General features: G+C 45.6%; 26 protein-coding genes and 3 long non-coding RNA genes across 74 annotated transcripts; 14 read left to right on the top strand and 15 right to left on the bottom strand.

Moving 5' to 3' along the window:
* Positions 1-5,451: 5,451 nt before the first annotated feature.
* ccn2b (cellular communication network factor 2b) lies at positions 5,452-8,505 on the top strand. The gene is made up of 5 exons (XM_037264393.1): positions 5,452-5,806; positions 6,208-6,424; positions 6,576-6,827; positions 6,918-7,174; positions 7,265-8,505. The coding sequence occupies exons 1-5, from the start codon at positions 5,750-5,752 to the stop codon at positions 7,574-7,576; spliced, it is 1,095 nt and encodes a 364-aa protein (XP_037120288.1). The 5' UTR covers positions 5,452-5,749; the 3' UTR covers positions 7,577-8,505.
* A 1,268-nt stretch (positions 8,506-9,773) lies between these two features.
* epb41a (erythrocyte membrane protein band 4.1a) lies at positions 9,774-42,414 on the top strand. 15 transcript variants are annotated; one of them, XR_005099461.1, is made up of 22 exons: positions 12,703-12,868; positions 15,686-16,011; positions 16,111-16,383; positions 16,711-16,815; positions 16,954-16,996; positions 17,066-17,141; positions 17,241-17,459; positions 17,593-17,680; positions 18,116-18,268; positions 18,344-18,441; positions 18,509-18,684; positions 18,827-19,061; positions 19,224-19,302; positions 19,388-19,435; positions 19,894-19,956; positions 20,324-20,494; positions 25,309-25,437; positions 25,516-25,632; positions 25,863-25,943; positions 26,040-26,158; positions 37,037-37,137; positions 42,312-42,414. XR_005099461.1 is itself a non-coding variant. In XM_037264369.1 (21 exons), exons 2-20 carry the CDS (start codon positions 15,694-15,696, stop codon positions 26,136-26,138), a joined length of 2,571 nt encoding a protein of 856 aa, XP_037120264.1. In that variant the 5' UTR covers positions 9,774-9,895; positions 15,686-15,693; the 3' UTR covers positions 26,139-26,158; positions 27,700-27,750. The 15 variants fall into 15 exon arrangements, 14 of the variants coding, with proteins under 14 accessions (XP_037120264.1, XP_037120269.1, XP_037120270.1 ...); XM_037264369.1 differs by lacking the exons at positions 12,703-12,868; positions 37,037-37,137; positions 42,312-42,414 and adding exons at positions 9,774-9,895; positions 27,700-27,750; XM_037264368.1 differs by lacking the exons at positions 37,037-37,137; positions 42,312-42,414 and adding an exon at positions 27,700-27,750.
* Positions 39,875-42,803, bottom strand: tmem200b (transmembrane protein 200B). Of its 2 annotated transcripts, none has more exons than XM_037264392.1 (2): positions 42,638-42,803; positions 39,875-41,212 (listed from the first exon to the last, which is right to left on the bottom strand). In XM_037264392.1, exon 2 carries the CDS (start codon positions 41,163-41,165, stop codon positions 40,026-40,028), a length of 1,140 nt encoding a protein of 379 aa, XP_037120287.1. In that variant the 5' UTR covers positions 41,166-41,212; positions 42,638-42,803; the 3' UTR covers positions 39,875-40,025. The 2 variants fall into 2 exon arrangements, with proteins under 2 accessions (XP_037120287.1, XP_037120286.1); XM_037264391.1 differs by lacking the exon at positions 42,638-42,803 and adding an exon at positions 42,279-42,403.
* A 2,649-nt stretch (positions 42,804-45,452) lies between these two features.
* On the bottom strand, positions 45,453-49,688 carry lrrc71 (leucine rich repeat containing 71). Of its 11 annotated transcripts, none has more exons than XM_037264386.1 (16): positions 49,587-49,688; positions 49,098-49,136; positions 48,875-48,997; positions 48,263-48,370; positions 48,101-48,176; positions 47,964-48,038; positions 47,816-47,884; positions 47,569-47,728; positions 47,426-47,509; positions 47,180-47,254; positions 46,926-47,054; positions 46,331-46,496; positions 46,188-46,234; positions 45,952-46,066; positions 45,783-45,874; positions 45,453-45,712 (listed from the first exon to the last, which is right to left on the bottom strand). In XM_037264386.1, exons 1-16 carry the CDS (start codon positions 49,660-49,662, stop codon positions 45,578-45,580), a joined length of 1,569 nt encoding a protein of 522 aa, XP_037120281.1. In that variant the 5' UTR covers positions 49,663-49,688; the 3' UTR covers positions 45,453-45,577. The 11 variants fall into 11 exon arrangements, 9 of the variants coding, with proteins under 9 accessions (XP_037120281.1, XP_037120278.1, XP_037120277.1 ...); XM_037264383.1 differs by lacking the exon at positions 49,587-49,688 and having other exon boundaries at positions 46,331-46,366; positions 46,436-46,496; positions 49,098-49,454; XM_037264382.1 differs by lacking the exon at positions 49,587-49,688 and having other exon boundaries at positions 49,098-49,454.
* A 1,166-nt stretch (positions 49,689-50,854) lies between these two features.
* ash1l (ash1 (absent, small, or homeotic)-like (Drosophila)) lies at positions 50,855-69,090 on the bottom strand. 2 transcript variants are annotated; one of them, XM_037264367.1, is made up of 27 exons: positions 68,922-69,090; positions 67,863-67,963; positions 65,333-66,114; positions 60,472-64,834; positions 58,663-59,314; positions 58,418-58,591; positions 58,239-58,333; positions 58,030-58,103; positions 57,820-57,865; positions 57,581-57,689; positions 57,296-57,502; positions 57,049-57,195; positions 55,884-55,992; positions 55,665-55,814; positions 55,474-55,541; positions 55,213-55,379; positions 54,953-55,105; positions 54,829-54,883; positions 54,612-54,744; positions 54,124-54,390; positions 53,876-53,962; positions 53,678-53,768; positions 53,419-53,557; positions 53,158-53,330; positions 52,918-53,084; positions 52,406-52,853; positions 50,855-51,745 (listed from the first exon to the last, which is right to left on the bottom strand). In XM_037264367.1, the coding sequence occupies exons 3-27, from the start codon at positions 65,927-65,929 to the stop codon at positions 51,654-51,656; spliced, it is 8,763 nt and encodes a 2,920-aa protein (XP_037120262.1). In that variant the 5' UTR covers positions 65,930-66,114; positions 67,863-67,963; positions 68,922-69,090; the 3' UTR covers positions 50,855-51,653. The 2 variants fall into 2 exon arrangements, with proteins under 2 accessions (XP_037120262.1, XP_037120261.1); XM_037264366.1 differs by lacking the exon at positions 50,855-51,745 and having other exon boundaries at positions 52,029-52,853; positions 68,922-69,089.
* Positions 69,091-69,705: 615 nt separating this feature from the next.
* si:ch211-81a5.1 (E3 ubiquitin-protein ligase RNF115) lies at positions 69,706-73,347 on the bottom strand. The gene is made up of 10 exons (XM_037264394.1): positions 73,196-73,347; positions 71,834-71,892; positions 71,707-71,764; positions 71,432-71,637; positions 71,206-71,274; positions 71,043-71,121; positions 70,732-70,825; positions 70,414-70,529; positions 70,055-70,237; positions 69,706-69,965 (listed from the first exon to the last, which is right to left on the bottom strand). Exons 1-9 carry the CDS (start codon positions 73,274-73,276, stop codon positions 70,112-70,114), a joined length of 888 nt encoding a protein of 295 aa, XP_037120289.1. The 5' UTR covers positions 73,277-73,347; the 3' UTR covers positions 69,706-69,965; positions 70,055-70,111.
* A 481-nt stretch (positions 73,348-73,828) lies between these two features.
* scamp3 (secretory carrier membrane protein 3) lies at positions 73,829-76,660 on the bottom strand. Of its 2 annotated transcripts, none has more exons than XM_037264496.1 (10): positions 76,529-76,660; positions 76,316-76,352; positions 76,020-76,100; positions 75,694-75,816; positions 75,506-75,626; positions 75,280-75,408; positions 74,996-75,155; positions 74,806-74,907; positions 74,594-74,711; positions 73,829-74,398 (listed from the first exon to the last, which is right to left on the bottom strand). In XM_037264496.1, exons 1-10 carry the CDS (start codon positions 76,636-76,638, stop codon positions 74,249-74,251), a joined length of 1,131 nt encoding a protein of 376 aa, XP_037120391.1. In that variant the 5' UTR covers positions 76,639-76,660; the 3' UTR covers positions 73,829-74,248. The 2 variants fall into 2 exon arrangements, with proteins under 2 accessions (XP_037120391.1, XP_037120392.1); XM_037264497.1 differs by having other exon boundaries at positions 76,316-76,430; positions 76,529-76,648.
* Positions 76,661-78,940: 2,280 nt separating this feature from the next.
* crabp2b (cellular retinoic acid binding protein 2, b) lies at positions 78,941-81,494 on the bottom strand. 2 transcript variants are annotated; one of them, XM_037264494.1, is made up of 4 exons: positions 81,020-81,494; positions 79,723-79,901; positions 79,388-79,504; positions 78,941-79,289 (listed from the first exon to the last, which is right to left on the bottom strand). In XM_037264494.1, exons 1-4 carry the CDS (start codon positions 81,297-81,299, stop codon positions 79,239-79,241), a joined length of 627 nt encoding a protein of 208 aa, XP_037120389.1. In that variant the 5' UTR covers positions 81,300-81,494; the 3' UTR covers positions 78,941-79,238. The 2 variants fall into 2 exon arrangements, with proteins under 2 accessions (XP_037120389.1, XP_037120388.1); XM_037264493.1 differs by lacking the exon at positions 78,941-79,289 and having other exon boundaries at positions 79,302-79,504.
* A 100-nt stretch (positions 81,495-81,594) lies between these two features.
* mrps21 (mitochondrial ribosomal protein S21) lies at positions 81,595-82,615 on the top strand. Its single transcript, XM_037264495.1, has 2 exons — positions 81,595-81,740; positions 82,149-82,615. The coding sequence occupies exons 1-2, from the start codon at positions 81,658-81,660 to the stop codon at positions 82,327-82,329; spliced, it is 264 nt and encodes an 87-aa protein (XP_037120390.1). The 5' UTR covers positions 81,595-81,657; the 3' UTR covers positions 82,330-82,615.
* Positions 82,616-83,048: 433 nt separating this feature from the next.
* Positions 83,049-87,021, top strand: ciarta (circadian associated repressor of transcription a). The gene is made up of 6 exons (XM_037264761.1): positions 83,049-83,241; positions 84,258-84,577; positions 84,651-84,726; positions 85,026-85,104; positions 85,189-85,342; positions 85,502-87,021. Exons 2-6 carry the CDS (start codon positions 84,260-84,262, stop codon positions 85,853-85,855), a joined length of 981 nt encoding a protein of 326 aa, XP_037120656.1. The 5' UTR covers positions 83,049-83,241; positions 84,258-84,259; the 3' UTR covers positions 85,856-87,021.
* A 315-nt stretch (positions 87,022-87,336) lies between these two features.
* On the top strand, positions 87,337-92,915 carry rprd2a (regulation of nuclear pre-mRNA domain containing 2a). The gene is made up of 10 exons (XM_037264753.1): positions 87,337-87,807; positions 88,283-88,412; positions 88,630-88,781; positions 88,866-88,918; positions 89,012-89,138; positions 89,221-89,396; positions 89,674-90,031; positions 90,136-90,324; positions 90,454-90,609; positions 90,690-92,915. Exons 1-10 carry the CDS (start codon positions 87,633-87,635, stop codon positions 92,210-92,212), a joined length of 3,039 nt encoding a protein of 1,012 aa, XP_037120648.1. The 5' UTR covers positions 87,337-87,632; the 3' UTR covers positions 92,213-92,915.
* celf3a (cugbp, Elav-like family member 3a) lies at positions 92,337-113,563 on the top strand. 4 transcript variants are annotated; one of them, XM_037264756.1, is made up of 15 exons: positions 92,337-92,420; positions 93,763-93,894; positions 97,102-97,253; positions 98,748-98,830; positions 106,244-106,292; positions 107,034-107,159; positions 107,616-107,695; positions 107,771-107,914; positions 108,167-108,311; positions 108,535-108,684; positions 108,779-108,838; positions 109,604-109,708; positions 109,988-110,131; positions 110,578-110,710; positions 112,661-113,556. In XM_037264756.1, the coding sequence occupies exons 1-14, from the start codon at positions 92,404-92,406 to the stop codon at positions 110,703-110,705; spliced, it is 1,515 nt and encodes a 504-aa protein (XP_037120651.1). In that variant the 5' UTR covers positions 92,337-92,403; the 3' UTR covers positions 110,706-110,710; positions 112,661-113,556. The 4 variants fall into 4 exon arrangements, with proteins under 4 accessions (XP_037120651.1, XP_037120649.1, XP_037120650.1 ...); XM_037264754.1 differs by having other exon boundaries at positions 107,031-107,159; XM_037264755.1 differs by lacking the exon at positions 112,661-113,556 and adding an exon at positions 111,321-111,339 and having other exon boundaries at positions 107,031-107,159.
* Positions 113,564-114,197: 634 nt separating this feature from the next.
* On the top strand, positions 114,198-120,700 carry cers2a (ceramide synthase 2a). Of its 2 annotated transcripts, none has more exons than XM_037264759.1 (11): positions 114,198-114,547; positions 116,348-116,518; positions 116,574-116,691; positions 116,777-116,895; positions 117,115-117,172; positions 117,297-117,347; positions 117,438-117,530; positions 118,344-118,472; positions 118,732-118,838; positions 119,015-119,168; positions 119,391-120,700. In XM_037264759.1, the coding sequence occupies exons 2-11, from the start codon at positions 116,349-116,351 to the stop codon at positions 119,532-119,534; spliced, it is 1,143 nt and encodes a 380-aa protein (XP_037120654.1). In that variant the 5' UTR covers positions 114,198-114,547; position 116,348; the 3' UTR covers positions 119,535-120,700. The 2 variants fall into 2 exon arrangements, with proteins under 2 accessions (XP_037120654.1, XP_037120653.1); XM_037264758.1 differs by having other exon boundaries at positions 116,345-116,518.
* A 1,125-nt stretch (positions 120,701-121,825) lies between these two features.
* On the top strand, positions 121,826-122,187 carry LOC119130614 (cortexin domain-containing 1-like). Its single transcript, XM_037264470.1, has one exon. The coding sequence runs from the start codon at positions 121,912-121,914 to the stop codon at positions 122,095-122,097; it is 186 nt and encodes a 61-aa protein (XP_037120365.1). The 5' UTR covers positions 121,826-121,911; the 3' UTR covers positions 122,098-122,187.
* Positions 122,188-122,333: 146 nt separating this feature from the next.
* LOC119130613 (histone-lysine N-methyltransferase SETDB1-B-like) lies at positions 122,334-125,593 on the top strand. The gene is made up of 8 exons (XM_037264469.1): positions 122,334-122,535; positions 122,917-123,003; positions 123,474-123,758; positions 123,842-124,009; positions 124,116-124,317; positions 124,462-124,535; positions 124,667-124,857; positions 124,951-125,593. Exons 1-8 carry the CDS (start codon positions 122,478-122,480, stop codon positions 125,053-125,055), a joined length of 1,170 nt encoding a protein of 389 aa, XP_037120364.1. The 5' UTR covers positions 122,334-122,477; the 3' UTR covers positions 125,056-125,593.
* Positions 125,594-125,813: 220 nt separating this feature from the next.
* setdb1a (SET domain bifurcated histone lysine methyltransferase 1a) lies at positions 125,814-129,369 on the top strand. Of its 4 annotated transcripts, XM_037264870.1 has the most exons (10): positions 125,820-126,030; positions 126,103-126,129; positions 126,349-126,521; positions 126,591-126,697; positions 126,784-127,551; positions 127,616-127,780; positions 127,959-128,157; positions 128,221-128,294; positions 128,458-128,648; positions 128,760-129,369. In XM_037264870.1, exons 2-10 carry the CDS (start codon positions 126,109-126,111, stop codon positions 128,844-128,846), a joined length of 1,785 nt encoding a protein of 594 aa, XP_037120765.1. In that variant the 5' UTR covers positions 125,820-126,030; positions 126,103-126,108; the 3' UTR covers positions 128,847-129,369. The 4 variants fall into 4 exon arrangements, with proteins under 4 accessions (XP_037120766.1, XP_037120763.1, XP_037120764.1 ...); XM_037264868.1 differs by having other exon boundaries at positions 125,819-126,030; positions 127,959-128,294; XM_037264869.1 differs by having other exon boundaries at positions 125,819-126,030; positions 126,103-126,138; positions 126,360-126,521; positions 127,959-128,294.
* LOC119130872 (minichromosome maintenance complex component 3 associated protein) lies at positions 129,323-138,558 on the bottom strand. 2 transcript variants are annotated; one of them, XM_037264865.1, is made up of 28 exons: positions 136,754-138,558; positions 136,384-136,640; positions 136,184-136,283; positions 135,998-136,112; positions 135,759-135,937; positions 135,451-135,590; positions 135,134-135,331; positions 134,793-135,061; positions 134,570-134,732; positions 134,271-134,428; positions 133,905-134,125; positions 133,601-133,824; positions 133,396-133,496; positions 133,139-133,270; positions 132,901-133,014; positions 132,645-132,797; positions 132,371-132,568; positions 132,234-132,302; positions 131,998-132,132; positions 131,783-131,939; positions 131,407-131,671; positions 131,247-131,344; positions 130,772-131,165; positions 130,388-130,672; positions 130,184-130,313; positions 129,920-130,090; positions 129,696-129,849; positions 129,323-129,624 (listed from the first exon to the last, which is right to left on the bottom strand). In XM_037264865.1, exons 1-28 carry the CDS (start codon positions 138,252-138,254, stop codon positions 129,457-129,459), a joined length of 6,249 nt encoding a protein of 2,082 aa, XP_037120760.1. In that variant the 5' UTR covers positions 138,255-138,558; the 3' UTR covers positions 129,323-129,456. The 2 variants fall into 2 exon arrangements, with proteins under 2 accessions (XP_037120760.1, XP_037120761.1); XM_037264866.1 differs by having other exon boundaries at positions 136,202-136,283.
* Positions 131,841-134,548, top strand: LOC119130875. Its single transcript, XR_005099547.1, has 3 exons — positions 131,841-131,957; positions 132,409-134,147; positions 134,362-134,548. It is a non-coding gene; the product is annotated as an uncharacterized LOC119130875 (long non-coding RNA).
* On the top strand, positions 135,818-144,757 carry clk2a (CDC-like kinase 2a). 3 transcript variants are annotated; one of them, XM_037264873.1, is made up of 13 exons: positions 135,818-135,929; positions 139,682-139,887; positions 140,062-140,353; positions 141,334-141,424; positions 142,056-142,122; positions 142,191-142,307; positions 142,373-142,539; positions 142,641-142,735; positions 142,852-142,981; positions 143,062-143,144; positions 143,213-143,292; positions 143,377-143,467; positions 143,547-144,757. In XM_037264873.1, exons 2-13 carry the CDS (start codon positions 139,682-139,684, stop codon positions 143,736-143,738), a joined length of 1,611 nt encoding a protein of 536 aa, XP_037120768.1. In that variant the 5' UTR covers positions 135,818-135,929; the 3' UTR covers positions 143,739-144,757. The 3 variants fall into 3 exon arrangements, with proteins under 3 accessions (XP_037120768.1, XP_037120767.1, XP_037120769.1); XM_037264872.1 differs by lacking the exon at positions 135,818-135,929 and adding an exon at positions 138,830-139,017; XM_037264874.1 differs by lacking the exons at positions 135,818-135,929; positions 139,682-139,887; positions 141,334-141,424 and having other exon boundaries at positions 140,227-140,353.
* Positions 144,758-148,698: 3,941 nt separating this feature from the next.
* On the top strand, positions 148,699-149,777 carry si:ch211-81a5.8 (uncharacterized protein LOC560648 homolog). The gene is given in 2 exon segments (XM_037263425.1): positions 148,699-148,935; positions 149,265-149,777. Coding segments are annotated over 2 exon segments (525 nt in total). The 5' UTR covers positions 148,699-148,717; the 3' UTR covers positions 149,572-149,777.
* On the bottom strand, positions 149,634-152,056 carry dnajc8 (DnaJ (Hsp40) homolog, subfamily C, member 8). Its single transcript, XM_037263423.1, has 9 exons — positions 151,940-152,056; positions 151,430-151,531; positions 151,296-151,352; positions 151,148-151,214; positions 150,931-151,025; positions 150,460-150,531; positions 150,292-150,383; positions 150,151-150,226; positions 149,634-150,061 (listed from the first exon to the last, which is right to left on the bottom strand). Exons 1-9 carry the CDS (start codon positions 152,006-152,008, stop codon positions 149,942-149,944), a joined length of 750 nt encoding a protein of 249 aa, XP_037119318.1. The 5' UTR covers positions 152,009-152,056; the 3' UTR covers positions 149,634-149,941.
* Positions 152,057-152,287: 231 nt separating this feature from the next.
* LOC119129984 (heterogeneous nuclear ribonucleoprotein R-like) lies at positions 152,288-159,594 on the bottom strand. 3 transcript variants are annotated; one of them, XM_037263421.1, is made up of 16 exons: positions 159,026-159,594; positions 158,164-158,324; positions 157,978-158,096; positions 157,780-157,887; positions 157,573-157,686; positions 157,229-157,405; positions 156,918-157,053; positions 156,608-156,813; positions 156,359-156,508; positions 156,171-156,292; positions 155,529-156,070; positions 153,632-153,694; positions 153,074-153,212; positions 152,898-152,945; positions 152,732-152,789; positions 152,288-152,614 (listed from the first exon to the last, which is right to left on the bottom strand). In XM_037263421.1, exons 2-12 carry the CDS (start codon positions 158,318-158,320, stop codon positions 153,663-153,665), a joined length of 1,863 nt encoding a protein of 620 aa, XP_037119316.1. In that variant the 5' UTR covers positions 158,321-158,324; positions 159,026-159,594; the 3' UTR covers positions 152,288-152,614; positions 152,732-152,789; positions 152,898-152,945; positions 153,074-153,212; positions 153,632-153,662. The 3 variants fall into 3 exon arrangements, with proteins under 3 accessions (XP_037119316.1, XP_037119317.1, XP_037119315.1); XM_037263422.1 differs by lacking the exon at positions 152,732-152,789; XM_037263420.1 differs by lacking the exons at positions 152,288-152,614; positions 152,732-152,789; positions 152,898-152,945; positions 153,074-153,212; positions 153,632-153,694 and having other exon boundaries at positions 154,433-156,070.
* A 15-nt stretch (positions 159,595-159,609) lies between these two features.
* Positions 159,610-160,890, bottom strand: atp5if1a (ATP synthase inhibitory factor subunit 1a). Its single transcript, XM_037263424.1, has 3 exons — positions 160,684-160,890; positions 159,929-160,041; positions 159,610-159,852 (listed from the first exon to the last, which is right to left on the bottom strand). The coding sequence occupies exons 1-3, from the start codon at positions 160,753-160,755 to the stop codon at positions 159,711-159,713; spliced, it is 327 nt and encodes a 108-aa protein (XP_037119319.1). The 5' UTR covers positions 160,756-160,890; the 3' UTR covers positions 159,610-159,710.
* A 2,977-nt stretch (positions 160,891-163,867) lies between these two features.
* On the bottom strand, positions 163,868-178,938 carry LOC119130539 (adhesion G protein-coupled receptor B1-like). Of its 3 annotated transcripts, XM_037264362.1 has the most exons (33): positions 178,483-178,938; positions 175,917-176,678; positions 175,177-175,326; positions 175,006-175,101; positions 174,773-174,937; positions 174,526-174,690; positions 174,113-174,277; positions 173,864-174,028; positions 173,682-173,783; positions 173,506-173,612; positions 173,224-173,418; positions 173,038-173,106; positions 172,246-172,354; positions 171,822-171,965; positions 171,673-171,742; positions 171,458-171,560; positions 171,063-171,106; positions 170,207-170,333; positions 168,241-168,344; positions 168,033-168,135; positions 167,804-167,954; positions 167,647-167,716; positions 167,501-167,567; positions 167,331-167,416; positions 167,034-167,205; positions 166,863-166,958; positions 166,746-166,782; positions 166,054-166,661; positions 165,938-165,973; positions 165,750-165,854; positions 165,503-165,553; positions 164,683-165,304; positions 163,868-164,645 (listed from the first exon to the last, which is right to left on the bottom strand). In XM_037264362.1, the coding sequence occupies exons 2-32, from the start codon at positions 176,647-176,649 to the stop codon at positions 165,098-165,100; spliced, it is 4,602 nt and encodes a 1,533-aa protein (XP_037120257.1). In that variant the 5' UTR covers positions 176,650-176,678; positions 178,483-178,938; the 3' UTR covers positions 163,868-164,645; positions 164,683-165,097. The 3 variants fall into 3 exon arrangements, with proteins under 3 accessions (XP_037120257.1, XP_037120259.1, XP_037120258.1); XM_037264364.1 differs by lacking the exon at positions 165,503-165,553; XM_037264363.1 differs by lacking the exon at positions 178,483-178,938 and having other exon boundaries at positions 175,917-177,591.
* Positions 178,939-179,742: 804 nt separating this feature from the next.
* LOC119130695 lies at positions 179,743-181,675 on the bottom strand. Its single transcript, XR_005099487.1, has 2 exons — positions 181,436-181,675; positions 179,743-180,109 (listed from the first exon to the last, which is right to left on the bottom strand). It is a non-coding gene; the product is annotated as an uncharacterized LOC119130695 (long non-coding RNA).
* Positions 181,676-184,201: 2,526 nt separating this feature from the next.
* On the bottom strand, positions 184,202-202,117 carry LOC119129968. The gene is made up of 3 exons (XR_005099323.1): positions 201,701-202,117; positions 192,670-192,828; positions 184,202-184,833 (listed from the first exon to the last, which is right to left on the bottom strand). It is a non-coding gene; the product is annotated as an uncharacterized LOC119129968 (long non-coding RNA).
* On the top strand, positions 200,819-204,313 carry LOC119129967 (homocysteine-responsive endoplasmic reticulum-resident ubiquitin-like domain member 2 protein). Of its 3 annotated transcripts, none has more exons than XM_037263397.1 (9): positions 200,819-200,908; positions 201,313-201,548; positions 202,121-202,198; positions 202,272-202,373; positions 202,529-202,653; positions 202,859-202,972; positions 203,037-203,327; positions 203,545-203,653; positions 203,907-204,313. In XM_037263397.1, exons 2-9 carry the CDS (start codon positions 201,399-201,401, stop codon positions 204,081-204,083), a joined length of 1,146 nt encoding a protein of 381 aa, XP_037119292.1. In that variant the 5' UTR covers positions 200,819-200,908; positions 201,313-201,398; the 3' UTR covers positions 204,084-204,313. The 3 variants fall into 3 exon arrangements, with proteins under 3 accessions (XP_037119292.1, XP_037119293.1, XP_037119291.1); XM_037263396.1 differs by lacking the exon at positions 200,819-200,908 and adding an exon at positions 200,920-201,104; XM_037263398.1 differs by lacking the exons at positions 200,819-200,908; positions 203,037-203,327 and adding an exon at positions 200,918-201,104.
* Positions 204,314-204,796: 483 nt separating this feature from the next.
* LOC119129965 (sodium bicarbonate cotransporter 3-like) lies at positions 204,797-222,491 on the bottom strand. Of its 2 annotated transcripts, XM_037263393.1 has the most exons (25): positions 222,333-222,491; positions 218,541-218,622; positions 218,335-218,484; positions 217,553-217,691; positions 217,261-217,421; positions 216,964-217,152; positions 215,888-216,262; positions 213,623-213,702; positions 212,795-212,952; positions 212,584-212,671; positions 212,276-212,422; positions 211,736-211,842; positions 211,013-211,187; positions 210,634-210,767; positions 210,305-210,550; positions 209,790-209,895; positions 209,515-209,676; positions 209,322-209,435; positions 209,020-209,181; positions 208,690-208,941; positions 208,555-208,623; positions 208,300-208,473; positions 208,090-208,227; positions 207,921-208,021; positions 204,797-207,018 (listed from the first exon to the last, which is right to left on the bottom strand). In XM_037263393.1, exons 1-25 carry the CDS (start codon positions 222,372-222,374, stop codon positions 206,937-206,939), a joined length of 3,633 nt encoding a protein of 1,210 aa, XP_037119288.1. In that variant the 5' UTR covers positions 222,375-222,491; the 3' UTR covers positions 204,797-206,936. The 2 variants fall into 2 exon arrangements, with proteins under 2 accessions (XP_037119288.1, XP_037119289.1); XM_037263394.1 differs by lacking the exon at positions 215,888-216,262 and having other exon boundaries at positions 222,333-222,490.
* Positions 222,492-226,038: 3,547 nt separating this feature from the next.
* On the bottom strand, positions 226,039-229,580 carry eomesa (eomesodermin homolog a). The gene is made up of 6 exons (XM_037263395.1): positions 228,769-229,580; positions 228,332-228,486; positions 227,756-227,877; positions 227,407-227,565; positions 227,266-227,327; positions 226,039-227,190 (listed from the first exon to the last, which is right to left on the bottom strand). The coding sequence occupies exons 1-6, from the start codon at positions 229,461-229,463 to the stop codon at positions 226,419-226,421; spliced, it is 1,965 nt and encodes a 654-aa protein (XP_037119290.1). The 5' UTR covers positions 229,464-229,580; the 3' UTR covers positions 226,039-226,418.
* Positions 229,581-238,656: the final 9,076 nt, after the last annotated feature.

Genomic DNA, 238,656 nt, shown 5'->3' with positions numbered 1-238,656 from the left:
ATTGCCAGCGAGTGTACTGTGTATAGAATTTAGAATGAGCTAGAATGAACTGGAAGGTGGTTTCCTTCAAAACACGCATGGGGCAGCTTCACATGTTGACTTAAGACGTTAATGACGTGTCAACGCAGTCAAGAAAGTCTGGCTCGGTCGCTCGGCTTAGACATATAAACACTTGCTTTAGGTTCGGAAAGTGACATCATCTATGCGTTGAGATATGAAACCTTGCCACTTTCTAGGTCAAAAGATTGTTGCCATTGGAGCGGGTGGACGTAGTCAAACATGAAGCTCTTGTACACGTTCTACTTTTGTTGTCATGACAATAACAGGCATGTGGCATTCATCCTTTCGATGAGCTGTTTCCAAAATCCGTCCCTTTTTTTCCTATTGGTGTTCAAGTCCATGACTGATTTAGGTCTGAAAATGGTGAAGCAGCATTTAGTTGAGTCGCTGTTGCTATTGAAAGGGGACACGATTCTTGCAGGACTTTTTTCAAAGCAATTAGGTGCCCACTGATTGCAGTACTCAGGAATTCCAGTCCAAGACTGAAGCAGGTAGACTGTATACAAACAAGTTGGTACACAGTGTTCTGAAAAGGAAAAAAAGAAAAAAAAGAAAGAAAAGGGTGAGAACGGGAAGAGACAAATTTGCAGGCTGGCTAAGCGTGTAAGGAATGCAGCAGACTTAAACAACATCCTGAGTGAAGAGAGGAGGAGCTAGGCTAGCTACCACTGTGCTTCCTTCCTTCCTTCCATCCAGGCCGCCCGCTATTTTTAGCCATCCACCTCACCTCACCTCATTAAAGACAAGGCGTTTTTGGAAGCGCACTCGCTCGCTCTCCCGCTGGCCAAATATGAAGGGGAAATAAATGTGCAGCGTGCTGCAGTCAGCTTTCGGACACCTAAAATGTAGAACGCGAAGAATCTTCAAGCAGCGGAAAGTCAAGTGCTTCGTGCTTGCTTGCTCCTGGTTCCTATTCTGCACGTTTGTGTGCCTTTCCCAAAACATGAATGTAAGCTTCATTGAAAAGTAGAAATGATGCGGATGTGAAGTCAATGACTTCTCTGAATGGGAATGGGCCACTTGGCATCAACATCAGCCCTATTTTCATTCCCAGCGCAAGTCGAGCGCAAAGCGCAGTCCAAACCGACGCGTGGGTGGAGCTTTCTTTCTGTCTTTTTGGACTTGGCCAGACTTTGCACGGGGAGAACGGGATGGAACGGAGCTGGCGCCATACGTAGCATTGCAAGTCAATGGCAACTGGCTTGGCAGTGAATGAATTGTGTCGCATCTGTACCAAAAGGATGCTGCGATGTGTTAAAGAGCAAAACAAAAGAGTTGAAGGTGAATCGGGCAACCGCAGCAGACTTTGAAATAACAAGAAGCATCAGGATAAGGAGGAGTTGAACTCATGTCTGGGAGAGGACATCAACTCAGCACAAGCTGAATCCCAGCGTGCCAAGCTTTCAAGCTCCCCTTTTTCCCCTTTCCTCCTTTTGTATGACACTCGTACAGCTCAATTGAATAATATTGACGTCAATTTGTAGAGGAAGTTCAAAGTTGTCGGGAAACCGAGCCGGACGAATGAGGTGGCAAAATGGGAGGACACCGAGCCGTACTTGTGGGTGGGGTTGGCAGAAATAGAAGTCTATCCAAACACTGGCTGCTTTGTTGCTCTTTTGATTTTCTTCACAGTCATCAACATCAGAACACGATGTGATGTTTTTGCCTGGCTGTTCCAAACATCCATACTATTTTTACGTGCCATTTTGATTCAAAGCAGACAAGGATTAGATAAGGCATCCCCGTACAAATTTCACATATCCTGCAATTGTTCTTAGCTCAGCCATTTGGACTTTTTTCCAACGACACCCATAGTGTAAATTATTCCTACAGTCAAATTCACATCGTTTTGAATGCATAAACTTGATCTAAAATGAACTGAATTTAAAGACAGTCAAAACAAAATTAAAAAAAAAAACATATGTACATACAAATCTATTATAGCAATTTCAATTTAGTTGCCTTTTTTGGGCCAAAATGCATTGATCTTATAAATGTGTTCCAGCCAACTCGAGTCCCATTTCCAGCTGGAAAAAAAAATAAAAATAAAAAAGCATGATGCTGTCACCTCACTGATGTTTTTGAAATGATGGCCAGTAAGCTCATCTTTGATCTTATGAACTCAAGCCACGCTTCTGTGAAACTCACCGTATGTTTTTGCCAAAAAGTGTCCAACCTGAATGTTTTTCTTTAGAAGAAAACGCTTCCGTCTGACCACTCCATTCCCGCGCCAGAAGCGCGCGCACAAGAAGTTGCTGTCACCCAAAGTCGACAATCCGTACTTGCCAAAACTTTCCTTACACTTGTGTGCCACATTTTCCCTACTTGTTGATGACGGTCTTCACACTGGACCGTAGTCGTTTTCATTTCAAAGGCTCGAAATTCAATTCTTCCCCAACATACAAAATCTCAAGAATGACACTAGACATCAAAAGTCTACACACCCCTGTTGAATTGCCCAAAATAGAGTAAGAAAAACAAGACCATGATAAATCATTGCAAAACTTGTTTCAACCAAACTCAATTTAAAAACAAAACTATTTTTGTGCAGTAAAGTAATCATAGGCAAGTGAGACAACGTGGTTGTACAAGTGTACACACCCTCTTATATATAGTTGTGAAATGATAGGCCTTGGAGTTTTAGAAAGTAGATTTTGTGTTTGAAAACTCAATCACCTTTTTTGGATTAGACTTCTGGATCGTAAGAGAATATTGCTTGACGTTAATGGTATCCATTCTGGTTTCATTGCGACCGATGCTCGTAAAACTGGAATCAAAGGACCCGGGCGAGAAAAATTGCTCAATGTAATCAGCTTGTCCAGCAGCCCGAGCAAGCAAGCAAGCAAGCAAGCACACACATGTTGGATCACTCACTCACTCACTCACTCACTCACTCACTCACTCACTCACTCACTCACTCACTCACTCACTCACTCACTCACTCACTCACTCACTCACTCACTCACTCACTCACTCACTCACTCACTCACTCACTCCACCCTCTTGGGTCACAGGCTAATCTGGCTCTAATAACAGCGGCCGGTCAGGGCTTTAACAGGTGAAGTCATGGCACAGGAAATACCAGTCAGCTGAGATAAAAACAATGATGTAAGGTCACGACCCACACCAGGACGGGAGAGTAAGACACCGTCAACAATAGCAAAGCCAAGAGGAGCTAAATGATTTGGCACAGACCCAACAAAAGGAACCAAAGTCAAATCATTTTGATGACACTAACCATGACACTTCCAAAAGTGAACACAAATTGCTTTTTTTCAAAGTCTTGCTACCTACCCAAACAACCGACGCCAATCAAAACATGAGCTGTCACTTTTGAGAATGCGAATGTTTGGATTCAAGTCTTTTAAGGCAACACGACTGACTCATGCGTCGGAAGTTTGTGTGAATAAGGGCCTATTAAAGTTTGCTTGGGCCAGCTAAGCCAGCAGCGCCAAAATCACCAAGCTGAGCTCCAATTCCAGTCAAACACCTTCACTCGCTCACTTCAGCTGCTGTGTGTGTGTGTGTGTGTGTGTACTGTAACACAGGATGTAATTAACTGGGCATATCCTGCTGTGAGCGACAATCTGTACAGTCAGGTGGCTTGCTTTCCCTCCTTCTCAATGCACACCAAAGGGACTGAGGTTAAGCAATCATTGCTCAACCAAAACTATGAAAAAAGGTGCCCCCCATGACCTGCGCAAGGGAGAGCATTTCTTCTGCTTGGCTGCTGCATTCATCATTTATTAGTCTGCATCGCACCTAATGGGCAGATGAATGGCAACCCTCCAATTGTCTCTGGAAAATGTACCAAACATTTCTGACAATGTGTGTGGGTGGGCTGACAAAAGCTCATAGGAATGTTCCGATTAAGAGCAATAATCCAAGAATGTCCCTTGTCACCTTTGACCTGTGTTAACTATGGAAGTAGCCATGAGAAGGTTTGGAAAAAGAAAAAGTGGTTGCTTTGAAATATGAATGGGCACATGTTAAGATGAGCAGTGATTCTCTTCTGGTGGCTCACGGAGCAGGTCATCGAAAATCCAATCCAATCAAAAATGACCTTCGGAGAGTACCACTTTTTCATGGTTACAAATGACAATGAACGAAAAAACACAAACAAAATGGTTGAATTTGCTCCATTTGATTTTGGCTGGCCAAAATACAGCACATAATCTGGATCCAGATCTTTCTTTTAAACAGATTAGAGAAGCACTTTGCTACAATTACTGACCAAGCATCTCTTTTCAAATGGCTGAAAGGAAGTGGTGACTATTTTCCAAGACAACAATACTCAGTCTGTTGGTGCAGCGCACGCTAGGAGAACCTCACGCCTGTGTGAGAAAGAACACAAAGATGATTTATGATAGCTGCTGTGCCAGGTGGGTGGGTGGATGGATGGATGGATGGATGGATGGATGGATGGATGGATGGATGGATGGATGGATGGATGGATGGATGGATGGATGGATGGATGGATGGATGGATGGATGGATGGATAGACGTACGTCATTCAGGAGGCATCGAGTCAGCTGTCTGGCATGGCCGTCATTTATGCAATGTTTGCCGCAGGGAAAAGAGACAACTAATTCTGTGCGCCTAACAAGGATTCAGTGGCAAATAAACATCACATGCAGCAGCAGCAGCAGCAGCAGCAGCAGCAGCAGCAGCAGCAGCAGCTCCAAGTCAAAGGCAATGGAATCCAGGAAGAGAGCCCAGCCTGCTGGGTAGCACAAGTGGAAAACATTCAGATGGCAAAGGCATCCAAATGCCAAAGGTCAATGACTAGGCGTTAACGCATCAAAGAGGACCTCCGCGGCCGTATCATCGGGCAGTCAACCGTCCATCCATCGCAACTTCCTCCTCAAGATGTTTTGGAACAGCTGGCAAATATTCTCTTCAGTGGTTTAATCCCGGTGTAGCGGACAAGGTCAGCAAACATTTGTCCAGTTTCCCCCCTCTTCCTTTCTGCAGGTGTGAACACTGCAATTGTGCCCCTCAAATTGCAAACTGTTGGAACTTCAAACGTACAATCATTCTTAAGTTGGACATTTTCAACAATGTTTGACTATTTTTGTATTTATGAACTCTACATAGTATATGCATTATTTGAGTGGACTCAAATTGAATGAAAGCCCTTTGAAAAGTGAGCGAGCGTGCCTTTCTGGCCCGCCCCGCCCCGCCCCGCCCCTGCTTGTGCTGCACTTTGTCAGTGTTTGGCATTTCCCCAAGCCATCGCCTCGCCTCATGACATCATTTGTCATCCTCTGCAAGCAAGAACATTGACATCCCAAGTCATGCTGTTTTTCCCCCCTCTCTGGAGTTGTTGTCAGGTAGCATGTATGAGAGAGAGAGCCTTCTCATGCCTTTGCTGCTTTCTGCAGCTGGCACACTTTTCATCCACCCCACCCCACCCGCCCATTGGAACTAACAGGGGTGTCGAAATTTTGAATCAGAATGTTTTCACCTCTCGGTGCAGAGTGGCATGGGCTCGTGTTCCTCTGGCTACACCCACTGGGCTGGTATTTAAGCTTGAGTCCCCCACCATCCTTTCATCAGTCAGCTAAGGAGCGTAAACAAGAGCCGGCCGGCCAGCCAGACAGCCAGCCAGACAGACAGACAGACAGACAGACTCTTGCCACAAGAACTGATCCAACATACAACAGAAGTGAGCACTTTGTGAACAGTCATGTCTGCGGAAGCTTCAGCAATCTTCTCTCTTCTTCTGCTCATTGTCTCCTCATTGGTAAGTAGGTTTTCCCTCAGCCGTCCAGCATCATTTGTTGTCACTTAGCAGCAATGAGTCCTATCAAGTGTCATTGCGTTAACGTGCAATTATTTCAATTGACACAGACAGCACCTGATCTTGGAATCTGGAAAAGAAACGATATTATTTCCATTGTGTATGTAAATAGTGCAGCAGAAATACTGTAAACATTGAAAGCAACGTGAGTGCAGTGTGATGTCGCCCTCTTGTGGACGTCTCATTCGCAGCTCTTTTCAATCGAACATCCGGAATTCGTTTCTGTCACGTCAGTAGCCTCAACCTTAGTGACCGCACCTTGGAGCTGAACGAACATTTTGATTTTCCCATCTTTGTCTTCCTACTTTGTAATACTGGCTAAGTGCTTTTGTTGATTCTTGCAGACAGGGGCCCAGGAATGCTCGCAGCCCTGTGCCTGCCCCTCCGAGCCCCCTCCCTGCCCAATGGGCACCAGCTTGGTGTTGGATGGCTGCGGTTGCTGTAAAGTGTGTGCCAGGCAGCTGGGGGAGCCTTGCAACCTGCTGGAGCCCTGCGACCACCACAAGGAGCTCTACTGTGACTACGCACTGCTGAGCGCCACCGACACGGGCATCTGCATGGGTAACGCTTTTCTGTCCTGCAGACGGCATCATTTGCATATGTGTCATTCGTGTGGGTCACGCGGTATTGCCAAGTTGGCGAAAGCTTTGCAATTCTTTCTCGGAGACCTGCATCCTTACCATTGTCACGATTTCTTCTTATTTGTCCCCAGCTCAAGAGGGTCAATCGTGTGACCTCGGCGGCGTCATCTACCACAGCGGCGAGTCCTTCCAGCCGAGCTGTAAACACCAATGCGTGTGTATGAACGGCGAAATCGGATGCGTGCCCACGTGCCCCGGTAACGTCCGCTTTGCGTCCCCCGACTGCCCGTACCCTCGCCGCATCCACATCCCGGGAAAGTGCTGCGAGGAGTGGGTGTGTGAGCAGACCCCTCGGGACCACCTCTATCAGTCAGTCATGGGCGGTCAGTCGCGACTTGATCACATCGCTCCGTCAAATGAGCCATCGTCATGTGTTAGTTAAATGGCCCGTGCGTGCGCCTCTGTCCTCGCAGGAGCTTCTCAAATTCATCCCTTGCCCTCCTCCAAACCCGCGGCAGGCTTCGCAGAGGTTTCCCTTCCGGGCGCGCAAGCCGAAAGTCCCCGAGATAACTGCATTGTCCAGACCACAGAGTGGAGCGAGTGCTCGGCCACCTGCGGCATGGCCGTCTCGTCCCGCGTCACCAACGACAACCGGCGCTGTCAGCTGGAAAGACAGAGCAGGGTCTGTATGCTTCGACCCTGCGAGAGCCAGCAGGAGAAAGAAATTAAGGTTGGGGAGCTTTGCTTTGCTTTGCTTTGCTTTTGCTTTTTGGAATACAGATCAGTCATGATGGATGGATTGGCTTATTTCCCCCCTCAGCGTGGCAAGAAATGCGTGCGGACACCAAAGGCCCAGAAAGGCATGCGCTTTGAGTTGTCGGGCTGCACCAGCACCAGGTCATACAAACCCAAGTTCTGCGGCGTTTGTACCGACAACCGCTGCTGCACGCCTCACACCACCGTCACCGCCGAGGTGGAGTTCCGCTGTCCCGAAGGAGACGTGTTCAGGAAAAAGATGATGTTCATCAAGACTTGCTCCTGCCACTTTGACTGCCCGAGAGACAATGACATCTTCCTGGCTTCCAACGCACGGAGGATGATCGGTGACTACGAGCGCAACGTGTCATATTGACCGGCCGGGCCTTTTCCATTGACTGCATGCGTCCACCCCAATCTGACCACTACAAACACGCAATTCAGCACGCAAAGGCGGACATTTGCCCTTCCTTGCTTTAAATTGAGTTTGGAGGACGCAATGAGGTGTTCTTCTTGAAATTGTTCACAGACCCAATTCAAATCTCAAGGTAGTAAGTATCTTATCGACACGTTTCAGTTTGGAAGAAGAAAGGTACAAACGAGTCCACTGATGGACAATGATTGTGAAAAGAGCAATAGTTGCCACTGTGGTGTGTATTTGGCTCCAAGCAAAACGATTGTGCAAGCCGCATGGGTTCAGTGACAATGTGAATGTGAGTGTGAATCAACAAAAGCGATATTTACCACTTTTTTTTTCTTTTCCAAATGTCAACAATCCTGGCCAATTTCTGGCCCCCATTGAGACAAGTTGGTGTGCAGCTTTGTATCGATGTGCCCAATGAGAAATTGTAATTGACAAAAAGCCACAAGAATGTGGAGATGCTGATAGACTGAAGGTGTCCACATATGGCAAGATAACCAAGCCTTCATGCCTAGTTGATGTTTTATGCATATACAGTATATAAGAAAGAAAAAAAAGTTTTCGATTCAGACATCGTTAAGATATATTTGGCTTTTGTATACTGACCAGTCTAAAAACGAACTTGTAGCATGACTCGGCGATTGCTGATACAACTTCATTATTTCCATCTTCTTGAAAAAAAATCGACAATTTTGGCAGCAAGCAAATACATAGTGTACAAGTGTGAATACTTTGAGACTGTGTACAGTTTTGTACTATAAGTTATGTTTAACGCTGACTGTATCGTATTGTTTTAGTTTTTCCACTGTAACCACCTGACGAAGATACGAATGAATTCTTGTCTGTTGCACTTTTGTCCAATAAACAAAGTCTATTTTTATAGATATGCGGAGTGTTGCTCAGATGTTTGAAAAATGTTTCAGTGAAAAATACTTGAGTTCAGTTCAACAAACTATTTCGACTTCGTTACTTTGTACCGCCATCCCAGCTACGCGCGCTCTTCCCTTTGTGACCACAAGGGGGATTTGGTGCATCAAAACAACCGTTGTGAATTGAGTTGGGGTGGATCGTGCTGCTGTCTGCTAGCTTTGCTGCTGTCTGCTAGCTTTGCTGCTAGCTTTGCTGCTGTCTGCTAGCTTTGCTGCTGTCTGCTAGCTTTGCTGCAGTGCGATCGCCTCGTCTTCCAGGCTGCTTGCCACCACAATCGTGCAGGTTACTCTTTGTATCTTTCTCTCTCTCTCTCTCTCTCGCTCTCTCTCGCTCTCTCTCGCTCTCTCTCTCTCGTACATTGTGCTCATCCGATTGCAGAAGCTAAACTTTACGAGAGCTGAGCTGCAGTGTATTTTGAAGGTGTTTCCGGTGTTCATGCTAGCTTGACGCAGCGGTGTCCGAACCGCGCTGAGCCGACCACTCCCACGCGCAATTAGGCTGCGTGGACGTGCGTGGAGGTGACAATGTAGCCTGCAGAGTGGATGAAAAACAGCAGAACTGCACAAGAATACAGGTAAATAAACTCGACCATTTTTTGTAAATGACATTTTAGTTTGGTCTGACAGTTATTGTGAATCATAATCATTTGCAGCCGAACTTATGTGTCAAAGCCATACACTCTCTAAAATATGATTCAGCATTTATGGGCTTCTTAATGTTAAATGTTCATGGTGAAGTGAAATTTATTTTGGAACATAAGATCGACCAAACGCGAAATCCTTTTTTTCTTCACATCATTTCATGTTATGCCAATAAGGCACATAAATCAACAATGTTGGTAACCTTTACAGTATTCCTGTTAGCCAAGTAAAAAGTTTGGCTATGTTGTCCAATCCTGCCAAATGGTGTATTATAGGGCTGCTACGTGCATGCTGCTGCTGCTGCTGCTGCTGCTGCTGCTGCGCCATGCCTAGTCAAATCTAAAGTCATGTTCTGTGAGAGCTGTTGAGGCCCACACAGTTTGGCCTGCAGAACTTCCCGGTCCGTTTAACTCTAAACTCCCACGGTGCATTTCTGCTCGTCTCAGAGAAGAGTCTCCACCTGGAGGCACTGCAGACATCGTAAAAGGAAAACATGGACTTCTCAATGCAAAACTGGTGTCGAAATGCTTCCACGATTGATTGAAGTGTACGTTTCATAGCGAGGAAACTGATTGTTGCCAAAATACTTTGCTGAGCAAATCGGATAACCTTGTTTATTCATCTTCTTTTATGAAACACTGACTGCTGACTGCTGACTGCTGCTGCTGCTGATGACATCTAAAATTCTCCCTCTGGCGAACTGGTGAGTGAAAGAGAAGAATCAATTCTTGAGTTGACTGTGTCGATTGGGAGCGCGCTGCACAGTTGTTGTTTTCTAATACCTTTAACAGAGTGCAAGCTCATATTTCAAATATTGCATTCACATTATTTTTGCTTTTTGCATGCCTCGCTTTTAGTTGGAGGATTTGAGCAAGCCGTGTTGCAGTGCAGTAGACTTTTATGCTGTACCAAATGTGTCCAGCAGGTTGTAGCAGAGCGCAATATGGATGAAATAACTGAGCAGGTGGTCTAATTTAGAATGGATTATCGTCATCATCATATGACATCATGTTTAGCCACTATAGTGTAGCACGGATTCATATGTTTGGGCAGTTCTTGACTTGGAGCTTGTGGGGGGGAAAAAAAAAAAATCGCTCTGCAAGTGTATCTCATGAATGCATTGATGCTGGTTCAGCTGATCTTGCAAAATAGGAGTGGTTGACTTTACGCAACATAATTCCAAATGTTTCATTACCATGATGGGCTTTTTGATTAATCGAAAATATTAATCACTCCTGTTAGATTTTGAGTTATTATAATAGCTTAATGGTTTGCTTGCATCATAGGCTAAACTTATCATTTTTGGAGCCTGGTAACTTTATTATTATTTTTTTTCCTCGCTGTGTAGAATTTGAAAATAATATGTAGACTGTACTCTCCATATGATTGTAGCATTCTCCCTTGAACATGGTCTTGAGCATTAATGTGTAAGTGGCATCCTCCCCCCAGGGGGCTGCTGTCACTTCATCTCGGCAGACAATCTGGCTCAGCACCTGCTTCTGACACTGGGAGGAGGGGAGGGAGGGAGGGAGGGGACCCTGCCATGATAGCCAAGCGGGGGTAGGCTGAGGGCAAATGGTGGCCTTTTGTGCTGTGCTGGGATGGGATGCATGGGATGGATGCATGGGATGGATGGATGGATGGATGGATGGATGGATGGATGGATGGATGGATGGATGGATGGATGGATGGATGGATGGATGGGGGTGCAGTGTTTCAATGTGGAAAGAAAGCCAGACTGTACAATCTGCTGATGTGTTGTTCTGAAAATAGCACTCCCCAGACAAAAGTGGCTTAGATATGCCAATTACAGGCAGACATACAAAGAAGGCCGGCCACTCCTGCCATACCATACGTCTCCTTTGTGCTGAATGAGCAGCTGATTAGTTTGTTAGGCTTCAGTTTGGATGAAAATGCTGAGCGAGCTCAAACTGTTTTGACCTGTTTATGCAGTATTTCTGGATTTAGACTGTGTTCAATCCATCATGTCAAATATTTGGACTGTATTTTAAAATGTGAAATTACAGTGGAATCATATATATATATATATATATATATATATATATATACATTAATTATTCGAGGGTCATCTTGTGTATGATCAGCTAGGATAGAGTTCCACTAACTTAGGTAGGATAAGCACTATTGAACATGGATGGATGGATGGATGGATTTATAGGTTGCTTTTCAAGAGACCCATGCATGCTTAACAATAAATCCCAGGAGGATTAAAATGTGTGTGTTTGTACTTGCGTGTACACTGCATAGAGCCATGTTATTAAATGTATGCAACAAATGACCCGATTTCAACATCATTCTCCATGATGAAGAAAATCACTTGGAACATTTTTTAACCTATGTGTCAATATTACTATATTTATTATTTGCACCTCATGAGTACAGTATAGTGAGATACCATGAATGATGTTTAGCGTGCTCTCACTAGGCAACCATCTTGCATTATATAACCAATGCCGTCCAAACACAATCATAGCTATGATCCTCACACAGAGTGTTAAATAATAAATAGATTGACTCCCTGGAATCCAATCAGCAAGCAGCCTCTTTTTCATGAATTTATTTAAATTAGTTGCGCTCTCCCTTTTCCCTCATGCAATCCCAAGGGAAAATGGATGTATTGATTTTTACGAGTCGGGGATCATCAGTATCCTTGGTTACAGATGATAAAGCTCCACCAAAAAAAATACACACAAAAACCCCCCCCAGCAAGACAAAGGACGGCGATTGGTGCAGGCTTTTCACTTTGCTCCTACCATTGGCAAATACACTTGCTTCATTACATAGCAGCCCCCCCCCCCCCGAATAGTACCATATTGTAACCCCGGGTCTTGTCTTATAGGCTTGATGATCATTGCACAACAGGTTATTTGGCTTGAGGAACATGTATACAAAATATTCAAAGAACACGAAAACAAGATGTTTCTTCATTTTTATCACCATTACCTTTTGACACTGTGCTATTTGTAATGAATGCGTATACAAACTTACATCCTTTAGAACATTGAGTATTTTTTTATATTAACATGGGTGGAGTTTTCTTTGGTATTTTGGTCAATTTCGTACAGGTAGAATTGGGTGTAATTGATCGTTTGTGTTGTCAAAGTGGAATGAATGAAGTCTATTCCCAGCAATCATAGTGGCACCCTGCATTGGCCTCCAAATCGTGCTGGCCGAAAGCGCAATATGCCCGATTATGCAGAAATAGACTCGTCGGCTCTGTGCATGACATTGGCAGCCGGTAAAGTAGAAAAATCGAAGATTCGATTAAACGCTCATATTCTGCACATATTTTGTCCACGTTTACAGTGGAATTTTAGGAAGTGTGTGGTCTTATGTAGCCCCACTCACTCTCCAAGTCGCACTGATGAAAAATGGTTTCCCCTCCCTCCCTCCCTCCAGCGCTGAAGTTGCCCATCTTTGCACAGCGACTTAGGCTGCTCTAGTGCCTGTAAGACTAAGCCGAGGGCAGAGCACTGTTAACCGACGCGACGCGCTCGCTCGCTCGCTCGCACCTAAACACATTGCAAGCTGCTGGATGAACGCTTTTGAATCACTACTTGGCTAATTGTACAAATAGAAGGGATCTATCATTTGCAAGAACCGATTTTTACACACCGACGTGGTTATTTTTTGCTGGATGATCAGAGCTGAGCCGGTGAGTGAATTTCCACAGCTTAAAGCCAGCCAATTTGTTGACATCTTTTCCCCCCCATATTCAGCGCCATTTGCAGACGACAGGTGCACCCACCGCCCCTTGAATTGTTTGTCGCTGCAAAACGAGCTCTTTTATTTTATTTGCGTATGTTTTTAAACATTGCATATGTCGGTGAAATCTGGCGTTTGATTTGGATGCTATTTTTTGGGCTCATTTTGACCCGTGCGCGTCTCTTAGTCAATGCTGTTACGAGTGCGCACATGAGCAGATGTGATTCAATGGTGGGTCGCCTAAAAAAATCAATTGCATGATTCCTTATTGTGTTTTCGATGTGTAAAATTAGAAGGCTACTGAGCAGACATATGGTCCCTAATAGCAAAAAACGCCTATATACAGCAGCATTGGAGCAGGGCGCGCCTGTGAGTGTGTTTTTTAATTCCAATTGATTGTCTTGTGTCGCTTTTCTCCCCCTGTGGCTTCCTTCCTTCCTTCCTTCCTTCCACCTGTCTTCGTCAACCATCCACTTCACGTTTGCACCTTAAGGCAATATGTCATTTGAGCATCTTAAATATATTGGAAAAAGTTTCCTTTATTGTCTCAATCATTCAAATACACATTTAGTGCGGTAGTAAGACAGAGTTTGATTTAAGAGTTTGTCTGATGAAATATGTGATGCATTAATTGTTAGTAAACATACAGCCGGTATGTGGTTGGTTAGCCATAAGATGAAATACACCACCCAGTCTAATGAACGCATGACAGTTTGTGGGATGAGTGTTGCCATTTTAAAATGAATGATGATCATTGATGTGTCATCAGTAAATTGACTGTACAATGACACATTCACAGACATTGTCACTGTTGTCCATGGAAACGACTCGAAATGAATTATGTGACGGCAAAGAAAAAGCATCTCACCTGCCCCCTGGTGGTGGCGGCAAAGTTCATGAACATACATGTCCAGAAGATCAAATAAAACACACCAATATGACAAATTTGAAAAGTCTTTTTAGAACCAGTTGCAATTTCTGTTATCGACAAGGTCTGTCAACGAACATTACAGACCTCTATAGTTGATTATTATCCTTACAGCAAGTCAGTGTGCCAGCCAGGTCAATTCTTTTGAAGCAATTGTTTTCAGCTAAAATTAGTTTCACTCTATATTTATCTCTTTCCTCATGTTTGTTTCATCTCACACTCCGGGGACAGTGATTCATTTGTTGTGACTGGAGTGAACAAAACGGAGTGTGATGTCTCCATTTCTCCACTGCCTTTTGTAGTCTACACCTACATTGGCAAGTTTTGCACCCAAATTGATCAAAGGAAATTGTCTGCTTGAAAAATAATCTTACATATTGTTGTGGTTTTTTTTTTATGATGATGTGAAGTTGAAATGTCAACAAAATTTTGATGAAGTGCCTAGTAGGGCTGCCAGTCTGGAATATTCCGATATATACAAATAGTTTGCTGCCTTTGATTTCATGTGGGTCAGGCTAGTTTCTGGATTTTCTCCATAGCTTGTGTGGGTGGTGGGAAGGACGGACGGACGGACGGACGGACGGCTGCACTCCACGTCAGAGCAGTGTCCTTTAATCCCACACAGGGCCCGATTAATTCTAAAGCCGCTTTCTGTTTTTAAGCTCACGTTCAGCGCTCTGACTCAGGCTAGCATGCATGCATGCAGCCAGGCAGCCAGGCAGCCAGGCAGCCAGGCAGCCAGGCAGGCATCAACGCTGCCATGTACTTCATTTTCACAAATACATTCCTAATAAAATAATAAATCATATCAAACATTCTTGGATATGAAGACTAATTTTGAAGTTGAAACTTTGAAACCATCTTCAAATGAAAATTGTTTTGATTTCAACAATGATGTTTCTGAATGTTAATTTGCAGGACAAACTTTAACGTGATTTGAACATGAAGCCTGGGATCGTCCAAATTATGCCTTGTGCCGAATAGTTTGCTCGATATTTTCTCATATGTTCTTAAAGCAGCTGGCCAAGTCGAGGTCTTGACTTCAAACAAGCTCAGCCTGACATCTGGACTTTCTCTTTTTTCTGATTCTACATTTCGAGCGATCTACTGATTACAATTTGATTCCCTTATGACAGCATACCACCACAGGAGACCGTCCGAGTATTTTTTTATTAGGGGTAGCCTAAAAAAAAAAAAATAGGCTGACCAATAGAAATAATATGATTAAATTATGTAATTCTATTTTTTTTTTTTGCAATTGTGTTTTTATGTCCTCCTACCCACATCCAGAATGGCCATTTAGCACATATTGCAAATTGATTTGGCAGAGAAAAAACAAAATCTGCAGTGCTGCCCCGGACTAAAAAGTGCACGCAGTCAGCTTTAGTCAGTTTGGCCGGCCATGCTGCACATGCTGACTGAACACTCAAGCCATGAGAACATGCTGTTTTGATCTGTTCTCTCTGGGTCCACCTGGTGCGTTGGAGCCCACACTCTATTGTGTCCGCCGTGTCAGCACTTGTGCGGCTGTGGCAGCAAAAACTCGGCAGCACCTTTGCTGTCATCAGAGTGACTGATGGAATACAAAGATAACACACTTTTGCTGCCTGCAATTGATTGTATGGATCCTGTTTCGATCTAACCAACCGTCATTGGAGAAAAGCATTATCACGTAACAAAGACCCACCTCTGGCTTTTTCTACCATCACTGTCTTCATTAACAAATTGCATTTGCCCTGAGCGAGCGTCACGTGGTATTGAGTGGACAACAAAATGGCCGCCCCGAGATGGAGCAAAACAGGTGTATATTATATTCATGGTCATTATTGTGTGTCACAGCGGTCACCATGACGACAGACGAAGCAGAGAGTCACCAGAAGAAGCCAAGGCAGCAAGAGGAGGCTGGCGGGGACGCCAAGCCGGCCTCTCCCGAAGACCAGCGCCTCCGGCCTCGCAACCGCAACTCTGCCGGCGGCCGAGGCCTCTCCCGCCTCTTCTCCTCCTTCCTGAAGAGACGCTCGCAGTGTGAGAGCGAGGGAGGGGAGAAGGAGGAGGAGGAGGAGGAAGAAGAGGCAAAAGCCCCCATTGCTGACCCTGAACCTGAGCTGAAGATTGAGGGAGAGGTGGCCCATGATCAGCACTCGCTTAGCAGCGCTGAGGCCCAGGTCAGGACGCATCACGCCTTTTTAGTCGATACCCTGCCCCGATTCATCAGCCCTAATAATAAACTGTGTGTGTTTTTTTCATGGAATCATCTTCTTCAGGCTGCCCAAGTAGAGAAGAAAGAAGGTGAGGAGGAGGAGGAGGCTGGAAAAGACAAACCGCTCAACAAGGAGAAAGCAGAGGCGGCTACACCGGAGAAAGACGGGGATAACGAGAAGGACGAGGAGCAGAAGGAGGACGCTTCTGAAGGCAGCCGTAACCAAGAGAAAGAAGAAGAGGAGGAATCCAAAACTCCCAAAGCTCCACGTCGCCCCAAAACCATGCAAGTTAAAGTCACCCTGCTGGACGACACTCTCTACGAGTGTGAACTGGATGTAAGAACCACGAAGGGCATTCTTTTGTCATCTTTTCATGGGTGAAGGGCCCGGAACAACAAGGACCACTTTACGACTCCATCCTCAATCGTTTCGAATCGAGTTGATAGAAAGGCAGAGACGACAAGGCCCGCCCGTATGGGACGTGATGTGTGCTATTTTTAGAAGGAAACAGCTCTGGTTTGCTAAGCACCTGCTAAAAGCTGTTAGTGGTCCTTTGTTCCCCTGAGCCCCATGCACCGACCGTCATGAAAGAAGTGGCGGGTACATGATCTATCAGGTGAGCACTTGCACTGAACTACGGTCTTTCTTTTTGCTGTGTGTCAGAAACATGCCAAAGGCCAGGAGCTGTTCACAAAAGTATGCGATCACCTCAATCTGCTGGAGAGAGACTATTACGGGCTGGTCATCTGGGAGACGCCCAAGGTGAAGGTGAGCCGTTGTCAAAGTGTCACTCGTTTGCTGGCGCCGAATATGTATGTTCATGTCACCGGGAAGCGGATGAACTTGTGGCACTCAGCCGGTCGGGGACCTAAGCTAGATGTTGACGTGCCTCGTTTATTTTTGCAGACGTTGATGGATCTGGCCAAGGAGATCCGCAGGCAGGTGCAAGGTAAGCTCCGTACGGGCCACAACCGGGCCTCCCTCCCCTCATCCTATAATTTGTCATCCCTTTTTTAAGGGGCCAACTATGATTTCACGTTCAATGTGAAATTCTACCCTCCGGATCCAGCCCAATTGTCGGAGGACATCACAAGGTATTGTAACATTTTTCCCTGTGAAACAAAAGAGGATCCGATCATTCCTTGACAACATTTGACCTTTTTGGCGTAATTTCCCCACCTGTCATTTTCCAGGTATTACCTGTGCCTGCAACTGCGCAAGGACATCCTGCAAGGGCGTCTGCCATGCTCTTTTGTCACCCTGGCCTTGCTGGGCTCCTACGCTCTGCAGTCAGAGCTGGGCGAGTATGACCCCGAGGTGCACGCCGCTGATTACGCTAAGGAGATGAAGATGGTTAAGGGGCAGACCAAGGAGCTTGAGGACAAGATGATGGAGCTACACCGCACTTACCGGTAAGAACATTGGCTCCGTCTGGAAGTGCTCCTATATAAACTGGAGTCATTGGCTGAAATGGCATTTTCAAGTGGTCCAAAGTGCCACCTTGACTTGATTAAGAGTCATTTTGACTTTGCCTCGGTCTTGCAGGTCAATAAGTCCAGCTCAAGCTGACATGATGTTCCTGGAGAACGCAAAGAAGCTGTCAATGTATGGAGTTGACCTCCACCCTGCCAAGGTGAACACAAACCAATGGTCATTCTTTCAAACTGCCATCTCCACGGTCTGAGAGCGTATGATGCTGGATATGGAGCTGTGTCCAGATCAACAAATGGCACGCATAGGAGAGAAAAGACATGTTTGCCACAAAAAGGAAGACATGTGACTTGTCAGATCTTAGAGCAGAAATCAGGTCAATCTGTTTGCATCAGCCCGGCCGGGCATTTCGTTCTGACATGGTGCCTTTTACATGAACGTGCTGCCCCCTTGTGGCTCTTAGCAAACAGTACAAGACAATCCTATTCAAGCCACTCAAACTTCTGTTTATGATTTAATGAATACATTTAGCATACGTTGATAGTCATCAAAACTAGCATGTTCAACCAAATATGATCCTAATTTGATACTTCCTCAACGATGCAAATTCGAAGCCATTCCTCATTGTTTGTGTCAGGATCTGGATGGTGTTGACATCATGCTGGGAGTTTGCTCCAATGGTCTGATGGTTTATAAAGACAAACTGAGGATCAACCGTTTTCCCTGGCCCAAAGTCCTGAAGGTCTCATACAAGCGCAGCAGCTTCTTCATCAAAATACGTCCATCCGAGGTACACCGTCGTTCGTCATTCGGCCGCTTGCGCAAATGGTATCTTCAGCTTATCGTCAGATATCTTCTCTACCAGGTAGAACATTATGAGAGCGCTATCGGCTTCAAACTTCCAAACTACAAAGCAGCCAAGAAACTGTGGAAAGTGTGCGTAGAGCATCACACATTCTTCAGGTATGCTAGCGAGATGTTTCGACATCACGATGATGTCATTCAATAATCCAGCTTTGCGTGCGCGCAGGCTGATCTCCACGGAGATGGTCGCAACTCCCAAAACGTTTCTGGCTCTGGGCTCCAAATTTCGCTACAGCGGTCGAACTCAGGCTCAAACCAAACAGGCCAGCTCGCTCATTGACAGACCGGCTCCGGCTTTCCAGCGCACGTCGAGTAAGAGGAACTCCCGCAGTATGGATGGAGGTAGCCGGTTAATTCATTTATTTGTTGATTGATTGATTGATTGATTGATTTGTTGTGTTTGGCTATCAAGTTGTCTATCTGTGACCCGCTGTAATTGCAAAAATGGTATTTTCTTTTTTTGTTGCGTGTGTGTTCGCTCAAGCTATGGCGTCCACCCCGGGCAACAAATCCAGCCGTCCGGTCAGCGCCCCCATCATGTCGCCGCTGTCTCCCGGGGAGAACACGCCGTCGCCTCTGCTGCACACCCTTCACCTGGCCCAGCGCACGCCCAAGTTCCAGCGCTCGGCAGACAGGAAAGCCGAGCTGAAGGGCCACGGTGGGAAAAGCCGATCCAGCAAAAGCCAGAGCCCCAGACCGGAGTCCACTCCGGAAATGAAGGTATTGAGCATACTCAGCGCAATCTTATTTCTTTTATGGGAGGGGCTCCAACATCCAGTAAAACATACACTTAGCTTCCAAGGACTTGTGTGTCCAAAGAAATGGGCTTTTGCACAATGGACTCCATTGTGATCATGTGCGAGCGAGCTGTGTGTGTACTCGCAGCCATTGGCCGGGAGAGAACGGAGACGTTCCCCCTCCGTGACCGCTGCCAATGGCCAACGAGAGAAAAAGAGCCAGGTTTGTTTTGCCACGGCAGGCGAATGATTTCAACCACAGAAGCGTCATCCAAACATGACTTTTCTTTTTTCTCCTGGGAGAGCAGCACTCTCCTCAGGACAAAACAAAGACGGAAATGATGCGAGTGAGGAAGGTTAGCATGCGTCTGCCAAGTCACTTTCTTCCTGCTTGCGAGCGACACTTGCACCTATTTTCTTTCTTGACTCTTTGGGCTGCCTACTATTTTTGACATCATGTCCATGTCTGATTTCCACTGGCTGCAGTTGTTGTTTTTGTCTGTGAAATGCTGAATTTTGCCACCACCATTGTCACGATTTGACATAATAAGCCATGATTTCCGCTTCCATCACGTTCTACAAATTGGTTGTGCTCAATTTGGACAAACGGTGAGTCTTACATTTTGAAATCAACTGAAGACTAGCCCCGCCCGGTTGATGATGATGCACTGCTGCAGGCTTTGCATGCAAATGCTGCTGTTGTGAGCATTGCGAGCTCTTTGCCAATGTGTCATTGTCATCATGTTCCCGCTTGATGATTTTGGTGGTGCGATCTCGTGAATGATTCCAAAATGATGTTTTGTGTTTTCTGCAGAAACGAGCTAAGAAACTTGAGGGTGAAACTATTTATATCAGACATAGCAATTTAATGTTGGAGGTTTGTATGGCGTTCACTTCTGTTTTGAATGTCGTCTGCCTGCTTCATATTTGTGTCGACCTTTTTTTCTCTTGTGTGTGTGCAATTAGCTTAACCCTAAAGGCTTGGCATGCACCATTTTCCTCTCTGACTCTGATGCAAGTAGCTTGATTTGATTTCTCTTTGACATTGTCACTTTCATGTCTTGTTTGGATGGAAGAGTGTCACCGTGCGACAATGTTCCGTCTCCATTGCTCACTGGTTGATTGCTTTTTGTTTTTCCATCCCCATATTGCGTATCATTTGCCTGTGTCATTGTCAAGATGTTCATTGTTGTATTTCTGGCCTTTCCATTTCCTCTCCTAACACGACGCCTTGCTTTTTCAAGGACGTGGATAAGACCCAGACGGAGATCATGCGTCACCACACGAGTATCAGCGAGCTGAAGAGAAGTTTCATGGAGTCTGTACCAGAGCCTCGACCCAGTGAATGGGACAAGCGTCTTTCCAGCAACTCGCCTTTCCGCACAGCGAGCATCAACGGCCAGCTGCAACCTGCGGTGAGTGAGTCTGCCTGCCTGCCTGCCTGCCTGCCCGCCTGCCTGCCGGTGGATAAGAACGCATCATTTTTCTTCCTTTCCGTACGCAATGCTGCTGTCGTATGATCGAGATGAAGCTAATCAGCCACCTTTGAAGAGCTGAGCAAATCATTCGGAAGATGCTTCGAGTGTGAATTCAATACTGTCGCTGTCGTTTTTTACCTTTCAAAGTCCGGTTAACAAGTAACGTCTTAAATGAGGCGTAGTTCCAGCTCAGTGGCCTAGCGGTCGAGTGTCAGGCTGAGACTGGAAGGTTGTGGGTTCATACCAAAGACTATAAAAATGGGAGCCATTGCCTCCCTGCTTGGCACTCAGCATGAAGGGTTGGAATCGGGGGGGTTAGATTACCAAATGATTCCCGAGCGCGGCGGCGGCACCGCTGCTGCTGCTCGCTGCTCCCCCAGGGGATGGATCCAAATCACACGGGGATGGATGGGTTCAATGCAGAGGACAAATTTCACCCCACCCAGATGTGTGTGTGACGACCATCATTGGGACTTTAACTTTTAACTTGAGTTCTTTTTTCACAAGCTGTAGGGACGTATGATTTGACATGATTGTATCGCTGATGCTGCGAGTCCAATTTGTTTTTGAAATGTTGTTTACGCCTTTGCATGTAGGCATGTTAAGGTTGAGGGCTTTGCAAACAATCCAAAGGCTGTGTGTGCGCGCGCGTTGTTCATTCCCGAATGATTTGGCAGGTACACGGATGATCCACTTGACGGCGCTGTTGGCTTGTGTCATTTTATTTTTGCTTCTGCATGAGTAATAGCAGGCATAAGGGGGGGGGGGGGGCTAGTCTTGTGAGGTTCTTTTTGGATGCGTGCGTGCGTGCAGTTGTGCCACAGCGGCTCCATACAAAGTAGCCTTGTGGCGCATGTGAGGAAAAAGGTGCATTGCATTTCAAAAGGTCAACACAGCCAACCCCAGCATGGCAAAAGCACAAAAGCAGGCAGGCCACAATGACATCCCATCTGTAACATCTGCGCTTGGCTGCAACACCAAAGACTTCAGTGGGCTTTTAGCCGCAGGAGTCGGAATGTGTGCAAAGGCAGCCAAGAAAAGATGACAAATGGATTTGGAGAAGAGATGACAGTTTGAAGCAAGCTTGCAATAGCTAGCTAGCTTTGCTCTTCCAATGGCTGCTGCACCGCGTGTCATCTTGCTTCATCGAGCAATGAGCCGCATGAGATGCTGAGATGATTTCTTCGCATGTTTTGAGCCCGGCTGGAGTTGGAAGGACAAAAGGACCAATGGGGAAAAAAAGCCCTAAGAACTTTGTGTGTGTCTCATTCTCCGACCATTCCCCTCATTGTCTTTTTATGTCTCTATTTCTGTCTCCACTCCAAATGGTGTTGTAATGGGACTATTGCTTGAGGCAAAACTGTGATCAGTTTGCTATTACTGCAGAACCTTGGGAATTATGATGACACGTAGGATGGAAATGAGCAATCTTGGCCACTGCATGACTGGCTACAAATCCCCAGTGATGTTTTTTTTTTTATATACATATATATATATGAAGAATACAAAAGCTCACCACCACATTCCGTTCAATTTTGCTGCAGCTCAGGAGCTATAGGAAGTAATTTGACGAGTTCATTTTCAAGTTGAGCAGTCCTGCATTGGGGCTGAACTAACCTTAAACATTAGAAGGACTTTGGCTGCCTACTTGAATCTTACTTTCCCTCCTGTCCTTCTTTCCCCTCTTTTGGCAGCATGACCGTCTCATTATTTCACCGCCGAATGATTGTTTTTTTCTTCTGAAGGGAATTTATTTGAGGAGTGAGAGGCATTTATTTGTTGGAGATGAATCACTCTAATAGAGTAAAGGGCATGATTGGACAAATTCCCGTTGTACGCAAAACATGATTTCATGATGTCCCATGAAGTGGAACAATCAATTGTAGAGAAAGCACTTGTGCCATCACTTTCATTTTCTTTTCTTGTCCACTTGCTTTGTGTTCCTGTGAGCTGAGCCTTCCTTTTCCACACACGTGTGTTCATTGTTATTTGTCTCTCCTGGTCGGCAGTCGCCGTTTGGACCAAAGGTAAGAGCATGTAGCTTGTCCCCGACGCCGGGGGAATCGCCTCTGTTCAGGCACGCTTGTCTGCTGGACGACGAGGACAGTGAGGTACATTGGGTAGACGAGGACGAGGAGGAGGAGGAGGAAGATGAGCAAGCCTGTGGTGAGACTTTGGAGGTGGCTGTCAGGGTGCCAGATGAGGCCAGACGCTTGGACAGCTCCGGTGAGGTCAGCCCGTCCAGGCTCCACACGCACTATAGGCACTCTCGGATGTCCTTCTTCCTGTCGGGCCTGCTTGCCATGGCTCTGACCATGCTGTGGTTGGCTTTTATTTGAAAATGTTGCCCTCAGCCATGTGTTTTCCTCACTCTACCTCAGTCAGTCATCATCCCGCTGCGTCTGCAGCTTTTTTCCTCTTGTTGTGCGTGCGTGCGTGCGTGCGTAACACACGTTTTGTTTTGATCTTGCGTTTGGAGCTGATCTATCTGTTTGCACCTTTCTCTTGTTCTTCCTGCCAGCAAACCCAGACAGATCAGCTCTTAAAGCATCGTCATGGGGCGATCTGTTAAGCGCTACGTTCTGGACACCCAAAGTGGACGCTTTACACCATCATTAGTAGTCCTCTCTGAAATTTCCAGTTGAACAGCTGCGGCATGTCTATTGCCAATCTGTTTACACGGACAGTAAAAAAGAAAAAAAAAAGTCTGCCAATTGAATCCATTGCTCTAAATGATTACTAAAATCAATTTTGGGTGAAAACGCCATTTGTTTTGAATCTTAGAAATGTGTTTAATGCCATTGCTGATTGAAGAAAAAGAAAAAAGCGATATTACGCAGTGTAATGGTTCATCTGTTGTCCTCAGAATTGTGTGAACAATTCCGATTGTTTTCTGTTTGGTTTTTTTGTTGTTGTAGTAAGTAAAGGTAGTTTAAATGAGCATGATGATTCTCATGTCGGACCAAGTTGAGGCAGACAATCAAGGCCATTTTCATGACTTCCTCAGGTGTAGAACCAAGCATTCTTCTTTCCAATCTTTTACAAATGATTCCAATATTGCTTTTGAAATGGTTGTTGCCAGCTCAATGTTGAGATCAAAAAGATCAAAGCAGTATGCTTTATTTGACCACCAAACATTTTTGGAGGGATTCTAGCGCCAAATGAATAAGAATACAATGTTGTGCACAATAGCTTTGAGCAGATCCCATTCTTGTCACAATCAAGGACATTCCTCATGTTGGCTGCATGACAGTTACTGTATATACATATGTTCCCCCTCAATGAAGGAGATGATTGGACAGCAACCTGCTCAATAAATGGGGACAATTGCAGTAAAGTGAATAGGCATGAACAGTAGATGTTGGAAGGGAATCATCACCACGCTTGTAACCATTCAGTGTCTACTTATTCTAGAAGACAAAAGTGTCGGGCCCCAGATAAATGACACACTTGCCTTTTTGATACGATCCCATTTTCCATGAAATTGGCTCTCGTAGGTGGTCGGTAAATGATAACGATGAAAATTGGCTTTCCCAACATTGAATAGTCTCAAATGTGTGAAGGAATGAATGAGCGGGCGGCTGTGGCCAAGCGAAGCATTCCAACTTGAAGTTGGCACAATGTGGACAGGCAGGTAATGTTCTCTTGGCATTCAACAAGCCTCACTCAGCTCATCCATCAGACTGCCAAGTCGAGAAATGTGATTGATCACTCAAAAGGACACTAAACGGATGCGTTGCTTCCATGAAAGTGTTGTGCTCCAATCCGGCCTTTCTTTCACAAAATGGATGCAAGACGTTGCCTGACTTTACACATGCACAATTCAAGTGGCCCGATACTTTTGCCATACACACTCGAATGAATTTTTGTTCAGCTGATGTTTTTAGCACCCAAGAAATATGGTTGGAAATTTCAATGTTTCCTTTTTTTCGGTACATTTAAGCCGAGCTGGCAAATGCTGACAGGCGATATTACTCCGAGGCCTCCTTATGCATGCACTATGCACTGCCTCCCTTATGTTGCCAATCACGTTTGGATTTTGATTGTTCTGCTGACAGCCAATTGCCCACTTGTGTACAATTGCTACTCGGGCAGAGTAACAACATTCCAGGCTTGGAAAGGTGGACTTCAAAGATGCTCTTTGCATGCCCATTCAAGATGACAAGGTGTTTTTGTTTGCGGGACGCTTTCCATCGTGAATGAATGGGAAGAAGAAGAAGAAGGACTCATCCTATTTTAGGAATCGGCTTTATCATCCCAATAAAGACAATAAGCAAATGATGTCAGGTGCCAGTCCGAGAGACTGAAATCAAGCGCTCTTGTTGAATTGTTTACCTGCATTGATTTTATTGGCTGGACTAATGTTGATAAGAAGTTCAAATATATGATTACTGAAAGGATTTTTTGGATGTTTCAAATTTACTGAGGAAGAAAAGGTGCTTTGGACTGTTGGACCCTGACTTGCTTCCACTTACAGCCACTTTTTTTTCCTACACAGTGCAACACAGTGAAAGGGGGGGGGGTAAAGGGGTTTGTTTTTCGACACATTTATTGTTTTCCTCGCTAGGATTTCAAATGTTTCCATACCATTCATTATCTTATTGGTTACGACACAAATTGAGACTCAATATTATTTCGATTTTGTCACAACAGCTTGTCGACTCTATGAAATCACAAATGTTTATTAGTGCTCAAATCTGGAATGTTTCTTGTTGGATTTCTCAGCAAGCTTGACTTTGCTGATTTTGCAGTCTCCGGTGCTGAAGACCCAGACAATCACCATCTCGGACGTCACCAACTCTCTTCGAGGAACTGTGGCCTACAAAGACATCCCCTTAGTTCACACTGAGACAAAGACCATTACATACGAGTCAGCCCAGGTAAGAGGCATACTGTGTTCAAATCAAAGTCTTCTTGGTATGGTATTTGATTTTTGCAATGGAACTAACACTTCCAAGGTGTCTCTCCCACAGCCTGTGGACAACTTTGCAGAACGAGACTCCGGAGTGCTGCTGAGTGCCCAGACCATCACATCCGAGACCATCAGCACCACCACTACCACCCAGATCACCAAGGTCCGTCCAATCCATTGACCTGAACGCTGTCATTACAATTGGCACATGTCTTTGATGCTTTGTACAGGCTTGATGCTCTCTTTAAGACGCATTCAGAAACGAAGGCCAAGATGTTTGTTGTAGGTGGTATCGGTCAGCGACGGACGATTCAACTCAGTCTTTTGTTTGAAGGAAGAAAACCAAATCAGCAATCAGCTCCAACTTTCTTGATATGAAAATGTCTTTGGCAGACGGTGAAAGGGGGAATCTCAGAAACTCGCATTGAGAAGAGGATTGTCATTACTGGAGATACTGAAATTGATCATGACAAGGTAAATGATGCTTTCTTTCATACTAACATGCAAGTGGAATACATTTGTTCCACAAGCCATGGATCAAGCTCTACGACCCGTGTGTCCTTTCGCCAGGCTTTGGCTCAGGCTATAAAAGAAGCAAAAGAACAACACCCAGATATGTCTGTCACCAAAGTGGTTGTCCACCAAGAAACGGAGATTTCCCCAGAGTAAGATAAGCTCATCCATTGGAGGTTTGTATCCCTCTTGTCTCATCATATTCACGTTTAGAGCGTCACGCAAAATGATAAGCTCCTTTTCAAAAGTACTGGAACGAATATCCTTATTGACTGTTTAAAACGGAACTGATTTGGAATGACGTCAAAAAGGAACGGGACCTAAAGAGGCTCAAATAAAAGCTCGATCCCATATTTGCTTGCTTCCAAATTGCCAGTCGAGTGTAACTATTTTAACGAACTCCAAAAATGCTGAGTCGAATGCAAATCTCCATCGAAAAGAAAACAATGATGTACCATATTTGTTCTGACCAACCCAAAAAAAGAGGCAAGGCCTGTCAATGATTTGCCTTTGTTCTCAATGAAAACAAGATGGAGCAAAAGTGGAGCAATAGATTTTGGTCTCATTTCGAAAGCCACTTTTAGGTTTGTTCAAAATATGTATGACTTAAGTCGTAGTCCATTTGCGTTCTGTTGGTCTAGCGAGAGAAACAAAAAATGCACCAATTGAAACTTGATATACTTGACTGCCATTTGTAATGAAGACCATTGTTTAGCTACGGCAATATCATTTCTCCTGTTTGCAAGGCATGGCAGTGCATTGGCAGCTTTGTCCTAGCAGTTCGATCACATTTCACTCAAGTAGTTCAATACTAAATGGACCTCTAATGAGCCAGCCAGCGCCGTAACAATAAACGCCAGCAACCAAGCTAGATGAGCACGCTGAATCCAATGAGCAGAAAAGCCCAATGCAAATGTGATGGCAAGAAACAAACAAACAAACAAAACAAACATTGGCCCTCTGCATTCAGTAAGTTTGTGTCGTGGCTGTTTTGTGTCAGCGTACGTACAATGCGAAGTGCGGTCCAACATGAAGTGCAGCCCCTCCCTCGGAATGGGCTACGTTAAATAATGGCGGTGCCCATGTGGCTTTAATCGTAGCCCTGTTTATGGGAGTCTGGAACTGTTTAGCTGACTGACTATGCTGCTATGTAAACACAGTCCAAGCTCCCACTTTGTGCCTTAGTGCAACTGCAAACCAACATTTCAATTGATGATGCATTTTCTTCCGGAGCTTGTCCAAATGCCGCTTGCTATGGACTTTCTTTGTTTTCCCGGGGTGGGTGGCTTGTCCAAATGCTGCTTGCTATGGACTTTCTTCGGTTTCCCGTGCTTTTCAAAAGTTGACGAAGCGATCGAAGCGGAATAATGATTTCAACAAATAAATAGCTCACGAGTGATGTGGCAATGTGACTTACTAAGAACAATTAACACCTAAAGTGTATATATATTTAAATTTTTTTGCTGTTTTTATTTACCCAAGTATTTTAAAAAGGGACATTTTAGAGCGGTACATTTTGTTGCTGATTTTCTTAGCGTCATAATGGAATGTCAGCCGGGCCTACTTGAGAGCGACTGGGACTTTGAATCCACTTCTGGGATCAAGTCTAGGATAGTTACCTGCACCCTACGAGATCGATGTTGTTGCTGTCCAAACACTGATTTGATTCTTTTTCTTTTCCTCTACTTCCTATTCATTTCCTTTTCGCATCTCTCAGCTGCCTACATCAGCCTCCCTCCCTTCCTTCCTTCCTTCCTTCCTTCCTTCCTTCCTTCCTTCCTTCCTTCCTTCCTTCCTTCCTTCCTTCCTTCCTTCCTTCCTTCCTTCCTTCCTTCCTTCCTTCCTTCCTTCCTTCCTTCCTTCCTCTCTCAGCCACCTGACATCCTTTTTACCTCAGCACTAAGCCACACTCAACCAAGCAACCAAGCAACCAACCAACCAACCAACCAACCAACCAACCAACCAACCAACCAACCAACCAACCAACCAACCAACCACCAACCACAACCAACCAACCAAACCAACAGCACTGCCTTGGACGTAGAGCGCCAGATGGCATCAGAGGGACTAACTATGAACTTTAACCTCCGTGAGCGTGAAGTCGTGTCCCAAGGGTCACCGGGAGAGTCGCCGGAAAATTCCCAAGAATCTTCCCAATTCCTTCTCCTGTTCTACTTACTGCCAAAATCACGACCGACCGAACCGACGACTAAAAAACGAAAACAAAAAACACGTTTGTAAGGAAAGAAAACAGGTAGTACAAAGATTGTGAAATATTATTACCTCTACAATTTGGAGATTTAACCAAATTTTCAAAGGGGCATTTGGTCTTTAATCTTTGTGATGACTAAGTTTATTTTTGTATCGCTTTTCTTACAATCAGAATTGGTTCTCAATAATGCAGTGGCGTCCTTCAAAGACAGGGAATGTTTCTTGGGATTGTACAAATGGAGACTCACGCTTCCCGTCCCATTGGCTTGATTTATTGTACAGAGTCATCAATAATTGTTCCTTCCCTTTTAATGTGAAGCAATATTTTTCTCAAGGTGGAAAAGAATGTTGTCAGGCACTTGTTGACGTCTCATTGTTTTGTACTTGCTGTCGTATTTGTGAAGGAGAGCTTTATTTGCTATTCTCTCGCCACCTTTTGCTTCTTTCCGTCTTCTTGTTTTGTAGCATTCTTATGCCGTTTGTAGCGTTGTTATTGTTCCATACGATTGATCAGATGCAACGTTAGTTAGGGTTAGTGTGCTGTCGTAGCCTCCGGCATGACGAGAGAGAGTGCACAAGAGGTTGTTTTGTTTGCTTCATTTGGGATAAACTCATTCACTGCCAGCCCGTTTACAAGTTGTGGCTCTCCCTTCTCTTGTTGTAAACAACATTTCTTTCTTTCTTTCTTCATTGTATAGCCACAGCATCACAAGGAAGACATGTCGTGGAAGAGCACCCACCGCGCACTGAATAAAATGTATTTTATCCTGCTCATTGTCAACTACTTGACTTTGTCGAAACAGGGAAAGGTGTGTATCCAAAAGTGGCAGTATGCGTGTCGTATAATATTGAACATTGGCATAAAGAGAAATTTCAATTCTCAAGACAGACACAATTACTTTAATGACATTCTGGAAGTGGCGTCTGATATTGACACATCAAAATATGCCAAGGTTAAAAAAAACAAAGTCGTCGTCTAGACAAGAGTAACACCAGTGAAATAGTGCATCCAAAAAAATTCTCGTGGACTCCACCTCTTCCTAGAACTCGGTATCCCTGTAAATAAAAAATAAATTTAAAAAATCTCGTTGTACACTTGCTGGCTATTTTATTGGAATTCCTCGGGTTTATTATAGTGCGTGTGATCATATTTTGAGGCATAAGCAGAGGAGGGCAGGCAAGCCATATTACTACTCAGTGGATTGATTTTTGCCGTAAATCACACCTGTTTACTCCACAAAAGACATTTAGCGCTCGAGCCACTGCTCTTCTTTCCCTCCATCCCATTTTTGTGCTGATCTCATTCAAATTCTGATTGTTTGCTTCACGTTTAGGACATATTGCTTCAATTGAGCCCCAACGTTTAGTATTCAGCAAAACTTCATCGGTGATCCTCCTGCAGTCAGCTGCTGCTGCTGCTGCTGCTGCTGCTGCTGCTGCAGTCAAATGCATAGATTAGAAGGAAAGAAAGGAAGCAAGCTACTAAGCAGGCTAGCTCTTCTTTTTGTCCTCCTCCTCCTCCTCTTTCCCTCTGGCTACTGTTGTCCTGCACTCTGTGATTAGGACTGACATTTCCCCCCCCCCCCCCCCCCCCCCCGAGTCATCCTGTTGCTCTTTGTGATTGGTCATTCTTGCCACCGACTGACTGACTGACACTTGTGCACCGATCAACAGCAATAGGAAGCCAGCCACAATGCCCCATTTGGGAGACACGCATGGAAAATATTGCGAAAGCTAAAGTCATTGCGTGTGTGAATCTGACCTTGTCTCTCTTTAAGGTCACCCGGAGAGGCTTTTGCGTTTCTCATACACTGCAGCCACCAAATTGTGCAGGCTTGACTGATTTGTGGTTCCTCGAGTAAATCTTCCACAGTGGAAGCGTGACTCCTCGTCATAATCTGATTTTGAAATGTGATCTCTGCTGACTCGCCGAGCGTATCGCGAGCTGATGTATTGCTTGGGTTTTTTTTTTGCAATAGTTTATCTGATGACTCAAGTTCCCTCGTCTCAACACCTTAACAAGATTTAAAAACTAAAATGTAAAAAAGATTGAGCAAGAGTGACCGTTGTTTGGATGCAGCCCTTTTTCCACACGCTGATGACGCAGCATCAGCGAGATTACAGGTTTAGTATCATTAGTTGCTGGAGGAGCAAGTCATCAAAGCAAAGTCAGCAACCTTCACATTCTAAGCGCTGACAAGTGACTTGGAAGCACCAGGCCACAAACACAAGCAAGAATGAAAGAAACAATCAAATGTCTCCGTTCTGTGGCTGGCATATGTTTGAGCCAATCTGCTTGCACATTCTGCTTGATGCATTCATTTACAATCGATGGCAATACTTGCAAGCCTCTGTCAAAGCTTCCGTTGTGCTCCGAGCCACGGTGAGCCCAACATAGTATCTCCATATATAGTCAATGCAGTTTTGCTCCTCAGCGTTCCATTGTGTTTATATCATGTGGAGACATCACCTAAGTTAAAAACGTGGCTTATCTTTCCAGGCGTGAGATGAGAGCACTTTTCAGCGTGCAATAACATTTGTCATTTTCGCCTTACGTCGAATGCGTCAAATGCCGGCTGAAGCAAATGGGCCTTTTATTGAATGATCATGTTTTGCTTGAGTTCATAAATGAAATGAAATTATATTTGTAGTCGTTATTTCCTGTTGAAGCCGTTTTTTAATGGGACTGGTATTCTTTGAATGTGCTGCTGGATGCGATTGTCGATGTCTGCAAACACGCGGCCACCTCACATTGCTTTCCATCTTTCTTCTCCTTCCTCTCGCAAACGGCTTCCTCTGTTGTGGGCCAAGCAATACCAGTCTGCACCTGTCTGCTCAGTGGGTGATGATGGCGCATTTTTTGCTGAGCCGTGCAAATAATTTGTGTGTTTCTCTCCATCGTTTCTAAAAGCCTTGCTTCATATGGATGCTCGATGGGCCTTTCATGCAAATCAATATGGTTCTCAATATTTGATCAATGCAACTTTTGGGAGCTTCTGAATGAAGGCTTGCATGGAGCCATTTCTTGCCTTTTCTTTTCCACCTCTTGCTAACCATATGCAATTTGATGCCTGCAATTTGCGATTTGAGTCAGTCAGGCAGGCCCGGTGTTACGTATTCATCTTCCAACGGCTCATTTCATTTCGTGATGGCATGCATGTCTTTGAAAAGCCCTGAGTGGGTGGAATGTCTGAGGAGTTGTGTTTGTGTCTGCAGGCATGGATGGATGGATGGATGGCTTTTATTTCCTCTCACGTCATTGGCGGCGCAGCACAACAGGTTGTTGCCTTTGCACTTTGCAACATCAGTGGTAGCAGAGTGGCTTTGCCCATCTTAGGATGTACGTAAGCCAAGCTGACAAGGCGTCAGGAAAGCAAGTATAAACAGCATGCTCGCAATTACGGAAGAAAAATCACGTTACTCTTCGTCCAAACGAATGATGTGGCTTCATTGGCTCTTTTGGCTTTTAGTTACATCGAGAATTCATTTTAAGATGGTCAAAATGGCCACTCCTGTTGTCTCTCTGATCTTCCTCCTCTTCCGTTGAACTGGCCATGCCCCGCCATCGCCTCGGCCAGCATCATAAGAAGCAAAGCAAAGAGCCTCTCGCTCGCTCGCTCGCTCGCTCGCTCGCTGGCTGGCTGGCTGGCTGGCTGGCTCACTGGCTCGCTCTGCTCCCCAACTCCCTGCGGCCAGCCATCTGTAACATTGACTCGTATTTTCTATTTTCTCAGACTTCTATCCTGAAGCAACAGTTCAAATAATAATTCCTTGTGTATACATTCATTTGACGGCATCATAATCCAATACGTTTTTAAAATCCGTAGTAAATAAGGGAAATATAGCATGGTCTAAAAATGTAAATATCCATTGATTTAGTTTCAATTTAAGGCTGCTAAATGGATGTCTCTTTAAAAGATTTGGAGGGCTAAGTAGCTGTGATGTGATTGAATGCTCTTCAATGATGGATAGATATCCTTTGAGAGTGCGTGCTTGTGTATTCCAGCCCTGGAGCTGTGCAAAATATTTGAATCAGGAAAGATACAAGATAAATGGCCTCCTTTGTTCAGCTCTCCTGCCGCATGATGTTGGATTCCAGACAGCTCGGAAGGAGAAAAATGCTGCTGGCTTGGGGAAAAAAAAACATATCGCGTTGCTCCTGTTTTCTATCTGCCTGATTCTCTCAATAAATGGCCCGGATAGTCTAAAAAAGTTTGAATGATTTGATATATATATTCTTTTATTTTCTAAATTTCATCTCTGAAAAGACAAGGTGACACTCTGCGTCTATGGATCATGGTGCGGCGCTGAGTAGAGCTGCTCGCTTCTTCAAGCCATTGAAGTTAATGATTGGGATCTTTGTAGAGAGTCAGGAGTCCCGGGTCACCTCTAACGCAAAGGAGCCCTCCGGGCGCCGCTGGCCCCAAACGCTGCAGTCGCTCGCATCGGCTCACCGAGTCGAGCGAGCTAAAAGCGTGCGCAGCAATTGAGGTCTAACAGAGTGAAATGAGCTAGTATCTGACAATTGATGACGTCAATTAAGATTTAGCTCAAATCTCCAAATGCGGGGATGCATTCAAAGCAACAAATAGTCTTAACATGAGCAAAACTATGAGCTTTAATTTCCGAGAAATTCAAGACTCCACGCAACTATGCAAAGTTTTGGAGCATCAAGTGTCCTATCCATCAATTGTATACTGATGAATAATTTACCACTGGCTGTGCAAAGTCTAGCTGGAGCTCTGCAATAAAAGCCGACTGACTCCGGCCTTACTAATCAAAACGTTCCATGAATCACCCACCTCCCTCTGCGACAGCACTTAGTCGTAAAGATGAATGTACAGCTACTCCACGGAATGCAATGAATCAGGGAAGGGAGCTTGTCGGATAAGCGCAGGGCACTTGCGGGACGTACGAGGATTTGGTTACATAAAGATAAACTTGCCTTAAGACCAACACGGCTCCATTTTTTTTCTCATTGTTGCTGACTTACTATTTATATCTTCTATGTATAATATAGTGCTTGTTCCTATGATGGTCACAGAGGCGCTAATTACTCTAGCGAAGCAGAATTCCTTCATATTCAAAAGTGCTTTTGGCAAGATCCAGGATCCCGCTTTACTTTTTTTTTTTTTTGGGGGGGTTTGTCCTCTAACACAGCAATTCCAGCTAAGCGTTTCTAGTATGAAGGCATGTCAAATTTCGGGTTGGCGGCGGATCATTCATTTATACCAAAGCTTTAATGTCCAAATACTTGAACTTGTACCCAGGCCACATCAAATGATTTGGTGGGCCATATTTGGCCCTCGGGCCTTGGGTTTGACACCCTGATGTTTCGCAACCAATCATATGAACTTTTTTTTTTGTGAGCCACCCCACACACAATGTGTGTGCCATACTGGAAGAGCTGTGCGAAACCTGCACATGTCCACCGAGCGTGCAAGTGTCCAAATGAAAAGTGGCATCATGACTAAAGCATGAATCACACCTTTTTTCCCCTCTGGCTGTTTGGTAAGTGTGCCTTGTCAGCTGTCAGTGGAAGTGGAATACTGACAGCTGAATCAGGAGGCTCACAAATGTGGAAGATGACAAGCGACCTGCACTGTCCAGGCTAAGGTCATTAAGCTAATGAAATCTTGCAAATTGAAAACCATTTATCTCGACAAAGTTATCATCACAATTATAGCTCTACTGGGAAAATTCACTTTATAAGTCCAAGATCATGTGCAGTTGGTTCATTGAAGCGGCAAGGAGATGTTTTGACTCAAACGTGCATCACAAGAGTGACAAGCAAAAAAGGCTTGCCGTAGTGACACAAAGGGCTACTCAAGGACACGGCAGGCAATTGCCCCGCCTTGGGGGGGGAGGGGGCCGGGCGATGTCATCGTCGGACGCTTCTGACAGCAGGAATTAAAGTGAGTGCCCCACATTGGCAGATGGTGATCTTAACCACTTGGTCACAGAACAATTGTTGGCCAGAAATCCTAACAGTCGCTGGCATCTATTGGCAAGATTGATCTGTGCAAAAGTGTGGATGTTATGCATTGCAGCGTATTTTTATGACCTCTCCGTAGTTGTTTTGTAAGAAGCTTAGGAGTGGATTCATGAGCTGCTCTGCTCTGCTCTGCTCTGCTCTGCTCTGCTCTGCTCTGCTCTGCTCTGCTCCTTGGGCCGGGTTGAGGCTTTCAGCTGTGTACGTGCACTGATTGCTGATCCCCAGGCTTTTTCTCACACTTAAGCTCTCGCTCACTTTTCAAAACATTACCTGATAAAGCAACGGTAATACCTGTTTGGCATGCGCCATGTCTCTGTGAGGTAGGGTTAGGGAGGGAGGGAGGGGATGGGAAGTTGCAGTCCTCAAAGAAGTCTTAATGGTTTATTTGAATAATGCAATTCAGACCTTTAGCGCTTTTCTTTTCTGGTGTTCCACACGCGACACCACTCTGCCAATGAAATTTAGTCGGAGAAAAGAAAGCATCAGTTGAATCTCAAGTTCACAATCAAGGAACTGCCGCTCGAGACACAGTGGCAGCTTTGTGGAACACAGCTCCCAAGTGCCATCATTTGTGCAAGGCAAGGCAAGGCAAGGGATAGGCCCTATGGGATGGATGGATGCATGGATACATGGATACATGGATGGCTTGCTTCTGCATCAGAGGAACAAGTGAGGGCTGCTGGATTCCACAAATGTTCCAGTGAGGAATTAAAGGTGTGCGCAGTCAGCCCGACTGTCTGTGTGATGACAACAGCTTAGCTTTCCAAACATTTAGTTGTTGGAAAATGCAGCACTGCATATCTTCTTCTGCTACTGTGTATATATATGGTTATATGTGGTTTTTCTATATTCTAAAATAACTAATGAGCCGTTAGTTAGCTCGTTAGCCTAGCCATCCTGTTTACCATACGTATGCCCACTTACTGCATGTGAAAATGTGTTTTTCGCTATGGCAGAAAGCACAGCACGACTGTACGCTTCAAAGCCAACATGACGCAGGAGGAGAGAAGCTCAAACTTCACAAAGAATGCAAGAGTGCAGAGATCTGAGCGGAAAGAAATGTTCCAAAATACATTCCTCCCTGCTAACAGAGGAGGTCATCAGAGGTTGAGCCAATGTCAGTGGATAGGAGCCGCACCAAATTGTGTTTTGTCTGCCAAGTGGAAACAAGCTTTGTCAGAAAGCGTATTGACAAACTGGGTGTACTCCTTCTGCAATCTGAATGACCTGGCTGGAGAGTTTGTGCCTAGGTCACAAAACCTGGATGATTGTCATTTCCCAGAGAGATGTTCGAGAGGAAGAAACACTTTAACGAGGCTTTACTTTCTGCAGTTAACACAAACCGGAGGAGATGACAATAACACAATCATCCCCACATCATCTATTTGATGTCGACATTCTATTAGTGGTTCACATTGCATTCTGGCATTGACCAGCCGTCATGAAAAGAATTATATTTCTCGAATGGCATTTCCGTGTAAGGATTCCTCTTACAAGCTCCAAATGCACATTACAAAGGAAAAGCTTTGATTGCTGACACGACATCGACCTAGCTATCTATGTACATAACCAACATCTTTTTACCGTTATGTGACATCGATTACAATTGTTGGGGCTGTGTAAATGTAGATATTTATAAAAGTCACTCGAATGCTCCATGTTATGCATATTTGATTGGTCGCTATGCAAGTTGGATGAGTCGGGTCAAATTGAAATCAGGCCATTTTTCTTCACATGTAAGCCACCAAAAGTCCAATAAATAGTCATCAGTTAGTGAGTGACCTTGACAGAAGTCCCCCTTATCCCCCCCCAAAAAAGTCTTGTTGCGTAATGGTGTAACATGACTTTGTCTCTCTCTCTCTCTCTCTCTCTCTCTCTCTCTCTCTCTCTCTCTCTCTCTCTCTCTCTCTCTCTCTCTCTCTCTCTCTCTCTCTCTCTCTCTCTCTCTCTCTCTCTCTCTCATTTCTTATGTAAGTGTCAAGTGGGAAGAATTTCGCATTGATTGCAATAAACGAGTACGAGAGAGCGAGAGACAACAGCGTCTGTCATCTCCTCTGACTCATCTCCTTAGCTTCACAACATTGCATGCTGCACAAGTCACCTCCTCATGAAGACCATTAGCTCCAAATTGCTTTGACGCTGGGATTACGCTGCTGCTGCTGCTGTTCCATTTTTCACAGAGGCGACACTGACTTTCAGCAGTCTCGAAAGCTTAAATGGCCCCAGATGCTGAATTACAAAAAATTAAATGACAAATATTGTCGCACGTTCATTTTGGAATTCTTGAGATTCACCTCAAGACGAGCTTTTTTTTTTTTTCTCCATCTTTGGTGTATTGTATACAATACACACTGACGCATATGGCTGCATTTGCAGTTGGTGCAGAGATGAAGGCAAAAGCTCCAAAGTGAAGGCCGCAGATTTGCATTTGCCTGTGCTTTAAGTTGTGTGACATGAATAATGCAAAGGCCATGGCAGCGCCATACTGCAGCCATGCACAGAAACATTGGAAGCAAGCCGAAACATGTCAGGTAACCCGAACCGAAAAGATATTGTTTGAGATAAAAGAACCAGTGAAGTGAAAAGAAAATGAACTTAGTACAACTAATAAGCAAAGCTCTTCCTCTGATCCGTGCGTGCCCCAGCGGGAAAGTGCTCCCAGCATTGCAAAGTCATTCAATTACTTTCATCAGGTCCTTCCTAAGGCTCAATGAGTGAAACAATGCTCCCTGGCTTGATTGTGATGTCTGTCGCACTGGGAAAACTAAGAGCAAAGTTTTGCCAGAAGTCTTCATTTGATTGTTTTGTTCCCGCCGACACTTATCTTGTGTTTGTGTGACTTTTGTAGAGAGCTGGCAAAAGGGCTTTTGCGGGTTCAAGTGCCACCACCGGATTTGCCTCCTGCAGAAACCACAAAGGACAAGCTAAGCCTGTTAACAGCGACACTAGGTTGGTCGGGTTGTTTTTTTTCTTTTGCCTTATCTAAGACTATACGTAGGTGGCTCACTGTTAAGTGGAGGAGACGCCGACAAGACGACTCCAGATAGTCTGAAAGGCTTTTTCCAGTCTGGTAGCGGCTGGCTGGCTCAAAATAGACGTACGAGCGGCCTTTCAGGTACAAACACTTGTGCTGTATTTGACATACGGCTTCAGCTTTTTGGCCTTATTGTAACATTTTGCCTCGGCAGCTCAACACCGTACTAAGTGGATTAGGCGGTCGGTCCCGCTTGCGTGGCTTGACGTCATTTTGGACGGCATGACTGCAGACCGGCGATAGCGAGCTGATCTGGCGCTGAACTCCGAGAGAGCGCGCTGAGCCCAGTGCGTGGAGATGATAAGCGTGTCACGCTCATCGTGCTGGAAACACGCGTGTTGCAAAACAAGTGCCAGTAGAATGTTGAAAAGAATGTTTGCAGTATCAGCATTTTATTGCGAGTTTTTTTTTTACACACATGCATGTGTGTGTCTGGCTGGCTTCTGGGCAAGATGTTGTCCTTGTACTGCACCGTGCAGAGATTCATGACTTGGAGGCTAAACTGGAGGGATTCAACTTGATGATTCTGTTTGAATATCAGAGAGCGTAACCCCAGCCCCCAGCCCCCAGCCCCAGCCCCCAGCCCCAGCCCCCAGCCCCCTTCTGTCTTGGCAGCTTCTGCGCTATTACATGACTGCAACCCTGAGATGAGAGCGCCAAAGTCAGGGAATCTGCGAAGCTCCTCACAAAATGTTCACGCAGCACTGACCACACATGCACGCACAAGCTGCAGCCTCTAAATGAACAGATCCATTTGCTATGACTACAACTCAGCATATTATCCTGCAAGTTTGGCGTTTAAATGAGCACGAGAAGTCCATCGGAGCCATGTTTTTGTTCCGTATACGTCTTTAAATCTCTACGACTGACAAATTGTGTGATGGTGTGCATGTGGGCTTGGCTTTTTATCCATCCCATAATCGTCATTTGAATTGGCAAACTAAAATAAGCCTGTGCGCAACCAAACCTGACAGACTTAGTCAAAGAACTGAAGCGCAATGGGTTCATTTAGCGCGGCAGAACAATCTGCTTCAAAGAGCTTCCCAAATGATCTGCAAAAAATTCCGCATTTGATTTTGTCGGATCCACGGGAAAGGAGCCAAAGCGTTTGAGGCAGACAATATGGAAACAAGGACAGACGTGATGACGTTGAATGTGCGTGACTATTTAAGAGCTCAGTCATCTCCTGGCTTAGCTTGGCTCTGCTGGAGGCTAAAACATCCACAACACAAGGGTATTTGGAAACTTCCCTTGCACATTTTGTCAAATATCATATCTCATTATAGAGCATAAATAAAATGATTCACCAATAGTATGAAGCCATTCAACTGTTACAAGCGGACCTAGTGCCACTGACCCAGATCTAATCGGACTTTCCATTTGGAATGTGAAAGCATCCTAGACTTTGCTGGATGGCTGGCTTTATGGGCTGTTGGAAAGCCAGGAGCCCTCTTCTAAACCACCAATTCAATGAAAGCTGCTCACAAGTGAATGCATTCCTGCCCAGATAAAAGGCCCAAAAAATTGGACACTCTGCTGAGGGTAATTGCTGCCAGGGAATTCCCCCCCCCCCCCCCCCTGCCTGCCATACTCCCATTCTCAACACCTTCTTCTGTGCTGAGCAGCGAGCACGCAAGAAAAACAAAAAAGAAACAAAACTTGATGACGTGGGCTCGTGGCTCACTCATCCTGATCCACCACAGATATTTGCTGCCTGCCTGAGAAAAACCTCGGGCTCCTTTAGAGTGACGAATGGGCTTGTCCGTAAGGCTGATTTGCGGTCGCAAACATCAACAGCCAGGTGCCACCCGATTTATGGCTCAAATAAAAAAAAAAAAAGAAGGCAGGGCAATGTTTTTTAATGCAGTGCTTTGACAAAGGGCAAGACATAGCCATTGATTGTTCTGTCACACTGCTAATATTGCTTAGTATACATTTAGAACACACAACAGGCATCACACACACAAACACAAACACAAAGAGGTCACCTCTGCACATGGATTGAACGAATGGACTGTGGTGGGTGATTCAACGTAGCAGCGATGACCTCACTAAATCTGTTTTGCCCAGTCGGCACAATGCAATCGGTCCATTGGATCAGATATGTGCGTGTATATTTACGTGCGTGTGTTTAAGAGGGGGAGGGAGGAAGCCCCCCCCCCCCCCCTCCACTCATAAATACCGGGAGAGCGGAGGGAAACAATCTCATTGCTTTCACAACAGGCTAATTCTGCTTTAGCAACCAACAGGCAAACATCGGTGGAATTTTGCTTTATTACAACAATGGTCTTTTACCACTGAGCAGAACAATCTGATTTGGGTTTTTTTTTTTCCTTTTCAACGTTTCTTTTGTTAAGGTTCACAAAACATAGCTGGGCTTCTTTTTCAGCACTTGTTACTTTTAGGGGGGGAGGGAGATACGCGAGAATGACTCCATCAACTAAGACCAAAGTTGTAATCAATTGGGGTGACCTTTCCTTGTTGCACATGGACCCAACACGGACAGTTCTCTGCAGATGTAACTTAGTCTAGCGTACAAAACGGACATGCATTGTTGTCATCCCATTTCTATCCAGACATAGTTGTGACAATCCATGGCTCCGGGAGAACACCGAGTCCGCTTCAACCTTCAGTCTCGCTGCGCTCAACAAACCCAATGTTTAGCTCATCAATGAGAGCAGCTCCTTCGATTCATCTGTGCATCAATTGTGACTGTCGGTCAACAGGCTCTCCAAATGGCGCAGAACTCCCTCGGCGTAAGAGAACCGTTCACTTTCATCATTTAAAAAATGATGACTTCCTGTCACTGGAAAGGTCCTGAACCAAAACTCTTATCCCACTGAGAAGATTGCTGCTCTAACCGATCCAGCAGTTTGTCCACAGAGTCCTCTTTGTTGTCCAACTTCAGATAGCGTCTGCCTCCGCCCAGGTCTAGCCGAGGCCAGCTTTGATGAGGGTGCTCGTCCGCAACCTGTCCGGGAATGTGAACAACGCTGACTCCGGAAAGCGGCTCTCTTCTCCGATCCGATTGATCTGCTTTCTCCGCCGACAAAGAACTTTGAGCCACGTAAGGTTTAGTCCTGTAGCTCATACTATGGCAGCGTCGAGGTTGAGCGGCCGGACTGTCCACGTCGTCCACGCCCAGGGTGGACATGGAGCTGGCCGACATCAGGCAGTCGGCCAGCCGGGCGTCGTCGGCCCGGCTCTTAAAGCTCGGCCGGGCTTCACGCCGAGCGTCCAAGTCCATCCGGCTGGAATTACAGGAGGAGCAATCGGTGGAGGTCGGAGGCGCTGACGACTCTTGATGATGGAGAGCCTCCGTCTGCCGGTAGACGGCGGCGCCGCTCTGCAGGACGGGCTCGGAACTCGCCAGCTGCTGTCGACATAAGCTGTTGAGCTGGGCGGCGGGCAAAGTGCTCACCCAGTGATGTTTGGACACGGCGTTGGCCAAGGCCATTTGTCGGAGGTCCGCCGAGGGTACGGCCGCAGACACGGAGCAGATGACGTTGCGCATCTGAGCCAGGAGCATTTGAGTCTCTCTGTCGCGGTTCTCGTACAAGACGGTGTTGGCGCAGATGAGGATGAAGAGTCCCACCCCCATGATGACGGGACCCAGCAGCTTCATCCGCTCGCAGTGGATCATGCTGACGGAGGACAGGAAGCCCTTGGCTCCCAGACTCCAATTCCCCCGCGGTTGGGAAAGACGATTGCCCTCGGCGGCTCCCAGAATGGACAAACGTGACATTCGGTATCCGGCCACAGCCAGAGCCGTGCCCACCGTGACCACCATGACCCCGAGCACCAAGAAGGCTCCGGCGATGGAACGTAGGCGAAGCTTGCCTCGGATCACGCCGTCCTTCTTCTTTCGGCCCCGCAAGGTGAAGCGGGGCTTTCGCCGGCCCGACGATGCTGCTGTGGCGCCTTTGCCGGTTTGGGTCTTCATGCTGAGGCTCACTCCAGAGCTCCAGGTGATGATGCCCAGTCAGAGCCCTTTGGAAGCAGAGAAAACATATTACTGATGGACGGACGGACGGACGGACGGACGGAAGCGGCAGGTCTGCACTTCAATCATTCATTATTCACAGGGATTTATTTGATTTTGAATTGGTCACGTGGTCTGCAAGGGAACATTGCTCAAGCGTTCGCAGTGAGAATCACAAATGAGACATTCCAATCTTGACTCATGGAAGGAGCAATCTGTCGTCAAATTCAATTATTCTGATACTTTGCTCTATGACAGAGGAAAAGCTCACTGTAGTGTTTCACCGAAGCAAAGGAAAAAGGGGCAAACACCACTCATCACTTTGTTTTGTAATATTTCAAGAGGTCATGACCCTTAAGGTCTAACAGTATGATGTGTAACCAGTTCAACTAGTTCAGGGATGTCAAACTCTTTTTTTTTGGCGGGCCGCATAGCTTCTTTCGGAGGGCCATCATGACTGTCAACCCAAATCAATGTAGGAGCACCTCATATACAGTAAAAGCTAGAAAACAAAAGAACTCGTTTTCAAATCAGACGACTAAAAACTGGTCAAATATTGACACACCAATTAGACTTTTTTTCGCGTAAAAGCTAGAAAAAAAAAAAGTCGTTTTCAAATCAGACGAGTAAAAACCGGTCAAATATGAATTAAAATGTTTTTATTAAAAGTGAAGACAATTTGCAGTTCTAGTAATGACACGAATTTGAATTTTTTTTCGCGGGCCACATAAAATGATGTGGCGAGCCGTATCTGGCTGTTCCTGTGGCAACAATGACATTTCAAAAATAAAACAATGTGGAGTGAAACGGGATCATTTCCTATGGCACAGTTCTCAAAGCTCCCATGCACGTATTTGGAAGGTGGAGAAGGGAATGCAAACTTCACACAAGGTCGAGATTCGAAGCAAAACCTCAGAGCGACCGCGTTTATCACGACATCATCATTTGTAGGCTGTCAAAAGAAATGACGTGATTTGGACGTCTGTTGAATGCATATCAACGAGCAATGTTTTTCCTGATATGTGTGTGTTGCCTCGCATTTTTATGCACGTATGAATACAAATGAAAAATCACCGATTGAAACTGCTCATCTGCTGTTGTCTGCAGGAAAACGGGAAGATCGCCAGGTTATTGGCCACATCTCTCCTGCGGAGCCACCAGTTGACGTTTGGAGAATACAACTTGGCATTTGGAAAAGAAAAGAACAGAACGCCAAATCACGCTTTTCCTTTCGAAACATCTTTACTAGTCGAGTCGATGTGTGGCGGCGGCGATTTGCGCTGCTGCAGTCAGTCAGTCAGTCCTTCCTCTCCGTGCACGTTGTGACATCAATTAAACATTCTCCTAAAGAAAAGCCAGCTGGCTGCCGAATGGAGGAAGCGTCAGCATCCAATCCACGCAACGTGTACGTGTGTCCACTTCTTCAAACTTGCCTGTATTCCCAAATGCCCGCTGCAGCCTGCTCATAGTTTGAGGAGCCAGAAGATCGTGGTGGTCGGTCATCAAGAAGGCGGCTGGGTGTTCTGGCAAGAAATCCACCGCGCGCGTTCACAGCCAAGAAAGAGGACGCGGAGGTAGCTCCCGCATCTCCTCCCGCATCTCCTCCCGCATCTCCTCCGCAATGCGCGACACTCACTGCCTTCTTCTCATCCCGTGGAGGCAGGCTGACGTTCGGCGGCAGGCAGGGAGCCGCTCTCAAGTCTGGCTCCTTTGCAGTAGTGTTGGCTCGTGAGTGAACGATTCGTTCAAAAGAACGAATCTTCTCAGTGAACGAATGACTTCCTAAAGTGATTCGTTCCTTTTTCAGTGCATATGACTTCAACCAGTAGGTGTCGGTAATGCGCATTGAAGCTGGTGCCACCTCGCCGTAAAACAAAACGAAGAAGAAAATGACGTCACTTCCCGTGAATTGCATTTCCCGTTCACCAAATGAACGGATCTGTGAGTGAGTGAGTGAGTGAGTGAGTGATTTGCATTTCCAGTTCATCGCGAGAACGGATCAGTGAGGGAACGAATCCTGACTTTCCCGTTCGCGAACGAGGCAATGGGTCAACTGCCTTCCTATGTAAGTCAGAATGTCGATTTGCCAAGGAAAGAAAGAACCACTCACTGAAACACGTTTTCTCCAAGCTAACGGCTAACTTTATTGCATGAAGGGATGCGCCGTCATGCAAAAACGGGGAGATTATGCTTCTCTTTGGATTTTATAACACTTCAAATAACGTGTATGCATATATACGCCAAAATATTATTATCCAATATATCTAGTGCAATTTCACATTAGATTGCTGGTATGAAATTTACTTTTATAATGATGGTTATTATTATTTCAATAAACATAAAACCTGTTAAAACTTGTCTGGTGTTTATTCCTTGTTTTTATTTTTTTTGGGCATGAAAACAAAAATCGTGTGTTGGTGTCCCCCAAAATAAAGAGCAAGTAGTCAAATACACATTCTTGACACGTACAAAAAATGCATCAAGTTATTCGGTACACTTGAAAATGGCGGTGTACCTAATGGAGTGTCCAAGTGACGTCACAGATCCAACAGCTAATCAGGAGGTGGGGGTGAGGGCGGCCGGGTGGGGCACCATCTAGTGTCCAGGTGATGTAGGTACACCTGGAAATGGCCGTGTACCTAATGGAGTGTCCAAGTGACGTCACAGAACCAACAGCCAATCAGAAGGTGGGGGTGAGGGCGGGTGTGGCACTGTTCACTTAAACCAGGGGTGTGGACCTCCAGTCCTTGAAGGGCCGCGTTCCAATATGTTTACCAAGTGACCCTCGTTAAGCGCACCTGCGTGAAAAGATTTAGCTACTGCAGAACGTGAAAGGAGCTAAAACTTTTCACGCAGGTGCGCTTAACGAGGGTCACTTGGAAAACATGTTGGAACGCGGCCCCGGGGACTAGAGCTTGACACCTGTGACCTTTGACCGTGATATTTCCCCCATAAAATGGCCTGTTATTAGGTCCACTTGAAAATGGCGGTGTACCTAATGGAGTGTCCGTGTGATTCCCTCGTTAAGTGCACCTGCGGGAAAAGTTTTAGCTCCTGCAGAACGTGAAAGGAGCTAAAACGTTTCACGCAGGTGCGCTTAACGAGGGTCACTTGGAAAACATGTTGGAACGCGGCCCCGGGGACTAGAGCTTGACACCTGTGACCTTTGACCGTGATAGTTCCCCCATAAAATGGCCTGTTATTAGGTACACTTGAAAATGGCGGTGTACCTAATGGAGTGTCCGTGTGATTCCCTCGTTAAGCGCACCTGCGTGAAAAGTTTTAGCTCCTGCAGAACGTGAAAGGAGCTAAAACTTTTCACGCAGGTGCGCTTAACGAGGGTCACTTGGAAAACATGTTGGAACGCGGCCCCGGGGACTAGAGCTTGACACCTGTGACCTTTGACCGTGATATTTCCCCCATAAATGGCCTGTTATTAGGTACACTTGAAAATGGCGGTGTACCTAATGGAGTGTCCGTGTGATTCCCTCGTTAAGCGCACCTGCGGGAAAAGTTTTAGCTCCTGCAGAACGTGAAAGGAGCTAAAACTTTTCACGCAGGTGCGCTTAACGAGGGTCACTTGGAAAACATGTTGGAACGCGGCCCCGGGGACTAGAGCTTGACACCTGTGACCTTTGACCGTGATATTTCCCCCATAAAATGGCCTGTTATTAGGTCCACTTGAAAATGGCGGTGTACCTAATGGAGTGTCCGTGTGATTCCCTCGTTAAGTGCACCTGCGGGAAAAGTTTTAGCTCCTGCAGAACGTGAAAATGAGCAAAATCTTTTCACGCAGGTGTGTTTAACGAGGGTCACTTGGAAAACATGTTGGAACGCGGCCCCGAGGACTAGAGCTTGACACCTGTGACCTTTGACCATGATATTTCCCTAATAAAGTGGCCTGTTATTAGGTACACTTATAAATGGCGGTGTACCTAATGGAGTGTCCAAGTGACGTCACAGATCAAACAGCCAATAGCAAAGTGGGGGTGAGGGTGGGCGGTTGTGGCACTTTTCACTTTCATTTAAGATTTGACCATGATTTTTGATTATTTGGTTATTAAAAAAAAAAAAAAAAAAAAAAAGGATCAGTGTGTGTGGGAGGGGGGGGACGATTTGTTCAACGATTCGTTTGAACGAATCTTTTGAGTGAACTGATTCTAAAGCTTCAGTGTATTTGTATTTGTGTATTTGTCGCCCCCTTGTGGGTAGAATCCGCTAGGAAAACCTGCAAACACTTCAAACAAGTCTTGTGCATCGAGGTAATGAATTTTATTGAATAATTTACAAAAACAGAGAAGAAAAAAAAAGCTAAAAGCCAGTTTGTACATTTCCAAAGTGTCTAAAAGAGAATTTGACTTTTGTGGTCGAGTTCAACTGTCTGAGGATTGCGAGCCCTCACCCTCTTCAACTGGCGGCTCTTCCGTTTTTTTGTTCATAGGGTCTCTGAGTGCCATCACTTCCTTTATCTTCATATAGGGCTCACAGTCTGCAGCAAATGGATTTCTCTACAAGAAAGCAGAAAATCCTTCTTCAGATGCCAAACTACGTATGCGGCGTCTAAAGTGATGGACCCACCTGCAGACAGAGACGCAGCAGACCTTTACCTCCCTCTTGCATCTGCAAGGATGCCAGGAAGTGAGGCAGTGAGCGCTCAGTGATCCTGTTTCCTACACAAAGGGCATCAGAGCTACTTTATGGTTCCGAAAAAGCCCGGTGAGAATTTGGCACATTGGTGTCAACCGACCCGCCAGGCTGAGGGAGGCCAGAGTGGTGTTTCCGGGCAGAATAAGCTCTCCGCCGTCCCTTTGCTGCACACATTCGTTCAGGAGGGGGCTCACCATCTCCACTGACTTTTTGTGCTAGCGGATAAGGAAAGGTAGACAAATGCATCCCAAGTCAAAGCAAAATTCGTTGAAGCAACCTTTCTTTGGATGACTACTCATGGAATGTTGTTCAACGACTTTATGATATTGTCGGTACCTCCTGATCATACACATGGTTTTTTTCCTCCATGTCTTGACCTTCAACTGCAACACATTAAAGGGAAAAGATGGTTGGAAAAGGATTCAAGACATACATTCAAAGGTGCCCTGCCATTAGCTGGCGACCAGTTGAGGGCGTACCCCGCCTCCCTCGTATGCTCCAGCATACCCGCGAACCTAGCAGTACACACAATGGATAGATGGAGCATTCAAGCACAAGTGCTGGCGAGTAATAGAAGTCTTTACATTTTTTAGGACACTTTGGCTCTTTGTTGGGAGCTCGTTTGCCATCCGCTTTGGACGATTCCTTGAAGAAAGGAGAGTGCTATTAGTTGTCGTACTGAGTTCATTTTGTTTTCACTTGTGAATCACTTCACTGGGTGAGTGCTATTAGTTGTTCAACACCACAACGGATGGATGGATGGATGGATGGATGGATGGATGGATGGATGGATGGATGGATGGATGGATGGATGGATGGATGGATGGATGGATGGATGGATGGATGGATGGATGGATGGATGGATGGATGGATGGATGGATGGATGGATGGATGGATGGATGGATGGATGGATGGATGGATGGATGGATGGATGGATAGATAGATAGATAGATAGATAGATAGATAGATAGATAGATAGATAGATAGATAGATAGATAGATAGATAGATAGATAGATAGATAGATAGATAGATAGATAGCGTTGAGACTTTTTCAAAAAGACTGGTTGTTGTACCCGTTTTTTTGCAGTATTCTTGTTCTCCCCTTTATTGGAGTTAAGCGAGGCGTTGCTGGCTAAAGACGGCAGTCGGTCGCTGGACAGCTTGGCGGCACACGATTGGTCCGCATCCACCGAAACGGACGACTGCAAAATAACATCTCGGATAATAATAATACATTGACGTGTTTACACGGCGTTTCTTTCAGCGCCAGATTAACATTTGAACCAATTCCATGGATTCAGTGAGTGTTCATGATCTTGAAACTTACAGGATGTCTTTTTTCCAGGAGTAGTTTCCTCCTCTGCACAATTTCTTCATGAGTAAGCACAACCTCACCGAAAATCTGATAAGCGTAGACACTCGTTTCAATGGCGAAGCTTCAAATTGAAGAAATGTGCCATCTCGAAGGCTCCGAAAAACACAACTGCTCCATGCATCATCTTGAAGCTTCATTTTCCCATCACTACTGATGGAGTAAGTGCATTATGTTTGAATCCTAATCTGGCTCTCCTACCGTGGCTAGTTGTGTAGCTCCCGAGTCTCCAATCTGATTGTTGGACAGTGAGAGAAACAGCAAAGAACGATTGAAGCGCAGGCCCTGAGAGGACAAAACAAGGATGAGCAAAGAGCTCGCTCGTCACGAAGGCTGACGAGTACCTTTGCAATATGCCCGGCGCCAACGTCACCGATGTGGTTGAACGAGAGGTTGAGCGAGGTCAGGTTCCAATTGGCCGACGTGCTGGTGGAGAGAGCGGCCCCGAGAAGACGTGCGCCCTCATCTTCGATTCGATTGTTGCGTAGGTTCAAGTGAGTCAGGCTACAATTCGAAAGACACCAAAATGAATCATCACAAAACATACGTCGGTCGCGTGGATGTAGAACGGCACAATGTGGACTCACTCACCTGCTTCCTTCACAAAATAGAAGGTGGTGGTTGTTATCCACCAGAGGATTGCCCTCGAATGTAATAACTCTACCGAAATAAAAAGAGGCTCTAGAATATTTCTTATGATTAACCTTCAAAACAGAGAGAGTGACTTGGCTTGACTCACCTGAGGCTGGCGCACATACATACTGCATTTACCAGGGCCATTATCATTGGATCCGTCAGTCCGGCCTGCCAAAAGCTGCACAAGTGTAGACAATTAACGCTGACTGAAAGTAGTACTTTAGCATTACAACCACTTACTAAATGGTGTGAAGCGTAGCGGAGGCAGAAAGGATCTTACTCAAGACTCGGATGATTGCTTCGTCTACAGTCCATCCTGTGTTTTTGTCAATAAACATTGAATCAATAAACCTTAACAAGGCTGATGGCAAGGAGTAGTGTCATTCTGTCAATAGTCCTTACCAAAGATCTTTATGCTAAACGTGCAATAAGGGTCTCCATTTTCCAGCTCCACTTGGAGTATTGGCTTAAACACATCGTGCGCAGCCTTTTTGTGGGCCAGCCTGCCACCTGAGAATTAGACACAATATTTGGAACTTATACAGACAGTAACATACAGTATATAATATTAGATTCACCTGCAGGACTGAGATACAGCACATGATGGGCAGGCTCATTTACCTCCATTTTTGCAATTTCTTGCCAGGGAACTTAAGGTCATTTATTCACGAAAAACACATCATCGTTCACGCCAAAGCAATATTATTTTCTTGCCGTCTTTTGACATCTTGGGGTCAATGAGCAATGTTGAGGGAAAGAGATTCATTTAAAGAAAAGTATTACTTTGCCGCCCTCCTGTGGCGTTTATGCGCAATTGCATTGGGGGGGTACTTGAATAAAAATTGCATTGAGTACATCATTCTGTCAAGGCAAGCGTGACGTCAGGTGTACATTGCTAAACCTGCGTCTGCCAAATGACAAACTAACTATCTAACTATCTAACTAACTAACTAACTAACTAACTAGCTAGCTAGCTAAATAAATAAATAAATAAATAAGCATACACTTGTTTACCTGTGGCGCTTTCTTGGTTGGCGGAACTGGATCTGGTCTTGAGAGCGGGGATATTTTTCATATCCAAAAGAGCACAGAGGCCAGGAAAGTCAGTCAGCACATTTCCAGAACACTCATAGTCGTCTGTGGGAAAGTTGGTAGCGTTCTATCATTGCGACTCTTTGCCGCTTGTTAAGAATGAAAGCACTTGCTCTCTCTCAATAGTAGCTAGCTACTTACTCACCAAAGGTTCGAGTGGCTGGTGTTTCAACTGCAGTTGCTCCTGGGACACACACACAACACAGAGAGTTGATTTTCAAAACAAACGGATGGATGGATGGATGAATGGATGGACATGTCATGTTCACAGCAGATCTGTCACGATACTGTGCCATGTATGTGTAGCGCCCCTGGTGGCGAAGTGTGGGGGACTCCGGAAAGAGGGTTGCTTGCTTGGTGTCCAACGGGGTTGGTGGTAATGCGCGGGTGGCAATCAAGTACAAGACGATCAACACATCCAAGCGAGGCATCCTTCTTTTATTATTTAACGGGACCCGGAGACATTACAGTACACTAGCGTTCAAAACTTTGGGCTCACTTACAAATGTCACTTTTTTTCCCCCCAATCACTGTGGTCAATGACTAGATGTATTTTAGATAGACAAACTAATAAACAGACATCAAAACAAAGAATGACATCAATAAATAACTGAGCAATCCTAATTGTATCGACCTGTTTGTATCGGCGCCGCCTCTTCAACTTCAGAACCCTTCTCGGACTTGTCTTTAGCCGGTTTCTTTCTGGCCATGTTTGAAACGTTGCTCTTGGCCACGTCGCTATGGCAACTCTAAAGGGTTGTTGCTAGGGAAGTCAACACGACACCGCGTCTTCGCAATAATGTAGTGCTTTTTATTAAAAAAACAAACAGAACAAACAAATATAAAACAAAAAGTAAAAACCAACATCATATTTCCATGACTTAAGAATCATAATTACAAACGAGTGGGAGAGGTTTTTGACAAACTGTACACGTCACAAAATGTCAGCCAATTTGCCATTTACAAGGCTTGCATCTTTTTTTGTGATTGTCTAAAAATAACTAAAGAAATCACAGAAAACACACAAATACAAGTACAAGCATCATACGATGACCGCTATCACAAAACGGAACCGTTTCCTATTTGAAAAATAATAACAAGAACGTGGTCTGTCTGACAGGTTCCTTTCTGTTCATCGCTGCTGGAAAATATCAGAACATTTATCTGTTGGCTAGCTTTTTTAGTGTTCAACACTTTGCAGCAAAACAAAAACAAGGAGTACACGCCTCCTTTATAAAAGCAATATTATTAACAATATTCAGCGGCAAGGGTGTCACTGCCATGGCCCGATCGATGCCTCCTTTTGACATTCTTCTCGCTCGTGCGCGTAGACATGAATTTCATTTCTAGGCAATCAAACTTAACTTATGCTTCTTATGTTGTCAGGGAAGTCATGGTGGTGAGACATACAAAAGTATTTCCCTCCGAGTTTAAGTGTCTTCATAATAGCGATAAAAAGCAATTAAAATATTAGCATTATCATGGCAATACATTTAGGGCCGAGTCCTGTACAGTACAACAATAAACAAAATCATTTGTCAAGATATTGCTTTAGGAGAAAGCCTTCAATGTAAAGCGTGTCTATATACATCACTTGGCACTGTACAGCCAAAGCGTTACAATTCTCCATCCTCAGTGTCAGCTCTTTCGAATGGATCCTTTGTCAGTTTACAACATGGGGACACCCAAGCTTGTCCCTTTTGCACACAGAGGGGAGGGGAGGGGGCAGAATCTCATCAGCCATTCTTTTCAAACCGTGGCAACAAAAGTTCATTCCCCTCCCAATATACAACTCTCACCACAGAATTTAAGAAAATATGACTATGATGACCATTTCATGTGAAGCATTGTCTTCATAAAACTGTTCATTGCCATTAAGCCCTTGTTTTTTTTTTCGTTTTCTTCTCATTAAAAAAAAGGTCATCTCGAGGAAATCGTGTCGACTCCAGACGCGCAAAAACAGGCAGTCAGAGAGCACAGCTGAGTAAGGCGGTACAGTTCAAGCCAGCGTCCCTCCCACCTGATTTAGTTAAGCTGGTGAATCCATTGGTTGAAAAGCTGACCGTTTCACAGGGAGGGGAAGAAAACGGAAAATTCAATGACACGCTGTGACAAAACAAAGCGCTCAAACGGTCATAAAAAAACAAAGAGGTCGAGTCCGTGTCTCCATGAGGCTGACTACAATATAACAGGTCAAACAAAGATGATAGACGTGCTTTTTCCCCCCCCCACACTGCATGATCAAGTAAGTACTGTTTTAGTGTCTTTTCAATACAGATACAGAGCTATCCATGGCACCAAAAGTGCAGTCTAGCCACGAGCAGCATCTTGCAGCATCTTGCACCTCTCGCACGGACGGGCCTACAAGGAGGAGCAATTCTCCAGCATTCTCATCTGCACCGATGGAGTGAGAGCCATCTTTCAGTCAGTACCAAAGGTGTGATTTCACTTGATGTGTGGCCTTTCTGTCCTATGTTCATCTTAAAAAAACGACTCCTTGACATAAAGTCGGTGCTTCCAAACCCCCTCCACCATCTCAAGAGTGAGTTGAGATCTTGGAAGAGGTGACCTCGAAGGTCCAAATGATGCATTACGGTCTGGAAGGGTTTGGATAGCCAATGAGACTCTTTTCCTTTCTTATCATCTATCTCCCTCGCTTTAGAAGGTGAAAGGCAGTCGGCTCGGCTCGTTGTTGAAATGTTTACTTTCTGCCAACAAAAGGGGCAAATCTGAGCGTCCTTGGCCGTAGGCGCCGCCCTGCACCCTCCTGCAGGAGATAAGTGACATCTACGGCTGTTGGAAGAAGACCAAAAGGGGACGCCTAGCAGCTTTGAAAGGGAAGGTCAAAAATCAAAGCAATATCTTTAAAGAGGGCTCTCCTACAAATGTTGTGTTAGTCCACAAAGTGCTCACTGCTTTAGGGGAAGGTGACAGGTAGGACAAGGACAAATCACCACTTTGTAGACAGGTGTTGGGGTATTATCATTTTGGGTAGTGTGGTTAGTCTTTGCAAGATGAAGGCTCCCTGCCATACCGTATGTATCTTCCTGATCATTAAATGCTAATGAAATATGTGAGCTCCTCAATCCGATTCTGGCCATGCTTTGTCAGCAAATTCTTCTTCAGTGATTCCTGCAGACACATCACGTTGAACAAGGTGTTTTGGTCTATTGGAATTCAGTGATGCAGTCCAAAAAAAACGGTTGACACAGCAATAAAAGCTACATGTTTTTGTAAGCAAGTGAGAACCGCAAAAATATCATCCCATCTGCCGCTGCACAATATGACTGGTGTCCCTTCGTCCATCTGTTAAAACTGGCCTGTGTGAAAAAGAGTCATCATTTTCCTCAATGTTCCCAGTTGATTCCCCCTTTTATGAATGAATATTCCTGCCTCCACCCACCTCATGGGAAGCATTCAAGTTCTGAAGCCCTCAGTCATCTGTCGACCCACCAGCCTCCTGTGCGCCTGCTCCCTCACCATTCTTGTTTGGTGTTCTGTGCAGCAGATCCAGCAGAATCTTGTTGAGCCGCTCCCTTTGAGCGTCTCTCCTGCCCAGCGCAGGCTGGTGAAGCGACGAGCAGGCCGACAAGGACGGCCGCTCGAGCATTTCCCCTATCCTTTCTGCCGAGCCCTCCTCTTGCTGCTTTTGCTCCACAGCCTCAGGCCCTTCCCCGTCATCATTGCCCCCTTCTACTTGCTTGTCGGCTAAAAGTTCAGGACCGCCCGCAGCCGTGTCCACGTCCTCCTCCGATCTCCTGCTTTCCGCCTCGGGCGGGAAGTCGTCGGCTCGCTCGCACGATGAGCCGTCGTCCTCGCAGCCTTCGGATCCTTTGGAACGCTCGCTTTTCCACGCCGAGCGGCCCCCGTTCCTCTTGAAGTTGTCGGGTACGTAGTGAGGCTACAACACACCGTTAGTATTAGTCATTGACTTTGGGTACGGGTATCAGGGCCTGCCGTCTTACCGAGAAGTCTCTCTTGGGTGTCAGCCGCTTGGTGAAATGGTTGAAGGCGTACGTCTTGGTGCAAACTGGGTAGCGGTTACGATGGATCTTGTAGAAGAGGTGAGCCGACTTGTCCAGGCGGTAGTCACAGATGTACACATCTGGCTCTTTCACCCCCTTTGGCCGTCCTTGAGGAAGACAAACGAGTAGATCACTCAAGACGTGTTGAAAATAAGGGGGGGGGGGGGAGCATTTTCTCACCTTTGCAGTATGTGTAGAGATCCAGAACGCAGCAGGTTCCCACCACTGCTTCAAGAGGGATGATCTCGTAGAGTGGCATCCGAAATAACTCGTTCTGGTAGAACCGGCGTGATGGCGAATGGTGTGTCTCGTGAGGACGGAAGTAATGGTGGCCAAAGGCGAAGCGCTCACCCCTTCAAAGTTACAGTATGACACAAATACATCATGTATAGGGTTGGGGGTCAAAGTCACATCATGTATAAGATGAGTTGACGGACTTACTTTTCATTCTTCCAGAGTTTCTCGATGCGGAAGATATCAAGTTTGTCTCGGTTGACGTGAGACAGGAGACGGTAAGAGGGTCTGATGGGCTGGCCCTCGGATGTGCGTCTGCTATCTCTCATCAGGTACACGCAGTCTCCTGCACACATGGGATGGGCGCCTTACTTTTCAACCAGCGTACAAAACGTCGAATGAATGTCAAATACGGTGCATGCTTCGAACCACAATTATACTCCTAGAAGGTTGCTGGTGACAGTACCTTGGTGCAGAAGCAGCTCATCTCTTAGGAGGCAGATGTAGTAGACAGAGCCAGCCTGGGCATAGCTGGGTTGAGGTATCATGGGAACTTCCTTTGACATAAAAAAAAAACCCAAACAAAGACGCAATTCATTCAAATGTCTAAGTCACAAGAAAACCTCAGAACGCTGTTGTGAAAGGCTCTCCCATGCAGACATACCGTGTCTACTGGCCTCGGGTCACACTCCTCACACAGATAGTGCTCCACTTCTGTCTCCAAGCGCATGCAGTCAAAGTGTTGCCAAACCTTCAACAAAAACAAGTGAGGAACATCGGTTCACAAAAAAAAAAAAAAAGAGAGACGTTTTCCTTTGTGCGTATTATATTTCAGTTACTGTTGTTATTTCAAATAATAATAAAGTAGATTGAACCTGTTTTCTTTGGTCAAATTGCTTGCTCCTTACTTACCATGCACTTTTCACATTGGATCATCAAGCCTTCATCCTTGTACATGCCACAGATGCAGCGGATAATGTCATCATCCTTGTCATGGGATCCGGCCACGCCGTGGAGGTGGCCCCGGTCACGCTCCAGCGAGTCGGAGCTGTCAGCCTCGCTGGCGGTCTCGCCCATAATCTCATCGATTTGCACGGCCGCCTCGTTACGGGCACTGTAGTAGGCTTTGCGCAGCCGGCATACGTCCCTGCCAATGGACGACTTCCTCCCATAATATTTCTGATTGGAAAAACAAGGCAATTTGTTAGAAATCATAGAGGCCACACAATTACCAACTTTTTAAAGCAACAGGCATCCAAAATTCGACACTAGTTGCGGAAAGGTCACGAAGCAACATTTCTCCATCTAATGTGTCTCCAGCACTTTATAACACAAGGCCACTGCCACATATTCTGTTGACGGTACATTCATTGGGGCACGAAATGGAACAACCTGCCTACCTCAGCATTGCGGAACACTTTGAGCATGTCAGTGTCGAATGCTTCGACGGTCTTGTAATGGCCCGTGAGGATTTGCTTCTCAATGGTGCTCAAATCCAGAGGGTCTGACACCTTCTCATAGTAATGGCTGTTCCTAATAACACAAGAATGCACAAAAAGAAAGTCACAAAAATGGACAACATGCCTTTTTACGCGATCAATCGCTTCATATGCATACCTTTTCCGTGACGGGAGGTTCAAGAGCGGAGCAGCGATTGTCTGGCTGGATGAATCTGAGGTAGAAGCAGAATTTCAAGACATGTCAAGAAAAAGCCATCCCAAAAAAAGAAAAAGAAACGAACCCTTATAGCTGGTAATCATGTCACAGATCTCCTTGAAGATATGTGCAAGGCGAGCGGTGCGTGTGACTTCTGTGTTTTCTTCAGCAGCAGCAAGCCTCCGCGTACGTACTGACCGGGATGTCTGCAGGGCTGAAAACTGTGTGAGGAAAACATCTGGGGGGGGGGAGGGAGATATGCATGTTTGATATTGTACTTACTAGACTGGCTTGTCATAATGAAGATTTTTTTTTTTTTTTTCTCTCTCACTGACTCAGCCTCACCTGACTTGATGTTGCCATCATCCCGGATGACTCCTCCCCAGCGGGTATACAGCGAGACGTTGGTGGGGTCTCGATCTCTTTCACCTTCTCGTTTCAGCAACTCCTGTTTCTCTCTCATTTTTTCCCAGTTCCTCAGGAGGAACACTCGATGCTTGAGGACAAAGTTCCTAATGATTGAGAACATGTAGTCAGTCAGACTCATTGATTTTACAATTCACAAAGAAGGGCATAACATTCTTAGGGCCAGAGTCACAAATGTACCTTTCTCTGTTTGACATGGGTTTCATGAGGTGAGGGTAAAACTTGTTGCTGTCACTTGAGTCTTCCTCCTAAATACAAAGAAAAGTCATTATGAAAGAAATCAGGTCACGGACAGTTGCACACAACATCATGAAGAAATCAGGCAATGTCAGATGCACCGAATGTGTCAAAGAGGGAGGGGCATCGCTCACTCGTTTCTTAAGTTGGTGTTTGGATTTCCGTTTCTCCTTGAGTCGACCCAGTCGCCGAGTACCGGCCACCTTGGGAGGCAATCCGTTGATACGCTGGCTTTTCCCGCCAATGATACCTCGGCAACTCTCTGAGCCGCACTTACATACTTGCTGTGGGGTTGGGGGGGGACAATATCAAATAACCAGCACAGAAGTCTCTCATGTTGACTTGTCACTCACCTGCTCCTCCGTGTTGAAGGAATGGAAGTTGTAATCATAGGTGAGCTCGATACCGCTGCTGATGTCCTTGAGCGCAAAGAGACCAATTCTGTACACCCCATTGATTGACCTGCAAGTCATCAGGACTGAGTGAGCACACCTTCCTCTTTAATAGCAACTTCATTACAGAGCATGCCATAAAGCCCAAGGTCATTTTAGAAAGAGGCTACAGCAAATACTCCATGCCAATTTCAAATTAAAGCAAGCCATCTGTGACCAGGTTCTGAGTTCTTTTCCCATTTGTAAAAAAACAATTTGTTGACATACGGTGGGTGCAAATCGGCTTTTTTCCATCTAAGGGCATCTTTTTGAGCGTCTGCATTGAAGGAAAATGAAGTGAAACGGCTGGACACTGCGGTTGTGACCGTGACCCAGCTGCAAGTAAGTGGAGCTTCTGAGAAGATTGATGGCTCCCGAGAGCTTCAAAATCCTCCAGTGCCATTGTGGTTTTTATTTTAGTCCAGCTACTCTTTCTTACATTCACATGCTCACCCACATGCAAGCACCAGTTCCCTAGATTATAGTGTGGCCCAAGTGGGAGAGGAGAGTACAACTTGACACAGTCAACTCTCCATCCAAGGTTGTAAATTGTCCAAAACGATACATTCTGGCTTCAGCTTGAAAAGTCAGACACAGAGAGCCAGCGACAAGATGACTGCTGTTAGCTAGTTTATAAAATATGACATTGTGCTACAACGAGATGTTTTTTCCATATCGTCCATATTCTTTTTTGTATGCATCTACAGTCTTATTCACTGCCCACAGTTGGTCCCTGCAATTCGGTGGTTTCAAGCTAGACTACTGTTAAAGTGTGCCACTTCAGCACTCATTCACTACTTTATACTTAAGCCAGCTTTAATGGTTAGCAAGGCTTCTTTGTGCTCCCCACTCTCCCTCCCTCCCTCGCTCGCTCGGTGTTTCGTGACTCCTTCACCTCCTTTAGCAATAATGATGAAGACAGACTCTGCACAGTGGAAGAAAGGGCTGAAGCTTTGCTAGCGAGTTACCCTTAGCAGATCCCCAATGGAATAATGAGGTGGCACCCCGGCTCAAAACGCTGAATTCAAATTGGAGAGTGAAAGCCTCGCCATCATGGTCATCATGTAAAGCGCTTTCTGACACTTACCACTTCTGCATCTCGCAGTTGGGCTCACAGCTGTGGTTGATGAAGCGTGCCTCATTGCCCATTCTATAGCTGTCAATCACCATGCCACTATCCAGGTTCAGACAGTACTGGCCACTGTGAGCAAAGTACTGCTGCATCATGCGACTCCTGAAACATTTTGCCGTTAGACTTGGACACGCGGGAGGGAGGGAGGGAGGGAGGGAGGGACTTCTTTGACACGTATGGGCAAAAAGAAGCAACCGTTCACCTGAACTCGTGTTCGCTGACCACTTCTCCCAGGTACTCGATAATGAACTGGCCAGAGCGGAGGCTTTCCTTGGTGCGGATGCCCCAGCCCTTGCCCTCGGCCCGGAATCTCTCCAGACACTGAACCCAATCGTGCCTCTGGATATGCTGGTTGTCGCAGAACTCGTGGCACGGACAAGTGCTGGGGGAGCACTCGGCAAAGCTCATTCTGGAGAAATGGGCAAATACACGTCAATACGAAGCACAGCGTTGATATCATGCAAAAGGGGTCAACATTTCATTGTACCTGTTGAGGCAGTCATCCAGGCAACCTTTTTCAGAACGAGTCTCGGGAATTTTACAGTTGCATGTCGTCGTTTCATACCCGGAGAAAGGCTTTACGTCAACATACACGTCTGTCAAGAGAAAAGCATTTGACGTGGACAGTTAAAGACACCGTATCATTTGTCAGGCTAGACAACATCAATCAGGAAATGTTCAAATGACTCTCTGGTGAGAACAGAAAAACAATCTTAAGACACCTACTCGATCTGATCTTTTTGTAAAGAGGGACATCGGGCCTTTTGTACAGCTGAAACAAACAAAGCAAAAAAGTTCATCAGTGTAGAGCTGAAACAAACCAAAAAACGCCCGTGATTAAAAGACGCTAGCAATAGCGCCACTTTTTCAACTCATGAAGCGCTACCAAAAAAAAAAGAATGAAATGAAATATACTGTAGCATCATGATTGGTCACCTGATCGTGTTTCCACAGCCATAGGATGTCATAAGGCAATTGGAAATCAACGCGCTTCTGTCTCAGGTACTTTCCTGAAGTGTCACACAAAGCCAAAGAAAACCTTGATGAAAAGATGTGTGCACCAAAACGGGCAGGCGGGCTCGGGATCTTGTGCGCTGTAACGTTACGTAGATACACTCATCGTGACCTAAGAAAACGGGACTCACCAACATGGATGGGTGCTGGAAACAAGCCGTAATCATGTTCCCCGGGTATGTACTCCAGCTTCTCTTTCTTTAGCTGCAGAAGCTGACTGCGGGGGCTACGAGCAAGAGCAGAAAAAGGAAACAAGGTATAGAATGACAAATGTGACGGTATTTCACAAGAAACAAACAAAATGTCTTACTCTTCGGTCTTGAAGACATCAGAGTAAAGCCCAGCCTTCTGGAACTTTTTCTTTGGAGGTCTGGCTGGTCTCTTTTCCCGTGGGGCGGTGATGGGGATGGCTGATGTTTGTTCCCTGGAGACACTTTCTTGGTGTTGTGTGGAGATGTGGCCATCTGGCTTATTCTCCACTGAGCTAGATCCATAATTTGGTTCAAAACATGTTCCGACATGCAACTTCCATCCATTTCTGAGAAGCATACTTACCCGGCGGGGAAGTGATTGATCTCATCCTGGGCGAGCCAGCACCTTCCAGATCCCGGTCTGGACCTTGCCATCAGGTTGCCCGCATTTTCTTCCCTGTCTGGCAACGGCTCCACGGTGTCTTCCACCTCTCCTCCCTCTTCTTCCTCCTCCTCAACGTCATCTCTCTCCCAGTGTTTCCTTTTTTGTCCTCTGCTACCCCGCTGCTCTTTGACAACGGCTTCGATGGTGTCTTTGACGGCGTCCCCGTCCCAGATTCTCCCTCCGCCCGGCCGCTCTCCCACTCTGTGCCGCGTCGGATTTAATTCGACGGCGGGAGGCGGCGGCGAAGGTAACGGGTGCTTCCGGGGACGCCCGGGTCCCCTCTTTTTCACCATGTTGTTTCCCGTACGGGCTTGCCTCTGCAGCTTCTTAGCGCGCAGGATTTTGTTGACGTGGTGGAGACTGTGCTTGGACTGTTGCGATCGATGGGAGCGATGGGGCAGGGAGGCGTCCGGGCAACAGTCCCGGGAGGGGGAAAGGCAGGAAGAGGATGCCGAGCCATGCGAGTAAAACATAGGAGACTGCTGATGGAGCTGTTGTCGGTGGTGCAGGGATCCTTCGGGCCCTTCCGAATTGGAGAGGACACCGCCTCTTGTCTGGAGACTTGCAGGCCCTTTTCAAGACAAATGCAAACAGAAAGATGATTCTTGTGTCATACTTTGGGCAATCTTTCCAAAAATCCAGACGTTTGTTATTTTGACAAACGATCAAGCAATCTCAAGTGTTGAAAATGCTTCGCTCTTTTCCACCATGCAATGCTAATGGTTGAATGCATTTTTGAAGTCTGCTTGTGATCATGGCGAGAATTGCATTCTTCATTTTTGTTCAATCTTTCCCTACTAAATTGAATTCACATTCCTCATTTGCCTTGTTAGTTCCCACGCTGACACCTGGTCTCCCCTCCCCATCAAGTCCATTCATTCCCTGACCACCGAATGACCCCAAATCCTGAGTTGTAATCCAGGATTACCCTGTCTTGGTTGGAAATTAGAAAAGCACCATTCTACTGAGGCCCTGTTTTCCTCACAACAATAACAAGAGCAAAACTTTGCTGATGGCCGTGCAAAACAACTGGACAAGGTCAAAAGCAACGTAAGCCCAAAATACGTAGCTTGCAAAGAAAATACTCCACCCCTTCAATAAGATGGTTCTTGGCAGAAGTGCTACATCAACAGTGGTCATCCCCATTTTCAGTGCAGTCATGACGTCTTTTTTGCCAAGCCCATAACCACAACTAAGCGCTACCAAATGTCAGGGAGTGTGTGCAAAGATTATGTTCAAGTCTTCTCTTTTGATGAGGCCAGAAATGCTGCTCAGGCACATCGAGCCATGCTGCTGCAATGGACCACGGCGAGAAAAGATTCTCCGCCACACGCTGCGATGCGAGCCCACATCCAGTTTTGAGAATGTAACCAAAAAATAGAGCGTACATAAATTGCAGCAATGGGCCACTCGTCACAATTAGCAAGAGAAGCCCGCCTGCGGCTTTTGGAAAGATGACCAGAAAACTCAATTGGGCAATGTAAATCCACTGACCTTGTGTTGCATTTTATAGCAGCAGTGTGATAACCTATAAAGCTCACCAGCTGCAATATGCTGGCGTGAAAGCTATTTTGGGATCATTAACATTGAACAATGTCAAGGAGAATCCGGGTCCTACATCTCTCTGACGCCTTTGCGTCGATAGCCCTTTTTTGTCATCCAAACGGATTGAGAGGATCTCGGAAAAGAGTTGTGATCTTTACAGTACAGAAGGCCAATTTGACTTACCTAATTCTCTTCTCTCCGTTGATACCGAGCGGTCTTTCCGTGATGTACGGTCCAGACGGGAGAAGCTGTTCTGGTTCTCTGGCGCCATGTCATTCTTTCTGTTCCTGCACCCCCTCAAGTTGGTACGAGTGAGAGCAGAAGCAAAGAGATTGGTAAGATTAGGAGAATCGTGGCCTCTTGTCTCCACATCTTCCGCGGGTGTGAGAGCTCCGTCGTCGTCGTCACTGTCAGAGCAAGCGGCTGGTTCTTCCGGCCTCCCGTCTGAGAAGCGCCCCTGACCGGGAAGCCCGTGACGACGTGAGAGCTGCGAGTAGTCGGTGTCGGAGGAGCCCATCCTGAACCAGGACTCGGTCGGGTGCTGGCTTTTGGAGCTGCTGCCCAGAGCTAGCCTGGAGGGTCCCAAACAGGATAGTGAGCTTTCTTTGCGCTTGTATCTATCTGCAGGAGATGACGATGAAGACGGCGAATTGGCTAAAGTGATGCCTGCTTGCTTGCTGGCGGGGGGGGCGCTCCGGCCAAAGCGGCATCGTTGCAAAGACTCGGCCATTCCCAAGCTCCCGACTCTCTCTCCTTTAGCTGATGCTCCGCTGTCAGACAAGCCTGCCCCGGCACGATTGACAGATCCGCCCACCGTTTCTTCTTCTTCTTCTTCTTCTTCGCCCTCATCAGCGCATCGCTCTCGGTGTTTGTGTCGATGTTTGTGTTTGTGGTGCCAGTTGAAAGACAGCTCAGAGGACATGGGCGGGTAGAGAACGGGTGCGCGTCCTCCGAGGTACTCCTGCCGAAGCAGCTTGTGCTTCTTCTTGTGGAATTTCGAAGGGTTTAAGAGAAGATGAGAGGGGTGGTGATGATGCACGTAAGATGTAGGGGGAGGAGGGGGGAAGGTGGGCGAGTGATGCGAGTGGTGGCCGGAAGCCGTGTGGGCTGACTGGTGGTGAGGATATAGAGCGCTGGCCGGAGGATAGCCCCGATAGTAGCCCAATCCCAGGGGTCCGGAGGAATAAGGAACAGTGTAAGAGGGATGGTAGAAGCCTCCGCTGGAGAGTGGGAATCCGAGCCCTGGTACAAAAGGAACTTCCGACATGGACTCTCTGAGTTTCGGCGGGCGCCCCCGTTTCTTTTTCAAGTCCGGTTTCCGAACGTAGTGCAATGGATCGCAAGAGTATGCGGGATGGGAATAGAAGCTGCCAAAATTGACCCTGAAGATTGTGGGGAGGAGATCTCGGTGAATGTAATGATGAGGTGGAGGGCCGCCGGTACCGCCGATGCCAGCGGCACGGTTGCCCACTCCCGGGATCCGATTTGCTCCCGGGGCTATGCCACCGAGACGGTGCCCGGTGGTCCGATGCGTGATGCGGATTTCGCTCATCCTTATGACAATCTCATCCAGTTGGGCCAGAAAGTTGGGGTCGATCCGCCGGGAGCGCAGTTGCAGGTATTTCTTCTTGCGTTTTCTTTTCTGTCTCTTGAGCTTGTCATAGCCCGGGCACCCGTGGCTACTACGGCGTTTACATTTATGCTTATGTTTTTCCTTGTGACCCAATATGGAGGTCGAAGGAGCTGCAGGGTGAGCTCTCCGCGGATCGGGCGATAACCTTGTCATATGTGGCGAGGGAGAAGGTGAGCTATGGTCCACGAGTACAGTGGAGTGGCGTCGCCTGCCCCTTGCGCCAAGTCCCAAACCCACGGATGAAGCGAGAACGCCGCCGGGCATTAACAATCCGCTACCGAGCCCGGCTGATATCCCCATTGCGCCCAGAGCGCCCGCTCCTCCAGCTTTCTCCCCACGGTCAGAGGTGCTGTTGTTGTCTGTTCCGATACCGCTGTCACTAGGCAGCGTCTCCTCACTGTGGGACTCGCTCACTGGGGATGGAGTGGCTTCTTTCAGCTCACTAAGGGGAGCCGGTGAGGTGGGATGGAGCGGCCGTGGAGGAGAAAGCTTGTGGTAGTGGTAGTGCTGCTGCCTGTAGTGGGAGTGGGGGTGGGGGTAGCCACGGAACGAGGACCTTCTCTGCGACGTGGCCATATTCAAAGAGGAGCCGAGGACCGGGCTGCGAATATTTGGAGCTGAAAAAGTCGGCGGGGGGAAAGCAAATGTGCCGTGACTACTGCCCGAATAGTGAGAGTGAGCGGCAAAGTGCACCGAGCCTGGCTCGACAAAGCTGCCGTCGCTGATGGGACTATGGCCGCCGCTGGACTGCGAAAGAGAAGGTGAGGGAAATATTTCCGAAGAGGAATGCTGGTGCTGGTGCTGTTGCTGAGACGGATGGTGATGCAGATGAGAAGTCATGCTGGGGGACAAGAAGGGCTCCGGTGGAGCTGTGACGCTTTTTGGTTTCCGCCCTCTCCTCTTGCCCATATAGATGGTGCCTTTTTTGCTCACGTTAATTTGCGGTCCCAGTTTCCCCCCGAGGGAAGCAGCCAGGGAGGACAAAGAATGAGTGGCGGCTTGCGCAGAGCCCACCGCGGCGGCGGCGCTCGGAGACACTTTGGGGGGGTCTTCTTTTCTCGGTCCTAAAAGGATTTGACTGAGAATCCGCTTCCGCTTGACACTTTTCATCTTATTGATCTTGCCTATGATTGTTTTCATAATAAGCTGGCCATTTCCTTTGCTGTGATAGCGTTTGTCCCCGACAAGGTCCCCTGCCTCAGGAGCCAGGGTGGGAGGCTGACACTCTTCGGGTAAAGTAGGCGGTAGGCGCTTGGGGCGTCCACGCTTTCGAGGGGTAGCTTTCGGGGGGTTTAGGTCAACTTCTGGGTGAAGCACAGGAGGGTCTTGCTCTTCTTTGGACTTCAGAAAAGTCGAATAAACCTTCGATGGAGCCAATTTATTATGGGAGCGTCCACGGGATGCGGCGTCGAGCCTCGGCATCCGCGATTTTGGCCTGCCCCTTTTTTTGGCCTGGGGCGATGAGGTGAAGAGACGTGACACCGACGTTTGCGCCAGAGGATTTGGTTTGAGTTTATTTGGATTTGGAGGTCTCCCCACGGGTCTCTTGATTGGAGTTGACCTTTCCTGACTGGAAGATAACGGCAAGGTGCTTCTGCCCTGGTCAAAGGGACTGTCGAAGCCCACTCTGGCCAGACTATGGACCTTGTTCATAGCACGGCCCCAGCGGGGCTTCCTTCCTCGCCGTTTTTTAAGGGGTTTACTGTCTTGATCTGTTGCAGAATCTACGGACGAATCCAGAGAATCGTCTCGAAGAGGAGTCGGAGGGCTGTCTTCACCTTCCGGCTCGGGTGAAGAAGAAGCTCTAGGCCTTCCGGACTCGGCAGGGCTGCCGGTCCGGCCGATGCGACTCCCATCCCTATTGGGGCTGTGCTTGGATGGACTTGAGCTCTTGTCGCCCTCACCTTGCAATGACTGACTGCTAGCGCCTTTGTCTTTCCTGTCAGGCTTTGCAAGAGGACAGCAATTGTTCACATCTCTGGGGCTGCCTTGTTGCCTGAGACTTGCGATGCCTTCCTCCGTCGAAACAGGGCTCTCTCCTGCATGCTTGCCGGCGGGGGAGCTTACGTGACTCAAAGTCCTCTGCTCAGCTGCGGTGGTGGTGGTGGTGGTAGGAGAGGATGCAACAGGAGAAGCTGCGGCGTGGGGAGAGAAGTGAATTGGACGAGACTGGAGTTTAGGAACGCTACCGTTGTCGTTGTTAACGTCCTTTGACAGTGAAGGCAATCTGTTATTGCCGTATAGGAGTGCAGGACTGCTGCTGCGACTGCTACTGCTGTTCACGTTAATACTGCTGCTACTCGCTTTCCCAGTCCCATCCGTGTCTTCCTTCCTGGCTGGTGTCAAGGCGGCGGCGGCGGCGGGCGAGTTTTCCATCATGTCTTTGTTCCTGGAGCCGTAGGGCCGACCGGGTGGCCGCGACACCGGTAGGGGGGGAGAAAGGTGAACCATTCTGGAATAGGTATTCCTATTGGCCATCGCCCGATCTCGCTGCTTAGCCGTGGGTGTCATAAAACCTGAGCTGGAGTGGGATGGAGCGGCGTCAGTCTTAGCGGACACTTTGACAGGCTTGGCGGTCTTTGATGGCGGGCAAATGGCTATGAGTTGAGCTAATTTTTCAGTGACTGTAGGCGCTCCCCAGCTTTGAGCTGCCTTGTCTTTATCTCTTTGACTTTCATTGCTGTGCGTGTATTGTGGCGGCTTAACGGCTTCGCAGCTCGCTTCTTTCGACGCGGGTAACGGTGAAGAGGGTGCGGATGACTCTGTATGCTGCAGAGTTGGGGTTTTCTTCCCAGAAGGATGAAGTTTGCTGTCTGGAAGAGGGCGATGAAGATTGAGGGGCCGTTCAGATGTGCCTGTACCTGCTTTAGTGTCTGACTTTGTGTCAGACGGGCAATCCATCTTTGGTGGACCCTAAAAAAAAGAAAAAAAAGACAATCATTGTAAAAATGTCTTTTCAAAATGAAGTTATAATAAGAATAATGCATCAGATTTATATAGCAACTTTCTGAGTGGTATAAAACCATTTTCAGACTTCATCCAAACGATCAAGCGCAACTGGCAGAGGGAGGGGACAAAGGCAGGGGAAAGGGTGAATAGAGGCACTAACACTTATTGGGGTCAGATTGGGGACAAGAAGGGAGCGCTGTGGTCATCTTGAAGTGGGGGATGGAGAAACCAGGGGAGGCGGCAACATAAACCAAATAAGAAAAGCAAACTACTGCAATAAATCAATTCAAAGCAGACTGCTAAATCTATAATGCCATTATTGCGACTTTTTAGAATTTGGAGAAAAATGTGTCATTGGTAAGCAAGAAAATGCTGCTATAAATGTCCAACAGGCAGACGGTACGAAATGTTGCCGTTCCCTCCCCTTACTAGGCCTACCCACAATTCCTTGCTCCCACTTACTCGTTTTCCCGGTGCACTGCCATTCACTTGACAAGGTGGCACGGCAGTTGTGCTGGTTGGTGGAGGTGGTGGTGGTGGCGGCGTCGGGACTTTGGAAGATGAGGATAATGACTGGATTGCTCTGTTGACATTTGGACTCTGTTCCTTGTCTTTTTCCCTGACACGAGAAGGACTCTGGCTCCGGTTACCTGGCCCATCATTTGTATTCCCGGCACGATTCCCTCGCGCGGCACCTCCTCCCCGTCCCGTATTCCTCATTGTTGCCCTAATGGCTGGTCTGCATACGTAATTCTCCAAAATCTTGGGAGGTTTTTTCATGCGTTTTGCTTGAAGGCCAATCTTCAGTTTGACATTGCCTTCCGACAGGCTACTCTCCTTGATGGAGAACTGTGACTGGTCAGGGCCACTTTGAGCGCCTGCTCCTGCGCCATCAGCTGTAGCAGAAGTCTCTTTCTCTTTATCCCGCTTCTTCTCCTCCTCATCGTCTTTATTTCCAATGCCTCCTTCTTTCTCTCGCTCTCCAGAAGGAACAGCTGACAGAGGAGGAGGAGGAGGCGGCGGCGGCGTGGCAGTTCTCCCGTGAATCTTCGGATCCATCTTGACTTCAGGGCAGCGTGAGTTCAAAAGGTGTATCCTGTGAAGAATATAGGCTTGGGAGTGGGATAGGGAAGGAGGAGGGAAAGGGGGAGGGGGATAACAATGAGGTAGGAGCTCTCCTTTTTCTTTTCCACAGGGTTTTCTATCCTTTGCCGTCACTTCAGTCCTCTCACTCCGTCCTTCAACTGCAATAGGGAGTTGGAGAGAAAGGGGGGAAAGACAAATTAAATCTATGAAGATGACTTCACAGTGGGATTAACATTTCTATCAGTTTGTCCTTCATCCTGTACATTTCACAAAAATACATCAATAATACAAAAACCATTGCCGACGCACACTCAAATGGAATTGTAGCACAATTTCAATTGGACTTCCATAGCTGCCTCCAGCTTGCCATACTGTTATCGTTGATTAAAGTACATTGCGGTGGCACTCGTACTGCTTTGATTCTTTCCTCGTAAGAATAATGTGCGGATTTGACAGGAGTGGGAAATAAAGCAGCTTGAAGCAAGCATCTTTTAGGGAACCTCCAGCACTGGAAACCCATTGCATCGTTTCATTACTGACGGCAAAGCCTCCAAAGTTGTCTACGGCTCATTAAAGCTTCGAGATGATTGACTGCAGATCCACGCAAAGCAGGTGCTTTGGATGGGTGAAATCATTTGGAGACAAGTGTGACCTCAGCACTTTGGGCCCTCTGGGGCAGCACAGAGGATGTCTATGTTTTCCTCTGCCTTCACCAGCACTAAATGAAAGTGAGTGATCGAGCGTCGACATGACGACGGTTTCTCTGCCCCCAACATACGACACACTTAACACGAAAGTAGATGCACCAGGAAGCCTGCAGAAAGTCATTCAATTCATTGCGAGAAACAAAAGTCATTTGCAACATTTTGCTCTTGTAGCGGATATTTCCGATGCACACAATAAATGGCAGAGCCATTTTTGGAGTGTGGCTTGCAGCCAGCGCTCGTGTTACATTACCAACAGCCAGCAGTTTACTCACTTACAACAGCCTTCTTTGGATAGGATTTTGAAGTTAACACTCATCCGTCCGCTTACAAAATAGTTGTAATCCTCCAGTGATTTTGAAGCTTCCATCTGGCGCTGTGTCACAGACTGATAGAGCAAGTCATCAACACCAGGTAGTAAACACGCCGGAAAATCCGCGTGTGTGGCTGGAGTCATTTTCTGTCGGTATGGGCCTTTTAGATCAGCTGGCAAGTTGTGGAAAGACTTTGAAAATGCCATCAAAATAGCAAGTTGATAAACTCAAGATTTACACAGCTGTGTACGTGCAGTGCATGTGTACTACTATCAAGAAGGTAGAAAAAGACATCCCACATTGCCCTTCCTTTCAACCCAAATCCTTCCCATCGACCGACTGTTTCTTTCAACCCTTTGACTGCAGCAATATGCAATGCCTCATCATTCATAGAAGGGCTCCAGTTTCTTTGCACCACGGCAATAATAGCAAATAGTCTGCTTCAACCAACAAGCGACAGTCATAGAAGTGTGTTCAACAGCATTCATAAGCAAATCTGGTGAAAAGCTGCTTTGGATGATCTGTTTCGATGTGTTTCCTCTAACCTTTCCCTGAACTCTACCTTTAGCCACAACCCCATTCTTATCTCTACTTGGCCTCACCTCAATCCAACCTGATCCCTCACCCCGACAGGGTCTTCAGAAGGAGGGAAAGCAACGTGGATGACAGCTGTTAGTTGAGCCAGCACATTTTGGACATCCTCTGGGATGTGAAGCTCATTCCACTGTGCTAACAGTGCATGCATGTGTGCTAAAAAGCGGCTGTGCCACCCAAACAATAACGGGGCTTAGTCTGCATCATCAACTCTGCAATGTTGTCTCTCTTCCATACCAAAAAAAAAGAAAATATCTCCACCATATGGAAACAACACATTTGTAAGGTACTCACCTCTTCTAGTTTTCCACAAATTGTATTCACATTATTTGGCTCCCTCTCCTTCCTCGGTTCGGTTGTGGCAACTTGGTGGCCAACAAGCATTACTCCAAGTGCTGAATTGGCAAAATATGACACAAAAAGTAAGCTTGGCATAAATATCACAGCAATCACATGCAGGCATGGATCGACCGTGATCTACACAGCTTGCTGACAGTGCTCATGTGTCGCGGCGCCTTATGTTTATCGCCGATCGTTTGTGGCGCGCACGCGAGTGACAAATATTAACCTGGCGAAAGTGCCGACACAAATAGCTCAGCAAAATATCCCCTTGAAATGCATTACGGTGTGAATAATGATCATAACAGGAGCAGTGATGGAGGATGGCGTCGTCGCCGTAGTGCTAAATATAGCGCTAACCATCGCATTGTGACATAATTGTAGTCGTAAACTATTAGCTGCAATAAACTACCCCAAAATAGGCTATCATCTCATGTCTATGATCATCTTGTTATCTATCGGCTGCTTCTGTTTAAAGACGACAGGGGCTATTTTCATCCAGCAAATGTTCAATAATGTTCGCGGGCTTGTATTGACTCGCAAATTCCAACAGTCAATTTAATCGTTCCGAGTCGTAATATACACACGCAGATAGGGCTTCTCGAATTTCCATTTAAATACGAGATTATGACTACGAGAGAGCAGGACAAGTGATGCACATAATCCTACATCTCCGTCACATTCTCTCATGCACTCCTCTTACTACATCTCGGCTACATCGGCTAACGATGCACTAGCGTGCCCGCTAAACCGCAAAAAAAAAAAAAAAAAAATGTAACCACATAGCCACAAATAGGAATCGTGGGATTAAAATATTTTCTAAAACATAGGGCATACGTGGGTAGAATAACATTCCTGCGGTATGAGACAACAAATGCACTATCGTGTAGGTTTAAAAAAAAAAAAAAAAAACACTGTCAACAAAATGGCGGCTACGTTGAATCAACATAGATCCCCGAAATGGATCTCCCTCTTAATGCCTTCTTCTTAGGAGGTAATATCCTTCTTCCTTACAGCGAGTAGTGGCGTGTATGTCGTCCGCGATGTCCCAAAAATCCACTTCCGACGCTGTGTTAGCTGAGCCTGGATGTGTCAGCACGGGCCTCCCTCGTTGGTCGGGCCTCCATGTCTGCTCAGCCCGTGTCGCTACAGTGTCAGCCCAGCACGGGCATTCTCAACAGCGGGGAGGGAGGGAGCGAGCGAGCGAGCGAGCGAGTGAGCGGAGGACGGACGGACGGACGGACGGGCGGGCGGGGGGCGAGTAGAGGAGAGGAAAGAAGGGAGCAAATGTCACTTGATCGCTTGCACAGAGAACAAAGTCTACGTTTAATAATTTCTCGGCCTTCTTTTTTTTTTAAATGTAATTTCTGGCTTTTTCCATGCTGCAGCTTCCCCCCCCAACTCACGTGCCAGCTGTCAAACGAAATGCTTGTCAACCAAATAGGCGTCTATTTGAATAATTCATCATTCCAACTACACTATGCCGTTTGGGCAAAACAAGATCTAGTTTCAGGTTCTCCATTGCATCAGATCTAGTCTCAGTTCCATATGTTATTCTCTTTGGAAGTCTTCATTTGACAATGACTTGAACTATTGCACGAGATCATATCATTGAATTCAAAATATGACAAATGAAGTCTTCCTTCATCTTATTGGTAAATCAAGTGCAGTATCCTCCATCATGATTGGCACCCTTTACTTTTTAACACCCGCAAATGATTGAATCACCAAGCATAAACCATCAATAAATGTACGGTGACGCTCTTGTGACAAGAGGGGGAAACATACTACAGACAGATGAGGATCACAGTGATGAACTTTAATAACCAAGGAGTGTGATGCCGACTCAAGTGGAGAAATTAGGTCACTGTCTTCCTAACGGTCTTCATTGAAAAGTATTATTTCCCGGTCAGCTGGCAGCTTGGTGGTGACAAGTTCCGCACATCTGAATCAGCCATTGAGGAAAGCAGCATACAATGTGGCAGCCTTGTGGTCTTGTCAGCTTACTGCTCTGCTGAGCGATTTAGTGCGGGGATGAAAAAGCAGGGATCCGCGGCGATTTCTTTTTTATTTTATGCACTGATCGGTTGGCACTTTTTAAATTTCGTTGTACATGGGTGACAATGACAATAAAGATCTATTCTATTCTAAAATGTGCAAATGTTGCGACAGTTCAAGCTGCAAATGATGATCATGGCCATAATTCAGATGGGCCGCCTGGCGTGTTGCTCTGTCTTAATGGCGCGACCCTCTGGAGATTGGGATGCGTGCAGGAGGAGGCTGTTGTCGACACCGTCCAGGCTTTTTCGGCACACTGGACACGTATCGTGCTGGAGGAAGGAAAACAATCAGCACAATACAGCTTCCTTTTTTGCCTGCACTTTTTTCCTTGTTATATGAGTGTTATTCGATGAGTGAAAGTGACAGTAAGTATATTAGTGGGTTTTTTTTTTTCCTTGTGCCTTTAAGAGCCAGTGACCCAAAGGCAGTCAACAGCCTTCCTTACCAGTTCCAGCCAAGGCACTATACAGTCACTGTGGAAGTAATGGAGGCACGGTAGCTTGCGGACACATTCCCCCGATGAATACTCCTCCCTGCAAATTGTACACTCCAGTCTGCGGTCTTTGAAAGAGCAACACAAAGGAAGCGCGAGATTTGGAAATAACAGTCATCGTGTTTTTCAAATCTAGAAATGTTTGAAAACATACAAATGTCAGTCAGGGAAACTGGGAAGGCCAAGGAAAAGGAAGAGTAAAAAAGTCGATGAAACATCTAGCATTTTTTGGGGTCTGAGTAAATAGCAATGCCATAATAGGATTCCCACCTGTTTGCTCTTGAGAAATGCACACCGTCGGCAAGGATGAGATCGTGTTCTTTTCGGCAGGGGGGGGACCCGTGTTCTCCAACTGTCCTAACAACTGAGATGAAAACAGCAAGTAGGTTTGCAATTTCGCTGTATTTGCACTGAACCAGGGCTCCCATTTTGGTGCCTCCCACAAGAACCGTTTGTTTGATGGTCAATCCTGTTACATTCTTTTCTGTGACCTTTTGTGTAGCGTTCAAACACATCATTACATGTAACTTAAAAAGTGCATTGTAAATCCAAAGAGAGAAGAAACGTCGCTATGATCTGACCTCTGTAATGACTGTATCCAGGCCTCCCTGACCCCACGCGTAATCTGCCGGGTTTGAGTACAGTTGCAGCATGCTCGATCTGAGAGCCAAACAGAACGTAAAGAGAACATTTGATCGCCCGTCTTCAGAGATGAAATCAGAAAAGGATTGAATAGCGGATTACAATGCAGCTGGCGCAGCGCTGGGGTTTCCATTGGTTGTAAACAGGTCGGCCAAGAAGTGTTGCACAATCCTTGAGTGGGCCAAAACAGTGGGGGGAAAATGGTTACACCAATATTTTGGTCACGTCAAATATGCAATCAGTGCTATATGGGGCGGGCGCTATCAATTTCAGACATTTCTTCTCATACTCCAGTCCAAACGATTGATTGTGATCACGAGACACGCACCCTTCCACTTGAGGTCTTTGCTCAGGTCGCGGTGACCTCTCCTCCCCAGGCTGGGACAGAAACTGTAGCTCTCTGACCTCAGCGTTGGCCGGTGTCACGAAAGGAAGATGACTTTGAGCGCTAAGCAACGTCTCGCCGTCATCCTGCGCTGATGACGGCGGGTGCGACAGCAGAGCCGAGCGCTCCATAAACAACAGCTGCCATAGCTTGGAGAGACGCAAACTGTGAGGCATTTTTCCAGTCATATTTCCAAATGTTCATTGTCAAAGAATTACTTCGGAGAACAACGAGTTGGACTCTTGGCTGCTCTCTGGTGCGCTGCTCTCCAAGAGTCTGAACAAAAAGCAGCTTCAGTCGTGGGCACATTTTCAACAGGAACCCAATCCCAAAACTCTCCTATACCTGGAGTCATGTTCCACCTCCTCAATAAAGTCAGACTTGCACCCGGGGCAGACAAAATCCTTGAAAAGAAAAGAGCATACTTCATTGGCTAGTGGAGAACACAACCTTGAGAGCTGTATCAAACATTTCATGTGCTAGGTGTATAAACCTCATCTTCTATTTTTCTCCACAAATGTAGTTCTTTTTGATACTCCCAGCAAGATATCAGTACAGAGGTGCAAAGACGTTTCATATGTACTGTCCAGTGGACAGTGTCCACACTAAACAAAACGAAGAATTAGACGACGGGTCAAAGAGGAGTTTTACTGCCCTCCGGTGGACATCACCGGGAGCGACAATAACTTGGACATGATGCACAAAATGCTGGTTTACCTACTATTTGATTGTCTTGGCACAGCATCAGTGACAGAAGAAAGGAAAAGAACAAACCGCATCGTGCTTGCCATCAACAAGTGAACTACTTACTTCACTGGTTCTTTTATATCAAACAAATTATTTTAGGTGCATTACCTGAGTGACTACTTGTTTGTCAAAAACAATCTTTTGTGCGGGGTTATCAAAGCCCCGGCCGGATCATTGAGGAAGCGATGATGCAGCAATGATGTCATGGCAATACCGGAATATTGTTCTTGCACCCGATTAAAAGGCGCTGATGTCATCCATCTGCCGTTCACAGCTCCCGAGGGAGATCTTTGCAAGGTGTCAGGGGGTTGCTGGATATGCGAATAACCCTCATTATACTCCTCATTCCTCGCATTAACGCAGCAATAACATCTCAGCATTCAAATGCAATTTCGAAAGGAATTAGATTGTTCGTTGCAAGAATGTACAAGAAGGCAGCAATTAAGCTCACTCAATGCTGTACTTCAATTGATTGAAAGAAACAATTCGTTGATTTGAGCATTCTATTTTTAAAAGCAGCTCTTGTAGCTGATCTGCACGTCATGATCCGTAAATAGGAAGTGAGCGAGCGTCTGTTGTGAGATTCTTTGCAACAATTGTGTCACTTTTTAAGTCTGCTTGTTTGTGCGTAAAATCGCATGTTGGCGCCACATAGAAAAACACCGTGCAGCCCCCCCCTCACACACACATGCAAGGCGAGACAACTGGACACCAGAACAGCCTTCTAAATATGGACACGCATGTGAAGCACCCAAGTCAGACTTTTATGTTTACGCTTGTGGATGTAAGAACATAGCGACATGTACGCTTAAATTCAACATCTAGGGAGTGCTACATTTACGCGTTTCATTTATTTTCTGATCGCCCGCCCGACCACCCACCCCTTAAAAGTGCGATGCCAATTCAAGTGTGTCTGAATAAACGCACGTCGTGTGGTCTTGGCAACTCCAAATGACTTACCGGGAGAAGGGGTTGCGTTTCACGCTTACAGCAGTGACAGAAGAACCGGTGCTGAATTGTTGCCGCGGCGGCCTCCGCCATGTTGCCGTCCGCAGAAGCGCCCGGCCGAACGTGCGCGTGTGCGTGCAGGCGTGTCCTTAGAATAGCAAAGAACCAACGCAACGTGCGACGAGCCACGTCACGTCATGCATGTGTAGTCAGTCACTAGGATGGACGCGTCGAAATAGTTCCAAACAAATCAAGTGCTCATTTTATAAGTTGTCGTGGTGTTGACGCGGTGCGCTGTCAAGTGCGACTGGTGACGACGCCAAAGACACTTGCCATGCATGTCATTGTTGTATCAAACAATTGTTAACATTCTTGTTACAAAAGAAATGACAATCATTACACAACATATTGGCATACAAGAGCAGAAAACAAGTATTTTTGTTATCATTTCTATTCTTTTGCACTTCTATATCGGTTCATAAATAATAAAGGACAGTGAAACCAAAAAGTGGGTCAAAAATGTATCCAAAGCATACCTCTTGATTGAACGCATTATTTCTCACAAATGTCCTTCAATGACATTTGTCAGTACATTTGTATGAAAACAATGACGAGTCATAAGATGCACCAAACAACCAAACGGTGTGACATCAAACACAATTTCTTACAGTGTGTGAGTGTTTTGGCTACAACATACATAAGCATCATTGTTAGTTTCATTAGGATTGAGATGTTTCAATGGAACCATTTTAGCATGAGCTCAAAAAACAGCATGTCTCACGGGTGATAAAGGATAGATTTGGCAGTCTTGTCCTTAAACGCTTCGAACTTTCAGACAGCTGACTAATACAACGGCATGTATGAATAAATGTTGACTTGTTCATAGACACCAAGGCCTATTTATTACATACATGATTACATCAGGCCATCGTCTCGTGCACTTGCTTGGGGTAATTACAGGGACTCCGTCCGGTTCACCAGCCATTGAAATCTAATCACCACAATGGGAAAATGAACATGATCATTCCTTTTCTCCACGGTACCCACCCTGAACGTCCCTCGTGATCAACGGGGTGCGGCGAAGGCCCCTTGAGCGGCGTTGCTAGCGGCGCTGGCAGCAGCTTGGCGGACGGTCTGATTGGACATGACTCCAGTGGCAAATTCCGCCTGGGCCTTTTGGAAACTGGCATCGGTCTGCCTGTAAAGACCGTGAACCTGAGCGGGGAAAGACCATCTGTTATTGGCCGCACTTTCTTCGGCGTGACCTCTTTGTTTAGTTCTTATTGTTGTACATGTGTGACAATGACAATAAAGATCTATTCTATTCTATTCCGATGACACTTTGATTGGATGAAAAGTCCAATCCACCATTTGATGCATTTACAGAGCTGAGCATTTTCCAATGATTACCTTCTTCAGCATGACCACTCCAATGGCGGCCTGAGCGGTAAACAGGATGGCGTTCATCATGGTGATGGCACCGACGGCGACGCTTTTCTTGAGAGCAGTCAAGCTCACAATCCATCCACTGAAAGGCACAACGACAACACTTGGAATATGATGGACTTTTCTTTTTCATTGAAGGACAGCCGCTCACTCCCCCTACTGCTCCGAGTCATTACCTGAAGCCCCATCCGGGGATGCCAATGGTCATGATGACGTAAACAACGACTTGGGCAAAGAAAACAAAAAAGAAAATAAAGAAGTTGAACGAGCTGTCACTCCTAGAGGGAACACGGAAAAGAATGCTTTAAGAATGACAAAGGAATTGTGAAAGAGACATCCATCTTGGCCTAAGATGGAGCGAAATACCTGAAGGCTTTGTAAGCGGGCCGATACCAGCAGACGAAGGAGCACGGAGTGAAGAGAAGCGCCCAGAGGATGGCAAGACCCAGACCGACGCCGACTGAAGTATCGATGCAGAACATGGCCAGCGAGGAGATCAGGTTAAAGAGCAGAGTTCCCGTGCTGACTGCACGCAGACGACGACAGAGAATGTTGCTCGGTTAGTTCGTTATATGGCAACGCGTCGGTCCTTCCCATTTTTGATCATGCCATTTTTGTGACGAGCGGCGGCAAAATGATGACAAACTCACACAACCAAAAGTAATACATGCTGGTGACGGTTCGCTGGAAGCGCTGGCTGATCTCCACGTTGATGTCCTGGTAGAAGCAGGGGCCGACGGGACAGAACGAAGGCAGGGGAGGCCAGTTATTCTGACGAGCTGAAGCACAGCACAAAGATGGAAGGAAGCCACAGTCATTTCCCCAATCCTTGGGACATGCATGAAAGGCTCGATTGAAAGGTCCTGGCAAACTGACTGGCTCCAGGGCCCAAAGTGTGAGACTGCAGCTCCCGCTCTCGCCTCTCCAGCTCCTGGGCTTTCCTCTCCAGCTCCTCTTGCTTCTTCATCAGCTCTGTGGTGGTAGCATTTACGGCAGTCTGACAGATGAAAGACATATATCATCAACGCTCGATGCTTTCTTACAAGTCCATCCGTCAATTCTACCTGGGAGTCGTGGGTGTTATACGAGCCATAGTTACGAGGCTCGGTGGGCGTCGTCCGGCTAGGTGGGCTCTGTGCGGGCGCAGATGGAGCAGAGGGAGAGGTGGCTTCGTACGGAAGTGGAGCCTGAAATACAAGAGTCAAACTAAAAAGGTGCTTCACAATAAAAGTCCCAACATGGGCGGGCATTGGGCTCAAGCATGACCACGACCCACCCTGGTGAGGATAAAGCGCTTCCGAAAATGGACGGATCGATGGAGATGAAACCAAGCAGAATAAATATTGATTGTCGCCTTTAATCACTTTGTAATCAAGAATAAGTCACATACCTCAGGCGTGCCCTCAAATGGGTTGTACAGGTCCAAAGTGGCATAGCCAGTGTTGCTGCTGTGTTGGGTCACTGCTGGGTCCTGACAACAACAACAACAACAAAAATCATCTCAATGGCAACAACACTAACCCAATCTGTGTTATCTTTGGGTGTTTCTTGCTGGCCAAAGCTTGAGGAGGACACACGGAGTCAGGAAAAGAAACCACATGGTGTCACATGATGAGGGACAACACGCCAACTATTTCTCGCCACCCATATTTGTGCCAAGTTTGTTCAATGTCGCATATCACTCACCTGGAAAGGGTTGTGATCGTCCATTGGCTCAGGAAAGCTAGTGTATTTCGACATAATGGCAAAAAAGGGGCAAGTGTCAGCACCACTTGCTGCTAATGGCAACGTCACTTAGCTCCTTCGAAAGGGAAAAAGAAGAGAGGCCATGCGGCTGGCTAGCTAGCATTTCATTGGCATCGCAGCATTTGGAACTAATGGCCAAACACACGCACTCACTGATGCTTTTCGTGGATATTCTCTTTTTGGCCGGCCCAAAGGATCCGTTTGTCTTCCCTACCGTAGAGCAAAACACAAAGCAGGAAGTCATAAGCCAAAGTCACAGTCATGTGATCACTGCGGCGCAAAAAAACAACAAAAAAAAACCCGGACAACCGGATGCGTCTCCACCCATCCATCCATCCATCTATTCATTTTTCAAACATTTTCTGTAAACCGTTCATTTGTGGACATTTTATGCTGATTAAAGACTCAAGCTTTTTATGCGTATATTACGATTTTGTTCGCCCTCCCGTAATTCTTTAATTATTTTTGTTGTATCACATTTTAAATAGTAGAAATAATGTCAATAAAGTCTCGACCTACCCGCCGTTGATAAAACAATCCAGAGGGAGAGTTATGATTATGATGATGATTATGATTATTCCAATACACTTTGCAAGAAACACGATCAACTCAATAACACACCTGTTATTTGCAAATAATCGTTATTCGGCCAGCCTGCGAAAAGCAATAATAGATACAGCCTAATACGATAAACAAACAAAATCACCTATTTGAAATCACCTTTGTTGTTCCATCTTTATTTCACCATATACATAACATACGGTAGATGTCACTCTTGTGCCTTTAATCACCCTGGTGAATCTCGAGAAACAGAGAGAGTGAGACAGGGACAGATAAACAGACAGACAGACAGCAGAGAGAGGGAGACAGACAGACAGACAGACAGACAAAGAAAGAAAACGGATCTTAAATTAGCTGTACACATTCACCTGAATATTAAATCTGCATCAATGAGGTACTCTGAGGCATTAACAATAACAACATGAAATGGTGTAACGTTGACTTGTTTCTAATATTTTCATGACAACAGCTTTGTGGAAGAAAATCACCATCACAATGGCAAACGTGCAGAATTTCTACTCCAGCTTTTGTCATGGTTTGCAAAATTTGCAGGCGTTGGGTAAACTGCAACGTCTTTAATTCAACCAGGGGTTATTGCGCAGTCATTGTAATCCATGCGCCATTCCCCTCAAGTCACATGGGGGCTCATGCTTGAGGGCAGTCATGACATTCAGGCACATATATAGTCCATCCGTTGCATCTTGGCCTACTTGAATGCTTTACTTTGCAACATTGTGTGAAGAAATTGACAATAAAGCAGACTTTGACTTTTTTTTTACTTTGATTCTTCATCTTCCAAGGCCTTTCCAAGCAATGTGCAAACAATTTGGAGAGAAGACCGACCCACCCTTGTATATTTAGGTCAGTCACCAAGGACAACAGATCCAATATAGCGGATTGCACGCTTGGATCATCGTCCAAATACTCATTTTCCATGCCAGAAAATATACCCAATAACACATAGCTTTTCAATCTTTGGCAAAACAAGGGGGAGGGGGGGGGGAACCCCACAGAATCTATGACTAGTTGACTGCCAACAATGAGCGATGTTTTGAAAACTTAAGCCTCAAGAGGGTTAAAGGTCAACTTCGATAGCTTGCCATGGCTCACTAAGTTGTGACTAGTGGAGGGTGATACAGCCAACATTCCTTCCGGTATAGCAAAACCAGCGTTTTATTTCTACGCCAACTGAGCAAGCTCTCGTTCAACCTCACAAATATTCTTCTGGATGAATGGACAGACACACACACACACAGACACCTTGAAATTGTCTGGCATGTTTCATTTCCTGTAGCGCCTAATGACATGGTGTCCAACGACTTCCGTCCAATTAGTGTTCAAAGCAGCCATTGAGTTTATGAAGCCTGGAATGGGTGGGACCTCGCTTTGTCGCCTTGGTCTTGCTTATCGCCTTCATTTCACTTATGTTTGTCAGTCGACTCCTGCAACTCTGATCCACGATTGTTTCAGATGGCCCTGAAAGAAAAGTCCAGGCATTGAAACCGCAGCATTCCAAAGCTGATGGTGCCCCATTACGTCACTGCTTGGGGAATGAACTGGCACACTGTTGTGTGTGGAAAATGGTTTCAAATTCTCTTCTGAGGATAACAGCCTTTATTCAAGAGGCGTCATCTAGGCACATTCAATATGTGCCTGCCAATTTTTTCTATCGTTTTTATTGAGCAAACAGCGGAGAACTTTCCATCCACCCGAGAGTGCTGTGGCTTTTTCCTCACACAATGATTGCGCTTCAGTGAGGCTGTTCAAAACCTTCATGAGAGAAGCTGAGGAGTGGAAAATTCACTTCGAGGTCATCGAGTACGAAGCATTCATCGGAGCATCGGGTGCATAAACCGGAAAGAACGTCACAGGGTCGGCACGCTTTTTTAGAAGTCTGACGGTCCATTATTCACATGCAGGCGAGGCATGCATGGTGTTGACTTTTTGATTGTGGAACTGAAGGCCATGGAGGTTTCCGCCCGCACTTCAAATATTAAACAACAAACATTGACAATGATTTGGAAAATAAGTGTCATTTTCGATACATCAACAATCACAGTCATATATCATAACAATGAAGTGATTGTTAAACGTCTCCATAGCCAATCCAGGAAATAATTGTCCATCCTCAGTTTGCAATTCTAATCATTTGGAATCAGAAGCAAATTTCTGATTGATTACATCATTGGATAAAACATGAAGTAAAATAGGAAATCATTTCTGCAGGTGGAGCTTAAGCTCACCAAAATTGTGGGGGCAAGGTGAGTAGATATGAACCGTATAAAATTGCCTGGCAATTTCCTTATTCCCTTTCATAAACTCTGGTGCAGACAACATCCCCTGCAGTCATCGTCTAGAAAGAAAAAAGAAGAAGAAAAAAAAAGGGGTTCACAGAGAAGCTATGCAGCAGCTCCGGGCGGAACAATCAGCACGATCACTAAAATGGCTTACCAGTATCAGCTCTCCGTCATTAGTCAGCTCTCGAGTCCAGGCTGTCTTGGGTCCCTCGCCTTTCTGTAAAGTCTGTTCACAGCTGATTTTGCTCTCTGATTCCCATGTAGGAAAACTCTTCATAAAAACACAAAAGTTTTGAGGCGGAACAATTCAGTCAGTCAGAGGCTAGTCCTTTCACCAGCCAGGATTAAATGAAGACCAGATCCCCGGCAATGTCACACATCCACTACAATGATTTCCATATGTTTTTTGTTTTTTTTCCCCCTCTGCGCAAGTATTGGCCATTTCCCACTACGGTAAGAATCTGTGCTCTGATACTGAACAAAAAATACCGTGCAGGGGCGTCCATCCACTGTGGTCTCGTGAAACGATTGACCCACGGTGAAAGAGACGTGGGTAGTGCGGATGCTGGTGGATGTTTTGATGGATAGACTCTCTCCTTGTTGGCTGATTTCCACAGCAGGACTTGAGGCTGCCGCCACAGCAATTTTCCTCACAAACATATTCACACCTGTGCACAAAGGAACGTTCAGATCATAAAATAGAATGGTGCCTGAAATGGCATAACTTTGGCTTCAGCTAGCATAATGCTAACACAATCCAAAAAAACAGAGACAAGCTCAGGACAAGTCACATTGAGAAGCATCTGATAATGAAGTAGGATGTCGCATTTACGAGCTGCAGCTTTGACAGGGTTGTAAAACCAAAACGAAGTGGCTCTCATGAACATTGAATGACTTACTTTGATGAGCTTCACACACCCAAGTGACCACTATTGAATCACAAATTATACTACATCCAAGTTCATATCCTCTCCCTTCCTTTGCAATGGATGAATACTTGCAATTTGTTTACTTTCAGTGCGCCGTCCTGCTCATTCCATTAAGGGAACTCACATGCCGCATTAGATTTGGGTCGGGGGCCCCGGGCCGTGCAGGGGAGTCTGTCTCACAGCTGCTGACTGGCTGCAGGGGCCCATGTTGAGCCTCAGTTCCGTTTACGCTGACTCTAATTACATCCGCATGAGGAGTACCCTGCTTCAGATGAATCCAACATTCCACCACTGTTTGTTTGCCTTTTGATTTTTCATGGATGCCACTAGTTGGCCCCCTCTTGACCCCTCGTGCAATTCAAGCAGTCTTGGCCTTTCATTTAGTAAGAATGCACATGCACTTGAATGTTTTCATGCAGGTGAATGTAAAATTGAGATCAAATGAATTGAACTCCGTTTGCTCATGAAGCAATGCACAACAAATGTTGCTTTCTCAAGAAATCACCAAATGATTCCCGAGCGCCGAGCTGCTGCTCACTGCTCCCCTCTCCCCCAGGGGATGGATCCAAATCACACGTTCAATGCAGAGGACAAATTTCACCACACCCAGATGTGTGTGTGTGTGACCATCATTGGGACTTTAACTTTAACTTGAAATGTTGTTTATGGAGAACGACTGTGAAACGCTCATTGTCTAAAAACAAGTGATACAATTATGCCCTCCCTGTTTGTTAGATTGGATGGATGGCTGGATAGATACCATTAAATAGACTAATAAATTTGCATTTAATCAAGTCAAATCTGCAACACGACTTGATCTAGAAAGTCTTTGAATTGTCTGTAAAATGTCTACTCACCCAGCGCTTTCAAGAGCTCCTCAAAATATTCCGAAGACTTCATTTTCCATTTTCCAGAAAAGTCCGGGATTTTCTTCTCCATCTTGCCGATCTGTGTAGATGGTTTGTTTCTTTCTTTCTGCACGAACTCTGCGCGTGTGACGCTGTGAGCCAGGTCGGATATGTCCACTCCTCTTTCTTGCATTTGCGTCTCTTTTCTATTGGCTAATAGCTCGCCTGGACGTGAAGAAGCTCCAGCCAATAAGAAGAGCAAGCGAGACTTTGCAGCTTCACCCTGCATCAGCTAGGTGAGACATTTGAATACCAGATGGAAGAAAACATCTGCCAGACGGGGAGCGTTCATTTATGCCAAAGCAAAAGAAAAGTGATGTTGCTTCGGGCAAACGTGCAAATAATAATGTATATTAAAATAATAAGCACAAATAAATCATGATAAATATAATAATGAAACAAATACGAATGAAAGACCTTAAATTACTATTCAAAGATGAGTGCGGAGTTCTGACTGCTTGTACCATTGACACCACCCGACAAAAACCAGCAGAGGGCGCAAAAGTGGGAGGAAAAGTCACGCGGAACATTTAACCAGAAACGACTGTTTCTGCACGGCTACCATTTTTGTTGCCATCGACATCGTCATGGCGAGACACCTTCGCTTCATTGCCCGGACAGTGATGGTTCAAGATGGCAACGTTGATGCAGCATACAAACATCTCAACAGGTAAACATTTTCATACTGTCATATGGTAAACCTTCCTAACGAGCAAGAATTAGAGGTTTATTTGTTGGTCTCGAGCAACAGTACCCCTCTGCTCAATGTCATGGTACTGCGCCTGCGCAAAATAGAACTAGACCCAGCCCATCGATACGTCAGCTTGTCTGACATATTCAATGTGTCAACTCTCTTGTAAACAAATGAAAGTCGACATATTGAACTTGACGAAGCGCCCAAAGTTAATGGTATTCATGTCACCATTAACGGCGTAGCTATACAAGTTCCTCAAGTTTATGATAATTGTATATATTTTTCCCAACTTTGTAAATGCCAATCATTTTGCAACCACAAAAATTGCACTTACGGTCACTTTTTGATTGTATACTTCTGACAAAGAAAAATTCTATATTTCAGGGTCCTGAACCAGGATGGGATCATTGAGACGGTGAAGCGCAGGCGCTACTACGAGAAGCCCTGCCGAGAGCGTCAGCGGAAGAACTATGAGAAATGTAAACGTATCTACGACACCGAAATGGCCCGGAAAATCGCCTTCGTATCCAGGACAAACAGAACAGATCCCTGGCTTGGTTCATAATGAAATAGTGACTGAGAAGAGGCTGTCCAATGGTTGTAAATAAAGTCTGCAAGGTGGAAAAAGGAAACTCAGCCCAATATTTGTGTCATTAAATAGAGAGATGGAAATAATGGGATATATTTTCTCATGAAGAAATGTGTAGTCCCACCCACTTCATCATGGCACTAAATTTTGTGTGAAGAATTCCTGTTCTTGCGAAAACGATTCTGCCATATTTTGTGAATGCTGTTCAATCTGTTGTGTCAGTGAAACATTGGTTGCAGTAAAAGTTTCTCATAAAACCTCACACTGGTGGTTTCATTTAGTGTCTTGGAAAAAAGGTCTAAAATGTTTGAATACTGCTTGAAACTGTTTAGCTCAGCTTTGATAGATTGATACGATCATATAGCGTTAACCAGTAAACTGTAGCCAGATAACTAGTCAAGTAAAGTAGAGATACCTGAAATTCTACTTCAATACGTACAGTAACGAAGTATTTGTACATCGTTCGCACCGCTCGCCAACAGCGTTGCAAGTCAACAGACACAGGTTAGTGCCTCGTGATGGGTGCTACGTGACAAGTCCACACTCGCAACACGTGCAGCTGCGTGGGGATCAGCCAATCAGCTCTAGGAAGCTTGCTGATTGGTCACGCCTTCCAACCAATGAAATAAGAGCGAAGAATTTCCCCAACCAATCGGAGTAGTGTAGTCACGCTGCACGTGTATTCCCTGTCGCTCGAGTTGTACTTGGAGTTCTTGCCCAAGACGCAAGCACGATTATTAACAAGACTTTGCAGTGCAGTGCAGTACTGTACTGTGTGTCATTCCGCTGCGACAATTTGCATCTATTTTGTTGTCATAGAAGCTTTGGTGTTTTCAACAAGCTTTGCTTTGATCCACATTTTCACTAAACGACAGCTGCTGTTACAAGGTAAGACTTCCAAATCATCATTTCTGAAAGCAAACTTGACAAACGCATGCAATTGTCATCATGCTTTCATTGCGAAATATATACGTGTGCCTGTGCGATTTGACAGAAATCACGCCTTTTAGAATTTAAGCTGGATGTCGATTTGTTTGTACATTTTGCGAAACAAATCAATGTGCATATATTGTTGTTGGCAATGTTGTCTGACATTCTTTTTATGAATATGTCTATAATAATGTTATGCCTACTAAAATAGTTTCTAAAAATAAAAAAAAATCCGTTGCGCCGTACCATGACTCATGGAACGTGACACTGAAAGTTTGCTGCACGTGTATAGAAGCGTCATATTATTTGAAGATTTAGTTCACGAAATCAGCCGTAATTGCAAGCAGATACGTTGACTAAATGTTGTACTGTACATTTATGTCGCTATAGATACCACCAAAGTCAATAGATTTTAATTAGGATTTTTAAAAAAAGAATAATAAATCCATTTATTTCCCTAGCAGTCACATAATTTTGACGACTTGCAGAATCAAATCGTCATCTCGTTTTTTAAATGTTTAATGTCATGCATGTTCTTATTGTTTTTGTTTCTTCGCTTTTTCTTTTCTTTTTTTGTTGTTGTTGAGGGGGCGGGGCGGGTCGGGTTATTTATACCGATTGGCTCTTGCAAAGAAATGTCCTAGCGTTTAGTAATCCTGCCTACTCTGCCACCTGCAGCTGTACCCGCTGTAGCTTGTTTTGAATTACATAAGCGAAAAATACTTGAACAGAACTGAATATTTCAATCTTGTTTCATGTTGCGCTCTAATCTTATCATTGACATTATGACCAATGTGCACGCAGCAAATGAGTAGACGTTTAAAACGTCAATGATGCTCGTTATAAAAAAAAAAAAAAAGAGAGACAACATGCAACCAGTTTTACACTATTTTGTACAGTTATGTACTATTATTTTCTGTGGTGCCTAAACAATGTAATCAATCTTTTCTACCTCACCTTTTGTCACTCTGCAGGTATGAATCCATTGAGTGCTTCTTCTCAATGGCCAGCTTGTGACCTGCATCCATCCACCTTCAACGACTTTCTGAATGAAAGCGAGCTAACTGAAGATGAAGCCGAAATTTTGTCAGAAGAGGAGGACTTGGTGACTTGTAAGGTCTTATCGGGCTACGAGGGATGTTTCCGAGTTCGTTTGGATCAGATGTGCCCAGGGTCCAAGAGGGCCCACCACACTGTACATGTTAGCGGGAGGACAAAGTACCACCTTTCTCCTGGTGCCCCAGCTGGTGATTCAGCATCACCTTCAGCAGGAGACCGCGCCTTCACACAGAAAGTTAGTACTCGCTAAATGCACCTTTTGGATGGGATTGCTGTTGTCTAATGACCAATATTTTTGTCTCTTCTAGTGTATAGATTTACACAACTTCATCTGTCCTCTGATGGAGCTTCTTCACGGCCTTAAAACTGGCAGGTTTAATAAAGGTATGCAGTTGAGCTATAACAAATGCACTCACCAGAGACGCACTACAAATAGGCCTGAATTTCTTGATGCTAACATCTTCCTGGTATATGACTGCAGTTTAGTATAATACTGCTCTCATGTGGCCAAGAAAGGAGCAACACATTTTCCATAGAGTGGACGAATGAAATCTATGAATTGACCAAATATAATAATAATAATATTTTTAACATCCAATTTAATGTTGTCGTTGATTCAGATTGTCATTATCATCACGGATTGAGTTTCCTTGTCTTGACGTGCCTCTCTTTTCCTGTGGCAGGTTTAACCAATTTCCAGCAAAGCGTCGCCATGGATAGACTACAAAGAATTCTGGGAATTCTGCAGCGGCCTGAAATGGGGTAAGCTTCATAGAATTGGGATGATGTTATCAAGCGTAGCTCGACATCTAATGTGTTTTTCTTCTGACCGATTTTTCTTTGAAGGGAGCGATATCTCCACAACTTGTTGCAGATCGAGGGAATGCTCAAACTATGGTTCCCTCAGGTGGCGCTTCATCCCACGGTCACATTAGCCCAAAGCTTCCCCCCCAAACAAATAACTCACTGGTGCCAAAATCAGCTCAGCATGCCAGTTAAGGTGAGGACCAAACTTTATGTTGTGCTATAATTGCTATTTTAACAGCATTTCAGTCATCACTAAATTACAGTTTTTTCGGATGGAAAAAACAGTCCAGTGTCGTCCGTCTTTATATCAACAACACTGACATTTGTCCCTTTTTTTTTTCCATTATTCTAGAAGCGGAAACTCATCTGGTCAGATTCAGACTACACCGGAATAGACCCACCCAAGAAAAAGATGAATTTACCTGAAAGCTTCCCAATTGTGATGCCGCGCACCTTTTCCACGAGTAGAACGAGGAAGCGGGATGCTCCTGACGCTCAAAGAGTCCGCTCAACTGAAGACAAACTGTCACGTGTACATGTCAAAAAAGAAACGGACGAATATGAAATATCTCGCAGCTCCTACAGCAGTTGCCCAGTTACACAGGACAAGTCGGTGTCTTCAAGTGCAGATGCTAATGCGTGCAATATCGACACAACAATGTGCCAGTCTGAGTTCAAGTTCAATGCCTCAATACAATGTATTTGACTGCATCTCTTTAAAAGTTGTTTGCCCTTCAAACTACAATCGACCCAAAAGTAACTGTTTGTACATGTTGCAGAGTCAAAACACAACGAAGTATAATCCCCAAGTATTTGTCGTATTCAACGCTTCGCATACAAAAAGGGGAATTCTATTCTATCGCACTCGATTATAGGATTTAGTCATCCACATAGATATGCACTAAGAAAGCACATAACTTGTGCCATGTCTCAAGGTATTTGCATTTTTGGTGTGTTGCTAAAGGGTGCCTCGAAACAAAGTGTCATGAACGTATTTTAATTCCACAATTTACAGTCTGGTTTGAAACTAACTCAAACTTACAATTGAATCCTTACAAAATCTGCCTGCAATTGCACTCTATTTGACTATGTACAGTGTATTGAATACAATATGAATGTTGTATTCTATGTTATTTATGTCAAGCATTGCAGCACAAAAGCACTTAATGTGAATCCTAGAATTGATTTATTCTCTCGCATAACTATAATTCCAAAATGGAATAGAAAAGGGCAAAAAAAAGATCATTTTAAAGTTGCTGCTGACAAAGTACCCTGAAATTATATTCTATGCATTCCCTTAATCAATGAAAGCTGTTGCGAAAGCGCTTTCAAATTAAAGATGTATCAAAGAATAAGTACATGCATATGGTAATGAGGAAACTTCAATGCCTTCAATATGTTTTGATAAATATGGAACACTATTTCCAAAAGGATGAATTGCACCTTAAGAAACGACCGTACTAGTAGCGTATTTTAAAATGTTGGCTTAAGAGAATCAGCACTTACTCTATTAGCTGTGATTAAAACGAAATACTTTGTTGTTTGTGTGTGTGTGTGTGTTGGGGTTTAACATTTGTGCTACAAATTTGTCATGTAAATATTTTGCATCACTTTGACACAAGGGATGTCAAGTTCTGCAGTACCCTAAGTTATTTAACATGCTTTTTCACTCTACTTTTTATACCTGACCATTTGTGCAGAACTCCTCTGAGTATTGCTTTGGACGATTTTTTTTATTGCTGCTGTTTTGCAATTCCTTACTAACACTCAAATTGTAATATTTCACAAAGTGAAGCATCTTGAATATATTTGAAATCTTGCTTTGATCAATTTTGTACTTCCATGTTTGAATTAAAAGCCAATTCACGTTGACTGCTGACAGAAGTGTCAGTTGTATGTATGTTGATGTGACTGTATATCACTATACAGTATACATTGGAGGCATATTTTCAAAATACAGAACATAGCATATATATACACTTGCAGTAGTTGTTCTACAGTTTGGCAAATCCTATACGAATGACGAATGACTGTTTTGACGAGAATACAACTGTGAACGACTGTACAAAACGCAATCTTTTTTAGTACCGTTATGTGCCAGGAATCCGGAAGTAAACAAGTGCATATCCGCCTGAATCCGGATGTAAACAAACGGATATCCGCCTGAGGTGTCTCATTCGCTTCTTCCGACTAGGAACGCGGAATTTGTCACTTCACAGTCCTACGAAGTTCTGCCTTGCACGAAATCGCCCTTCATTTTTAATTGAATTGATACTCATTGTTGCTTTCATTCACGCGTCAATAGCGTGTTATTACTGGACGCAGAAAGGGAATTACTAAATATTTACGAGATCGTAACATGGCGATGGCCGCACACAGCGACCGAGTCTGTGCAACGGTAAGCTAGCCGGTGAAGCTAGTGCTAGCTATAGCTAAGTTGAGTGCGTTTTGATGAGGACAACGTAAAACAAGGAACTCTCGACATGGAAGCTGGAAGAGTGCGCAATTCTGGTGCCTCATTTGAGGCTGTGCTGGATACAAAGTTACTAAATGTGACGAATACAATGGATTCCATTCAAGGGCTGTCAACGTGGTGTATCGAGTACAAGAAGTACCACAACATGATCGTGCGACAGTGGATCAAGTGTTTGAAGAAATGTAAGTGTTGTTTTCTTTTGACCTCAAGACGTTGATGATCGGTGGGAGACTCACGTTTATCAGTCTAAATCGTAAAATGTATTTGGAGTACTGTGCTAACTCATTTCGAAAGACGAATTTACGTTGCTCTTAGCTTAGCCGTTTCCAAAGTAACGCTTGAGTTGATCGTGAAGCACCGACTTATGCACTTGACTATTGCTTCGCTTGCCACTTCTGTATCCGCGGAGAACATGTGAAATGGTTGTCCCATATTTGCTGGTATTACACGCCAATAGCAGTATAAAAATGTAGCAAAGTATGACGTTTGAAAACATACCTGCTCTTATCGACTGAGCTAAATAGAATGTTGTTATTATTCTGTGCATTAATAAGGACTATTTTCTCAGTCATTCGTCATGCTTATGAACAGGCATGGTTATGAACATCACATGGAGTTTCCTCCGCTTCAGATTTTTTGTTCTTTCTTCTCCAACAGCTAACACAGCACACAAGCTCAACCTGTTTTACCTCGCCAACGATGTCATTCAGAACTGCAAAAGGAAAAATGCTCTGGTCTACCGTACTTCATTTGCCGATGTGCTCCCTGAGGCGTTTGTGCTGATCAAGTAAGTCAATCTGGGCCTGATGAATTCAGCACAACGCCGCCATTCGAGATGTTGTATCTAGCGGACGAGCATTTATTTGTTCGTCCTGAAACTATTTACGTCAGTTGGCATAGATAAAGGAAGAAAGATACGAATTTCTCGACCAATTTCACGAACCGGTTTAGTGTCTTGTGAATATGATGAGAATCTGGCCTTCCTTTTGTTTGTGGTCGTGCAGACAAGAAGGTGACGCAAAGGTGGTGAAATCGGTGCAGAGGATACTGACCATCTGGCAGGAGAGAAGCGTCTATACAGATGCTGCCATTGCTGAGCTCAGGGGCATCTTAGTCAAAGAGGAGACCCCGCCTGTGACACCCGTGGAGCAAAAAAGTAAGCATCATCTCACCAGTGGGATTTCTTGACTTTAGTAGCTGCATGACTTCCTAATGGTTATGAATTTGAATTCGATTCAAGCTCCAGTTGAGTCCAAGGCAGATATCCAGTCCAAGATTGTTGCAGAATTTGTGGTAAGACTGGAGCGAAATGACTCATCTTGAAGGCAAACAAGCATGACTTCAAATACATTTTTTTTCGTTTCAAACGTCCTCTGTTTCTTCAAGCCTCAGTCCTTCATTGAGCAACTGTCTCAATACAAGAGGTCTCTAGAGGATGTGGACCTTAGAGAAAAGCAATTGGCAGCCATGAGGGTTGACATCTGCAGTTCTGAAACCCTCAAGAAGCTGAAAGGTCCCAAAATGATTCCGCTATCATTTCATCCAGCCCCACCCAGGCCCAACGCTTTGGTATGACATTGATCCTTTCCTTTCAGATAAGGCAGGAGGAAAGAAGTTCTCCCGGGACTTTGAAGAAGGCAATACACAGCTCCAAGAGTTTGTCAAGTTCTTTGACAAACAAAATAAAACGGGGCCGCTCCTTCTGGAAGCCCTGAGCAATGCCGATATCTTCTATGAGATGCAGTACAAAGAGGTCAAGATTGTTGCCAATGTAAGTTGAATGCTTGATAACATTCCTGTTTGGCTCTTCCGTGTTCTTAATGGATCCATCCATGGAAATGTCCCTTCCTTCCTTCCTTCCTTCCTTCCTTCCTTCCTTCCTTCCTTCCTTCCTTCCTTCCTTCCTTCCTTCCTTCCTTCCTTCCTTCCTTCCTTCCTTCCTTCCTTCCTTCCTTCCTTCCTTCCCTTCCTTCCTTCCTTCCTTCCTTCCTTCCTTCCTTCCTTCCTTCCTTCCTTCCTTCCTTCCTTCCTTCCGTCCTTCCTTCCAGGCCTACCAGACGTTTGCTAACCGAGTGAACCACCTGAAACGCAAGCTGGACAACCTCAAAGCGACCTTACCAGACCTGGACGATTCGCCTATTCCCTCACCCTCTGCGGATGCGCCATCTCCAACGGGCTCCGAATCTCCTTTCCACGACCTGGAAGTGGCCAAGCCTCATCCAGATACGGACACCTCGGCTTTGGATGACGAAACGGAACCTCCGGCCCCAAGTCCTCTGTCTTCGATTGGGGATTCCCCAAAACGAGTGCCCAATAGTGGCAGTGGCGGCGGCGACGATAACGTTAACCGGGAAGTGGAGGACATGGAGCTGTCTGATGACGAAATAGTCAGCGGAAGCATCATAGGTGAGCACGAAAACATGGATTCTTTTAAAAATGCTTTGTCATCTTGAGCTGATCCGTATGCATCTTGGTTTCGGTCTTTTTTTTTTTTTTCTTCCCTTCCACAGTTGAGGAGCAAGCGAAGAGCTCTGGGCCAAAATTGGAGGTGTCTAATCCCGTTAGCAAAAAGACCGAGCCATCAGTAGCAGCAGAGCAGCGCGCCTCATCGGATGCCGCATCTGGAAGTCTGGAAAATATTGACCTGGGTAAAATCGGCTCTATCCTCAACAGTTTTAACGCAGCCATGAAAAACACAGGTGAGGAGACTGCATACAGATGGTCACAATTTACAGCACCTTTGCTTTGACTTTGAACGATCCACTATTTCATGACATCGGAATTTCTTGAAAAGAGTCGTTACGAGTCTGTCCTTTGTTGTAATGCAGGAGCACCAGTGGAGAGCCACTGCTCATCAGCTGAGACGTTAGCTCCCTCCTCCGACGATGCCACCGCGTTGGTGGACATACTGGCGCAGGTGGACATGAGTCCCGCCGAGCTCCTTAATGCTCTGACTAAAGTCCAAGCCCAAGGTGGCCTTGCCGGTGAGCTTATTTTCCCTTTGACAACAATGGGCTCATTTGATGGATTTTGACACTGATTGTGTGCCGCCGTCCGTCATCAGGCATCACTTCTCTTCTGAGCAGCCCCGCTGAAAATGACCCGGAAGAACCCTTGCGTACAGGCGAGCCTTCTCCCTTACCCTCATTCACATCAGCTTCAGCAGCTCCCAATCCGAGTTCCACTCCCTTCCACTCTGCTACGCCGGCGCCCTCCACGCCGTCAGACGTCCCCGAAATGCCGACCGCTGCCCCGCCGCTGGAAGCACTCGGAGAAACGCCCCCGACAGCAGGAACGGCAGACGTTGCTAAAGCAGACAGTTTAGAATCCAAAATTCACAACTTCCTTCATGGCAATCCTGCTTTTAGCAACTTTGACCTTAGTTTCGCCCTTCACCTCCCCAATCGGGCGGATAACTTGAGCCCAGTAAGAGGAACCGACGCGCAGGGCGGAACACCGGTGCGTGACGAAGGCGGAGGCACCCCCACCCAAGATGAGGTTATGGACGTGACGTTGGGGCTCCCGAGGTCTTTAGGCGCAAACCCAGAGAGCGGGATGCCGGCTCCGTTCGCTTTCCGGGAAAATACTCCTCAGAGCGCCACCCGACGAGGCCACTTACAGCCGGGTGCGGCTGAGAACGGGCAACTGTACCAAACGTACCCGTACGCTGAGAACAATACGTCAGATCCCGTCGCACGATATGGGCCGACTCAAGGTGGAGGAGACGGAGCCGCAGGCGGCGGCGCACAGGCCTTTCAGGGGATGGCCGATAGGGCTTGGTACGATGAGGGGGGCTTGCAGCAGCCCGCGGGCTACAATGTTTCCATGCCGGCTTGTAACCAAACATTTGAGTACCAAGCACAAGCAAGGACAGAATCCAAAGGCTTTCAACAAGCCTCCGATTTCTTCAAAAACCTCCTTCCTCCTGTCCCCAAGTTACCTCCCCCTCCCCCCCTCCAAGCAGTTTTGGCGACTCCCGCCGAACAGCAGGCGGCGCCCCACGCGGACATGACCCAAGCGGAACCGAGTCGAGGTTTCCCCGGGATGGTGGTCCACGATCACGGACACAAGTCAGCCTTTCATTCAGATGAATCATTGTACGACGAGCAGGGCTCAACTCCAGACGACATGCGTTACCCACAAGAGCACGAGGATTACCAAGATGATATCCAAGCCCAAGGGGGCCCTGGCTTTCAGAACAGCCCTTACGAGCGCCCCGAGGCCCCTTTCTACCCACGGGGGGGCAGCCCTCAACATACCCTCCTCAGAGGCAGGGGGGGGCGCTTTGCCTCTTCCTCACTGGATTCTTTTAACAACCAGAGACGGAGCCCCCCTCATCCTCACTTTGCGCCCAGGCGGCGGCCGCCGCCGCCCCATTTCCCGATGCGTCCCCCCGGCATGCGACTTCTCCATCGGGTTCCCCGGCCCGGTCAACCCCCGTTTCCCAGGGGTCCCCCACGTCCACCGTTTCCTAATTTTCTGGGGCCTGATCCGAGACTAAGGGGCAAGCGACCCGTTCCCAGGGGAGGACTATATCCCGGTCCCATGTTTGCTCCCAAAAGACCCTTCCCACCCCCACGCTACTGACTGGACTAAGGTTCCTTACCTGCAGTGGGAGGTCAAATGTGAAAAGGCCGAAGGGCAAAATCACTCAGACGCTAAATTAGTGCCGATGAAGCAAAAACACTGTCCAAATCTGAAATAACAAAGACTGAGAAAGAATGACAACTACAGACTCCAAAAGGCAGAAGCTCCCAGAAGAGTGCTGAAGACAGAAGATGACCGAAAATAAAAGGTGGATATGTACTTTTTCCTTTCACACTTTTGGAGTTTTTTTCCCCCGTAATTATGTATAAATCACTCATCAGTGTTTGATCGGGCGGGGCGGGGCGGTTCAGTGTGTGCGCGCATGCAAAGCGCGCATGCATGCGCTGGTAGCCACCGAACGTATCTTTAGCCAGGAGAGTGTCAAAAGTACGTGTTCAGTGCTTCACCTTTGCATCTGCCATTTGTTTTCAAGTTGATTTCATTCACACCATCCATCTTAAAGCACCCGTTGGAGAGTTCCCTTTTGGGAATGAACATTTTCTTGACAGGTTGTGTTCCTCCTACAATTCACGTTAGCAGCTATTTCACCGTTGGAACGCTGACGTTTATAGTCGTGAAGCGATGGTCTCTCCGTTATCCTTTTGCTGCGTCGAGAAGCTGAAGCGCTGACGTTTGGGAAGGAGATCGAAGATGCTTCACTTTCACTTTATTTGTACGGTTGAATAAACATTTGATTTTGAAATACGGTGTTGTTTCTGCTTAAACGCCATTCTCGGTTCTCATGTCACGTTTTAAACCTTCAACTTTCAAAGAGAAAACGACCCAAAAATAGGCTCGTGCCATTCTTCAATTTGGCATCTCTTGCAATCAATGGTAGCATGAGCATTCTGCTTCTGCTTGCTACTAATAAACAGTGGGACAAAATCGAAATTCAAGATGCCTTTTAGCTTGAAAGAATGAATGTCAACTAAAATGATGTTTCAGCTAAACTAAATACTTAGTTCAGCTACTAGCTTAAAAATATAATGCACAAAACATTTCGACTGAAGTCAAACCACAGAAACATTTTCCTTCAGCCAGTCTTTGATGACCAAGAAAACAAAGTTGGCCTCCTTCCTATTTCATAAAATCAATAAAAGCTGATCATTTGTCTAATTTTCATCTTCATGATAGTGTACAACGACAAAAAAGGAATGAATACACATTACAAAGCCCAAGAAACATTTGTACGAAGCATAAATACAAGCTTCTATGCACTTGATCGAACCAATAGCATCCTACTTTGATCACGATAGTACTATTAATGTTTTTCATTGATGAACTGATCATTTAAAAGTAATGGCTGTCGCGCGCTGTAGCCTTCATGAGCTCTCGTAACGTGGAGGAGGGAAAAGGGGAGGCTTTTTTACAGTGTGATCATTTCCATCCTTTGTTGTTTGTGCAATGATGTGATCAAGCGGTGTCCCATCGTCTATCCTGTGTGAGGAATAATAGAAGCCTGATTCTGTGTTGCATGGCTCCATTTGATCCTGCTTGAATACCTATTTCCTGTTTCATCAGCCTTCCTCCCCTCCTATTTTCATCCTCAGGGCCCCACAGCACAGCACAGCACAGCCACACTTTGAAGTGTCACATGTGATGGGAAGCCTTTTTGGAACATCTTCCCTGATGCAGGTGTGTGTCAGCGGCACTGGAGTGCTTCCTCTTTCAATCCGCAACCTGTAAGCTTCCATCTTATTGCGTCACTTGTCCTGTCAGCAATTGAATCAAAGTGATTTTTTTGTTGTTGTTGCGTGTACTGAAATCAAGGAGTGGGTGTTACTATGTATAGAAATGGTGATTTAATGACCTATTTTATCCACTTGTTTAAAAGAAAATAAAAGAAATTATATATATATGTATATATACACATATATATAAATTGCAAATTTGTATTTCCCCCGACCCTCGCGGTCAGAAAATGAAATGAATGGAATTCTGCATCTCTTCAACTTGTACTTTGGATCATTTTGATATCCCCCAGTCATAATACACAAGGTGACAAGCAGCTTTTCGTCACCAGATGACGTTGCAGGTTGTGGAAAAAAAATGGACCGATTGTTTCCGTGACACAAACCACGTCCAGTGCTTTGTTTCCTTCCTCAATCACGTCCTGATGGGAGGATTCAAATGCTTTAGCCTCGTGCAGGCTTATGAGGATTTAGGGAGCAATGGCAGATGGCGGTCTCAGCGTTAAAGAGCAGTCGATCGACGTGTTCCCTTGTGGCAAATGCAGGATCGCCCTTGGATCCATGAGATGGTTCAGATCGTGACTGTGTGCGAGTGTGAGGCGTCGCTGTGCGCATGTCGGCCGTGCGCAGCCTGCAGTCATGTGGCTTCTTTGTTTACATGGAGCCACATTGCATTTAGGCCTTGTGTGTGTGAAAAGACATATCAAATCACAACTTTGTCTTTTCATCATCCTACGAACGGATACAAAGCGTTCTTTGCTGTCACACTGCATTGGGGACGACGAGGGCGAGAAGTTGTTGGAGCCTTTCAGCACCACGGCCAGTTCAGTTCCAGCACCAAACAAAAGACGGATTTGCGTAGCTGGATGTCAGGGAGCGTCCTTAAGTGCATAGTGAAAGGTGAAGCGAAGAGCTGCATGCGTGTATGGAAACAAATGTTTTCTTGACATTGGCACATCAAATTTACGCTTGTATGACGCAGATTGTTCAGACATGGGCCATTCCAGAATTGTAGGACAATTTAGGTGATTGACTTGTAAAAGAAAAGCTGTGCCAGTGATTATGACTCGAAGCATTCAAAATAAAAAAAAAGTGCTTAAGTCCGTCCACCTCATGGTCTGAACAATGAGCTTGATTATGTCATTTCAGCTGAGTCATGTAGCTCCCTTTTTTCCTCCATAGTTTGGACGGCTACATGCGTTCAGTAACATCTTGTACTCCGATTATTTACCCCCAATTCTGGAATTGCCCCAGGATGGCTGGTTGGACCTATATTCAACATTCAACGCTTTCTGGAATAATTCATATCTGTTTGTTCTGACTCTTTTTGGAGTATCGATCAAAAAAACATTATTTTTCAACGTGAAGCCTCTTTGATTTCATTTGCCCATCGAGTGTTGGATGTCACCAATACTGTGCAAATCTAAGTAGGCGAGAATAAATGTCATTCCTTCCAATAAAGAAAAGAGGACCGAAGGTTTTAAGCGCAGCATCGAAATAATAATAATTGCCAGTCATTTCGTGACGGTCCCTGACGGTTGACTGGCCCCGCCCACTGGAAGGATGGAGCGAGATGGACAGGGAGGGAGACACCGGCTTACGACGTCAAAGGAGTACACACACATATACACACACATACACACACACACACACACACACACGCACACACACGCTCACACACGCACATAAACACACGCTCAGAGGATAGATAGGACTGGAGAACCAACAGACTGACAATTCCCTGCGCTCCACTGAAGGAAGCCGAAATATCCAACACATTCACGTCGGTCGGGTCGGCGAAACATTTGGGGGATTTTTGTCTGAGGAAAGAAAAGAAAAATCTCGGGAGCGTCACGTTAAAGGAGGCAAAACTCGCTCGCTCGCTCGCTCGCTCCTTTCCGAATGAAGCCTTGTTAAATCTGCTTTCAAAAAGCATTTCAAGAGCCACCACAAGTCCAATGAACTGAATCGTTGAGACTGAACAAGTCCGAGGCGGAAGACAGCCAGCCAGGCAGGCAGGCAGGCAGGCAGCCACGCAGGCAGGCAGCCAGGCGTCCACTGTTTTCCTCCATTCTTTGCCAAGAGCAGCACCACAGGTAGGATTTGCAACTCTTTCTTATTGATAGATAGCTCTCAATTTAGTGGGAAACGTGTTAAATGAAGTCGTTGTTCTTATCGTTTTCTCTTGACAAAGACTCTCCAGCTGTGGTGACACATACACACGCACACACACACACACACACCGTCATGTTGAGTAAGGGATTAAATGTTGTCATTATTATTACATAGACATCACCATCTGTGAACATGAACGGGCGTATACTATCAGTATGGATTCCAAATGTTCATAACTGACATCTTCTGTATGGATATATGCAAATAGAACACAAATAACACTTGTTGTAGGTCTAAATGTCATATTTACACGCAAATGTGTTGATATGAGCCTTCCTACAATCATTTGACATTCTCTGTCCATACATTTGGCAATAACGCATCAGCAAATGTCTTTATGTATGCTCCCAAAAGATTGGGATAGTATCCAACATCATAACGAGAACTCTGTGGTATACAATATTTGTCCAGTGAGTAATAAGAGCCCCTGGAAATGGAGGGAGCCACCATAAAATGGTTGTCACTGCTATATAGATATATTTATTATGTTTACCCGCCGTCCATGATGTGTTGATTGTTCCATTTTTTATGAAATTGCGTATGAAGTCATTCTCCAGAGACTCCCAGAATGGCAGTAGGGTTTACAACGGCTTTGGAGTGAATTCTCCCATCTGCACCTCCATGGCCAGCCTCCTGTTTGCACCTCCTGTGCAGTGTGAAATGAAGCCCACGGGCAGGCAGGCAGGCAGGCAGGCAGGCAGGCAGGCAGGCAGGCAGGCAGGCAGGCAGGCAGGCAGGCAGGCAGGCAGGCAGGCAGGCAGGCAGGCAGGCAGGCAGGCAGGCAGGCAGGCAGGCAGGCAGGCAGGCAGGCAGGCAGGCAGGCAGGCAGGCAGGCAAGGCAGGCAAGGCAGGCAAGGCAGGCAGCCAGGCAGGCAGGCAGCCACGCAGGCAGGCAGCCACGCAGGCAGGCAGCCACGCAGGCAGGCAGCCACGCAGCCACGCAGGCAGGCAGGCAGGCAGGCAGCCACGCAGCCACGCAGGCAGCCTGGGCTCAGTGTTTGTGTCTTTCTTGCTCTTCCACAGACTCTCAATGAAGGAGCCTGACGCAATCAAGCTCTTCATTGGGCAAATACCCCGAAACCTGGAGGAGAAGGACCTGAAGCCCATTTTTGAGCAATTTGGCAAGATTTATGAGCTGACAGTGATAAAGGACAAATACACTGGGATGCACAAAGGTAAGGGAGCCATTCCACTCGTGTGTGTATAGAGTTACTTTCTCCGGGCTTAGCTGACATGTCACTTTCTATTTGGACGAGATACTACCCAGAGCACAACATTGGGTACACCTAATATGCCATTTGAAAAAATCACAGATAATATTGTTAGAAATGTATTCATTCAACACCTATTGTATTATAGAACCCCCCCCCCCCTTGCATCATGCTCAGGTGTTTACTCAAAATGATTTTGCCCCACTTATTTAGAAATGATCAGGATGATTTGCATGACTGTATGCAACAAGCAGAATTGAATTAGAATAACTTTTCAAGGTCAGTGCTTGGCATTTGTAGATATTTTTGGTGTAAAATCTTTAGAATCTTTCAGACACAATTGTAAGCTCTCTTTTTTTTCATTAGCATTATTTTCCACTATAATCTTCAATTGTAGAAAATCAACAAATTTAAATGCAAACGAAACACTTTTTTTTTTTAACCAAAGTCACACCAGGAGGATGAAGGAGTCACATGCGGCCACAGTTTACGGACCCCTTTACGAGGTCTCTTAATAGTGAGCAGGATTGTATTATGAAATATCAACAGGTTTGTGCGATCCAACCTAGACAGCACTGCCGCCGCCGCCGCCGCCGTTAAGTATATTATCCACCTGTTCTGAAAGACAGGCTAAAGCTGTTAGGTTAATGATTATCCTGGCTGTCATTTCAAATGCAAATCTCAGTATGAATTCATATAAAGCATCAGTCACTCGGGAGACTTGCAGGCCAGGTGCTATCGGTCCCCCAACACCATATGACACCTCCTCTGCATATATTTACATATTCATGATTGGTGGGAGCCCTAAAAGGTTAATGAAGGCCGTTTTGTATGATGAGGGAGCACATACATTCACATCCAATGGCTTTATATATATAAAAAAAAAAAAGAGCATTTGTTTGTAATCCAACCAGTGGTTCTCGTACTGTTATTTTGCTCTTTCTTCTAGCTGCTCGCCTTATTTTATGTGGACATAGGCATTCAACCAATCAATCAATCAATCAATCAGGGCTTGCACAAGAGCCCTTAGCTGCCTTGAATTCTAATTTGTCATCTTATCTAGACATACTCTGGACCATTTGACTCATTTCAGGAGAATCTTCTGGATCTAATAATAAAATCGAACAGATTTTTTTTCAGGGAAAAATACACACCTCTATTTTATTTTTTTCTGTGTGTTTATTATTATTATTATCATCGTCCATTTTATGTACCGTATGTGGAAAATGCCAGCAAGAAGCTTTTTCCAATCTCGTTTTTCGATTGTATTGTACTGATCATAATAGAATTGCTAAAGCAAAAAGTCATCCGATGATGACGACCTAAGCTACAGTAAGCCCATCCAATCCGTATAACATGACACGCCCGCTACTGACATTACACATTGAATAGCACGCAAATTTGACATTCAAATGGCACGAGTTTAACATTTGCTGATCTACTTGTGCTGATTTCCAGGATGCGCCTTCCTGACGTACTGCGCACGTGAGTCGGCTCTAAAAGCCCAGAATGCACTGCACGAGCAGAAGACGCTGCCAGGGGTGAGTGCTGCTGCTGCCGCTGCCGCTGCTGCTGCCGCCGCCGCCGCCGCCGCCTTTGTCTTTTTTTTCAGATACACGTAAACCAAACCCAAAAAAGGCTCAGACAGTCTCCGAGTGACGCAACGGGGAAAACCAAGTTAGACTCGCACGCCCCAACTTCCCCTTTAGCAGATCCGCTCCAATCATAGGGCAAAGGAAACTGCTCTCCCTCTTCTGTTTCAATTTGCCACACGTCGGCACCACGAGGCTTACGTTTGTCTCATTCGGCCGCTTTCATGTGTGTGTCTTTCAACGTGGCACCTCTTTCCCAATTGGAATCCAAGTAGCATAGCCAGGCAGCAGGTGTGCCAACATCTCCAGAGCCAAATATGACATGACAGCCACGTCTCTATAATAAGCCCCTATAGGAGAGATCAGGCGACAAGGCGAGGGATGACTGCCACTGAGTGCGCACCCAACTTGCCGTCGTTTCCTCTTTTACTAACAAGACTTTGTAACTCCCCCCCCAGCCATTTCCTTTTTTGTTATTTTGGTGGCAATTGACCTCCCTCACTTCTTTTTTCAACATTTCCTCCTCTTCAACCAAAAGCTGATGACTCCATTCAAATACCATGATCATTTTCTGCTTCACTAATGCTGTATACACTGATGCCTTGGGAAATAGACTGTCAAACCAAACTAGCTTAATGCTAACATACCATTGACACGCTATAATTTCAGTGAAGTTATTTGAACAGAAATGGTGGTGCAACACATGTAGACAGATAAACACGGCCATATATTCTTTATCATCTACGAAAAATAGCAAAAATAGAAATACAAAAATCGTTTTCATTTGATGAATGTTTTCGATGGCAAACTGGGTAAAATGTCATCATGTTATTGTAAAGGCATGCCATTGCCTATTTTGGGGACATTTGAACAAAGCTGGTTGTGACAAAACTAATCTCATTGTTAGCGTGACAGTAGTGTGACCCTTCCTGACCTCTTGAAGGGATCAGCAGGTCCCATGGCTAAAATCCCCCCCCCCCCCGACTCGTCTATCTTTCTACTCTACCAGTCAGCCCAAAATCTCTTACCTCTAAACTATGGGGAACATGCTTCTATGTTCACTCCCCCCTTTTGTATGTGCTTCGAAAGACACAAAAGCATCTTATTAGCTCCACATAGGCCAGGCCTCCCTGCTCCTGCTCCCAGCTGTGGCGTAATTGTCATATAATAGCACCTACACCGCCTAAGAATAATGGACTCCGGCATCCCATGGACAAAACAAAACAAAACATGAATGCAATTACACGACTGAGGAGAAGCAGAAAAAGAATATTGACCAGACACTGTGAGCTATGTTTCCAAGCTGTTCTTCTTTTTTTGTTTTTTTTTTAATACCGTGGTGTCTTAAGTATCATTAGAGACCCAGCAAAGGCCTACATGAGCAGAAAAAAAAGTTGACAGATGGCAAACAACAGCACCTGGCTTTGTGTAAAATTTCAGGTGAGAGGCCCGAGAGTGGGGAGGCACCGCCCCTTTCCAGACCCCTATTTGCGCACTCATTATGTGGCTTGTCAGCGCGCAAACATACGTTGATCGTACGTTAAGAGAAGCCATTATGGAACAGTGATGCCATTTGTCACTGTTGAGCGAGCCGCTCGCTCGCTCGCCCGCCCGGCGACACGCGTGGTCTCATCTCCGCTCCATTCGAAACGGCCGTATATTGCCCTTCATCAAAAGTCACTTAGCTGAATTAATATTTGCCCCGCTCTTGATTTGAAATGCAATCACTATTTAATCACGTGAAAAAGCCCGAGAACGTGTGTGTGTGTGTGTGTGTGTTTGTATGTGCCATGGGGGAAGGCAAGGGAAGGGAAGGGAAGGGAAGGGAAGGTGGGCAGGTGTTCACACTAACACACTTGAATGAGGGATGTATTGCTTTTGTGTCTGCGTCTCTTTGCTCATTCATACATGGAGCTTGCATTATGCGATGTCTTGTGTGAGTGTGTTGGTGCCGTTCATCCGAGTGGAACGTGTGACTAATTGTGACACGTAGTCACCCGTAAGCATCCAGACAAGGAGAGGGGGGGGGGGTTTATCAATAGTCTAAAAGAAATGGCTAATTATAGCACACTCTTTTGATGCCATGAGGATTTTGGGGTTAGGATGACAAAGGAAGAGGTTGGGGGGCTGGTCAAAAATCCATAGTATGCATTTTAACAACCAGTTTTTTTATATCCAATATTTCACTTGAAATACAGAAAGGTTTTGTGCTGATCATCCTTTGCTCACACATGAGCTCCTTAGTAGGTGATTGAAAGACAAGGCAGGGAAAAAGGTCACTTGTCACTCTGCAGTGACTATAAAGCTGAATGCTGAGTAGATTTATGAAGGCTGTGAATTCAAGTGAAATTGGGCACACAATGGGGCTTTAGGTGGGCTACATGCTAGAAAGGATGAAACCAAATGAACAGCGGCTTGCAATATGGGTGACGGCTGGGGGGGAGTGTGTTTATCAGCTTAAATACAGACATCTGTTACTGGGAAATAGTGTGTTTGGTGGCTGGGGGCTTGTTTGATTGTGTGCACATGCACAAAAGTGGAAGGGGGATGGATGTGTTGGGCTCTTGGAACTTTGGCATCAGGCTGCTCATCGAAAGTGTGCGCGCATTGCACGCCGGAGTTACGGTGGCATCAACAAGGTCCAATTTGAAAACGAGCAGACTTATCTGGACTCGCTCGCATACTGTACGAGGGAGGGAAACGTGTCCAACACTCGCTTGTGTTCCCTCTCTGCTCCGCTGAGTCGTGTCAAACAGCAGCTGACATGAATATTTAACAGTCTGAAGGGACCATCGTTTTCTTTGATGAAGGAAATTATTTTCCAGCGGTAAACTCAAAATGAACGGTGGAGCACAATCTGTTTGGATGTCAAAAAGATTTTTTTTTTCCTTGTAGGAAATAATGCAAATTGACATAAAGGGTCAATATTTTGCCGGCGGCATACAGTGAAGGTCTGCATTTTCATCAACAACATAAATCGTGAACAGCCCACGGCGGAACTCTCTGCAGAGGTGGCTTGGATAACACCGGTGTATTGGTCATTTCACAGAGATCTGAAAGAGGGAGGGGCTACGCCGTCGTGGGCGTGGTCACGGCTGACCGTTTTATTCGGATGGCACCGTTCATACGAATAATGTTGAAAGTGCAGTAAGGGCACACGAGTGTCAAATGTCCTCAAAAATCAAACGGAGAACAAGACACAACGAGAAAAAGTAGCGCACAGACCTCCACCAAGGGCAAACAATCCATCTGTCTGAATTGTTGGATTTCCAAATGCCATTTTAAGAGCATATTCAAGCATTTAGGTGCAGCGCCATCTGCTAGATGGCTTCGATGCTGGCTGTCCCACTTTGCCACCCACAATGCATGCGGAGTGGTGCTTCAAGTCCAAAACATTATAAACACACCTCATCAAACGTTGATTGCCAATGGGCAAAAAATCGGAAGACCATATCTGTGCAGGGACCCGCTTTGAGCATATTACACCTGTGAAAACATCAAAAGGGGAAGAACTTGTGCAGCGTGATGTCATTTGAATAGAAAGGTAGACATGGCATAGCTACTGGGTATATGATATCTACGTGCGTATATAACATGAAAGTGGTGGATCTTTGCCCGCTGTATGACTTTAAAAAGCACTGGTCTTTGATTGTGATGTGATTTGGAATGTTGATGTGCATTAGCCACGCTGGTGCTGCAGCAGCTCTGTCGCTCCAGACTCAATCGAGTGATTGAATATTATCGAGCTGTGCACTGACGAGCTGTCAGTGTGGCTGATGTCTGGAGTTTGTCACAGAATCCGATTTATGGTACCACTTTGTGTGTGTGTGTGTGTGTGTGTGTGTGTGTGTGTGTGTGTGTGTGTGTGTGTGTGTGCTTGTGCGTGCGTGCGTGCGTGTGTGTGTGTGAGCAGAACAATAACTGAGCACTTTCATGTCTTCCATGCTTTATTCCAAGCTTTTGTCCGACCTTCCACTGTCCCACTGTGTGTTTATCACCTTTACATTTGTATTTTCACATGTGAATATATCAATTTCCACCTGTGCCTTGTCTTTCTTTCTTTCTTTCTTTCTTTCTTTCTCCCTGGAGTGTGTTGATGGAGACGCAAAGGCAGCAGAGACAGGAGCGGAAGCGAGCAGGGAGGAAGGGGGAGGTGGCAGGTTGATTATGGTCGCAGGTCTCGTTGCCTGGAGACAGCTGGGACAAGGGATGCCAGGTTGCTAAGCGACCCCGCACGATGCAATGGCCAGCGCTGCTATGTGATGGAGCCGAGTGGATTGGGAGGGAGGGCAGAAAGAAAAAGGGAAATTGTCTTTGTGCCCCACGGCCCCACCCCTCTAAACGAAGTCTGCCTCCGCGCTGTAAATGTTCTTGAAGGAGATCCACGGATATGTTCGTCATTCTGAAGCAAAATTGAAGGCGAGAAAGATGCGACCCAGGTGGAAAGAAGTGACATTCTCATTGCTCTCCTTGTAATAGAAAGGCAAGAAAAATGGCACTATTCATATCATCTCCACCCCAGGAGATGATAGTATATTTTATTCATATTATTATTACAAGATTTGCTCATCAGAAACTATGATATAGACATACACAATTGAGAATCGGCAATTTTACGCTTTTTTCCCCCCAGTATTTTGCCACTACTTTTTTTTTTTTTTTTATAACACCACTAGCCAGCCACGCTTCAAAATGGTGGTGTAGGAATTGTTGAAATGTTGCAAGCAAAGACACCCTCTGCATCTCTTGAATGCAATTCAATTCAGCCACTCTGGGCCGCGTATTTGAATAGGCCTGCGCAGGGCAGAAAGAGGATGTCGCTTGTGTCACGTGTGTGCACTTATGCCAGGAGAAGATGTTTGTTTATCCCTGCGATTGATGAACATCATTGTGTGTGTCGCGCGCCGCCTAATATTGATGAGGTCTCTGCACAAGATTTTTGTAAACAAGCCGTGCAGCGGACGGAAGGGCGGGGGGCGAACTAGCAACAGGAGGAGGGAAAAGCTTGTAAAATGTGTCAGTGATGAAGGCTCCGAGGGAGCTCTGCTCTCAAGGCTAACATTCAACAGGCGCAAATGTGTCCGCTTCTGCCTCTCATGCCGTTCTTTTTTTTTTTTCCTTCCTTCCTTCCTTCCTTCCTTCCTTCCTTCCTTCCTTCCTTCCTTCCTTCCTTCCTTCCTTCCTTCCTTCCTTCCTTCCTTCCTTCCTTCCTTCCTTCCTTCCTTCCTTCCTTCCTTCCAATCTAATCCCCCCATCGCATCTCCTGACTCCCGACCCATAAACACCCTTTGTCCGCTTTCGTTTGTTTGCCTCTCATCTCCCGCGCGTGCTGTTTACCTGCTCGGCCGGTGGTCCTCGCGGCAGGTGTTGTCATGGCGATGGCCAATACGCGAGAGGTAGTCATCGGAGCCCGGGGGCCGGTTGCCGTGCCGATCTGGAGTGGCTGGGCCTCGACGGCCTCTACGGCCTCTACTTCTCGCTGTTGTTCTTCTGGTGTATTTGGATTTCTATCGAGCGGGGCCATCTGCTGTGCCGCCCCTTATCTTTGGCTGTTTGTCTTTGTTGGCCAGCGCCGTCGTTCAAACATGACACTGGAGCTGATGATGATGATGATGTTGTACAAATCGGATCCCATTTCACCATCCTTTTTTTTGTTTGTTGCTAGAATCCTTTTCATATTAGCAATGGTAATGATACAAACAAGGTCCAGATGACTTTTATGCTCTTATAGAAGAGGATGAATGTTTGTTAAGAAAACTAGTCTGATCTTCTCTTCATCAGCATATAGACAGTAGAAATGTTTTCTCTCTACGGACTGCGGCGCGGTAACGATGGCAGCCACCAGTATTTCCACATATTACTGTAATGTCCTGTGACGCAGCGCAAACGGATTGGGCCGTAATTGATGTCCGAGCAAACAGCGGGCAAGGAGACAATTGGTCCAGGCTTTTAAGATCCCAACGACAACAACAACGACATTGCTGCATGTCGCTTGATTGGAATTCACCACATCCGTCCGTCTGTGACTATTCAGATGGGCCTGGGATAAATACGCAGGCCACAATGGCAGGTGTACTCCCAAACAATCATTTCATGACATCGATTTATTGACTATAAAAATAGCAATCGCCCTGCAGAGGTCAATCCAAAAGGTCTAAGAAAGTGTCCAGTTTAGCAAAGATGAACAATAACAACGTTTGTTTGAGTAATTGCTGTATGATTTTAAGAGCGTCCCCAACACTACAGCAACTTTCCCCGTCCCCACTAATTGGTGCAATCAATGGGACCCCCCTCGGCGAGGAGCCCCCTTTGCAGCAGGTGTTTGCGTTATTTCAACGTGGCATCAAGAGCAGTTGTGCATGCAGGAACTGGAGGCCCAGAGCGATCAATAGTGTCTCCCGGTGACCGATCACAGCCGATTAATCAGTGACACAAGATCAGTGAGTGGCTGAAATGTCACCAGCTCCATAATTAAGACCTTCATTAAGACACAGTTAACAGAGTGGCACCCTGTTACATGCATCCTCCTGCCTTGTCTCTCTCCAAATGCTCCATTCTATCCCTCAGTCTGCATTTAACCCCCCTTACTGGTTTTCTTCTTTTCCTTTTTTGCACAACGTCCCCCCCCCTCTGTGCGCTCTTCATATTTGAAAGACACTCATGTGTGCAATTTCATATAGTGCTAGGCTAAATAAAATAGAAGGCAATTGTGGAGGGGGGGGGGGGGGATCATTTCAGCAGCTTGTCAGTTGATGAAAAGGAAGTTTAATCCCGTGTTGTTGTGCTAACCCCCTTTTGCCTCAATCTTTCATTTCCACGTCCTCTGCCCCGCCCGCCCGGGCCCGCCCTATCACCCGGCCGGCACGCTTCATCTTTGCCTCTGTCAGGCTGAGAATATCTTGGCTATGGTGTGATGCCGCATGCTCCTGTAATCCAGATTAGCCGGCGAGTGTTCTTAATCTCATCACTTGCCCGATCCCTGTGTGGGCGGGTGTGCTTTTCCTGGTTTTGACGCGATCGGGACGGAAGGAGCCATAGATTTGGGATTAGAGTGGATTCTGAGAGAGAGTCACTCGAGGGAAGGTAAAGCGGAAGAGCCTTCCATAGTGCTATTGCACACATGGGAACACTTCATTAGGTACACCTAATAACGTCCAATATGTCAACTGGGATTGAAACCATTACGGAGGTACATGTTGAGGTTTTTCCTCTATTTACCCTTTTCAAAAAAATCTCCATCTACAGCCATAATAATAAATGATTACAATATTATAATATATTTTGATCAATACAAAATCATTTGACGTTTGGGAAAAAACAATTGACTGACTGCATCATGTGCATCCATGTGTATGTTTACAGATGAACCGTCCCATCCAGGTGAAGCCAGCAGACAGTGAGAGTAGAGGGGGTAAGCGACACCTGAGTCCACCCACCCACAACACACACACACACACACTTAGGTCGCTATTTTTGGCATTTTGATGGAACCCCCCCCCCCCCCCCCCCCCAACATGTTATCGGTTGTGAGCAACAGCTGTATTTCATTCATTTGCTTCACTTTCAGCTTGTCCTCATGCCGACTCACTGTCACGTTACGGCCACAGCTGAAAATAGTGTGGCTGGCGGTGCATTTTGTTCGCTCTCTCGTAAGCGTTTTCACAGTATGAAATCCAATTTCACGTAGTGTACATAAACAATGGCAGCTGAGGAGTACAAGCCTGGTGGGAAATGAGAAGATGACATCACAGACTGGGCCATAAGTGGAGGAATATTTTCCGTCAAGAGCCACTGCCAGATGCTGCTGTTAGTCTGTTTGGATGTGCATTTGCGTTACTGCACTCTGCTGGTGAATTGAAGTGTAGCAGACGGCCTCGATTTGAGGCACGCTTGTCTGCTTTTATTCCAATTTTCATTTTGGAATTGATGGTAATACGGGAATGACGATGATGTCATCCTATCTAATAATGCCGAACAAGTGAGTTACAACTGCACACAATAATACAATGAAACAAATTCTTTTTATTTTGTAAATCAAATAGTTTGATCGGCATCTTTTCTCATTCGCTATCCCTAGCTCCAACTGTTATTACCTAATCATATGACTGTGTTATATCTGTCTCCTGTCGATACGCTCCTTCCTCCTTAGAAGACAGGAAGCTGTTTGTGGGCATGCTGGGAAAGCAGCAGACGGACCCCGATGTCAGAAAGATGTTTGAACCCTTTGGCAGCATCGAGGAGTGCACGGTGCTCCGCGGGCCCGACGGTACCAGCAAAGGTAACCAACCTCTCACCCGAATTGCAGAGCAAGTAAGAAACTCGAGCTCTCGCAAAAGGCATAAATGCTCAATCTGATATGCCTTGGGTTGAAATAAATGGATGGCATCTCTTTGCCCTCGCATGACTATTGTGGGTAACAACGCGAATGATATTTGCCATGTCAATCAAAGTGTGACGACAGTTCAAACATAGACGGCAGGTTTTCTTTCCTGCCTGTTAGTCTGTTGCCTGAGGCATGACTAATGGCGCAATAGGTTTGATGGCTCATTGCTAATGACGCCGGCCGGCGGCGCTTTACGGCTTGTGATTGATGAAGCAATGAATGCTGGCTTCCTGGACCATGTTTCATGACACCAAGGTTACGGAATTAAAGGTGGCGCCAAATGTATTTTGAAACGGACGCATCCAGCGTGCGCCAGGCCACGCTATGATGCTGCTGCGTCCTCTCGTCTAGGGTGCGCATTTGTAAAGTTCCAGAACAACGTGGAGGCCCAGGCTGCTATCAACGCTCTGCACGGGAGCCGCACTCTACCAGTGAGTCTTGTACACACTCGCACGTTGGACCTTTTGCCTCGCAGCCCGTTTGGATTTTTCTTCCTTTCCCTTTAGGGAGCTTCGTCCAGTCTGGTCGTTAAGTTTGCCGATTCGGAGAAGGAGCGGGGACTTCGGCGAATGCAGCAGGTGGCCTCTCAGTTGGGAGTCATCAGTCCCATGACCCTGCACCTCGGGGCCTACAACGCCTACACGCAAGCTGTGAGAAACGGTTTCTTTTCACACTTTCCAAAGAATCAAAGTTTGCGAGCGACAGCCGGAGCCGATACAAGAGCCGTCCGTCAGCAATGCTCGCTTTGGAATGAGAAAAGAAAGAAAGAAAGAAAGAAAGAAAGAAAGAAAGAAAGAAAGAAAGAAAGAAAGAAAGAAAGAAAGAAAGAAAGAAAGAAAGAAAGAAAGAAAGAAAGAAAGAAAGAAGCTTTCGCTTCATGCGATGTTTTTTGGAACCCCCAGTTGATGCAGCAGCAGGCACTGGTTGCCCAGTCCGCCTACCTTTCTCCCGTTGCCACGGTGGCGGCCGTTCAGATGCAACAGCTGGCTGCCCTCAACCCCAGCAGCATCATCGCCACACCCATCGCATCCATCACTCCCTCCTCAGGTAACGTAACAAGAGACGCCATTTCTCGTCTCATTGACCATGTCCACTCTTTTAGGATATGTAAAATGACATCCAAGTTGCGCCGAGCCGATATCGATTCATGTTTGACGAGGCCATTTTGTTGTCAGATGATCCCATTAAGACGACTTGAAATCGGACCAATGGGCGATTTCATGATTGATCTCAGTCAATGTGTTTCAATTCGATATGATTTCCTGTGCAGGTACCAGCACTCCACCCTCCATTGCGGCCACACCTGTTCCTGCTCTGCCTCCACCCATCGCAGTGAGCAGCTACCCCTCCGTGGCAGCGCCACCCAATGGCCAATCGGCAACCGAGGCCCTGTACACCAACGGGGTCCACGCCTATCAAGGTATCCCGCCGTCCATCGGCACGACCCTGGTATTCCAGTCTTTGCAATTGTGAGCAAATGAAATGAAGCGACCGATGATGTTTTTGTGTCACAGCTCAGAGTCCTGTGCTGGACCCCCTGCAGCAAGCTTACACAGGCATGCAGCACTATACAGGTGAGGCGCACTCACTCCGTAATGATGGCAAGTGCCATTTTCAGAATGAGGCAGCAGCACAAAGAGTAATCATTCATTCACTCACAGCATTTCCTTCATTATTAAAGGAATACATTCCTCATTCAAAAAAAGTCATTGATGGATTTCAAGTGTACGACACTATATTCCTCCCTAGCCAAATATTCAAAATCAACATTCTGGCTCGCCGTTCCATTTTACGCAGGATACGTGACCTGAATACAAAAACCTCTTACGTAACGTCATCAAAGACCTGCGCCCCATTTCCAGCGACGGTTTCAAGTCGACATCCAAATGGTCATTCTCTCTCTTATAATTGCTATTTGTGCACAAGGAATCATATTCAAGCAAGTGTTCAAACTCAATCCTCCGTAAAAACAAAAACCTGTCCACTGTGTTGTAGTCATATCAAGAAAAAATGGAATTTCGGATCACGACGCGCCATTTAAAATGCAAAGATGTTTTTTCTCTTCTGCATGATTAAGCAGCCCGATTGCTTGAACATATTTCGTATTCTTTGGGCACTATTTGTATTCTTATCTACGTACATCTTACTGAATTTCTTCAGATAGTATTCACAACTTTGTTACTTTACTGCCAGACGGTTGGCAGCTTTCATCATGGAGTCATCGAAATCAAATCGATATAAAAAAATCGGAATGTACATAAATCGCCATGTCCCTTCAAAACATGTCAGTGAGATGTTTTTTATTTGATTATTGTTCTTGTGCAATAATCTTTTGTCAGCCACCTATCCTGCTGCCTACAGCCTGGTGGGGCAGCCGTTCCCCCACCAGCCCACCCTGGTAGCTCAGCAGCCACAGCAGCCGCAGCAGCTACAACAACGTGAAGGTAGGAAAAAAACCCAACAACAAAAAAGTCTTTGAATGTGAAATCACCGCAGGCGTGTTGTCCAACACGTCATTTGGCAGAATTTAGATTAGAGGTTATCAGTGTGCAAACAGCCATGCAGTGCAGTGCAGTGCGGCTGCTTTATCGCTTCTTGACTTGATCAGCTTTTAGTAGTATGTACCTTGCTTTGGTACATCATGATTACAATGGTACAATGTAGCATTTGTAGCATGAGGCTATATGGAGTGAGAAAGATCTCTTTTTTCTCTTTGTGCAAAGGTCCCGAAGGTTGCAACATCTTCATCTACCACCTGCCTCAGGAGTTCACCGACTCTGAGATCTTGCAAATGTTCTTGCCCTTTGGAAATGTCATCTCAGCCAAGGTCTTTGTCGACCGTGCCACCAACCAAAGCAAATGCTTCGGTGAGCTGGAGCCTTTGCTGATCACGATTATTGTTATGATAATTGTCAGCCGTGTGGTATTTAGAAAGAAAGACAAAAAGATGATTCTGGACGCAGGTTGCTTCGTACGCTATCTCGGTCGGAGCCAAAGCACATATTTGACATGAAAAAAAGAAATGTCACAAAGCATACACAGTATGTCCTAATAATAATAATTTTGTGTGCACGCTGCTGTTGGGGAACGTTATTTTGAAGCTTTCCCGACCTGATGAGCTGTTTTTAGGAAGTGGTGAGCAGCTTTGACGAAGGCTGAAGTGACAGCCCAAAGTCAGATTTTTCTCTCTGTGGGAAAAAACAACAACTTTCAACCTACTTTGACAAAATGAACATCCCAATTTGCCATACTTGTGCAAGCTGCTATTTTAATTTCTACTTCATCAATGATTGATTGTTTCTATTCTCCTCAGGCTTTGTGAGTTTTGACAATCCATCCAGTGCTCAGACTGCCATCCAAGCCATGAATGGCTTCCAGATAGGCATGAAGAGACTGAAGGTGCAACTGAAAAGGCCCAAGGATGCTAACAGACCTTACTGAAGGAGGTGAGCTTCCAAGTAGAATATGGCACAGACAGACAGACAGACAGACAGACAGACAGCTACTAAGATTAGCCAGACAGACAGCCATTCAGCCAGTGTAAACGAGAGCTCAGTTCTTCTAAAGTGGCCAATCTCCATGTGAACATGTCAGTAATCCACAGTAGATTAACTTGAATGCGGCGCAGCACTTCTATGGATGGATACATTGCAGGCAGGCAGCCACGCAGGCAGGCAGCCACGCAGGCAGGCAGCCACGCAGGCAGGCAGCCACGCAGGCAGGCAGCCACGCAGGCAGGCAGCCACGCAGGCAGGCAGGCAGGCAGGCAGCCAGGCAGGCAGGCAGGCAGGCAGGCAGGCAGGCAGGCAGCCACGCAGGCAGGCAGCCACGCAGGAAGGCAGCCACGCAGGCAGGCAGCCACGCAGGCAGGCAGCCACGCAGGCAGGCAGGCAGGCATCGGTTTGAATGTTTTCTAGTATTGGAATAATCAAATCTCCTGTAGATCACAATGCAACTGCTGTCAGTCATGAATTTTTCGTTGACCTTTCATTTATTGTTTTTGTGCTGTGCCATATGCCATTTTTCCTGAAACAAAATCCTCACACCACTCTCAAGAGCGTCTGTCCCGCCCGTCCGCCCGCCCGCCCGCCCGCCGTCTACATACATAAATCGTGGAGACGTGCGTCGCTATGGCTACGGTTGCTTAGCGAGCGCTAAAAGCTCCCCCTTCCTTCTCACTGCGTCGTAAGTTAATTGGCCTGTGTTGGTTGCTGTGGCGATATTGCCTGTGATGGTTGCCATTAGCAATTTTTTTTTTGGGGGCCGTTGCCTTGATTCACCATGCTCAACTGCATGGCGGGTTACTGTGGCAACCGTCAACTGTGTTTGGTGCGTTGTGAGTTTCCTCTTATTATTTTGTCGTGGTTTCAATCCTTGCAAACACTGATCGATAAAAAGTCACTTGACCTCAGCATTTGTAAGTCACTGATAATCATGACATGCTTCTTTTTTTTTTTTAAACAAACCAAATTGTCAAATAAATATGAACTTAATAGAGTTCTATCCTTCACCTTTTTTTTATTTGGTAATCTGTCATGATTATCATTCTTACACTTTCCCTTTGTTTAGTTGGATGGTGTGGTAGTTTTCCTGAGGGGTTTTTGTTTGGTTGTAACTGAATTTCATGTGACTTTGTGCCTGAACTTTGGTTGTTGTTTGTGACACTGGAAATGTAATGAGCACATTGAAATACATAAATAGGGGAGAGGACAACGTTTGTTTATGACGGTAGGTGTGTGTGTGTTTGTGTGGGTGTGAGACCAAGTGAAATTTGGAGTGTAAACGTCGATGTAATATTAATTGGGTATCGATTTTGGAGACGTTAGTCTAAAAAGGTTCGGGTTAATCCGTTAGGTTCCTGTGACATGTGCTGATGGCGGAGGAAACGTATTCCTCTTTAGGAATTCTGGGGACCAAAAACATATCGACAATTTTCCATCAATGTGTTCCTCTGAAATTTGTAATCTACATCATGCTCACAGTGTATCTGCAAATCACCGGCAAGATGCAAGTTGTTGTCAAAGTAGGAGATGATGATGATGATGATTATAGGACTACGCAAATAGGCAACCTTTTTCATCCATAAGATTTGGGCAAACATTGGAGTGAGTGCCCACCAGAATTCCTACTGTGCATGTTCTCAATTAATTTGCCTGCCTAAAGAGATGAAAAGCTACTTTTGTCCAAATGTGCATTCACTTGCAGCACAATGACTGCCGCTGTTTGACTTGCATGGACACTCCAATTGAATAGTGACACTCCCCTGCAGTGTCATTACAAGCAGTGCTTATTGATTGCAGTTAAACAAACAAACAAACAAAACAAGAAAATATGAATTTGTACGTATCTCATGTTGCTTTAAAGACTTTGTCTTTTCTCTCTCGTTTTGCCTCTAGGACAATTTAGGAGTTCAATCAAGAAAAACCACCTCGGGATGTCCCAGCCTTGTTTGGTTGTTTGACCAACCATAATAGCACATAGGAGCAACACTTTACACACACACGCACACACACAGAGAGAAAAAAAAGACAGTATGACATGATTTAAAAATACACCCAAAATACCAAAACACGACTAACTGCAGTAATATCATCCAGCCACAAATACTACAATATCAGAAGCGCTCCAAGAGTTCCTATCATTCCATAGCTGGATTCATTTATATGATGTACATATTCTGTCAGCAACAACTTCTAATCTACATGTTTAAAAAAAAAAAGAAGAGCATATCACTTATGTGATTCTACTGAACAGGGTCCTGCTGTATAGTGTGATTTGTGATCTAGAAGGTCGGCTCTACACAGTCGGGAGGGAAAAGAAAATATATTCTGTATCATTACCACTGGTAATTTTGTTATGTAGAAGTAGTTTGATTATTTATACTTAAATTAAGATGATGGAAGAGAATTGAATGGGTTTCCTCACACTGTAAATACCTTGGTTGGGAGAGGGCGGGGCTAGAGGGATGAGTCAAAATCTAAATCTTCTTCTGCTGCCACTACTTTTCAACTTTACAAAGTGGAAAAAAAGGGGTTGGGATTTTTTCTATCTTGTTTTTTTTTTACGTTTAATTTATTTGGTCATAAATTTGATGGGGGGGGGGATGTGATTTGTTTTTATTTATTTGAAGAATTAAGAGGACTCATTCCTTCAAGACAATGAATATCCTTATTATAGAGTTTTTAAATGACATAAATGTAAGGAAGTTAAAAAAGCATAATGTTTCCTTATTTATTCTCTACAGTTGCTGTTTTAAAATATGTCTTTAAAAGAAAATAAAGTACAATTTAGACAAAAGACAGACATTGTGGCAGATGTTATGTGTGTTTGGTGCCATTTCTCCATAAAAAGGAACTTCATAGAGAGAAGACAGCTAAAAGAAAGACAAATAAGACTGTTTTCTGGTGACTGTATGAATATGGAGTGGATGGGGAAAAGTGTTTGGAGCTCTGGTCTGCCAAAGCATTCTGGGTTTGGTCTGATGTGTCGAAACACGCTTCTGTGGCATGTCTGAAGTACGACGGCCTCATTTTTTGGCTGCAAGCTGCTGTGAAAGAGAAGAAGAATCAAGATGAATACAATTGTAAAATCCGAGATCATAATCGTTTTCTGGATCTGAATATACTAAAAATACTAGTATGTGCCGTGTCCTCACAAGACAATTCAGCACGAGTAGAACTGTCCTATTGATAACCTTTTTATTTTTGGTTGTTTTTACGCCTCTAGCCGTTTTTAGTGTGGACAAATGGCGACCAATAAATGCATATGAATGCTTTTGAATTCACATGAGATTATGGCTGATGGGGTGGTGGGCGCCCTCTAGTGGCACCGAAGTGCAGCTCATCTTGACTGATCGCCCTTATCCGAGTGTCACTCACGTCATTTTTCCCAGCCTGCCGGCTCACTCGGAACCACCCACCGTAATAAGCATTGCCCGACTTGATAACGAACTGCGCAACACATCGCCCCTCTTTGCACTTTGCTAGACTTGAAATCCCCACTTGAGAGGAGGAGTGCTGTGAAGTCAAAGTGCGACCGATTTCCCTCACCCCCACCCACCCACCTCAGCTCAGCTCAGCTCAGCCCAGCCCAGAGAATGAGGCGAACCTGAGCTCAAGAGGCAAACGAACGGGCTGTTGCCATTCAATTGAATGTTCACAAGTGCCTCGAAATGGGGAAGCGTACATGAAATTCACTCCGCGTGAACAGGAAAAGAGGACAAGCAGCTGCAAAGAACCGCCGAATACAACACTACCTGGCCGTATCCAATAAAGTCTGAGAAGGTAAGTTGGCGGCTGCACCGTTACTCGATGGACGCTTTTGCCCAATTCACCCTGGCCATTGATTCCTTTTTTAAAGTTGAAAAATGAACACCACTGGCGCTTGATTAGCCTTTCAGAAATAGTTTATTGAACAAAGTGCATAAGAGCACCCGTGACAGCTTGCAAAATGAGCGAGGCGGAAAAGAGCTAATCATCAAAGTTGAGCTAGCAGGCCCAAGCTTGTCGTCTTCTCGGTTGTTTTCTTTCTTTCTTTCTTTCTTTCTTGTAGGAGAACCGCGATAAGACAAGCCCAACTTACAAACTTTTCGTTATAGCTAATTGTTCCCTCGGCGTTAAAGAAATGTGTTGTTAGGTTTAGGAGATGGGTCTGTTACGTTCATTCAGTCAAAAAGTTTTTCAACGTCAAGTGCGACGCACCGCTTCAAAGTTGCTCCATTTGGACTCTTCACGTGACATGGCCGTTTAGGGCAGACAATTTGTTTGATTGCGTTCTCATTTCTTAACGTTTGGTTCCGCTATGTTCTAGATTCCCCGCTTGCGCCACGTGTGTGCGCGTGCGCGTGCGCTGGTTGCTTTGGACAGAACCACTCCCAAAGTGTTTACGCAAAGTGCGTAGAAAGCTGCAAGTTGGAGCACCAAAGTTTGGGTTGAAAAGTCCGCCTCAGGATGCTCCTCCGACCAGGTTGATATACAACAAAGAATTAGTCCAGTTTAAATTCAGCTCCTATTTTCCTGGAGCGTTCCATCCTGGATCCACTTGCGATAGAAGTTGTTTTTCTTTCCCAAATGAGCCCTACCTACCACGCTGAAAAGTGCAAGTCAAGCGGCTTGCTTTTCATCCACTTATTCCAAACATATTTACCAGGACATCAAATTGTTCCGACGTAATGCTGAATGATTTGAACAAAGTGTCTCTAACCTAGATGCCGAATGAGAGATCAATGAAATAGTCCTGATGATTAATGTAATGAGAACTCTCCTGAAAGGGTCATCGTGACTTTATGACTAGCATTTAATAGGTTTGAAAGTCCACACTATTTTCATACCCTGTTGGATGACTAATTAGTTCATCTCCTTTACAGAATTTGAGCCACTTTTACAGGTTACCTTACCTGGCAAGGCTTTAATCGACATTTAAAATGAGTGGTATTTTTCAAAATACATGTTCTAGGGACATTTAGGGCTGGTAAATTGGTGTGATGAGTTACTGAATGACTCCAGGCTCACATGACGTCATGCTCATTCCAAAGGGTGCTTTAAAAAAAGTGTTCATTTGTAAGAGGCAGTCAGTCACGTGGTGTTCCAGTTAGACTCAGCGGCTTAAAATTCAAATGACGTTCTTTGGTCTCGTAAATAAATGAGCTGACGCTTCCTTGTCGGTGCAGTCTGTCAAATGCTGTCCAACTGGTTGGCAATAAATGCTGCAGATACGTCATGAAATGAATGCACAAAGATTTTCTGAATATCTCCGCCAAGGAGGTCATGTATTTGATGAAGTCATCTAGAACACTTGAATATGTTTTCATCTTCTGTTGTTTGTGGATTTTATTGAAAAGTGTCAAAATATGACATGGTGCACCCAAGAGGCACTTATCGGCTAACTCGTTGGCTGACTTCACTGAGAAGACTGTTAAATTAGATGTGCGATGATGAATCCATTTTCAAATGAATGAATGGATATATGAAGCATTTGAGCATTTACATTTGCTTCAGTCTAGGGGAGGGGAGGGGTATGATCTTGCACATATGTATGAGCAGTTTAGTTTCCCGCAACAACATGCTGTGTTTTTAAATCAGCAGGATGTTGTCTTGGCTAAGCGAGCGTCTATGGGCAGATTGGATTTGGTTTCCCGAAGGCTTCGGTTGGGCCGACCTCAAGGACCCCGATGTGGTCCTACCTCAGCTACCGGACCTTTGGGCTTTCATCCCTATTGCGATCTGCTTCCTGGTCATCAGACCCGTATTTGAAAGGTAAGTACTGGTTGTTAGCGCCTTTTTTTCTTTTCTGACAAATGGCCTTTTTCAGGTGGGTAGCAATCCCTTTGGCGTCCCTGCTGGGAGTGAAAGACAAAAGGCGTGTTAGTCCTCCTTTGAATCCTTTACTGGAGGCCCACTTCTGCAGCATGTCGAAACATCCCACACAGGTCAAGGAAGGAGCAAAGCCACGTTCTTGATGTGTTATTTGGCATGAGAGTCAGCACTGACATCTGCTCTTCTGCTTCTTTTCAGGGCTCCTTAGAAAAGTTAAGTAAACAAACGGACTACTCGGTGCAACAGGTCCAACGATGGTTCAAACAGCGGCGGAACCAGGACCGGCCCAGCAAGATTAAAAAGTTTCAGGAAGCCAGGTAGTTACGACTCTTATGCTGTTCAATGTAAACCATTGTGGGTTTTTTTTTTTTTTCTTTTCATTTTTATTGGCCCAGCAACCAAGTTGCGTTTCACTAGTGTGATGCTTTATCCTTCTGAAGTAAGGTAGGTAGAAGGAAGTAGTTATTCGAGGTCTGTTTCACTTAAAGTGCTACCAATGTGCCTCCTCAATGTAAAAAATGTACTTTCTCTTCCAGTTGGAGATTTACCTTTTACTTTTTTGCTTTCTTTGCTGGCCTGGCAACGCTTATTGACGTGAGTCTCAAGTGATCCTTTTGCAAATGTTGTTGTCATGGCAACATTTCTATTGATCTGCACTCAAGCGGAATCGAATGGGCCACAAATGGATCCTAACAGTTGTCTCTCCCCTCCCTCTCAGAAACCATGGTTCTATAATATGAAGAGGATGTGGGATAACTTTCCCAAAATGGTATGCTGCTTTCTTTCTTTCTTGTCCATTTTCTTATTTCCCGTCTTCTCAGTCAAATCACACACACGCATGTGCAACCCTTTTGTCCAGCCGCTGGAAGCATGTCAGTACTGGTACTACATGATTGAACTGGGCTTCTATGTGTCCCTGCTGGTGAGCGTAGCGTCTGACGTCAAGCGTAAGGTAAGGCACACGGAGCGACCCCTAAATAGTTACGGCACACAACAACCAGAGACTTTTGACCGTTGGTATCGACCGTGAGAATGGCAAAGTATTTCCTGTTTGACAAAGGCCCGCTAGGTCACATCAGCCGGTTGGAGTCACGAGAGGCGACACTTGACTGGTGTTGTGTTTCTTTTACGAGGTGCCCTGTGGCTTTAAGTGTGACTGGAGCGAGCAGAGCTGGAAAAGGTCCTGCGGCGCAGACAGCTTTGCCATTTTTTGCATACAGGGCAGAAGCGCTCAAAGCAAATGGGCAGGTGACAACAATTGTTGCATGACCTAATAACGTGCCTCCGTCAATGGCTGCGATGTGCGGCAATTGGTTTTGGATGAAACGATTCAACTCCAGGCTTCATGTTGTTCAGATTACAGTTGCACAGATGCCGTAACTAACCTTCCTCCAAATGGAGCCATAGTTAAAGAGTGACAGCATCGGGCCGGGCGGGCGGGCGTGGTGCTCCCGCTCTGATAGCCTTGTCACGTGGTTGAAAGCAATGAAGTCAGTGATAGCGATGCGATTTTGTCACCCGAGCTTTAAGTGAACTTTGTGTGGTTTTCCTGGATGCCGTTGTGTTGAAACAGGATCCGCGACTGTTGGCTCAATTGACCTTTTCCTCATTTTATTGTCATTTGGTCCCGTTCTGCGCTGCTTGTCTAATCCACAACAATGCTCGAGTTAATCATTCGTCAAAGCGGAACATCGGTAACGGACAGACGGCTTTAGCGATACGTCACCGAGCACCGTCAACAAGACGTTTGCTTTCTTCTCTGCAGGATTTCAAAGAGCAAATAGTTCACCACGTTGCCACCATCGTGCTTGTCGGCTTCTCCTGGCTGGTCAACTACATCCGGGGAGGGACTTTGATCATGTTGGCGCACGATGCCTCTGACTATCTCATGGAGGTAGTATTATTGCACCCTGCTCACTGGCGGAAGGAAAATACACATCAGCATTTGTTTGAGTTTGGGGCTCAAAGGACAATTTCTACAAAGTAGCACTCTCAAGTGTTTTGCTTTCTCAGTATTTGCTATTCATCAATTGGATAGACATCCGATTGAGATGGAATTCATTTTTTTGCCAGCCAAATGAATTTTGACGTCTGCCATCTCGAGGCAACAAATGCTCACCCTGTGATGTGCATTCCCCTCTTCTGTCTCTCAGTCAGCCAAGATGTTCAACTACGCCGGTTGGAAGAGGACGTGCAACTTCATATTTGTTGTCTTCGCGCTCGTCTTCATCATCACCCGCCTGGGAATTTTCCCTTTCTGGTAAAAATCCCATTGCGCAAGACTTTCAGAACCCACGAGTGGTTTTTATGGCTGCGCGTATGCAGCGGAACAATTTCCATGATAACAACAGGCACATTATCCCGCAGCGTTGAATGGGCTTTTGATGGCCAGTGTAGGCGCTTGTGACTGACTGCACGCTCTGTTCTTGTGCGCAGCATCATACACGCCACCTTGGTGTACCCCATGACCATCTACAAGCCCTTCTTCGGCTTCTACTTCTTCAACGGTTTGCTGCTGTTGCTGCTGGCTCTGCACCTCTTCTGGGCGGCGCTCATAGTACGCATGGTCATCAAGTTCCTCCCCGGCAACGTAAGAAATTGGGATTATCTTTCATTTGATTTAGGCAACACAAAAATGACATTATTTAGTCCGCTACCAAAGAATTGTCACTCCCAGGACTTGATTTTAATGTTCTATTCGTCCATCGATAGGATTTTCCATAGGCTGCTAGCAGTAGGTGTATGTATTTAGTTTTACAATAAATCCCAGCTGGGGTGTCGTGATGGTCCAAACAATTTCTTCCTTCCACAGGGCATAGTTGAGGATGAGCGGAGCGACAAAGAAGAGACCGAGTCGGAAGACGAAAACTGCGGCGGCGATAGAACGTTGAAAAACGGTCACCTTCACAACGGCCATACGCGGCTCAACAACAACCGGCAAAAAAATGGACGCTGAAAGCACTGCACTGCAAGGTCAGGAAGCCGAAGCCTTGCGTGCGCCTTGAAATCCAGACAATAGTAGTGACGACACAAAAACATTTCTTACACAAAACAAAATAAACATCATAGACAGCCCCCGTTCTGATCATTGAAGGAAATTGACCAAGGAACAATGGAGACCATGATTATGTGCCCTTGGTGCTGAGGTCTGTTGGTCTTCATTTTTTTTTTTTTCTTCTTCATCACATGTAGTTGTTGCCACACTGTCTGTAGCTTCATCGCATGTTACTGGAAGTGTTTTTGTTGTTGTTGTTGTTGTTGTTGCTGCTGAGGTTCAGCCGGACGGCGTCGGTTAACACACCTCTAAGTAGTATTGCCTGACTAATTTTCACTCTAGCCAGTGGTACAAATAGGCAGTTGTTAGGATGGACCATTACCTTGATTTAAGTCAATATACTGACACCTAATAGAAAGTTTGTTGCAATTAGCAAAATACTGAATGGCAAATAAGAATTTGCGAAAGTGAGCCGCCGAGGAGGTCGGAGTTGCTTTGCCTTTTTTGGCAACAAAATGTGCGTCCGCAGTCCAAAATCATTTTAACATGTGGATTTTTGTTTATGCATAATGTCTATTTTTAGTTTTATGATTGTATTTTTGTTATGTTTGATTTTTTCCAGTCCTGCTTAAATGACAAAAGAGTTTGGCGTAACTCAAACCGAAATAAAACGTTCTGTCTTTATGGGCTGGAACAGAGTCGGTAAATTATTTTTTTCCCCCCCAGTGTTTTCCGTAACCAAAAATGCACTTTATGGATCCGTTGAATGGTAGTCGGACCAGACCAGACCATATGTATAGGGTTCTATTTGGATCACAATCTGATTCATTTTCAGCAGAGGTTTGGCTTGGTTTGCTCTTTTGTCAGTGTTTTGGTTGTATATTCACAAAAAGACTTTGATTTGACGTGTTTCAAGGAACCCTTTACCAAAGTGTGGTTTACAAGTGCCTTTATCGTTTGGATTGCGAGTTGTTGCTAAACGCCAACTTTTGTGCCCCCATGTGTCACTTCAACCTGCTCCTTCCAAACAGCTTTGCCTCTAAAAAAAAAAAAAGTGTTTTTTAGTCTGTTGTTTTGCTGATGTGTAATATTATAATGATGATCAATACAATATTTGTGTAAAAATATTTGTTATTGTTTTATTTGACGTGTGTGAAAATCATTCAATAGTCATTCAATAACGCACTTGTATGACCCGTTTTTGTGCTCAGGCCAACGCAAGAGCCTTAGCGCCATCTGGTGGCATCTTGTTGTCAAGGAAACAATTTCAAGCCAAGGATATATATTTGTTTATCTAAAATGTTGAGCGCACGCACGTATTATTGTTTCCACAGCAAACGACAGATGTAGTTTCCTCCCTTGTCTTGTTTTTTTGGCCCGTAAGCTTAAAAGCCCTTCTAGGCTGACGATGGCCGATCACTTTACACGCACGCACGGTCATCAAGACTGTTCATTTTAATGTGGCAGCTTGAGTTTCTACCTGGCTGGCTCCACATGTTAATTGCAACGGCATCTCTTGTTTCTCCTGTCCATCCGCATGGCTCCTGGTCAATTCTGCGCTACCTCGTTACCCTTATGTAATACATAAGCTCAGTACGTTTGAACAGTGTGAAATCTCTCTCCCCGATGAGGCTTCTTTTGACAGGAGAACAAAAGTGCTTCATTCACTCGGCGCCTTGTCGACTTATCCGATTCCCACTCAAGTATTAATAAGGGCTTACGGATCCAGAGGAGGCCGCCGCCATGAATGTTGCACGAGCGGCGTCACTACTCAATATCCCTCAGGTTGTAGGGACATAAATCTGTTCACACATAAACGCCGTGTAACGTTCCCCGAGTTGTGAGCGAGTAAGCTCCCAGACCTACTCGTTTTCCCGTGTCACGATGATGAGGGCAAGAACGTAAGCGGAAAAGCCGCGCTGCCTTGCTTCCAGTGAGTGACATTATCGGGAAGGAGCCGAGAGACTAACGCTGGCATGTGAAACTTTCCAAAAGTTTGGACACGTGTTGAGACACGAGAGCAAGAATGGCCACCTGGTAAGTTTGATCTCTTTTTCTTTTGGTTGAATACCTACTTCAAATGTAGTGATGTCTGTGACGCTTGAATGTTGTATCCATCGAGTGTCAAAAGTACCCCATTGGTTGTACCCTTCCAAATAGAATGCATGCACTAAGATTAGACGTGTGTGACAAAGTAGCAGAAGGAAGACAAATACAAACTGTTCAAATACTGCAATCGAGAATTTTCCATTGCTACACTTCATCTTTGTCTCGATCATCAGTGTCTCCTTGGCATACGTTTGAGTTGACACTGGGAGGAATCCGTTTCATCGGCCCCATGGACCACGGGACGCATCCTGCGCCCCCCCTGTTGGAGGTGGATGTGGATCTGGGTTTTGCGCTCTTCTTCCTCTTCCTCTTGTGCTTCTTCCTGCTGGTGACGGTGGTGCGCTGTGCCCAGATGGTGGTGGACCCCTACGGTTCCATCTCCACCTCCACCTACCAGGAGGAGCAGATTACCTGAAGACTTTGACCGTTCGCCATGGTAGATGTGAAGATACTGCAGACCTGACCTCAAATATGGTTCCGAAAAAATACCGATAGTTAAATCATATTGAGTTATGTACTACTAGCTGTCAAAGCACTTCACATGCCAAATGACAGACATTAACAACATACACACCCCTGTCCAGCAGAGGGCGGCATTGTACCATTTTGCCGTTTGACAAACGTCAAACGATTCATGCAAAGAAGAAGAAAGCGAAGAAGAAGAAAATATTTGGAAGAAGAAGAAGAAGAAGAAGGCCACGACTAGTAGCGAGCGCGCTTTGGTAAACAGAATCTTATATTAATCATTGGTTGTCAAGGCGATAACGCTTTGATCTTGGCTTTAAGGAGCTCTTCATGCTCTTAGTGCTCCAAAATCACAGTCCCGAAAAAGGCGGAGGTTTCGTTAAATCGGGTAAGCTAATCACATCTCCTGCATTGCTAAATGCGTCGCTTTGTACTTGTCATGTTTGATCAGTTAAGCTTGGACTCTGTCAATCAATTCGAATATATACATTTCAATCATATGCTTAATTACAGCTTCATTGAGTAATAAGAGGTAATAATGTGCTGTAAAAGTTGTTGAATTGCAGTGATTAGCCTACAAGGTGGCTACATCATTTTTGTCCAATCCAGTATCATGAATTTGGTTTTCTGAAAAGAAACACTTAGATTTAAATTCATAAGCAATGCTTGATTTTTTTTTTTTTGTAGAAATCATTTCTGCCTTGTCCGTTTTCAATATTATACCCGAAATGTTTTCTTTTCTTACTCACTGATTGCTTTTGTGTGTTAGTGAAAATGATGGAGCTGGGTGATCAGTTGGAGGTAACAATGTTACAGTCCGAAGAAACTAGTGCAAAGAGGGGACGATTTGAGTTTGGTAAGTAATGGGTGGCTTTATAGCACTCACTGCGGACAAACCATTTCAGCGACATTCGTCAGGAGAAGAAGCAAAGATAAATGAATGTTTTACTTTGAATGACTCGAATTGACTTCTCAAAGTCAAAGTCAGCTTTATTGTCGATCCCTTCATATGTCAAGACACACAAAGAAACCGAAATTCCGTTTCCTCTATCCCACGGTGACGAGACATACAAGTAGACGACACAAAATAAAAACAAGAAGGCACAAACAATAAATAATACACAAAAAATAACAATATAAATAAAATGAGCGATGAATAAATAATAAACCAATAACCCAATAAATAGGAGCAAAACTGAGCCAGCATGCATACAGCAGACAGTAAGCACAGCGCAAAGAACAGGACGCTACGCTGAAATCTCTATCAATATTCAGGTTTGTTGTCGTGTTGTATATTCATTCTTCTTTTGATTCTTTTTGTTTTAGAAAACTTGCCTGAATGTGAGTCTGGTCCGTCCACTAGTGGCTATTCATGCAAAAGGACATGTTTGGAAAATGGATTATTGAAAAGGGTGGAGGTATCTTTGGTTCGGCTTCCCGATCACAAGATCAGTGCTCTTCGACCGCCGACGCCTTCGCAGTTTTACAGCGAGGATGAATCTCAAAGCAGTTCCGATTCGGATTTGGAGCAGGATGACGAATCCAGCGATTCCGATAATGCGTCGGCCAAGAAATCGAAGGCTAAAAAAAAACAAAAAGTCAACAATATTAGTAAGTACCCGCACCGACCTGCCAGGTCTAGGCATTACTTGGAGCACTAAATTCCCTTTTTGTTCTAACATCTATTTGCACAGATCACACACCCATAATTGATTCTTCAGCGTTTGCCTATGTGCCTCAAGAAGCAACAAAAATCCGCCCTGATCTCCCTGAGGAGGAAGTCACCGTCGGGTCGACCGTACTGGCCAGGAAGAAGAACTTGAAGTGGCAACGGGGGCAGATTGTGGAGGTTGTTACCAAAGGTGGGAAGAATTTAGCATTTATTTTTGGAAGGCGATGATGACATGTCGAGTCGAGCCTGAACGACTTGCGGGTGGTCTTTTGTTTACGTCTGAATTGTCATTGTAGAAGATGGCCGGCTGAAGTACAAGATTATGTTTGAAGAAAAGGGAAGGAGCCTAGTCTCAGGACACCACATTGCTTTTGAGGTCACGCCGAGGCTGGAGCAGGTGTATGTCGGCGCTCGTGTGGTCGTCAACTGTCAGGAGGATACCACTCAGTTCCGAGCTGGTATCTTGGCGGAGCTCCCTACCAGAAAGAACCGCCTGAGGTGGGTGCTTGAAAATGAGAATGTATCGGAAAGTGAACCGTTGTGAGAGGTGTGATTCTGAAAAAATGCAGTTTCAATAGAAACATTGACTATGCTGTGACATTTTTTTTCCCCAAGTCAATAAAGCTTTGTATCCATTTTTAGGTTTTTGGTGTTCCTGGATAACCACAGACCCATCTATGTTGGCTTAACCTTATTTTACCTCGTGTGCAGACCATGTAAGTTTGACATGTTTACCCCTTTTTTGGACTTTTTTTTTGAATTGTGAAAATATACAGGATTTGATTGAATTGAATTCTATCATGGTCTTAACTTGAATACTTACAATATTGTTTTTGTCACCCATCAGTACCAGACCCCACAGAGGACATTCAAGACGAAGCTCACCAGCGTTTTATGAGGCAGTACCTAAGGGACTGGCCGTACCCTCATTTAACCCAATACAAGCCTGGCCAGAACGCCTCGGTGGAGTTTAACGGAACCCTGCAGAGGTGCAAGGTAGAGATGGTGGACTCCAGCTTGATAATGGCAGTTTCCGAGGTTGGTGCCACCTTTGTCCTTCTCTTCATATCTTAATTCTCGTCATCTCCGTTGTCCCATTGACGCTGCGGTGAAATGTTGTCATTTCCTCAGTGTAATCAGCACAAAGAATGGATACATCGAGGCTCCATACGGCTGTCGCATATGCCGAGGTTTTTGGAAATGAGGAGAAGAGAAGCTGAGGCGGCTCAACAGTAATGCGACTCCAGTTACAAGTCCATCATTTTAATAAGACTTCACCTTTCTCCAGAAAGGCTGACTTTTTAAGATAGCTTTTAGTTAGAGTTCTCTTGAGTGAATCGTACAAAGGAGTGTGGTCATTCTTGGGCGGATTCCTTTTATTTCAATTTACGATACAAACAATTAAAAACAGCTTGTTTTTTTCCTCCGGTGTTTAGTGTTACGTTTTTTCCTGAAAAGTGTACATTTTGTATATAGTCATTCGCAAACAGCGGTGTTTAGATGACAAACGGCAGTCGTTTTAATGCAACACTAGAGGTTAGTATATCTTCAAAAATGTTAACTTTTAAGTACAGTTCAGTATGTTCTCTGTTGATCATTATAAGAATCGTGTGCATTTTTCTCTTGATAAAATGTTATACAGTGAAACCTTGGCTTACAAATGACCCGTTGATGAAATATGACCTCTGCTCAGACACTGTTTTTGTTTATTTTATGTCATTTTTAATTGCTACATTAAAAAAAAAAAAAAAAACAAGTGCAAAAAACATACAAATTGGAATTGTACATAGTTCTTGTTTCTTTCTCCAACATTACCATGAATATTTTAATGCATGCTGCAGCATTTACAATAAAAAGAATTTTACTGTTGTAGAAATGTTCTTTCTGGAAAGAAAAGTTGAAGTAGCGATACAGAAGATTCAAATATAAGTACTAGTAGTATAGCTTCTTCCTTCAAAATACATGTTATTCGTCCTTATGACCATGGGAGGGCAGCAACGGTTTCAATGATGAACGAAGAAGACGAAGACTCCTTCCGTCACAGTTTAGAGTTTGGGGGGAAAAACGTGTTCTAAGAGGCTTCTTTTGTCGTGGTTAAAATTGACAACGGTATTGCCGTTAACTTTATCGGTAAAGTACCATACCCGGACAACGTATTCATGCGATAAATGACTTGCTTAATTGGACCCGTCTACCGAGCGCCATTTTAAGGTGAGTTGAGAGCTGAAGAAGTTTCCGCATTTTTTTGCTCCCCTTGTTTTGTTTCATGATGCTGATATTAAGGTCACTATGACCAGAACGCAAATAAAAGCCAAACTATCACGCTTGCTGAGTGCATTAAATTGAAAGTCATTCGGATTAACCACAAGTATAAAGTCATATTTCAGTAGTTCATGATAACGAATTCTATGTCCGATTCCACCCCTAAACTTTTGTGCCACAAATCGTTAGGCTCATACATACGTCTCCTATTGTTTTCTTCTTTTTGTTTTTTTTACTATCCATAACCACAATGCATCGTTTTCAGTGATAATGGATAGGAATGATTTGGCCATGACGCATGAAGAGCTCCAAAGTTCGATTTCGGAGTCCGTGCCAAAAATGGATGTGACCCCTCCTGATCTACTGGAGCAATGTAATGCGATGAAGTCCCAACTAGAAAAGTGCAAGAAACAGCGTGACCGACTCCTGGAACTCAGCAAGTGAGTAGAATATAACATTTCGAAAAAATCTTGACTTTGACAGAAGGTATAACCCCCGTTATTTTCTAGCAGCTCTGCGACAGCATATGAAGCCGTTGTGAAGGAACTCTATGCCTTTCTGGGATGGAAATACACAGACACCGATTCTGATGACGATGTCATCGAAATAAGCGATGGTACATTTTGAATTTGTTCAAAGCCCAAATATCCGTCAAGTGAGCTGAGTTTACAATTCCTGTGTGTTCTTTCTTTGGCTTTGCAGGAATCTCCCGTTCACCGTCATATGCGTCTGAGATAGATGTTTGCAATACTCCAAGAAGTGACAGCCCTATACCGAACAACTACTTGAGTGACATTGACAGCCAAGTCACTTTAACTAGAGAGGCAACAAAAGTCTTGAGCAAAAGCCAAATACGGGGTATACCTGGGGAAAATCCTGCCAATCACCATCGTGACAGTAAACACTCAAGTCCCGTTCCATCCAAGTCTGACACGCACGACTCCGATTTTGGTTCACCCGAGTTTGAGAACAGTGCAAGCGATTCCGTATTTGTAGAGGAGCCGTCACCGAAAAGGCGACGTATCAAAAATCACCATAGTGACAGTAAACACTCAAGTCCCGTTCCATCCAAGTCTGACACATACAACTCCGATTTTGTTTCAGCCCAGTTTGATAACAGTGCAAGCGATTCCGTATTTGTAGAGGAGCCGTCACCGAACAAAAGGCCACGTATGAAAATTAAATGGCCTATGAATACATCTCCTAGAAAACCATCGGTGGACCAAAAGAAGAAGGATGCAAAAACATCACGTCAAACAAATGACACCGGCGGCAACGCTAAGACCCCGGATACACCAAACTCCTCAAGTGAGAGCAGCCTAGGGAGCACTGCAAGCACAAGTGAGACCATTGAAAAGAACACAAAGTGCAAAAGCAACTCAAGTGGAAGTAACTCCGTGGGCAAGACAAAGGCAACTGGACCAGATGATGGAAAAGAAGAGAAAGATGATGTCCAGCCATCTCCCCAAGGTACTGTTCTCACCAGAATGCTTTGTTGCATGTCATCCACTTGAAATGTCCCTTCTGCTTACAGTTCAAAGTGTGGTGTGCATATCATCAAGCTCCTTGGCCGGCGGGCGTTCTTGTAAGGTGCCCGCACGAGTGCCACAAGCCGAGGTTAAAGTCGGAATGAAAGTGTTGGCCAAGAAGTCGAAAATGTGCTGGCAGCGTGGGAAAGTGATGAAAATGATCCAAGTCGGTAAAGAAAAATCTGCATTCTTGTATGATTAAGGAGTTAACCGTTGACCTCAAATCTGCTCGTTGCACTGTCAGGGAAAAAAGAAGGGGGAAAGATTTTTCTTTTTTTGTCACCCGACTTCCAAAATGAAAAAGGCTGGAGCTAGGCTGTTCTTAAATGTTCTTCATTTTTCCCTTAGCTGATGATAAGGTCAAATATATGGTCCAGTTTTACGACAAGACCAAGCGCCTCGTCTCGGCGCACCACCTCGCTTTCAGAAACGCACCCAAGTTGGACTACTTGTACGTCGGCGCCCGAGTGGTGATCGGCTCCACGTGCAAGGGCCCCCTCTGCTCCGGCATTTTGGCCGAGTTTCCCATCAGAAACAACCGTCAGAGGTATCTCCGACGCGTGTCGCGTAGCGACAAAAGTCGGATCCGTTTGATTCCTCTGTTGTTTAGGTTTCTGGCCTTTGCTGACGATCAAACGGCGCTGTATGTGGGCATACCTCATCTTCATCTGGTGTACAGACCACGTAGGTTTGGGCATCTTTCGATGCACCGTTCCTATTTCGACGCTTTCTTTCCATGCGTTTCTATTCGAGACAATATTATTGGGTCATGTGCACCTTTTAAAAATGGAGCCGGACTTTCGGTCTTTGATTTCATTGTGCTCTATTGCTTTCCCGTCCATCACAGTGGAGGACCCTTTGGAAGACATCAGTGACACTTACCACAGGGAATTTGTGAAGGAATACATCAAGGTCTGGCCTAACCCTCCCCTTGCCCAGGTCAAGTGTGGACAAAGCCTGAACGTGGAGCTCAGTGGAGTTCAGGAGAGCTGTGTGGTTGAGTCGCTCGACTGTAGCCTGATGCAGATCCGCTTTGTGGTCAGTATGCCGCTCAATGCACGTTTGAAAGTACGCTCGCTCAGATAGGATTGGCGCAGTCAAGAATAGGGTTATTTGTCCATCCATTTGAGGAAACACTGTCATCTTTAGGAAAGTCTACGTGAGGAATGGATCTACAGGGGCTCGTGGCGCCTGGAAATCATGGCTACAATGAACCAGTTGCATACGGACTCTTAATTCATGTCGCTGGACAATGAAAGGCACGCGTGTCCTGCCTGTGACAAGCAGTTGCCTTCACCAAACGGGCCAAAGGAAATCGACTTCTGCTTGATTGTAAGATGGAAAGGACCATATGATACGTGTCAATGTAGTTTGCTGCTTCGTCCTAGTTTGGCTGGCTGGCACCCACCCTTATTCGTGAATTGAAAAAAAATCAATACTCCAATCATTTTTACGTCCCAATTCATTTCAGTAACCTAATAGTTCTCATGTTTCCTATGAGCGATGTGCCGTTATTGTTACCATTTGTATTGTTGCATAGTATTTTCGGAATAAAGTTTTCTTGACGTCCCTCATTTGTTAGATGAAGTGCAACAAGCGGCAGCTGAAAAACATGATTCGAAAATGACGGGCAACGTCGTCTGATTTGCAGCAAATCCACAGACTGTAGATCCAATCAAATTGCTTCGCTGTCTGAAATGAAGTACGTAAACTATTGTTTCATTGACTATTTATTCAATAACTAAAGGCCTCAATGGAAGCATTCACCAGATGGACTTTTCCATGCACAAGTCACATGGCATAAGTCGCTGTATACATTAAGAATAGAAAAGCTTCAAAACTTTGCTCAGTCTTCAACGATGCTCATCATTGCACTCAGTTTCAGTTTGCAGAGCGATTCTTCCCTTTGGCTTGCTTCAATCTGCTGCTCAAGCTCTCTCAGTCGCTCAGTCAGCGACAAACGACTCCTCTGGGACCACTTGTCTTTCGGCACTGGCTCGAGACTCTGTGCTTCCTGGAAACAGGTGATTCTTAGTGAGGGTCCAGATGCGCAGGTGTCTGTCGTATGGGACGAAGATGCCAAACCTTGGTGAAAAGAGCATCTAAAGGCTTGGCCGAGGAGTCGCGCTTTACAAAAGCAGGCATGGAGAGCAGGATGGAAGATGGAATGAGGAGTGGCGTGGCCCAGTCGTCCACACAGTCACCACCCTCTAGCCAACGCTGGAGCTGTTGCGTGCTCCTGCAGACAGGTATTGGGAGAAGACGTGATTAACAAGCGATATATGCGTTGAAACAGGAGCAGTAAGTACCTTCTGCTTTCAGTCTTCTCTTCCTCCAACGTCTGGAACACCTTGTGGGTAAGCGCCTCGAATGCTGTGGGGGTGTGCGAGATGTCCAGAGGGGCTTCCGGCACGCTCGGGAACAATCGATGCCTAACTGTCAGGTGGTTGGGTGTAGTACAGGTGGTAGCTGAACTTGTCCTTTAAAGAGGGAGTCAGTGAGACAGTTGCAGCCAAATCGAAAAGCATCACCGCTGCGTAGAACCATCTTGTGGCTTTGGAGAACTTTTGTACCCTTTGTCATCTCGCCGGCTTTCCCTGTGCGTCATTCCGACCGAGTCGATCCATTCCTCGGGTGGCTGGAAGCCCTTTAATGACTCCCTCAGATAGTAAACCAGGATTTCCCCATCTTCTGTGATAGCGTCTTAAGATAGATACATCAACTCGAAATTATCATCACATATCAATCATTAGGGTTTAAACAAAGACAAGTCCAACCTTCACAGACAGGTTCAGGAAGCTGCCAGTCTTTCAGTTTGTGGTCAATGCAGATGACCAGCACGTCAACCCAAGGGATCTGACTACAGGCTGGATCTGCGTCGTGTGTCCCATCCCAAAAGTTGAAGCTCTGCTTAGAAGCAGAGGTTCTCCTGCGCTGGCTTTTGATTCTGACCCGCTCCAGGAGATTTTCCAGACGTGACATGATGAGGGGCTGACTGCCATGCGTCGCTTGGATCTGATCAGCGTAGCGATAGATGGAGGAGCACAGCTCGGACCAAGTGTCTAGAGGAAAAACAAAGAATGAATCGAGCTCATCAAAGACTTTCGGTTCAATGAAATGTACCACTTTCCAACTGCACTGTTGTTCACATGCACACGAACCTGAGTTTGAAAGTTGTTGCCTCCATTGCGGGAGCTGCAAGTTGAGGACGGCTTGACGCAACCAGGCCAGGTGTGAGCCAGAGTTCCAGCCCAGATTTGGAACAAACTGGCCGTTATCAGGGTTACAGAACTCTCCCGGCGGCCACGAGATCTTGGAGAGCTCCTCCGACGACACCGCGGCGGCAACGTGGCTTATGACGGCGTTGTATAGCTGGATGACGGGAGCGGGATCCTGCGGCGGGAGGCCGGCAGCGGCACGTTGCTGGCAGTGAGCAGAAACCCGACCGCTGAACTCCTGACTCAAGTTGGCCTCCACGACTTGCACCAGGGTGCGGCAGCAAAGTGGGATAGGTGCAGGTGCACGGGGCACAAGCCAACGCAGAGCGCAGCTGAGCTACAAACACAGCAGCGGAGAAGAAGTGTTCAGGAAAAGACATAAAACGCCTCCAGTAAGTAGTCAACACTTCTGACTTACCTCTTTGGATCCTTGCATATCATTTGTGCTTTCTGGGATGAACGACAACATATATTCTGATATGAGGCCATCCTTTACTAGCATAGGCAGCATCAGTTCTGGAAGGACAAAGATGGGTTCAAGTCCAACATTGGTACCACAATGCAGCTTTTACAATCACCTTCTTCAAGTTTGCCAGTGTTGCAGGTGATGCGATCAGGGCCCGGCACCAGAACGACAAGAGGCAGCGGGCAGTGCCAGCTGCTGGCTTGCTGCAACTGTTTGAGCTGAAGCAAGGCCGAGAGCAGAGGTACGTCCTGCTCGTTACGATCGTCCTCCGAGAAGGTCAGCGCCGGGAGCAACATGATCAGTGCTCCTGTCCCTTGCAGCTCGCAGCACTCCTCCATTTGAGATAAACCGTCTTCAGACAACGGACCTCTGGACACCTGGAAGACGATCAGGAGGGGTCACATCCATTTGGAAGAAAAGGTCACACACACACCACCCCGTCCGTCTACAGCACGAGAATCAATGTAACACATCTCAAATAGACTGACCTTGATGCTGACATGGACTTCATGGGTACCATGTCCCTTCTCCCTGATTGTGTTGGACAGGTGGAGGGTCTGCAGAGTTCCATCCCGCTGTTCCTCCATCATCTTTGAAGCTTGCTGGCTGCCAGCAAGCTTCATTTCGAGCCAATCAGACAGAATCCTGGACAGGAAATGATGTGTAAATCCCGCCAAAGTTATTGTCACTACCAGCGGCTCACCTGTCTGCCAGGCTGGCGACACTCTCGTGCTCACTGGGCAGTAAGACAACAGCTTTCCAGAAGATTCTATCAGGTGGGTTGTGGACATTTTCCATCACCAGTGTGGGCATGTCGAGTGGTGCCCACACTAACTCGCTGTGACGCAAACATTGGAATAAGTGCAGAAAGGCAACACAATTTGTTTGGAGCATACAACCAGAAGCTAGCAGAGCAAAAAAAAAAAAATCAAGACTTACTCAAGAAGCTGCTGATAGTAGTAGTGGACTCTCATTTGGTGTACAGCCAAATATCTCATTTTCAATGCCCTGCAGCAATTGAGTTGGTTAGTTACGATCCAAGCCACATACGTGCACATAAAAAAGAAAAGAGCTACCTGGTGCTGGATAGAGATAACCTTCCTGCATTTCCCAGGTTTACTATTCCACGAGTCAGATCCTCAACAGACTGCTGCGCCGGAGCGCTCGGAGCCAGCGCCTTCAATTTGAAGCGAGGGTCCACGAAGCAAGGAGCTGCCGGGAAACCTCTCATCTGTCTCTTCAGCTGCCGGCGCACCGCTACCACATCACGCCACCTATTTGGACAGATAAGTAGACAAAAGAAAATGGAGCCAAATGTCATCGATTTGCGCAAGCTTCGACTTTTCGTACCTTTTGATGTACTTGCGAGCGCGCTGCAGCTCAGCCGTGAGCATTTCTTCGACTAGCAGAGCAATGTCTGCTTTCAAAGTGTCCTCAATGAAACTAGTGCAGACTTCTTGAGAACATTTAGCGATACAGCGTGCTTTCTCATCCACCGCTTGCCTGAAAAGGATGAAATCTGTCATTCGGTTCCCAAAGTAGGGCGAAACCATCTTGAAAAAGAATCGCCAATGCAATTCCCATTGAATATGTGACTGAGCCTTACCGGAAGACCGCGGCGGCAATCTCCTTGATAGTCTCATCTAATACTTCCTGCGTGATCTCTGCGAACAAAGAGAGCCTGAACTTGGACAAAAGGTTCTCGAGCTCCTGTCTCCGCCTGAAACAGAGAGAGCCACCCGTTCGTTTGTCTTGTGATCACAGCACCAGAAAATGGGTATTTTGGTGAAAGCATTAAGGAAGTCAATTTAAATGAGATTTAAAGAGGACAATAGTGGACGAACCTTGCTTCCTCAATCCTGCGTTGCTCTTCAGCGACACGCTCTTGTTCCAGAAGGATCTGGCTAGAAGACAATTCTTGTAGCACTTCACCTAAAACTTCATTCAGTACGGACTCTGCCTGCACGCTGCTCTCACTGCAGATATAGTATTGAAAAAAAATAGATTCACCGTTATCAGGAGAAAATTGTAGCAGGGCACAGTCAGTTTCCCCGCTTTCAAAAGAATCTTTCAATATGCATGACAAATTATGCAAACTTACACAAGTGCTGCTGCGGCATAAGCGGCACCGTCAGCAGCTACCGCTCTTGCCGATGTCTCAACCATTTCGTCAATCAAACAGTCCACTTCGGCCGTAATGTCCTGGGCATAGAGGGAGGGGGGGGGGGAAAAAACCCCCAAAAAAAACAGCCCCCGTTACATGAAATCTGACCTATGAAACTAAGAAAGTCAAATCTTTTTCCCACCTCATCGCTGAACGCTGGTTGAGGTGACGGTGCTTTGACAGCGGGAGGCTGCGCTACAGGCTGGAGGAGCTGCGCTGCTTCAGCTTGGAGGGCCACGTTTGGGAAAGAAATGCTGGACTCGGTCTTCTCTGCTCTCAGCCCAAAAACATTGGGGACATCAGGTGAAACTTGGGTCTGGAATTGGATGCTGGGCGGGGCCTTCACTTCTACTTTGGCAGCAATAGCTAAAGAAACGAAAGCAAAATCGATGACGAGACGGCAAAGGTTTCCAGTAGAATCAATCCATGCGTTGGGGTGACAATACCTTTCAATTGATTGGGTGCAGACTCAGTCAAGGGGCCTTCTCCTCTGTATTTGTTGTAAGAGTCAAAGGTGCAGACAGGTTTGTGCTGAGGGGGATTGGGGAGGGGGCCTCCATTCACCACTTCCCCAGTCGATGTTGTTTTCTTAGCCTGAATGACCTGAGACTTCTTCTGGGATAGCACCTCCGGCTCCTGATAGGCTACCCGATTCAGATCCACCACACTGTCAACACAACGTGGAACAGGTGAAAACACACAGCTTTTCATTTCACCGGATTCATAGATTGTTGTTGTTGTTGTTGTTTTTTAAATGATTGATCTCTCGCTCGCTCGCTCTCATGATAGCCACTGTAAAAAAAGATACTTACCCCTCGCTGACATTGAGGCCGTACTTCTGGATGAAGTCAGTTGCTTCTTTGGCACTGCAGAACATCAACATCCGAACGATGTCGTCCACAGGAAAAGCAGTTGAGCGCGGACCCACGGTGTGAGCAGCGTTCAAGGTCTTCAATCCTTTTGCTCGGACCTGCACATTGTTTTACAAAGTAAAGGCAATTAATGGTTGCACCTCTTTGTCTTTGATAGTCCTACGTAATAAGCAAGTGAAAGTGCATCTCTGTCACTTGACTAAAAATGGTTATTGGATGAAAAAGGCAAAAGGAATGACCTGATTGAAATATCTGTGGAGGAGGCAACCGGCCAGGTACGATGCCCTTTTCACCAGCTTGAAGAAGCGCACAAAGTTGTTGCTGTTGAGAGCGGCAAAAGCCTGCACGGCAAAATGCACTTCGGGGGAGTTGCGCACTTCGTCACGGAACTGTTGGACCTCACTGCACAGGTAAGACGGGAAGTTATTATTCAGTATAGCGTATGCATATACCGAGGCTCACCGCAGGATGTCGCCGTCGTTGAGCTTCAACAGGACACTGTACTGGCGGAACTCAGCCTCGCGGGGGCAGTAGACGTGACGGCCCTTCAGGTCCTCGTACATTTCTTTCAGGCTTTGCAAGCACTTTGTCAAGTTCTCGTTGTTGATCTTGACTTCAAAAACGGACATTGGCTCTTCGCAGAGATGGTGGGCGCAATGTAAGTGGAAGCGTGTGCACTTCTCGATCAGTGACACTGTGTGCGGGCAGCACAAACGCTGCTGGGTGATGTCCTGTGGCAAACGTTGGAATTAGTCAACGCCATATTTATCAACAGTCAAGCAATCCGACTCGATCGTTGCTACCTTGCGGATAGCCCGGGTCCTGTTCCAGACAAAATCGTACCAATCCCGCAAGCTGTCGTGACCTTGGTCCATGATCTGAGTGACCAGATAGTCCATGGTCATGCCGAGTACTGGCAAGGGGCGTAACTCGTGAGGAAGGGGCTCCTCCTGGTCGGCGGATGAACGACTGTACTCTTTGATGGCTGCTACGTGGTCCACCTGGATGTTTGTTGATTCCAATTTTGAACAAACGATGATGATACGTAAGCACTGGACACGAAGAGCAGACTGCAAACAATATTAGCGATCGTATCGTGATCAAATACGGCAAACGGTACCAGCTCTGTGTTGGGGAGGACTTCATATATGCTGAGCTGATTTCTTGTTTCCCTCATGTATCTCTCCTTCTCAGGACACATGTCAGGACACGTTCCTACGAAGACCTTGGAGAGGTCCAGGTCCGTGCTTTTGGGCCGCCCTGAGGACATCATTCAAGAGTATGTTTGTGATGCTTAAAGAACAGTCAAAGTCTGCTTTATTGTCCATTTCTTTCTTCACATGCCAAGACACACAAAGAGATGGAAATGACGTTCCCACAATTAGCCACAGAGGCTAATGAGAAGTCGGTGACAAACTGAAAGCGTACCTTGTCGCAAGATCTTGTCCCTCTGCTCTAGAAGCCGGTACTTGTCCTCCGTTGTCTCTGCCGTGACGCCGACGAGGGGCGCGAGGCACTCCGAGAGCTGAGTCGTGGTGGTGACGTTCTCCTTCGGAAGTTCCGAGTCAAGCTGGAGAGTTGTTGCTGGCCTCTTCAACGGTGAGTTACTAGGCACACAAAATATCAGCGCACTCTGCTGCAATAACAAGCGTTCTATTGTCCTTTACCTGCGGGTAAAGGTGTCGCTAAGTACGGGTCGTTTGAAAGCCTTGAAATTAGCAGCGTCGTTGCCCTTCTCCGCTGCTTTTTTCCCCATGGCTCTTCTGCTTTTATCCCCTGGACCTGACAAACAGACACAAATCATTTCAGGTGTGGAGCAGAAATGTTGAGCAATGTCGCTGCTCGGCGTCTACTGAAGAATCGAGTCGCACTTTGCTTCTTTCGCTGCCACAAAAGGAGGATTTCATGCTGATGCAGGAGCTTCCCGTTCTTCTTTGCCTTGGCTGCAGATGCCTGCCAGAAAGAATGCACATATCAAAAAGAAAACCTCAGCTGTGGTCACTTTCAATACTTTTGTCTGTCAACAGATGAACGAACGAACAAACAAACTCACGTGGCTTTCAAAGTGCACCATGGCTAATCCCTTGGAAGGCCGGCATTGGAGCTTGCTAACTTTGCCAAATTGAGAAAAATGCTTCTCAATGATGTTCTTTTTGTTGAGGGCCGCCGGGATGTTCCTGCACTGAATGACAGTCCAGTCAGCGGGAGACGTCCCGCTCTCGCTGTCCAAGCTGTCCAAGCTCTCACTCGGCGCGCCACTTCTCCTTGGCGTCTTGCTTTCGGCCATCACTTCTCGGGGGTGTTGTAAGTCTGCAAAAAGAGAGGTGGAGGGAGGACTTATGGGCACGGTGGAAATTGAAAAGCAAAAGAGAGATCTTAACAAATCCAATTCTTTTCAGGGGACACCGAGTGTGAACGCTCACCTGACTGTTGGGCTTTTTCCAGTAGCTCAGTGCTCAGGGTTTGTACGGCCGACGTGCTAGCAGTGGCATGTTCACGCAGCACTTGGGGATGCTCGCTCGTCGACTCCTCCAGCTGCGCTTTCTGCTGCAGAGGTTCCTTTCCCTCTTGTCGGACTGAAGTGGTGGCAGCTTTTCGCAGTCCGCTCAGCGCTCTGCTGAAGAGCCCCGCAGTGGGCCGAGTTCTCATGAGAGGTCTTTTTGGGGGCTGCCTGGGTGAAGAGGTGTCCGTTGTTTCGGCCTCCTCCGCAATAGCTTGCGGCGCACCCGTTGCGGCGGCGTCTTCTTCTTTACGTTTCGTGCCTTTTCTAAATTGCGCAAATACATTTGCGTCTCCACCCTGGCTCATTTGACTGGGCTCCGCTTTGGATTGATTGTCGCTGAAAGCGGAGGGCTGAATGATAGCGTTTCCACCAAAGAGTTGAGCCGTCTGCGCTTGGAGGGGTTTGGTTGAAAAGCTAAAAGTGGATGGGGTTTTAGGCTGGCTGATTGGAGCGTTCGTGTTGGAACCGGAGGGTGCGGCGGCAGGCTGGGAAAAGGTGAACTGCAGAGCACTGGAAGGGCCGCTGTTACTGACACTTGCTAGTGGGTTGTTTTGGACCGGAAGGGATGGAGCAGCAGCAGGCTGAGAGAAACTAAAGCCCAATGATCCCGATGTTGCCCCAGAGAAGCCAGTGATGGTGCTGCTGCTGCTGCAGCTGCTACTACCAGCAGTGCTGGAACTTGTCTTCTCTGTGGTGCTACCAAAAGGTAAGGTGGACAGTGGCGTGGTTTGAGGGTGAGTGGGTTCAGGACTGCCACTGTAGATGGGTTTGAAAAGAACTTCACTGGCTGGCTTGAAACTGAATTCAGATCCAAATCCTCTGCTCTGGGTCGGACTAGCACCAAACACACTACCGGCAGCAGTGGTACTTGGTGCTTGTCCAAATACAGAGTGTGCAAAACTTATCTGCTGAGGTGGCACTAATGAAGCAGCAGTAGATCCTGAGCTGTTTTGGGTGCTTCCAAATACTGCAGGCTGTTGTCCAAAGCCTGGGAGCTTTTGTCCAAAACCTGTAGAGAGCTGTCCAAAACTTGGGTCCTGACCAAATGCAGACTGCTGTCCAAATGCGGGTGTCTGTCCAAAAGCGGAACTCTGGCTTGATCCACTCATAGCTCCAAATGCTGGCCCAGCATTGCCACCGAAGCCAGCGTTGCTTGCTCCCACAGGACGTTGGCTTAAAGCTGGAGACTGGCTGGAGAGCGACGCGCTTTGCGCTGGTTGCTGTCCAAACGAAGGACCCTGTGCAAACATGGTATGACCGGCTACTTTGGAGGCCGATGGCAGACCAAACGCTGACGATTGGAAAATGCCCACATTGGGAGGCAGGCTGCCGGAGGGTTGCTGTCCAAATGACGGGAACAAACTAGGATTAGCGTTGCTCGTAGCTTGGAAACCTCCTCCAAATGGCTTCGATGGATTCATGTTTGGAGCAGTAGTGTCCCGATCGTTCGGAAATTCCAGCCGATTAAACGCCACGAACCCGCGTTGCCCCCCGCTAAACACCACCAGAAAAGGTCACGAATGCAACTAGCGTGTGTCTCCGACACTTAGACAGACATAAGTAACTAGCAAGTAAATACCGCATCGCTGACATAGAGTTCGAATAAGATCCAAAACAAAAACGATTCATAATGCTGCATTAAGTAACGACATTGTCAAATGTCGACAACGGCTTCGCCACAAGTTCTGCCCAAGTACGATAACAAGCAGCACATCCGGTTCCGGTCCCAAGATGTGTTCACGGATCCTTGGAAGTTGGGAACAACCAGATTGCAGAAAGAAATGGTTGATACTGACGAAAACGAAATCGGGCTGTGAGAGTAAACATGGTATTTTGATGTTTGACGACGGGCGGGCGTCACTATTGCGCGACGTAATGTTTCAACGTCTGAGTGAGGTGTACCAACCCCCGGGGTCCCGCCCCTTCCACCGAGTTCTGTGAACGTTAACCCCAATTTCAGGAATCGGATTTTTCTGAGTCCATTGGCCATCCAGATTTCCCAGTGTCATGGAACCTATCATTTGCTCCACTAGTCACGGCTACAACTAGCTTGGCACACGAACACAACGCTATTTGCTAGCAACGGAGCTTGGGATACCGAGCCGATGATATTCTAAATGTGACAAGAAAGCCAGCACCACGGACTTCTTGTGGGACAAACGTACAGGGCTCGCTGCTAAAACGGTAGGCATTCAACCCGAAGTGAAATGTGTCGTTAAAAAACGGCATCCAGTCCAAATGATTAGCACGAGTGCTAACTCCCTCAGCATAGCTGCTAAGATGGCGGTCAAATTATTTACATGAGCAAATACTGCTGTCTGAAAGTAGTGCCTCCACTGGTTTGCACATCATTTGCTGCTATCAACGAAACATCACACATTTGACTCGAGCAATAACGTATAGTAATCAAATAAAAAGAGACATTGTTTGCAACGTATCATAAGTTGGTCGCATGATAGAAAAGGAATTGAAAACAAGCAGTACTATTGGCCAGAGGGTTGTGTTTGCCTCTAGTTTGTTGCCTTTTCAGCTAAATCTTTTGCAGTGTGTGATCGAGAGCATGCCATTTTTTTGGGGCTATTTATATGCTTTCCCCCAACGTGCATGGTGTCATTTCATGGTCACCCGCTTTTAGGCTTGCTCCAAATCTTGCCTGCACATTGCTCCTCAGATATACTCAAAGTTACTAAAGATACACCCCCCTCACACACATACGAAAGTTTGACTTGACTCGATCGACTGAGGTTGTTCATGCACATCGATTGGTTCTCAACTTGCTAGTAGTTTTCAAGTGTCTTGCACAGTGGGCCCTTTTCTTTACATGTTTGTCATTCCAAAACTCTTGCAGATGCCTTACACCAGAAGGTACACGTCCTCTGAGAGAGACAGTCGCAGCAGCTACAATGATCGCTACAGAGAGAAAGAAAAGGATAGATGGCGTCGACACCGACACAGAAGATCGCCCACATACTCTTCGAGCAGTGACAGAGACAGGGATCGCCACCGAAGGGGACGAGGACAGAGACACGATGCGAGTTACGTACGCTCAAGGAGGTATGCTTTTTTTTTTAGGATTTATGTCGATAATATGCTGCTTTCAGATGGTAACAAAGAAGGATAGCGGGAACGTCATTTCGATTTCTTTGTGAAGAAATTGACAATAAAGCAGACTTTGAGATTTCAGCTACTTTCTGACTTCCCATTTGTCAAAATCTTATTTCTGTGCAGTCGAAGCTTTGACAATCGCTCAGCAGAGCAACGAGCATTTGACAGAAGATACTACGAGGGATACAGGCGACTGGATCCGAGCCGAGATCAAGATCGCGACCATGACAGAGAAAGGGAGCCGCACGGAGCAGCTGAAAGTTACTATCCACGCGACTTCTCCCCAAGCATGTACGACTACCGACGGGGTCGAGAAAAGGAACGGGAGCGGGATGATTCGTACAGACGAAAAGGCAGCAGGCGTAAGCACAAACGAAGGCGGCGTAGAACCAGGTCCTATAGCCCATCGTCTTCGGTGAGTACAGCCAGACCTGAGAGGGCCTTTAACAATCTTCACCCTGGTTTTTTTTTTGTTTTTTTCCTTCTCCCTTATTTATTTATTTTTTATTCTATTTATCGCGCTCAGCTCTCTCTCTGCCTCTTTTTTTCTTTAACCATTTGTTCTTCACAGCCCCTGGACTTGGTAAGTAGTGCAATCTTTCTGATTTGTTTTTCTTTTGTCAAAAGCATTTTATTTGTTTCTTTTGTCTTTTCTTTATATAGGTGTGTCACGCTGGGAGAGCATTTTCAGTGATTGCACAATTTTGCAGTCATTAATCTATCAATTAGTATTGGGCAGCCATGTTTTTTTTGTTGTTGTCGTTGTTCTTTTTAAATATATGACTTTGCTTTTTGGGTCAAGTGCAAATTTGTGGCTCAGCAAGTGGCATTTAGTATGTGTTGTGCAAAAAATGAAAATGTTCCACCCAAAAAATGCAAATATTATTTTTGATCATATTAGCATTGAAAATCTATTTGCGAAAATGTCTCTTTGTATCAGCCCACGTCTATCCAGCAATATAGACCAAATGAGCAGGTTGTAACTTTCCTGCTCGCTACATTTGGTCCCGCCTTAGGATTTACTATTGTATGAAAGCTGACGAGTCAAGCTAATAAGCTGTGATTTTAATCTTTTCTGAGGAAAAAAATGGATAGATGTGCCAGTTGCTTAGTTATTTTGAAGCCGCTGTGGTTTGAGGGTGGGGGGGGAGCAGAGGACATCATGTGATCTTTGACTTGTTCCCTTGCACTATATCCCTATCGTTATATATTTTCTTCACGTGGTGTCACGCGTGAATCGCCCCATGGCCACCAAACCCACCGACACCATCAACGAACGAACGCCCGCCCGCCCAACCTCGGCCCTCCTCGTCCGCCTGTGGCTGCCCCCGAATCCCCCCATGTTCCCTTTGGTCGTGTCGTGACCTGCTGATGGCGGTTTGGGTGCGAAAACAGCGGAGCAACAGCCGGACGCGGGCACTGAGTGTGAGGGACGACGAGGAAGGGCACCTGATCTGTCGGAGTGGGGACGTCCTACAAGAGAGATGTACTCACTGCCACTACTCTATCGTAACCCTTCTCCATATGAGTATTAAAGCAATAGAGCGTTTGAATGGGAGTGCCTGATGATGATGATGATGATGATGCCTTGCTAGAAACCTCTTTGCTCTAGCTCAATTCGGGTGGAGTGCAAGAGCGAAGATTCTGTGAGGGACTTTAGTTATCTTCTGCGTTTTTCCCTTCTTAAGCTGTGGAGCATTTTCTCGATGTTTCACAGGTTACTTAAAAGTAGAACCTCGATTGCAATTGTTTCTCTGACGCGTTGCAAATGCTAGCTAGTGCTTTCCAATATTTTCTTTTCTATTTTTTTGTCTTCTTCATTAAATGATAGAAGATCATGTCACCTTTCCATTTCAACACGCTCACATACACATTGAAAAGATTTCCAATTTGGGAAGGGCTGCAAATGGGTCATCAAAGAAAAGGGCCACTTTTGATCCTTCATGTATGGTAGTGTTATCAGCGTTTGTTTCAAGCCTGCCCCATTGACTAGCCTGCAGCCCTGGATAGGTTCTAGGATGCGTTCGCCCCCGCGGATCCACTTGTCTAATTCTCCTGTTCTCTTCTTCCCCTGCTGTTGTTCCCTTGTCCCTTCTTCTCGTTGTGCTATGTTGTAGATGAGATTGTCAGTACTTTGGGGGAAGGCACTTTTGGGAGGGTGATGCAGTGCATTGACCATCGCAGGTGAGCGGCGTCATTTCAACCAGCAGCTTACTGCTCAGGTTGTCAATAACAAGTTTTCTTTTTGGAAGGGGTGCATCCAGCGTGGCTTTAAAAATTATCAAGAATGTGGAGAAGTACAAAGAAGCAGCTCGCCTGGAGATCAATGTGCTTGAGAAGATCAACGAGAAGGATCCAGAAAACCAATTGTGAGTGACTAAGTGATGCGCTGTTTACAAATGACTCCCTTTTCCACCTTCCGCGTATCTTGCAGCCTGTGCGTGCAGATGTACGACTGGTTCGACTACCACGGTCACATGTGTATCTCCTTTGAGCTGCTTGCTCTCAGCACCTTCGATTTCCTCAAAGAGAACAACTACCTGCCCTACTCCATCGGTCAAGTCCGACATATGGCCTACCAAGTCTGTCTGGCTGTGAAGTGTAAGTTCTTCTGTCGTGGAGCATCTGGTGGGATCTGCTGAGTTATCATCTCGTGCAAATACACCATTCCTGTCAAACCTCTTTCTTCTTTGACTTCACAGTTCTCCATGACAATAAGTTGACACACACTGACCTAAAGCCTGAAAACATCCTATTTGTCAACTCGGATTTTACCATGTCCTATAATGTGGAGAAGGTCAGTGAGGAACAGCACAAGAAAAAAAATAAACGAGATATGCCGCTAATTCTCGTTCAGAAACGTTCACCCTTGAACATTTTTTTTGTGCGGCCGGCTGGCTGGCCGGCCAGCAGAAACGAGACGAAAGGACGGTTAAGAGCACGGCCGTACGCGTGGTGGACTTTGGCAGCGCCACTTTCGACCATGAGCATCACAGCACCATTGTGTCCACCAGGCATTACCGAGCCCCCGAGGTCATTTTAGGTGAGGATTCCATTTGGCCGTACGACCCGGTCGGTTGCCAAATCCATTTCAAATGTTGACCCCTTGTTTGCGCTGCTTAGAAATGGGATGGAGCCATCCTTGTGACGTGTGGAGTATCGGCTGTATCCTCTTTGAATACTACCTGGGCTTCACCTTGTTTCAGGTACTTCCTTTCAAAGACAGTCAGAGAATGACTCGGTGTCTGAGTTGCTTTCAATCTCTTTTTGTCAGACTCATGACAACAGGGAGCATTTGGCCATGATGGAGAGAATCCTTGGACCCGTGCCATCCAGAATGATCCGCAAGACCAGGTGAGAATAACTAACATCAAAAAGGTAAGCATCATGATAAGAATTCCAGTCCTACCCTGATGCGCCTCGCCTCACCTCTTTCAGAAAGCAAAAGTACTTCTATCGAGGCCGTCTGGACTGGGATGAGAGCTCCTCAGCGGGGAAATACGTCCGGGAAAACTGCAAGCCTCTGAGGGTGAGAGCAGGGAAAAAGAATGCACACACACTAAGCGTTACCAAACAATGACTTCATTGGGTTTTTTTTGCTCTTCCAGAGATACTTGCTGTCAGAGGCGGAGGAGCACCACCAGTTGTTTGACCTCATCGAAAGCATGCTGGAGTACGAGCCCTCCAAGAGACTGCTCCTCGCCGACTCGCTCAAGCACCCCTTCTTTGATTTTGGGGGGAGCAGCGAGGCGGCGGCCGGCAGTAAGAGCTGGGAAGCAAACCGAGACATCAGCCGGTGATCCGGAGCACCTCCTCCTGCTACGGCACTATTTTAATACACGGAGCGGAGCGGTGGCTTTCTTTTGTTCATCATTCTAGAAGCAGGAATCTTGTACAGTCAGGGCTTCAAGAGGACAACTATGATCCAAACTAGTCCTCTATGCATCTCACGTCTTCCTCCTCACGTCATCCGTCCAAACATGTGGTGCAACCGAGACTTTCTTGAGGTGCCGTGTCAAGTCATTTTGGGAGAAGAAATGTCTTCTTCTTGTGGATGGTGATAAGGAGGGAAAGGAAAAAAAGAAGTCGTCGTCGTCATCATCATCCCACAGACCATCCATCAATTTAGGCGGTTATCATGCTTAATGAGGGCAAGCTAAAGGCTCATTTTTCCTGCCATGGAATTTCCAGAGTGATGCAAGTGATTTTCGATAAATGAGCACTTGCACCAAATTGGCATTTTCCATGCACCTTTTAAGCTCTAGAGAATGGAGGCCGTGAAAAGGCCTTCCTTAGTCAGTCATCACCAATGAGACACACTCCACTCTTGCTATAGTCTTGCTGGTCGTTAACGCCACCAAGAACAGGAGGGAAGGTAACGTTTTCTGGCTTTATTTGTTTTTGTTTCTGACTTTCTCTTTTGTTTCTACATGGTATGCATTGTTTTCTACATGTGATGCGAGTGCGTGCGTGCGTGCGCCGGGAACGCCACATTTATATAAATGTCCTACGCTGTGACTTGTAGCTTGCCCAGTACCTTTAACAACAAAAGTATAAATTGCCTTTCTGCAGGCGTGATGTCATCACACCTGAGGTTTTCCCCACTGAAGATAAGCACACGTCCCGCAGGAGGGGGGGGTTCAAATGAGCTGCACACAACTGTTTGATATTTATTTTTGGGGGTGGTATTAAAATAGGTCATTGTTCTCACCTCCCGTGTATACATGAATTGTTTTTGTATGAAACGAAAGCCTATAAAAGTGTATATATGTATGATGCTGTAGAAATAAAGTGCAAGTCCTGATTTCCAAAGGGAAACTCCTGTTGGGATTTGTCTTCACATACACAAAAGCCTGTTACTAAAATTGAATTTTGTAGGGGTGGAAAAATGTTTTGATTTAGACTTAAGCACACAACAATTGTTTTCTTCGAGCACTTTATTGGTGATCACCAATAAAGCAAAGGAACACGACGGCATGTCAACGGAGGCTGGCAGCTGCACCTTTGGTTCCCAAGCCTGCCCAATCCTGTCAAGCAAGCAAAATAATAAAAAGCCATGAGGCTTTTGCACATCAAAACTTGAATATAATTTCACCAACAAATGTTGTCACACTAAATCATTTTTCTCATTGACTTGTTCAAACTGTCAAAGCATGTGTTAGTCACAGTGACACCAATATTTGCCTATATATCAACATGATTTTATTTTGGACTATAATATTTGAAAATGATGGTGAACTTAATTTGTTCTTTTCAGCATTGATTGAGCAGAAAACATTAAACTTTTTCTTTTTTAAAACACATTACGTTCTGATATTTTAATTTATGACTAGGGCTTTACGAATATATTTTCAAAAGTAGTCAACATTATTCGCTGGTAAACTGCAAAATCGGCTGTTCCTATAGTGTTGGCTCGTGAGTGAACGATTCGTTCAAAAGAACGAATTTCTTTTCAGTTCATATGACTTCAACCAGTAGTAATGTGCATTGAAGCTGGTGCCACCTCGCCGTAAAACAAAACGACGAAGAAAATGACGTCACTTCCCGTTCACGAACGAGTCGTGGGTTAGGGTTAGAGCTAGGGTTAGAGCTAGGGCAGGGGTGTCGACCTCCAGTTCTCGAGGGGCCGCGTTCCAATATGTTTTCCAAGTTACCCTCGTTAAACACACCTGCGTGAAAAGTTTTAGCTCCTTTCACGTTCTGCAGGAGCTAAAACTTTTCACGCAGGTGCACTTAACGAGGGTCACTTGGAAAACATATTGGAACGTGGCCCCGAGGACCAGAGCTTGACACCTGTGACCTTTGACCATGATATTTCCCTAATAAAGTGGCCTGTTATTAGGTACACTTGAAAATGGCGGTGTACCTAATGGAGTGTCTGTGTGATTCCCTCGTTAAGTGCACCTGCGTGAAAACTTTTAGCTCTTGCTGACCGTGAAAATGACCAAAATCTTTTCACGCAGGTGCACTTAACGAGGGTCACTTGGAAAACATATTGGAACGCAGCCCTGAGGCCTAGAGCTTGACACCTGTGACCTTTGACCATGATATTTCCCTAATAAAGTGGCCTGTTATTAGTTACACTTGAAAATGGCGGTGTACCTAATGGAGTGTCCGTGTGATTCGCTCGTTAAGTGCACCTGCGTGAAAACTTTTAGCTCCTGCAGAACGCGAAAGGAGCTAAAACTTTTCACGCAGGTGCGCTTAACGAGGGTCACTTGGAAAACATGTTGGACCGCGGCCCTGGGGACTAGAGCTTGACACCTGTGACCTTTGACCATGATATTTCCCTAATAAAGTGGCCTGTTATTAGTTACACTTGAAAATGGCGGTGTACCTAATGGAGTGTCCGTGTGATTTGCTCGTTAAGTGCACCTGCGTGAAAAGTTGTAGCTCCTGCAGAACGCGAAAGGAGCTAAAACTTTTCACGCAGGTGTGTTTAACGAGGGTAACTCATATTGGACATACATATTGGAATGCGGCCCCTCGAGGACTGGAGGTTGACACCCCTGAGCTAGGGTTAGGGTTAGAGCTAGAGCTGGAGATAGGGTTAGAGCTAGGGTTAGGGTTAGAGCTATTGTTGGGGTTAGAGCTGGAGCTAGGGTTAGGGTTAGAGCTAGGGTTGGGGTTAGAGCTGGAGCTAGGGTTAGAGCTAGGGTTAGAGCTAGAGCTAGGGTTAGGGTTAGAGCTAGGGTTAGAGCTGGAGCTAGGGTTAGGGTTAGAGCTAGGGTTAGGGTTAGAGCTGGAGCTAGGGTTAGGGTTAGGGTTAGGGTTAGGGTTAGGGTTAGGGTTAGGGTTAGGGTTAGAGCTAGGGTTAGAGCTAGAGCTAGGGTTAGGGTTAGGGTTAGAGCTGGAGCTAGGGTTAGGGTTAGAGCTAGGGTTAGAGCTAGGGTTAGAGCTAGAGCTAGGGTTAGGGTTAGAGCTAGGGTTAGAGCTAGGGTTAGAGCTAGAGCTAGGGTTAGGGTTAGAGCTAGGGTTAGAGCTAGGGTTAGAGCTGGAGCTAGGGTTAGGGTTAGAGCTACGGTTAGAGCTGGAGCTAGGGTTAGGGTTAGAGCTAGGGTTAGGGTTAGAGCTGGAGCTAGGGTTAGGGTTAGGGTTAGGGTTAGGGTTAGGGTTAGAGCTAGGGTTAGAGCTAGAGCTAGGGTTAGGGTTAGGGTTAGGGTTAGAGCTGGAGCTAGGGTTAGGGTTAGAGCTAGGGTTAGAGCTAGGGTTAGAGCTAGAGCTAGGGTTAGGGTTAGAGCTAGGGTTAGAGCTAGGGTTAGAGCTAGAGCTAGGGTTAGGGTTAGAGCTAGGGTTAGAGCTAGGGTTAGAGCTGGAGCTAGGGTTAGGGTTAGAGCTAGGGTTAGAGCTGGAGCTAGGGTTAGGGTTAGAGCTAGGGTTAGGGTTAGAGCTGGAGCTAGGGTTAGGGTTAGGGTTAGGGTTAGGGTTAGGGTTAGAGCTAGGGTTAGAGCTAGAGCTAGGGTTAGGGTTAGAGCTAGGGTTAGAGCTGGAGTTAGGGTTAGGGTTAGAGCTAGGGTTAGGGTTAGAGCTAGAGCTGGAGATAGGGTTAGGGTTAGAGCTAGGGTTAGGGTTAGAGCTAGGGTTGGGGTTAGGGTTCGGTCCAGCTCTAACCCTCACCCTAGCTCTAACCCTAACCCTAGCTCCAGCTCTAACTCTAACCCTAACCCTAGCTCTAACACTAGCTCTAACCCTAACCCAGCTCTAGCTCTAACCCTAACCCTAGCTCTAACCCTAACCCTAGCTCCAGCTCTAACCCTAGCTCTAACCCTAACCCTAACCCTAGCTCTAGCTCTAACCCTAGCTCTAACCCTAACCCTAGCTCCAGCTCTAACCCTAGCTCTAACCCTAACCCTAGCTCCAGCTCTAACCCCAACCCTGGCTCTAACGCTAGCTCTAACCCTATCTCCAGCTCTAACCCTAACCCTAACCCTAGCTTTAACCCTAACTCTAGCACTAGCTCCAACCCTAACCCTAGCTCTAACCCTAATCCCAACCCTAACCCTACTCGTAGCTCTAACCCTAGCTCTAAATTTAGCTCTAGCGCTAACCCTAACCCTAACCCTAGCTCTAACCCTAATCCAAACCCTAGCTCTAACATTAACCCTAGCTCCAGCTCTAACCCTAGCTCTAACCCTAGCTCTAAACCTAAACTTTAGGGAGGTGTATGGTCATATGGGGCAGCACACGAGCAACTGTGTTGCAAATTTTCTATGATAAAATTTTTAGGCTCCACAGAGATTCGAACCCGTGTCGCTGTGGTGAGAGCCCAGAGCACTAACCACTACACTATGGAAGCCTCGCTCACAACTCATGGAATAAATATGGTTTTATGGAATAGCTCACGAGCGAATAGTCCAACCTTTTTTGCGGTTAGGGTTAGGGTTAGTACCATCTAGTGTCTAGGTGACGTAGGTACACCTGGAAATGGCCGTGTACCTAATGGAGTGTCCAAGTGTGGGTGAGGGTTAGGGCTCGGGTTAGAGCCCATTCAAGTAAGCTTCTCCATCTGCTGGAAGTTCTGATATCCGTGATATCTGCTTGGACAGGTGTGGCCCTTTCAAGTAAGCGTCTCCATCTGCTGGATTTCAGCAGCAAAAAAGCAGGTGTTGGAATCTTCTCGCTTTCATTGCCTTGCTGTTTAATTGGATGAGCAGGGACGGCGTCATCTGCTAATCCATTTTAAGAAGCACTGAGGCCATTGGTCAAATCTTTAAAAGGGGACTCATACAGAGTACACAAACACACACACACATTCTGGAAGCCAATCGATCAAGTTGAAATGGATTCCATCTTGTCGTTGGGTGCTCCTCTCAAGCAATTCACCAGCACATGTATTCCTGGAAAGAGCAGCTCCCCCATAAAAGGGACCCAGGGCCGTAGAAGCAGCTTCACGCGCCGGAGGAGCATCAGCAGACGAAGAAGTCTGCCCTGTGGAGGCCAGAAAGGCCCAGACTCACACTGGCTAAGAGTGTACCAGGCTGAAATGAAGAGAGAGAGGTAAAGTTCCCCATTTGTTTTATGCATCAGATCGAAAGAGGCCTATTGTCATTTAGGGGAGATCTATATATGCGTGTGTGAATTATTGGGGACAACCATCATCATGCCATAGCATCAAGCACAAGGGGCAGCATTCTTGCATGGTTTGACGCCATTGATATGGTGTTGCTGTTAGCCAACTGCATGTGCTCAGCCTCCTCGAGTTGCAGTTTCAACTGGCTTTAGGTTATTTATACGAGTGCGGAAACATTTGGCCAGACGCTTGTGGCTTAACCAGGACTTTGCTCAGTCAGAAGAATAAGCCGCTTGGCCATATGTTTGTCCCAAAGGAAACGACAGCAGGCCGTGCTGGCCAAGAAGAATGCTGAGCGCTGTGTCAGGAAAACTCACTTCAGGAGCCATCACTGCTTGCCAAGGGTGTGTTGGCATTGTTCTTTTTAAGATCAATCCTTTATTGCTAATCATTTTTCCTACATGCAGAAAACAACCACAAGCAGAAAAGCAGCATCAAAAAAGGAGGAGTCTCTCTTTGGAGCTTTCCAGGGCCTCAGTCTGGATGGTGTGATGGGTGGCGTGAATGCGTCCGCTGCCGCCGCGACTAATGCAGCAGGGGGAGACCAGTGCAGCGTCATGTGAACCACCGACAAGCACTTTTAATGACACCACCAGTCAAAGAAGAGGACGAAAGGTTCCACTTATCTGGCTTACTGTCCTTTATTTCAAGACAAATGCCAAAATAACTGCAACTAGATGACATTTAATGCAGCGTCGGAAGTAGCTGCCGAAATGGACATATACAGTTACAGATGGGCATAAAAGGGAACTTTTATTTTCTGAATATAAAAAAAAAATTCCAAGATATGGACGATGCATTATTTACTTACATGAGGTGATAGGATCCAAGAAAATGTCTGAGAACAAAAAAAAAAAAAACTGCTGGGGCATATAAAGGAGGGAACGGTATGGAAAACAGCAGATTTGAAGTTAATGAAGTCCTGGTTGTCAGTCACTCCCTCTGCTCCATCTTTACTTTGGGTGGCTTGAGGAAGGACCTGTTCTTCTTTTCTTTGCTCTTGCCTTTTGCCTGGAACGTCCTCCAACTGTCCACACGGCCATCTCTCGTTTCCTGTGGAGTGTTTTGACACCATGACCAGAATGCTAAAAAAAAAACAACTCCAAAGCAACAAAAATAGCACGATCAAAGAGTAAATTGACCTCAAAATTTTTCTGCCATTCCCTGTCTCGTTTTGCTTTTTCCGCTGCTTCAATTTCTTCCTCTCGCGCCCTTTTCCTGCAGAAGAGAACACGTGAACATCCCAATTATTTTTTTCTTTTTTCTTTCTGGCTTGTGCTGACCTTTCATGCATGTCCTTGGCTTCTCTTTCTTTTCTTTTGATAGCAAGCTCAGCAAAGAGTTTCATGGTCTGCTTATACACTGCTTGCTTGAACTGGTGGAGGAAAGAGTAAATCACTTATGGACTGCCACATACAACCAGCGTTGATTTGAACATAGCACACACTTACTAGTTCCGGGTCATCCTCTTCTACTATCTGAGCTTTCCCTTCCTTTTTTAACTGTTTCTTTTTCTCTTTTACCTGTAATGAGTGTGTAAAAAAAAAAAAAAACAATCATCAGGACACGTTTAGGCGCATCAGAAGTAGGTCGGCACATTCAAACCGACATTGCAAAGTAGTCAAATTCAATTTTCAAATTGCAAAACAAAACCCGTCTGCTTCATTCAGGTCAGTTGCTAAGCTTCATTTTCTTACTGTGTGTGTAGTTTCTAACTGATCTCATGAATAATCTTGTCAATAAAAGTTTAAGATATTAAATAGGTCGTATGTGATGTTTGAGTTGATAACAAATCTTTGTCACTTAACATTGTAAATAAAAGACATGAAATGAGTCTTGTATAACGTTTGAGTTGAGAATAAATGTGTCACTTAACATTGACCTCCCTGAAATAGTTGCCATTCATATTGATGCGCACTCACCATGTGCTCCACATATTCCCTTCCTGCCTGAATGACATCTAAAGCCCTCTTCTTCTGCTCTGGATCCTGAAGAAGTTTGTATGCCTTGTCCACAGCTCGAAGAAACACAAAACACAAGTTAGTGTCATTGACCAACCGACACTATCAGGTACGTGCAACCCAAAACACATGAGATGAAATGGTTTTGGGAAGGAAAAACACTTCAAAGCGTGCATACCTTCAAACGCTTGCTGTGCTCGGTCGACATCATCCTGATTTTTATCCGGGTGGACTAGAATGGATAACTGGAGTGAGAAAGGGAGTCCCAGTTAGGAAGAATGGACGAAATAGTACAATCAAATCTAACCCTTCAGTGTTTTGCTTACCGCTCGGAATCGTTTCTTTAAGTCAATATCTGTTGCATCTGGATCGATTTGCAGCACCTAAGCATGCAAATTACGACATTGTAAAATACTTTGTGAAGGATCTAAGAAGAAAACAGAACATAGGAAATGTTTACCTCGAATGGGTTGAGATTAAAGTAGGACGAGCCAGGCCTGAGCAGTCGATGTATCTGCTGCTTGGACGTTAACACTGAGTCTCTTTTCTCGATCTGCTTCACCTGCGAGATACATTCAAACGCGTGCTTACATGACTAAGTCGCTCTATATAGAGCCCAAAAATCAGGACAAAACGCCTTTCCTCCCTCCCAAATGTCCCTTATTTCCAACGCTTGAGCAAAGAGTCATCGATCAAACAAGGTTGCTCTGCATCATTCCGTTACAGACTGATTGCACCAGAATGATTACAAAACAGGGCACGATTATTATGTATTCATAAATTGGATTTGAGGTGTTGAAATGTTAAAACGAAAGGCTACTCCATCGTTAGCATTGTTTAGCTTGTCGTTAGCCGAGATTCACGTATGAACGCGCGGCCCTGTGCAGCCACAAAAAGCGGCAAATGCTTCATTTTATCAAGAGAAAGACAACAAAAAAAAAAAAGCTCCAGCCGCCCGGCTTAGCTGTACCTCCGAGTAAAAGTTTTGAAATAGATCATCGGACGGAGCTTGAGAAGACTCGCCACTGCTCGCCGCCATCTTGACATGGACTTACGTTGGCCGTAAAGGGTCACGTGAGCACGTCGCTCACGCCCATACGGGCCACATTTAGCCTTCGCAAAAAGTACACGGAAAATGCATGTCACATCGTATTGCGTGAATTCAATTTCGAAAAAGATGCCATATTATTTCATTTAAAAGGTCATGTAAATGGAAAAAGGTCATGTAAATGGAAACATTATGCCCCATGTATATATCACGCAAACGCGTTGTTTTCATGGCCTACAATTGTTTCCCATTCCTAAAAAAACAAAATACTTTACGACTGCTGCGTGAACATATTTGAGTGATTTTGAATTTTAATAAGTTTGCATTGTATAAAACTTGCCATAGGAAAGGTAGGGTCATAAACCAAAGGTACTAGGCACTTTTGTGAATGCAATGGTTAGCAATATCAGCCCAATTGATTTTAGTTTAAAAAAATTTGTTTTGTCAGTAAGAGCTACACAATACAAGACTGGCTACTTAAGATCTTGCTTGACATTTGTAATCAAATGTATATAAAAAGATGACAGCACTTTGCAGAAGTGGCGCTCCTGATTATCGCTGGCGACCGCTTGAGGGTAAACACCGGCTCCAGCCAGCCTGGGAGTATACATAATGAAGACAAGCAGTGGAAAAAAATGGGAATTTTCTATGTTCAGAAAAGATTACATTCACTGTAACACAAAGCCACATCACTCGCCATAGAATTTTTCTTACCGATGCAGTCATTTAGTGGCATATATACATCATCATGAAGTATGATACTTTGTGGAGTCTATATTACACGGAGGCTGGGGGGGGTATATGCATCAGCACATTTAATATTTGTATTGATTCATTAACGTCTCATTCTGTGTTGAAAGTTAATTTCAGCACATCTTACCCATTAGTCCCTTCAGTTTGTTCAAACTCCTCAACGTGGTCCTATTGCCTGGTGACAAAGGCACAGAAACAAAGACAATTCGGATGCATAAAGAATATGATTTCAAAAACAGAATCCTTATGAACACAATATGTCAAGATGCGCGCCAACTCGGGCTCCATCCACTGCAAGCTTACCTGTGCGGTTTAACTTGCACAGCCCACTTGTGCCACCTTGTGGCCTTCTAGAGTAAAATCACAGATGTGCGTCCAAATCCATTGTTTCAACGGGAGTCCATTTGAGCCACAATGTCATCGCGAATCCCAAGTGAGAAAACTAAGCAAATGCAAAAAGAGCGTATTCAGTTCACATTTAGTTGATAAAATCATGACATACCCGGAAGTAAATGCAGCATCACATGAAAGAATGCTGAAGCGGTGCTGAAGTAACAGCTCCCTTAGCGGCAAAAGACAGGAAGCGCACCTCACCCCAGCCCACCCCAGCCCACCTCGTAAGTGTGTCAGTCGCGCAGCAAGGCCCTTCCTTATTCGTAGGTACTTACCATCAACTGGAGATGGACATTAGCAAGACAATGGTTTGAAGCTTTTCATTGGTTAGCAAAAGAATCAATTAAGCAGTCACAATACAAGGCCCAGAAAGTGAAAGGCAGCAGTAAGGAAAAGGGGGAAGAAAACAAGCATAATGATGGCCAGTCATCACAATCAGGTACAGGAGGGGAGACTAGGAGAGCTCACCCTTGAGTACCGTTCAGGTGAGTTCTTCACTCTAGCGGCGGCGCTCTCTCAATGCTCCTCCACCTGGGCAGGTTGGAATAAGAGGACAGTCACGTAAAACAAAAGACATGATGGACAACCACAGTCACGAAAAGGCAAACAAGTGCACTGTTTATAAGGGAGCTGTCAATTTCAACCCTTTGGAGTGGTCATTTCCTTGGAGTCTTCAAAGGGAGCGGAGGATTTGAAGGTTCAATCAATATGGATCACAAAGGTTTTAATGCATGAATGGGGTGAAAATTATCAACACGCGCATTTGCCCCGTACCATTGTGTGGACAGATAGATGTACAGATCTTAGGGGGCGGGGGTGGCGTGAGCTCTATGAGAAAGATTTCTCTGCAGATGATTATAGAAGTTTGCATTTCACAGCGAGCGTCACTAAAGTCCCCTTCAAAGGCACATGCTGCTGCTTGATTAGTTTGCACATGTACCTGGGCAAAATTTGGCCTTTTCTGATTCCATTTGGACTGTCCCTATGGCAAGGCGGTATTGGAAGAAGCATGTCAATCATCCACTGTACATCCATGCACACAAGAGACTTGGAGCGTTTGCTACTGCTGTGACAATAAGAATTGTGAGCACAGTAATAAAGGCTTGCTTTAATAATTGCATCCAAACACAAGTGTCCGGGCGCGCGTACCAATTGCAGCCTTCTGATTCTCCTTGAGGCAAACCAATTTGAAGATCTTCTTCCCAATGTGAGAATTGAACTTGTGCGGCTGAATGGAAAAAGACTGAATTTGAGAATTTGACAATTGACTGATTGATTCTCAGCTGAGTTTTATTGAAACGGAACAAACGTAGAGGTTATAAATACAAGTAACATCAGAGAACAAATTGCTATGGGTCGGCTCTTATGGTAAGCCAAACCAAATTCTAGTTGGGCAATTTGAAAGAAAACAGGAAATGATGGTATCGGTTTAAAAAAGAAATCATCACAATTTGACGCTCTCTAGAAATGCTAAGCATACACTTACAAAAATGTCGATTTCCTCCTTTGTGGATTCTTTTCTCCACCTTTGCAAAAAACAAAAAATGAAGTCTGAAGCTCTAACCAGAAGCATTTATATACAAGCAAGTCCCTAAGCAACTATGATGCTTCAAATACATCAGGCACGTATGCGGCAGACACAGCGGACAACCTCGCATTGCACCTGCTACCGTCACTTTTTTTTATTTATTTTTTTATTATCTACACACTCCGTTCTAGCCCGAAGGCGCAAGAGATTTTGTCGCTACAACTGCCGTCCGTCCGTCCGTCCGTCCGTCCGTCCGTGTGTAGTGTCGTAAATTCACTTGGTTCAAATGGAAGGATATTCTTACGGCTGTGTCATGCCACTTGCGTGCCTAGCGTATTTTTGCCACAAGAAGCACAAATAAAGGGAGTACAAGAGGGGGAGGGACACGGACACAAATGTCCTGCAAGCCAATGTCTTTTTTTTTTTTGTTTTTTTCTTTGTTTTCTCAAACTACTCACAATGAATGTCCACTTTGGGTAATGTTCAGTTAGCTTTTAGGTCATCAGGAAAAAAAAAGTAACAATATACATGGCTTAATGTTGTTTTTTGTTGTTGTAATTATTCACTGCAACTTAAATTTCACTCATTCTGCAGCCTTTCCAAGTACCTGTAATTCATAATAATTTCAAGCCAATTCTGGAGGCTTTTCCTCCTTGAACGACAAACAGATTTGTAACTAACGAATAAAAAGTCAATCAATCAACAAATATGGCCAATCAATTTGTTGTTGTTGTTGTTGCCGTCACATAGCCCAAATCTTGTGGTGTCTTTACTTCCACTGCTGCCCATAAGAATCCTGTGAAAACTCCATGGTGTCATTACTGTAACCATAGTTACCGGAATAGTCGGCCCCTTGCTGCAGGGGCTGCTGGGCGATGGGCTGGGACCCCCAGTTCTGCTGGTTGTTGGTCTGGCGGCGCTTGGAGTCAGGCTGGTTGAACACGTCGGCCTTCCTCTTGCCTCCGACGTTCCCCCCGCGATTGCCGCGGGCCCCACGTGGCCCGCGGCCCCTTTGCGGCTGGAACGGGGTCCCCCGCCCTCCTCGGCTGCCCCTCGGCGCTCCCAGGGGCGGCCCTCTCTGGGAGTAGCCCCCCCTGCCTCGGGCGGTGGGCACGCCGCGGGCCCTGGATGGAGGGGCCCCGCCCCTGCTGGGACGGCTGCCGCGCCCCCTGCTGCTGTATACATCCTCATAGCCGCCGTAGTAAGGGTCTTCGTAGCCACCGCGGTAGTCGTGATAGTCATAGCCATAGTAGTCATCGTAATACTCTTCATAGCCGTAGTAATCTGATGGATAAGAATAGCCCCCACGGCCGCCACGACCTCTGCCACGCCCTTGGGGTGGCATGCGTGGAGGTGGGTAGTAATAGTAGTCGTCATACCTACAAAGACGCACTATGTTAGCTTTGTTATGGGCGTCAGTCGGCCGGGTCGCCAGACGTCGTCTTGTCTTTCCTCCCCGCCCCTGGCTCGCCGACTCACCCGGTGGTCCTGGAGGTCTGCCGAGCGGCTTGGCGCTCTTTCCTCTTCTTATCTGGGGGTTTGGCCAAGACTATCTCGATTTCGTCGCCGCCGAGCTCCTTCCCGTTCATCTCATCCATAGCCTGTTGAGAATTCAATGAGCTCCTCCCCAAACAAAAACAGGGCAAGGCGTCGAAAGCGCATCTCACCTTCACTGCGGCATCCCTTTCTTCAAAATGAACAAAAGCGTAGTCTTTCAACTTCTTCACTCGCTCCAGCTTTCCAAACTGAGAGAAGGTTTTTTCAAGGAGCTCCTCGGTGACCGCTGTGGCTAGCTTCCTTACAAAGAGCACCTTTACCTGCGCCACACACACACACGCACACACATTGTGTTAGCACAACAACCAAATGATGACTTTCAATTTTAGTTGATAAACACTATCAATGAATGAACTCACCTTGGCCATGACTTCAGGGTCTGGCTCAGCGACAGGGTCAGCCCACTCCACCGTTACTGGATTCCCCCACACTTTGACCTTGCCGCTCATCAGGCGGCGACGGGCCTGCGCAGCAGACTTGTGGTCCTCGTATTCCAGGAAACAGAAGCCTCGGTTCTTCTTCTTATCGTCTGGCTGGTGGTACAGGATCACTTCTTGGAGACCCTCTGAAAGATTCAACCAAATTGATCGGAGCGAAGGCTAAGCCGGTAGCAATATTATATTTCATTCCATTCTTTGTTTGATGCTCATCTGGGACCTAGAGACGGACCTGTAACTTTGCCAAAGTCTTCCAATATACTTTCTCGAGTCTTGCTCTTTGGAATAGAGCCAACAAACAGCCGGTTGTTGGCAACCGATATGCACACTCCCAAGTACTTGCCAGGGCGGATTTCATAGTTATCACACTGGAACACCAAGGAGAGAAAAAAAAAAAAAAAAAAGTCAATAAATAACATTGACAAACATATTCAAAAGCGAATACCTACTGCTATTGCAGGAAGACTAATTGCAAAGTTGCACCTCGGTGCCAAGTGGTTAGACATGTCCCAAAGCGTGCAGATTTGCAAGCTCATTACTTACGAGCTTCACAGCCTTTTGTGCGTCGTCCTTATTGCAGAACGTGATGAAGGCGTAACCTCTATTCTGACCAGAGAGCGGGTCCATCATTAACCTGAGATCCCAGATGGGGCCAGCGGACTCAAAGAGAGGAACCAGCTCATCTTCGTACAAGTCCCTCGGGATCTTGCCCACAAACACCTGACGACGCAAAAACACTCGGGTTTCAATAACAATGGAGCGATTGTTGAATCACTTAAGTCAAAGATTCCCAAAGGTTGTACAAGAATTTGACTGCGGACTGATTGAATTGATCCTTTTTCTATTGTTGTCATACTGATTGGCATCTGTTTTTCGAGTGTATTTACCTCTGTCCCAATCCCCGGTTGTAGTCCATTGAAAACCTTCTCGGGTGGGGGGCCTCCATACTTCCTCTGCCCTGTGGTGACATCCAAAGTGTATCCTGTCTGCTCCAAAAGAGCCTGATGTTGAAGCAAAGAGAAAACATTGACCAAATTGCATACAGTTTTTATTTATATATATATAAAAAAAAGCCCCTAGGGTCAGTGCCATACCTTTATTTTTGTCTCATCTGGCCCTTTGGTGGACTCTTGCACTTTGCTACCTTGCTTCTCTCTCTGTCGGTACGTTTTCATCACGCCGCAAAGGAAAGCGCTTTTATTCTAGGAGGAAAAAGGAGACCATCAATAAAGCACATTGATATGAAAGACATTAGCAGTGGCCATATTAGCATGACATATACCATTCATTACCTGCACGTGAGATAGGTCACTCTCTCTGAACTGCTGCAGCACAGCAAGGGCTCCCTCCTCGCTGAACTCCCGTAGAGCATCGATGGCCCTCTCGTCCAATTCAGCATAAGCTACCAAACCTTTCATTCCAACAGCAAAATGAGTTCCATCACACTTGGAAAATGTAATACCAAGATGGTAGCTCACCTGTCTGAAAGATGTTATCGAGATTTTCCGCAACATTTTGTGAGAGTCCCGCGTTAATGAGTGTCTGGTAGTTCTCTGTGAGTGGTCCTGTGACCTCCATGGGTTCTTCTTCCTCCTTCGGCAGGGCAGAACTACCGTTCACCTCAGCGGCAGCCATTCTCCTAATTCAACGTCAGGCGTATAATTGATCCAAGCACAATTTTGCTGTGATGGAGGCACTTGCTACTTACCAACAACTATAATTGTCAGGTACAAAATAATGTTTTCAAGCCACTGCAAAGCGTTTTCGTACTATAGTTTGAAACACCTAAAACTAAACGTACTTGCAACTACAAGTTACATAGGACAGAATTAGGAGTTTTGTAATCGGTATTTGCCAAAGTACCGCTAGATCTTAAATTGCAGTGGTAGTTCAGCTAAAGGCGAAACATCGTTAATAAATACGTTAATAAGTGCTTAATAGGCATTTAAAAGCAAACAAATAATATTTGTAAATATTGCTTCAAGTACGTCCCATTCGGCATTTCGGTATTGGGTTTCGTTAGCAAGGGAGACTCGCGTCCCGCCCCCTCGCACACAGCTTGCTAGCTAACTACTAAGATGAATAACGCTCAATTCTGATGATATCACAAGACTTGTGGCCACAACATGATACCAGTGGTTTAAAAGGATATCCGCATTGTGTCCAAATGTAAAAAAAAAAACATGCACGTTTGACACCATAGGTTAGCTTCGCTGACGGCGTAGCTACAGGCTAGCTAGCGAAAGATGCAGTAGGAAGGCCGCGCCGTGCAACCATATCTTCAACATCAAACATACACGAGCGGTTAAAGCAGCAAATAAAACAGTTAGCAACACTTACCAGCCTTATTCCGTAAACTAACAAAAGTGCGTTTTGAACAGTAGAACAACTAAAGTCTCCGGTTAGAGGCTAAAACAAATAAGAAGAAAACAGTTTTTGTGTCGAACCCACGAGACTAATTTCCAGACAGCAAGTCTCGTCGTCGGTGAGCGAGAACAACGACATGTGGAACTCTCGCGATACCGGATTGAAAATATAACCTTCGAGGGGCGCGTCTGTTCTCGTCCGCGTTTGCAAAACAACGTTATTAGACAATGATTGTGCTTTCACTGCGTGGTTCTATGACAATTAAAGAGCAAAATACTTAGAAGCTACAACTATGATTCCAAAGAAACATAAGAAACCGTCCCATGCTGTTTCACTTTATTGGTCGGATTTGCATTGAAAATAATGGGGTAGATCAATCACTATTTGATCATTATTGTGATGGCTCAGTCATCATGTTTGAGCTTTCTAATAAACATAAGAAACCGTCCCATGCAGTTTCACTTTATTGGTCGGATTTGCATTGAAAATAATGGGGTAGATCAATCACTATTTGATCATTATTGTGATGGCTCAGTCATCATGTTTGAGCTTTCTAATAAACATAAGAAACCGTCCCATGCAGTTTCACTTTATTGGTCGGATTTGCATTGAAAATAATGGGGTAGATCAATCACTATTTGATCATTATTGTGATGGCTCAGTCATCATGTTTGAGCTTTCTAATTTTTCCCTTATGACGGTCAATCTCCTTTTGTAGGCGCTCAATCTCCTTTTTGTGGTGATCAATCTCTTCTGTGTGGTGCTTCCTCAGCGCTTCCATCTGCTCCTTCTCCTTTTGTCTACGGTCGGACGGGACATGGGGTCAACCGCTAGCGAGAAACCACGAGAAAGGGAGTCGATGAGACGGGGTGTCACCTGAAGTACCGCTCCTCTTCTGCTGCTTCTCGTTTTCCAAAGGCACCTCCTGCTTCCCTCACAGAGCCTCCTCCACCTCCACCTTTCCCTGCTCCCTTTCCTAACTCACCCATCTGGAATACGAATATTTGCTTAACAACAACAACAACAACAACAACAACAACAACAACAACAACATCAACAACAACACATCCCATTTGTAGAATGTTCATGCAACAAATAAAAGGCAAACTTTCAAAATAGCTGGTGTTTTTTTTTGCTATATCGCCTACTCAGCAATGCTATTGCCTTCATATTTTGTTATATCTACCTCTCATTAGTGATTGCAGTACAACATCAACGTTTGTGTGCTTATAAATAGAGCTCTAACCACTTTTTTGGTGGAGGCTGTTTTGAATCATCAAACTGCCACGCCGTTACATGATGTCATGCATTTTTAGGAAAGCAGTCAAGCTATAGCCCAGTTTTGCTTGGCTCTCACACGTTTCTACTTTCACCCATTAGGTCAGTGACATTTGTCAATATTGAAACATCGTGTAGTATTTGTTGGCTTGATGCCAGGAGATCCACAGCAACACGAAGTGTCTGAAATACTTTTACATTGGGGCGTGTAATCCAATTTTACATTGTAATAACAACATATGTATTGCTCGAGTTGGCCCTGGGGTCAAAGTTTCCAGGTTGGTTGAAAACCATTAGCAGGCTAATGCTAACAAGCGTAACTGTCATTACGTCAACAGTCCAGCACGCTTTACCTGATCTGATGCCATTCTAATCTGAGGAGAGATGCAGCCCCTCACGTTCAACCTTAACAGAAGCCGTGACATATTGCTTGATGCCGTAGAAAGCGGTTGCCACGCACCGATCGGGCTTCTAAATGCCCGTTATCCCTGCTTGGGTGGGGAATATGCGGAAATTTGCAAGCACATCTGGGCGGAAGTAGGCGTGTTGCTGCCGCTGTCAGGCCAGGGTGAGAACTGCAACGTGAAGAAGAAATGAACAATTACAAAACAAATATTTAAACCAGTTATAACAACAACAAAACTAAAAGCAAAAGTAAAGAAAAAAAACACAAGCACACATAGGCAAACACGTTTCAAGAGAAAAAAACAGTAACTTAAAAACAAAATAAACAAAACAACTAAAAATAAATGGAATAGAAATGGGAAAAACAACATTTTAAACAAAACAAATCATGGCAACAAATAATAATCATAAAAAAGTGCAAACATGGTAGTAACAGCCTTACAACAAATGGTGGCAGTATACTAGTAAAGATGGACAATCACTATGTTCTGGAGTGAATAAACTACATACATGTATCATTCATATATGCCTTGTTCATCTTTGTTTTTTGACTTTTGAATCATTCAACAAGATTAAATGTTTTACTTGAAACATCTATTCCAAACATTTTTTTTCCAGCTATTGTTCTTGATTTAATGTATGTAATATATGTAAGTGTAAGAACAAATGGCTACTGATGCTTTTGAAACTATCAATAGCCACTAAATATACTGTAAGGACTGTTTTTTTTTGTTTTTTTTTTACTATAGAGAGCATTACTCAAGAATGCCTAATCAATGTAAATGTACATTCAAGCAGATTCAGATTTATTTAAAATTTTTGGGTGAGGAAAAACACCAGCCCACACGCTACTTTGTGGGTTTTGTGCATAATATTCGACAGTCATTTGCAGACATCCGGTCCACAGGGTAAAAAGCGACCAGTTACCTGGAATCCTTTCACCTCAGCTGCTCAAGTGTTGCCATAGGAAATAGTATCCTGGCAACAGCACTAACCTGTGCAAAGACAGAGTAAGGTCATGCGCACAGGATGACTTCCTTTTCATCAGCTCTAACATTCTGTTAAATACAATATCATGTCCATGTAGCTACTATTCTAGTTCAACTATTTCTGGAGCATTAGGCATCGAATGAATAACTGTTCAAAAATCCACATATAATTCATACCTCTGGGGGAGGGGCATGATCATATCTTTGCAAATTTCAAGGATTACACCACGATTGTGCTTTTCATGGAAGCAAAATGAAGAGTACACTTCCTGCATTTACACCTACAATATGTGGATGAGCACAATTTCTCATTCATTCATTCATTCATTCGTCCATTCATTCGTCCATTCATCCATCCATTCATCCATCCATCCATCCATCCATCCATCCATCCATCCATCCATCCATCCATCCATCCATCCATCCATCCATCCATCCATCCATCCATCCATCCATCCATTCATTCATTCATTCATCTTTGGGGCCGCTTCATCCTCACTAGGGCGGTAAGCGGGGTACACCCTGAATTGGCCGCCAGTCAATGGCACATACAAAACAGTTAAACTAATAATATAAATATGAATATAATAAATGAAATGTTTCTACCCCCTGCTTTGTATTCCATCTCTCCCCATTTCCCGTGCATGCCTTCAGCTCGAATGCTCTCAAGTCTATTGGTGAAACAGCCTCCAGAGTTGCCTGGATGTTGCCATGGCGACCATCAGTGCCGCGAACAGGGTTCATGCCGAGTCTTTGTTTTGTGAACACGCAAGGTCATTTTAGACAAGGAACATCTGGCATGCATTTTTTAACTGGAAGGTGGGCTGTAATTAAAGTCACGTAGTTTGCACTAAATAAGTCAGCCGTGAAAGCTTCCAGCACTTGTGTCAGCTTCTGTCCAACATGACATCACATGCCCTAACCTAAATGCTCCATCAAGGTACACGTGCTCCTTTCAAGCTTTTCATCCTCATTGGGGTATAAAGAAACATAAATATCTTCTAAATGGATTTTTTTCTTCTCTGTCAAGTCTTCATTGCTTGTTCATCAGTGATGATACGCATCTGTTGTTTCTATAGCAACAGCCTTTCATTTAATATCCACCCAAGAGCCAGCAAGGTGCTAATTGATTCTGCATTTCACATCAGGGGGTGTGGAGCGGAGAGGGGGGCAAGACTTGCTTTTAGATGGCTCTGCAGAGATGTGATGAGCCCTGGCGGAGTGACAACATCAGCAAATACTCTGTGAACATATATGCACACAGTATATTGAAGTATGTGCAATCAGGTCAGTTTGGGCAAAATGAGCAGCGTGTGCATAAAATAAGATGACTTACAAGGAAGTACAAATGAGTTTCTCCCTTTGTCCTTTATGCACATGCTGCAATGAGATCCAAAAAAGACGGGCCGCTTACCTTTCGTCATTGTGTGGAAACATTGAAATGCTGTCCTTTGTAATTCTTTGCCTCCTTGCAAAGCATTCAAATAGGACAGAGGACAGTTGCTCTTTGATCCACTTAAGAGCTTGCTTTTTTTGGTACCAACAAATCACGACTATATTTAGAGACAGAGGTTTTGCCGGAGGCTTAAAAATGGCGATTAAAAATAGATGACAAATAGATAGGCTCCTTCTTGGCGCTTGGACAAAATGTCTTCTTTTGGCCGAGCCTTCAATTTATAGCCACTCTTTTGTTCCGTCAACATATCGAAATGATGATACTACTCATCATCTGAGATTTAGCAAATTGCAGTTGCCTTTTAAACGAGGTCATCATTCATAAAGCACACTCCAATCATGTAATATAGTATATTGATTTTATTTGAAATCAATCACATTCATCTTGTGCGGTGAAAATTGTACAATTAGGGGAAAATACATCAAAAAATAAAAGTAGTGACAAGAGATTACCAATGGTTCAGTCTGTTGAGGTACGACTTGGACCGACATAGGAAGTGGTCAAATTGGAAATCGTAACAATTACTGACAACGAGTGACAAGGTTATCAAAAACACTTTGACAGAAGACATGAGGAGGTTCCATTACTCATCGCAACACAGTGGAGAGTAATAATATCCTGAAGCACATTTGTGGTGATATTCGTTCGTTCGTTCGTCCGTCCGTTCGTTCGTTCGTTCATTCATTCATTCATTCATTCATTGTATACGTACACTGTTTGCTTTGATACTAGAAGTACAGTGATCTACCTGTCACAGACACCTCCAAAAATGGAGTCTTAGGCTAACAAATCTCTAGTCAATAAATTCCTTGAATTACTAACACAGATTTGTTATACAATATTCTCATAAAGCGTCTATATGCTCAGTAAATATGAGGAAGATGGTAGAAAAGATTGGAGTCATCATCATCGTCAGTAAGAAAAATCCTAATAGAGTATCAGTCCTGCTTGAGCATCAAGCGCCCATCATATTGCACCATTTCACACTGATGGTTCAAAACACAAATGTGTTGAAGGCTCGACAGCGCCTCAGCTTTGTCCAAAGAGTCCTGCAAGGAAGGCTGAGAGATAAGTGGGCGATGATGAAAGCCATTGGCCTTTTCCTCTTCAAACGCTCACATTCTACTGCTCCGTCCGTCCGTCTTAAGAGTCTGTATTGTGCTTGCTGCTCTTTTGCTAGCCAGGAAAAATGTAAGAGGAACCAGGAAGGCATCACCCCTCAGTAGGTTTGTCCCGATGCGGAGCATACTGGCTAACAACACATTACGGAGGTGTTCCACTTTTTTTTTTTCCAGGTCACAGACCACCCCCCAAAAAAACCAACCCAAATCAATTGGCATTCAAAACAGAAATAGAGCAAATATGATAATCAATAATAGTGCTAATGATGATACTAAAATGACAATTAGTATGGTGGATGTGTTTTAAGAAGTAAACAGAGAAGATCAAATTGAACCAAAAAAATCTGTGCCTATCACGCACGCGCCAGCCATCTATAAAACGCTTGCTTTCGCTCTCTTTGCTATGTTGGAGGGAGATTTGGCTGGAACGGGAGCAGCCAAGAGTCGTAGTCATTCCTCCCAAACAGCCTATGACATTGGTTTGTTTGTCCAGCCCAAGGTGAAAAGAAGCACAGCGGGCATGGTGCGTGAGTGAGTCGCACGCCCTCCCACGGCCGACCGACCGACCGACCGAGGCGAATGGAACCGCAGCCAACTCTGGCCTAGGTGGACCGCCGACGCAACGCAACTCTCCACCAGCGCTTTGCCAAGTCCACTCAGAGAGGCAACCCCCCTCTTAAATGATCTTCCTGCTCCGACTGAGGATTTGAAGACATCAATTCTCGGAGCCAACTTACGATTCCAATACAGGAACCCAAAGCCAAAAGGTAAAATAAGGCGGGCACCTGACCCAGACTCAGACCTCCGTCTGCAGGTCAATGATGTCCTGGCCCACCAGAGGGATGGGAGTGCTGCTCTTCTCCCACTCCACCGAGTGGAGCTCCAGCGGCGAGGCGGCCAGAGGCTCCAAGTCTTTGCGGACCCACGCGGGGGGAGACTGCTGCTGCTGCGGTAAGCCCCGGACTCCTTCCCAAGGCCTCTCCAAGGGACCCTGCTGTTTGTCCTGCAGGGCGACAAAGGGACCACGCTTAGTCACCAAATTGCCACTCAGCATCTGCGAGAAACGGCTCATGCAAATGAAATGTGAATGTCAAATAACCCAGATGGTCTACGGAGGCGACTATTTCTCCTTGAGGCAAGTGCAGTGGTGTAGTAGTCTGACTACAATTTGAAATGGTGAGGTCATGTTAAAAACACTCACGCTTTGGTTCGTTTTGTCACTTCCTGCTGATGAGACGCTCCATCTCACAGACTGTAGGAAGAAAAATGCACCCGTAAATTCAAACGTTAACCATAGCTCGACGCAAATATTCTTTACAGGGGCATTTTTTCCACCGCCAAATTGCCTCGGATTGAATATTTCTTTTTTTTTTTTTTCGCTTATTAAGCGTCAATTCCTTTTGGTATGATGATGAGCAATGAGCAATGAACAATGAAAATGATGTTACCTTGCTGTCAGAAGCGGGCGACTCTCTGTCTTTATCGGCGTGATGTAACTTCCTGTTCAGGTCCTGGAACATGTTCTGGTGGCGCTTCTTTGTGTGCATTATTTTCTGTGGAAAAATAAGGAAACATTTCAATCATGGATTTTGACATAACGATACCTTTTGACAAAGTCTGATGGATTGATAGCTACCTCAAAGTCAAGCTCGGCATAGCGCGACTTTTGCCTCTATAAAAGAAAATGGAACAAATCGGCTTAGTTCGGTTGAAGTCAGAAAATAAAAAAAAATCCTTTTATTCCGCTCTTACCTCCAAGGAGCTCATAGACAAAGTAGAGATGGTCTCGCTTTTGGACATCATGGAGTTCATGGACTCAAAGGTGTTCTCCAGGCTGCTGTGAGTGATGTGAGACTCGCTGGACATGTTGTGGATGTTCTGGATGGGCGAGTCCCTCTCCGAGTAGGACACGCTGACCTGGTCGCAGGGAACGGTCTTGATCCCGAAGGCGGCTTGGGGCTCGGCAAAGGGGCCGCTTAGGTGCATGAGTCGGGCCTGGGGCAGCTGTTCCACGTTGATGTTGTATTTGCTCGGGTCCTCTTTGGGCTTGCTTCTCAGGGTGGAGGTGGTGTTGGGCATGAGCATGTAACCGCTGGCGTCGGAGACTCCGCCCTCCGCCTGAACCCGAGCCAGGTCGGCGTCCAGCTGCTGGAAGAGCTCTCCCTCGCACACGTACACGGCTTTTCCGTCAACTCCTCCCGCCAGGCGGCTCTTCTCTCTCTTCAGGGTGAGCGTGTGGCTGGAATATTCGGGGACCGCCTGCATGTGGCTCTTGTTGGACGGCAGGGTGTGGAAATTGGGGCCCATGGGGAGGGGCATTTGAGGCGGTGACATCTTCTCTGCAGATGAGCCGCTCATTCCTTTGAAGAAAAATGACGAGTCATCAAGCAAGGCAGGTGAGAAAGCATCCATGACCGAATGCAAATGTCAATGTGGATGCTTACCTTGGATGCACGAATCGCCATCCTTCTCGGCGTCAGACTGATGAAAAGGAAATAGGTATTCCATCAATGCACGATCGAAAAATCAGAAGGCATGATGATGAAAGCCAAGAAAGCTACCGTAAGCTGGTTGTGGCCATTGTGATGCGAGCTTCCCGAATCGCCGTTGCTGTCGTCCTTGCGGTCCACGACTCTGCACTTCACAGCTTCCTGAACCTAAAGATCCCCGGAAATTGCATTTAAACCACAGCTCATCACCTGCTAAACTAACGGAAAGAAATCCTCCCTTACCTCTCTCCGCAGGATACAGTGGACCATGACGATGATAAAACCTTCCAGGGAGTCGAAAACAGCAAAGAGGATTTGGAAGAGGGCCGAACGGCGGTCGGTGATTGCCAGGACGGCCGACATCCAAGTGAGGGCCAAGAGAGGCAAAACCACGCAGGAGCTCCACAACGATGCCCTGCGAGGGAGAGAGAGGCCATGCGTCCTTTGACTTGATGTCCTTGGCTCCTTATCAATACGCTGGTAATGGCGCTGATGTGAGCGATAAGCACCGAAGCTTAACGGCAGATCAATAGAACCTACCCGGCTCTCTCCTTCAGCTTCACGTCGGTAATGCCGTCCTTGGATACCAGCTTGTTAAAGACCAGAATACCAATGACCATATTCACCTGTCGGTTGGGCAGAGAGAAACCAAAGGGTCAGCGTTCCAATAAAAAATGGATTACGATTTCAAACTCAGATCAGATACGTACCAGAACAACAGCGGCGGCCGGACCCACAAAAGAATAGAGGAGCCCGCCCTCGAGAGAAAGCCAACAGCTAAAGAAAAAGATGGAAAGAGCTTTAATATGGTCACGTCAGGCAAAGTTGAAACTCAGGAAAAGACCATGAGGCTTACTAGTTGACGGTGCCGTATCCCTTGGCTTTTGTGAAGCCCACAGAAACGGCCACCACCAACGCAGGTAGACCTAAACAAAAAGGTCCGGGTTAGTATCAACCGAAGAAGCATTCGGGAGGCCAAACAATTCAAATCAAGGTGAGGTAGGTGCCCTTACCCCAACCCAAGCACAAGAAGCGCTTGCGGATGATGCGGTTGCGTAGACGACCCGTGACGGCCATGTACGACTGCCAAGCTTCTGTCAGCACCCAGCAGAACGACGAGAGGAAAAAGAAGTGCAGGAAAGCCGCTACCAGTGTGCAGACCACCTAAGCAAGCCCAAAGCAGGGTTAAAAAAGCCACCGCATTTCGAAAGCCTTGAAAGGGGAAGGCGGCCAAGCACCAACCTTATTGCGAGCTTGAGTTTGTCCCACCAAAATCAGGGCGTTGGAGCAAATGATGGACAGGCAGAAGTTGATGAGGATGACGGAGCGCTCGGAGCGGATATACCTGGAGCCGGTCGGAGAAGAAACAGCATGAGCATGAGATGGGCTGCGCTTTTGGAAAAGCCAGCCTACAGCCTTTACCACTGCAAGGGGAGGGGGGGTGACTTACTTCCACACCGAGACGTAGATGATGATCAGGAGGAGCAGGGTGAGAGAAGACACCCCGCAGCCCACGATGAGCGTCACGGACGGGAGGAGCGCCTTGTCCATGATCTGCGTGCGGAGAGGAGACAAAAGACACGTCTTCTAAGAGCTGCATAAAGAGCAACATGTGCAGCAACATGTGCAGTGAGTCCCCAAAGGCGCAAGGTGACCTCAAGGGCAAATGAAACCAACGGTCAGGCTGCCTTCATTTCCGCATCAGCTTGCTGCGTATTTCATCTCCCTCGGCCAAAACCGAGATGAGACAATTCGGTTGAATGCAGCGTCGCTGACAGACAAGTCTGTGACGCTCATTCTTCCCCTACAATGCATTGATGCCCTGCAGGTAGCCAGCCAGCCAGGCAGGCAGCCACGCAGGCTGAGGAGAAGAGGTGGACCATTAGCACCAGCGCATTCATCTGTCACCACCACCCGCCCGCTTGCTATTTTCCAAATGTTATTTTGACTTTGAAGATTGAGGTGGCTGCCACAAAACAGCAGTGAAGGAGCTCCATTTGAGATCTTTTGAATGAGCTCTTAGCCATTGAGTTTGTTGTCCTCTATCTGGGTTGCACTATGTAAGTCAGGCTTTGACCTAAATATCAAACATATCTTATGTCTGCCCTTGCCTGCATCACATGTTGGAAGAGAAACAAGTGAGGGAGGGAGTGCTTGATGGACCACAAGCTGGTCAAGGGCAGACCTACATTTCCTATCATTTCCTTCTGCGTGCGCTCATATCGGAGATGAAAGCTAATGCGCCGCAATATGTGCCTTTATGCTGATATTTTCATCGAGGAGATGCTATTGAAAGTGGTCATAATAGGCTGGATGGTGGCGAATGTGGGCGGAAGGGAGCGGGGGGGGGGGGGGGGGGGAGGGACCGTCAATGTATAACCAGACGTCTGTCTCTCATTGGTTCACATCTTTGGCATTGTCAGACACAATGAGGCTGAGGAGGAAGAGGAAGATGTGAGGGGGGGCGGACATAATTGAGACTTTGTAGATAATAGCCGATGATGACCACGGGTGATTCTGCTTGTTTCCACAGCTTAAGGTCAAGAGGAAGGAGTAAGAGGTGGGCGGGCAAATGCAGACTAAACAAAAGGCACTGACTGGAGCTAGCAGGAGGAAAAACAAAAAAGACTGCAGTCAACAGCTCTTGAGCAGTTTGACTTCGGGGCATTTTGATTAAATGCATTTATCTGTTGTTTGTTTGCGGTGAGCAGTAATTGCTGCACGGCAGAGATGGTCACATCACATCCTCCGCCAGAGGAGGGGCGAGGAAAGAAAAGGAAAGGGAAGGAAAGGAAAGGAAAGGAAAGGAAAGGGAAGGAAAGGAAAGGGAAGGAAAGGAAAGGAAAGGAAAGGAAAGGAAAGGAAAGGAAAGGAAAGGAAAGGAAAGGAAAGGAAAGGAAAGGAAAGGAAAGGGGGGTTGTGTTTTTTCTGGCCCCTAGCTCCTCACTTATGAAAAATCCCCCAGGCCGAGTTAGCGCTGCAGAAGCCGTTACCGTGGCAACTGGCTCGAGCAGCTTCTGGGGCAGCACAGTCTACAGGGGATTTTTTTTTTTCTCTCTTGATTTGGTTCATCTTTGAAAACACAATTAATTTGCACACAAAGCGAAACAGCTCACATCATGTCATTCAATTGTGCAAAAGATGCTGCACACAAAATCCCATCACTAAATGGAATCAAATGATGTGTTTGTGCATATATTCACATTTGCGCGTCAATGCATGACACTTTCCTCCCTCTTTCAAATGAAATTCCGATTTTTACGTCTCCTGCACCGAGACAAAGAGGCGCCATGCAAATGGCTTGAAAAAGCACCAGCCAGCCAGCCAGCCAGCCAGCGAGCGCGTACCGCATCGCATTTGCACAAAGACGGTAGCAGAGAAAAAAGCTTCAGTATGATCAAATTAGAAAGACTTACCGAGTCGAAGTTGACGCGCGCTAAAATGGCGAAGGTGGAGAGGCTGTCACACACGCATTTGGTTCGGAATGAATGAACGGGGACGGTTCTGCAGCTCCGCGCAGACCACGAGCCAAGCAGGGAGGATCTGCACAAGGGAGGAAGGAGAAGAGCAAAGTGAGAGGAGGAGAGCAAAGCAGAGCACAAAAGCAGAGGCTGCTGCTGCTGCTGCTGCTGACACAGCTCATTAAAAATGCCTTTCCATTAAAAGATAGACAAATGTTTTACACATTTTTTTTGCAATCTGTTCAATCACACTTGCATTTGCAAATATTAGCTTTTATTTTGGAAAACAGTGACCGTCAATCCGTCTTGTGATAGTGCTTCAGTTATTTAGCCGTCTTTTCAATCACGAAAGAAAATACAATCGCTTAATAAACAGTAATCAGGGGAAAAAAGATTTCAACATACACTCATGCAAATAAAATTGTATCGGATTAATCCATGGAATGATTGATTCTAAAACTATTTGACAGCACTCATTTCACTTTGTTATTTGTCTACTTTGCTGTTTACTCTTTTTAAATTGTTTTGCCTTTCACTGTGAATGTCTGAAATGTACTGTCTGCTTGAGCTGGAAATGATAGAACAACATCTTGTGCCACTTCATGAAAAAGGGATGAAAGCACATGATCACTCCCCCCTGGTGAGTCTCAAGGTGCTGGATGGATGGATGGATGTTCTATGCATGACTAAAAGAAGGTTGGAGCTGGTGACATATTGCCGGCACCCGCCAGAGAAAAATAGATGTGTGACTAATGACTTTGATGCACTGCACACGCACTCAAAAAGAAAGACGACACGAGTCAACACTCACGTTTCACTTTCATCCCACGAGAGGCACGTCTCGTTCATTGTGTCCTAAAAGAAGAGAGACGGATGGAGAGAACATTGTGAGGAATCTATCTGCACTTTGAAATTCCATAGGAAAAATGTGTGAAAAGCAACACCTTCTCCAAATTCCAGAAGCTCATTACAGGGCCAATGAGAGGGATTATTATTTTTTTTTTTCTTTTCTTTCAACAGTGACTGACCAGCTGGTTAGGCTGTGATGGTGGCAGCTTTCAGCTGGCAAAACGATTGCCAAATGTCACCGTTTCAACACAAATGTCAAGGAAATGTCAAAGCCGGCCCCGGCCGCGGTGAGCAAACACCCAGAGGGGATGCTGCGATCTTTTTTTTTCGGAGGCTCCATTAGTTTGGGCGACTTACATTGTGGAGATGCGGGAACTCAATTTCGACGGGAGAAGACAAGAGGGCAGGGGTAGGGCTGACAACCACCGTCACTACTTTTGAATTGAGCAGAGTCGAGTTGCTGCGGAGAGACAAAAACATCTTCAATATGGATGTTCATAAAGGGTGAGTGGCGTGGCTGCCATCTTGTGGCTACAATAAGAATGACATGAAGATGCTGGCCGATCGATTACCTCTGAAAGGAAAGAAACGAAGTCAGGTTCCTGTAGAGGACAATGCCGGTGACGAAAGCTTCATTGCCATCTGAAATCAAACAAATGGTTTCTTGGATACACATTCAAGTGCATGACATAGCAGCTAAAGTCATTTTTGGTGCGCTCACCACTGGGGTCAATGGCTAAAGCGTCTCTGGAAACGGAAATTTTCTCCTCGGCAGTCCTGACCCAGTCTAACATTCCCCTCCAGCCTTTAGCGGGGAAAGTGAAGTTGGAGCTGGTGGAAGTGGGCCGCTTATGAATGCTCAGCACTGAGAAGGAAACAGAAAACACTTCCTTCATTCAGAGTGACAGGAGAGAGTTGCAGACCACTGATGAGAAATGTCACGGCTGTGAACTTTGCAGTTATTCTGACAGACAGATTGCTTCATTTCAAAGTGAGTGTTAAGGCGAGTCGGGAGACAGCAAGTCGTTTGTGTGACGGATGGATGGATGGATGGATGGGACACAATGTCAAAGAGGTGCTTTGATGCACTTGGCGTGAGGACAAATCATCCTGACGAGACACGAGCGCTCCAAACGCGGGCTCACCTAAATTCTCGGTGACTTCGTAAATATCCTGGAAGCCGCTCATTTGCATACCGATCATGTTCACCGACTCCTCTACGAGACGGAATAACACCTTAACGTTGGCACCCATCTGGATGAGAAATGTGGGGGGAGAAGAAGAAGAAGAAGAAAAATTGTCATTGCAATTCAAGATGCATTGCTGGAGATGATTTATTTACAATTTCGGGGGAAAAGTCTGCTTGTTGTTTTGGCTCTGACCGAAGACGCCTCGATTGATGCCAGGAAACACCGAGCGCAAAATGTCACGACTTTATCCGCAATGGACCGGTTTGAAAATTGGCTCAAAAGAAAGCGGAGACTTTTGCTCATGACTAACCATCTATTATGTCTTTTCTGTGTCGACATCCGCCCGCCGCCCACTGCAGCGAAAGCCTCGCTTGCTGCTAGGCAACCAGCAAAGTTCCTTCAAGCCATAAATGGACTGACTGCCTGTTGATTCATCCTGATATTTCTACAGAATCTCCTTTCCATGGAGGGGAGGGCTGCCCCGGACTTGCGTGTCTCTGACGCACAAACCGGAGCAGTGTGGGTACAAGGTGTGCCTTTTCTATCCAACGTGTGCCGTCTGTGTCCTCTCTTTCTTTGTAGGACGGCCACAGATTGGCGAGTGGGCGGGCGGCCGGGCGCCGCCGCCGCCGTGTATTTCCCTGACTCAATCTCACGCTCACCCCCGAGTCTTTGCTTGACTTGTCGTGACCATTTGTTATTTGGAGCACTAAAGGTTAAATGGCTTGAGAATTTCTTGTCACGTACCTGCTGTGCCTCTTCCCACTTTTCATGATGTTCCTCTTTCAGCAGGTTGCTGATGGTCTGGACATAGTTCTGCAAAAGAAAAAAAAAAAGTTGGACTCAATAAAATGTAAAGGGCCGGGCGGATTGACATTGCTCCCCCCCTGCATCATCTCGAAACACATTTTCAAAGCTGACTTTTCAGTTTACCTCAACATCTGCGTTGCTAAGCCTCAGCGTGGTTGCCTTGTACAACTCAGTGATGTTCTTGAGGATTTCCATGACGGCCATGAGGTCACCGCTGTATGTGGCGCCTTCGTCCGTTGAGAACCTCAAACGTGAAATCACCTCAGCGATGCCGTCGACGCTTTGTGCCTTCTGCACTTTGCTGATGTATTCCCTCGACTACAAGGATGAGAGTGCCAACGTGAAGGACTCTACCTTTGGATCACGTCATGTACGTACATCAAGGCTCCGTTTCTTGGAACTCACCAGGGTCTGAATGTTATCGTAGTTCTTGGAGACACACTTGACGTAAGTCGGGCTCTCCCAGCTGGCGAGGCCGACGGCATTGAGACTGCAGCGGCGAAGAATCAGACCTGCGTGACAGTACGCGATCAGGCATGTATGGATATGAATACTCGAAATAAATACAAACATCAATGTACCTTCAGCGTCAGCGGGACATAAGATGGCCGCCATGTCTCCAGCCGGAGTTTTCTTCCACACAACGTCGCCATCGTTCTGCTCAGGGCAAATCTCATGGGGCCCTAAAAAGAATTGGAATCATAATCATGTTAGCTTATCTTGGACGAGGTGCTAATCTTGTTTGTGCAAGCACATGACTAACCAGGGCATCTCTTCTCATTGCAGCGCTTCTGCTCTCCTCTTTCACCAGGGCAAGGCTCCCCACCAAAGAAAGGACCCTCACATACTCTTTGTCTTTGCTGAATGCCGCCGCCGCAAGTCTTGCTGCAGCTGCCCCAAGCGCTCCAGGCGTGCCAGCGCCCATCAACTAAACACACACAGTAGTAGCATGCACCGTCAAATCTCAACTGTCATTTGTCTTGTATTGATTATTTGTTTTTTTTAAATTTACCGGGGCACTCTTTCAGGAAGCAGTTGATGGCCTCTTTCCAACTCCCGTGGCACTCTGAGCCCCCGTAGGATGGCCCATTGCATTCTCGTGTCCTCTGCCTGGTACCGTTGGAACAGGAGGCAGAACATGGACTCCACACTGACCAGTCATTCCAGTGTCCGTCCACTAGAGGGAAGCAGAGACGCATCAATGATGAGCAACACAATTAATTGGCCAATGTTGGAGTGAGTTCATTAGATTTCTTTGAATCCACCACTCGTATTTTTTTTGGGTTTTGACATCATTATTTACTCACCAGCCACAACAACATCTCATTGTAATCAGATTCAGTATAAGTGCTTTTAACAAAAACGATGCTCCCTCTTGACTGACTCGAAGTGTAATGACGCAACAATATTTAGCAAACGTCTCACCGGGGCATACAGCGATGTTGCAAAGCTTGTTCTGTCTTGAGGGCCCCTTGCAAGGCTCTCCTCCGTTCTGGGGCAGCCTGCATGTGCGAGTGCGGTCGCGGTAACCACGGCCGCACGTGGAGGAACACAAGCTCCACGGGGTCCACTCGTCCCAGGCGCCATCCACTGAAAGTCAAAACGATCAACCTGATGCAACGGACACATTGATCGATCTCACTGGTGTGCAAGTCATGAACCAGGAGGTTACCTGGGCAGACAACGGTGTTGTTGCAAGGTCTGTTTTCACGCAGGGGTCCGGTGCACTGGGTGGTGAAGGAGGAAGTCGCGCAGACCCGGGTGCGGCTTTGCCAGCCTTCTCCGCATGTCACCGAGCACGAGCTCCACTGGGACCACTCGTCTGTCTTCGTATTTGCTGAAAACAATGGAGTGAGTTAAACTCTGGAAAACACAATCTTGCTAGTGAGCGCAAACTAAGCTTACCGATTTGGGTTGCAACTCCTCCGAGGCCAGAATCATCGTGCTCCCTCCTCAGACCAACAATGGCCCGCAGACCCTGGCTCTTGCTACGTTCTGTGCCTGGAAGAAGAAGACAGTGCGGTTCATTGCACTGCATTGAGCAGCTGGCGCCAAACGAAGGAAACGAGAGGTTACCTATACAGGCCCGTTGGTTGCACGCCCGGCCTTCTTCCACGGTCCCCTCGCATACGGCATCGTCGGGCTGACAGGCTCGGCTGCGCAGCTGGACGCCACCGCCGCATTCCTGACTGCAAACTGACCAGCGGCTCCAACCGGCCCAGCCCTCTGTAAAATATAGACAGATCTATCGATTAGGGCTGCAACTGATGGCTCAATGACTTGACTCATCTTTTCTCTAGCCACCCCTTTATTCTGATGGATATATTGGAGATCAATCGAGATTTAAGGACACGGTCTGCTCACTCCAAGCGGATAGTTGTTTATCCCCAAATCGCTTGAAATGATCGGTCGGGCGGCGTTGCTATGCCGACCGACCGACCGAGCGACCCACGGCAAGTGCGCTTCGATTTTCACCGCCGGCTGACCGTGAGGTCTTTGTGCTCCTCTCCACCGACATAAAAGCACGGGCGGCCTGATCACCCAAGTGAACGCGCTTGACTCGCAGCACAAGGCGGTTAGTGACGCGTGTGTTTCAGGTAGTTCATCCAATTAGCTTTGAAAGAGGCGCTTCTCATTACTTTGTGGCAGCCGAGTGCACATCCCTCGTCTGGGCTTGTGCTCGGCAGACACAAACGAAAGGGTCAGCGAGTGAGTGGTAAGGTGGGAGGGCCGCCGCCGGGAGCCGCCGGCAGAGCAAACAGTGCAGACGCCGTGGGGGTCGTTACAAAACACATGTTGTTTCTTTCTCAACTTACTGGTGATCTCAGCATTCTGTCGGTTGTCTCTGGGCACGGGAAGGCATTTCTCCACGTAAACGCCGCCTCTGTAGCAGCTCCCCGGCTTCCTTTTTGGCGTCTCCCAACACTGGCAAGGGGTGTTCATGATACCGCAGGGATAGTCGTGGGTGCTGTCAGACAGGCACTTCTCCAGCCACTGGCACAGCATCTGGCAGGCGGGCATACTCGGGTTCCTTTTCCCCACCACCAGAAACTCCGACTTGAACTCGCTGACGTCGTTCTGGCCCCGCTGCTCGTTCTCGGGGCCGTTACCGGAGGCCACCTTGCGGATCTGCACAAACTGCTTGCTGGATTCGATGTAGGTGACGGTGGTGGAAGCGTCGCACAGCCTGACCACCTCGTCGTAACTCTCCATGCCCAGGAAGGTGCGGGACGTCTCGATGAAGGAGTCAAACTGGAAGGTCCTGACCCGCTTCGGCTTGCACGACTCAGTCGGCTTGGTGATCTTCATGTAGACGGTGTAGCGGCGGGGGTCGGGGTTCTGCAGGGTCCAGGAGCACGGCGCCGACGGAAGGTTGGCGGTGGACGAGAAGACGCCGAAGAAGCGACTTTGCTCCAGGGTCGCGCAGGTGTCGGAGGCCGGACCGGAGGGGGTGCCGGAGGTCAAAGTGCCGAAGAAGAGCACGGCGAGAGCCACGCAAAGAGCTGGCGACGCCATGGGCTCAGCTTTGGCTGAGAACCTCAACCTCATGTGCTTCTTCTGCGATGTCAATGAGGCAGCTGCAGAGGGACAGACAGGACAGCATGCAAGACACTTGAGTTCCGATTCTTATGCACAAAAGTTTGCATTGCGTCAGTTCTCTGGGTTCAAGACCGTACAGAGTGAATGAAGGCGGCTGGTTCTCCGCAGGATAATTGTGATGAAACAGCAATTACAGGCTCTTCACAAAATGCTGCTATCGCCAAGCTCTCAGTCTTTTCCTCCCACACGCTGAACCAAACTGTGAAGCATCTGCGTCAGTCTGACGTCCACGGACGCATTACCACTAGCGACGGTGGCCACTTAGGCACATCCTTTTTTTTTTTTCTTGCACAATGCACAGCTCTAATTACATGATAAACAAGAGAAATGATTTGCGCGTACCAGAGACTGATTGCATTCTCGACACTGATGAGTTGAATACACCTGAGATGAAGAAATGCAAATGCATGGCCATGAGTCAACTTTTGCAACATTGAACTTCAAGGTGAGCAATGCAATCATGCTTCCTGCAGATTGCATTTTTTTTTTTTTTGCAACAGGTTCTACAAAGTCATGCATGACGCAGAAAGTGTTGCAAGATTTCCGTTTGACCTGCCTTGGCTGAATAGACAGGAGATACTCTGACTGGTTACTAGGCAACATCCCAGTGCAATTTGTCTCCTATTCTGGCTGATTATAAAACACTATCAGGCAGGTTGACAATCGACATCATCTATGTGAATATAAAAGCCTTAAGGCAGCAGCAGCGCTATATGATTTGCTAATTGCGCTGCCATTCACTCAGACACACACCTGCTGCACTTTTCAGACTTCATTTCCTCACATCTGCGAGCAGCATAGCAAAGACATCTGCTTTGGATAGAGAGAGCTGTCTCTCTCTCTCTCGCGCTCTCTCTTTCTCACACTGGCTTGCCCACCTCACCCCTCCCTCCCTCCCTCCCTCCCTCCCAGCCCACCTCCAACCGGAAGCTCCATGAATGTGCATCGGATGCTGCTGTGAAAAGAAAGGAGGTCCAGCTGTCGTCTACGCACATTGCCGTGCACTTTCCCTCCTGACCTTTTTTTCCCTCTTTGCCTTCCGCCTGACCATTTGTTGCTTGCGGCAACATTTCGACAAAACAAGTAGGCGAGGGAGTAAGCGGGAGACTGTTGTCATGGAGACCTTGTTCCAAATAGTTTGGCTCACAATTGCACTGCTGCAACGTGTTTGCTCATCGTGATGCTGGTCACAGTTTGGAAGTGCAAGAGGAAACATTGCAAAGCAATGATCGAGGACGTTTCTTACTTTGTCACCTTTAAGGAATGCTGTAGGTATTTGCAGCATGTGCACGTGGCATTCAGCTTTTGGCAAGGTGCTCTTGCCTTGCCCGAGCAAAGTAAAGAGATGTCATTTGGAAGCCGTTATGGGTCAACTGTCAAATTGCTTACAAAATGACAACAAACCCATCGGAAAGTTCTTGAAGCTTGTCACAACAGTTGTATAGACGGAATGAAATATATCATATCCGATGCAAGTTGTGAACTCGAGAGCACAGAAGTTAGTTGAGAATCGGCATGACGTTTCAGCACCGCGGACAGTTTCAAAAGGCTGTCGAAGCTACGGTGCATCAAGTCACATTCAGTACCATGGACAGCGACATTAACGTTTCAACACGAGCTGAAGCTACGGTGCATCAAGTCACATTCAGTAACCATGGACAGCGACATTAACGTTTCAACACGCAGCTGAAGCTACGGTGCATCAAGTCACATTCAGTACCATGGACAGCGACATTAACGTTTCAACACAAGAGAAAATAAAGACAAAGTGTATTTTCTTACCGTGTCTTTCAACGTGAAGTCTTTGGAACTGCGGCGCGGACTTTGCTCTGGCCAAAACTTTTTGCTGTTGTTGCAGTGTTGGACGCGATGCAAAAAAAAGCTGCGCCAGGTCCGCTGTTGACCCGACTGGGTCAGCCCCGAGTGTCTTTGATGCCCACAAGCAAAGAATTTATCTTAAAAAGTGACTCTTACAAACTCCAAAGAGTTTACTACCAACTTGGTTGAGCTGCTATATCCAGAGAAACTGGCGTATAGCGCGCGTTGTGTTGAATCTGGCTGGCTTGCAGTGAAGCTCCAAGACGGTCCGGAGAAGCAAAACGGCGTGTACTCTCGCTTGTCTGAGCTCCCAGAATCAATGTTGGTACTTCTACTCCCGGCTTCGGAGTCTTCTTGCTTGTGGCACTGAAAGTGGCTTCAGTCTCAGTGTAGCGTGTGGCCTTCTCCTGGTGCTTTATATCCAACCCCGCCCCCCCGCCCCTTGCAGTCACAGTCAGTGCGTGGATCAAGTGAATGAGACAGCAGCAAGACGGGAGGGGAAGGGAGGGAGGGAGGAGTGTACGTGGGAGAAGTGTTAGTGACCGTGTTTGCGCACAGAGCCGCGAGGAGGGAGGGAATGCGTTGATGCAGAATGGAGGGAGGCGTGTTCGCATAGATACAGACGATTATCAACACCAAACTACGCAGATATCAACGCAGAGCCAAAGGTACCGGAAGGAGGATGACCACAATCAGTGAGGGAGGGAGGGAGGGAGAGAAAGCGAGAAAGAGAGAGAAAGAGGATGAGGCTCTCGGCCGAAGCATAAAAAGTACACTTGGCAACGTCAATATTCTTTTAAGGCACTATTCACCAATCGTATTGAAGCAGAGCGCATATTTGACATGAAAAAAAATCCCACTGAAGAAATGAACGCGATGCATAGTGAAATACATATAAATCATCATCATCATCATAATTGATCTTTGACTCGCTTTTGTCTTTCACGAGGTCAGAAAGTGGCAGCATGTGTGGCAGAGCACAGTTGCCGAGGAGCCCAACTTTCTATAACGTTTGATGAAGTTGGAAATTGCAAGGCCAGACTTTGAAGATGGCATATTTCAGCATGGGCACAAACAAATACATGTGCAGCTTTGTGTGCATTTTCTTTCTTGCGCTATTGACACTTTATAGGGCCCCTGCTGCCTGCTAGCGCCAAAAATACGAGCACAGTGTGAGGAATGTCCTGTGGAGGCCAAAACTTTTATGCTTGCATTGACTTTTTTGGTCATTTGTTGACGTCTGCATCAGCCCACGCTTGCCTCACTCTTAAATGAGCCACAACTGAAGGGTAAGAAATGTTGAAATGATTTTGAATACATTATCCTTTATGGCTGCGTTGTATAATGGCAGACACTTTATATGACTCCCGCCTCAACTGTGCACATGGGCACCTACCAAGGTGACGAGCAAAAGAAATAAAAATCCTTAAATCATTCACGCCACTGAACAATTTAGAGTCTTCAATTAACCTCGCATTGTTTTGAAGGATAATGACTAATCTACTCCGAATGACATCACACAGTGGCGGCGGAGGATCCCCATGGCGCTATGACAGAACGACGCTCCACCTCCATTTTATTCTTAGAGAATCTGTGGGAATATATTGAGCAAAAACAATGACTAACGGATTTGTTTTGGACTTCCTGATTCATGATGATCAGAAAGCGCTCACTTTTGAAACAGAGCCAAGAGTAGTGTAACAAGCAGACACCCACATTAGGTTATTCCTTTTCACGCGTGGAGAACCACCCAGGCTCGCCTACGTTGCGTTCCCTCTGTGTTTGAGAAGGGGGTGCTATCCTAACCTCCTTTGTAAATTGGGGAGATACTACTGTGCTCATTGTAGGCCTGCCGTCATCATGTTAGATGAAGCTAATACTTTGATCCCTTTTGATACTTACTTTCAAATGATTATTAACACTGCCTTTCTTTTGAAAGGCTTTGAGCTTTTTTTTTCTACAGCAAGGACACACTTTCAATGATTAACTGTGACCACACTGACCAGGAAGCAAAATGAAAAGGCCATAGGGAAGCCATTGTGTATTTGATAATAGTGGGAAATTGGTTGAGAATGAGAGCGAGAGGAAGAGTGAGAGGTAGAACTGGAAAGAAAAAAAACTTAAGGCGCTTGGGAACTCTTTGAAACATTCCCCCCCCCCCCCCCCCCCCCCCCCCCCCCAAAAGAATATGTCTCGTTTCAAAATGATGAATAATAACAAACGATTGCCCCTTTGGTACATAAAAGCTCCTTTTGTCCAGATTCACCAAGCGGGTACTATAAAAAAGAGACTGGCTCTCATAATCAATGTCTCTCAGGTCACACAAAATGATTGTAAACGCTTTTGATCTGTCTACTAACCGCCCCGGGGAGTCTGCACAGTTATTCTGGGAATCAATAAAAACGAGGGAAAGTTGCAGCTTCTCTTCTGGCCATGAAGAGAGGAAGCCTAGTGGTAGAGTGTCCGCCGCCCTGAGACTGGAAGGTTGTGGGTTCAAACCCTGGCCGGCCGGCCGGCCGGGTCATACCAAAGACTATAAAAATGGGAGCCATTGCCTCCCTGCTTGGCACTCAGCATTAAGGGTTGGAATTGGGGGGTTAGATCACCAAATGATTCCCGCTGCTGCAGCTCACTGCTCCCCTCTCCCCCAGGGCAGGGGATGGATCCAAATCACACGGGGATGGATGGGTTCAATGCAGAGGACAAATTTCACCACACCCAGATGGGTGTGTGACCATCATTGGGACTTTTTGACTTTTAAGTTGACAAAGATTCTGAGCAGATTGTTAGGGCACATGATTATTCTTGCAGGTTTCTCTGTGTCCCCCCTTGTTTTTGAACGAAAGCAAATCCTTCATTAGGAATAAGCGGGTGGTAAACAGCGAGCCATGTGTCGAGTATGTGTGCAGTGACTCACTGTCTTTTCTCTTCACACTGTGGCTGAGAAGGCCTCCCTGACAACAGGTGCTGCTTGCTCCAGCAGGAAAGACATACATGGTGCTACCTAACCATGATGACTAGTGCAGTGAATCCCAAACTAGTGCAGCAGCGGGACTGGCAGAACCACAACAGCGAGCGCTTCACCGGGCTAGCCTTGACGCTGTGACTCATATGTTCCCATTCAAATCTCAGAGAGGACTCCTTTTTATGCCGCTCGAGAACAAGGAACAAAGAAAACGTGGACAGGAGTAATAAATGCTGCGTTTCCTATGCACTCCCCCCCCCCCCCAATAACCACGTATGTGAAACAATTATAATGAATAAATATGTACATTAATATGACAAATAAAAAATAAAATAAAGGTTAACCTTGCACTATTTCCCATTAAAATAACCAAACGCATATGAAATCTAATTATCGTTTTAGTTTTATAACATAAAAGGAGGTTTGAATGATCCATATGGTACTTTTTAAAATGTGATGATAATTTGTTATTACAATTTGAGTTGATTATTTTTTGTTAACTATAATAACAACACTGCGGCTGCATACTATTCTGCCTCTCAATACTCACAAATGTGTTTTTTTGAACATTTCAAATGACCATATCCTAATTTAAGCATGAATCCTTGTGCAAGCAGCATCAGTTTGTCATTTGTTTTTTTTAGGAAGGATGTACAGAGAGGAAAATGTTTTCAATTCAGTCACTCTGGCTAGTACTCTGCGTAAATGTGAAGAGTGCCATTACATCTGCTTTCTCTTTTTCATTTTCTAGTCTTCGCCGCCTCACTCGGTTTCCCCATCTTTCTTTGTCTGGCACACATGCGAGGCCAGAGAGTGTGGGAGTCGAAGGGATGACTCATCTGTTGCACACCTCATCGCTGCCGTCCAACCATATATGGGCTGCCCGGAAATCCATTTCACTGCTCTGCTCTGAGGAGAGGAGCAGGCCATTCAGAGAGACCCTCCTCATTTATTGCTTGAATTGATGAATAAATACCTGATTAGTCTGCATTCGAATGAAACGACAAGCGACATGTGACCGCTGCTTCGGCAATGTGAGCAGTTGCAGCTCGCAAGTCGGTTAACCTTTTGTGGCAGCGTGCATCAATGACGCTACCTCAGAGCTTATTGAACGTGATCTTATTTGTGCATATGATACACATACATTATTTGCACATTTCAATATAAAAAAGACATTTACAAATGATACGATGGAAAAGGAAGTAGGCTCTAATTCAAAGATAAACACAAAATGTTTCATCCTCTTTACGTTGCATAAAAAGAGGAACGAGTTATGCACAGACAGGCCTTCCCTCAGATGGACCATCGAAACCACTTTGATTTGTCTTTATAGTATCGTTTCCTGCTCCCATTGCGCGCAAGGTTGAGTCACGGCAGCGCATTGAAGAGATGCCCATCAAGTGCTTGGGGTCTCTGCAGGCTTGCCCAACTTCCCGCAGGCGTGAAACGTCCATAATGGAGAGAGAGGCCAGTCTGTTCGTCACTTAGCGGCTGAGTCAGGCCGATGATCATTCAACTCAAAAGTCTACAGGGGGAGGCGAAGGATTTTCTAAGCTTACTGCACGCTTACGCCAAAGGTAAATGAAATGAATACTTGAAGAAGCCACAGAAAAATGATGAAGCCAGTCCTAAATCCTCCAGAATGGTTGAGCCAATCGGAATACATTGAGAGAGACGAAGATACGGTCAATCGGTGATTAACTATCATCTTGCGCAATCGTTTTTGGCCCTAAAAACAGATAAGGAAACGGCAAAACATGTTGTTGGCGAGGTATTCGTCGCGACTACAATAATAGAAGTGACATAAGACGACGAGAACCTTAGTCTTGTAAACGCGTGTGTTTCAAACACATGCAACAAAAGCTTAATTACAGCAATCAGCAGTCAAGAGTAAATTGGGATGAGACGGAAGAAATACATCCATTCCACAAGCACCCCCTTCAAACTAATTACGCTGCGTTATCTGATGACTAAATATGAATATCTAATCACACTGTGGGTAAAATACTACCCCCCCGAAAAGTGTGGAGCATGTGGTTAGCATGATCATTCTGCTCTACAATTTGCATGTTGTGTGTGAAAAGGAGTTGTTTCACACCACTTGATAAATACGTGTATATATATTTTTTTTCATTAGCCTGGCCAAGACTGAAACCTTTTAAAGCAAAGACAAATGTCTTGATACGTATTTGAAGTCTGAAAAAGCATGAGCAATTTATTTCCTTTCTATTTTATCCTATGATTGGTTGAGTGTTTCCAATCAGTGGAAGCGGCGGCCTGCTTTCTGTGAAATGAGAAGAAATGACACATTTAGGAGCTGGAATATATTTTTGGATTTGTTGTTGAGGTTTATTGTAAAGTTCAAAAAGACTTTTGCCTCGCACCTTGCTTAAATAAAAGCTGCAGTAAATGTATTGTCATAAAAGTAGGTGAGAAGAGAATGTTGGAAATAATGAGAGCTCATTGGAAAAAAGCTTCTTTAGGGCCCTTTTAAAAGACATGCATTACTCTAAAACAACGTATGGCACTACTTTCTCAGTGCATTCTCACGTATCAGGAGTCAGCAGCGCCATTTGAAAGGCTGCAGGCATAAATAATGACGATTTATGAAGCCAACAGCTATGAAGTGTCCACGTGAGCTGCGACGTGTAACATGACAACCATTGTTCAGAGGTATGTTTTCACTTTTCAACTGAATAGCTTCGAGCTGAGAAAATGCTATTTATGTATTCATAGCACACTGCAAGAAGGTTTGATTGCAAGAAGATGAACTTGCTTTTGACGACTCATTTTTGTCTTCAATTTATTGCTTTCATAAATCTGTATTTGTTGTTCTGCATATGATCATTTGTATTTTTTTGCAGTGTTTAATAAATACCCCAGAGTTTTCTCCACCTTAAATGTAATAGCTCTGTCCACAAACAAAAGCCATCCACCCACCCACGTTTCTTTTTTCCCCCCCGTTCATTTAGCCTTCTAATTTAAAGTCCCTTTCAGTGAGGACGCAAGTTTTTCAAATAGCAATAATTGCAGAGCGAAAGGCTGAGTGAATTGAATGAGATCATATTTGATGGTCTGGAAGTTAGCATCCAGGTTTCTGGTTGAGTCAATGGCAGTATTAAACTGCTAATCAGGATAATGGGAGCAATTATTTGATTCTAGGAAGGAAAGGATTTCGAGCAGAGTGACGGCGTCGGCCATACAGACCACTGCTAACCACGGTTTTGTCGCAGTACCTTGATCGCCTTCTTCCGCTGTTGTCCTCATCGAGTTTCACCTCTGCCTTTTGGAGGCATTTTCGGGGATGGCGCCGTCGCTAGTGCCGGTTAGCTTTGGCTCGCCTGCATCACCTAAAAAAGACAGAAGGATTGCTAATTGAATTATTCCTTGCAAATGATTTATTTATGGGTATCATTGTTGACACAGCGTGTGACTGGAAATATCGCCCAAAATAAAAAGTGTTGTTCCGTGACGAAAATGTCTGGCCTACAAGGCCATGTGTGATGATGAAGCACCGCGGTGGGGAGTTAAATGATGAATTGGATCACACTTACTCCCACATTAGCCCGGGCATCCAACCAATCGTCACCGATCAACTCCGCGGTGCCAAAGTCCACGTCACTGAGCGCCCATAGCCGTTATGGCGGACAACTTGCTTCATTGCCATAACAAGCTGGTAGTGGCTTGAAGGACCGCAGCAAGAGACATACATATCTTGGTGCCCCTCGGAGAGAAGAGAAACAAAAAAAGTCCCTGGATGGTTGAGTCATCCATTACTACGGCAAGACTTCCCACTCAACATCAACGTCACCGAGATCATTCTCTACCATATACTGACGCTCATTGTAGTCATCACTTACTGGATGAGGCACAAACCTGAAACCTTCGGAACATTTATACAACACGTCCAACGTGGTTTGGAACGAAACATGCCAAACCACACTGACTCTTCATTGACAATTGCGGCTAGGCCTAAACTCGCTCAGCCACATCAAATGATAATTCTTTTATCTTGTGTAATTGTAGCTCATGGTCTAGCTCACATTACCAAGCGGACTCGTGACTTTGGTCCCATTGTGCTGGCTGGCTGGCTGGCATTATTGTTCCTGCTTAATGCGCACGTTTATTTCCGAACGGTAGTCACGAATCAGCTCTAATTTTCTCCCCCTTTTTAAGATGTATCATAAAATAGGAAGCATGCAATAGCCAGTCCCAAGCCTGTGTTGAGAAAAGTTGAACGTCAGGCCTCACTGAGCCGCGGCTCCACAAACAAAGAAAAGCTTCCAAAATTCAATGTAGCACAGCAAACTCAATTTTGCGACAGGAGGAATTTCTTTCTTTCAATTTCTTCTATGTGCAAGATAGTGAGAGCTGACCGAAACGCAGCGTCAGCCTCCTCTTGGCAATATGCTATAGATTCTTTCATCAGCATATCCCTAAAGCCTGTCAGCAAAAGCTAACCATAGAAAGTGGGCTATTATTTCCCCACTATTTATAAGGTGGACCAGCAGAAACTGGACTTGCAGAAACTTGGATTATGTTATGTTTAAATTTGCGTTGTATTCGCTGAAGTTGGAAAAAAACAAATTCAACTGCAGCATTTCATGTCGTAGCCTGATTTTACAATGACATGGAAATTCACACGCATGATTCATTTGTTTGTTTCTTGCATCCTCCTCCTCAACATTTATCATGAGGTATCTTCCAGTTTGTTACGTGATTCTAAATACACAAGGGCTTCTGTGTGGCACCATACCACAGAAACAACATGCAATGGGTAGGCGGATTAGAAGAGGTGAAGAATGAATGCATGCGACATGACAGCTTGCACATAAAGACGTGTTTCTCAAGACAAGACTGTCCCAAAAGTGCGGACTGAGCCAATCTGGTTGTCCTTTGACGAACTTTAAGAAGCAGGTGATGGCAGAGAGCATCTTGGGAATCTCGGCTGTAGTGAAATGCTACAAACAAGCAACAGAAGGGCTTTCTCGTGATTCATACACAACCAACTCCATCGCTGCCCACTGATGTCTGTTCCAGTGCGAAAGCCAGCCAGCCAGCCAGCCACGTTCCAAATGTTCAACGGCATTGTCACGGCGTCTATTTTTTGATGTCACCATGACAACTTGTTTCAGGAATTGCCAGCTTTACAGTCACACTGACTCATTTATGTTCTGTCCTGACAATGTGACGATGCCCGAAGGGAGCTCCTTTTGATTGCACGCCAATCGTGACCTTTCCGGGAAGCGACGCCTCTGAATCTTTCTCTCCCTTGCAAATGGTTTACTTTTCGAAAAACTAGCTGTTTCAACCAATCCTTTACTTGAATATAAAGTGCCATTAGCATCATGATATAAATGTCATTCATATTGCCAGATTGTCAATTTGACCTTTTCCAGATTTGTATCTTTGTGATCAAGATTGTGATATTTGTAGGATTGTTTGTCATATTCCAGCCACTTGGCCGACCAGGACAAAAATACTGTAACAAAAAAACAAAAAAAAAAGACGATGACGAGATGAATCAGCAGGAGAGCTTCCTCGAGCTGCCAAGTTGTGAAAGGTCGCCTCGTTATTTGCTTCCGATAAACATGATGTCCCCGTGGGATGTTTGTGCGGCGTAACAATAACAAGCTTGCAGTTTGGCTAAAAATGAGATCCTGAACCAAATGATGAGCGATAAATTGTTTTGCTCACTCTATTTCTATAACTGTCATTGTTGGATATATGTATATTTTTTGGACTTTGTGTAATCGTTCAAGGGTAAACTCAATGTACACTCTGTTGTGTAGATTTTGTAGCACATCACACAATGATGTCAGAGTGACGTGTGCAGATGGTGACCTTGCCCCTGAGCTGGTCTTGAAAGAGATGGATTGGGGGTGGGGGGTTCAAATCGAAAAACCATGACCCTCTGGTTTCTAAGCTTTAGTCTGGATGAGTTTGTGTCACCCTGAAACCTCTTGGGTATTTTTGTTGCGAAGGCAGGCGAGAAAGTTTGCGTCATTGATATTTGTACCACTTGTTTTTTTTCTCCAACATACTACCCAGTCTTTTGCTCCATCGAGAACATACAGTTCGTATCTGCCACTATTAGCCAAAATTCACATACAATGAATTTGCATTGAAATTGAACAATTAAAGGCTAAAAATTGATGCTGATAAATAATCCTGTGTCATCTTATTGGTGGGACATTTGGCTACAGCCCAAGTACAAATATGAGCTCATTTGACGATCTGAAAATTCATTTGGATCTTTCATATTTCACAATTGAACTGTATATACTTGCTTGCCTAAAGTGTTTTATGCATGAGCCCATATGTGTGTGTGTGTGTGTGTGTCGACTGATGGCAAGTGCACGTCTGCCTGCCAGGTCATTAGCTCTGCCTGGAGCATTACAGATGTCTGACTGCGAGGATTTGCCGACAAGTGCTTGGTGTCTGTGTCTGCTTTGCAGCGTTTTCATCTTTTGGCATCACGCAGGCAATCTGTTGACTCCTACGTGCTCACAGACACAAAGACAACAGCAAAAACACACGCACGCACACACTCTCTCGTTTCCAAGACTTGCGCAACACGCCCTTTGATCTATTTGGTCAAAGTAAAAACCTTTCTTGACTTCTGATCATTTCACATCCTTATTTTCAGCATCTTAATGAGCATTTCCTTTTATTTTTTGTGATCCACTTTCTGGCTACCATTTGATCAGAAATGCGCAGAACAGGTGCTGAGATTCTCTTATGGAACATGTGCTTCGAATGGTAGCCAGGTTATCACCATGACAACGCAAGGAATCTGCGTTGGAACGCGTCATCGAGTCCCTGAGGTGCACAGCTAGCAATTGTGCAAAAAACTTTTCATTCCTGCTTGACTCATGTGATCTTTGTATTAACAGGATGTGACGTGAAAAGTCTTGCTCTCTGAGCTTCTCATTCAGATGATGGTGTCACCGGTTCACGGACAATCCTTGATGCACTCATTGGCCGCATCAGCAGGTAGACAACATATACAAAAATACAAATACATAGTTTTAGCCATTAATATAGTTGACAAAAGACGAGTTTACATTACTTTCAGAGAATAGGAAGTGGAAACGGAAGAAATCCTTGCGATGCCCAAGCCTAATATTCCTAATTGTCGGACCTTTCTGAAGCATCTCATTGGGTCAGCGGGTTAACAAGCTGGCTTAACCCAATGTTTCAAGGAGGCTTCTTGAAACTTTCACTTCACTAACCTGTGTAGCTCTTCATTAGAATCAGTGGGCCTCCTTCACCCATAGTCCTTGTTAAGTAACCAAAGTGTGTGCCGGACCACAATAGACAATAGACGGACCGATAGAAGCGCTTGTCAACTTCTCCTAACATGCATAGAAATATGAAGGCTTTAGAAATAGATACAGTGGAATCTCAGAGGTATTCCCCGTTAAGTTGGAGCAGTTGCTCAAGGTCTCAAGAGGGCTTTTAGCATCATGCCGACTTGAGCCAGCAAGGACAGGGACAATTGCGTAGGAATTTTTCTGGTCTCTTCTACGTTATTATGGCTGATTCTTGTTTGTCTGAGACCTTTGTTAGGTAGAAGTAAACTGACATTTTTTCCATCTTTTTTTTTTTTTAGAAATCCGAGAACCGAATTGTGTCAAAATGTGATATCAAATTCAGCGTTTCTGCCAGCCTGGAATGTGTGGGAACACCATCCATCCGTCCGTCCGTCCGTCCGTCCGTCCGTCCGTCCGTCCGTCCGTCCGTCCGTCCGTCCGTCCGTCCGTCCGTCCATCCATCCATCCATCCATCCATCCATCCATCCATCCATCCATCCATCCATCCATTTAGCAAATCCTCATTTGCGGGTGAGCTGGAGCCAATCGTCACTGACGGTGGATGAGAGGCAGAAAAGTTCCACTCCCAATGAAAGTTGTCTCGACTTTTCAGCATCTTATCAAGATGAAGTTTGTCACAGTAACATCACCCCCACAACATATTGCTTTGCAGAGCCTTGCGCCATATTGGCTGGTAAATCAACACCTTCCCCACCCTCAGACTCATACTTGAATGTCACACGTTGGATTCTCCCCAATCTGACAAGTGCAAATCTCATCATCCATTTTGTCAGCTGCTGACGTCCTTGACCCCTGTGATTCAGCGGCTACTGTCAAACATGATAATTCATACAAGCGCCGCCGTTTGTCAACATTTGTGTATTCATTCACATGCGTGATAATCACTCTCTGACAGATCTTAGCTTCGATCGACAAAAAAGCACAACGCTGCTGAATGATACTAGAAGGTACCTTTACGGTTACTTTAAAGTTCTATGATGCATTTGTTGATTGCGCTCTATTCTGAGATGACCAGTGCAAAAGCACTGGATGCTCCTTCAATGCTGGGATACCCCGACAAGGATTATATTGATTTTCGCTCATGTTCCATTATGTTTACTCTTTAAGCTGGCAAGTATCAAGCCAACACGAGAAGGATTTTCTTGCCTTCTGCCAATCCTTTCAGCCTGCCATCAACTTATTTGTCCTCATTCGGGTCGTGGAATACCCAACAATGGCTGCCAGTCAATCACAAGGCCGTTCACTATGCAAGTTTCCTGTGACTACCTTTGGAAATGACAAGAAAAGAGCATCAACGTAGCCCTGGTTCAACCTTGGAGGAATTATTTTTGTTATTTTCTATTTCTCCAATCTTTTGTTGAATGATTTAGTCTGTTTCTTTCAATGGCTGCTAAGAGAGTCTGTCTGTATGGGCTGTGACCAAAGGGACAGATCATTTCTCCACTTCCTGTTTTTTGTATCATGTTCTTGTATTCTCACTTAGGCATTTGTCTGGGATTGTGGTTAAAAATAACATGTAAAAATACAAGCCTGGAAGGATCCTTCTTTCTTGCCAAGCCCCCATTGAGCTATCTATCTCACATGCGTCATAAACAGTGCTGGCACAAGAGCAGCCCATTGAACATTTTCCCACATTAAGGACTAAAAAGGAAAGGGAAAAAATATACAGTATGTATTTGCTTTAGTCACCAAGAATGATATAATTAATATTGTTACCCAGCACATAGAATGAATTCAAGTGGGTTGGCTGAGGGCAATTATTATTATCATTATTATATTTACATCTATTCTTGTGACTTCCGGAACCTTTGGACATACACGTTAGCGTTACATCAGAATCATGGTAACAAATAACAAGACAAATAAACCTGCAAGTTTCAGATGTTAAGCCTGACAACAACCTCAATACAGTAGAGTCAAAACAAATGTAAAAGCCAGCTTTTTGTCCCTCCTATGCACTCGGAATGTACAGATTCCTGTCAATGTCTTTCGGAATGACAACCCCGACCCTGCGTTTATTTTCAAGGGCCTGCTTTTGTCGTTGACCTAATTGCCTCCCAGCCCAGCCCAGCCCAGCCCAGCCCAGCCCAGCCCAGCCCAGCCCAGCCCAGCCCAGCCCAGCCCAGCCCAGCCCAGCCCAGCCCAGCCCAGCCCAGCCCAGCCCAGCCCAGCCCAGCCCAGCCCAGCCCAGCCCAGCCCAGCCCAGCCCAGCCCAGCCCAGCCCAGCCCAGCCCAGCCCAGCCCAGCCCAGCCCAGCCCAGCCCAGCCCAGCCCAGCCCAGCCCAGCCCAGCCCAGCCCAGCCCAGCCCAGCCCAGCCCAGCCCAGCCCAGCCCAGCCCAGCCCAGCCCAGCCCAGCCCAGGTCAGCTCAGCTCAGCTCAGCTCAGCTCAGCTCAGCTCAGCTCAGCTCAGCTCAGCTCAGCTCAGCTCTCTCATAACAAGCCTTATGTACTATCTGGCCCAGGCAGCTGTTGTGATTGCATCTTCGCTCCAATGACATTTCGTTTACTGGGTTAGTTGGCTGGCGCAAAACGGAAACGGCTTAGGGCATGCTATGGAAGGGAATTGTTAGGCGCTGCTGCCATTATGTGCGTCAATGTCGGTGTGACAGACTGACATCCATTTTCACTGCAGCGTTATCCTTTCAGGGTTGGGGAAAGATGCCTGAAAACTGCTCTAGATGAAAGACCTGTCACCCGTCAAGATCAATGGATGCATGTTTGTGGATCATTTTGAAGGAACTTGCCGTATAAGGAGGAAATCTTTTCAAGATTTTGGAGGACAGCCATGGAGAATCCAGTTTCAATGACAAACAAAAAGAGCACGCCGACAGACATAATGGAGGCATCGGAGAAGGAATTAGTCCTCCATCTGGGCGCATTAGAGACAATGGAAGCTCCTTCGAAACAAATGGGGACACAATTAAGCATGGAGAATGTACCGGGCACAAAACCAAGGGCACATTTGCGAGGGCAAGGACAGGATTGAATATACGACAGCATTTGTTTTGCATCCTCAAAATCCATTTAAGGTTACATCATTGAAGGAAGACTCTCGCTTCCGGAGCGAGGTGAGGTCGCTTTGAGTGCCCGACATGTTATACATCTTGTGTTGATCTGAGACGCAAGATAATTGAGAGCTCATTGGAGTTGAGTCAAGAGCCGGAAGGGAGTGCAAGTGGCGGGTGAGCTCGGCATTCTTCAGTCTGATTGTGGCGCGTGTGAGGAGGGAGAAACGTGGAGTGCGTTGATTACATTTACTTAGCAAAGGTTTCGGGGGTCAGCGTGCAAGACAATTGCCGTGATTAGTCTGCATGTAAAACAGATAACATTAGATAAACAAGGGCGTGACGAGCTTTTCTGATCACATATTGTTTTTCGATTGTCCTCATTGGGGTCACAGGGTGACACCCCAAACTAGATGTTAGCATTCACTTTGGAGGTTGCATGTTCTCCCAGTGCCGGCTGGCGTGGGTTTTCTTCAGGTACTCAGGCTCCCTCACACATTTACAAAATATGCACGGTTGGTTCACTCTAAAAATTGTCCTTAAGTGTGAATGTGAGTGTGAATGGTATGTACGTATATGTGCCGTGTGATTGGCGGGCGACCAGTCCAGGGAGTCATCAGCCTCCCGAAGTCAGCTCGTATAGACTCCGGCAAATCAAATGGATGGATGGATGAATGAATGGATGGATGGATGGATGGATGGATGGATGGATGGATGGATGGATGGATGGATGGATGGATGGATGGATGGATATTTCTGTGCAGGACATTGAATTAAAAACCTCACCAGAGTTTGCTTTCTAGAGTTTTTTTTAGTATTACTGTGAAATTAAAAAGGTCTCACCTGCTTGTGTGTAGATAAACTTTGAAGACACGTCTTTGTCTTACTGCTTCATCACATTTTCTCTGCCCTTCAGGTTTCCATGGGAATAGTGGTGAATCACTCTGTAGGTAGGAACCCAGTTGTCAAGGACTTGCATATTGCAGTGGAATTTCCCACATTCTAAAAGTCAACACGTGAACCAAAAGACAAGGAACAAAGAGTTTTGTCAACAGTACATTCAGGGTGATTGGCAGGCAAACATTGATTTGCTAGGATTTCAAAACATCTTTTTTTTTTTTTTTTTTAAGAAATGCAGTACTCTTCTAACCTCTTGAAACATTGATTGCTTGAAGGCGAATATATTTTTTGATATTCTGACTTTGGAGATTCTGGACAACTCACCGACCAATCACTGGACACAGTCAGACTAGTATTAATATTATGAAATCATATTTTAACTAATACCCCCAAAGGTTGAAGAAGGTGCAGGATTTCTAAAATGGCTTGAAAAAAAACTGCTGCAAATGTGGAGTCAAAAGCCAAATAAAGTGTAAACAAATCTTGAAGAAAAAAATTCTCAACTAAATTGAAACCTGGTAAAAGCTTCAAAATACCATACTTGACCCAGCCGTCAATGACAGATAACAAACTGCTGGTGAAACAGAACTTTGTATTTTGCCAAGGGTAGTCATTATTTTGGCGTGCAAGCTACCAAGGAGAGGATACATTGAGCGACCTTTTCCTTTCAGCTCAATATAATATAATCCTTGTGAACATTACTCAACAGATTGCTAATGTACAAAGATGAAAAATACTTGACTTTGGATGTGTGGAGGCTGCAATTCAAGCATTGGGCAAAGATAAAGGTGCACTTCCGGTCCTACCATATGAAGCTTGGATAGTGACGCTCTTCGCACATAAAGCTCTCATTTCTGGAATTCATCCAAAAAAAAAGGTCATTTTGAGAAAGCAGGTAGAATCATTTGATAAATCAAAGACAAACTGAAAATAGTTTATACATGACAGATCATTTCTTGGACATATCAAAGATTAGATGAGGTTGGCAATGTATTCCAGCTACTCTGAGAAGGTCATTGCACTCGGATGAGACACAACGGTGGCATGATCAAGCAGGAATAAACGCAAATGAAACAAAAGAAAAATATATATATCAAAATATCAAAAAGGAAATTAGCAGGTGACATTTTTTTTCCATGGTGTGAAACGTCAACATGGCAATTTAGTCTTTTTTTTTTTTTTTTAGCCATATTGTACTGAGCAAGCAGGAAAAAGACATACAGAACTAAATAGAATTTCTATAGGCCTGTTAGAGTTGCCCTGCATGAAGACACATCTTGTAAACATGAGTCACCAATCACAAAGACAACAAGACCTTCCCATGGGCCACTGTCCTGACTAAATGGCTCCAAAAATAGAGTTCATTTGCTTTCCCAGTTTGATCGAATTTGATAGGCAATTACCTCTGATAGATAAAAAGGGTGGTCCCGCTCCAAGAAGCAGGCTGTATACAACTCCTTCTCTGAAAAACACAATTATGCAGCCATTTATAGAGGCAACTAAATTGTTTGTGTGCTATGAAAATTGAACTACAAATTGGGGCCCAATTGACTTGCTATTTCAGAACATATCGAGAAACCGACAGGTGCTTTTGGAAACAGATTACAGTCAATAGCTATTAAACTCCATGTTACAAATAGACACTTGTAATTATCTTTGGCCTCTTTATGTAACTGTTGAGTGTATTTTTTTTTTATGTCAGTCATTTTACAGTTGAGTTTAATGGCCTCGTATATGATTTTGTTCAATATGGAAGTGAAATAAGTCACATTTGTTTGGAGGCAGTGTTGTCTCCAGCTGGCTAAGCAATACAGAAAATGATCCATTCAGATTCATCAATTTTGGTCAAGCTGTCACCATCATAAACCTTTTATGAACTGTACAGACTACGATTTGTGTCATTCCTATTCAAACGTCGTCTTTGCTAAGACTTTGGATTAGATGGCGACGTGACAATTGTGACCTGTGCGGAAAAAAAGCAATGGATGCCAGCAGTCAGAAGAAGAAGTGATCAAGGAAAATAACAAAACAAGAGGATGAGATATGGCTACTGGTGTAGGTGTAGAGACGTGTGCTGAGCCACGGTTCAATATAAATATGATTGCCTCCCTCAAAAGCCTACACAAATTCCTCCCAGCACGACACTTTATATGAGTGGTTGGACAAAGGCATCAGAACAAACAAACAAACAAACAAACAAACAAACAAACAAACAAACAAACAAACAAACACTAACCACTGCTGGAACCTTTTCTATTTCTGTCATTTTATGGAACAATCTCAACAAAGAAACGAAATAATCCAAGTCTGACGTCATTTGAAATAACTAAAGAAATGTGAATTTTGCACCAAACAATCATTTCTGGTGCTCGCTTGAGAGCTAGGCCAATATGGTCCACCCATGACAATCATCAAATCATTTCAAAAAGGGATTTGTTTTTCGATCATTGCTTCTGTGTTGCTTCAACAAACATTCTTAATTCACCGCTGCAATTAGCAGCAGATTAGCAGCATTTCTGAAAGTGCATCTGAGTTTCGGTCGATGCAACACACACTTGGAGAGCTGCTTACTCATCCTCCACTACAGTACGTGATGTGTTTGGTGTAACTAACCGCTGCTCAGCTGTCCACTCCCACTTCAATTCTCACTGTAGGCTGCGGGTCGGGAAGGCCCGAAGCACGAGGATCATCGACTACAAAAATGATGCCCACCTGCTGGCAAACGCTCTCCCACATCAAGACAGCGCTTCCTTACAAGTCCTCATTTATCTGTGTCGCCGCCCACAGCCTGTGCCAGCCACCATTTTCATAACATATTTGGATATTTCTTTCTCTACTGATGATTGTGTTGCAAAATAGTTCCTCCAAGATTCTTTCTTCAATCATCTGAAATAATCAATAATCAAAGTCTTGTCAGGACAGAAAGAGAAGCACATTTGAATGCTTCAAATCTCTTCATGTGACATTCTGGAAGAAAGCTGCAGTGATTTCTTTCATTTGAGGAAACGGCCTTGCTGGGATGAGTCACTTGCACGTGTTTAAGAAAGAAGAAAGTTCATGTTCAATCAAGTAAGTGATGGTACAGTATGTTGCACATGAAGATATTTTCACATGACCACTATCACTTCTGTCCCCACACTTTGCTAATGTGTCTTTTGTGTGACTCGTGTTTTTGGGCTACTGCAGCAGCAGCAGCAGCAGCAGCAGCAGCAGCAGCAGCACCAACTGAAGTGTCCTGTGTGACCTTCTCGCGTGTACTTTCTTTGGTGAGCATTCTCAGCTCTCGTCTGCCTCCCTCAGGTTCAAGCGGGCACTTCCGGTTCCCATGGTCATTGGTATGCATGTTATGCTGCAGACCTCTCTCTTTCAGCCAGTGGAGCAGGTTTTTTAATGAAGCCTTTTCAGCTGGGGTCCAAAGCGCTTATTGTTTTGACATTTGTCCAACGCTTAGTGCAAACTCCCGAGCAGATAACAGATGAGTGACTAGGCTACGAGTAAATATGGATGAGAAGCTTTTGTAAATGAAGTTTCCGTTGGCATCGTAGAGCCACAATACGCGCATGAACAAAACCTGACCTGCATAACCTGATGAGTTGTGTAATATTGTAACACAAGAGCCTTCCAAACAATGAAAGCTGTTTACGTTGCGCAATCCGCTCCTTATCATGATCTGAACGGTGACATTCTTAAAGCAAGTCTCCCTGTGAAAAATAATATTCGGACTTGATTCCTTTCCAAAGCTTACAACGAAAGCTTTTAACATAGAATCTTTGTCAATTTGCTCTCAATTTTGCGTCTCTGCCTTGTCCGCAGGGATAACTTCATCTCCTGGACCTATTTAAGGTGGAGAAAGATGAGCTATCTATCTATCTATCTATCTGAAGCAGCAGAAAGATGTGAACCAACTGAGACATGTACTATCTGTTTTTGCTTGCTTTTTTGGAAGTACCATTAAATTGGGGAGCAGTGCATTAAAGTGACAATGGCTAGCTACCATGGCAACAATACTTGCTTCATTCAGAGGATTCTGAAAACTGTTCAACAGACTATTCAATCTTTTTAGTTAGCATACATGCATTGAGTTTTAACAATGTGTTGCAAATGAGGCCAATTATTCACAAATGCACTGTGCACGGGTCATGCAAACCTGCAATGGAAATGGGAATCATGATGCAAAGTGACAATGTCACAATGATGAGTCATACGAAGACAACAAAGATGCAAATGCAGTGAGCATCTTATGACAAAAGAGTGTCAAATGATGGCTAAGTGTCACATGAACTTCTCTTTACAAAGCTGAAAAAAAACCATCTATTGTAATACAGTTAATATCAACCGTTTGATACATTTACAATTGGAATTGACCTTCCACTTGGTTTCAACTTATGGATTCTTCCCGTCACTTGACCGTGTGTGTTTTAATGACGTCCAGGCTTGTCAAGGGTTCTTCCGTCGTATGTCATTGTGACCAGTAAGTGCAATCAACCCACCACATTTGTGTTCTCTCAATGGACTCTGCGTAAGTGTGCGTGTTTGCAGTTCATTTGTGTTTGGCTCCGCATCAAAAGGGTCTGTGAGAACTCGTCGAGACTCCAGTGACGTCAATGACATTGTAAGAAAGGCAAGCGGCTATGACTGAACACTCGTTGCAATCACTCGTGTCTAGTTCCGGCCACGCCTGATCATTTGATGAAAGCATCGGCTGCTTACATTTTTGGACCTAAACGATGTTGCTTTGACACAGTGGCAATTTGCTCCCCGTAGCCCGTTCACTTCAACAATGAACGATGTAATCATGCCTTTTTTCTTTTTCTTTTGCATGCGGCACCCCCGCCTTTGTTTCTGTGTCAGAAAATGTTCACGTAAAACTGGGCTGAAGCTTTCTATATTTTTTGTCAGAGAGGCGCGACACACGTCCGCATGTCTCCATTTTTCCGGCATGACTCGTTCATTGCGTATTCAATCCAGCGAGTGTTCATATTGCTCAGCTAAAGTGAGCAACTTGACCTTTACATACATGACATTTTCTCATCTTGATGACAAGGCGCTGAGGTGCTGTTTCTAATATGGACTGGAGGATGGATGGTGGAGATATGGGAGATAGATATACTTGACAGCAAAAGTAGGAAGCAAGCTGGCAGTCCAAGAAGCCAAGCAAAAAGCCCCCCAGGTTCAAGCTCGGGAGGCGCCCGCCACCTTCACAGTGACACAAATTGTGCCTAAGGCAAGCTAGAGGGAAAAAGTAGCAACTGTGTCCCAACGGCAACATCAACACAGCCTTTGATATTGTGCACAGACATCACGCAGTACATCCGCAGTCTCAAAGTACAATTCCAAAGAAACATTTTTCAAAAATAAAAACAATTCATTGCTGCTTTGATTGGCATGTTGAGTACTGTATTCACCACACTCACACAGGGAACTCCTCTTCCGCAAAGAAACACATTACCATGGAAACTGAACTTGACATACGGAGTCCTCCCGAGCCTCTGCAAGCTTTGTTGCTGTGGTGATGTCAAAATTCCAAAGGTGTCACAGAAAAGTGTGCAAACAGAAGGACATCTGTGCTGGATTTTTACCAACGCATTCAAAGCATCTTCTGCAAAACAGCATTGATGCGACAACCAAAGCTTTTGTGTTTGCACAAAGCCAATGCATACACCAATATGCCTGGACCAACGTTTTGTGAGGTTGAATATATCATTCAACTATACAATTCAACAAAATTGCTGCTGCTGGTCAAAAGCGTTTGTGAAGATCACAATGACCCGCATTGGCCGTCATTGTCTGAATGCTTCCGGCTGCAGCTCAATAGCGAATACTAATGTCATAATTATGGTAACCCGGCAACAGGAAACGGGCTGCCCTGATGGAGAGAGCCAACAAAGCCAGCCGTCTGTCCGTCCGTCCGTCCGTCCGCTTCAAACGGAAGCCAACAAATTCCACATCCAGAGGACTTTTGACATCTTAGCAGGACTTGCACCCCCTTTCCAAGACATAGACACCATGCTACAAGTACACTAGTTGTTTCGATAAAAGTCCATTTTTATTGCATTATTCATGGTGGAAGTATGATTCATTCATTGGAAAATACCTTGACTATCGATTTTTTTCATCCCTTTTCTTGATTTCTTCTCAACTGGGCATTTCAATAATTATTTCAACAATATCAAGAGACTTTCTGTGTTGGTAATACGGTAAAGACAGACTGAGTGAAAAATATTTTTTTTCTTCTTCAAAGAACCAAAAACGGAAGTATGATGTATTTCGGTAGGTTGAATGGAAAGATTGCCTGGTTTTTAAAAAGACAATCAATGGGGTATGTCTTTACCGTTCCGGACCAAAATAAAATTCACAAAAAAGATGAAAAATAATCTTCACTTACAAAGAGCTATATCCTGCTCTTGAGAATTACATCTGTCTAAAAAACGCAATCCACTAGCTGCACAGAAACAGCGTTAATACACAGAGAAAAGGAAACTATTTTTACTTAATGGAAATTCTAAATTCAGCACTCATTTTCACAGTATCAAGAGTTCCTGTCTCAGTGGCGCGTATCCGTAGCCTGCTGAGAAGCAAATTTAAGGTCTGCGAGGGGCCATTATGAGGTGACCACAAATAGCCCATGATTGCAGCACATGTTACACGTGCATCGCTAATGGGTTCTTTGCCGTGATGTGGCTCGGGGTCGTCCTCTCTTTGATGTCAACTAATGACCCACGCTCCGCAAGATGATACGAATACCATCACTATGAAGGAAGCGCTAGCCACCCACCATCTCCCTCCTAGTCATTATCGCGTCCATTTAAAGCACCAGTTAGGGAGGGAGGGAGGGATGGATGTCGTCGGTCCAGTAGCGTGTCATTGACCTTGTCTGATTTCGACTTGTTCTCGTTCGGTCTCGCAAGCACAAGGCCCTAATTCACAGAAGGTTGACTCATTCTTGTTTTTCGGAAAACCTCCATCCATCCATCCGTCCGTCCATCCATCCATCCGTCCGTCCGCCCGTCCGTCCGTCCGTCCGTCCGTCCGTCCGTCCGTCCATCCATCCATCCATCCATCCATCCATCCATCCATCCATCCATCCATCCATCCGTTCGTTCATTCTTGTTGTTAATAATTGGAATACAGAGAAAACTCTTCCCATTACATCAAGGACTTTTGTTTGTGATGAGTCCTAAAAAATACGCTGCTGTGCCAGACAGAGAAACTCTCAAGATGAAAACTTTGGTTACAAATGAGAAATGACATGTATGAAAGAACGCCACTGACCTTAGAGGACACTATCTATCGAAAGACTATTATGTTGCACTACCAAGCCAGGAAATTCAAGCATTGGCAGAGCTAGGATTTTTTTCCTTTGGGATGTGGACGGACGGGTCAAGGATATCGCTGGCGGTATGCAAAACAAACCAAAAATATTTTTATAACCCCCCAAATGCTGAGTAATTTATTTCTGTTCCCTGCGTATGGGGAAAAAAAAGTCTCAGAAAACACGTCAACTATCTTGACTGGCACTTGGGAGGTCCAAGCCTATTTCAGAGGGGGGCAGTTTTTTGGATCATGAGCAGATCCTTTCTTAGTCCTCAAGTCTTGGCTGGCCTTTTGGTTGAGCGCAATCTTGGTCCGATCAGTCCATAATGCTTCGTTTGTAAACGTCATTTTAGTATATAAAATACCTTTTACTTATATAGGGAGATATACATTCACAATTTAAAAGTCTTCTTGAGCTTTTCCCCCATATATTATAATGAATTCAGTTGTAGTGCATCACACAGTAGTGACAATGATTACATACTGCCATCTAGAGGCTCGTTTGTGAATCAAGTCTCGATGCATTTTGGTATGAAAAGGCGCTCCTGTTGTGTGTACTTTTGGAATCCTCGAAGCGATTGAGGTTTTAATTTTCGCAGCAATCAAATGGCATCAATGCAATCTTCACAACGACATCACTTTTCCCACGAATCATTGTAGAATCAATACCAAACATATGTGTTCAGTCAGAAAAATGAATTTGCAAGCGTGCAAAACATGACTTGATATGGAATAAGAGAGTATTTTGTGTCCCGAACACCGAGAGGCGCTGTACTAAGTTGAAGTTTCTTGCAACGCGATCTTATGGCAAACGAGTAAGAAGACAGCTGGGCTCGCTCGGCAGGGTAGATAGGCGTAAACACCTCAGGTAAACCCAATTGATCCTCATCTTATAGCAAACAATCCATACAATCTTATCATCCTTTTATTTAGCTTTTGAAATGCATCTGTATTTTTTTCCTGTGCTTAACACGATCAAACGCACCAACGGCTCAATATCTAGTGGGGCTAAATGTTAGCTCGGCTAGTTGCGTCAACAGTGTACATTGAACTCTCCAACCAAGGTAATTAAGGAATTATTACAATACAATAACCCAGCTTGTGGCGTGCACGGAGGTACGTTTGACCACACCGATCACTGACATTGCATTGTTGCGAAATGTCAGACTGTTTCAGCACTCTAGTAGAGCGTAAATAAGATCCTGATCAAAACATTCTTCTTTTTTTTTTTTTTTTTTCCTCCCCCCCCCCCCTGTCTTGTTCACCTTACAGCCAGAGATGCACTTCACGTAACGTTTGGTGTTTCCAGAACACACCGCACAAGTTTGCCTTTTGCATTTCAAGACAAATGCTTGAGAATGATGGCTCAAGGTGTGATGGACGGTGCGGTTACACTTGTCATCAGGGCGCCTAACCAGAAATATGATGACCAGACTATTAATTGCTGCCAGAACTGGACTGTGGAGAAACTCAAAGCCCATTTGGCAGATGTCTACCCCAGCAAACCGGTGAGTAGAAAAACAACCGTGAAATCGTCATAATCATCAAAACATCTTTCGGAGTAGTATTGACCCATGCTCGTTAGGCATTGTGCAAATGGAATGTTTGTTTTTCCTCAAAACCATGTGAAATAGGTCAATTGTATAAAAAAGTAGCCTACCTTTCCACACTTTTGGGTGTGTCAAAGAGGAGCGATCTCGTCGGCCGGCGCCTGTCGAAACATCAAAGGTGTCGATCAACAAATGCAAACATGCAATTCAACCGATTGAAAATGATGTACGTTAGCTCCAAAAATAGAAGTAGAAAATATCTATTTTTTCTTTCCGATTTGGAAAGAGAAAGTTAAGACTTAGAAATAATATGAGAGCATTGATGGACATGTGAAGCCAGGTCAAGAGGTCAAGCAATATGTGCTATTTGGGTATTTCAAATCCTCGAGTCTAGAAAGGATTAGATTGTTAGTGGTGTGGTTAACATTTACATAGCAACATTATGTACACTGGGTTAGACTTTGTGTTGTGGTGGGTTGTGCAATAAAGGGGTCACATGAGGAATTTTTTTTTTTTTTTTTTTTTGGTAGAGCTCCAAAGACCAGAGACTGGTGTATTCTGGCAAGCTGCTTTTGGATCACGTGACTTTAAAAGATGTGCTCCGAAAGGTACGTAACTCCCAGTTGTATAACCAATGGTGAGGGCGTAACGAGTCAGAACATTTTGCAATGCCTTTTCCAGCAAGACGAGTATCATATGCTTCATCTGGTGTGCCCCTCACCCACGCCCCCCAGCTCCCCGAACCCCACCCGCAGGCCTCGAGAGAGCGCGGCCGAATCCTCGGTGAGTGAGTGAGTGCATCGGTGACATGCTCCTCACTCCTCTTTCATCATCAGCTCCATTTTGTTTCATCATTCGCCTTCATGCCCAAAGAGGTCCCCTAAGAGGATAGGCCCACTCTTGCCAGTCGAAGCGTAATTGGATGCTCTGGTTGACAGGTCACTCAAACTGCTAGTCCTTCCTTCCCCGATCAACGCAGCCAATCAGAGGAGAGCGGTGACGGACTCCGACAACGAGGCGTACAGTTCTCTTACGAGCAGTTGCATCAGCAATTCATGAACAGGTACTTTGGGATTCACTGTATCATCATAATGCAAAAAAATGGATATCCATGTTAAGTCAGCTAGGGTGATTATCCATTTATTGATCCTCAAGAATTGTGTTGGTTGTGCGGAATTTTCAATCGATTAACCAAGTGGCATGTCAATTGTTGCGTGCGCCTCATGTTCATGTTGTCGTGGTGGTCTTTTTTTTTTTTTTCTTCCCAGCTGGAGTCATTTCTCTGCAATGTCCACCCCTCCCACAAACGTGACCCCCTATTACAACCCCATGACGCTCTTGTGGTGGCAGCAGTTGTATGCTCGCCAATTTTACATGCACTAGTAAGTCTTCACTTTTCCAAGGTGGTAGTCATTTCGCATTTCAATGCATGACTTCTCTCAACAGTAATTTACTGGCAGCCACCTCCCAAAACCTAAGCCACGACCTACCCAGGACTCCCCCCGTCCCCCAAGCAGACCCCCTGAGCCAGCGCCCGCGGGTGGATCGCCGCGGCAACCCCGAAGTGGAGATGAACGCCCAAGGGGGGGAGATACTGAACGAGGAGGATCTCAACCGGGATTGGCTGGACTGGGTGTACACGTTTTCCCGGGCCGCCGTCTTACTTAGTATCGTGTACTTTTACTCGTCCTTCAGCCGCTTTCTCATGGTGATGACGGCCATGCTGGTGCTTTACCTGTGAGTGGCTCCTCCTAATCGCTTTATGCAATCCAATTTTTGGCGTTATTGTGATGTTTGCCCGTGTCGCTAAAATATTTGAAACATCGTTTTCTTAGATTTGCAGAAATGCAAAAAAAACCAAAACCTTTCAACACAATTTATGTGTAAAATACTACATTTCTACGAAGCCTTTCCAAATGTTGTTTCCACGTGTAATGTCATTTGTGTTTAACAGTCACCAGGCCGGCTGGTTTCCCTTCAACCTCGAAAATGAACTGCAGCTTCCTGGAGAAAATCAGGAAGAGATGGAGGCAGAGCTACAGAACAATGACCTCCATGGAATGGTATGCGGCTCACTTTTGGGCTATTTGCTTGATTGGCTATGTTGTCACCGGCCACAGCAATAGAACTAACCACTTAGGTTGCTTTTACGCAAGTGGTTGTAATGTTGTGGCCAGTTATCTTTGTATATTAGGCACTTTGAAAAGAATGACATGAGGAAAGACATGCTTGTGATCTTTTATTTTTGAATTCAATTACAATTGAGCAATCATTGCCGAATTACAGAATGTTTTGGCTTTTTTTTTTCCCTTACAGGAACACGTTGCAGACGACAGCTCCGACGATGATGAAGGCGGGGAAAGCGGAGAGGAAGGCGCAGAGGACCCGAACGGCGTCATCCCCCAAACGGGCATCCTGTCCTCCATGTGGGCATTTATCATCACCTTTTTCATGTCGCTCATTCCCGAGGGAGCGCAAAATGCTGCCAACTGAGCTGGACTTCTTTGTCATTTCACCATAAATGGCTTCAATATAAAGCGGCGAGCTGCTCTGCTTGTTTTTGGCTGAAAATTGTAATGTGAAGAATGGACGTTGGATCGATGGATGGATGGATGGATGGTGGTGCCATGTTAGCTTAGTCTGACCCACTCGTCTCGAATGTATTCCAAATGCATCAGCAGACACAATGAGTAACACTAATACAACTCGACACGGTAAACGGATGCAATCCTTTCTTTGTGGGACAAGATGGCTTTTTAAAGTTGGGATGGTGGAAGTGGGATATGTTCTGTCAGGCTGTTGTCAAACTGCCTGTCGCCACAGTGCAGACTTAATGGATGGAATGGCTGCTGCTGTTACATATTTAAAATGTGGTTTATAGATACGCTGTCATGGGTTGTGTGTGTGTGTGTGTTTTGTTTGAATTTTTAACCCTGAGCAACACGGTCCTAAATAATGACCTTATTCTGGGGCTATGAAGAAATTGTCTTGCTCCTTCCTAATTAAACTTTGGAAGTAAAAATGATCATTTACACAAAAAGAAAATGCTTCAATATTTGCATTTATGCCAGAAATACTACATATTCAGAAAATGTGAGCGTTTTGAGGAGAACCACTAAATCCAAATCCTTCAGCCCTAATCAGAGCAAGCATCACGAAGGAATGAAGTTGCTTTTGGATTTCTAAATGAGAAGAAACAACCAGGATCAGTTGATACTTTTTATGTTTATTGCTTTCCACTGAGACATACAGTAAGTCATCAGTCTTGCTAACCAGAACGTTTGCTTCATTTTGCCTTGGTTTCTGCATGCTGGAGTTATTCTTTTTTTGACTCAACAGCGTTTGTTTTGCATGACATGACCCGATTGGTCAGAGTTCACTTCCAGTTTAAAACCCGTGTGGCATGAGCCAACTTAGTCCCAAGATCCTCCTCGCATTACTCATTCCATCTAACATTCAAGACATAACAGAATACACTTACAAACAGCAATTCAGTTTGTAAATGGAAGATAATAACAAGAATAAGTCCAGAAGTGGAGTCTGCAGCCGGAGGCTGGCTACAACTTCAATACAGACATGGGCCAACTACACACCAGTCAATAAATAGTGCACTGGTCCACTCTAAACTGACGCCGCTTTGTCTTTGGCATTCATTTATTGGATGCCGCCGCCGCCGCCACCGCGTACATGTATCTGAACACTTAATTGGAAGTACGACACTTGCACATAAAGAGCTCTGACAAGGCACATAGTCACTACAGCTAGACACAGATAGAGCGATAATGATTCCTTACCTGGATATTTAGCTAGTGTCACGGATCCATTCGTATGGAGCATTTATTGCTAAAACAAGACTGCACTTTGCGAAAATTAGATCGGCTATGTAGAATATTACAAATGTCACATTTACAGTAGAAATATTTGCGTTGCATAAAATGTTTAGCATCAGGAAAAGAACTTTTTTTTTTTTGTCCACCACACACACACGCACAATAAAAGTAATACAGACAGTATAAAAATAGGTGCAACTAACTGGGGTCACTTGGATTCTTTTTACCCCCAACAACAACAACAACATTTGGCTGGTGTTGTTTTGTGTGCAGGATTATGCCGGTGCGTGCGTGCGTGCGCGTGTCGTCGGCGTCATCGAAACACAACGGACTGGCGCAAAGTACAGTGGAACACCCAAGGTTGTAAACAAAAATCCTATTTTCGCCATTTGTCTGGTCCGTCGAGTGACGTGGCAGTGAACAACGTATGAAGATGAGGATCTCAGTCGCTGTCAGTTGAGATTCATGGCACATGTGCTAAGAATGTGCTTCTGTCATCTTTTCGGTACCTCAAAGTGATGTTCTACGATCGTCTCCCATTTATTCACAATGAGAGTGAGAACAGGCACTAAGGAATACTTGAATCAAGTGTCTTATTTTCTAAAGAATGTGTTCCACTGTACTTGGGCAGATTCTTTATTATTATCATCTAAGAGTATCTATGAAATGATAATCATCCAGTTGTGCAGAGATCAAGAGATGTTGACTACAGCCCAGCTGTGATGTTATCCGTTTGCGTAAACATTCATCAATAAAATCACGGATTAAAACTGTTGTGGAACTGATTTGGGGGTAAAAAACAAAACAAAACAAAACCATTGAAATTCTGCGACCAAAAATTCCACAAGATTCCTGACAAATGTAAATCAAAATTGCCGTAAAACAAATAGTCGGGAGAAGAAGCAACGTTTAAATAATAATATAATAGTACACTAGAATTCATAATGGGTAAGAAAAGGATGCTGGCAAAGTGCTTACTGTACAGTACAGACTTCATATGGCCTCTGAAGTAAGTTTGAAATATTACAAATGAAAAGATCACAGTAGATACTGTATACCTGCATTCATATTTAACCTCCATTTAGATACAAAAAGACGTTTCTGATGAAATTTAAGCAGCATGAGAAAACACCCCCCCAAGATGATTGTTTGACCTGCAATGATGTCGCGTCGACTTCTCTCTAATTCGTTCCTGGGTTTTGGTTTTTGACACATCACTTATGAGACATTATTCACCGGCACGGATATTTCCTGAATGGCCTTCATTGAATGGTGCTGGTGTGGTCTTAATATGACCTTCAAACACTGTGCTGGGCTACTCACTCACTGTCTGTGAACGCTCTACAGTATGGAAATACAGACATAATAAAACGGAAACTCAGTCACTAGTGAGGCCCATTCCTTTGGCATCAGAGGTGCAAATGGTCAAAAAAACCCTCGGCAACTTAGCGCCCAAGTGGAGCTCACCTGCTGCGCTGAAGCTGCGTGTACAATATGGATGTCAGCTGTGTCGCTATCACAGGAAGGTCTCTGCGGTGGAACCCTCTCCCGGTGTGTCCGGGCTGACGTCCACTCTAACGCAGGCCGCCTTCTCCCGGCTGTTGACAGGAAGGACGGATACAAAATGAGACAAGGACACAAGACCTTCACGGTATCCAGAAAGGATAAGGAGGGGCTGCTGAGTCTGGGAGGCTTAACAAATGCCAGCACATTGCCTTCACATTCTTACGCCGTCCGTCTCTCACATTTCTCCCATTCGGATCGGAAAATAATCGGGGGGGGGAGTCGGAATGTACAAGGCAGAATAAATCCATGTCTACTGTCAATACAAATGCGGGCCATGCGAGTCACCGCTCCAGTTCACTGCCCTCCGTGATCCACTTGTGGCCATTTCATCAGAGATATTCGGACCTTGAACGACTCGGTGCCGAAATGGAAATAGACAAATACTAACTTAGAGAAGACAAGCAGGTACACATCAAAGCAAGAGGAGCCAAGGACGAACGGACGGACGGACGGACGGACGGCTCAAACACACAAACACCAGAGTTGACGGAGCACAGCAAAAGCCATGTTAAGTTTCCACGGATGAACATGATAGTGAGGTTGCTTGAACGAACACACACACACACACACACACACACACACACACACACACACACCAGGTTAAGCAATTAAAGTGCTTTTTATAAAGTATGTGTAGAGTTTAGGCCATGCTCTAACTGTCTGTGTGTGTGTGTGAAAGGTTAGGATGCATCAGTTGTTTTCCAAACACACTGTCTTGCTACCTCTTCTTCCTGTGGGAGCCTGTGGTCTGCGACTACTCCTATTCTGTACGATCTGTTCAAGATACAGTAAGAAAGTTCGGACCTCTTTTTGCTCATCTCAGCCCTCAAAGCACAGCTTTTTCTTTTTCTTGCCACTGTTGACCTTTTACGCGACGGAACAATTAAGGTGCAATACAAAAATGAGAAACACGGTTTCATTGTAATGGACTGACCTTCCCGAGAGGGACTTTTCTGGGATGTTCAGCAGATTGGAGCCTTCATAGCTGACCTGCAGCCCCAGTCCCTCTTCCTTCTGCAATCGAGACTCCGCTTCCTGAAAGAAAAAGTGAGTGAGACCCTACCTGGCTCAACACCACAATGTTTGCCGTAAATGGAACGTACCAGCTTGGCGCGTGCTTTCTTTTTCTTGTCATCCTCTTTTTTCTTCTTGCTCTCTGGTATCAAGTCGTCGAGCCAGCTCAACTCTCGCTTCGTGAAGAAGAAGTCGAGAAGCTTTCGGATAAAGACCAGCGCAAGAACCTGCAAAGATTGACAAAGACAAAATTCTTGTCAATGATCAAGTCATTCTGATTGTAACGTTAACTTTACTACCATCATGGGGAAGACCACCGCTGCAGCAGAGGCCTTGATGATCCAAAGCAGTACCAGGCAGGTGAGCTGTACCAGGGTGAAGATATGGACTTTCCACAGCGGCACGTAACGCAAGTAAATAAGATCAGGCTGGTGCTTGGCAGGCATGCCAAACAGCTTGATTCTGTCAAAGAACTGTGGAGGGAATCAAAGGCATCAATCCGAGAAGCCCTTGGGAAGTTTTCCACAAACCGAGCCCACGTTTCACAAACATACTTGGATGCCTTTGAGAGAGGAGGCACCCATGTAGAGGAAGACTCCATACAGCACTGGCATAGGGATGAACTGGAAAGAGTACAGACGAGTTATCATAGAGTGCACAAAGACAAGCAAGGCTTCTCCTTGCCTCACCTTGAGCGCAGATGTCATGAAAACAGAACAGCCCATGAGGACAAAGATCATGAATCCGGTGACCCGCTGCTCCCGGATACCGAGAAACTTTGGCTGTTCTCCGGGAGCGGAGCAGCCCGATTCCACCTTGAGGCTGTTCACGTGCGAAATGGAGAGGACGGTGGCTGCCACGAACCAGGGCAGGCCCATAATGGAGCACAGGCCCAGCATGACTGCCACCACCAGCAAGTCCAGGTGATAGCCGCAGCCTTTCTGCGGGTCAGTCAAGGAGACGAGTACAAGTCGGAGGCAATTTGCGCTTTCTCACATACGGCACCTTCCGGGACTGACCTTGAGCTTGTGCTCTTTGCGGTTAATAATGACAGCTGTGATCTGTTGATCCATAAAAATGAGGATTGTGCACAGCAGGGCGGGAAGCGCTGCCACCAACAGCGTCCACCAGGGGTTGTCTCCTAACGGATCCATCAGCCAGCCTCTGTTCTTTGAAGTAGGCTGTGCGGGAAGGAGGCAAAAGTGCGCCAAATTTGGGTTGGACAGCCTGGAAATGTGTTGACCTGCTTCTCAGAAGATCATTGGAGTCATTGCTAACCGTAAGTCATTTGAATGGGGGAAGAAGAAGAAAAAATGGCTACCTCAAAACGATCAGGGACGTTCAGCTTCGGGGAAGGGATCCCCATCAAATAGTCCACCAACACCATGATCATGATCGTTATGAACACTGCAAAGTCACTAATTGTGGATCGCACCTACGACAAAAAGAACGAATCAAACCGAGAGCTGTCCATTTTGAAAGCAGTGTCGCTTTGAATGATCAAATCCCTCAACCTTGGTGGGGAAGTATCGCTCCGTTTTGAACTGCTTGAGGAAGGCGGAGAGGAAAAATGTGGTGAAGAAGAGGATGATGGACCAGAAGAGAACATCGGGGATGTACGGCCCATGGCTGCCGCAGGCTGTGCCCACAAACTCCCCGTTGAGCATTTGACACATCTACAGAAAACAGGACCGTCATTTCAGTCTGTGCAGCCGTTGTAACGATATCAAACTGTTGTCGTCGTCTTTAAATGCCTTGGACACCGGAGGTCACTATGCAGCCGCCTTACCGAAACATTGAGGCTACTCCAGGGTACGGAGTCTGGACTGTATCCAGTCTGATTCCATTTATTCAGGAGCTGAGCTGAGGCATTAGCTGGCGGAGAGCACTGACACCTGCGAGCAAGACCATTTGAAAAAGAACATTTCATTGTCAGAGTTGTGGACTGATTTATTTCAATCTTTGTGAGAGAATTCTGATGGGAGCATCTCCAACTTAATTGAGCAAATGAGATAGTTCCCAAGAATATAAAAAAAGTAAACTTCTCCCAACCTCCTTCATTTGCCAGGAATTCTTTTTGTTGATATGCAAGCTACATTCCTTCCATTCTGTCAGAGTGCCCTTCTGTTTACTTTTAAGGATAGGTTGACAATTGACAATACCAAATGCGGACTTGTTGACTGACAAAGATGTCCACTGAAGCTAGCTTGTATTATGTAAAGTATGCATCAAGTGCATCGATCCATTTTTGACACCGCATGTCCTGAACCTACACGACCCTAACAAAAAAATGCAAATACTTACGAATACGACGTGAGGTTTTCCAAGATGTTGTGGCTGTTGACGGGATAATGTTCTCCCAGGTGGAATAGCTTCTCGAGAGCTTCGTAGATGAAGATGATGCAGATGAGCGCTGCAAAAGCTTCCTCTGTGAAGCGGGTGATGTAGCAGACCAGGGAGCTGGCATCCGTGGCAACCAGGACCAAACATAGGAAAGCTGTCCACAGACCAATACTCGTTCGTAACGACAGGTAGGACAGTCCGTAATCGCTGAGGTGGGAGAAAAAAAAAAACATGGATGGTTATGAATCAATCCCCCCATACACGCTATGCAAATTGTGACTCCAACTTACACGCAGAACTTAAAGAGGATCTTCTCAAACACTAAAACAGGTCCTGTGCTGCCGAGAATGGTTAGGGGTTGGCCAGAAAAGAGGGAATAAGCTACTCCAGTCAAGGATGCCCCAAAAAGAGACTCGATGGCACTCTGTAGACATAAGAGACAAAGAGTGATGAGAAAGAGAGGGAGGGAAGCAAACAAAAATGATGACATTGAAAGTGTCACTTGTCATATCATTGTGCAGCACTTTATTGCATACCGAGTGACAGAAGTAAACAATAATTACAGTCAAGCCACTACCTGCCGCACATCCACTGACTATTTTTTTTAATTTTTATTACCAATATTATAAAGCGCATTTTGGCATTTCCTGAACAATCTGTCAAACTCACAATGTTGCCTTTGGTGGCCTCTCCGAGCAGACCTCCAAAAGTAATGACGGGAGACATGCAGGCACAATAGAGGAAGAGAACGGAGGCCAGACACTGCAAGCTGAACGAGTCTCGGATGTCACTCCAGTAAAACGGGGCCTTCCGCTTGATGTCCAGTATCAGGCCACCGAATATTCTAAAAAGAGAGAGAGAGGTATGATTAACTGCTCATTTGATTTTTTTTCCACAAATCCTCTCTGAGACATTCATTTATTTTATTCTTGCCACAGCTGCTGGCAGCCTTTTGAAAAGCTCACTGCCCCACTTTCTGCTATCTTTCTTTACATTAAGCCCTGTTACATTTATGGCTTGCTCATGCTCTGCGCCTTTTATAGAAATGCTGAAAAGGAGGACCAACGTGTAAATAAATCAGTGTGCAGAGTGTTCTTGGAGTGCGTGCGTGTGTGTGGTTTATATAAAGCTGCACTGTACGCCTGGCTACAACCTTAGACAATCAGTCACCGTTAAGACACAAATGTCAGGCTACTGGCACTGCTGACATTTGAAATGTTTCACGCGCTCTAGTATTACTTATTTCTTAAACTAAATTTACACCTCTTGCAAAACGTTTTTATAGAATACAAAACAATTATGTAAAACAAAAACAAAAAAAGGTAAAATTGTAGAGGAAGTCAAAGTATACTTTGGATTTTCTGCAGTCCCACAAAAATGTGCTGTACTCGCCTTCCGGTCCTCTGCAGCTCTGGTCCCACGTGGTGGTCCTCTTCCTTTTCCAGTTCTCCCGCTGGGGATGCGGTGCCGTTTGGATGGGATGGCCTCTTCCTCTTGAGCTGCTCACAAACATACAGACATATGAAGACAGATACGGACAAGTACAGTGACTTTTTTTTTTCTTCCTGCCCTAATTTCAAGTGCTTCTGATTAACCTCAAATAACGTTCTATTGCGTTTTGACGGACATTTTTGGAGCCACATCGAAGTGATAAGGCATGGCCTGCAAAGCGCTTCCACAGCATTACAGAGACCTCATTGTTAAAAGGTATCACTCAGGAGAAGGGTACAAAAAGACCCTCCATATAGCACGGAACACAACGAAGGTACTGTTCCATGCCTTCTCCTCGCTAGAATAACCACAGCCATCTGTACGTGCCGTGGTGCCGGGTTACACCTGCAGAATTTTAAACTCATTCGATACCAGCCATTTTTTGACCCCGCAGACGCAAACCTTTAGTAAATGAGTTTCACTTAACAGAATGAAACCAACCTGGGATGGGACATTTTTAGGGGGTTCAATTCGGATGGTGGGATCCCACTCTCCAGGAGGGAGGACCGTCACTTGATCAAGAAACTCATCAATCCCAGACAGGATATCCGTACGGTCTTTGGCCTTGTACGCCACATCGTGGAAGATCTACACAATCACACAAATAAGTCTTTGTTGAGTTCCCTAATGGATAAATATTAGCATCTTCTTTTGTTTACAATAAGCCAGTGAGATTAATTACAATGCACCTGACGGAACATGAATCTTGCATAAAATGAGGGTTCATATGAAAATTCTAACTATGGCACCTCGTCTGTCATCAGCGTGGCCATAGATCTTCCGATTTCATGGTACTGAGGACCCTTTCCGTGAGGACCCAAAAGCAGGAAGAGAAACCTTTGGAAAAGACAGACATCAACAATGCAAATGATAACATTTCATTTCGTTCACTGTGCGAACGAAAATAAGCAGCAGAGGTCCTTTTCCAATGCATTATTCATCTTGAAATAAGCAGAGTACCTCGTGGGCACGGGAACCTCGGTGAGGCCGGTGATAAGAACCGCAGGGGACAGCCGAACAAAGGCGATGATAGGTTTCTCCAAGAAATCAACTTCTCCCACCAAAACATTGGAGGCTTCAGCACCAGGAGGAATCTTCTTCATGAAATTCATATCCACCTAAACCAAGAGAACAACTGAATGCGATTGCAGCGAAGACCATTTGAAGGACAGTAAAGTGTGAGGAATGGGACTTTTGGGGCTCTTAGGTAGAGCAGAAGGTTGCTAGTGTAGCAAAGGTAAGCTAAGGAGAGTTAGCATCTACAACCTTAAAATCAGAAGAAAAGTTGGGACAATATATGGAAGGTGCAGTCTCTATTGGTTCCAAATCTGCATGGTGAATTTAACCACTATATTGCGAAGCCCAACTTTTTTTCCTGACAGTTGTAGACTGACACCTACAGAGTACTGAGCAAAGACAGTTGAAAGCTGTGAAGCATTTCCTGCCATGACACTTGAATAATTGAGTGCAATGGCAGTCTGTGGCGCGGTGACTCATAAACAGTGCACCTTATTTTTGGAAGACGTGATGGGTGCTTTTGTAATCCACTAATGGCAGCTTGCATGCCAGCTTGCCAGCTTGCCGGAGGAGGAATAGAAATGGCCAAATGGACAACCATGCAAAGCAAAACATTTCCAAAATGTTGCTTTCAAAAGGAAGATGGTGAGGTTCCCTCTTGATCAGGGAATTGTCAACACAACTCCTGCACGGTGATCGATGGATTGTCTGTGCTCAGCACTACGGTTAGGTTACCTTGCTGAAGTCCACACTGCTGCTTTCTCTACTGACCCCTACTTTGGAAGGCCGCCTCTCCACTGCTTTCTCGCTGTCCAGGTAGTTGGGGACCGAGTGGGGATGAACAAGTGGTCCTGGTAGGGAACGGAGAATGGACAGTGGGAGAACAGAAGGTTATTTGAGCAGAGCCGTGACCCATCGGTACGTCTTCGTTGACACTTCTCCCATTCCATTCATTCAAGCGGAAATTCAATGCATTTTTTTTTTTTGTAGCACACCACATAGAAATGTAGAGCACACACATGCAGGAATAGAATATTTTCTGCAGTTTCCCGATTGGATGACCTTCATTTAAAGGGTTAATCACAAGTCAAACACGAGCCATGATTCAGCTATATAGGAAATTGAATACATATATTGAATGTGAAATTCTTCAGTTCTACAAAAATGGTCTCGGACGTGACTGTCTGTATTTGGAATCAGGACAAAAAGAGTTGGCATGGAGAGTACGGCAACTTCACATGGAATATATGCTAGCTGGTTTTGTAAAGAAACGCAAACAGGAAACGCTAGCACTTCAGTTAACATGCGGCTAGTTATGAATTGTGAAATGTAATGTCCACACAGAATGGGGGTAATGCCTCATACTATTCTGTGGATCCTCGGCAAGAGCCCGTTTTCCCTCTCTATTTATTTCCAGCAACTGCATCAGCACGTCGGTCATAAAAACTAACACCCAAGTCATCCCTGGCTAATTCCAATTTATTACGTGTAAATATGCCATTTATTCAATCCAACAGGATTAATGACCGCAACTCAAGAATAGCCCAAGCGCAAAACATTGAACGACTTCAAGTTACATTTCAGCATTTCTGTTTTTACTACTTTTTGCAAATTCTTTAAGTGGGATTTCTTTGATTTATTTTGTTTTTTAACAATAGATGTGAGCGGTGAACAGGAGCCTGATTGCTCACATACCCGACAAAGCCTCTTGGAATAAGAGAGGGATTAGCCTAGGTTGCATCCGCTAAAAGGAAGGCTAAACCGTGGAATGTCCACCCACCCACCCACACCAACTTTTACAGAAGTGATGAATCGGCACATCTATGCCAAACATTAAAATACATAACTGAAATTGGCACCGGAAGAACTGGGACCAAAAAAAAAAAAGTGGATTGGATTGTATGTTCATATCCTGTCACATGAGTTTTAACAGGATACAAGCTACGTGAGGACATTCTTACAGTTCCAAGAATCTATAGCAACAAAAGAAAGAGCCCAAATGACATGTGAAAGTTGTCCGCTACTATTTCACTAAATATACAGTAATGCGGTCAGCTATTTAAAGTCTTCGACTTTCACCAAAGCACACTAATTAGACTAGTGATTACAGCGTGATAATCCAATTCAAGTCAGGCAACCCCCACAGCCAAAGTCACTTGCCTCCTGGGAAGAAAAAAAGTTTAGATCCTCCTCGAAGAGGATTCAATTACAGACGCTTAGCGGCTAAAATAAGACGAACCTTTTGCACAACTTCTCAGGTTCAACAAGTGATGGGTTGTACCAAAGTTCCATACTTTGATACGGAGCCAGTCCTGGCCGAGCGCAGACATCTAATAATAACCTAACTAACAAGGAGCCATCCCAGCACATGCCGCATATGAGGCAGAGAAAGATAACGAGCAATGGGACGGAGCGCAGAGCATTTTCCACCTCAACCAAAAAGCTATGAAGAGACTTGATCAAGCAAGACATCAAGGAATGCTTTGAAAATGTGCAGGGGTCAGAGAGGAGACTTGGGACTGAGCGAGTGATTCTTGAAAAGCATTACCGTCACATTTACACTACTGTGCAAACTTGCTTCAATGGCCTTTTTCAAGATTCATTTCGGAAAATAGTACATGGTAGTAATGTACAGTACATGTTGGTAAGAATCTGAAAAAAGGGGCAGACACCTGGTCTATTTTCATGGTTTGTGTCCACCCCCAGAATCACAATGCTACTGACTGTTGGACTTAAAAATAAAGGACCTGCAGGGGCGGAGTTACATGGTGGCCAGGCCAGGAGAAGCCCTGAACACACCCTTGCTCATCTCCTGGCTCCCTCCCTCCCTCTGCACGAGTGCAGTGAGAAGTGAGACATTACACAGTAGTGTAAAGGTTGGTGGGAAAAGGGGGTAAGGATGCCTCAGAAGATGAACTTTGCCATGGGTAATTGATGAGATGGCCGCAAAGTTAACAGGAAGCAGAGCTTTCATGCTTGTGCTAGTGTTTTCTGATCAAGCTGTGACTCACACTGGCGGGCTACACAGATATTTGCCTTCTAAGGGCAGCTGCTCGGATCCCTGGGACGCACAGGAAGATTGGCGGCTCAACTGGGGCAATGCCGCCGCCTCTTCCTCTGCCCACTTTGGCGCCTCGTCATCCTTGGGCGGAGATACCACCACTTCTGGGATGCTACCAGGGCCAAAGCCGGCTGCGTGGTTGCGCGGGGGGCTCGGGGAGGCACGGCGAAAGGACGAGGGGGTACTTTGAGGGGTGCCCGGGGGGCGGGGCCCCGTGTTGGAGGAAGAGGACGGTAGGAGGTGGTTGAGTAGGATGGAAACTCGGGACTCCCGTCTCTGCGGCAGGTTGGAGGCAGAAGAGCCAGCTCCTGGCTTGTGGAGGGACAGACGCGAAGAGGAAAGGCCCTCTCCTAATAATGGAGAAAGAAGGCAGGGAAAGGAGAAAGAGGAAGAAAGGGATGGAGCACATAAGAAAAACAGGTGAACTCGATCAAAAGGATGGTATCGGAAGCAGCCAGCCAGAGAGGGTGAGCGGCATAGCAGAAATGTTATTCCAGAGATCCACGCATGCATCGAGGGAGCAAATCAAACCATTCAGTGAGGAAGTGTCGGCAAGACCCAAAAACCTGCCTCTCTCACTCAAGCTGAAACAATCACGTGACTGGTTAGGCAAAGCTTCAAAATTGCATGCCAGGAAAGACAAAATCGGTGCAATTATCGAGAGGCAAACACCCAAAGCAAATGGGTCCAGGACACCTACAGGGATCACACTCCAATTTATTCTTGCCACTCGAGCTAATCCCATCACCATCACGTTGATCCCAATCTGAAAATGCTCACTAAAATGTACACCGAGCGGCGCTACAGCCATGCGCTTGTTCAAGATGAGTATTTTCAAACCAAGGCAGCCATACAGACACAAACAATACTTGGCACCCAGATTTCTCTTTCACAATTTTTGCTCCATCCCTAGGTGGTACTCACTTTTACCATCCACCTTGTACGCACGCACGCGGCGTCGAAAGATATAAACACGTCATTTTTAGAAAGACTTCACGTGGGATCGATCATATGGCGGAAAAAGAAAAGTGAGTGCATTGAAGAATCTCACCGTTTCGTTCGAGCAAGAATGGGTCAGAATGTTTCTTGCCTATGTCAGCGATGGAGCGCACCAAAGGGATGCGGTTACTGAGCTTTCTCTCGTTCTGATGGTGGTGCTTCTTCAGCATAGCCTCACGCACCTTGGCCCGCAGGTCCTCCTTGAGCTGGCCCGACGCCACCATGCTATCGATCACCATGTCTGAAGCAAGAAACAGCACGCAGTATTAAAGGCAGCTTTGGGTCCAAAAGTTCATGGCACTTTATTGGCAACCTCTACACGTCATTGAGGAACAAAAAGCGTCTCCACCTGCAATTTCCTCGATACTCTTGGCCCTCATATCCAGCATGACTGTGCCATTGAGGATGCAGCTACGCAGTTCAAATAAACTGTGCAATGACAAAGTGGCCACGTAAGGCTTGCTCCATCTTTCTCCTCCGTCTTCCACATCCTCTTCAAACTTAAGCCACCTGCGGAGCAGTCCCAAAACCAATGCAGACGTCACAAATTGAAAGGCATGGGAAGATTTGTGATGTGCAGGAGGACTCTCACTACTGTGACATAAGCTGACATGTTATTTTCTTCTTCTCTTTAGTCTGACCTGGCAGTTTCCCTCCATTCAGTGGCACTGCCGGCTCGAAAGGATAGCTCGTCCAACTCGGTGAAGAGGTCGTGGGGGACGTGCTCCAAGTCATCATCTTCCGTGCCCAGAATGAATTGAACCCGCTGGGATGGAGTGTCTGTTGAAGTAGCGGCACACATCATTTGCATTCTAATAGCTTGTCACTTTGCCATTCGACACCTGCACAAATACATACTCTACATTCCATCTTTGTATTGGTCAAATGTGAAAGAGAAATAATGATGATATTTCTGGAACCGTTCCTGTCATGTCTGACTGGAAGGAAGAAAACAAAAAAGCCCAAAAAGCAATGACTCGGTTAGTCGTTGGTCCATCATTACATTGCAGCAATAATATTCATGTATTTGATATAATATGAATGTATTCTAGAAAATCACAACTATCCTGACACTCTTTCTGCACTTGGCTTTCATAGAGATGTGACAAAATGGGCCAAGCCTACATCACATAGAAAGTGTGACCGTGGGAACAAATGATATAGGATATGAAATCATCCAACCTGAATGAATGGAATGGAATTAGTACTGTACTTCAAAAAGGTACTTTCCACTTGAGCCTTTCAGTGATTTGGGCATAATGAGTAGGAAAAAAAAAAAATGAAGTTCATTTTCAGTGAAGTGATGAGAACCCCAAAAAATCCAAGTCCAAAGTGATTCTATCTTCACCTGTTTTCTCACTATTGAGACTTTCAGGCTTTGCAAAGTGCTTTGCGGAGGTTAACAGAAATGGAGTGTACTAACCGTAGGGGGGAGATTCTCTGTCATCCTCTTTTCCGTCATCAGAGTCTTTATCCCTTCTCTTCCTGTGGTGCCTGTGTCCTCTGTGACGGTGTCTCCGCTTGGTCTCCCTTCCAATAGGAACATGAACGCCTACGTACACTGCTCTGTGGCCTAGCAAAACAATTGAACATCAAAATAAAATGCGGCATTCTCCCATCACAACTTACTTTCCAAGTCGTCCTTTTCGTAGTTGGTTTGAATGGTGAAGCTGCTCTTTCCGTGGTCAACGATTGCCTCCTCATCCAGACCCTAGGAAGAAGACAAAAAGGGGATGCTTGAAGAAGAAGAATTCAAAACCAAACCAAAGTGTGAACACATCCTTAGGTCCACATGGATGGATACATGGACTACTATTTCCTATGTAATGATAAGTTTTGTGGAGCCCAACTCAAATTCTTCTGTTTTGATCCATCTCAGGGGGGCGGCCATTTTGACACTTGCTGAAAATGATACAGACTGAACATTTTTCAATAGGGTGTCTTCTACTAGGCATCTAATCCCTCCCGCTTTGTTGGACCCTTCAATCCCTGGCCTTCTTCTAACCAGTTTGATCCTCTTTACAGGAGATTGTGGGTCACTTGAAGTCCTCAGAATCAGACGTAGTTAGTTAGTCCAATTACAAAAATGTCTCTTGACCCGCTCGCCGTAAGCGTTAGGTCATTCAGACAGCTGCAGAGAAACTGTTTTTAGTTCCTGCAGCACGTGTGGCCAAAGTGGACGCACCACATGTCACATGAACATCACACCATGTTACAAGCACAGAAAACATGATGTGACCACATCATGCCTCCCAAAATATTATACCCGCCACCACCAAATTGATCAAAAATAAAAGTCGATTTAACAGGAAGAAAAATGAAACGATAAGTCAATTAGGTTTTCACCTGTAGACGAATGACAATCTTTCGTCATGTTTGGAAGCATGAGGTCCTGTCACGGTTTATAAATACCACAAGGTGACAGTGACCTCATGTTGGCATGACTTTGTGCTGGACTGAAAGGGAAGAGTTTAGCATGCTCACTCATTGCTACTATATATGAAGCGCTTTCTTACAACTCTAGCGGATGTTCAAATACGCTATATGTATGAGCCACATGTATTAGCATAATGGTTCTATTGTTATTGAGTCAGGTTATGACGTTGTGTGCACTAGAAAGTGTGTGTCTTGGTTTGCATTCCTCCAAAGTGGATTTGCATGCATAGCGCTTCACTCGGATAGCACCCGAAGAAATGGTGCTCTTTTACCTTCCTCGATTCAAAGTTATTTTGGACATAGGAAGGAAATCAACTAGAAGACTGACCAGTGCAAGAATCACATGAGCCAATGTTTACATGCAAATAAAGCTGGTTAAGAAAAAAATAATAATCTTCCTAAGCACCTTAAAATTCCATTTGCACAAATGTGTTCTACTAACACCTGTTCATGTAGTGCTTGGCTTTAATGATGCTGTCAAGTATGTTGGGAACACTATGTGCCAAGTACAATGGAAGTTGGGAATGAACATGCACTCTAGCAAGAGGTTGTCACGAATTGGAATGGAGCAGGGCCACCAAATGCAGCTTGGCCAGACCAGCTTGGTTTATTGAAGGGAAAAGGGAGTTGGAAGGGAGGATAAGGGGAACAAGCCAAAAGAACCGGCAAGCTAACATCACTTAACGGCCTAACAAATATCAACGGGACTGACCGACAGGGCTGGCAAACAAAAACAGAACTGACAGAGACGTGAGACAAGAAATAATCCGACAGGGAGTGACGAACAGAAGAAAACAACCGAGACGTGACATAGCTAGTGTACGCTCGGGCTTCTTATAGTCATTTATTTCAAAAAACGAATCCATATTCATGCCATTTGTTTTGGAAATGTGAAGTTAAGCACCCCCAATCTGTTCTCTGTGAACGCCCCGCCCCGTTCCTCACTGGATACGGATGAATACGAGAGCGCTCATAACAAAACCAAAAGGGAGGCAGAAAAACGTCATCTGTTCAAACAGCATGCAGCACCTGCATGTTCCAGCACCTTGGCAGAGCCCCTCTAACAGTATCCTTTTCTCCTTGTCCTTCAAGCAGCCATAACACTCTCTGCCTGCTGCTTTCGACTTGTCTCCACTCCTTGAGATCAACAAATATGACAAAACAAACGTCCCCATTTCAGGACGCATGTCAAATGAATGAGAGAAGAAGAAGAAGAAAACAACAAGCTCCCATCACCCCCTGCTTTCACCTTGGATTTGACTTTCTAAAATCTTGCTGCTCCAAGCACATGCCCTGCCTGCTTAATGACGCTCCTGTCTCCAATGACCAAATCAAAAGTCATCAACAATGCATGCAGCCTTACTGGAGATGGGACACATTGTACAGCACCTGCAAACCACGGGAGCACCTACCGTTAGCGCATGTTTTTCTTGGCTCGCTCTGTCCATTGAGACCCTAGCAAAGACAGCACGGATGCGTTAGCTCAATCCTGACAAGAACCTCGTAGGGAACGCACTCAGCAGAGACACAATCACACTTGTCTCTTCCCGATTCCTCTGCTTGTGTGAGGGAGGGAGAGAGGGAGGGAGAGAGAGAGCTGCTTGCGAAACACAGTGCTCTGCTCTACCCAGTTGTCAGCCCGTTCTTTGCTCACCAGCCAATCCCACCATGGCACCATTCATATTTTATTGGACCTGGCCAGGAGCTAAAAAAACACACACGCACACAGCGACACATGGAGGACATATGCACACGTAGGGAGGACATACTAATATTTACCCGCTGAGGTATTCAGGTCACAAATGAAAAGCAATCCCCCACACAGATAAATGGAAGCAGGCACTTCAGGAGAATGCAAAACCCCAACTATGCGTCTACAAACCATTAAAAATGCCCTTTTCTCTTATGGACAAGGACTTGCCCAGAGCAAGACAATGCTTCATTGAAGATTTGAATTGTGTGGCAGGCAGGCAGGCAGGCAGGCAGGCAGGCAGGCAGGCAGGCAGGCAGGCATCCATCCCAGCAGCTTAAGCATTGCCTCTGCAACAGTAAACCCAGCCACTGACTTCCATAGCTGGGGAAAGACGTAGGCAGTGATGAAGTGAGCTCTTTTCATTGAGCACACAAGGGCTCATGTTTCCCCACCACATGCTTATACATGCACAAATAAGTACCGAGACACACACACACAAACAAACATAGCAGTAGGCAATATCACACCAGCTCTTACATCACTCAGTTAGGCATTTTAAACTTAGCACAGTTTCTTTTTTGGATTTGTTCGCACAGCTCTGGAGTTTGACAGCCATGATCCCATCCGTCACTAATGCTTTAGGGGATTCTCTTGCCAACTTTGTTCACTTTTTTTCTCATTGTGATGCGGTTCCGCTTTCTCATCTCTCATTCAACTAATTCAACGTTTCCTGTGACACATTTGATTCGTCACTGGCGTATTGTCAATGTTTTGTTAAAACATGCAGAAGTTTGTCAAAGGCGACTGACTGCACAGTAAACTGGATCAACTGGAACTTTTTCAGGCAAGATGATGGGATAACTTTCATTTTTGTTAAATGCACAGTATGTTTACTTGAAAAAACAATTCGGCCAGAATTGAACTACTTAAAAACCTCGCACCCGGCATTATAGCTAGCAAGTTACTCGTATATCCCCGCGTCAAACTAAAGCAAAACACCAAGAAAAAAGATTTCCACGCCACGCGTTGGTCTGAAAAGTCCCCATTTCGCGAACCTAGCCAAAGCGCATCTTATCACCCTGCCACGTGTCCAGAATAAGAAAGCCGGCCGGCCGGCTGGCTAACAATAGCAGCTGCTGGCCGGCCGGCCGGCTGGCTGGTTGAGTTCAATTGGTTGCCTTAAGCATCACAGCTGCCTCAGCCTGGCAAACACAACGTCAAGGATGCCGGGCGGCCAGCGGGACAAAGAAACAGACAGATGTGGCGTGAAGGAAGCGCTACTGGGTACATACTGTTCTCAAGAAGGGCCGTGTTTGTTCCGATGATTCGTCCATCGCACTCCCCGCTAGACTTTTGGGCCACCAGTGTTTTTTTTTTTGTTTTTTTGCCGGTAGAGTCGCGTAGAGGAAACCGGCGAGTGAGACACTTGAGCGAACACTAGAGGGACTGGCTGGCTGTCGTAGCGTAGCGCGTTAGTCAATGACGTAGCAGGCCGCGCCTCCACGATGATTGACAGCTAATGTAGCCAATAGATTCTTAACATTTTTTAGCCAATCGAAACGGATGCCGTCATTGTAAGGTTGGACTTTTGTTGTTGCATACTAAACTAAACTAACACCCTTCTGTTTTCTTACTTTATTACTTCATTTATATTTTATGTGCAAGATTTTGTCATCTGTTTTGAAATCTTTAAATGGTTTCGCAACATACCTTACCTCCCCGGGCTCCTTCGTCCACGGATCAGATGCGATTAGTAGTGCAGAGGATTCATCTTAAAACACATTTTTTTTCTCTTATTTTGTATGTGTGTGCATATATGCATGCAGTATATTATGTTCATGCTTTCATACTTCATTCATTATGTTCATTCAAAACAAAACGAAATACATTTTGAAATGTTTTAACTACTTTCTACCAGCAGAGGACAGTGTTGTATAAACAACGGCGCTCAATGTTCAAAAAAGAGGCATATTAATCCGGTATTCCGAATACTCTGACCCTTTATGTGTGATAATTCCTTAATAAATATTTACTGTGACAGAATACATAAAAAACATGCTGGGTTTTACTGCAAATTTAAAAATCTATTTTAATTGGCCAATTAAAGCTTCAGTCATATCATAAATGAATTGGAAATTATGGAACACACTTCCCCTGAAAAAGCCACACCAAGAGCTTCACTCCTGAATATCGTTACTCTTGTTTGATAACATGAACCTATGTCATCTAAACTCAAATGTGTTCACAGAGTAAAAATAAAGCCTCTTCCTCACCCGCCAGTCAACCTCCGGCATAATCACTCGGTAGCTCAGAAATAGAAGTGAAAAAGTGGGAGCTCAAACTCTCACCTCTTAATTGTACCCTGAATCGTAAAGATACTGACATCCTATTAGCACACACAAGGAAGAAGTGTGCTGTTCCATGCATGCTAAATAATGCAGCTATGAGGTGAGGCCGAATTTAGACAAGTGGAAGAAGAACTGTGTTGGCATCCACCTGCGAAGGGAATATGGGAGTCAAACAAACAGTCACTGCGAGGTGTTGTGATGATTGGAGAAAAGGTTTCCCTGCCACAGGCAAAAACTTTCGGTGGAAAAATGGAGTCAAAATCTGGCCTTGAGTCAATGACGTCTGTCTCATTTAAGGTTAAGATCTCCAATCAAGTCATCATAAGAGTATTGACTGTGCCCTATTTTTTCTTTCAAGTTATTCTGTCCCAAAGGGTTCAGTGCATATTGCTTTGTCCCAAATGGTGATGGTACCGAGAAGAGGAAGGGAACTCCCCAAATCTGTTGGCTCTTCCCAAAGTGCCATTGCATTGATTTGGATTCATATCTTTTCCACATGGCTGCCTCTTTGTGTCCTACCCCAAACATGTAGGATCTTGCGGGAAGCCTAGTGCCCCTTGAATCCAGACTGACTCCTTGGAGACTCTGGAGAGGAGTGGGCCCGAAGAGGCCAATGACCAGCACGGTGTATCCAAATCATCACAGAGGGAGCGGGAGGACTTGCGGAGACGGTAAATGGTGGTGTCAGCAGGGACGGAGCGGGCTGATTCGGCCTGTTCAGATGTGTCCCACCAGCCTCCAGAGGCTTTGAAATCAATGTGCTGTTAAGTGCAGCTCAGCCGCGGGATACTCTCCCTCCCCAACATTAAGCATGCACCAGTGACTGGAGGCCTCCCCGCAGCCAGCCAGCCAGCCAGCCAGCCAGCCAGCCAGCCAGCAGTAGCACACAAGGGCTCCTCTGCAACTCGGCTTCCTGTCACCTTTGTGCTCTCTGCCAACACTCAACACCTTCCTCCAAACATTTGTGGCCCCGCTAACTTGAGACTCATCTCACACCACGGTCTCACTCCAACAGACCTGTGAGCATTATAGCCGTGCGCTCGCTCGCTCGCTCAGCGCTCCGTCTAACATCCAGCAATGATGAAGCAGTTTCGGCGGAGGAGATAAGTGAGACTCGGGCCAGGGTGTTATGGCGCTCGCAAAAACACCTCAAGTCATCGAAACTATGAGCCACCCTAATCAATGCCTCTCATATGCTTGTTCTGTAAACACGCTCACCGGTCACACCATTGGGTACACCTGCACAAAAGAATCTTCACATGTATCAACAACAAATTAGAACATCATGAAATATTTCAATTCAACAAGTCATATTTGGATTCACTAAACGTAGAATGAATTGTTTTTATTTTGCTCGTCATTTAACAGGGTTGACATTCAGCAACACATCCCTTTAAATAGTGTGAAAATAATCATGACAAATGGCCACTGTTCCATTCTTTCTCTTTTGGTCAAAGAGACATCTAAAAATGTGGAGCGAAAGACAAACGCGCCTATGGCTAAATTTAGCCTGTGAGAGCAGTAATAGTGTGTGACTGAAGGTGAAGAAAGAGCCTAAGGACGTCATCTGTGTTAAGGTGTCAAAAGCGCTTTTTGGCTACACTGTTTCCAAATTCTCATCTGCCGTGAACTTTCAAAAAGCCCCAGATGAGGACATGGACACACACTGAAGAAAAAAAAACACCCAAAAAACTTGTCCTAACAGACCGCCAGTTATTGACATAACACAGAATTCTATTGATTACCCGCTATTGACCAGCGTCCTACTTGCATGAAGGCTTGAGCGAGGGAGATACGTACATCCATTGACCTCCATGCTGAGGACTAGCACCATTTTGGAATGTCTGTCAGACACCTGTAATATAAACATATTTAAAAAAAAAAAGTTCACAATACAAAATGGACGGCTTGGAATAAAACCAATTGCTGACACAAGTGCAAACATTTTCATTCTTCAAGCTGCAATTCCCACAAGAGGCTGTTTTTTTTTTTTACAGCTTTCTTGAAAATCCGTGGTAATCTACCTTGTTAGGAGGTGTTAATTGGAGTAAGACTCCTCCTTTTGTCAACCAGTCTGACAAGAGAATTAATTAGAAAGCCAGCATGCAAATCAATTCAAATTTGAAGGGAAGGCAATCAGGTGAGAAGGAGACGTACACTATGCAAATATTATGACCACTTTGCTTAGAAAAGGACATCATAGTTGTGCTCTTTTTGTAAAAAAAAATAAATGATCCAAGAGAAGTCATATGTTGTTTGTTGGTGTATTCGGCATCATACTGAAAAGTGAATTGGACAATTTTTCTACACTGCTTATCCTTTCTAGAATCCTAGAATAGTTTTTCCAGTGACACAAAATATCATTTGTTTTTTTATGGAGCATTTATGTATATATTTGAACACCATGTTGACAGTTTTGTATATGGAAAAGTGACAGCGCTGACTGCACGAAGCCTTTACAGCTTATTTGCATGATCCATTTGACTTTTTCACAAGTCATCTGTAATGAGGAGCAATGAACTCACAAAAGGGCCAGAATGATAGAACTCATATGTCGCATGAATGATCTTGCATGCAAGCTCCAAATGTGCAATCATAAATTATACCTGAAGTAAAAATGATGCTCTGCTGAAGAAATCAGAGACAAACAGACATTTGGATGATGCTTCATGAAAAGCAACTTTATTTAATTCCATTTAACACCTCCATGAAGACATTTTTTTACAAGGTACATCACATTCTAAAGTGCACAAATACTGTACAATGGAATCGACTTAAATACACAAGGAAAGAACAAATTGCATTTTGGGGATAATTGGATTTTAGAAATGGACACGCTTGTTCAAAAGCAACAATCACTATGCATGTTTTCTGCTCAGGTATGGCCTGGGAAAATAACCTTGTGCAGCTTGCTTGGGGGGGGGGGGGGGGGGAGCAACACTAAGCTTTGGCACCTTTAGAGAAAAGAGAAAAAAACAAAAAGACATTAACAAGGAATGGAGAGCACTCGGTTACTATATTGAGTTAGTCTTAGGGGCTTGTGTAGAATGCATAATAACCCATGCCTTTTGGGTTGTCCTTATTGTAATCCTCAGCGCTCAAGTCTTCACACTTGATGGTGGGAGAGTTCTCGGTGCTGGAGCCCCCGGTGGGGGACATCCTGCGCCTCTTGCACACCGCCGAGTAATCGCTAGAATCCACCGATTTCAACGAGTGCGACGTCTCCATCCAGGCGGTGGCCGACGCCGGCGTTTCCTCCGCCAGCTTGTCTTTAGCCGCCCCGAGCTGCTCCTCGGCAAAGGCCGGCGGACTGGGACGAGGGGACCAGGGCAGCCCCGTGGTCATCTTGCGCTGGTAGGAGCTTCTGCCGCCCCAGCCCGCCGCCATGGAGGCGAAAGCCGAATCCGGGTAGTAGCTAAGGGCGTGGGACGTCTGAAGGGACAGAGGTTTGATGCCGTAGGACAGCAGGCTACTGGTGGAATAATCGTTGTCGTAGGACAGGTCCAGCTTGTTGGAGCCCGGCTGCTGGACCGGAGGGACGAACCAGCGTTGGGCCGAAGCGGCGGCGGCGGCGGCAGCGGCGGCCGCCGCCGCCGCGTCCTCGCTCTGCGGGGACAGGAGGCTGTTGGTTTGGGGCACGGCCCGTTCGCCGCCGTAGAAGCGGTTCTGCGGCAAGTTATTGACAAATTGCTCTTGAAAGAAAGGTTGCATGGCATAGCGAGCGCCCGGCACAATTTGGGTGGAGCGGGGAGAGTCTGTTGGAGATGGAGTCAGCCTGTCACTCTCTGGAGCTGTGTACATTCTGGTTAAATGAGCAAAAGGTTGACCATTAGACGGGAAAGCGACATTCGACGCAAGCTTAATCACTGAAACCTACGAGTCATAATTGTCCCGGAACCCTTTTGCAAATGGGTTGTGGTCAATCTTCAGCTGGGTGATCTGGAGAACAACAACAACAACAACAAATCAAGGAAATATTAAAAGACAGAAAAAGGAAAATTGGCATAAGAATTCTTACATCTGTGTTCTGGTAGGCGGTCACGGCTATAAACTGGTTCTCTGGGAAGGTGAAGGTTTGAGTTCGGGCCTCGTTGCTCATGTCTTCCACGCCGTCCTCGGTCACCTCGACAATGTGCAGCCGCGGTTGGTATTTGTGAAGGGATTGCAAGACTATCATCTGTAAAAGGAAATGCACAACAGCTTTAGTGCCGTGCACAACTGGCTTCATATTTGACATGTAAAATTGGTGCTTGGCCTGATAAAAATACAAAAACAAAAAGGCAAACCTGCTTATTACATTTCTAAATATTCAACATGTAAAAACAAAAAATAACACTAATGAAGAAAATGTCAAAAAGAAGACATACCTGAGTGTTGTTATTGTTGGCTCCTTTGTTGTTTGTCAGCTTCAATTTGCCAAAAGAGATTTCTTGCCTCATCCAGTGAGCGCCAGTGTTTGGGGATTCAGGATGAACATACATTTTGTTACCTATAAAATTCAGATCATATACATGTGAAAATGATGTACCTTTAAAAAGAAAAAAATGCAATAAACTCTTTGTGATTTGCGACCGCTTTATCTGAAAATTATTTCAAACGCTACGGCAAAATGACACCGAAATACAAACAGGCATGACAATGTACACCTTGATTTGATTTTGATGCGGATCTAATAATTGTCGTCTTCATTTTAAAGTCATGAAAATAAAATGGTACATTTAACAAAAAACATTTTAATTTTAACTGACGTTTTTGTTGGTGCAGATTTGTCATTTTAGAATTTTAGCTGTTACAGCACTCAAAATGCATTTACAGCCTTTATCATCATAAAATAATCAAAACCACATTTCTAAATGTATCGTTATCTTTCCCTTTCAATATTTATAGAGCTACAATTGTAACGTTTTCTATTTTCAAGCGGTTGATTGAATTTCTTAACGCACCTTGCATATTATTGTCCGCTTTGCCGCAAGTGACCCACTTCCCCCCTTGAAAGCGCCAATGATTCGGGTCGGCCAGAACAACTTCTACAAAGACATTGTAGTGGGCCGTGAGGTTCAATCCGGTGATGTTGAAGCTCAGGAACGGGAACATCCGTCTGCGAAAGGGAGCGAGACATTTTGGTTTTATTTCAAAGTTACATTCGTTTTTATTTATCATGCATAATTTGTTTGGATTGAAGCTAATATGTCAGCAACGAAAAATACATTTAGTAAATGCAAATCATGAGCAAAAAAAAAAAAGGGCGCGTGCGTAAAAATACATCAAAAGTGCGTAAATCAAAATCGATGAAATCGCGCACGTAAAAATACATCCATGCGTAAAAGTAAATCAAAATATACGAAGTCTGATTTGATAAAAGACTTCTCGATATGCTTACCTGCCCTGCTTGGTGATGATCATTTCGGTCTGGTGCCGGTGGAACTTGAGCCAGAGAGGCCGGTTGCAGAGATAGACCTGCGCCCTCGGGCCGGCGCCGGAGCCGGGCAGAGACATGGAGCCGATGCCCGTGCCGGGGTAAGACGGGTACAAACAACCGGGACCCTGACTGAATTGGTAGCCCCCGCTGCCGAACTGACTCCGGCCGCTACAAACGGACGGAGAGGAGAAGCCTGCGGGCGGCAGGACCGACCCGTAGTGAAGGGAGGCCGGGTACCTGGACCCGGTGGTGCCCGTGTACACGGAGCCTGTTTGCCCTGCGTAAGGGAAGAGGGAGCACGGACTTGCCATGTCGGAAGTCGCCTGAGAAGACGAGATGAAATAGCGATCAGAAGCGAGTTCATCTAAGTTGTATCGCCGGCCGCTGCTCAGCTCGTCCTCACCGAGCACCGGGGAGCCTTTCCTCCCATCGGGCCCGGTTTTAGCGAACGTGTCTCCTTCTGGGTCAGCCATCATCCCGTTCCCCACGGTCGCCAGGTATTTCTTAGGAGCAGTGTTTGACTCCGGTTCCGCCCGGTCCACTTCTTGGTACTCGAGCTGCGACGGCGGCCTCGGGCTGTTATTTGCGCTGTCCGTCGAGGAGAGGTTGTAAAACGTCTTGGGGAGCGCGCTGGGGAGGATGTTCTCTAACTGCATGTTTCTGAAGACGTGTCCAACGGGGTCAGTCGGAGGCAAAAAAGAAGAAGAGCCCTGCTCCCTCCAGAATCAGTGATGGAAGGGGGCGCAGGCAGGCGGGCGCAGGCGGGCGCAGGCAGGCGGGCGGGCGCAGGCAGGCGGGCGCAGGCGGGCGGGCGGGCGCAGGCGGGCGGGCGGTCGCAGGCGGGCGTTCACAAGCCTTCTCCTTATCTCCGCTGGTTTTTCAGGTCAGATGATGGCACAGCACAGACATGACTTTTAGAGGCCCTTATAAGATGTGCTCCTCCGCACAGCCAAGTGTTTGGAAGCGTGAGGGGAGGAGCTTTTAGGGGAGCACACCGGGGCACCGGGCCTCTTCACGGAGCCAATGGCTGAGCCGGAGTTCTAATTCAATTAGAAATAATCTCTCTCTCTCTCTTTCACTCTCCCTCTCTCTCTCGCTCCTTTTAATGGAAGCGCGCTTGTCATGGATGTCGCCGCGTTTCTCTTTTTTGTCTTTTAAAATCTCCGTCAAAACGACCAAAAGCACATCTGCAGATTAAATGTATTTTTGCCATGCAGAATTTGCCCTAATCGCACTCCAAAAGACCCCCACACGAAATGGTGATTAAATAAAACCTAGTCTAATCATGATCTAATTGACTGTTTATTTTTGTCCTTTTACGCACCTCTCAGTGTTCCTTGTCGATATTTGGACCACCACCACGTCCATGCCATCACAGTTTATATTCACTGAAGAAAACTTCCACCCGTCGAGGGGAAGAAAAAAGGAAAAAAAACAACACACGTGCACCTGGTTTACTTCAAGTACTTCCCTGTATTTCCATCCGGATTCGCCCGCCGACTAAAATGCAAATTGAAACATATCGCACGTCATATTTTGTGAAAAATAAGTGTAAAACCAACGTGAACATTTCACATGGGTTCTTAGTTGCAATTGCAAATCAAACAATAAAGACGCAATCATTTGGAAATGGATTTTTTAAAATCATCTACACAAAAAACGACATCTTATTGTGATGATCAATGATAAACATTTAATGCATTAAAATAAACCCTCTGAGGACCGAACGATGCTGTAAAATTCAGCTCGCAATTGAGCAATTCATTTAAAACAAAGAGAAAACATTGTGACACCAACCAACAGGTGGTCAAATGAAATAAAAAACGAAATAATATAGAAAAATACATAAATGTAATACGGACAAAAGAAATGTGTGATTAAATATTCTCTATACAATGTGAAACAGCCAATATTCTCCCGTGCGCTCTCTGGCAGCCGCGCAAACGCAGACGCGCGCTCACGCGGACGCACTTACGCACGCACGCACGCACGCACGCACTCACACGCTGAGGAGGTGCTGGTGCATATCTTCTCAAACAATAATTGCATACCTCCACTTTCAAATCGGCATGTATCATAGACAGTGACCTCTAGTGGCTATTTCAGGTGTATCATTTCACATACTTGACAGCAAGCGAGCAGGTTTTCCCTACTGTTATCACACTTGCATCACATCACTGCATCATTCTCAACTAAAGTGAACTTGTGACAATGTGTGTGTATCCATATGTGGATGTGTGTCGGGATCAAATAGCAGTACAAAGTAGCTGAATGAGACGAATACGGGCAAAACGGGGATACAAATCTGTGAAAAGCTGAGGAAGGAACTCGGCTGGAGGCTGATTGGCTCGTGCCGTCGATGGGTCGGTGAAGCTGGCTTTTGGGCCGTCGGGGGAAAGGAGCTAATTGCGCAGCACACACCGTCTGCCAATCAAAAGCGGAAAGCCTTCCCCAAATCCCAGGTCCAACAGTGGTGCTCGCTTCCTCACATTCACATTTGTGTACATGATGAAAAGCACAGCTTTCAAAATAAAAGCATGCTTTAATTGGGGTTATGTAATCTGACATGACGTGAGGGCCGGTCAGAGACTGCGGGTGAGCCGGATGAGGTCCCCGGGCCGTATTTTACCCAACCCTTCTTTAAGGCCTACGCAAAACTCTTCGAAAAGATAAATGACTATGAATTTGCAGTACCTGAAAAGTTCCAAATATTTTCACAGGTAAAGGTACAAATGTACCGGTTCTTGTTCAAAGGCATTTCACTCGAAAGTATATAAATAACAACGGTTTTAATTTGACCCCTGTTGGATTATCAAAGTAGCAAATGTGTAGTAGAATAGAAAAAGTGTGTGTGTGTGTGGATTGTGTGTGTTTGTGTGTGTGCAACCAGAGCCAAGGTGGAGTATTTCAAGCCAAAGCTGTCACATACTTACTTAATGACCGCCTCACATATCAACGTCCGCCCGACGCTTGATGTGACATTAACATCTGGCTTTCATGACCTCGCCTTTGCGATGTGTCTAGTAAAATCCGCTACTGTACCCGCAAACGACTTAACGTGGAATCGCAGCACTCCCCGCGATATTGACCACGGCGACAAGGTGGTGTTTTTGACGACACCGATCCAAGTATTTTCCAAAACGAGCCCTTAAGACTCTTTTGCTGCTTGAAAGCGAAAAAACAAAATAAATGTGATTTACAGGCCGGCTATAAATAAACTAATTCCAAATGAGGTAGATGTTTAGGTCCTCCTCATAAAGGAGCACCCACTTGTGACCTGTCAGCATGTTTCTTGACCACCCATAAAAGCCCAAGTGGATCTGAGATGACCCTGGGCCAGGGCCCGCGCGACAGGGGAAGGGAAGTCCTACCATATTGTTGTCAGAGTAGATCATCAAGAGAGCACATGAAAGGAATACATTCCAGGGTTTATGGGCCAAGGTGGCCGCCGACGCCTTTGCTCGGGACAGAATTCATGTAGCCCATTGCAAGGATTAATAACGCAAGTCTCATTAGAGATCCTCGCCACCCAGACCCCTGGAGGGAGGCTTTGCTGGGAAAAGGAGCAAGAGCAATGTGCGCCGGATCCCCGCTCCTTCGCAAATCATCGGCCCCCGGAACATTTTTATTGGAAGGAATTCATCTTGCGACTTTATCAAAGATGTGTATTTTGACGTGCTGTCATCAAAGCATTGTCGTCCATAAAGATAATGGATGGCTGATGATGGATGGCTGGCTGGCTCCATATTGCTTTAACACATGTTCTTCTTGCTTGTTGCGCACAATATAGTAAATACAGTATTTTCCCTGATTGGGACTTCACCGCTGCATTCCATTGTATCCTGCCATTTCAATCGGTCTGTCTGATGTGATTTTTCAAAATTCCACTTTCTGTAACAGATGAGACAAATGACAAAGCGTAGCGTAGCGCAGCACACTGACACTTGAGGAGACTTGAGGAGCGAGATGCGCGCTAAAGCCCAGGAGAGCAACAGAGCGACCGAGTACTTGCTAAGGTGCTCAAAGCGCGCGCTGAGTAAGAAGCTGGAAATACTTTCCCTCATTTTCGTCACTCGACGTATTCCTCAATATGATTTCCATTCTCACATTCATTAAATTTGTATCGCGCTTTTCAAAAACCCAAAGACGCTTTGCTATGCAAAATGTCATTTGGACACAAAAACAACTTTGAATTGCTTATTTCAAGTCTACATATACACATGTACGTATATGATTTTTTGATCGTGCTGATGATATGAATGCAATAGTGCACAAAATTGAGTTTTTTTCAACCTATCCACTCTAACCTCCATTCTTATCTTCACTGTGATGTAAACCGCACAGGACGTTTACCCATGACTGGCCTAAATGTATATTATGGAATGTCTACTCAAAGACAATAAAACTATGTAAAACATATTCATGTTTGATGCATTTTGTTGGCTATTTCAAATGTCATTACAGCAGAGGCAACTCATCATGAAAGAGTAATCTCCAGTCAGTGAGCGAGACCCACGGGAATGCTCTTTCTATATATATGCGCCACCTTCCAATCCCTGGAAATACATTGAAATACACCACTCCATTGGATATTCGGCTCATATCGATATACTATACTGTAAATTTCTCTGTCAGCGTGTTGCGGCATGCATGCAGGTCTCAGTGGGCAGTGATAATCCACTGACAAAAAAATAGAAGGGGGGGGGGGGACCACGTCGCGGCATTCATGGAAATCGGATTGAAGCTGCACTCACTGTATTTCAATCCCCAAGGCACGATAACATGATTTTTGGATTACTGCATTAGAAAGTGGGAAAAGCAGCCCTGACACTACATATGGAGTTTCAGGCAGCTAGCCATATGATGCTCAAATAAGTTTTCCTATCTGTACCCGTACTTACAGAGTGTAGGAGGGTCACCAAAAATGCACAGACTGAAATCATGATCATCACAGTGACAAAGCTCCTTCGTGTGAAATTGTACGCGCACTGCATTGTTGGTAAGAACACAACGCAAGTAGAAGGTACGGAAAGTAGTCGTTAAAAAAATCTTTAGCGCCTGAGCTGGTTGTGACATATACTAAGTCATTGTGTGTTTAAAGTGACAAGGCCACAAGTACATGCAAGCTGATTGGCCGGCCCAGCTCTCACCCTCACCCCCATTTCAGCGTCAACCTTTGTTGACCCATTTCTCTTAGTCCGGCCTCTTTGAATTGACATAAGGGACCGAGCGCAGCAAACTAGCAGGTGCTAAAAGTTTGACAGTGTAGACTGGATGTATGTGTTCTGGGGCATCCGAGGTGTAAGGGGAGGCTGACACGCTTGTATCGACTCAGCGCCTGGACGGAAAAAAGAAAAGCCTCGCTCGTGCAGAGGCGGAGAAGGTCCCCTGCATGGAGCCACGACGGCCACCGAGCAAGCAAGCGAGCAAGCAAGCAAGCAAGCGACCAACCACAAGGCAGGAGCGGCTCTGCTTCTCTGTGTTCTCCCCACAGCACAATTACTGCCAAACAAGCTGGGCTTTTATCACATTGCTCACCCGGACTCCAAAACTGCATTTCAAGAGGACTTGTTTTTTTTGGTTTCTTTAAAGGTGGCGGGGGGTGGGCAGGCAACACAAACAGATTTACACCACAGGAGTATTCTGATGCTGAATGTGGTTAAATCAGTGAGTCAGAAGTGAGAATGTAGAGTTTTAACACATCTCTCGCTCAGTATGAAAGCTTCTTGAGCAAAAAAACAGGAAAGCCCGAAGTGACTTGTTGTCTAACAAGCAGGCATATGCGAAGAGGGAGCTTAGCATTAATGATACAAATTGTGTCTATTCATAATACACTTCACTTTAAAAAAAGAAAAAAAGAATGCGTTGGTAAATTGGTGTTTATTTATATTGCTGGGTTTAATACAATACTGTCGGACTTAAAGAAATGCCAATTATTCACCCATTTCTGCATCCAGCATCCATTAGATATAATTACAGCCCACGCAATGCTTTTGTATTAAAACATTTGCTGCAATTTGGCAGCTGTTTAATTTAGATGGAGTGGATCATGCCATGCACATACATGGAAACACACACACGCACACACACACGCACACACACACACACACACGCACAGACAGACAGACAGACAGACACATATATGCATACACAGAGGGACCTCAGAGCGGCGGACACCTTCAATATTGAACTGAGACCCAGGCCCGCTTTCTGTATTTACATGTAAATGCTCTACAACAATCTGCGGCCTCTTTCTCCTGCTCTGTCCCTCCAGCCGTCTGGGCCCAGGGAAGCGAGCCGCTTGTCAGATGGGGGACCACATCAGATGGGCTGTCGCCGTTCTGGAGCCAAGGAGAAGAGAGGAGAGGAGAAGCGAGGAGAAGCGAGGCTGCCTGCCTGCCTGCCTGCCTGCCTGCCTGCCTGGCAGCTACCGAAACAGCAGGGACTCCCACATAGCATGGACATGGTCCACGGTCCCGTCTTCTTCATGTGCGGGAACAAACAGAAGGCCTCGTTTTGCTGAGGGCTGAGTGCGAAGTGTTTCCATTGTCAATTTGGAGGCTGCTCATGTTCAAATCAATTAGAGGGGGCAGTATACTCAAGGCAGGTTTGGTAGAGGTACCACAACCTGGTCTATTCCTTGTGGGTTGACGTGTCATATTTGACAAGTATACGTGTGGATGTGGAGGGGGAGGTGTCAAGGATAAGAAATTATGAACAGCAGTGAGCATGCATGTCCAAGTCTCATGACGAAGGAACGGAGCCCGTATCGATTCGCTACCGTCGTCTGTCGTCTGTTGGTTTGGCTATCCTTCTGTACTGGTGGGTCAGATATGGTGGAGGTCTCTGCGCACAGCTTTCTGTGTGACGACCTCGATACAACGGGACAGATGACATAAGCCGCACGTAAACCTGGTGGACTCCATTTACATGGATTGAATATTCTGGAAGGCGTTCACATTTGTTTTCATGGTAGCCAGAATGATTTACAAGCATCGCAAAGCTCATAGGGGAGTCTGTTTGAAAAAATGTGGGCTGATCATCCAGTTGAAATCAATCAGAAACTCATCTAGGAGCTCCCCAATGGCGATGGGGGTCTCAGTCGTATACGTGTGCGTGTGTAGAGCCGTGCGAGGGACAATGCGACACGTTCAACTCACGTGGGAAGTGTGAAAACAGGAAGAGAGACAAACTGCAATACGTTTGTTTACATTGCAGTTAACACGTTTATATGAAACTTTCTAACAAACTAAATGAGAATAAATGTGGAGCAAAGTTTGTGCTGCAAACAGGCAGAAACTTTGACATTTGAGTTCAACTGTAAGTAGGTGGCCTTGTGGGTGGCAAAATGATGCTTCATTTTATCGCTATTCTTTTTGGCAGTCGCTTGCGAGTCATATAGAAGATGTGAGTGGGTGAGGTCTACAACATAAAGCCATTTGCAAAGCTTTTTTTTTTTTCTTTTTCACTTTTACACACGCCGAGCCACTTCATGGCACGTACTGTACAGTCAGTCTGGAAGTGTTAATAGGAGTAATGGTCGTGTGCGCAGTACATTTGCACATGTAGAAATTAAATTCATCTCTAGTATGTACTGCGAAAAGCAGTGTTGTCATGAAATAGTTGGGGATTTAAAAAAAAAAAAAAAACTTTTTATTTTTTATTCATTTAATTGTAATCAATTTCTAGAACGGGGTTGTTCAGACCAAAAGTATATTTTTGCTGAAGAGATTTGGTGTATGTTGACTGGAATAGGTGAAGCACGCGTCTTAGCCCAGCCCGCTGGGCTCGCGTGCCGCCGAGGCCAGAAGGTACGCTCCCCGAGTCCTGCCAGTTTCGCCACAATCTGGGGCCACTGATGTCACAGCGGCAGGAGCTTGTAGGCGGCTGCTATTAGTGAGTCCTCTTCATGTGAACTCCCATCATCTGCTTATGCAAGTTGAGAGGAATCATCAGTAGTTAGGACAAGTGTAAGCCGTGACGCGAACCTTGAGCAATCTAATCTTACGTCCCCTTGTGAACAGCTGTCCACCCCACGCCTGTGTTTATGGTTCGGTCCTGCCTCTTGTATAGAGCAGCAGCAGGGGCGAACCATCACATTTGGTGCCCAGCGTGGGGGCGGATGGTGAGCTGTCGATCTCCAACTATCCCATGGAGCTTTTCTTCCCATTTTTTTCCCCCGCTACAATTTTTGACTAACCTCATTTGCATCTGCTAATTAGATCCTGTTCGCATAATTCATACACATGACACCCTTTTGAAGCTAATGAATAGATACATCTCCAGACAACTTGCAAAGAGCTTTTAATGAGACTCAACTTACTGTGAAGAGGAAAGTTGAGGCAGCACGTCAAAGACATTGAACGCAAATGTGCCGTATATTTATACATATTCAGTGCTTCATTTGAACTTAAATGATGTGCATTATTTCTCTTTTTTTTCACACTGAATTAAAAGTTGAAATTCCATTTGTAATCATATGAAAAGACATACAGATGGTCAGCTATGGCTCATAACTGTGAAACTGAAATTCACAAGCACCCGTTACGTTGAAACGAGCTATGTATATTGAAAATGTGGAAAAAGCATGAATATTAATGAGTCCAAATATGATTCATCAGCGTGTTATTATTCACACAACCAGAGTGCAGAATAAGGCAGAGGCTTTCTACAAAAAAAAACCATCATGTATTGACTTGAATAATTAGAAATGATTATCATTGTCCCTACTTTGTTCCATTTTAAATTAGAACACCGTGTTCACCACCAATTTTTGTGTTTTTCAAATACTACAAGTCAGTGTGTGTGTGTGTGTGTGTTGGTGCTGGTGCTGGTGCTGGTGCTGGTGCTGGTGTCCTCCTGCCATTCTGGAGTTTGACTCCACCTGGCCGAGCGAGTGACAAGCCAGCAGGGAGCCTTGAATCATCTCAGCTGAGGCCTCATGGCTTGGCCTGGCTGGAGCCCTCATGATGCGATAGCACAGTGAGCCAGGCCTGAGAGTGGGCTTGTGTGGCTGGCGCCGAGCGCGGCGCGGAAGCGTGTGCGCGATTGTATTTTTGTGTATGTCAACGCATGTGCGCACGCATTTGAAAAAGGCTACGTGCACTCGAGTGTGTTTACTCGCGTCTGCTCCCTCCAACCGGTTGATCTTTCACATTTCGCACGGGCAGGAGGGACAGGAGGCTGGCAGCCTGCGCGGCCCGGAGCCGGCGTACAGTACGCTTAGCAATGCCCGGCATTCATTAGCACCTCCCGAGCTGTCTGCACTTTTACCAAACGCTCAAGCGAACTAACATGCGCTGGCTCTGTGCTCCCTTGCTCTTGTCACCTCAGCAAAGGCCTTCAGCAGGCCTTGGCTCCACTCAGTCACAGCTGAGGCCTCCCTTCTTGGCTCGGCCCACTTCAACTTTGTTACACTTGAGCGCAATGACACATGAGCCCGGGCGCATTGGGCAAGTTCACAAAGACGCAGAGTTTTCTTCCCCATTCAACATCACTTTGTCGACCCCCAAAAGGGGCAATTTGCCGTTCAAGCAACATTTTTCAACCATCATCATCATACAACTGTCTCTCCATCCGTCCAACTGTCCATCTATCTGTCTATCTATCCATCCGTCGGTCCGTCCCTCACAGGGTCAACAGGCCGAGAATACCTCCGAAAGCGGGTGCAAAGAAGACAGCGGTGATGGTACTGAGAGCATATTTGGCCAGTTCCATCAAATCCTAAAATTGTTATTTCTAATGATGATTTCTTTAACAAGCATCCGTCGGGAAAGTTACGCATCCTCATAATACAGCTGCATGTGTCTGGATGGCAGTTTAAATACAGATGTTTGGCATCCTATCTGT

This window comes from Syngnathus acus, chromosome 11, assembly GCF_901709675.1.
Source record: "Syngnathus acus chromosome 11, fSynAcu1.2, whole genome shotgun sequence".
Lineage (NCBI taxonomy): Eukaryota > Metazoa > Chordata > Actinopteri > Syngnathiformes > Syngnathidae > Syngnathus > Syngnathus acus.
Note: the sequence above shows the minus strand (reverse complement) of the source record. Positions and strands in the feature narration are given on the sequence as shown.

Coding starts and splice junctions, on each gene's coding strand:
- ccn2b (XM_037264393.1), top strand. CDS start 5,750: ATGTCTGCGGAAGCTTCAGCAATCTTCTCTCTTCTTCTGCTCATTGTC. Junction 6,828..6,917: donor CTATCAGTCAGTCATGGGCG/GTCAGTCGCGAC, acceptor CTGTCCTCGCAG/GAGCTTCTCAAATTCATCCC. Junction 7,175..7,264: donor AGCAGGAGAAAGAAATTAAG/GTTGGGGAGCTT, acceptor TTCCCCCCTCAG/CGTGGCAAGAAATGCGTGCG.
- epb41a (XM_037264369.1), top strand. CDS start 15,694: ATGACGACAGACGAAGCAGAGAGTCACCAGAAGAAGCCAAGGCAGCAA. Junction 16,012..16,110: donor TTAGCAGCGCTGAGGCCCAG/GTCAGGACGCAT, acceptor CATCTTCTTCAG/GCTGCCCAAGTAGAGAAGAA. Junction 18,269..18,343: donor TCAAAATACGTCCATCCGAG/GTACACCGTCGT, acceptor CTTCTCTACCAG/GTAGAACATTATGAGAGCGC.
- tmem200b (XM_037264392.1), bottom strand. CDS start 41,165: ATGAAGACCCAAACCGGCAAAGGCGCCACAGCAGCATCGTCGGGCCGG.
- lrrc71 (XM_037264382.1), bottom strand. CDS start 49,383: ATGCCTCGCTTGGATGTGTTGATCGTCTTGTACTTGATTGCCACCCGC. Junction 48,998..49,097: donor ACCAGCCACTCGAACCTTTG/GTGAGTAAGTAG, acceptor ACTTTCCCACAG/ACGACTATGAGTGTTCTGGA. Junction 47,510..47,568: donor GCGCCGGGCATATTGCAAAG/GTACTCGTCAGC, acceptor TTGTCCTCTCAG/GGCCTGCGCTTCAATCGTTC.
- ash1l (XM_037264367.1), bottom strand. CDS start 65,929: ATGGATCCGAAGATTCACGGGAGAACTGCCACGCCGCCGCCGCCTCCT. Junction 58,334..58,417: donor GATGTCTTCAAGACCGAAGA/GTAAGACATTTT, acceptor TCTTGCTCGTAG/CCCCCGCAGTCAGCTTCTGC. Junction 52,854..52,917: donor CACCCAAGAGAGACTTCTCG/GTAAGACGGCAG, acceptor GGTGTGTTGTAG/CCTCACTACGTACCCGACAA.
- si:ch211-81a5.1 (XM_037264394.1), bottom strand. CDS start 73,276: ATGGCGGAGGCCGCCGCGGCAACAATTCAGCACCGGTTCTTCTGTCAC. Junction 70,530..70,731: donor CATTTCTCAAGAGCAAACAG/GTGGGAATCCTA, acceptor GCTCTTTCAAAG/ACCGCAGACTGGAGTGTACA. Junction 70,238..70,413: donor TAGTGCCTTGGCTGGAACTG/GTAAGGAAGGCT, acceptor TCCTTCCTCCAG/CACGATACGTGTCCAGTGTG.
- scamp3 (XM_037264496.1), bottom strand. CDS start 76,638: ATGACTGTGACTTTGGCTTATGACTTCCTGCTTTGTGTTTTGCTCTAC. Junction 75,627..75,693: donor ATAACACCCACGACTCCCAG/GTAGAATTGACG, acceptor TTCATCTGTCAG/ACTGCCGTAAATGCTACCAC. Junction 74,399..74,593: donor GAGTGGTCATGCTGAAGAAG/GTAATCATTGGA, acceptor TTCCCCGCTCAG/GTTCACGGTCTTTACAGGCA.
- crabp2b (XM_037264493.1), bottom strand. CDS start 81,299: ATGCAGGGTGAAGCTGCAAAGTCTCGCTTGCTCTTCTTATTGGCTGGA. Junction 79,902..81,019: donor GGAGCTCTTGAAAGCGCTGG/GTGAGTAGACAT, acceptor CTTTGTGCACAG/GTGTGAATATGTTTGTGAGG. Junction 79,505..79,722: donor TGGATGGACGCCCCTGCACG/GTATTTTTTGTT, acceptor GTTTTTATGAAG/AGTTTTCCTACATGGGAATC.
- mrps21 (XM_037264495.1), top strand. CDS start 81,658: ATGGCGAGACACCTTCGCTTCATTGCCCGGACAGTGATGGTTCAAGAT. Junction 81,741..82,148: donor GCATACAAACATCTCAACAG/GTAAACATTTTC, acceptor TCTATATTTCAG/GGTCCTGAACCAGGATGGGA.
- ciarta (XM_037264761.1), top strand. CDS start 84,260: ATGAATCCATTGAGTGCTTCTTCTCAATGGCCAGCTTGTGACCTGCAT. Junction 84,578..84,650: donor ACCGCGCCTTCACACAGAAA/GTTAGTACTCGC, acceptor TGTCTCTTCTAG/TGTATAGATTTACACAACTT. Junction 85,105..85,188: donor CTGCAGCGGCCTGAAATGGG/GTAAGCTTCATA, acceptor TTTTCTTTGAAG/GGAGCGATATCTCCACAACT.
- rprd2a (XM_037264753.1), top strand. CDS start 87,633: ATGGAAGCTGGAAGAGTGCGCAATTCTGGTGCCTCATTTGAGGCTGTG. Junction 88,782..88,865: donor GACACCCGTGGAGCAAAAAA/GTAAGCATCATC, acceptor ATTCGATTCAAG/CTCCAGTTGAGTCCAAGGCA. Junction 88,919..89,011: donor AGATTGTTGCAGAATTTGTG/GTAAGACTGGAG, acceptor TGTTTCTTCAAG/CCTCAGTCCTTCATTGAGCA.
- celf3a (XM_037264754.1), top strand. Junction 106,293..107,030: donor AGACAGTGAGAGTAGAGGGG/GTAAGCGACACC, acceptor CTTCCTCCTTAG/AAGACAGGAAGCTGTTTGTG. Junction 110,132..110,577: donor CAACCAAAGCAAATGCTTCG/GTGAGCTGGAGC, acceptor TATTCTCCTCAG/GCTTTGTGAGTTTTGACAAT.
- cers2a (XM_037264759.1), top strand. CDS start 116,349: ATGTTGTCTTGGCTAAGCGAGCGTCTATGGGCAGATTGGATTTGGTTT. Junction 116,692..116,776: donor TGTCGAAACATCCCACACAG/GTCAAGGAAGGA, acceptor GCTTCTTTTCAG/GGCTCCTTAGAAAAGTTAAG. Junction 118,839..119,014: donor CTGGGAATTTTCCCTTTCTG/GTAAAAATCCCA, acceptor TCTTGTGCGCAG/CATCATACACGCCACCTTGG.
- LOC119130614 (XM_037264470.1), top strand. CDS start 121,912: ATGGACCACGGGACGCATCCTGCGCCCCCCCTGTTGGAGGTGGATGTG.
- LOC119130613 (XM_037264469.1), top strand. CDS start 122,478: ATGCTCTTAGTGCTCCAAAATCACAGTCCCGAAAAAGGCGGAGGTTTC. Junction 124,536..124,666: donor TTACCTCGTGTGCAGACCAT/GTAAGTTTGACA, acceptor GTCACCCATCAG/TACCAGACCCCACAGAGGAC. Junction 124,858..124,950: donor TGATAATGGCAGTTTCCGAG/GTTGGTGCCACC, acceptor TCATTTCCTCAG/TGTAATCAGCACAAAGAATG.
- setdb1a (XM_037264868.1), top strand. CDS start 126,109: ATGACCAGAACGCAAATAAAA. Junction 126,130..126,348: donor TGACCAGAACGCAAATAAAA/GCCAAACTATCA, acceptor TCGTTTTCAGTG/ATAATGGATAGGAATGATTT. Junction 127,552..127,615: donor TGTCCAGCCATCTCCCCAAG/GTACTGTTCTCA, acceptor TTCTGCTTACAG/TTCAAAGTGTGGTGTGCATA.
- LOC119130872 (XM_037264865.1), bottom strand. CDS start 138,254: ATGAATCCATCGAAGCCATTTGGAGGAGGTTTCCAAGCTACGAGCAAC. Junction 136,641..136,753: donor GGAAAAAGCCCAACAGTCAG/GTGAGCGTTCAC, acceptor CTCTTTTTGCAG/ACTTACAACACCCCCGAGAA. Junction 132,303..132,370: donor TTATCTCTATCCAGCACCAG/GTAGCTCTTTTC, acceptor CAATTGCTGCAG/GGCATTGAAAATGAGATATT.
- clk2a (XM_037264873.1), top strand. CDS start 139,682: ATGCCTTACACCAGAAGGTACACGTCCTCTGAGAGAGACAGTCGCAGC. Junction 143,145..143,212: donor TGGGCTTCACCTTGTTTCAG/GTACTTCCTTTC, acceptor TCTTTTTGTCAG/ACTCATGACAACAGGGAGCA. Junction 143,293..143,376: donor AGAATGATCCGCAAGACCAG/GTGAGAATAACT, acceptor CACCTCTTTCAG/AAAGCAAAAGTACTTCTATC.
- dnajc8 (XM_037263423.1), bottom strand. CDS start 152,008: ATGGCGGCGAGCAGTGGCGAGTCTTCTCAAGCTCCGTCCGATGATCTA. Junction 151,532..151,939: donor TTCAAAACTTTTACTCGGAG/GTACAGCTAAGC, acceptor TGTATCTCGCAG/GTGAAGCAGATCGAGAAAAG. Junction 150,384..150,459: donor AAGAGGATGACCCGGAACTA/GTAAGTGTGTGC, acceptor TTCCTCCACCAG/TTCAAGCAAGCAGTGTATAA.
- LOC119129984 (XM_037263420.1), bottom strand. CDS start 158,320: ATGGCTGCCGCTGAGGTGAACGGTAGTTCTGCCCTGCCGAAGGAGGAA. Junction 156,509..156,607: donor ACCCTGAAGTCATGGCCAAG/GTGAGTTCATTC, acceptor TGTGTGGCGCAG/GTAAAGGTGCTCTTTGTAAG. Junction 156,071..156,170: donor CAGACCTCCAGGACCACCGG/GTGAGTCGGCGA, acceptor GCGTCTTTGTAG/GTATGACGACTACTATTACT.
- atp5if1a (XM_037263424.1), bottom strand. CDS start 160,755: ATGTCACGGCTTCTGTTAAGGTTGAACGTGAGGGGCTGCATCTCTCCT. Junction 160,042..160,683: donor TTAGAATGGCATCAGATCAG/GTAAAGCGTGCT, acceptor TTCGTATTCCAG/ATGGGTGAGTTAGGAAAGGG. Junction 159,853..159,928: donor GAAGAGGAGCGGTACTTCAG/GTGACACCCCGT, acceptor GTCCGACCGTAG/ACAAAAGGAGAAGGAGCAGA.
- LOC119130539 (XM_037264362.1), bottom strand. CDS start 176,649: ATGAGGTTGAGGTTCTCAGCCAAAGCTGAGCCCATGGCGTCGCCAGCT. Junction 173,784..173,863: donor CAATGAGAAGAGATGCCCTG/GTTAGTCATGTG, acceptor AATTCTTTTTAG/GGCCCCATGAGATTTGCCCT. Junction 168,345..170,206: donor CGCGCGTCAACTTCGACTCG/GTAAGTCTTTCT, acceptor CTCCGCACGCAG/ATCATGGACAAGGCGCTCCT.
- LOC119129967 (XM_037263396.1), top strand. CDS start 201,053: ATGTTAGCTCGGCTAGTTGCGTCAACAGTGTACATTGAACTCTCCAAC. Junction 202,199..202,271: donor TAAAAGATGTGCTCCGAAAG/GTACGTAACTCC, acceptor TGCCTTTTCCAG/CAAGACGAGTATCATATGCT. Junction 203,654..203,906: donor ACAATGACCTCCATGGAATG/GTATGCGGCTCA, acceptor TTTCCCTTACAG/GAACACGTTGCAGACGACAG.
- LOC119129965 (XM_037263393.1), bottom strand. CDS start 222,374: ATGGACGAATCATCGGAACAAACACGGCCCTTCTTGAGAACA. Junction 212,953..213,622: donor GGCGGCCTTCCAAAGTAGGG/GTCAGTAGAGAA, acceptor CTCTTGGTTTAG/GTGGATATGAATTTCATGAA. Junction 209,436..209,514: donor AGCGATACTTCCCCACCAAG/GTTGAGGGATTT, acceptor TTTTTGTCGTAG/GTGCGATCCACAATTAGTGA.
- eomesa (XM_037263395.1), bottom strand. CDS start 229,463: ATGCAGTTAGAGAACATCCTCCCCAGCGCGCTCCCCAAGACGTTTTAC. Junction 228,487..228,768: donor ATCATCACCAAGCAGGGCAG/GTAAGCATATCG, acceptor TCCCTTTCGCAG/ACGGATGTTCCCGTTCCTGA. Junction 227,191..227,265: donor TTCCGGGACAATTATGACTC/GTAGGTTTCAGT, acceptor TCATTTAACCAG/AATGTACACAGCTCCAGAGA.